General features: G+C 33.9%; 3 protein-coding genes and 1 pseudogene across 3 annotated transcripts; all 4 read left to right on the top strand.

The window, feature by feature from the left end:
• Nucleotides 1-5,610: 5,610 nt before the first annotated feature.
• Nucleotides 5,611-5,728, top strand: LOC145280525 (5S ribosomal RNA; annotated as a pseudogene).
• Nucleotides 5,729-137,417: 131,689 nt separating this feature from the next.
• On the top strand, nt 137,418-138,581 carry LOC145280186 (uncharacterized). Its single transcript, XM_080131948.1, has one exon. The coding sequence runs from the start codon at nt 137,418-137,420 to the stop codon at nt 138,579-138,581; it is 1,164 nt and encodes a 387-aa protein (XP_079988074.1).
• A 231-nt stretch (nt 138,582-138,812) lies between these two features.
• Nucleotides 138,813-139,421, top strand: LOC145280184 (uncharacterized). Its single transcript, XM_080131947.1, has one exon. The coding sequence runs from the start codon at nt 138,813-138,815 to the stop codon at nt 139,419-139,421; it is 609 nt and encodes a 202-aa protein (XP_079988073.1).
• Nucleotides 139,422-140,424: 1,003 nt separating this feature from the next.
• Nucleotides 140,425-274,557, top strand: LOC145280183 (ATP-dependent DNA helicase Pif1-like). Its single transcript, XM_080131946.1, has 2 exons — nt 140,425-141,306; nt 274,492-274,557. Exons 1-2 carry the CDS (start codon nt 140,425-140,427, stop codon nt 274,555-274,557), a joined length of 948 nt encoding a protein of 315 aa, XP_079988072.1.
• Nucleotides 274,558-288,358: the final 13,801 nt, after the last annotated feature.

The following is a 288,358-nucleotide window of genomic DNA, read 5'->3' as shown; positions in this document are numbered from 1 at the left end:
ACTCCTGACTTTATTGGTTTGACGTCACGCCGTGTGAATGCTAAATAAACGCCAATGCCATTGTTTGTTTTTTTCCTTCATTTTTATCTCAGATGAGAAAAAAAAAGTGCAATTACCACGACTTATGCTCGACTGGAAGAAAAAAAACGTCTCAGAATGAGACATTTGGGGAAAGAGGAAAAAACAATGCATTATGGGAAGATGTTAGTGAGATAAAAATTAGAGATGACAATCTAAAGTAACGTGGTTGGTGGTATTATAGTTTAGAGGTGGAGGAAAAAAATACAAAGCATGGGAAGATAAGAAAAAGAGGGGGATTAAGAGGAGAACAGAATAGTGAATCCAGCAAAGGAATAAGATGAGAAGAAAAGAAGACAAATATAAGTAAAAGCAACTTACATAAAAATACTTAAAATATGTAAGAAACATAATCTGACTACTTTTAATACACCGTCTTTAATATATCGGAGACACTCGAAATGTACGAAAGCGTAGAGAGGTTGAACGCGAGGAATCCTTGATATTTAACCTTTATTCCAAATATAGTTGCTGTACAGTAACGTCTTGCGCATTATTTATGTAAATCCTCCATGCTTTAATCAAAAGATATTTTTAATTGACGATGAAAATTTTAATTAAATTACGTATTTAGTATCCGATGCTGGGACACTTAATATTAAATCTTGGCAATATGACACTAGTTCTTTTTTAAAATCAAATATGGCGGCATAAGATGGCTTCTCACGTGTGATTCAAAGTCAATTATGCTTTCTTCGGGTCTGTTGCCTATAAACCCTACAATAAGTAAAAGTTTTTAAAGTTAATGTTTTTGTAGACTTTGAACATTTCTATTTACTGTTATGTACTTTTTTCTTCTCCAAATTCTGTTTTCATTTCATATAAATAATTTACTACTGTTTTAAAATAACATATATCTGTCTGATTAGTTGTTTATTGGGTTTTCGCTGTTCAACGAAACACGTGTAAGACATACTTCATAAAAATAAATAAAAGATTATGCGTGTGAATTGTTTTAGAATGATAACTATATAGATATATATATATGTGTGTGTGTGTGTTTACGCGTGTGTGTGTATGTTAATTGACAATACTATCCGTCGCTAAATAGTTTCTACTTTTATTACTTGCGAGACAATAATAGAAGTTCTTCACCTGCAACCCCCCCACAAATAAACAAAAAGGGTACTGTTATTTCAACATGAATAAACGTTTTAAAAAGATATATACTTTTTAAAATAAATGAAAAGTGGACAATCTTTTATTACCGCGATGTAACGAGACGGGAACCTAACTCGGAATGACATCTTAACAGACCCGCTTCCGTCTTTTTACCCTTGTTCTCTATGGCATAAATATTTGTTCATTTTCGGACTTATTAAAATCATATTCGTAATCTGGCGCTTTCGTTTTGATATTCGCTGTTCACACCTTGTTTGCAGGATTGGTATTAAATGTGTCTAGCACGACATTCATTAGGTCATTATTTTGAGTATTTTACTCGACGACATTCGAATATCGTTTCCTAATCTAAAAAAAAATAATCACGAATGACCTTTATTGTAAGCCTATTCTTCACTTTCTTATGCACTATTTAACAATAACTACTTGAACCGTACTGCCTGACCATTGCTTCCTTAATGGTATGACGCAATCGTAATATACACTACTACAAATGTTTGACAAAATAGTTAAATTCTACCAAACATTCGTTGCTTACCATTATCCGATAAAATGCAGTTAAAAACCCCAAACTGGGCAAAAATAGGTAATAGTGAGTATACAGTGAACTAGCAAAATCTATGCGCATCCTAGACGATTATCGATCAGTTTATGACCAACGTCTGAACTTTATTAGAGCTGCCTTCGCTGACAAAGTACACCTATTGCATAGTTTGACCGCATTGTCAATCTTTTTGTCCCTGCTTGACCAATGCACAAAGCCTCTCATGAGACGTTTCATTCTTTAAATACCAGGATGACCGATGTTTAATTCTTTTAGTATTCCTTTCTGTATTACTTTTTTTTTACACGGTGGTCACCACTTATCAAGGCGCGGAAGCCACTCAGGGATAAGGGTTATTGCAAGTACATTACGTTAGTGTGGAGATTTGATGAAGTGTTTACTTAAGGGGGCGGTTCATTAGGAATTTGTTAACGTTGGACTTGAACATATCCAAGTTGTAGTCAGGTGGGAAGCAGGCAGACGGAACAGAGTTCCACAGGCGTGCAGTTCTAAGAAAGAAGCTTTGTTCATGGAATCCACGTTTTGATTTAGGCACAGATAAAGAGTGGGGGAAATTTTTTGCAGTGAATTCGGCTAGACGGGTGTTTTTTGTGAAAGATTGGCGAGGGGGTACCAGAGATTGGAGTTCAGACGAGCACCTGCCATGGAAATAACGATAAAACAAGGATAGGCTCGCAACGTCTCTTCTGTGGGAGAGAGGTTGCAGGGTAGAGAAAAGGGCATCCCCTACTAAGCCACGAAGTCTATTTTTTACTCTGTCAAGGCAGGATAGGCTGTTTTTAGCAGCTACTGCCCAGATATGGCATCAGTATTCCATCCTTGGACGTACTTGGCTTTTATATAGATATATGCTACAGTGATAACCAATTGATTCATTCCAGATTAAATACATTTTTGAATTTTTTTGCTATTTTCTACTCCTTTTATTTTATTTCTTCGAGTGTTACCATAAACTATTTAATAGCGTTACACAATTTTCTATTTCTTCTCCATTGTGTCTGATAGAGTTTCGGCATATTTGCGCATTGGTCGAGATAATTCGTCGAAATGATAAATTTTTGACGATTGAATGTGCTCCATTTTATAATTGTAATTGATGAGAATTGTCCCTTATTTTTGTAGTCTGTTTGCTTTATGTAATCATTAAAATTGGTTTATAGTCAGTTTATTAGAATACGATGGGATTTTTTGCAAAAATAACCTATGTTTCCTCGAAAATCGTACATATTTTGAACAAACGCGTTATGATAATTTGCTAAATCACGTAAACTTTGTAGTGACGATATGTTTTCAAGAGCCGTTATATATTTAGCTCTTTTTTATCTTTGTTTATAATTTGACCAATACATTTAAATATTAAAATAAGAACATCACAATTTTGTTTTTTTAAATTTAAATCTATACTCCTAAATTCTCTTTAAAAGTTTGTGAGCATTTCATTTGTGCTCCTCGGTACTGCTTTTGATAACTAAAATGTTATCTAAATGAACTGTCGCACATTCCAGTCCGCTACGCTATGTGTCTATTACAGGATCTCACAGTAAAAACAACTTTTATTGAGAAAAAAAAAATTCACGTAACTTTATTATGCAATAGAGCCGATATCTCATCAATATAGTCGCCTTCAGCGTCAATCACCTGCTCCATATGGGCTCGGAACTGGGAGCATACCTTTTCCACAAGCGGCGGCGGGAGCTCGGCGATACTCGGCGGATGGCGGCGATCAAGAAGACATTGATGTTGTTGGAGGTCATGTTGGTGATATTATCGATGTATGACTAAACAAAGTCCAGCGGGTTCAGATCGGAGGAGGAGGGCGCTAGTGATAGAAGGATACAAAGTCGTAGCACTACTTCTGAAGACAAGCCTGGGTTTATTTGGACTTGTGGGTCGGCACCGAGTCCTATTGCGACACTCAGTGTCTGCAGCACCAGGGGATCACCACACTCTTCAGCATAGCCAGGTACACTTTGGTGTTGACTTTTAAGCCGACTTCGAAGATGTGAGGTGGCATGATGTGATCCTCACTTGAAACAACACCAAAGGTAATAATCGTGGCCGGAAACTTTGTTCTCATCACCCTGCACACGTCCCTATTATTCGTGGCAATCCAGCAATGCATGTTAATGGTACTGGCAATGATCCTGTTTTCATAACTTGTCTCGGTAGAGAGCATGAGTTTATCTGGTCAAGTATTAGATGGTCAAGTATTAGATGGTCAAGTATTAGATGGTCTGCAACATAAAAAAAACGGCTTTCATCAAACGGTAATGGAATCCTGTCGTCTTTTATAGTGCGACAATTATTTCGTTTTGTATAAATAAAAGCCACTTGTAGATACACATCACTTAAATTAACCCTTGAAAAAGTGTTCGTTGAGTTTACCGAATATATCTTCTGGACTAGAAAGAAAGTAGTGATAATTCTTTAGTGCACACTCCCTTCTTTAACTGAAATCTGCAAAAACACAGATCTTTATATTCTTTAAATAGATAATAAATAAAGCTCACTCGCTACACTCTACTGTCGAGAATACATGTTCTATTACCATGTGCCAAATCAAACATATGTTGTATTGTATAGTTTATATATATCTTTTTCTCTGTATGTCTTGTGTATATCTTGTGTATGTAAGGTCTACGTGTTTCTATAATCGATAGTCGTGTATAGAATCATAAAAACAGTTACTTTTCATCGTATATGGGTTATCTTTACGTACTGATTTGTTACGTGTATGTATATTTTGTTTTTAAGCAATTTTCACAACAAACAAGGCACAGTGCCACTTTGAAGTAGGGGACTACTATCGGGGACATAATTTGCAGGGGCATTATGAAGGGAGTTGAGTAGCAAGATGTTTGTTCACATTACACTTGAACTTCTGCATATCAGTACAGTTGGGAAAGCAGAATCCTGGAAGGGAGTTCCAAAGACTTGCAGTTATGGGGAAGAAACTATTGGAGTAAAAGGCTTTCTTACACCTAGGGATCTCTGCTGTAAAGTGGTGGGACTTAGTTGCTTGTCAGGTTTGTCGAGGGTAGTCACGTCGAGGAGGTACAAGTGCTTGTAGTTCGTCGGAGCATTCACCATTAAAGTAGTTGTAGAACAGGAAGATGGATGCAACATCTCGTCGATGGGACAGAGTCTGAAGCCTAGATGACAGTTCAGGACCTATCAGGTTGGCGACTCTCTTTAATAGCTTTTCGTTGTATATGGGTTGTCTTTACGTACCGATTTGATACGTGTATATTTAATAGTTTTTCTATGTGTATGTGGGTGTTTTCACATATTCACAAGAGTAACGAACCGGAAAATAACAGACCATATTTAACAATGCGAATAAACTTTAGTCTGCTAGACGCATACCTTATTCATTGTCTCTCTCTCCTGTGGCAGAAGGAACCTGAAAATGAAGGCATCTTCTTCCGCATGCAACACCCAAAACGCCGCGTTATAATTTCTAAATCTTTATTTCCAAATGTTTCATGTCTTGGAGTCTGCAGCTCTTAATCTTCTCCCTTCATTTTCCTCAGTTGGTCCGTAGATACTTCCATATAACATACACCCAGTTTTTAGAACTTATTTTATCACTTATCAACCTGATTTAAAGATGCGAATGAAACATTTCTGTTCTTACAAACATTGGTTAAGTATTAGGCTTTAATTAAAACTTTATAGTAATATCTTTGTATATTGTCAGTCCACCAGGAACAAATAACTTCCGAAAAGCGTTTATTAGTTTCTACGATTCGCCATTTTAAGTTTCAATATTTTAACAGAAAGAGTTTATAGGCACATTTCACAATTGAAATTTATACATTATATTATGACAGTCCGTGTTTAGTAAATACGGCATAATCACGTTTGCCACACCGGTTCCCGTCAGATCACCGAAGTTAAGCAACGATGAACCTAGCCAGTACTAGATGGGTGACCATTTGGGACTTCCAGGTGCTGTATGTAGTCTCCGGTTATCTCGGCATTGTTTCCAGTCGTCCTGGACTTCTCCTTGTCACTGTACTCAAGCAGTGCCGATTCAGGAGAAGTGTGGTTTGAGATTGGGCAATTACATGCGCAGCTGCCCCTATAGGGGTATTCTTTGTCTCTCGAGGCTGAGTAGTGGTATCGGGTATCTAGTAAATGGTCTGAGTCGTTCAATACGGAAACTTTTAATTTCAAAGCCTTTCTTTTTACGACAACATAATAGCACTCCTTCAAAATTAATTTGTTCACCAGTGACGCTTTTAACTATTTTTCGCGTTCTCATCAAAGTTGTTTTGCCAGTTATTTCGACGTTTGAAGTATGAACTTAATATTTTAATCAATATTTTTACCTTAACAAATGCTCTGATATTTTTAACGTTACCATATTTTATTTTTTCAAATAAAGCTATTAACATGTTATTTTTAACTCTTTAGTGTGTAGTTCTAAAAATAAAAGTAGAAAGATAGTTCGTTTGAGGTATTCTTGGTAAACAGGTGAGTGCATTTATGAAGGTTGAAAACAATGTAGAAAACCAGATTGATAAAACAAGAGATGAAAAAATAGGCATTCAAAGAAAGTATATTGGTTACGAATCTTCACAAAATCAATTTAAGTTTGAAAGGTCTTACAAATATTAAATCTGTTCAAATGCGACTTACTCCTAAATATAAATAAAAATATTCGGGATGATGTAAAGTCTTTCATAATTTCGGGAGAGAACATCCAAAAGTCACATCGTTAAACAGAGTGAATAATTTAAGATGACTGCCCGAACCTTTAAATACATTAGGTTCGCAGACAGATGAATGGCAGTAATGCAGCAATTAGAAAAAATTAATACGATAAATAGAAGTAAATGCTTTCATTTTAGTTATATTTAACATTTATGTTTAAGTTGGTTTACTTTATTTTATGGGACTATTAAAATAACTGTTTTCATATATTGTTCAAATCAGTTAGTATATATTAAGCTGTTATCATATGAAAAAGAAAAGCGTTCACTAAGTAATGCCTCTGATCTATTTCCAGTTGTCTGATCTAGGTGAAATTTTCCATGTGAAGTGATTTATAACTCTATTAGTTATGTAGCAAATTATAGTCTTGAACTAATTTTGATTTCTGTTTTTCAGGTGTTTGACATGAGTCAAGTGATCCGGTTTTTCTATTTGAAAGAATGAACACCACGATAAAAATAAAATAAATAAAAATGAAATGAAAACAACGTATGGTAATTATACCCTATCCTAAGACCGTGTAAAACGCTGGGGTAGTGAATTCAAACATGTCTGGAAATCTATGGAAACAGCTTCCCAGATCTTGTCACTCCCTTGGGCTGTTTATGAGGTATCTGTCAATTAAGGTGAGACTTGGAAGATTGGTGTGACTATTTGCTAAATATGACAAGAGGTCAAGTGAATTTAGTAGAGAGCACTTGTACCAACCAGGACGAAAGACGGTTAGGGTAAATCCCGCGTCTAGTAAGGCGGTGCTCACAACTTCTTGAACCAGAACGGAGAATTTATTATAGTTTTCTAGGCAAATCGTACCACAGTTACATGCGCCTACTATGCTTCACTTTTGAGAACATTAAGAAAAGCTATTTAAAACCAGAGGCAAAGTCAGCAAAGATATCTCCGTCCTGCAAAACAATACTTCGGTCAACAACGTGCATGTCGCCATGACAGAAACACCAAAGTGTGCTTATGATGTCCTTCCTCACCCTTCTACTCTCCTTTCGATTTAATCTGTTTCCAGTCATAAAGTTGATCTTGAAAACAAAACGTTTCCCAGATGCTGCTGCCTTGATTTCTGAAACAGTCATGGTTGAGAGTGTTCTACAAAAGCAGTCTCCAGACACGTATTAAGCGATGAGAGAAATGCGTGATTCTGGATAGTTCCTATGTGGAGAAAGACTAATAAGTGTGGCAAGTATCGTTGCTCTACTATTATGAAACGTGGATAAGGGGCATTATTTATTGAACGCGCCTTATATCTGACACGTCAATCATATTTGAATATACTAAAAATTATTTCATAAAATTTGTAAAACATGACGCAATATGTTGGGGAAAATGTGACATACTTTCAGTCGCAGACATACATCAACTCTGTAGTTTACGATGGATTGCTGCTGTTGTCGTCGTTAATATTATCCTCACTGCTTCCTCCCGTGGCAACAGCTGCAGTCAGTTCTCGGGGGAAATCGCATTTTGTTGTGAATGTGGTTCGCTTCAACTGAAGATAATTTCTGTTTTTGAAAAAAAAAATCCCTGGACAAAAAATAAATATTTTCTTTTATTTTTGCTGCTGTTTTGTGTGTGTGTGTGTGTGTGTGTGTGTGTTTTTTTTTTCTTTATTTTTTTTTAATTTTGAAAATCCCTCGTTGGAAAATATTTGAGTGTTTCGTAGCGAAAGGCAGGCGAAGACAATCAAACCGGAATTCAATGCCGAAGTTCAGTGAGATGACAGTCGCGGTTGTTCGCTTTCGTCTTCTTGTCAGCGTTTGATGTTATATGCTTTACACATGGGAAAGTTAAAGCGAAGAGAATTAGGCGTTCGAATATCGTCTCTGGCTTCACGCGGGAAAAGTTGAACCTTTAGAGACGCATTCTCTGAAAAAGATCAAAATATACTTTGAAAACAGATGAGACTAGATAGTGCTTCACATTCAGAATCAAATTGTGGTGTCCAATGTAAACTTGAGTCTTAAGACACTGCATATTATTAAAAGTATATGTTTCGATTTTTTTAAGATGAGGATTGATCATTTGTATTATTCGGTTTACGTTGGAGTAAGGTTCTCACAACATGTTGACCGATGTAACTTCCGACTTTTATGTACATCTTGTTTAACTCCGGAATCTTTATGCCGAACTGGAAAACCTGTACGAAATTTTGATGATAACCTTTATTAAATCAATGGAGTAGCGTGTTCTCATTTCGTTTGCTATGACCGAGTTTTTGTCTCAAGTAATTCATAATTGTATTCTTAGTATCGTTAAAACTGAGTATTTATCTCGTTCTGTTAGCATTGACCGAGTAAAAGACGTAATTCGTATTCATACTTTTAATAACGCCCGTACGTAATTTTAAAACATCAACCCTCAGAAACCTGACATAAGTGTTGTTTTCACCAATGAGTTATCAAGAACCGAATAAAATAAATGTCTTCATACACACATGTGGGTGTTTACCTGTTGTTTTCTTCAAGGTCGTCCCTTTTTATCTTCGCCGCTTTTCATGTGAGACTCTGTCGTCTCGTGATAGTTGATGGCCTCGTCTATTTACCTTAGATGAAGAAAACTTTTCATGCAGGAAGTACACCAATAGGACGTTCACAGAGTTTCTTCAAGGTTTTATTGGATAAATGAACTTATGAGAGAGAGGGAGAGAGACTAATAACTAATGCTTGACTTCTTAAATGTATATAACGAAACGAGTCACGCGCAGATAGACAGACATCGGTAACACTCAACTTAGATTTTTGTCATACATTATTAGCGAGCCTCGTTCGCATGCTTCTAATAAATACTGAACGGAAACCCGATGTTTCTTTCTCGCTCGAAAACATGACTCATTCGTGATATTCTCATATTTTTGTGTTGTCTACATCTCCTGCTTGAACTCACGCCATCTGTCTGAGTACCATTCTGTTTGCAGATACGAAGATATCCTGACATGTAATAACGTGACCCTTATCAAAACTCACACTAACTTAACTGGCGTAGGACCTCTGTTATGTAACATTAGAACTAATTATTATTTAGTGTTTACATCTGTCACGCTATAGGTCGTTGCAGACAATTCTAGTATGAATTATAGTATTAATATACTCTAGTAATAAGTATGACTAGGACAACAGCATATCCTTTTCATTTGATATCTTCTATGCTTTTATATAGAGTGATGTGGTTTTTTGTTGAGTAACTGTGTCTAACTTTGTCGGATATATTCTAGAGAGTCAAAACAAAAAAAATGAATATTCTGTTGTCATAGCCCTAGTAATAAGTATAGGACATAAAAACAAGAAAAGATTCAAGGTTTTTAAGCCTCTTAAATTAATTGTCCGCTATGACTCGTGGCGCAATAGGCATACATTGTGAGACAAATCAGTTCCAAGTGATAATCGTCTGAGGGTTAACAGTTCAATCCACGGTGCTACCGTTAGTAAGAATACAATTACGAATTAATTAATAAGATCATGGCTGGTGAAAAAGAAGGTGGATTAAATAAAGAATTCCGTAGAATATTCTGTCAAGATTCTTGTAAAAAATAGGAGGTTACATCGGACGAAACGTTGTGAGAATAGCATTCAAGACCATACAACATAATAAAAGTTTCGTGTTTTCCCGGATCAATGCTAGAGGTGGGGCTCTGACATGTTTTACCATACGAAGTCAGTAAAGCACCCCTTACCCCCCCCTCAAATCTTTGCAATCAAGACCTCGCTAACGAATTCCCTTTTTTTGCCCATAATTAGAATCAGCTACAACTATAAAAAAGAAGGAATTGCTAAAAAAAAAAAGAAACCAAACAAATAATAAGAAGGACGAATAAAATAAGAACAGGAAAAGAATGGTGGAGGATGTACAGCAGCAGAACAGTAAAATAAGGTAAAAAAAGAAAACACGAACAAGAAAGCGGCCAGATTAACACTATTACTACTTTTATTCTTAATAAAAACTAAATCTAATATAACTGCTACTACTACTAAAAAGCATCATAATAATGATGATAATGATGATGATAATTATAATGAGTTATCTTAGTAATCTTTGCTCCCCACAGGCATGTAACTAGATGATTAACCTCGGAAATTAAAAACGAATGCTTTTATATAGTTTATGACGAAGTTATGTCTAAGTATATTTTCTTATATATCTATATCTATATATATATATATATATATATATATATATATATATAAAATAAAAATCTATTTATTCACTCAGCCATTCACGTGAAATCACTTTTTTCTTCATCCTATCCCCTCTCCTTCACTTTTTGTTATCAAATAAGATATTTGACGTACTTGTCGTTTCATCAAATACTTTTGCAAGCAAAATCCGATCCCGCATTTTGCTAAATCCTACCCTTTGATGAGAAGAAAAGTTTTTCTTCGAAACTCTACGGATTATGGACTATCTACTTATTTAGTGTTTCCTTTTCAAATTAAATATGTTTTCAACTCTCTTTCAAAGTGTTTTTTAACATGTTTTATTAACTATTTGCTCTCATATATATATATATATATATATATATATATATATATATGTATATATATGTGTGTGTCTTTGTGTGTGTACATATGTGCACATATGTATATATATGTATGTAAAATATATGTATACATACATATATATATATATATACGTATGTGTGCAAATGTAAACACACTCTATATCTATCTGTCTCTCTGTGTGTCTGTCTGTCTCTCTCTCTTTCTCCCTCTCTCTCTATATATATATATTATATATATATATATATATATATATATATATAAGGAAGGACTAAATTTATATATATTACTATATATATTATATTTCTGTCTTTTCTTTTTCCTTCTGTATATAAGCTCCACTTTGTAATATCCTGTCCAGTAGTTTCCGAGTAAAGTAGGGTACAAGTTGGATTGTGTCGACTGATCCATGTTAATCTTTATTAATCCTTGATTGTGCATTGAACGGATATTATAATACTTACTTGGTTGTACTGAATCAAACAAATGTTCATACAACATTTCATCGAGATCAACCCAGTAGTTTATGTGGAAAAATGAAGCGAATAGACTGAAAGAGAAATATAATATATATAACGTATTCAATTTTAAATAGTAATATTCAGTTTTTTGTATTCAGTTTGTAATTTTTAAAAATATTTTTAAAACTATAATTTTACTTTTTTTTTTTACACTTATTTATTTTTTGTATTATTTATATTTTTTAATGTTATGATATTTTTTTGAGTACACCTGCAATATTACAATATTATGAGGCCAATAAAACCCGGTATTAAAACATTATAATTCTTTCTAAGTATGGATGAAACACCAACAAATAAATATCTACCCGGGCATAAAATAGAAAATTATAAAGATAGCATGACTTTGCAGTATGAAATAGTAGGGATATGTGGATTGGTATTGAAAAGGAAATATGAACTTTAAAATGGAATCACCAATACTAACCAGTAAATATCAGCTGCATTTACATCATGCAAAAAAAAAAAGAAAAAAATTGAGTAAAAATTTTTTAAATGTGATCGCAAAATATACTGTGTTTTAATACGTCTGTCGATCGTTACGCACGTGTAGCCTTTGGTAATGATCTATTAAGAGTACATATTCATTCGAGTAACACACACACGCACACACACGCACGCACACACATATATATATATATATATATATATATATATAGTTGAATAGCTACAAAGACGGGAGTTGTATCATTAAAACGAGCAACCTTTTGTGTTCCAGAATTTACTACACAATCAACACCATTCTCAATTTTGCCAGCAATGAATGATGGTTGTGCATGGATGTCCTGAGCGCGTTTTCTCATACAATGCTCGTTTTAAAAGGAAAGCCATCTATATTTTTACTTAAAAAATTAGAGAGCTACCATGAAATGCGTTATACATTAAAACGAGCAACTTGCTGTGCACCAGAATTTATTTTTCGACATAGTCACCACCATTCTCAATGAACTTTTGCCATGAATTCAATGACGAATCTATGCTTCTAGCGCACATCTGTGACAGAATGTGGTGCTAAAGAGTCTCATACCACCAAAACTCTTAGCAGACAGAGGAATCATTCAGGTCCATAATACAAAGTTCAGTCATCATAACAATTCGATTTGCAATACTTTCTAATCCATTTGGATTGAATAAAAAATAGGAGGCATTACTTTTGCAACGCTCCCTGTATAACACAAGGCTGATGTGGATCGAAACTCAAATTACCGACAACGGGGGACTAACCACTAGGCCATCAACGAAAGCCACAAGGAAGGAAAATCATAATCCTTATATAAACAGTATAAACTTTCACCAAGATTGAAGCTATTAAACCATATTTTGCTTTTGTATTTTTAATTTTTCGAGCATAAAACTCACTTTTTAGTAGTTATACTTTCTTTTTCTTTACATAATTTCGTCTTGAAATATCGCTTCTTCCTCCAATGACATCCGGTCCGTTTTTTGTATAGCTGATGCACTGATATTTATCAACATGAAAAGATTAAGCTGTCAATTTGCGGTGCTGAAGAAGGTGTCTGGTCGGTATGAGAGCCGTCCAAAGATGACAGAGCTTGATAACGATGCGCGCGGCGTGCCTGTTGCTGCGTTGACAGACAGACAGGCGAAAACCGATGGAGAACGGAAGTGAGTCAGGCGGCTCGCACCGAAAAGGCGAAAGAAAATGGACGCCATTTAACCTCACATACAAACAATTGCATCATATATATATATATATATATATATATATATATATATATATATATATATATATATATGTGTGTGTGTGTGTGTGTGTGTGTGTCTGTATGTGTATGTGTGTGTGTATGTAAACTGTTTAGTAAAATACACGCAAACAATTGTATTTTAATGAGGTTGTAAAAATTAGCTTGATAAAATGAACTCCAACCGACCAAAATTAATTACATACCTGTTAACATTTTCACACACACATACACACATACACACATACACAGACACACACATATCTCCGTCCGTCTGTTTTTGTCTCTTTCTATATATATAGTAACAGGCCGCCCGGCATTGCCCGATCATAAAATACGCTTAAATATGATATTTTCATTGATTCAGATTTCATATTTATTATTATAAGCGGTACCCGGCCACGCGTTGCTGTGGCTTAATGGAAATAAAAAAGAAACAAAAAAAAGAAAAAAATGTATATTTCTTATGTTCTCAATACTTGTGGATACCTCAGGCTTAAAGCGCCGTAAACCTTAGTGTTTAATTTTATTATGGACATGTATTTCAGCTCGAATTTGAAATATCGTATAATTAAAATTGTAGCCCATTTTGAATTTTTATAAAAGTATAGTGATTTATAAATAATAAACCGCCGAAAAAAAAAAGAAAGAACACTGTTTAAAGAATAAAACAACAAAGTAATAGAGAGACGAACGCGCACCCAGACACACGCAAATCAACAGACGTACGTACGTACGTACGTACGTACGTACAGATGTTAAAAATAAATAAACTGCAAATACAATAAATAAGAAATACAAATAGAATACCAACAGAGAAGCTTTGTATAGCGACACCATATTTAATGTTAGTAACCGTTTGTTAATGTATTGAAGAATAGAATTCTAGAATATTAGAATGTTCAGATTTCAGCCAACCAGAATAGACAGACTTTGTGAAGAGGGACTTTATTAATTATGTGTCAGAAAACTCAAAGATGATGGCATGTCTATGTATATTTAAGCAGTTACGATCGGTGTAATCTCAGCGTAGAAATATGTAGAACTGTTCACGATGTAAACTGGTCGCGGTAGTAGGTATTTAAAGAGAAAAATAGGAAATACTTCCTCTAAAAATGTTACGATTTTGATGGCGGTGTTCGTCAGATGTAATGTAGCATTTTAATATCACGACTAAATGTGTATGTAATGGTATTCGAAAGCTACAGAAGATAGTGGCGGTTAAGCTAGATGTTTTGAATTTGTATGTAGCATCTGTTGCTGTAAACCTCTGTTACGTTAGTGTAAAGGGGAATGTCTGCAGTACTTTTATTATATAGTCGATTATATAATATACATTAATGATTATATAATATATAGTAATGATTTAAAAGTTAAAAACGCATTACCCGTGCACTACCACGAAGAATCGTAGCCAGAAGGTTTAGCTTACTATTTACTTTTTCCTTTGACGTTAATGTATGAGCTATGAATACATGTTTGCTGCAAGACTAAAAATTAAAATATGAACCAATAGCTGTTACGTTAAAAAGAATGTGAAAATTTGTTAGATCTTTTGCAGATGAATGCAATCTCACGATCCATATATAACAAAGTTGTGTTTTATTTTTAAATAAAAAGAGAAAACGGTTTTTAATATGAATATCAATACAAAAAACAATATAGGAGTACTAGAAGGTCGTCCGGAATTTCCCGGTCGTAAAATACACTTAAATGTGACATTTTGATTAATGCAGATATCGTATTTATTATTATATTATATTGGAACGTTTAGCTTACGATTTACTTTTTGCCTTTGTGTAAACACCTGAGCTATGAAGACATGTTTGCTGCAAGGCTAAAACTTTAAACACGAACCAATAGTATTTACATCAATCATGCATATTCGTAATGCCATCGTTCAAACTTCACCTTGCAAATTCCACTTTAATTGTTATACTTTTGCACCGATTTTCCCGACTAAAACCCAAGTATAAAGTTTTGCATGGGTTCGAATATGCTATATATTAAGTTTCATATCTGTAAATGAAAAATCAACACTAGAGTTTAGTAGTCATACATTATAAACAAATATATATGTACGCATACATAAATATATAGAGAAAAAGATGTGTGTTTACTATAACTGAATGCAATTCCACGACCCAAATATAACGAAGGTTATTTTCCTTTTAAATAAATAGAAAAAAAGTTTTTTTTAATATGAATACCAATAAACAAAACACCCAAAATTAATAGGAGTATAAATATATGTATAAATATATTCTTTTATTTGCAGTTTAGTAGAAAACAATGTTGAATACGAGACATTTCCACACATACCTATTAACACACACATATATAAGTAACACACACATATATATTAACACACACATATATAATAGTTTTATATAACTATAATAGATTTTAAATGAATACTAACAATTTATCTCACGCTTACAGACACTAGTGATTTATGCTTTTGTAATCATGAGTGTATAAAGTGAAAATTAGTGCTTGAAAGATTCAAACTCAGTCACATAGTCACCTTGAGATAGTAGGCTTGCATTCTCATTTAAGCCGTCGGCAATTAAAACAAGAAGTTACTGAAATTAAGTGCTTACAAATGTCAAGTAAACGAGCATACATAGTAAAAAGTCAGATTATTTAACAACCAGACTATTTTTTTCATAATTCTCTATATATAATATTAATAATTTTCATTTTTGTTTATTTTAAGGATAACGCTGTCACCTGGGTTTGAGATACACATTGGAAGATAAAACCCTGTAGATACGCACACATACACATACACAGACACAGGCATATACACAAAATATGTATACTCATTATGTATGTTAACTCGTTAGGTAGGCATGATTATCACTGACTTGCGATTTTTCTTAAGCAGTTATGAAAACTTATCACTCACTCACTGGAATTAAACCTTAGAATATATATATATATATATATATATGTATATATATATATATATATATATATATATATATATAAAATGCATCAATCGCTTTATTGCAGATTAGTTAAATATCAATTTTTCACTAACAATCCGTTACAACAAAATGAAAATTACATCATCAAACGACTGCTTTAAGGTTAGCTTTAAGGTTATTCAAATTCAAGGAGTTATGACATTTTATTCTTTATCGTGGAATTTCCACTGTCCATCGCTTTATTGCAGTCTCTTAAAATGTTGTTTTAGGGCAAACAATACAATGTATTATCATGCGAACTTTATTTTTTATTATATTTTTCTGTCAAAGAATAATGAGAAAAAGCACACCCAAGGTGCTAAGCCTGAAATAAATGAATTATTTATCAACATATCCACCATTTTTAAAAAATGAATTAAAACAACCTTTTGTTCTCCGGAGAAGTCAATTGTTTGATCTCAAAAACGAGTTTGGCTCTAGCAATATCAACTATGTTCTCCACAAGGCATCCTTTGAAGTAAATTGCTCTCCTCCCTCATAAACTCCTCTTTTTAATATTGGCCAGAGGAATTTAATGGGGTTAAGGTATGGAGAACACGGTGGTCAGATCATGAAAGTTTCTCCAAAGAAGCCCATAGATTCAAGGAAGGCTGCAGTCGCCCTAGCAGAATGGGATGGTGCATTGTCATGTATAAAAATCATCTGAAAGCGACGTGCAATGGTAGGTCATCTAGCCAGGGTGACAAATATTTATCAAAACAAGCCTTGTACGCATTGCTGGTAAGTTTTACGCCCTCTGGAACTCGAAATGGTCCAACCAACTGATCCCTAATCATTTAGCCATGGAAATATCGCACAATAAAAATGGTATTATTGACGTAGTTATTCACAATTAAAGGGTTTTATCTCAATCAAAATATTTCGACATTATTAGAATCCATTTAGTTTTCTGTAATTTAACTATGGATAAATTCAATGTAGAGAAAAATAATTTTAAGTAAAATGTCTCATGCCTTCCGAATAAGTTTGCAAGAACTAAATACATCAGGGTCTCGAGCAGGGTGTTATTGAAAATATATGTTTTGAACAATAGCACCATCTCTCTGAGCTCATTGCTCAAACTCCCTGGCTTGACAGACAACAAAAGTTAAAACAAATACATTGAGATATTGCAAAGGCGATCGCAAAAAAGAAACTCTCTCTACTATGCTACAAAATCATTCATACTTGAGAGTATCCTATATCTTTGCAGCTCCATCATTCGTCCATGCATGGAGTATAGTTGCTACATCTGAGCTAGAATGTCCACTGGTTGTCTCTCCCGATTAGACAGCGTCCCCCAAAATAGAAGTTCCTTCCGTCCAAATAGCAATATACCTTGTTTGAGGTGAATAAGACTTAAAATTTATGAATTAATGATCCGAGGGAATGCACGAATTCACGTCCGATCGATATCTGTAAAAAACTTGTGTTAAATTGATCCTGTATAATGAATCATTCGCAATAATTATTAGATGCTAAAATGAAATACCCGATGGTGTTGATATGCCGAAAAAGAAGAAAGTAAACACATGCATCCAGACTCTTCAACGAAAAAAAAATCCTTTACCATTATCGGCACTAGACAGTTGACTTTGAACCTTGTCCTGGCACTGTGGAGATCAGCGGGAATCAAATACTGATGCATCAAATTTAATACACTTGACATCAAAGGGTTAAAAGAAACCAGTTTCAAAAGGAACACAGCTTATAGTACTCTTATTTCTCTTTAGTTTAAACTTCAAAGCACCATTCGTGTTCAAGTTAAGAAAAGCGATTATACTATTTATACACAGATTCACGACGGCTCTACAGTAAAATAATCGCTGTTGTTGTTGTTGTTGTTACTGTTACTGTTGTTTTCGTTACTGCTGTTGCTGAGAATTATTCTTGATCATGATTTTGTTGGTATTCGTGTCCCCAATATCCTTCTGTTAAGAATTCTTTTCTACACAGATATCGGGTACAACGGAAAAAAATCACGTGCAGGTTTTCAACGTTCCTAAGTGAAAGTGTTTTCGTGGAACGAACTGGGTTCGAACTTTGCACACCTAAGTTAGCTCTGCACCGTTAACCACTGAACCACCGTCAACTCCTTGCTGCTACTGCTGTTGGGTATCATTCATTCATTTCGAATGAATCAGATTATACTTGTTTGCATTCATTTTCTCGATGCCTTTCTTGTTAGAATTCTTAATAGACAGACACTGAGTACTTACGGGAGGGACAGCGTAGGGGTTACCAACATTCCTAAGTGAAAGTGTTTAGTAGAACGAACAGGATTCGAATATGGAACATCAAGGTTGTTAATCAGTGTCGTTAATCACTGCCACCTCTTTTCTGATGATTTTTCTCGGATACATTTGTAAGCTCCTCATTTGCTAACTTGTACGTTTCATCTTTTATTGCTCTATAGATTTTACTGTGATAATTTCTTTCGTATAATATTGTTGGTATCTCACCAGAAAAAATTCAATACAGATTGAGACTCTATTTAGTTTCCATCCTCACGAGAACAACATTAGACGTAGTGTAACGTTGTTATTATTTTAAAATGGACCAAATCCTGTATGTAAAGAATCGCAAAGAAAAGAAAATGTAAGTCATTTATCACAGAAATTCGCCATTCTTTAGCTTTTGAAATTACAGGAATTCAGGGATATTTTCTACAATCTGCTGTTATATTGCCGTAATTCTTCTCTAAGACCAACCAACTCTCTTCCGAAGCAAACCAAAAGAAGGAAAAATAACTTCAGCTGAATTATGAGATTAATAATAATAATAATAATAATAATAATAATAATAATAATAATAATAATAATAATAATAATAATAAGAATAAGAATAATTCTGATTTCGCTTATGAACGTCTCTCTGGAAAGGGATGGGATTCATTTATAGAGCATTTCCCTTAATCCCGGCTTCAAACCAGGAGCTTCAAAGATTAAGGGGTTTCCTAAGGATGTTGGTGGTACCTATAATTGCAGAGGTTTGAAGGCCGCCTAAAACATCTGGGATTTGTAGTTTTTTCAATTGTCCTTCCAGACGACTTGATACTACTCCTAGTGTACCAACTACGACCGGGATTATTTGTGTTTTAACCCCGTGTATACGCCTTATCTCCAAGGCCAATGGAGCATAGTTGCTCCACTTCTCATTCTCCTTCTCTCTCACATTCCTGTCCCAGGGTACTGAGAAGTCTACAGTCTGCCAGTTTTTTGAAACCTTGTCAATAACGACCAAATCCGGACGGATTATGTTCCAATAGCTTGGTCGTTATGACACTTTTGTCCTACCATACCTCTACCCTGCCATCCTCACTTGTTCTCACTTCATCAGGCACCTCCTCAAACTATTTTCCAGCACACTTCACCCAACCCTCTTACACACCTCCCAACATATCCGGAGTCCCATGCTAACATGTCTTTTGCGGTACTCTCTCTGGACCAGTCCACTACACCCTGCTGCAAGGTCTTACCACAAATCCGGCATTCTGAAGCAATTTCCTCTCCTAGAACCATTTTTTGAACAATCGTGTTCCTAATGACTGCGTTTGTGCTGCACAAACAAAAGCTTCAGTATTCTTAGCCAGATACCCAGCTCTAATCCATTGCCATGATCTTTCATCAGTCACTTCTGCTATATTCTGGAAGAATCTTCCATGCATTTTCTTCCTAGCCAGTTCCTCTGCCCTTTCTCTATCCATACGTTTCACATAATCAGCCTTGGTCTCACATACCTCCACTTCATTGGCCACAACCTTAAGCATCCACTCCCCACTTCTAACCACATGCTCTTTCAACGACATCTCCTCGGTTCTAACACAATATTTAACACTTTTCAATCCTCTCCCACCATCTTTCCTCTTTTGATACAGCTTTGCTACGCTACTTCGAATGTGAAATATACCAAACATTGCTAAAACTTTTCTTGTTTTGATATCCATCGCATGCAAATTCTTGTCAGACCATTCTAAAATTCCCGCACTGTATCTCAAAACGCTAACTGCCCATGCATTTACTGCTTTCATTAGATTTCCTCCATACAGTTTCGACTTTGCAATTAGTTTCACTCTTCTAAGATACTCCTTCCTGACTTTTTCTTTCATTTCTCTGTTCATGATGCCTACACCCTCCAGCACTCCTAAATACTTATATCCTGTATCTTCTATTTCTTTCATGATTTCTCCATTTGGCAGCACTATTCCATTCGAATGAACCTTTACTCCTCTTTTCATCACCAGCACCGCACATTTATTAATCACAAACTCCATCCCAATGTCTTCTGAGTATGTCCCCACAAGTTCTACCAGTCTCTTCATTTCCTTTTCATTTCTACCGAATATTTTCAAATCATCCATAAACAGTAGATGATTGAGGCGTCTGTCACCAGATCCAAAATTATACCCCAGTTTTTCTCTCTTCAAGAGGATGCTCAGTGGCATCATTATCATTACAAAAAGAAGGAAATATCCCACGTTTAATGCCAACCTGTCCCATCTCCTCTCTGTTTGTGGTCAGCACTGTTTTCCATTGAGGCATACTTGTCTCCAAAAGCCCTACCACATTCTCAGCAACCTTCATTATCAATAATATTTCACGTATCCATGAATGAGGAACCATGTCATAAGCCTTTCTGTAATCGATCCATGCTACGCTCAGATTTCTCTTCTTCTTCTTTGCATCCTGCATTATTGCTTTATCAATTAGTAGTTGCTCTTTAGTACCTCTCGAGCCTTTCCGGCACCCCTTTTGTTCGTCAGGAAAAACACCATTACTCTCTAGATGTTCATAAATTTTCTCCGCAAATATTCCAGTCAGCAGTTTCCACATCAATGGCAGAGATGTAATTGGTCTATAATTATTGTCATCTGTTCCTTTTGCAGGATCTTTCCTAATCAGTGTTGTTCTTCCCTTCACAAGCCAATCAAGGACATCTCCCGACTCTAAAATCCTTTGCAGAGCAGCAGCTATAGGTGGATAAATGCATGGGAACTGTTTAAACCAGAAGCCCACCACTCCAGCTGGACCAAGTGCCTTCCAGTTTGTCATTCTTCGTATGCCAGCTTTAACGTCATCGATGGTTATCTTAACGTTCTTCATCTGCTGCATTTCTGATAGCCTTTCTCTGACGTCTCTCAACCAGCTAGCCTTCTCATTATATCGCCCTTCGACAGACCAAATCCCACTCCAGAACTTCCTTGCATCTTTTGCATTTGGAGTGTTGTTATTTCCCTCCTGTTTACTACCATTTAATTCTTTATACAGCTGAGACTGATTTTTCCGGAAAAGGTTGCTCTGCCGAAACGCAACACTTTTTCCAACAAAGTTCCTAATTTTTATACCACCAGTGTGGACCTTCTCTTTCAACATTGTTAGAAGTTCATCGTTCCCTTTTCCTGCAATCTATACCTCTTTTCAAGCTTGTCCTTAGCTTTCTGTCCTAGTTTAACCCCTTTTCTTATGTCTTCGATTCTACCAATGTCTTTCCGCCACTGTTTAATACTTTCTTCAAACCGCCTCTGCCAGTGTGGCCTTCTATCCTTCATTTTTCCCTTTTTCTTCTGTAATAAGTCAAGACGATTTGCAATAACGTATGATGCTGCATATAATAATAATAATAATAATAATAATAATAATAATAATAATAATAATAATAATAATGTTTTGTGAAGGAAACCATTGCACAATTGGTTTGTCTCGGATATGAATCTGAGGTCAAGGTTTCAGAATTGCCTGTGTGAGAAACTTCTGGTGGAAAGTTACTCAGTTAATATGAACAGATGATTTTATAAATTTAACCAATCAGAGCAAATTTAATTTTGACGCTATGAAGATAGGTTGGCTGAATTAAACCCCCACAATTCGTCCGCCCTCACCCGTTACCTTACTATAAGAAGATGCGGTTTTTTGCCAGTTTTGAGCAGTTGAGGTTTAGTCTGGACATCCTTCCACCAACGCTACACCCCAGCTCATTGACCGAAAGAAATAGAGAGAGAAAGAAAGAGAGAGAGAGAGAGAGAGAGAGGTAATAGAAACAATTGGTCATCGTAAAAGTTTTTGAGCAACTGTTCACGCACGTTGCGTTGTTAAAAAAAGAGAAATCGCATATATATCTTTTCATATCTGCAAAATAACACTGTAGTTTATTTAATAATTAATCTTTATAAAAACATAAACTTTCGACTGGAGTTATTTTATTGTTGGCTATTGTTGTTCAATAACAACCGAATGCCATCCACTGAGGTTGATTTCTTTCAGGAGACAGCAGGCATGAAAAGAAGGCCAGCCAACCTAACGTCGAAGGACAGTGGTCTGCGGCAAGCGTATTTACCTGGAGACTTAGAGTTGTTCACTCTGTTTTATTTTCAATAATGTTTTTTATATTTCTGTTTATTCTTTTCAAAAAATTTGTCCTTTTTTCTTACGGACCAGTGGTGAGGCAAGGAATACAAGAATCGATGATCAACCTCTGTATCGTATAAACGTTCCATATAAACGTTCAATCGTCTAAGCGACAAAGATCACACTACTGAACTTTCCTGTGTTGGGTGTTCCGAAATCTGAACCACCTCGGACTATACTTATGTACAGAAGAACACTATAGCTTTCATCACGTTACAGGTAACTATACTTGTTACACAACTCTAAGTATTATTCAGTAATCTATATAGACACCGTCCTGAGCCTAGATTTTCACTTAGTGGATATGCTGTGTAGTGGATATCTCCTTTATGCATTCAAGTTCCCCCTCGCTTAGTTGTTGTGCGTATCCTTTTTGTGATTTCGAGTTCCTTATCGCCAAATAAAACCCGGGAACGAGCTTTGGTTAGAAAGAAAGGGTCACCAAAGAAAACGCGGGTAGGAGTTTGGGTTAGAAAGAAAATATTTATATTGTGAACAAAACAAAATATAAAGAGAACAACAGCCGTGGTAATTAATGCAAGATGGTTTACTACCGAATGTACACATACCACGAGAGATTCGATAGCTCTTGGTCCATTTATACAGGTCGGAAGAGTTCATATCTTATGCATTAGTGAAGCCCCACAAAAGGATGTACATTTACCTTGATTATTGTTGACGAAATAGTTCCAAAATTCCCCAAGATCGCGATAGAATGAACAATTCTGTTCCAAATCTCCAATTCCGATGCAATTACTTATTCCGAATCCTATTCTACAACCGCCTTATCAAGTAAAATATCATATAAATATAGTCACCTTTGATTTTCTAGCCTGATATTCAACCCCTGGATCAAACAATTACTATTGGAAAGAAGAGAAATTTCAATCTGTACAATTCCAAATCATTAGGATGCATGCAATATATAATGTTCAATAGCAGAGACTTTTTATTATTATTATTATTATTATTATTATTATTATTATTATTATTATTATTATTAGAGACTGCTTTCACTGTTTATTATCAATTCTTTGAGATGCCTCAACATCCAAGAGGATAAAATCCAGTTTAATCGTTGTATATGTTAACTCTCAACGGACGTCCCCCCCAGTACAATAAATTATGCTAATCAATATAATTTGTCCGATGGACTCATCAGACGAAAACAACACAAAAAATTCGAAATAAAATCGTTTTTTAAGCCTGATTCGAGTATGTTCAATGTGAATGCCGTATTTGTGGCAATAGATGAAACATGGGTCATTACCTCGGAGTCAAAGTAGCAGTCAAATGAGCGAACAGCAGTAGGTAAAAGTCGTTCAATGCAACAAAAGATGCAAAAAATCAAGAGAAAAGCGTTTCACCTCTATTTTTTGTCATACATAAAGTATTTTTTCATCAATTACCTTGAAAAAGAAATCATTATCCATAATGAATATAAAATAGAATTATTATTACGTGTCAATGAAGAAATAACTAAAGGTGGACTGTCCGTAAATGCCAAAAGTGTTTACCATGCCCTTGTGTTGCGTGTTGATGAGCTTACATTATAGCAGTAACTTAATTTAATCTTAAAATCTACATGTGTCACAAACTAAGCGAACCGATCAACTATCCATTTTCATCCAGAACTAAATCACATTTACCGCAAACAAAAATAATTTCCATTTAGACGTACAGGAGTCACTATTTGGGACCATGTTTAGGAAATATGAGCAAGATGTTTATTTACGTTACATTTAAACCTCTGCATGTTAATACAGTCAGAGAACCAGATAGTAGTAAGAGGATTCCAAAGTCTAGGTGTCTGAGGGAAGAAATTAGAATAGAAGGCTTTCTGGCATTTAGGGATCTCTATAACGAAGGGATATGGTTTTGTTGCTCAACGGGGTTTTCGGGGGTATGTAGGTCGAAAGGAAACAGGTGAAATGAGTTCATCACAGCACATTCCCTTAAAGTACTTGTAAAACAGGCAGAGGAATGAAACATTGCAGCTATGGGACAGGGGTTTGAGCTTAGTTGCTAGCGCGGAACCTATTAGATTAGAGACTCTTTTTAGATACTATTCAAGAGGAAGAGACTAGTGGTAGATGCCCCAACCCAGATGTGGTAACATTACTCCATGCATGGGCGAATGGTTGCTTTGTAGAGATACTTTCAGGTGTGAGTAATCTTCTAGCACGGTAGAGGGAACCCACCTTCTATGCAACAATCTTCTTAATGTCCTCAACATACTTCTTCCAGTTCATATTGCCTGTGAATGTTAAGTCGGAGAGTTTGAAGGAAGAACTCTCAGATAGAGTATTATTTATAATGGTTATCGGTAGTTGGGATGGATTCTTGTAATTGTTTTAGGAGATCAGCTTAGTCTTTGTAGCGTTCAGTGTTACCATCCATTTACGGCCCCATTCCACTACAGTCTGGATGTCATTTTCTAAGGATTCTAACATTGACTTAGATTTGTGTGCACCCGTTTTTACTTGCTCCTGTTATAGAGCGTTGTATTATCGACAAATATACTAATCTCGGACACAATGTTATCAGGAAGGTCGGTAATGAATATCAGGAATAGTAGTGGTCCAAGGATTGACACATGAGCCATTTCCGCATTAATTTATGCTGTTTTGTTGAATTGCTTGTGGATTATCCGTGAACGCAAAAAGTGTTCAGCATGTATTGCGTGTCGATGGGCTTACATTTTAGCAGTATCTGAATTTAATCTTAAAATCTACATGTGTATCATGTCACAAACTTAGGCGAACCGATCAACTATCCACTTTCATCCAGAACTAAAAGCGCGCCTGAGGAAATTACACCTACAATTCATTTCAGCGTTATATTGCTGCAAATGAATAGGCAACATTTCGGCGAGAGGTAAGTAACGAAAACGAAAACGAAAACAACGTAAAATAAACATTCAACAGATCACGCTGACCGACGAACACACGCACTTATTAGATAAGTGCTTTTACTCCCCCTGTTCTTATGTAATAACTACAGCAATGTGTAGCCTTAGTAATTGTTGCCTGTTTTCTATAAATACTTCTAGTTGTAGAAATAGTAAGTATTGTTGGATTCGTACCAAAAATTTGTGTACTAATAATGTGGATAATTAGAGGATATTTAGCAGAGCGGAAGGCCCTGGACGCGCGCCCAAAATCTAGAAAATGATGATGTATATAACTACTCGCAAACTGACATCTCTGACATGGTAATAATTTATAATGCGTTTAATATTTTAAATTCTGCCACTCACATCCTTCGCTTAAACTATCTACATTTGTGGATGAGCTGATGGGAGCTCGGCACAATTAAGTTGACACACCGGTTCTCGCCTGATCACCGATGTTAAGCAACGATGAGCCTGGCCAAAATCAGATGGGTGACTATTTGGGAAGGCTAGGCGCTGTATATACCACGCCGAATCGTAGAGATTTCCAGGTTGGTAATCTGAGGGCGCGTTTAATTCACTGGGGAAGACGCACACCTGAATAAACTCATATGATGGGTAGGCAACAAGGCGGTACTCTAAGTAATGGTGTACCGTCAACCTGCTGCAAGATCGTCCATACGAGTAGTTATGTATCAGTAGCAGAGATGCTGATCTTTTCTCTTTCCTCGTTTTGTCGCTAAAGAAATAGAAATGACCGACAATAACAACAAATATTATTTGCTTTGGGATTTTTACTTTTTACAGTACTTTACTATATTTTTCTCTGAAAACTTAGCAAATTTTGTATTGGAAAACGCAATATAAAAACGTTCCTACATATAAACATTAATAACATTTAAGAGAGTAAAAGATAAAGAGTTCGTAAAGAATAACAGATCAAAGTATTCCTAGAAAATTAAAAGTGTTTTATCTGCAAGGAAAATTACACATGTTCGTTTTGGCTGGTGCCGTGTTAGATTCTGTTTATATGTATAAATGGAATAGGCATTGTAAGTATGTATGCATTAGCGTGTGTTCGGTTCGTGAGGTAATATGTGTGGTTATGAATTTGAACAGCGTATGTATGCTGTCAGTTTGTGCAAAATCGATCGTGAATGTCTCTTGTCACGTGTCTGTTATTTACCGAACTGAAATTAAGTGTGACATGGGCATCTGTATTGTTTATAAAAACAAAAGTGTCGAAAAGTAAATTAAAAAAAAAAACTTGTATTTTTTATTTTTTTTAAGCCTCATTGTTTAAATATTGTTACGACGGATATCTGAAATCTACCTTTTCTAATGAAATCTGTAAAAATAAAGAGGGGAATAATTTTAGTTATGTAATCTCTCTGTCTTCTTAAATCTAATCTCTCATTTAAAAACGTTTTTATCCTGTCTTTAGTACGTAAGGAGTTTATTCGATGACACGACCAAGCATGAAACAGCGACACGACCACACTAAGTTTTGCGTATCCCTTATGTGATTTCGAATTCCTTGTCGCCAAGTAATGTTACTATTCGACAAAAAGTTAAAACCCATAAAAATCTCATTGCAAGGATGGATTTTATTGCAGTTTATTATTATTACTAATATATTACTTTGTTTAGGTAATTTTACCAATAGAAAGAATATTCAATATCTAAACACAGGGTATAAGGTGATGATCGACTCCTGATATAGCGACGATGCAGCGTACACAGTCACTGTACGACATGGAATAGATTCATCGAGATCATTGCCAAGGCTGCTGCGAAGATAGTGGGCTCTCTCTCTCTACCGTGCTAGAAAGTTACTTACGCCTAAAAGTATCCTGTTCCTCTATAAGGCAACCACTCGCCCATGTATGGAGTAGTGCTGTCACATTTGCTGCTAGTCTCTCGCTCCAGGGTTCATAAGAGAGTCGCTAACTTAAGCTGTCATCTAAGCTTCAAACCCTATCCCATCGACAAAATTTTGCACCCCTCTTCCTGTTTTACAAGTATTTTAATGGTGGATGCTCTGATGGAATACAAACCCTTGTACCCCCTTGACGGAAACACTCCCAACAAACCCAACAAGCAGCCAAGTCCAGCCCCTACACAGTAGAGATCCCTAGATGTAAGAAAACCATCTACTCTAATAGCTTCTTCTCCACAACTGTTGAATTCTCTTTCGGGTACCTGCTACCCCAACGGTACTGGCATGCAGAAGCTCAAGTGTAGCGTGAACAGATATTTTGCTATTAATTTATATATTGCGGACTATTATTCTCATCTTTATTAGTTGTTGTTTCACGACGTTTCGAACAACTATTCCTCTGGCCTTCGTCAGGTGATAACCGCGACAAATAGGAACTTCGAATCTCCTAACTGCATTCTCAGCAATTACTGCCACCCGTAGTTGTTGTCGTCTCGCCCTTTTTGGCCAAGTAAGCCTCTGGCCGGCTTTGGGTAGGATTGAAACCGCTATCTTCAGGCAATGCTCATCTGGAACCGTAGAGATTCAACGTCTCTATCAACTGCGCCACGGGCCCCGAAAAGCAATCAGGGTTGGATTTTTTGAACTTATAAATCCACGTTTATTTATTATCTGACTTTCCATGGTATCCGTAGTTGTTGTCGTCTCATCACGTGTGTCCAATAGTACCGGAGTGCAGCAGGAAAGAACATCTAAATTATCGACCTATCTGTTTCATTTTCATTATCATAAAAATTATGGACCATACTCAACCAGGCAATCACAAACATTCTCCTCTAATGCTATTTCTGCCTTACAACATGGATTTGAGATGTAGAATATCTTGTTTAATAAATCTTCTATTCATGGGTAAGTGATTTACCAAGATTATAAACGAGGGCGGCACACACACACACACACACACACACACACATACACGCACACATATATATATATATTGTGAAATGATATACAAATTGCCATTAGAGTATTAAGCGACACTCTTTGTGTAAACAAATCGAGCGGAGGCATTTGGACGAAGTCAAACATCGTTAATTCATTACCTCACACAGCAGCAGCCATATAGCACAATGATTGATGCCTTGATTGTCATTTGGGCGAGCGGATTTCGATCCTGGCTTGAGGTAGTTGCCTGTCTAGCCGGACTGAGTAGCTGCGAAACAGTGAAACAGTACAGAAACAAACCAGGATCGAAACCCGACCGCCCAAATGACAGTCAAGGCTTCTAACCATTGCTATATATATATATATATATATATATATATATATATATATATATAATTTCCCTTACTGTATGACTTTTCATTACTCATTCAATTTTTAATTATGATTTTCCATGTCTCACTGACTTTAATAAATAAGGTGTATGCGATTATAGCTGTTGGCTAATATTTTCTCCTCTGAAGAGATGGTAGACATCGAAACCCTATAGGATAAGGAGTTAAAATATTTCTAATGTATTCTTTGTCTTATATAGAATAATAAATATCTTTGATATGAAACTAAAACATTTAACGTCATAAATTTTTAAATTTATTGAATTATTCAAATTCGATTTATTTGGTTTATCTTACACATCTATCTATTCTTACTAAGGTGGGGTAATACTAATAGAATATTACTCACAAACGTGTATAAAAACTCAACCAATAAAATTCATGCGCTTTTACACAAGCAAATATTCATTCCGATATAAAAACGCTATTATTTAAAACTTAATATGCCAAGCTAATCTTATCAAGGTCATCCGACCGATTTCGCCCTCACTGAACAAGAGCTATATCGAAAAATAAACGAGGGAACTACGTATATTTAAAATAAAACAACGTTATATACAAAATAATTTGCCGTTTTAAACAAACCTGAATAGTCTTCAAGAACTTCAAATTATATATCGAGTTAACATGACTTAGGATAAAAAATAAAACGGACCATCACTTTGTAAACATCAAGAGAACGTATTTTAGGTTTAGACGCGATTAGTCCCCAAAATATTTCTCTATTTAGTATATAACATAACGTTGTTTTTTTAATATATATATATATATATATATATACATATATATATATATATATATATATATATACACTTTATATTTTTATTTATTTCCCCTATAAGAAATCCAAAGATGCTGTTTCTGTTAACTGAGGGCAAAACCTGTTGGCTGACATTTTTCACTCTTTAATTTTAATCATGAATATAAAAGAAAACAGTCTTTCTTTTCATTAGTGCGATAATAAAGTTTTGTACCCGCCTCAAATCATCAATATATATATATATATATATATATATATATATATATATATATATATATATATATATACGTTTTATTTTTTATTACCGTATATTTCTGTTAAGTTACATTATTGTTTCAGCTACTCGGCCGTTTTTTGGCCGTCTATAGCTTCCTCAGACTTTTACAGAAATGTTCGCTATTTTGGGATGAAAGAGCGAACATTTCTGTAAAAGTCTGAGGAAGCTACAGACGGCCCCCAAAAAAACGGCCGAGTAGCTGAAACAATAATGTAACTTAACAGAAAGATACGGTAATAAACAATAAAACGCATATTTGCTCTACAGCAGTATCGAGCACTTTCTTCAGTTTTTATTAATTACCATGTCCACTATATATAAATATATATATATATATATATATATATATATATATATATATATATATATATATATGCCGCACACACGCACATATCATGGCCTCTCCCGCCGATTTCGACGTATGATGTCTTGACAACTTAAACATGTTTAATTCGATATGGCATGCTTAAATTTACTCAATTGTAAATGGCATCCGAATTTTTAAAGATATCTACAAAAAAGCCCACAATGGAGGCAAGAATGAAGAAGATTTCGCGAATGATCGGCTGGGATACTTGCAGATGCTTTGGTTCTTTCACGTCTTACGCGCAGTTGCTTAATCTAAGTTTCAAAGAATTGCCCCACGCCCTTTTGATAGGCAGATCTCCATTCATTTCATTGAGAAGTAATTCATTCAACATTATGAAAAAGAATATTTGCACATGCCAAATTCTTTTTCAATTTGTCCTTAAAGCGAAGCAAAGGACTACCCGCATTCTGCAGTCCACGGTTGAGCTCGATGTACATCACTTGCTTTGGTATCCGGTTGTCTTCCATACACAAACATGTCCTGCCCAACGTGGCTATGATTGCATCAAAAAGTTTCAATTCTGTCAATGCCGCAGTGCGTATATAGGTCCGCATTAAGCATTCGATTGCTTAGGGTGAAATCACAAATTGTTCTAAGGCAGTTTTGTGGAAGACATCAAGCATCTGGAAGTGATTGCGATAGACTGCCCATGATTCCGATCCATAAAGCAGCGACGTTAGCAGAACTGTTTTATATACAAGTACTTTAGTTCTTAAACCAATCATCCTATCTTCCCACAACTGACGGCGCAGTTTTCCAAAAGCACAAGTTGCTTTCACAATTCGATTAATGTTTTCATCATTAAGAGAAGCATTCCAATTTACCTTACTACCAAGATAGGTAAAGTTTTTTGTACATATTTCATACTTTTACCATCCACTCGAATTGATATATCGGGAAAGCTGTGAATTGGTGACCGCCACTTTACACCCTGAACATATTTTGGTGTGGGTCGAGGTTGGTGAATCGCTTCCGATTTCCTGATGCTGATTGTCAGACCAAAGGCCTTGCAAGAAGCGAAAACCCTATTTACAAGCAGTTGCGGTTCCCCCTGAGAGGTTACACAAAGAGGTCTTTAATGAGAGTTTGTCGAATAAGGGTCATAGCTTTGAAATGTTGCTGGTTAAAGAGATCACCACTTGTTCTTAATTTTAATTCTACGCCTGTATCTATATCAGCAAAAGCATATTTCAGAATAACTGAAAAGAACAAGGCGAACAGCACAGGTGATATTTAGCTTGGTTTGGTACCATTTGTCACACTGAAAGGTTCTGAAGATCCTTCATTTTAAAATGATGAAAATACATGATTACATTCAGCATGTTGTCAAGTATCTACAGCCTTTTAAAAAAAACCCAGAGAGTTGCATTGTTGACTGTGTCAAAGGCCTTTTATATAGCAGGGGGCTCATAGTAACGAGGATATATAATAACGTATAATGATTGTGATGATATTTCTGATGGGAGAGACATTTATATCTGACTGGGATAATTCTTGGTAACACATATTAATATAGTCTGTAGGATGTATGCAACAACATTTCTCATACACATAGAGAGGGGAGGGGATACTTCACTTATGATGGTGGGGAGAACACATAATACTTGGAAGGGTTGCACAATGTTCTTACAAGATGATGTTTTTATACAGGTGTTGAATTATTGCACTCTTGAAACCTTGAGGGACATTTCCAGTTTGTCAGATCTTCACAATTTTATTTTTTTGCGTGAGAAGATTTGTTTGTTAGCAGTAAAAACCTCATGCCATGCCGAAAAGAAAGCTAGTTCAGGAATTTCAGATCACTCAGTGATAGATGAAATTATTTCCCCGTCAGTTGTGGAAGCATTGTTTAGAACTGCTTCAAAGTGCTCCTTTCAAGCGATTCTAAATATCCGCTCTGCCAGTCAACAGTGTTCCATCACCTGCAGATATGAAAGAAACACCAGATTCGTGATGCCCCTTAACATTCTTAATACCTTCATAAAAGGCTTTCAAGTCTTTCCTATCAAACGCTTCTTGCACTGATTTGGCATGTGACGACAACCATGCTTCTTTCATCCGTCGTAATGTTTTCTGGACTTTGCATCCGTTGTATGCTTCCTTCTTTGATGTGGAGTTCTTATCCTTAGTCCAAGTTTTGTGAGCCTTGTGCATCTCGTTGATCAAATGCTGAGGCAAAAGATTATGTGTATCGAGATGCGCAAGGCTCAAAAAATCATTAATTCAATCCTGATTCTTACGGGCAGGTAAGCCCAGAACTTCCAATGCAAATGTGCGCGTTACGTCGCGTAATGATTTCCATGAAGATTAAATATCATCAGTTATTTCAACAGAATCTAATGAATGATCAAGGCGGGACGACAGTGCCGCTTGTTAAACGGTGTTCTTGAATGGAAAGACGTTAATTTGTTTGGGGACATAGGAGCGTTTCATTCGTCCGTGTTGGAGATGCAACCATGTTTTACTTCAGAACAAAGCATGATCGGAAGGATAACAACTTGTATGTAATGAGCGAATGATATGAAAGTCTAATGTCACGTCTTTTGGTGATGATGTAGTCAATCAAGTGCCAATCCTTTGAACGAGGGTGAATCCATGTAGTCTTGTCAGAAATACCGTGTTGGTAATACACAGATTAAACTCCCTGCAAAGTGACAACAAAAGAAGGCCTTTACCATTTATAATGACCAACACCATGATGACCCCCCCCATGGTGCACTATCAACACCCACACGAGCATTAAAATTACCAAATAGTACAAACTTGCCATTGTGTCGCACATTCGCGACAATTTCTCTCAGTCGTTGGTGAAATTCATTTTTCTCCGGCTCTGGTCTGTCCAACGTGGGAGCATAACAACTAATTAATACGGCACGCGTATCGCATTCTTGACTGAGGGTTAATGTCATTAGGCGATCCGAAAACCCCTTTGGAAAGGTCGGTAATGATTTGGCAAGGTTGGACCTAATAGCAAATTCTACTCCGAAATGACAAGGCTTTCTGGGCCTTGGCGCTCCAGAAAAAAATTATACCTGCCCTTTTCTTCAGTCAGTTGCGAGTTGCCAGCTAGGCGCGTTTCATTAAAGAGCTGCAATATCGATCCCAAACTTTTTCAGCTCAAGTGCAACAAGAGTCGACTTACGTTCTGACTCAGTATTATTGGCAAACAGAGTGCGGATATTCCAAGATCGAAATCAAAGTTTTTACCTGACTTTTGTCACCCTTTCATTTTAATCATGAATATAAAAAACAGTCTTTCTTTTTATTAGTGCGGTAATAAAGTGTTGTACCTCCTCAAATTATATATATATATATATATATATATATATATATATATGTATATATATATATATATGTATATGTATATATATATATATATATATATGTATATATATATATATATATATATGTATATATATATATATATATATATATATATATATATATATATATATATATTCACATAGACACGCAATACCGGCAATTGTTGCTAAGACTTGTCGAATCTCAAAGAAGAAAATCAAAGTAAGCAACTCGCTTAGTTATAATCAATTTCCAGCTCAGGTTACCCTCTCATTTTTGTTTTCATGAAATCATTTTTTCATGCTGAATACAAAAATAACATAAAAAAGATTACACACTGCATTCTGGTACTTATTGAGTTCCAATTAAAATATTAAATTAAAATTAGAATATTCTTTAAACTACTCACCACAAAAAGAATTTTTACGATACACAAAGACAATATCTGATAAACAGACTGTTTTCTTTTGTGCTCAGAATTCATGTCATAAACTGAATTTGCACACGTAAGCCGCGAGTGATACGATTATTCTCAATATATATTTTTTCGCCATCCATTTTCTCTTGCATCATTTCCAGCGGCGATCAAATTACGATAAATCTACCTTAGCCCAAAAGATTTTTACGATAGTAATTTTCGAAGCATTTACCAATTTGATTCGAATGGAATGATATGCCTTAAAAACTGCTTTCCAGCTGACTATAATGTGATTGCCTTCAAGTCCAACGTAAACAAGTTCTTAATGAGCCGTTCCACTTAAGTTAACAAATTTACCGAATTTCCATTACTAACGATTACTATATTGTCCAATTGCACACTTAACCTTTATCCTCCAGTGGTCTCTGGGCCTTGATAAATCATGATGCCTATGTAAAAAAAAACTAGGTTTTGTCAAGCTGATTGCAGATTTATTCATTTTATATCGCTCTAATATTTTCTCTGTATCATCAAGCATATAAAGAACGGCTGTCATCTAATTATATACGCGTGAATGTATAAGACGCATATAAATCAGAATGCACCTTAATAAGTTTCTTTAAATTTTAAAAAGTAATATAATAATAAGAAGACGATATACGGTGGCGTTCCATCAGTAATGGCTCGGATATTTTATTCCGCCCAAATGCATCAGAAAGGGGAATTACAAGTTATATTTTTATGATGACCGAACTTTTGCATTCATGATCTGAAAGTTTCATCTCTTTATCGCAGATATTAACGGTGTGATACTATAAGAAACAACTGTTATCATGGACGTGCATCAGAAGCGGAGAAACATCATTAAATTTATGGCGAAAGTGCATTGAGAGATGATATTATGAATATAACCCGAGTCATTAATTGCTAAATAGGAGGGGGGTAAAAGACAAGTAGAACATGATTAAGGATAAACAAAGAAGAGAAATGATTAACAATGAAGCTTTAGATATTTTTAGATCAAGTTTTTAGATTTGACAACAGAAATCCATAGAATAGATAACGAAGAGAATTAATGACACTTGACGGGGGGGGAGCACAATAAGATGCTTAGAGAGAGAAGGCAGCTTCCGGTTAGCCGGGTGGGAAATTGGAGATCGCTATGCCGACTAATCAGTTGATAGCGGACAGAAATTGACGACGCATGGGCAGTATTAGAGCTGAAAGCGAGACAATGATCACGAAAAGTTGCGAGGTGACAGACGAATGTAATATCGATAGAACGCACATATTCAGAAGTCAAACCGTTAGATATTTGTAAAACATGTGCGTTGTGTTTCTTTCTTTGTTCCACGACATATTTTACCGCCATTTTGTGACCCGCGTGATCGGCAACCCCCAGTGAGAACAAAAAGATGATGACACGGCCAACGAGAACGATGGAGAGATAAAGGTAGTAAACAACGGCACACAACTTTGGGGGCCAGGGGCTTGTCGAGGAGGAGGCCACGTGCTGTCACAAAGAATGGTGCAAATCATGTCGAAAAATAAATTACGAAGAACAAGCGGTCGTTCGTTTCAACAGTACTACTCCAATCTTCGTAGGTCTTCAACATTATGGGTTAAAAAAAGGCTTTACTTTTGGAAAGGTCATCATAAAAGTGAACACTATTTTTAGTCATTAGAGAAGAATGTCTTAAAATATGTTATAGTTTATGAATACTTGACTGAAATCATAGTAGAATATTTTCAGTTTTTATGACTCAATGGGCCATGGGTATGGCAAGCACACATATATATATATATATTTATATATATATATATATATATATATATATATATATATATATATAAGCCATTATTTTTGGCTTAATATATATATATATTTCTTTACCAACAATGCTTCAAGCAAACTACTACCTACTATTATATATATATATATATATATATATATATATATATATATATATATATATAAGAGAAAGAAAATTAAAACTGTAAGTTGAACTTTACAATCCATATTTATTGTTCGACTGAATACACAAAAAAAAAACAATTTATAAAGTCCTTATACCGCGGATTTCCAAAGAATGTTTTTCTTGTTATTCTTCTCATCAGAGGACATACAGAAATCAGCAAATTATATTTGTAGCAATGCTAGAATTTGCTAGTTAAGGCATTAAGTGAAACCGCAATTTATTGTAGTTATAAATTTCCAAATAAAGAGTGACAAAATGTTGGATATGTAAAAAATATATATAATCAAACCGCGTATAATATTTCAGCTTGCATAAAAATCATCTCAAGTCGATCCGAATTGCAAAATAGTTCTTTAGAGAGAATGGATTCCAAAATATTTCCAGCGTGTCAATGCATATAATACGATTGGAAAGCCTTCAAAACAGCTGAAATAAAGAAAATTGTTTTTTTCCGAGCAATGCAGTAGCTCAAAAAGAAGTCTGTCTCCAGCCAAATGGGACCTAATAGTAAAAAGAAAGAAATTCAGTATGAGAACCTTCATCATCGACTTAATTAGAAAAAGTCTTATAATCAGCTCTGCTCTTTATTGCGTATTGAGCTTTTTAAAAATTCGGTTGGGATTAAGGTTTGTATACATAAATACTGTTATTTATATTAGTTTGAAATTTACCATTGCGTATATACGGGTAAACACTACATCCCCTGGTTTTCATTAATATATTTACATATATATATATATATATATATATATATATATATATATATATATATATATATATATATATACGTGTGTGTATTTTCAATAGAATAACAGATGAAAAAATCGATTAATCAACTAATAATCAATTAATTAATTAATTAATTAATTAATTAACGAAATAGTATTCTGTGAAGCCATAAAAGTCTGAAATCCTAGTGTGAATTAATTCTGGCTTAATACAAATAAGCCCGTTATTTTTCCTATTAAATCAAATAATTAGTTAGTTTGTATTCAATCCATATCTTAAGCATATTTCTTTATTATAATTTCTTGTTTTAACTTTTGATGGATCAATAAATTATGTAATTCATTCATTTGTTAGCGCAGTGGATAGAGGTGTTGAGTCTCTACGGTTCCAGGTGAGAATTCTGAAAATAGCGGTTTAATTCCTACTCAAACAGGCTAGAGGATTAGTTGGCCAAAAACAGAGACACCAACAATCATGGAAGGCATAAATTATTGGGGATACAGTTACATTCTTATCATGTCACGATTAATCACCTGAAGTAGGACAGAAGATGAGTTCGCCGAAACGTGATGCAACAACTATGTAGATGAGAATAAGAGTCTGCAAAAAAGAATGAATATTTAATTTTGTATTCCTCATCATTTTTTACTTCTTTCATATATATGTATATATTGATGCATGTGTATATGTATATGTGCATCATATATATCTATTTGTGTATGTATATATGTATGTATGTATATGTATACGTATGCATATATGCATATGTCTAACACACCTATGCCTTGTAATATTAACCTTACACCCACCCTGGGGATAACATGTGGAATCGTCTGTGTTTCTTAAATTTGAAGATGATCAGATTATTCGTTTACCTTTGACCTTATAAGTAACTTTTGTTTCTCTTATTCTCTCGTTTAGTATTCACATTCCATGAGTGATATTTCTGGCAAAGGAGGAAAATTGCTGTTTTCTGAGATGGAATCTATCTAATACTTATTGTTGGTCAGTCTTTTTAAAAACTTTTTTATTTGTATTTTAGCTCCTTATATCAAGAGGCTTCATGTCTTTTCTAGACATTCTCACAAAAAATCCCGTTCTTTTTATGAATGAATCGAAGAAAAATTGGTTTAGAATATTTAAAATATTAAATACCTTCGAATGGAATGAATACGATGTTAAAAAAAAAACATTTCTTTTAAGCACACACAAAAATACTAAAAAATACATTCGCTTAATATGTTGTATTAGTTGAACAATTAAATGCTTCTATTTTAAGGTTTGACAGAATTATCTCCCCATTTTTTTGATCTATTAAATATTCTATTAGGCTGAATAAAAAATAGTTCCTTGGGAAATAAAGCAATAACAATTTCCAACCACCCTTAGAAAATAAATGCCATGTTTATGGATCTCAGACGCTGATACAGATAGAGACGAACTAATTCTTTCCACGCATATGTTGTCTGGTGTATGCACTCTCTAAAAACCATTGAAAAATAAAAACATCTGTTTTTAGGTATTTCTCGTATATACAAATGCTTCCGCCCACCGCGGGAAGAAAAATGTCGGTTCAGTAAACACGTTGGTACATTCTTTTTGCCTTCATTAGGGTATTTACACGTAATCAATATACATACATACATACATACATACATACATACATACATACATATATATATATACATATAAAGATAGATACATCTATATTTATTTATATAAATTTGAGAATGTGTGCGTAGGGAGACTTCTCAACCTGTATATTTAACGAATTTTTTTATCTACAAACTTGAAATTTGGTATATAGATATTCAGACATGTGAAAAACATCTTAACTGGTTTCATCCGGAAATAAAGGTTGCTAAGTGATCAAAATTGAAAACTTGATAATTGGGGGGGTCATCAGATTTTTATTTATTTGTAAACTCTTTAACGAGCTTATAAAACACTTTTTAAAACACATGTCAAGCTTGCCTAATGGTTATCGTACGTGACTCACTGTCCTTAGGTTTTGGTTTCGATCTCAGCTCGAGTAATTTTTTTAATTACGAGAAGTGAACTGTTTAGGAAAACATATACTGGCATTCACATGTCTTAGTTTCTCTCCGTTTTTTTCGCCGTGTACATCTTCCAGTATATATAGATATATATATCTTCCAGTGTATATATATATATCTTCCAGGGAATATATATATATATATATATATATATATATATATATATATATATATATGCACGAGGATTGTTCCAAAAGTAATGCCTCTTATCTTTTTAACCCATTTGTGAACTGTTTGGTAGAGCTACTGCCTATCGACTCGATAGTTTCATCTCTTCTCATACAACATAGAAGTTTCTACTTACCGGCGGAATACATAGGGCGCTTTGTATTCCCAAATGATCAACTATCTGATACTGGCCAGTCACATCGTTGCTTAACTTCATTGACCTCACAAAAACCGGTATTTCAATGTGATTCTGCCGCATATATATATATATATATATATGTATGTATATACATATACATACATATATATATATATATATATATATATATATATATATATATATATATAATAAAAATTACAATAAGTTTACCAAGGTAATCAAAATGATAAACTTAAAATATATTATAAATATTAAAGAGTTAATATTTACAAGTAAAATAAACTCAGCCAGATGTAAAAGCTAAATAAAACCGAAAAGGAAATAGCGCTTATAATATGAACAAATGATTAATAAAACTTTTCTTTTAATAACTTGGAATTCGTTCCATTTGCGCTTTTTTCCAAGGAACTCTGCCTTTTGGATTATTTTGGACCATTTGGAATTTATCCATTGGATTGAAATTTTAAATTCGACCGTTTTGGATTTTACCATTTTTGGATTTTTACTCTTCACCGGACTATCCATTCATGTGAAACCTTTTTATCATTTTTCTTTTGCCTCCTGTTCCCCTTACTCACCCTTTTTTTTAACCAAGTAAGATCTGTGACTTACTTGTAGTTTCATTAAATACTTTTATATGCAAAATCCGATCCTGCATTTTGCTAATTCATGCCCTCTGATGAGAAGTAGAGTATTTCTTCGAAACTCCGCAGATTAAGGACTATCCACTTATCCTGTGTTTCCTTTTTTAAAATTAAATATGTTTTTAACTCTTTTTCAAGATGTCTTTGAACATGTTTTATTAATCATTTGTTCATATATATATATATATATATATATATATATATATATATATATATATATATATATATATATATATATATATATGCGGCAGAATCACATTATATATATATGAGTAAAATGTGTGTTTGTATGTGTGGTCTGTCTGTCTGTCTGTGTACACATCCCTAACAAATAAGTCTGTTAATTTTCGGTCTTCACGCTTCAGATTTAGCATAAGGGGTATTGAGATTTGGGAAAGTCTTTTTAATCGGATTTCGGCCAAAAATTTGGCAGTTCAGATATTAAAGTTCAACGATTTGACCTTTAAGAACTCTACCAAACTCCTCAGCCAATTTTCGGTCTAAGCACTTGGAATTTTAGATATAGGTTCCAAAGCCATGGATCCAACTTTATAATTTGATTTGAGCCCAAAACAATAAATGTTAAGTGGTCAGCATTGGGGTCAAAGTTAAAAAAAATGACCTCTGCGGTCTCTACCAAATTACTCAGTCAATTTTTGGTCTAAACATTTGAAATTTTACATAAAGTGTATTCAGACATAGGGCAAGCTTTTTACTCGTTTTCTGCTGAAAATTTAGCTACCACAAGGAGTCAAAGTTCAAAACGTTTTACCTTTGCAGCCTCTTCCAAACTATTAAGTCAATTTTTGGTCTAAACATTTGAAATTTTACATAAAGGCTATTCAGACATGCAGCAAATTTTTGGGCGAAAATTTGGCTGGCAAAAAGTCAAAGTTGACAGAGTTGACCTTTGCAGACTCTACCAAACTCCTCCGGTGATTTTGGGTATAAATACTTGAAATTTTAGTAGTAGGTTACTTGGACATAGGTCAAACATTTTAATTTAATTTGAGCACAAAACAATAAATTTTAAGGGATCAGAATTGGGGTTAAATAATAATAAAAAAGAATTGAACCTCTACGGTCTTTACCAACTTTTCTCTATGGTAATTAAGGAAGCCTATACTATAGAAAGTCATTACCGTACATATTCACACTTTTTAATATATACATATGCAAATACAGTTATGAACAGTACATAGGGCCCGAGCAAAGCAGAGCTGAACTGCTAGTATATCTATAAAAGTGAAAATGTCTTTGTGTGCGTGTGTCTGTGTACATTTCCCTATCAAATTACTCTGTTAAGTATCAGTCTAGAGACTCGATATTTGACATGACGGGTATTGAGATTTAAGAAAATCTTTTTAATCGGTTTTCGGAAAAAAATTTGGCTGTCAAAGTTCAAGGATTTGACCTTTGAAAACTCTACCAAACTCCCCCGCCAATTTTGGGTCTAAGCGCTTGAAATTTTAAATGTAAGTTAGCTGAATACAGATCAAATTTTTTAATTTGATTTGAGCGAAAACAATAAATGTTAAGAGGTCAAAATTGGGGTCAAAGTTAAAACATTTTTCCAGCTGTGGTCTCTACCAAATCACTCGACGAATTTCTTGTCTAAAGATTTTAAATTTTACATAAAGGGTATTCCCAGAAGGCAAGCTCTTAACTCGGTTTGGGTCTAAAATTTTAGCTGCCTAAGGGTCAAAGTTCAAAACATTTGACCTTTTCGATGTCTAACAAACTACTGAGCCAATTTTGTGTCTAAATATTTGAAATTTATGCATAACGTGGATTCAGACATTCGGAAAGCGTTTTAATCAATTTTGGGGCGAAAATTCTTCTGCCAAAAGGTCAAAGTTGAAAAGATTGACCTTTGCAGATTCTACCAAATTTCTCCGCCAATTTTAAGTCTAAAGACTGGTAATTTTTGATGTAGGTAACTGGGACGTGGGTAAAACTTTTTATTTTCATTTGAGACCTTAATAAGAAAGGTTAAGGGTGCAAAATTGGGGTCAAATTAAAAAAAATACCTCTGCGGTATCTACGAAATTACTCAGGCAGTTTTGGTCTAAACATTTGAAATCTTATATAAATATACTCACATGTTTAGCAATTTATGAACAATATAATGGGCCCGAGCAAAGCCGGGCTGTACTGCTAGTATACACACACACACACATATATATATATATATATATATATATATATATATATATATATAGATAGATAGATAGATAGATAGATATATGAGCAACTGAAATTGATAAAACTATAAGAAAAATGAACTTGGCTTAGCGAGCCCTAAGAATGAAACCACTTACATTCCAAGCAAGTGTGTAAGCAGATGCTATTTTTTATATTCATTTTTTAATTCATATTATCATAATATTATAAACGCTTTATGAAATAAGCTCTCTAAAGCCTAGAACATGTATTCTCTTTCTAGAAGGTAATGCCTCTTAAACGCTAAACTGGAGTTCTTTTAATTGAAACATTTGCTTAAAACAACTGAATGGGTGTATATAATTAAAATGGCCACTTACTTATCAATATAGATTTATCTGAAATATTTCTTCTTAAAAGAGCATGCAATCAATTCCCAAAATTGTCGAACCAATGATTGATAATAGTTATTATTTGAATCTGCCTTTTGACAGTTCGAAATTGTTGAAACAATGATTGATAATGGTTATTATTTGATTCTAACTTTTGATAGTTCGAAATTGTTGAAACAATGATTAATAATGGATATTATTTGATTCTAACTTTTGATAGTTCGAAATTATTAAAACAACGATTGATAATGGTTATCATTTGATTCTAACATTTGATTGTTCGAAATTATCAAAACAACGATTGATAACGGTTATCACTTGATTACAACCTTTTGATAGTTCGAAATTATCGAAACAATGATTGCTAATGGTTATTATTTTATTTTAACTTTTGATGGATCGAATTTGGTCAAACAATGATTGATAATTGATATTTTTTATTCTAACTTTTGATTGTTCGAAATTGTCGAAACAATGATTGATAATGGTTATTATTTTATTCTAACTTTTGACAGTTCAAAAATGTTAAAACAATGATTGATAACGGTTATTATTTGATTCTAACTTTTGATAGTTCGAAATTGTCGAAACAATGATTGATGATGGTTATTATTTTATTCTAAAATTTGATGGTTCGAAATTGTTGAAACAATGATTGATAATGGTTATTATTTGATTCTAACTTTTGATGGTTCGAAATTGTTGAAACAATGGTTGATAATGGTTATTATTTGATTACAACCTTTTGATAGTTCGAAATTGTCGAAACAATGATTGATAATGGTTATTATTTTATTCTAAAATTTGATGGTTCGAAATTGTTGAAACAATGATTGATAACGGTTATTATTGTATTCTAACTTCTGATGGTTCGAAATTGTTGAAACAATGATTGATAATGGTTATTATTTGATTCTAACTTTTGATGGTTCGAAATTGTTGAAACAATGATTGATAATGGTTATCATTTGATTCTAACTTTTGATGGTTCGAAATTGTTGAAACAATGATTGATAATGGTTATTATTTGATTCTTACTTTTGATGGTTCGAAATTGTTGAAACAATGATTGATAATGGTTATTATTTGATTCTAACTTTTGATTGTTCGAAATTGTTGAAACAATGATTGATAATGGTTATTATTTGATTACAACCTTTTGATAGTTCGAAATTGTCGAAACAATAATTGATAATGGTTATTATTTTATTCTAACTTTTGATGGATCGAATTTGGTCAAACAATATTTGATAATATATATGTTTTATTTTAACTTTTGATTGTTCGAAATTGTCGAAACAATGATTGATAATGCTTAAGTTTTTATTCTAACTTTTGACAGTTCGAAAATGTTGAAACAATGATTGATAATTGTTATTATTTGATTCTAACTTTTGATGGATCGAAATTGTCGAAACAATGATTGATAACGGTTATTATTTTATTCTAACTTTTGATGGATCGAAATTGTCGAAACAATGATTGATAACGGTTATAATTTTATTCTAACTTTTGATGGTTCAAAATTGTTGAAACAATGATTGATAATGGTTATTATTTTATTCTACCGTTTGATAGTTCGAAAATTTTGAAACAATGATTGGTAACGGTTATTATTTGATTCTAACCTTTGCTGGTTCGAAATTGTTGAAACAATGATTGATAATGGTTATTATTTTATTCTAACTTTTGACAGTTCGAAAATGTTGAAACAATGATTGATAATGGTAATTATTTTATTCTAAAATTTGATGGTTCGAAATTGTTGAAACAATGATTGATAACGGTTATTATTTCATTCTAACTTTTGATGGTTCGAAATCGTCGAAACAATTATTGATAATGATTATTATTCTGATTCTACTTTTTGATTGTTCGAAATTTTTTAAAAAATTATTGATTATTATTATTATTTGATTCTAACTTTTATGGTTAGAAATTTTTTAAACAATTATTGATAATGGTTATTATTTGATTCAAACTTTTGATGGTTCTAAATTGTTGAAAAATCGATTTATAATGGATATTGTGTTATTGTAACTCTAGATCGTTCGAAATTGTTGAAACAATGATTGATAATGATTATTATTTGATTCTGACTTTTAATAATTTTAAATTGTTGAAACAATGATTGATAATGGTTATTATTTAATTCTAACTTTTGATAGTTCTAAATTGTTGAAACAATGATTGATAATGATTATTATTCTGATTCTAATTTTTGATAGTTCTAAATTGTTGAAACAATGATTAATAATGAATATTATTTCATTCTAACTTTTTATGGTTCTAAATTGTTGAAAAAATGATTGATAATGATTATTATTTGATTCTAACTTTTGATAGTTCTAAATTGCTGAAACAATGATTGATAATGATTATTATTCTGATTCATACTTTTGATAGTTCTAAATTGTTGAAACAATGATTTATAATGGTTATTATTTGTTTCTAACTTTTGATAATTCGAAATTGTCGAAACAATGATTGATAATGGTTATTATTTGTTTCTAACTCATGATGGTTCGAAATCTTTGAAACAATGATTGATAATGGATATTTTATGATTCTTACTTTTTATGGTAATTGTCACATGGGCGTGGAAAAAACGTTTCACGCCTGGTTTATTTAAATAAATAAACGAATACATAGGTAAATGTATTCCGTGACAAAGAAGACATTTGAGGAAACAGCAACCTCAAATGCTAGAAAACGATTTGCTTCCTTTTTATTTCGCTAACCTAGCGTTGGATGTGTCCGGGCCTAACCCCAAAACTCTATCAGGTAACCAATACATAGTGACTTTTATAGATATGTACAGAGGTTGGCCTGAGGCTTTTGAAGTTCCGAATAAGAAAGCAGAAACAGTGATTCATCCGTTGATTGATGAGATTTTTCCAAGATTCGGGGCACCACTGCAGCTTTTTACGGATAATGGGCCTGAGAACATAAGCAACATAATGAAAAAGGCATTAGAGGACATCAATATGCATCATGTGACCACGTCGTTCTATTACCCCAGAGTAACGACAAAGTCGAAAGATTACACAGAACGATGCATGGCGTCCCAGCGACGACAATAGGGCGAATGAACAGTCGTGGGACATATACATGAATCAAATGTAAACGACTGTCAGGTTCCATGTAAGCAAAACGACGAAATTTTCACCTTATTATTTACTCTACAATAGAAATATTTTCCTGCCGTTGGACAATATTCTAAGACCCCGTAGAGTATACTATGGGGATGAGAATCACGAACTCGCTCTACAGGAAATGCATCGAACCTTTCCTTTAGTAAGGAATAATGTAAAGAATGCTAGTAAAAAATGATAGATAGATCTAAAAAGAAAACAAAATCCGTCGAATTTAAGGTTGTTGATTTGGTGTATTATAAGAAAAACACCAAAAGCGAGGGAAGCTTGATGTACAGTGGAAAGCGTACTACGTAGTAATCGAAAAGACTGCTCCAGTCTCATATAGAATGATGGATCAATTAACGAGCTCTGTAACGAAGGCGCATATCAGGACAGCGTTAATGGAGGAGTGGGAGATTCCCACTACACCTAGGCTGTTAATAAAAGCTGCATTGTCTTTTCCAAAGGAATCTATTGATTCAGACAGCGAATCAGCCACAGATGAAACTGATTATCGAATGCAGAAGAGTCGTCATCAACGAGACGGGTCGGATGAGGAATCTGACGTACCATTGATGGAACGAAAAATCGTGACACGGAGCATGACGGCGGGACGTGCAACCAATATAGACGAAATCAACCGTCCGTATACGTCGTATGCAGTGCACGAGAGTAGGAATAGGGACCAACCTATCGTAAATAGAGTTAGTAGAGGTTTGGTAGCGGGGAGGAAGAACAGGAGAGAGGGAACTGTTAAGGATGGGTGAGAAAAATACTCTTTATTTAAGTAAATTAAGGAAACTGCGAACACCGTCCTATTCAATAAAAGGGAAAATAAAAGATCCCTTATCTCCATGGTTCAAGCAACTGACGTCTTAGGAAAAGATAGAGCTGCTTCCCGTTTCAACAAAGTAATTTGAATGGTATTGAAAATTTAAGTAACTTCAGCAGAAGCAAGCATAGTCGATCGGACGTCTGCTGCCTTAATGTCAATTTTAAAATTGGGGTGAACATACCATCGATGTTATTTGAAAAAGAAACGCAAACATACATTGAGAGCGACCCCGAGAAAAGAATTAAAAAAAAAACAACGTATGTGTGTGTGATAATGGATTTGTGTTAATAATGTTAAATTATGCCTACGGAGGAAAAAAAGAAAAAAACAATAGAAAAATAACTAACTAAAATCCATTAACAGTAGTGGGCAAGAAAAACTAGTCAAAATGACTTATTGATTAACGGAAAAGTCGTCTTCAAAAAAATAATAAATAAATTTGAAAAATAAAAGAAACATACATGAATTCTAGAATTATTGGAGAAATTTATTATATGTATATATGAGATATTTTTGGTGGCAAAGGGAGAAGTGTTAAGGAGGGGTGCGGGCGAACTGTGTCCAAGCAAGCAGGAAAATAAACAATGTAAATTCCAGCCTATCAAAGAACAATCACTCTAAGGACAAAGGTGATCTAAGCAACATCCAGGCAAATGAAAATAAACAATGGAATCCAGGGATTTGTAGCGACCTAGATCCATGACGTCAGTCGGTCATGGGTCAGACCGAAAGCCAGCAAAAGTGCAATAACAAGCTGGCGAGGAAATAGGTTAACATGTCGAAGAGATATCAATAAAAAGAGGAGAGAAACAAAGCAACATGCAGACAGTCAGAGAGACGGACAGATGCGGGACACAAATTGACACAGTTTGCGACCCCCTTACCAGAAACCCCGTAATTGTGTTGAAGTGTGTATATTAAATATATCGTACAATAAACTACGTCTTTTTTATAAATAAAGTGTCTCGTATTCATTGATAAATGAAATAACTGCCCATTTTAATAGCCAGAGAATCACCAGCCAAACATATACATCTGTTTTGCGTTGGCGAATGTGTGTTGATTCTGATGGTGCTTATTTCGATCAATAATTTTTTGTTTTAGCCGTGATGTATTCATCTGAATTTAAAAGTTAAAAATCGTAAGAACATTCTTATAATCTGGTTTACACCGATACATAATCACATGCTAAAAACTACACTTGGCAAAAAAAAAAATGCTAAAATCTCATACAAAACCTATTGTAACTAATCTTTTGCACAAACTGTTAAATAAAAATAACTTAAAACTGCCCGACAGTTACTGCAAAAAAAATAAAATAAAATAAACCACGCAAGAACAAAACAAACGTCTGAATAACAAGAATTACTATATTTAGATAACTCGCTTAATGTAAAAGCCAGATACCAACTTTAAAAACCAAAAGCACTGACCTAAAATAGCAATAACAGCCCATTACTAGGAATTCAAAGAAAGCAATCGAATAGAAAATAGATGAGATATAAATAGACGACTCGTGTAGATTATATTTAGATGAGAAGTTTGTAATTCTAAATGTAAAGATCCCCAAAGCCTACTAAACTGTAAAAATTAAACCTACTAAACTGTGCACTTTAATACACTTTAATTTAGGATAGCAATGCATAATAAGAAAGTAGAAAGGAATAAAATAATTGAATAAATTTAAAACTAAACTAAACCAACACATAAATCATAAGGATCCACAAAATAAATAGAAAGTTAATTGTTCCCATCTCACATGTGTTAAAATAAAGCCACATGCATTTCCTACACGTTCACAAAAGGGATAAGTCACATCCACGCACAAAAGAGAAGTCAAATAAAGTGCCAGCTGAATGGTTTGAGAGAAACTCAGCTATGAAAACAATAACATGTAAAAGGAAATATTAATTAATCTGATTAGTTAGTCAACTAAAATAGCCACCACGTTGATATATAACAACATTCAGAAACATAAATGGCATGAATTTAGCCTGACGATTCCCTATAAGGAGGAAAGCGGGACAGTTCTCTGTAGCTTAATTGCCATAAATACATTTTCATACCTTACGATATAGATGTATTCCACTTTTGACTATGGAAGAAATTTCGCGTGAAACCAGTTACCTTGCGATATAAATGCCAAATCTAACTTTCACCCCTTAACTTTAAAGTAAAAAAAAATCTAGCGACCCCCCCCAATTAACGTATCTTCTACAAACTGTGATATCTATATCGCAACTTATATATATATGATTTTAAAATGGAAAGGAAGAAAAGAAATGGTTGATTATTTGTCTGTTTAAGTGGTTCTATTCTAACGACTGTTTTCATGTGTGAAGTATATTCCTTCAGCTTTCAGCTAGTGTCGGATATTCAGGATAGAAATATGGATCGTTATAGCTATTCCATTCGTAAATTAGTTGTAGGCTGTTTTTAACTGTGAAGTATTATAGTTCGGTTTCCACATAACGTTAGTTCATCAGGAGAGAATACACACGGTATCGGGACCAAACTTTCGATAGCTTTTAATGCGCACCGATTCCCTTCATTGGAGTGAGGCTAACCTTATGTGATTTGCAAATAAACGAACTGTTCAAATCATTAAAACAATTGACGTTTCGATTAACGGATAGCGTCTCACGTGTCAGACTTAAAGTTTAACGGTTCCCTCTAACATGTGCCTTAAGATGTGATCCTATAGAAAGGAAATAAGAATGAAATAAATTAAATAGATAAATAAATAAACAATAAATAAGTGATAAAAATAATAAAAATAAAAAATTAATATAGTAAATAAAATAAGATATAAATAACTAATTAAATGAATAAATAAAATATAATATAAATAACTGATTAAATGAATAAATAAATACAATAAAATAAACGAAAAAAAGACAAGTAGATAAATAGGAATTTGCATTATATATATATATATGTATATATATATATATATATATATATATATATATAATACATACACACATATAAACACACACATATATACATATACACACACATATATATGTACTAGCAGGAACACCTAACGTTATTCGGGATTGGATGATGATCAACGAATGTTTGACATTCCCATATTTATATTGTTATCGAAATCGGTGAATCGCCTATTATAAATACAATCGATCCATTGTCTGCTCTAGTTGGGGATCCATCGCGGTGCATCGGGAGGAAGCTTCACATGCCTCTCCTCAGAGACTAACTTCACAATACATTCTAGTCTACGTTGCACTTTACCAAACCGAAGGTTAATTTTATAAAATTATTTTTATGCATGTCTTTGATTTAAGTTTAAAATAAAACAGTCAAGTATAATGCTTCGATTGTGTTTTAAACAAACTCATTTATTTCGAACGTGCGTCTGTCATATAGAAGAACTTACTGTGAATTTTATATGCCTGACTTTACTGTTTGTGATGTTATAGTGGCTTCAGTTAAAGTTTAAAATGAAACACGCATACATCATAGTTTAGTTGTGCTCTAAGCAGAAACAGTCATTCTGAACATACCCTTATCACATCAAAGAATCTCCTGTTAATTTTTATATGTCTGGCTATTCGACTGGTGGCGTAATAAAACTTCTCAAATGCACGTGTGATGTTAGGCTGTATAAGGTGTTAACTTTGGTTAAAATCGCCTGTTCCTTCATTATTTACATGTATTATCATCGAACTTATCGAAGACATTCCGATAAAAAAATTTAAGAACACTGAAGGACACATAAACTATGTGAAATTTCATAAAAATGGACCCAGCAGTTTTTGAGTCTACAGGGAACTCACTCACACTTTATCTCCCAAAATCTGACACGAACTGGAAGCTGAAAGGATATACTTCACATTTGAAAACATTCGTTAGAATAAAATTTGCTGAAGAGACGAATTATGAAACATTTTTTTGTTCCTTTCCCTTTAAAATTCATATCGTCGGATTTTGTATCCTTTTATATATATATATATATATATATATATATATATATATATATATATATATATATATATATATATTAAATGAAATACTGAGATTCTGTAGGATCACAGATAGTATAATACCATAAATATTAGTTAGTTCCTATTAAATAATAGTATTAATATTCAATTGTAATTTTCAATTTATCTGCTAATTTGCAAAATGAATAATCACCACCAACTATTTTGCTATCATTTCAATTTCATTTTAATGAATAGCTCATCTCAATTTTATTTCAATGAATGACACATCTCATCGGAAACGAGGTGTGTAATTCATTGAAAATCTATGGATTAAAAGAATAACTTTAATAATTATTTGTACTAGTTATAAATAACTAGTGACACATCAGGCGATGTTGCTTTTGCAAAAGTTCAGTCGTTAAATTAAGGACTGAACTTTTGCAAAAGCAACATCGCCTGATTATTTCTCTACATATTTATGCGTATAACTAGATGACTGAAATATACTCATGACGGTGTAGAGATAACTAAATGTTTATGCAGGAAAAATAAAAAAGTATGTCTTGTTCTACTTTGTTTTAAGCACTATTGTAGGACCCTCGTAAAATTCATTGGATGTTTACCCTAAATCATATTAACCTGGAATAGTTATATATATATATATATATATATATATATATATATATATATATATGTATGTATGTATGTATGTATGTATGTGTGTGTGTCTGTGTCTGTGTTTATATGTATATATTATGGATGTATGTATGTATGCATGTATGTATATATATATATATATATATTTCTCTCTCTCTCTCTCTCTCTATATATATATATATATATTTAAAAGTCAACGTCTCTGTGTATCTTTGTGTCTGTGTGTCTGTCTGTGTATGTATATTTATCTATGCAATAACTCTCTCAATTTTAAGTCTACAGACTCGAAATTTGATATTCAGGGTACTGAGATTTGGGAAAATCTATGTGATCGGTTTTCGGCCAGAAATTTGGCTGGTAAGGAGTCAAAGTTAAATTCCTCCGAGAATTTCGGGTCTAAACACTTGAAATCTTAGACATAGGTTCATTGGATAAGGATCTAACTTAATAACTTGATTTGAGCCCAAAACAATAAATGTTAAGGCGTCATAATAGGGGTCAAATTTATAAAAATTGACCGCTTTTTTTTGCTCAACATACACCTTCAAACACCCGGAAAACGCCGGGCTGAAATGCTAGTATATCTATAAAAGTGAACGTGTCTGTCTGTGTCTATGTGTCTGCGTACATTTCCCTACGCAATAACTCTATCAATTTTAAGTCTAAAGACTCGAAATTTGATATACAGGGTATTGACATTTGAAAAAATATTTCTTATCTGTTATCGGCAAGAAATTTGGCTGTTAAGGGGTCAAAGTTCAACTATTTGACCTTTGTGAACTCTACCAAACTCCTCCGCCAATTTTGAGTATAAACAATTGAAATTTTACATATAGGTTCCTTGGACATGGATCTAATTTTTTAATTTGATTTGAGTCCAAAACAATAAATGTTAAGGGGCCTTAATAGGGGTTAAAGTTTAAAAAAATTGACCTCTGCAGTCTCAAATTACTCAGACAATTTCTGGTTTAAACATTTGAAATTTTACATAAAGGGTATTCAGAGTTAGGGTAAGCTTTTTAATCGGTTTGGGTAGAAAATTTGAGCTATCAATATATAAATGTATCTATGTATGTTTGCAAATAGACGTTTGAGGTGACGGATTTTCACAAGATTAATATCGTTTGAAGCTTGAGCATCCAGAAGAAAAATACCGAAAAATTGGCTAAAAACATTAATTTCTTCACCTTCAACTGGGCACTTTTCTACAGGGAGGGGTCGCTTTTTTCCCCGATATTTTCGAAAGTCATCCCCTCTTTTCGATTGTCTAGCCTTAATTAAAACCTACGTCATTCCCGGTTTGACGGTGGTCGTAACAGCAAAGACGTCGCGATTTTCCCGTTCTTTTCCTCCTTCACGGTACGGCTTCGGGCCTGCCTTTCTACTACCACTTTTCTTTTTTACTCAACCTACACCTCCAAGCACCCGGACAATGCTGGGCTGAAATGCTCGTATATATATATATATATATATATATATATATATATATATATATATATATATATATATATATATATATATATACTAGCTGTACCCTGCCACACATTGCTGTGGCTCAATTTGGTGTAATGGAAAATTCTAATAAAAAAGAGAAAATGCATGTTTCTTATATTCTTAGTACACTCCAAAAAGTTAAAAAAAAAAAAAAAAAAAGCGAAAATGAAAAAAAATGTTACTCTTGCAGAAATGGATCCTGATCCTCGGGATTACCGTCAATCATGGCTTGGGCTCGACCAACAATCAGTGGATAAAGCTGAACGTAGCAAAAATGTTGAAACGCTAAATGTTGTTGTTTTTTTTTTTTTTTTTTCTGTATACAAAAATGTGAGTTAGTAATTGATATTTGAGTGATGGGGGGAGGGTTACTATACACAGATTCGAAAATGTTGTCAAAAACAAATAAATGAAAGGTAAGGTAAGTTATGTTTCTACCTAACTGGATAATTGTTTAGTGTTTTTATGTAATGAAAAATGTTTAATCGGCTCGAAAAACAGAAATGGTTGCAGACTCTGTTGAATACGTTAAGTTTGGGAAAGTAAGTTGAAAACTAAAAACTATAGAATACAGTGTCAAAACCCCACCGAATATATGTTACCATGACATAGGCTGACATAATCGGTGCGTTTGTGACAGTATTTTGTGTAGTTTTTTAGTTTTAACTCACTTTCTCAAACTTAACGTAATCAACAGTGTCCGCCACCATTTGTAGCTTTCAAATAAACCGATAAACAGTTTTTCGAGCCGACTAAACGTTACATTAAATGAAAAGGTTTTGTATTACTAAACACATATACAAAGAAGTTGTCAAAAATAAATATATAACAAATAAATGTTATCAAAGGGAAGAAAATTAAATGTTCTACCTAACTGGATAAGATTGTAGTGTTTTTATGTAATGTATAATGTTTAATCGGTTCAAAAACATGCAGTGTTTATCGGTATATTTGAAAAATACAAATGGCGGCAGACTGTATCAGACACATTAAGTTTGGGGAAACTTTGTGAAAATGAGTTTAAACTAAAAAAACTATACAAAATACTGTTAGGAACTCACTCAATATATGTTACTGTGACGTAGGCTGACATATAATCAGTGGTTTTAAACTTTTGCTCGATAGAGGTGACGACTTTTAAGAGTCCCTTTTAGTGATTACCTGGTTTGAGGATATTTGTACAACTAAATGACAAATCTGCTCCAAAAATCCGGTATTATTTTACTTTAAGGCCCATCTCATATTCGTATATAACGAAATATTTTATTGTAGATTTCGGTGTACTAAAAACGAATCTGCAAACCGTTTCCGTCGCAAAAAGAAAATTTTCATGATATGAAGAAATTACTTTTTCGAAAAGTGGGTGATCACTTTTCAATGTAAATTTAACTTAAGATGAGCACCCACTTCCTGACCACCTGAGAGAGGGGCATTTTTCTGTGTGTTTCTTGGCTAAAAATGTTTTTGTTTGATTTCTTTTGCATGGTAATAACCCCTGAACTCTGGGACTATTTTCCATTTCACAGCCGTAGCCTTCGTTTATGCTACGCGCGAGCATAAGCGAAAGCTGTTTAGCCAATAAACATGAGAAAAGTCCCACCCTCTCTCAGCTGGCTAGAAAGTGGTGCTTATTTTAAGTTAAATTTACATGGAAAAGTGATCGCCTACTTTTCGAAAAAGTAATTTTTTCATATCATAAAAACTATTTTTTTTACGACGGAAACGGTTTGCAGACTCGTTTTTAGCACACCGAAATCTACAAAAAAAATCTGTGTGTTTCTTGGCAAAAAAGTTTTTTGTTTGATTTCTTTTGCATTTTGCAATTTAAACAGGTAATTTTAGAAGATTTTCCAAGAGTAAAAAGAAAGTCCCCCCCCCTGAAAAAACAACCGTGGCCAAAAAGTGGGTGATCATTTTACGTTAAATTATTATGGAAAAGTGATCTTCCACTTTTTTAAACTAACATTTCTTCATATCTTGGAAACTACTCGTTTGCCTTAATTATAAACGTTGGAAAAGTGATCTTCCACTTTTTTAAACTAACATTTCTTCATATCTTGGAAACTACTCGTTTGCCTTATTTATAAACGTTACGGTAAACCTTTAAGAGTGGTAATTTTAAAGGAATTTTCGAGGGTGGAGTAATTCTTCATATTTACCCCCCCCAATAAAATAAGAAATTAAGAATTAGACAAATTTATTTTAGGCAGGCTTCGCAAGGAAAGCTTTTAAAAATAAAAAAAATAAGATACACAAATGATGCTAAGTGGGTGCTTATTTTAAGTTAAATTTACATGGAAAAGTGATCGCCTACTTTTCGAAAAAGTAATTTCTTCATATCATAAAAACTATATTTTGTGACGGAAACAGTTTGCAGATTCGTTTTCAGCACACCGAAATCTACAAAAACTTTTTTTGTTATATACGAACGTGAGACGCACGCATGGAAAATTTTATCAAAAATCCGGGAGAAAATAGTTTTCAATAAAAACAGCAAATAAATTCGATAGAAAAAAATGGATGCTATTTTAAGATAAACAAATAATGCTAGTGCACTTACCGGACCACGCTATTTTTTAAATCGTATTTCCAAGTTTAATTAAAGTTTTATATGTTTTTTTATTCAATTGCAAGGTTAAAGTACAATATATATATATATATATATATATATATATATATATTTATATAATTTAAAAAATAGGGATTTTGTTTTACCCATCTATTAATTAGAAAGTTAAATGTAATTCGAAAGTCGTCCACGTGTGGTGCACGTGAAAGGCTAATTTCTACCGGAAATGGCGAATAGTCCCGCAGTTACGAAAAATAGTTTTATTTTATTAAATAGATTTTTAAAATTTGCGATCTTAATGATCTTAATTTATTTTAATAACATGCAAACATTCCTTTACTTTACAGATTAATATATCGAAAAACAAAAAAACAAAAAAAAAACTCAAAAAGCAAGCGACAAACTTTTTTTTTGCCTTATATAATAAAGAAAAAATGTGTAAATTAAAAACTTTGGAAGATAAACAAATGAATTATGTTTTTTTTTGTTTTTTTTTTACTTATCGAGTAAACAGAAAATGAAAACTACTTCGTTTCGTTAATTCGTGGCTGTGAAATGAATCGAACCGGAAGTTCAGTTTTATCAACAAAGCAGATTCGCACTAACGGTTACAAAAATATATTTATTATATTTAATATTTTAATAATTCGCGAGGTAAATTTATTTTAATAACATAAAAACATTCCTCGACTCTAAAGATGGATTGTCTGAAAATTTCAAATAAATTGGTAACGTAGAAATATGGTTTTATTCACTTTTAACGAACCAAATTTACATTTATATATATATATATATATATATATATATGTGTGTGTGTATATATATGTATATATGAATAAAATAAAGCAAAATATAAATGATGCTTTAGACGTTATGTGAATAAAAAGAAAAAACCTAAAAGAGTAAAAACAAAAATGGAATCAACGTTTCGTTCCTATTTCATGGGACATCATCAGGATTTCTAGGCGAGGATGTACAGGAAGACGGTTATATATCACATGCGAAAGAGGAGAAGTTCAGTTCTCTTTCTGTTCTGGAGAGAAAAAAAGCTGATGATGTCCCCTGAAATAGGGACGAAACGTTGATTCTATTTTTGTTTTTACTCTTTTAGGTTTTTCCTTTTTATTCACACACACACACACACACACACACACACACACACACACACACATATATATATATATATATATATATATATATAATCGGCGTGCTGAAAATGCAGTTTGTCCTTCGTAAAGAGAGAAAATTGAAGCATGATGTTAACGTGTAAAAATAATAAGTAAAATAAATGAGGTTATTTTATTCGTTTTGCCCTCAAGGTAATTTAACGTGCACTAAGTGAAAACATACGTTTTAGTTCACACTTAGAAAAATAGCTCATGTTTATTTATCTAATGGTCATTTTTTGCTTCAGGTTGCAAAAAATACAAGGATCTAAACAACTGCGTGTTGTTTTATTTTTAGCATCCGTGGCTATTTAGATTTAATCAAACAGAAATTAACAAAACAGAATTCGTGCGTTGAGTTGTGATAAGCAGGCGAAAGGTGGGGAGGGGGGGGTTAGATGTTTTCAAATTTGTCAATTTTTTTTTTTTGGTGAACAGACGTTCAAAACATCGACTTCCGAATGCACGAAGTCTAAACTCATGGTTGATATCCAAAAGTGCGTTTGCATATCTTTGTTTCTTCCTTTTTTCTGTCCGTCTCCCTGTCTCCATGTCTCTCTCTCTCTCTCTCTCTCTCTCTCTCTTGTTCACACACATACTAAAATATATGCTACGGTTTGACTGTGCCAGTTTATGTTTACTTCTGTCTGCTCATACATAATTGCATATGTACACGCGTTTAAAAACAGATAAATACATGCATATCTGAGTACAGTGTCTGTCTGATTTTGTGTTTGTGATTGAAAATATATTATGTATTCCAAATTAAGAAAAATATTAAGAATTAATTATATTGTTACGTATAATTCTGTTCATTTCATGATAACCAAGAATATTACGGCAGTTTATTCGATGTATTATATAACTTTTAATACCGTGTGTTTACATTATGTATATAATAACTAGAACTATGATAAGAGAATGTTTTCATCATTGTGTGGACTCTTCAGTATATATCCGACACAGTTAGACACTGTTAATCAATCGAGAACCACACCACTCTATTTGAAAACATATAAGATATTAACTGATACATAATCGAGAGTCAAAATAATGAAAAGAATATTCTAACTCGTCGTTGTGATTGTGTATATATAATTATCTACGTTATCAACTAATCATTGTTCGTGTCTTTACATGTGCGTATAAAATAACGCTTTGTGGTCATTGTGTATATATAATGTGCATACTGGTTATCAATGCGTATGTCTATTTATGTTTACAATAAAATACGAAGCAGCAATGCAGTGGTAACATTTACATACATACAACAAACAATAAACATATAAATATGAGACACTTTATAGCGAACTTTTAACTCCTTTTGTTTTTTTCTGCTTCTTCCGTGGTGGCACTTGACTTGGAGACGCTGAAATAAAGGACTTTTATAATATGAATAAAATAAAGGACCTTTACAACATGCGAAGTAGAACTAAGATCAATTATTTTTATCATAGCTATAATTTCAATTTCCAAACAGATGCATGCTGGATTGGATTAAGTCGTGTTTTCGGATCGTCTCTCTTCTGACTATATTGTAATTCTCTCTCTGCTCTCTGCTCCTCCTGTCTGTATTTTGGAGGATGTAGGTAAAATCGTAACTTACTTGACTAGGATGTGTATGCTTTGTAGATTTCGGTCGATTGACAAGTAAAAAATGGCGACTTAGTTGCTTTTGTGCTTTTGACGATAACACGTGTATAACGCAGACTTTCGCTGTTTCAATGGAAATGTGAAAGAGCAAGAAATGTCAAAGCAAGAAAAAAGAGAAAATAGTTTCATACAAAATGGACAAATAAAATGTACTTAACATTAGATCATTCGTGACCTTTTTTAACCGTCTGCCGTCTACGCTCATATTAATTTTGTGATATGAAGATACTAATCTATTGAGGAGAGGAGGATGGTGGGCTGTTGACATTGGGGTTCGGGTGTTCTTTTTGTCAGTCCGTAAGAAGTTGTTTCCTCTTTGTTTCTTTAAAGACACTTTTCGATATTTTTTAATTCATATTAATTTTAAAGCATACATCTCGTTTTTCAAAGGAGGTCAAAGCTGAGAAATCCATACATGTTTCAAATCATGTTATACTAATACATATATTACTTAACGTGACAGGTGGAAATAGAAATCGGGCAGAAGCGTTTAAGCCAAATGCATAGCATGGATTAGGAAAATTTTCAAAGTAGGCATTTATGCTTTACATGTCCGAAATTAGATGAAATAGTTTCCGCTTTTTCGAATTTTTGCTTAACCTTGATGTCGATGACCTCCCCGACAAAATTGCCTCTGAGATGGGTATATATGCTGATGACACCACACTCTATAACAGGCACGACAGGAAAACAAATCAACACATATCTAAAGAAATGGCAGAAACACTAGAGGATGACATCCAATCTGTAGTGGAATGGGGACAAAAATGGATGGTCACGTTCAATGTCGCTAAGACTAAACTAGTTTCATCAATAATTACAAGAAACCTTCTCTACCATCAATAGCAATGTCCAACGACTATTTATCTGAAAGTACATCTTTCAAACTCCTTGGCCTTACGTTCAATGAAAACATGAGTTGGAACAATTACATTGAAAGCATTGCCAGGGCCGCGGCGAAGAAAGTAGGCTCCCTCTACTGTGCTAGAAAACTAACAGCCGAAAATATCCTGTACCTCTATAAGGCCACCATTCGCCCATGTAAGGAGTATTGCTGTCATATTTGGGCTGGTGCATCTGCTACTAGTCTCTCGTTCCTAGAAAATGTTAAAAAAAGAGTCGCCAATCTGATAGGCCCTGAACTGGCATCTAAGCTTCAGCCTCTGTCCCATCGACGAAATGTTACATCCCTCTGCCTGTCCTACAAGTATTTTAATTGTGAATGCTCTGACGAACTGCAGACACTTGTGCCCCCACGACGTAGACACCCTCGACAAACCCGACAGGCAGCTAAATCCCACCCCACACAGTAAAGATCCCTACATATAAAAGATCTTTCTACTCCAATAGTTTCTTCCCCAGAACCGCTAGACTCTGAAATTCCATTCCAGATCCATGCTTCCCCAACTATATTGACGTGCAGAAGTTCAATTGTAACGTAAACCGACATCTTGCTACCCAAATCCCTACATAGTACCCCAGTAGTTGTTGCCCCTGATAGTAGCTCACTACACCAAAGTGGCAATCTGCCTTGTTTGGGGTGAAAATGTGATAAAAAATATTATAAATTAGTTATTTATTTTTATTATCATTTTTCTCAGTTACCCATCAGTTCAATGTTAAACATAAACTCCCTTAATGCTGCAAATGTATAATAATTTTAGTGTCATTACCCCCCATCTTCTTCCCCTTGCTCTAATGAAGATATTATGTCTAAATAAATTCGGTATCGTCTTTGAAACGATCGTACACTATACTTGATTGTATTTTGTATTAAATTCTTTGAACATGTAAACGAACATACACCAATTCATTAATTTCATCTTCCTCCCATTTTATCTCTTTATAGATCCGTCTTTCTCTCCCTTCCTTCCCCCTTTCCTCTTATCTCTCTTTTACTCTCTATCTCTCTGTCTCTGTCTGTCTATCTCTCTTTCTCCCTCTCACCTTCTCTCTCTCTCTATCTCTCTCTCTCTCTCTCTCTCTCTATATATATATATATATATATGTATATATATATCTGCTTTATTCCAAAATATATAATTATTTACAAGATACCGGCGACCTGGTTTGGGATTGAACACACATTTCTTATAGTTTATTCACTGATGATCGACCTCACCGCCTCTATTACAATATTCTGCAATTGAAATGACACATTTTAAGTGAGGTGCTGAAGTTTCTATAAGCACTTAGTTATCTCCCTGGATAAGTGGTTGAGTGAAGTGTGCCATTTGAGAAGAAAAAGCGGCCGACATTCGCAAAAAGGTATTTTCGAATCACAAAAATCTACAAATTCTTTCTATCGCCTATCCCAAAGGTTTCCCGTATTGTATAACACAGAAACAAAAACGCAAACAGAAACTCTGATTGGACTACCTTCTTTATCTCTGAATTTTTGTTACGGAGCTACAAAACTATTGGCGGGTGGAAAGAGCATGTTATAGGGATGCCGAGATGTAGCTCAAAAGGGAAATAGATTATATATCATCACTTGTTTTACTCTTATTCACCCCAAACAAGGTACAGCACCACTCGGACGTAAGGGGGTTCTATGTGAGACGATATCTACAAGGGACACTATGCGGGGAGTTACGAAGCGAGATGTCTGTTTTATTAAATTTAAACTTTTGCATCTAAGTAAAGTCTATGTGTATAAGAGTTGGATACGGCTTAAAATATAGTATTGTTGCCACATATGGGTAGGAGCTGCTCGGCACGACCTATCCAGCCTTGATAGAGTTCAAAACCGGCTTCGAAATCTAATAAGTAATGCTCTTTACTATTTCTTGCGAACTTTTTCATAGAAGATATGTTGCGTGGCTGTCTACTCTATCGTTATTTTCATGACTGAACTCGACTGCTCGACTGAACTCTAATCTATGGTTCCCCCTTGCAACTTTCACAAAAACACTCGACTAGTTACAACAACTATATGCGAATCCCCGCCCCATTCTCTAACTATGCCTAAATCTAAACGCAGATTCCATGAACAAAGCTTCTTTCCCAGAACTGTCCGCCTGTGGAGCACTGTTCTACTGAACTGTTTCCCGATTGAATACAATATGGCAGCCTTCAAATCCAATGCAAACAAGTTCTTGTCGATCCGTCCCCATAAATTATCAAATGCTACTAATTTAAATCATTAACGATTACTAGAGTGCCATCTTATATTCATTAACTCTTATTCTCGAGTGGCTTTCAGGCTTTGATAAATAGTGATTCAGCAGTAAAACAAAACAGTCAGGTAAGCAGGAGGAGGGAGGTGATTCCAAAGTCTCGCAGTTCGAGAAATGATTAGAGTAGAAGGCTCTCCGTCATCTAGAGTTCCTTAACGTGAAGGGGTGTGATTTTACTGCTTGTCAAATTAGTCAAGAATATTTACGTCGATGGAGGCGTAATGCTATGAGTTCGTCAGAGCATATTGCATTAAAAGTCTTTTTAATACATGCACTGGGATGCAACATTGCGGCGTTGGGATAAGGGTTATAGTTTGGTTGATACTGTGGGACATTTTAAATTTGAGACTGTTTTATAGATTCTGTCAAAAACGAAAATAGTTGTGGTAGGTGTACGATCCCAAATACGACACCAATACTCCATGCATGAGTGAATGTTAGCTTTGTAAAGATATAGGATACTCTCAGCGATTAATTTAATAGCATAGCAAAGGGAGCTCACTTTCTTTGCAGAAGCTTTTCAATGTCCTCCATGTATGTGTTCGGATTCACGTTGCCTGAAAATATTACGTTTATCGAAGAACTCTCTCGCATGCGTATTATTAGTCATGACAATCTCTGGTTGAGAATGTCTCTTGTCATTGTTAAAGGAAAGAAGCTCACCACCCAGTTACGTCCCCATACCACTAAAGACTGGCGACGTTTCAGCCTTTGCCGTAGATATGTGTACATTCGCTTTTCCCTCGTATTTATAATAAAGCATGGTGTCATACAACAAATATACCCAGCTCTGAGGCAATTTTGTATGATCGATCTTTTATGAATATCAAAATGATAAATATCCATATTCGTTGCTTTCAAAATGAAGGATGAAAGAGAGATAGAGAGTGCTAAAGAAAGATAAAGAGATAGGGGAGGGGATAGAGGATGAGAGTGAGAGAGGGGAGATATAGTGAAAAAAAAACAAGACTAGATTTTTAATTGAAATAAATTAACTTGCTTTGGAAACTCATATTTTCCCAAATCATAAGATTTAACCTCCGGTCATATTTTTATGGTATATACATCAATAAATAAATAAATATAGATAGATAGATAGATAGATAAATGAAGATATGTATGCATACTTGCTTAACGCAACATGTTTTTTAAAATGAAATACTACGAGTATTTTGCCTTGATCCATTCATCAGATAATAAAGTATGATTGCTTTTTGAGTAGATTTAAAGCTTTCCCACTTGTAGGATAAGGCAGTCAACTGACAGGCCTATGTGATCTTCACTGAGACATTCTCAAGAGGATCTATTATTGACATCAAATACTTTTAGGGAGTCCAAGCTGAAGAGAGATCTTTTTGCAATGCTTCGACTTCTTTGCTTCTAGAGTAAAGTCCACGTAGGATGATTATCATACCTCGCTAGTAAATTAAATACAAAAAAAACTTAAACTTGGTCGACAAAGAAATGTGTTTAGTTACACCTCAAATACATCACGCCCATGCATAGAAAAGGCCTCAACACGAAATATCTCAAACAAAAATTTCCAATAATGTTCCTGTAGACGAAACTATAACAAATTCATAACCTTACCTTTCAGCCCACTTAGCATAATGGTAAAAGTATTCGATAATATGCTGGGAGGTCGGTGTTCAATCCTCAGTCGAGTCATACCGAATACTGAAAAATTGTATTTGATGGCACTTTGTTGTTCACTCAGCATTATGAGGGAAGGATCAAGGGCAAGTGGAGTAATACTGGGAATAGAATGACATCCTCCGCTACACCTTGGTGCAGCAGCTAATAAAAAGGGAGTCTTCGGGTTTCCCTTGAATATAGTCTGCCACTTAGCTTTGCTTTAATTTGTCTTCCAAAAAGTTAATAAATAAAAATAATAAAATCTCTTTCTTAGCTCGTTTTAATACAAACCGTCGATCATTCTAATGTCTTCACATACTAAGCAGAAGAAAAAGTGTTACATTGTTTGCAATAGATGGTAGTCAGGTGGACCAACACATGGATTAAAGGGTAGATGCGGTACAATTTCCGCACCATTGGATTCATCATTCTGGAGGTTTGCGGCTTTGCATCAAAACGCGTCATTGATTTTAATCTTCCGATAAATTGGCTGTTAAGAATATTTCGATCCAAAGTCAATGAATTGGTACTCTGACGAAATGAAATCTTGCGAAACGGGGGTAAAAGCTCATTGTATTTTTGAAGAATAATTAAAAATAATAATTTCTGCATGAAAAGAATTATTTAAACACAATGCACGAACATTTCAGCAACTTAAAAATAAAAATACTGACCCTTATTCATTCATGAGATCTTAATTGTAATAACCAATATTTAATCAAATGATTATAAATCGAAATCTTGAAGATAAATATAACTATCAATAATATAGATAGCCCAAGCGTTGGCATGTATGAAGAGATCAGAATATTAAAAAGCATAACTTAGATGTGAAAAGAAAAAAAAAACTTTTATTGTAGCCAATTATACAAAAGTAAAAAAAGACGAACATGTAATTATGTAATAGCAAAAAAAAAAAAAAACAACGCGCCTCACCCACTGAAACGACCAAATCATATCAAGTCAATTGTTATGACTTTTCTTGATTTTGTAGATAAGGATTGTTTATTCGTAGTGTTTGGATTGATCGGACTACCGTTCTAATCTTGAATGTGATTTTCATAACGTTTCTCAAAACGTTTCATGAATTCCCGAATTCGACAGAAAACTTCCCGAGTGCGACAAGATTCACTAGAAGAATGTCGGAGGTTACATCGACCGAAACGTTGTAAAAATCACACTCAAGATAATAACAGTAGTCTGATGAATCCAAATAATACGAAGTAAATATCTAAATTAACAATATAAATACATAATATAGTTAATATAGTTCTACCAGATAGAAGAAAATAAATGTCGCATTATTACTAACAGGCCTAATAGTGGCCTAAGATTCCTAACAACATTGATGTTTTTATTTAACACATACTAGCAGTTCTATCCAGCGCATGATCAATCATTAAACTAACAAAAATTCGACTCGACGATATAATAACATTTCCTATAACTTGTTTAGATAGTTTTACCATCCAAGAAGCTAACAATAACGTGTTTATCCATGTTGTCATAGTTCATGGTTCGTTGCTTGATTGATAATTGGTAGTTCATACAAGACTCGAGAAGAAAACATGTTTTTTTTACATGGAGGTCACCACTTATCAAGGCCCGAAGGCAACTCAGGGATAAGGGTTATTGCGTGTACAGTAATCAATGAGATAGTACTGTAGTAATCATTAGTATTGGGGGTTTTGATAGAGTGTCTTAAGGGGGCGGTTTGTCAGGAGTTTGCTTTATGTTGGACTTGAAGACGTCCAAGTTGTAGTTAGGTGGGAAACAGGCAAGCGGAAGAGAGTTCCACTGGCGTGCAGTTCTAAGAAAGAAGCTTTGCTCATGGAATCTACGTTTGGATTTAGGCACAGATAAAGAGTGGGGAAAATTATTGACAGTAGTTTCAGACAGACGGGCGTTTCTCGTGAAAGATTGGTGAGGGGGGACGAGGGATTGGAGCTCAGCAGATAAGCTAAAAGTATGAATGCGATAATTTGTGACTTAATAAAGTAAAAGGAAAAGAAGGGAAGTTTATTTCATAGAAATATAATTGAGTTTTTGTTTTACTTAATCAAGAATGCGAACACAAAACACTTAAAATGTAATTGAATGATATAATAATATAACACAAAGGTCAAGTAAAATGTGATGGTACCTTCGGGTTAGACTTGTTTATTAAATATGTTACATATTTGCGAATGCTTTTCAAAAGTGAATATATTTTATTTCAGGTGTATTAAGTCGTAGGAAATTGTTACATAACTTATGTTTATGTATTATGTTTGCCTTTGGAAACGAGGTTTGGAATGAGATTTGGATGCGTTTCTCTCTCATATGTAATTACAACACTACTGGGAAATGGAACACATGAATTGTTTCTGAAATATAGAAACTGAAAACATTTAAGAAATAAAGACATTTAGATGCAATGAAAAGTTTGCTGATTTGTCAAGACAAAAATAATTTTAAAAACATCTAATGTTTCCCTTTTTTGTCCGTTGGTTAACCGCTTATAAAATAAGGAGATTATGGATAATATTAGCCAATGAATACGCTTGAAATGTGAATATCGATATATCTCGAAAAGTGATTCTTATTAAATTTGATCCCCGTGTTCATAAGTGGCAGGTGGGTGAGATCTAGGTATGAGAGCAAAAACTCTTCTCCACCCTTTTAATATGACTAGACCAAAATAAAATATCCACCAGGATTAAATATAAACATATTTAAATCAGTTTAAAATACACTTTCTTTCTTTTTAAGAATGCTAATGAACATTTGCTACACAGGTATTAAAAAGCTTTTGAAAATTAAGAAACAGTAACTATGCTGATTCTATTTGATATATAGATAACTGTGCTACCCGGCATTAGGGGTCATAAAGAACTAAATAGGTGTTGATTAATATTAACTTACTCGCGCTTTTCATCACACAGAAGATAATGTTTTGTGAGGAGTAAAAATACAAAATTTAGGAGGCCTTCAAGCACTACTGGAAATCACAAATCACAATTAAGATGTCTGCTGGGCACTAACTAAAATTACGTTCCTCCCACCCACCATTTTTTGTGTAAAGAAATGACAAAAGTTTAGAAACTATATCCGGAATTAGCGTCTTTCACTTAAAAAATGTCGGCTCATTTTCTTGAGCTACATTAACACATGATGACATTAAAAATTGTGTTCAATTTTTAATTACATCTAATGATACAAATTTCTAGTTGATTCCCAAAGAATGAATTTTTTTTCTAAGTTTTAACTATTATTTTACAGGGTTACGCTGATTAAAAATGATACCAACTTTATATAGTGTATTGTGTATTTTTTAAGTTTTAGCCGGATATACAAACATACAAACACACATACAATTGCCATTTATATGATAGATAAATAAAACCTGTTATCAATTTAAACGCAAAAACATTTTTTGAATCCCGCATTTACCTCATTAAGTTAATACTTATTTTTTTATATAGACAAATAGTGTTGTCTCTTTATGTTACGTGCAAAGTCATTAGGTTTATGGTCTTAATTGAGAAGTCGACGAGAGGGAAGCCTGTCAGTGTTTGCTCCGTAAGAAAGTACAGAGGCAATAACAGAAGATGGAAGATGGCGGCTGACTGTTCCGCCTGTCATTATTTTCTTATCAGTAATTCATTGGAAACATTCCTTCCTCAACAAACAATAATAATCACAAAGCTAATAAAAAACAACAACAAAAAATCGAAAACAAATGAATAACCTAAGTGCAATTATAAATGAGTGGGAAAGTTAGAGAAAATGAATATAAAACAGTTATGATTGGTTGGAAGTGCTGAGCATAAGAACTTGTTAAAATATTCGTAGGTTTAGTTATATAAGATAATACGAAACCGTTATGTGAATGTGAGATGAGCGTGTTGGTGTTGCCAGGGGGAGATTACTTTTCTTCCTTTTGTTCTATCCATAAACTACGTCTCTGCAATCTATACGATTAGCGCTGGACATGCTATTCAGAACTTACACATGCAAGAATAACCTCCAATAAAAACCAACTAAAATAACAAGTGTGATATTAACCCGGCTTCCCCCGCTGGAGGAACTTTACAGAGAATATAAAAGTAAGAAGCGGTCTATAGCTGTATCGGTATCTCATTGAAAGATGGCACATAGCTCCTAACGTTTAGCAATTGCACCCCATCTGGTAAAAGCAAGGATCTACATAGATTAACTTCGGTAACCTTACGGGAATCGATGACCGACTAAAACAGTATTACAAATTTCAACGTGACAACCAACGAACATGCTATTTCTAAATGAAATCATGACAGACCAATGAGAACTGACTGGTGAAAATGAAACGGTGCAGTTTTAGGCCTTGACATATATAAATTAGAGTTTTGCACCATGCAAAAAAAGAAATGACTAAGTTCAGCATTTGCCCCCACAGTTAGTCCCAAAATTCCTCAAGGCTTTAACAGATTTAAATTTAAGTTCAACAATATGCAAAACTGCTATATAGACATACACAGAAAATTTTGAACAGGTATTTAGTCCCAAAAATGGAGTGTTTTTATTAGCCCTAAATGAGCCCCTGAGGCACACCCAGGAGTTATCACGAAGTATATTCAAACAAAATTATATAGAAATCAATTAGTTCCAACTTATCAGAAAGTTTTATAATAGTTCAAGGTATAAATTCTTTTTAATAAGCACAAAATGTCAATTTTAGCCATTTTAACCCGAAAACAACTCCTGGAGGGGGGCAACGGGCGTTTTCCCTGAAAATCCGTTCTGTTATTTTTTTTTACTCATATCATGTTTAATGTTTGTTCAAAATCTGAAAAAAAATTCCAAAGCGTAGTTATTGAGAAAAGTGCGGACAGACGAACGGACGAACGGACGAGGGTGAATTTACAGGTACAGCCTCCTTTTGTTGGATTAAAAAAGCGATGAAAATGTTATTTCAAATTTAAGCGTGACAGTTCAAACAACAGTTAGGTCGAAGCATTTAATAACAATATAAATATAACGGCATTTAAACAAAATCCTTCATCTCGCTTGTATATCTTGTGGTCTAAACCGTTATTTTGTCGCAAGCAATGTACGATCAGTTTTCTCAAAGCCGTCTGCAAAATTAATAAATTAGAAAAAATAAATAGATGAAATGTAGGAAATTGCCTTTTTACATTGCATGTTCAGCAATCGGGCGATCCCAAGTTTAAAAAATGGGCGGAGGTTAATAACTTGGCGGATTTTCATTTCAAAAATACACACACACACACACACACACACACACACACACACACACACATATATACATATATATATATATATATATATATATATATATATATGAAGACTGAAATTTCCGAACCTCAGAATAAATGGTCTTGTGTCAGACTATATTTAATTAGATACATGTTGAAAACTATCCGTATAGACAAAAAGGTTACGAGATAACCACTGCTTAGTAGATAGGAGACAGAGGATGAGGATGAGAAATCTTTTTTTTATTATTAATAGGGTCTGTACACTGTATTTATTTTCACATCCGTTCAGACCGGCGTCTGAGAATGTTGTCTTGGAGGTTTTGTAACAGGATGCCGACGTTAGCATCAAAGGAAATTATGTCTTTTACTGAATTCTTTGAGCTTCACAGAGAAAGAAAAAGAATTCTGAAGGATAAAAAACGATTCACCGAAATACCAGTGCTGGTGCTCATTTTTCATTGATGCAAAATATTTTTTGTGTTTGTCTTGTGTGTGAATTTTCTGGAACTTCGAAAAAACGAAGAACCATGTGCGTACCCAGCTCGTCATCCATAACGAAAGAAAATCTATCTGCTAAGCTAGCGAGCAAGCTAAATAGCTGGATAGTTGGCTAATTCGGAAGCGCTATAACACGTCTTTCTATTTATATATATTTGTCAGCCTAACTTATCTATCTACGTCTCTCCCCTCTCTGTCTGCGTCTTTCTCTATCTCTCTATCTCTCTTTCTCTCTGTCTGTCTCTCTCTCTTTCTCTCTTTCTCTCTCTCTATATATATATGTATATATTAGTGATAGGACGATTTCTATACTTTTTCAGATGCCGACGCAATTACCAATTCTTTACTAAATTCCCGATTCCGATACAATTACCGATTCAGATTCGATCTCTTCATAAATCTCTAAATATTTAACTATAAAATGGTTATATTGTCCCGATTACTATAAAAAAAAAAAACACATCTAAAATGTGCATATATTTTCTCAAACGTAAAAATACACTTGTGAGGAGGGAAATCTATAGATGTCTTACTGGAAGTTTAAATCAATAAATATTTATTTTTATTATTGATACGAGCAGTGGGTGATTTTCTTAAACAAAAAATCAAACAAAAACACTTAAAAGAATCGTTTTTATTATTAGAAAATAGACACATATTTTGCGATTCCGATACCTCAAAGTTCTGATTTATCTGATACCCTATTCTGATTCAGATATATATATATATATATATATATATATATATATATATATATATATATATATATGTATATATATATATATATATATGTATATATATATATATATATATATATAATTAAATAAAATTCTACAAAATCTGTCTTTATGAACTATAGGCTCGTATTGACCACTTGGTTTATGGTTCATGTTCAGAACACATATATATATATATATATATATATATATATATATATATATATATATATATATTGTCTGTGGAAATAATCATATTACTTCTCACGTTCTGAAAATTCTGTTATTAATTGCTCGCTAGGTGAGCATATTGAATGATATCGTCCTAGCGAGTTTAAAAGTTTTACTTGTGAGACATCGGCTTGGGTTATAGCTCTGTTGGATGGCCACACCCCTTGTTCGAAACAAACTATATTCTTTCTTTATTCGGATTTCGCCGCGGTTTGCTTAATCCATTTTAGTTAATCGACTTTCTTCTGTGTTATGCGCATGAAAGAGACTCGTGTTTCGAATTCTAAGTTCAGATGTGTTTAACTGATGAGCCCAAATGAGGACGAAACTCGAGTCTTGGTCTTCCAGGTTGTTGGCTTTTATAGTTTTTGTGAGCGGCGACGTTGTTTGACTGTGGAAATAATTATATCTACTTTATATATGATTTCTGAATAATTCATAGATGCTATGGGTTTTTTTTCTGAACAAGTCATAGGTGATATGGCTTTTTTCTACTTTTATATATAACTCAATGCAATATCAATATAGTACTATTCTGATATATATATATATATATATATATATATATATATATATATATATATATATACCTTATTAGCATATCCTGGTTTATTTAATATTTGCTTTTAGTATTTTAGTAATGTATCTATATATTTTGTTATATTAAGATATTATATTATTTTATTATTTAACTTCCATCATTTCGATCTACAAGTCTATTTTTATTATTATATATAATTACTCTTAATATCAACATGATTTATAATTTAAACCAAAGTTAATATAAATTACGCTTACATATTAATTTATATTAATTCAATATAACTAACCAAGTTTATATTCTTTGAAATTAATTAAGCTCTTTTTTAAACAGTAAAGAAATATAAATTTTATATTAATTTATTTTTATTTCGGACCATTAGTCTCATCTTTATTAGTTGTTGTTTTTATCTTGTAAAAGATGAAAAACAACAACTAATAAAGATGAGACTAACGGTCCGAAATAAAAATAAATTAATATATATATAATACTCATCTCAAAAACGAATTCCCATTAATGAATAATATATAAATTTTATAATTAAATATGGCAAATTAAATAATTAGCGCTAAAAAGCCAAACAGTAGGAACACTCCCTTACTCCTCTTATAATTAATGTTACAGATCAAATACATGTCAGTAGCTTCAAGTTGATGAATTAACTCATATCTTTCCGTCGGAATAATAAAAAAAGTTGGTTTTATCACAGATTTTCAATGTTTGCGTGGGTGTATATGAGGACTCTTTTCTTTCTTTTCTGTTCCTTTTTATTCTTTCGTTTCATTTTCTTTAGTTTTTCAGGGATAACCACGTGATATTTTTAATTGCAATGTTTGTGTAATTTGTTTTCCCGTCTTTATTTGAGGACTTTAACTTTTTAAAGAAGTGACTTGCGTCGTCTGACGAGGTCGTTGTTATTTATAAGTAGTTGAGCAAAACATTATCATGATCGTGTAGTGACTTAAAAGATTTTTGTTTGAATATGAATAAAGGTATATCTTGCTCTGTTAATGATTGAGCACTTTTATATAAACGCCTATATATCCATTGTCTTTTTATTTTTGAATATTCTTTACCTGAAATTATATAACGTCGTTTTTTAACGTTCAACTTCAAAAGATCAAAATTATTTTCATAATAAACTTAATTAATCGAAATAAGAACGGTTAGAATCGACACATTTTTCCAACGAGAAATAAGTTTATTCATTCCATTAGCATAGAAATCTGGAGTTCTGAAAGTGATGAAGTCATTGAAGGCCGATTCGGCATCATTTCGGTTTTTGAAGCATTTTTTCGGCAGGAAGTTCGCGGGATACTTGAAAAAGTGATAATTAGTGTGCGAGAGGTCCGGTGAATACAGCGAATGAGGCAGAGTCTCGTACCCCAATTCGTTCAGCTTCTGCAGGATCAGTTGAACAACACGCGGGTGAGCGTTGTCATGGAGAATTAGGCCCTTCATATTGACCATTCTTGGGTACGTACGTTAGAGCTTCTGGTGCTTTTCGTCAGTTTTTCGTCAGTACTTCGCCGTAATCGTTTCGCCCGCATTCAAGAAGCTGTGTTGCAGACCACCAAACAATCACCATTTCGTTTAGAATTTTACGAAAGAAATATGTAACCGGTCTTTAAGTAAATATTAATAAATTTTTTTACATAGGAGTCAGAACTTTTCAATGCCCGGAGGCCATTTAAGGATAAGGGTTAATGAGTTTACAGCAGTCAATGGGATAATATCGTAGTAATCGTTAGTAGTGGAAATTTGGTAAATTGGATTACTAAAGGTGATAGTTAAAACATTTGTTTACGTTGGACTTGAAGACGACCAAACCAGGCAAACAGAAGATAGTTCAACAGGCGCGAGTTCTAAGAAAGAAGCGTTGTCCATTTAGGTTTAGGTACAAATAAAGATTGGGGGAAATTATTGGAAGTAGTTTCAGTAGCCAAATGTTTATCGTGAAAGTTTTTGTGAAAGAGGGGTGATCATAGACTGGAGCTCAGACGAGCCATTCATTTAATTGACGTCAGATGGATATCAGAGCGTTAATGATGTAACCATAGAAGCTTGGTTTTATATGTTTAAAAAGTAACCAGCCACCTCTTCCCCCATTGTACCACGTGCTCAAGGACAAAGGAGAGAGAATCAGAGAGAACTTAGCCATTTACTGTCTTTAATGTGTTGCCATAACTGGTAGTGTTGTCAGCATAAATGTCTGCGAATGATCTTAAGATGTGATTTGGGAGATCATTGATATAGATCAGGAAGAGAGTTGGATCCAGGATGGACGTCTTAGTCTGAGGGATTCCAGAATTGATACTGTGAGCTTCTAATTTCTATCCATCAACCAATACTCTTATGAACCTATCAGAGAGAAATGATTTAATTGAAAATACATTTGCAGCTATATCGTAGCTAGAGAGCTTGTGATTTAACCTTTATGCTATGCTTCATCAAAACCCTTTGATATGTCAATAGCAATTCCTCTAGAAAGAAGGTCTCCGTCGGTAGATTCGCTAATCCTACGAGATATAACCGTTAGCACATCTTCTGTGGATCGCGTAGAACGGAAATCATATTGCGTGTCAGTAAGAAGGTTGTTTTTGCTGAACCGTTGATTACTTTTTAACACAGATTCCAGCAACTTATGCATGGCGCACATGAGACTTATAGGTCTGTACGTAGAGGAAAATGAACGATCACCTGAATTTTTAAATACGGGACATTCTGATGAGGTTTTCTAGGGTACTGGAAAGCAATTACCCTTGAATGGTTTTGAAAGTAGGGGAACTTGAAGCCTTTTCAGCACTATCATGTGAATGCTATCAGGAGACGTTACTTTACTGAAATCAAGGTTTTTGATTTGCTAGGCAATATATGGATATTTGTATGCCGCATAGCGTATTTTCTGATACAGGAGGAAATACAGAGGGGTTGACTGCTCTAGGGTATAGTTAGCTGCAAAGTTCTTAGCAAAGAGTTTGGCTTGTCTGATGTTGACGAGATTACCTCAGGCAGATTGATGGTAGTTTGGATAGAGCACACTCTTCTGTTCACGACCCTGTTTTCTATTTCCCAAAGCTGGTGAGAACTAAGCCGCTGCTCAGTACTTTAGTATCAACGGACTAAGCAAACAACGCTCTCGCATTCTTTATTAATCTTTACAGTGGTTGCTGGCAGTCCTGAAGGCGGCTTTAGTCTCACTACATCTATCATGTTTGGAGCAATTTAAATAGTAATTTCTGTGCGAAATTGAAGCACCAGATTCTGGAGAGAACCACGACTGGCTGTTAGGTTTATGCTGGAAATATTTTGGGGGTATGACGCTGTTTATACCTACAATTAACTATCCCATCAGGTCTCATATTATAGAGAACAATTCTTTTTAAACATGGAACGCAGAGGTAGATCTGATATAAATGTATGGCAGCTATCCCAGTCAGCCAAAGAGTAGCGATATACTGTACGATGGAAAGGTACGTCTGAAGACCTATTACATTCCGTTCTTATCTTAAATGATACATCGTGACAGAACCTCCCTTAATCATCTGTCTTTTTTTGTTGGGTTAACCATGCCAATTGTGAACATTGAAGTCTCACCAGACGTGAATTTTAGCTCAAGGATGTGGTCAATTTTCTTAGATATGATCTTAAAGATAGTAACTCTGCTGTTGTGGAGGCGATAGAGCGCGAATAGAAACGCAGTGGTGTAAGCAAGTGCAACCCGGAAGTCACATATAGGGTAAATTAGGGGTTTCTTTTTGGATGGAAAGCCATCTTTAATATAGATACATATTTCATGTCCATGGCGATCTTCGAGGTACGATTTGAATACCAGATTTGGAGTATATTTTAATGATGAACTCATCTAAGGAAATTGTCGGTCCAATACCGGTTTCGCTTAGGAATAATAGGTCTGGTTAGTTTCTTGTAATTAGATTTCAACCTCTGGAATGTTCTAACGTAGATCCCTGATTTTGGATAAAGAGATATGGTAGTGGGAGGTTTACGTTGGAAGTTGGATTCTGGGTTTAATCCTAGTTATAATCTACACGTATGGGCAAGTATTATTTGTAACTCTTTTTAATTGCATTCAAAATTCAAGTACACGAATGCAATTTAATCGGACGATATGAGAAAACACAGTATCTTCTCATGCTACAGTAGAATCTCGATATACGACGTCAAGAATTATTAACAAAATACAGTACAGTATATAATACACAGTATATAATCAAATAACATTATACATAACACCGTAAAGAGGGTCAAATACCGTAACCAGTGGCATAAAATACTGTATTCCACATTGTAACCTAACAAAACCATATTTTAGGGTCATCGTATCCCGGGGTTCTACTGTATTTGTATGCAACGTTGGCCATAATGACGAACTGGTAGATTAGGTTTAAACTATTATTCCAAAATAGCATTAAGAATAAAGGCGCGTTTATTAAATGATAATCGTAATTTATAATGCATTAAATATAAATATATAGCAAGTCAAATAATAAACTGGCTACATGCGAAACAATTGATCGAAAAATTGTAATTATATATATATATATATATATATATATATATATATATATATATATATATATATGAAAACACAAAGACACATCAAAGGCTTTTGACAGCGTATGGCACGATGATTTTTTCAGGAAAATCAGATTATATGGCATCACTGGAAGAATACATAATAAAATCCTTCTAAAGTAAGAGAAGAATACAGGTTGTCCTAAACTGTCATATATCTAAACAATATGATATTATATGACATAAAAGCGGGAGTACCTCAAGGGTATATCCTTGAACTTTTATTATTCCTAGTATTCATAAATAACCTCCCTGATAAAATTATCTTTGAGATGGGTTTGCTGACGACATCATGTTCTATAACAGGCACGAGGGAAAACACATGAATACATATCTAAGGAAATGGCAGAAATAATAAGAAATACCTCAAATCTATAGTGGAATGGGGACATTTTTTTTACATAGGCATCACCACATTATCAAGGCCAAGAGGCCACTCAAGGATAAGGGTTAAAGAGTGTACAGTAGAAATTGGACAATATAGTAATCATTAGTAATGAAAATTTGGTAAATTTGATAACTTATATGGAACGGCTCATCAAGAACTTATTTACATTAGACTTGAACACAACCATATTGTAGTCAGCCGGAAAGCAGGAAAACGGAAGACAATTCCACAGGCGTGCAGTTCTAAGAAAGAAGCTTTGTTCATGGAATCTACATATATGTTTAGGCACAGATAAAGAGTGGGGGGGATTATTGATAGTGTTTACAGCTAGACGAGTGTTTCTTGTGAAAGTTTGGCGAGGGGGGGCATAGATTGAAGCTCAGTCGAACACTTTCCATGAAAATAACGGATGGTCACATTCAATGCTGCCAAGACTAAGCCTGTTTCCGTCAATAATTACAAGAAACCTTCTCTACCACCAATAACAATGGCCAAAAACACATTATGTGAAAGTACTTCTTTTAAACTCGGCCTTACGTCTACAGGGAATGTGAGTTGGAACAGTTACATTGAGAACTTTGCTAAGGCGAAGAGAGTGGTCTCTCCCTACTGTGATAGAAAGCTACTTACGCCTGAAAATATCATGTACCTCTATAAGGCTCCCATTCAGCCATATATGGAGTATTGTTGTCATATTTGGGCTGATACATCTGCTACTAGTCTCTCCTTCCTGGATAGTGTTCAAAAGAGAGTCGCTAACCTGATAGGTCCTGAACTGTCATCTAAGCTTCAGATTGTCCCATCGATGAAATGTTGCATCCCCTGCCTGTTTTACAAATATTTTAATGGTGAAAGCTCTGACGAACTACAAGCACTTGTACTCCCACGACGTAAATAACTCCGACAAACACGACAAGCAGCAAAATCCCACCCTTAACAGTAGAGATCCATGGGTGTAAGAGAGCTTTCTACTCCAATAGTTTCTTCCCCGAACTATTAAAATTTTGAACATAGAGAGTAGATAATACAGTGGATGTGTTATCAGCAGCTCCAGTAACTCTCGCTTCTCTTTTTTGTCCCTCAGTCCTCATTCAATGAGTGATTTTTCTGACAAAGGGGGAAGAAAAAGCTGCTTAAAGGTCGGTAGTACTTGGTGAACATTAGTCTGAGATGTCGGAAATTCTTCTGTCTCTATGTCTGTCCTTGTGGCCATGTCACTAGTAAGGGTGCTGGAGGTAAACGTTTTGTCTGGGCTGACGTTATCAGTCTGATCGTCAGGGACCCGAACCTTGGATTAACCACTAAGGAGGCTGTCCTATCAGCAGGCGCAAAGTACTGGAACTGCTGTAGTGCCATTTGGTGAGTGGATCTGGATCATGCAGTAGTCTCTGGTGAGGCCTCTCGATGCCATACTAGTGGGTAATTGTTACGGCTTTACGTTTTCGTGTGCTACAAAAAATCCTGTCTTTTTCTCTCTTACTTTCCCTGTCTGTACTGCTCTAACCAAGTATGCCGACCTGTTCCACAAATCCCAAAACCTCAAATATCTCCAGAATAAAAACTCGAATAAACCTAGAACCCCATCTTCCAACGTAGACACCTACTACTAGGTCTCCTTCTCCAACATCAAGGGTACGTTCCAACCTTCCAGAGGTTGAAACCCAATTACAGGAGACGAAACCGAACATATTATTTCTAAGCGAAACTGGAATAGGGCCGACCACTTCCCTAGATGAGTTCATAATTAACGGATACTCTAACTTAACAGCTAAATCTGACCCCCAAGATCGCCATGGGCATGGAATATGTGCCTACATTAAAGATGGCTTCCCGTGTGACAGGGATATCTCTAGAGAAGATCCTAATTTACCCTATATGTGCTTCAGGGTTGCACTTGCTAACACCACTGCATTTATATTTGCCCTCTATCGGCCCCACAACATCGGAGTTACTATCTTTAAGAGCATATCTGAGAAAATAGACAACATCCTGTCTGCACATCCCTCGGCTAACATCCACATATGTGGTGACTTCAACGTCCATAACGTGGAATGGCTGACCCATTCCAATAAGACAGACGATGAGGGGAGGTTTTGTGATGATTTTGCCATTGCTTATGACCTCATTCAGATTGTTCGCGAACCCACCCGTGTGCCCGATACACCCGGTCAATATGCAAGCCTCCTAGACCTTTTTCTCTCAACTTCCCCTGAGCTATGTTCATGTTCCGTTCTATCTCCTCTAAGATCCTCCGACCACTCAGTCGTATCAGTTAAGATAAAAACGAAATGTAATAAGTCCCCAGACGTACCTCTCCACCGTACTGTATACCGACACTCTATGGCTGACTGGGATAGCTTCCGTACATTCATATCTGATTTACCTCTGCACTCCATGTTTAAAAAGGAAGTGTCCTCTATAGTATCAGATCTGATACAATGGTTAATTGTAGGCATAGACCAATTCATACCATCTAAAAAATTCCAACAAAAACCTAAAAGTCAGCCATGGTTCTCCCCAGAATGTGCTGCTGCTATCGCGCACAGAAGTCACTTTTTCCATAGCTACCAACGTAATAGATGCACTGAGACTAAAGCTGCTTTCAGGACTGTCAGCAACCACTGTAAAAAGTAATAAAAAATACAAGAGAGCTATATGTCCAGTTTGTTAAATCCAAGGTAGCTGATCAGCGGCTTGGTTCCCACCAGTTTTGGCAAATAACAAATAGGATCCTGAACAGAAGTGTGCGTTCTATCACAACCATTATCAATGGACCAGATGTCATCTCGTCACCATCCAACAAGGCCAAACTATTTGCAAATAATTTTGCAGCTAATTCTACCCTATGCGACAATGGCCACCAACTCCCTATATTTCCTCCTATAACACAGAACACGCTAGGAAACATACAAAGATCCGTGCATGAGGTCGGCAAGCTAATCAATAACCTTGATTCCAGTAAAGCAACTGGCCCTGATGGCATCCCAATTATAGTGTTAAAAAAGCTTCAACCAGAACTTGCTCCCATACTTACGAAACTATTTAAGCGCTGCCTTAAGGAGAAGTGCTTTCCGACTCCCTGGAAGACCTCATCAGTTTGCCCTGTATTTAAGAATTCAGGTGATAAGTCATCTCCCTCTCAGTACAGACCAATAAGTCTCCTGTGTGTTATGAGTAAGTTGCTGGAATCCATATTAAATAGAGAAATAGTCAACCACCTCAGCAGAAACAACCTTCTTAGTGACACACAATATGGTTTCCGCTCTGCAAGATCTACCGTAGATGTGCTGACGGTTATATCTCACAGGATTAGTGAATCTCTTGATAAAGGCTTCCTTTCTAGGGCAATTGCTCTTGACATATCGAAGGTCTTCGACAAGGTATAGCATAAGGGTCTACTTCACAAGATTTCCAGCTACGGTATAACTGGAAATGTTTTCTCAATCATTAAATCATCTCTCTCCGATAGGCTCATAAGAGTAGTGGTAGATGGACAAAAATCGGAGGCCTGCAGTATTTATGCTGGAGTCCCTCAGGGGTCAATCCTGGGCCCAACTCTCTTCCTGATCTACATCAATGACCTCCGTAAACACATACTTAAATAATTCGTTGACATCTATGCTGATGACACGACCATCTACGGCAACACATCAACACGTCAAAGGCTGTAAATGACAAAGTTCTCTCTGATTCTCTCCCCTCTGATCTCGAGCGCGTGGTTCAGTGGGGGAAGACGTGGTTGGTTACCTTTAATGCATCTAAAACAAAACTCCTATCCTTACATCATCAACACTCTGATCCTCATCTGGCATCAGTTGGGATGGATGGCTCTCGTCTGGGAGAGACGCCGTATTTTGACAAGCTTCTGGGATTGACCTTTCCTTCTGATCTGAAATGGAACACGTACATCAAGTCTGTTGCCAAGGTCGCTGGAAAGATTGTGGGATCCTTCTACCGCTCCAGAAGATATCTCACTACTGATGCAATTCTCTATCTATATAAAAGCCAAGTACGTCCAAGGATGGAATACTGCTGCAATATCTGGGCAGGAGCTGCTAAAAACAGCCTATCCTGCCTTGATAGAGTACAAAATAGACTTCGTGGCTTAGTGGGGGATGCCCTTTTCTCTACCCTGCAACCTCTCTCCCACAGAAGAGACGTTGCGAGCCTATACTTGTTTTATCGTTATTTCCATGGCAAGTGCTCGTCTGAACTCCAATCTCTGGTCCCCCCTCGCCAATCTTTCACGAAAAACACCCGTCTAGCTGAATCCACTGTGAAAAATTTCCCCCACTCTTTATCTGTGCCTAATCAAAACGTGGATTCAATGAACAAAGCTTCTTTCTTAGAACTGTACGCCTGTGGAACTCTGTTCCGTCTGCCTGCTTCCCACCTGACTACAACTTGGATGTGTTCAAGTCCAACGTTAGCAAATTCCTAATGAACCGCCCCCTTAAGTAAACACTTAATCAAATCTCCAAACTAACGTAATGTACTTGCAATAACCCGTATCCCTGAGTTGCTTCTTGGCCTTGATAAGTGGTGACCACGGTGTAAAAAAACCCAAAAAAACCTCCCTCCCGGGATTTTGCTTTCCCAACTGTACTGACATGCAAAAGTTCAAGTGCAATGTGAAGAGACATCTTGCTGCTCATCTCCCTTCATAATGTCCCTGCAACTTATGTCCCTGATAGTAGCCCCCTACTTCCCATTTTCACTGCGCCTTACTTGGAGTGACAATTGAATAATAAAAAATATATATGGATACAATTTTCTTACAAAATGTAAAAAATTACTTACACCTAAACGACGATAAAACCTATATTGTTGAACAGCAAATGATATGGAGTAGCTTCGAATATAGAAGACACATGTAATAAACAAATAATGTTTGTAAATTGATGAATATGCTTGTTTAGACAACGTTTTAAACTGTATAAGTGTGAGTACATTTTGAGACAGTTGTATAAATACATACATACATACATAAATACATACATACATACACACACACACACACACATATATATATATATACGTGGGTGGAGATATATGGATATATATATATATATATATATATATATATATATATATATCCACCCACGTCTATCTGAATCTGCTACCTCCACACACACAATACAATCTAATGTATCTTAACCCTCAAAACTGAAATATTGTCAATAATCGTCTTCCTCCCCCTTATTATCTCCTAGCTCAACCCCCCTTTTTTCATATTTCTTCTAAAATAGTTCTTCCGTATACTAACAACCACTTCTGTAAGGTCTGACGAGGCTGTTAGATCGTAAACATGGTCCAATATCTGAAACATATGTAACCAAACAGATAAAACGGTAAAAAAATAAAACACACACACACACACACACACACACACACACATATATATATATATATATATATATATATATATAATATATAATTTTTTTGATTCATCCAGCCTTGACAGACGTGTTTTTAAATATTCTCTCCAGTGCTTTTCTTTTAATGATTTGGAATTCATTCTATTTGCGCTTTTTTCCAAGGAACTCTGCCTTTTGGATTATTTTGGACCATTTAGAATTTACACATTGGATAGAAATTTTAAATTCGACCTTTTTGGATTTACCATTTTTGGATTTTTACCCTTCACCGGACTATCCATTCATGTGAAATCTTTTTATCATTTTTCTTTTGCCTCCTGTTCCCCTTACCTCACCCCTTTTTTAACCAAGTAAGATCTGTGACTTACTTGTAGTTTCATTAAATACTTTTATATGCAAAATCCGATCCTGCATTTTGCTAATTCCTTCCCTCTGATGAGAAGGAGAGTATTTCTTCGAAACTCCGCGGATTAAGGACTATCCACTTATCTTGTGTTTCCTTTTTTAAAATTAAATATGTTTTTAACTCTTTTTCAAGATGTCTTTTAACATGTTTTATTAATCATTTGTTTCATATATATATATATATATATATATATATATATATAATGGCATTTTCAATCATTTCGTTTTATCTTCCAAACAAAAACCATACCTATAAGTATTATAGCTGTTCACCCCTTAACCTTAGAAGACTGGCGCTTTTGAAATCACTAAACACTTAACATCTAAAGGTTTCTGTTGCATTAGGGTTTAGTCTTGTCCCAAAGCTAAGCTATAAATTAGATACTTATTTGCCATAGACTTGCACTTAGAGTAAATGTGATCTAAAAATAAATAACAACTCTTAATCTCTCTCTCTCTCTCACTTAGCAGAAGATAATATTACAATAATTAATATAAGAAACTAAACCAATATTCTTCGTAATGCAAATTGCATATTTCTGGATTTTATACAAACGGCGAAGTCCTCTTCCTTTATTAGATGTCTGAACGCAACTAAATTATCTTCAATTTCACATACTCGTATCTACTAAAAATATTCCATATACCTATTTTATACTTATTTATGCTTACAAAATACGCCACAGTTTATACTTTATTTTCCAGTTATACGAATACTGAATTGTACTCTAAATCATAAATATGTCGTTACTTGTATCTAAATTAAACATAAATCTTATCCTCCTGTCGACATAAAGTATCTAGAGTTTGGCACAAAATTAAAATTATAATTCCCAATATCAAGTAAAGCATACCTTAACATGTTATCCTATGGCTAAACTTATATATGAACCATATCTTAGCCATATATTAACTCCTCTCTCTCGAAACAACCTGTTGCAATTTTAGTTGCTTCCACTGCACGAATTATTAGTTACCCTCTCTTCCAGTAAGAACGAAATGGAAAGCATAGTAATGCCTTTTTAATCACTTTGAGGAGTGTAACTTTTCAGTAGATATTTAACCACAACTAACTAACCCATCAACTTCCCATGCAGGGTCGGAGAATATCTGGTTTAGGACTCAGGCGCGGTGCAAATCCCCTCGGTACTGATGGACTCGTAAATCTTCCCAGGTCATCCGTCTAAGAGACGTGAAACTCTGAAACTAAAACTATGGGAGAGAGGCCTCCTTTTATAATGTCCTTGCAACTTATGTCTCCGATAGTAGCCCTCTACTTCAAAGTGGCACCGTGCCTTGTTTGAGGTAAAAGTTGAATAAAATATGGTTTTTAAAAAATCACTGTTTAAAGACTATTTACGATAATGCATACAACGAAACATAAAATTTTTCAAAACATTATATCATCATTAGAATAGACCACTCGAAAACAAAACAATGTCTACAAAAATTAATTTCTACGAAAAAACCAAAACTAAATTGACAAGATTAGATTCATTGTCAAATATGCTTACACATATATTTGAGAATGAATCTAATCTTGTCAATTTAGTTTTGTTTTTTCGTAGAAATTAATTTTTTGTAAGATATACGGCATAATCACGTTGACACACCGGTTCCCGCTGGCTCACCGAAGTTAAGCAACGTTGAGCCTGGTTAGTACTAAATAAGGGACCATTTCGGACTTGCACGGGCTGTATGTGCTCTCTGCTTATCTTGGCATTGTTTCCAGTCGTCCTGCTCTTCTTGCCACTGAACCCAAACAGTGTCGATTCAGGAAAGGTGTGGTTAGGGATTGCGCGACCATTGCGTCACAATTATATGCGCAACTGCCCCATCAGGGGTATCCTTTTTCTTTCGAGACTGTGTAAGTTGGTGAATTAAATCTATACCACAATATATATTGTAATGAACGTATTAGAAGATACAAGATTCCAGCTGTTTATCTATCTATCAATATATATATATATATATATATATATATGTATGTATATATATATGTATATATATATATATATATATATATATATATATATATATATATATATATACGTGTTGTGTGTGTGCGTGCGTACAGTGTTTGTGAAAATGTACATTTTATTGATATGTTCCCATTAGCAGGTAACAATCAATGTATATTAAATGTTCTTCCGTAGACTCATAAAAAACTTTCAAAAAGAACAATCCAAAACGGTGTAATATGGAAACTTCAAAAAGAACCAAAAACCACACACATCGGCTCATTTCTGGCGAGCTGTCATCTCGTTCGTAAAACGAATAAAACCTTGGTTTTGGAATATTGCGAAATACTTATATACACACATACACCCACAGACACAAACATATACATGTATGTTTGTTTGTTTGTTTGTAAATAAATAAATAAGCGACTCGAACACTGTAAAACCCGTGTGTAAGTGTCTATTTAAATAGACATTTGATTAGGTCTTTTACGGTCACCGATAGCATACGCTGGAGGTTAGAACTGCTCATTATCAACTCGATGGTTTGCATATTCAATCCCTGACCAAAGTAAGGTGCTGGTCCAGCCGCACTGATGAGCGGAATACAGCAGAACAGTACTGTATGCGGATGACTTTATATACACACACGCACACACACATATATATATATATATATATCTTAGTTTGACAAAGTAGAAATTAATTAGAATTTAATAGGAAATTTCCTCTTTTCTACAGAAAGAAACGTCTACAAGTTTGTACTGTATCGTTATCATTAGCGTAGTAGCTCTATTTACAAAATATTTATAGCAAGAACTCATTTTCTATTACAATTGCAAAGAATTTTTACTTGTTAATTTGTTTACGTAAAACAAAACGGAGTCAATAAAACAGCTTTTTTTTCAAGAAATCTGATGTGTTGAACTAACTACGAGGTAACTGTTTATGCTATGTCTTTAAAGAAAATTCTCTACGCGAGGTTCCATGATTTCGTTCAATAAAAAAGCATGGAAAACACTGTCAAAACTCAGCAACAAAAAGAGAAGAAAAGTGATATTAAAAGTATGCACATAACTAATTTTTTCGAATAGTATGGTACAGTTTCAGTTTACAAAGCTTAATTGTAATGAATAACTGGCAATTATAAATTAGATTGGCTGAAAATCAGTGAAATACAAATAGCATTATCAAAATATATTTTTTAGTTTTAAAATATTCTTTCACTAATCCTATAAGAGGTGACTGTGGTCAAGTGATTAACGGCTCGGACGTACAACTTGGGTGTTTTAAGTTCCACAATGATGACTTTCATTTAGGATGTTGACAACTTGCTGATAGTCCCTCCCACAAGTATTCTATGTCTTCTTTGAAAGAATTCTGATTTAAAAAATATCGAGGAAACCAAGGCCAATAATACAATTTTCGAATTCATACGATATGATGATTATGATGACTTATTCAAGACAAGAATAAACGTCTGAGAACCTCTAAGTTACAAGAAGCACTAAAGCATTGTTCTTTGCTTATGATACAATAAAGAATCGCTGAGACTTTGAGATGGCTTGTGCGCAGCCAAGCACCTTGAAAGATTAGAAATGTTATAGGAGCAAGAATTAATCCACATGACTCTTAGATATCATGCTCATTTTAATTGGGAGTCCCTTTAAGTAATTAATTTTGCGGCCTATTTTTGCCGTTCGTGCCTTTGCTTTCTTCAGGTCTTCAATTCCATTCCATTATTTGCTATCATCCAAAAAGTTGTCTTTTTCAAGTTTACAACCAATAAAATTTATAAACGGACAGATGCTTGCATCTCGGTAGGCATTCAAATGTGGTGACCTGGCAATTGTTCCAGTAACATTCAAATATATATTTAGAAGAACATAACGGTTTGAGGAATGGGAGAAACAAACAAACAAACAAACAAAATAACTTCTTTTCTTTTAGAGGAGTAGGAATAAACAAGGAATACTCTGGAAGAACAAAATCTAATGTATACATCAAACTATTTGAAACACCCGCCTCATAATAGATTTATACAACAAAACTTTAATAACATGAAAAGAAACTTCAACAATGCAACATATCCTTCGTCTGTAGATGGAAAATTGTGGCAACAGTTGTGCTAGTATATCTACCACTAGACTCTTGGGAATGAGCCCAAAAAGTTCTAAACCTTATATGAAATTGAATAAATGCATAGAAAATACTGCCAAGTATGCTGTAAATATAGTGTTTTTTTATCGGGCTAACAATCTCTCACACCTGCGAGTATTCTTTCTCTCTCCCCTCTCCATACCCCCTCTCTCTCTCTCTTTACACCCCCCACACATATATATTTATATATATATATATATATACATATGATTATTGTAACTTCTTAACAGAAGCTTACTAGCTCTTCAGATTGATGTAGAGTGTCCATGCGCATGTAGAACCCTCTTTAAACCCGCTACACTCTTGCAAAAATCATTCACAGAAATTAGAGGGGAACTTGTTAGTATTTTGGTGCTCTTTGTAGCGGAACTTCATAACGCATCTTTAAGAGTCTCGTCTAAATGCTTACGGAATTAGAGACAAAGCCAGAGATATTTCAGCAATACTTGTGTGGTCTGAGAAGCAGCACAGTCTCATACAATTATTAATCATGCCTGACATTGTGTGGCCTCACATGGTTCAATAAATCACGCAGGGGAAAGCCTTATCATTGCGATAAGTTAAAGGTATTTCTATCTATCCATCTCTGGAACACAACGTGGTCGTTTTCAAATAAGTTCTTGCTGAGCCGTCGTTTTAAATAATCAAAGAATACCTAAATTCCAACATGATAGATCATCAAGGTGTCGTCTCACAATTTACCTGGCAGTCAACTGTTATCCCCGAGTTGCCTTTGGCCCTTGATAAATAATGACCCTCTAGTAAAAAAAAAAATAATCTTACACATCGGATAAAAAAGTAAAGTCTTAAGTTTCTCCTCCTTCGTTATGTAAGCATAACGCATCCCGGCTTCCCAAGCGAATTCGCGTATGCATGAATGCTGGCCCCGGGCGATAGAAAGCCGTTTCGCAAGGACCTGATCATATTCCTTCCACCATGATCCGTTGAGTTACGAGAGAAATACAATATTTCCTGTTATGTAAATGAATTTTATACAATGTCGAATAGCAGATATTTTTTAACAACACGATATAAGAAAGATATATTTCTGTCTAAAAACCGAGACGTATAAAAATATGAATTTCGGTACCAAAATGCGTTTCGAACGGTGGATTAGAGAAAGCTTTACTGACATGCGCAGATGGTAGAACGGATATTAATGTCTTCCTGGCGCCTGGTACAATATGAATGAATAAGCAACATCCTTTCGATTTTTTTTAATGTTTTATATTTTGTATAAAAGAGAAAATTATACAAAACATATTTCTATCAAAACTCATGTTAAACAAGTACTTAGTGTCAAAAATTACGTTGTAAACGATCTCTGCAGGCAGCGCTCTGAGAATAAATGCTGTTTGTTTTACCCAACATTCTTGTAAGGGACGGGAACCCAGAAAGCCTTGCATCCTTTTAAACGTGTCTGCGTAATTTCAAAGCATCTGGTGATGCGGGATCGTGGAAAAAAATGTACTTCTTTATTAAATAGCGTTAAGATTTTATGAACAGATCATTTTACTTATTCAATTAAACGTTACACATTCTGTATATATGTATATATATATATATATATATATATATATATATATATATATATATATATATACGCACACTTATTGAAGCAAAGCCCATGTTAACAAATAAAATTTTTTCTGAAAATTTTATTCGAACAAAATTTAAAATTTAATTATATATATATATATATATATATATATATATATATATAAAGTGAAAGTGTTTTTCTGTCTGTCTATCTGTGCGTGTGTCTGTCTGTCTGTGTACAATTCCATACGCAATAACTCTGTTAATTTTCAGTCTACAGATTCGAAATTTGATATACAGGGTAGTGAGATTAAGAAAAATCTTTGTAATCCGTTATCGGCCAGTAATATGGCTGTTAAGGGGTCAACGTTCAACGATTTGACCTTAAAGTACTCTACCAACCTCTTCTGTCAATGTTTAGTATAAACACTTGAAATTTTAGATATAGGTTCCTTGCGCATACATCTAATAATAACTTGATTTGAGCCCAAAACAATAAATGTTAATGGGTCATAATAGGGGTCATAGTTAAAAAAAAAATTGACCTCTCCGATTTCTACAAAATTCAGAGATAGGGCAAGCTTTTTAATCGGTTTGCGTCTAAAATTTGAGCTACCAATATATAAATGTATGTATGTATGTATGTATGTTTGCATGTCTGCCTAAAACTTTCGACAGAGGCGACGGATTATCACAAGATTAGTATCGCTTTGAAGGTCGACCATTCAGACAATAAATACCCAAACATTGGCTAAATACATTAATATCTTTACCTTCAACTAGGCACTTTTCAACAGGGAGAGGTTGCTTTTTTCGCTAATATTCTCGAAAGTAATCCCCTCTTTTCGATTGTCTAACCTTGATTAAAACCTACGTCACTTCCCGTTTGCCAGTGGCCGTAACAGCAAAGACTTCACGTATTTTCCCGTTCTTTTCCTTCTTCGCGATACGGGTTCGAGCCTGCCTTCCGACTACCACTTTTTTTTGCTCAATACACACCTCCAAACACCTGGGCAACGCCGGACACCCAGGCTAGTATAAATATAATGCTATATACATTTCTATAACTTACTACCTTGCTCTACAAATGTATTGGGCACTGTTGAAGTAAATACTGAAAATTTACACATAAAATTGTATTAATGTAATTAAATGAAGTAGTCATATATATATACATATATATATATATATATATATATATAAATGTAATTCTTGGTTCGTTCAAAGTCGATAGAGCCATATTTCTACATTACCAATTTAATTGAAATTTTCAGAAAATCTATTTTTAAAGTCAAGGAATGTTTGCATGTTATTAAAATAATTTAACATTGCGAATTATAAAAATATTAAATTAAACAAAAATATTTTCCGTAACTGCGAGATTGTCCCCATTTCATTTCCGGTAGAAATGAGCCTTTAACTTATTGAGATAAGTATTATTTGTATCAATTTTTATGATACTAATGCAGAGAGTGATCCGTGCTGAAATAATAACGTTATTATTTAAAAAAGCCGTGCTTAATATGGGGAGGGGAGGGTGTTTTGTACCTATTCTGTACTTTAACCTTACAACTGAATAAAAAAAACATGTCGTAAAACTTTAATTAAACGTGGAATTACGATTTAAAAAAATAGCGCGGATCACTCTTTGCATTAGCACCATTTCTATTTATTGCGGACTATTATTCTCATCTTTATTAGTTGTTGTTTCACGACTTTTCGGCCAACTATTCTCTGGCCTTTATGAAAAGAAGTAAGTACGTGAGAAATTATTTTTTCCTTTTATAAATGTTTAGTAACTTTTTTCCTTTTATTATTCTTAAAGAGTAAAACTTTTCTTATCCATAAAAAGAGTTAAGCCTACGTAAATAAATAAATGTTTGTACACGTGACAAATTAGTAATAAATGGTTTAGTTACGTTTTTTAATTATTTATGAAAAGAGTTAACGTAAATAATGTTTGTAAAAGTTCGAAAGGCAACGTAATTGGCGTAGTTGTACAACCATCACCCCCATGCGTAATTTCTATACTTATAGGCTTTTGGAAATTTTTTTCACTGGATTATTATCAATGGACCTGAGGTAATCTCGTCAGCATCTGACAAAGCCAAACTCTTTGTCAAGAACTTTGCAGCTAATTCTACCCTTTGCGACCAAGACCGCCAACCCCCAATATTTCCTCCTGTATCAGAAAACACGCTATGTGATATACGTATATCTGTATGTGATGTTGCGAAGCTAATCAAAAACCTTGATTCGAGTAAAGCAACTGGCCCTGACGGTATTCCAATTATAGTACTCAAAAAACTTCAACCTGAATTAGCGCCCATACTTACAAAACTGTTTAAACGTTGTCTTAAGGAGAATAGTTTCCCATCTCCCTGGAAAATCTCATCAGTATGCCCTGTATTTAAGAATTCAGGTGATCGCTCATCCCCCTCTCAGTACAGGCCAATAAGTCTCCTGTGCGTCATGAGTAAGTTGCTAGAATCTGTGTTAAATACAGAAGTAATCAAACATCTCAACAAAAATGACCTTCTTAGTGACACTCAATATGGTTTCCGTTCTGCTAGATCTACAGCAGATGTCCTTACAGTTATATCGCATAGGATTAGCAAATCTCTCGACGGTGGCAATCTTTCTAGGGCAATTGCTCTTGACATATCTAAAGCCTTTGATAGGGTATGGCATAAAGGTTTACTTCATAAGATCGCTAGCTATGGTATAGCTGGAAAAGTCTTCTCAATTATTAAATCATTTCTCTCTGATAGGTTCATAAGAGTAGTAGTTGAGGGGCAAAAATCAGAAGCTCACAGTATTAATGCCGGTGTCCCTCAGGGATCCATCCTGGGCCCAACTCTTTTCCTGATCTACATTAATGATCTTCCAAATCATATCCTTACATCATTTGTAGACATTTATGCTGACGACACTACCATTTATGGTAGCACATCTAAGACAGTAAACGACCAAGTTCTCTCCAATTCTCTCTCCTCTGATCTTGAGCACGTAGTACAATGGGGAAAGGAGTGGCTGGTTACTTTTAATGCATCTAAAACCAAGCTTCTCTCTTTACATCATCAACATTCTAATCCACATTTGTCATCAATTGAAATGAATGGCTCTCGTCTTCAGGAGGCCTCAAGTTTTGACAAGCTTCTGGGCTTGACCATTACTCCTGATCTTAAATGGAACACGTATATCAAATCTGTTGCCAAGGCCGCTGGAAAAATGGTGGGATCTTTCTATCGATCCAGTAGATATCTCACTGCTGATGCTATTCTCTACCTATATAAGAGCCAGGTACGTCCAAGGATGGAATACTGTTGCCACATCTGGGCAGAGGCTGCTAGAAAGGACTTGTCCTGCCTTGATAGAGTTCCAAATAGACTTCGTAGGCTCGTAGGAGATGTCCTTTTCTCCTCCTTGCAACCTCTATCTCACAGAAGAGATGTTGCGAGTTTGTCTCTGATGTATCGTTATTTTCATGGAAAGTGTTCAACTGAGCTTCAATCTATGGTCCCCCCTCGCCAAACTTTCACAAGAAACACTCGTCTAGCTGTAAACACTATCAATAATTTCCCCCACTCTTTATCTGTGCCTAAACCTAAACGTAGATTCCATGAACAAAGCTTCTTTCTTAGAACTGCACGCCTGTGGAATTGTCTTCCGTTTTCCTGCTTTCCGGCTGACTACAATATGGTTGTGTTCAAGTCTAAAGTAAACAAGTTCTTGATGAGCCGTTCCATATAAGTTATCAAATTTACCAAATTTTCATTACTAATGATTACTATATTGACCAATTTCTACTGTACACTCTTTAACCCTTATCCTTGAGTGGCCTCTGGGCCTTGATAATGTGGTGACGCCTTTGTAAAAAAAAAAAAAAAAAAAAAAAAAAATTATTATTGATTTGACACTAATTAAAAATGATTATTAAAAAATATTAAAATAGAAATCAATATTTCGACATTTGAAAGTGGTGCTCACTTTTTAGTTACAACGTTCTGATAAATCAGTCACCCATTTTGTAACCAATAAAAACGTGGTATATCAAAACATAGAAAGTAAAAATAATATGACCCTCTATCGCATTTGTAAGCCCGAAATATATTTGTTTCTTAAAGAAAAAAATAGATTGAACATGACGTTTTTTATTGTTTTTATGAAAATAAAGTTTCGAGTTTTTAAAATTTTTTTGTTTTTACTTATTTAGTTGTGCGTGTTTTTTTTAAAATAATTTATTTTTATGAAAGGTGAGTTTGTTGGTGTTTCTTTACAATAATTTATCTGTTTTTATGAAAGGTGAGGGTTTTTTTTTCAAAACTTTTGTTTGTTCTTTTTAAAATTTTTTTAAAGTATTATAAATTTCACTAATATGCTGGAGAAATGTTTAATAATTTGGTATTTTTTTTTTAGATTAGGTCCACCTCAACAATTTTCCTTTAAATGACGACATATATTGGTTTTCGAGTATGGTGAATACGGAAATCGCATTAAAATTTTGCGGAAATAAGTAGTTATCAAGATATAAAACGTTGTATTATGCATTATATTCTGTGGCAGCCATCTTTTACGCGCGCACGCGCCATAAACAAATGCACGAGCGTAAAAAAGATGGCCGCCAAAGATTACAATGCATAATACAACTTTTTATATCTTGATAACTACTTATTTCTGCAAAATCTCAATGCGATTTTCGGATTCAGCATAGTCGAAAACCATTAAAAGTCGTCATTTAAAAGAAAATTGAGGAGGTGGACCTAATCTAAAAATTTACCAATAATTTTCCATCCCGTACACCTCCCGATACATTGCTTCGTAAACATGCAACCATTTTATATCTCCTGAAGACACTTCCGTATTTATCAAAAAAAAAAAAAAATGGGTGACCGATTTACCGGAACATAGTAACTAAAAAGTGAGTACCCCTTTCAAATGTTGAAATGATTTTTTTTCATAATCTGGTTAGTGTTCAATCAATAATAAAAATAAAAAAAAACTATCAGTATAGAAATTCGCATGGGGGTGATAGTTGTATAACTCCGCCACGTAAGTAAATAAATAAATAAAAATGTTACGTGCGCATGCATTAGCCTTGACTAGGGGGCGACTAAGGGAACGACCATTAAATAATTCTGCGGGTCGCCATAGAACTCAACGCCAAAGGAGTACCAAAATAGTTCTCATGATACGAAGAAATTTATTTTCGAAAAGTGGGTGATCACTTTTCGTTGTAAATTTAACTTAAAATGAGCACCCACTTTCTGGCCACCTGAAGAAGGGGCATTTATTTTCGTGTTTATTGGCTTAAAGGCTTTTTGACAAGGTAGTTTGGTACGCGAGTGCATATTTAACAGTTTTCGTTTATGCTTACGCGTAGCATAAACAAAGGCTACGTCTGTGAAATGGAAAATAGTCCCAGAGTTCAGGGGTTATTACCATGCAAAAGAAATCAAACAAAAAACTTTTTAGCCAAGAAACACACAGAAAAAAATAGCATCCCTTTTTTTCTATCGAATTCATTTGCTGTTTTTATTGAAAACTATTGCCCCCCGGATTTTTTTATATAATTTTCCATTAAGGGCCGTGCGTCTCACGTTCGTATATAACAAATCTTTTTTTGTAGATTTCGGTGTGCTAAACACGAGTCTACAAACCGTTTCCGTCGCAAAAAAATAGTTTTTATGATATGAAGAAATTACTTTTTCGAAACGTAGGCGATCACTTTTCCATGTAAATTTAACTTAAAATAAGCACCCATTTTCTATCCACCTGAGAGAGGGGTGATTTGTTCCCATGTTTATATGTTAACAGCTTTCGTTTATGCTCACGCATAGCCTAAACGAAGGCTACGGCTGTGAAATGGAAAATAGTCCCAGAGTTCAAGGGTTATTACCATGCAAAAGAAATCAACCAAAAATAAACTTTTTAGCCAAGAAACACACAAAAAAATGCCCCTCTCACAGGTGGCCAGAAAGTGGGTGCTCATTCTAAGTTTAATTGAGATTGAAAAGTGATCACCCACTTTTCGAAAAAGTAATTTCATGAAAATCATGAAAACTTTCTTTTTGCTACGAAAACGGTTTGCAGATTCGTTTTTAGCATACCGAAAAAAATATTTTGTTATATACGAACGTGAAACGGGCCTTAAAGGAAAATAATACCGGAGTTTTTGGAGCAGATTTGCCGTTTAGTTGTAAAAATATCCTCAAACCAGGTAATCACTAAAAGGGACTCTTAAAAGTCGTCACCTGTATCGAGCAAAAGTTTAAAACCACCGATTATATGCCAGCCTAACTCATGGTAACATATATTGAGTGAGTTCCTAACAGTATTTTGTATAGTTTTTTTAGTTTAAACTCATTTTCCCAAAATTTCCCCAAACTTAACGTGTTCGATACAGTCTGTCGCCATTTGTATTTTTCAGATATACCGATAAACATTGAATGTTTTTAACCGATTATACATTACATAAAAACACTAAAATCTTATCCAGTTAGGTAGAACATTTACTTTTCTTGCCTTTGATAACATTTATTTTGACAACTTCTTTGTATCTGTGTTTAGTAATATAAACACTTTTCATTTAATGTAACGTTTAGTCGGCTTGTAAAACAGTGTTTATCTGTGTATTTGAAAGCTACAAATGGTGGCGACACTGTTGATTACTTTAAGTTAGAGAAAGTGAGTTATAACTAAAAACAAAATACTGTCAGAAACCCACCGATTATGCCAGCCTATGTCATGGTAACATATATTCGGTGGGTTTCAGACACTGTTTTGTATAGTTTATAGTTTTCAACTTACTTTCCCAAACTTAACGTTTTCAACTTACTTTCCCAGACTTAACGTATTCAACAGTCCGCGACCATTTCTGTTTTTCGAGCCGATTAAACATTTTACATTACTAAAAACACTAAACAATTATCCAGTTAGGTAGGAACGTGACTTACCTTACCTTTGCTTTCAATTATTTGTTTTTGGACAACTTTTTCGAATCTGTGTATAGTACCCCCCCCCCATCACCCAAATATTACTAACTCACATTTTTGTATACAGAAAAAAAAAATTAGCGTTTCAACATTTTTGCTACGTTCGGCTTCATCCACTGATTGTTGGTCGAGTCCAAACCGTGAATGATTGACAGAAACTCCCGAGGATCCAGATCAAATTCTGCAAGAGCACCATTTTTTCTCATTTTCGCCTTCTTTTTCACTTTTTGGAGTGGATTGCTGTACTAAGAATATAAGAAACATGCATTTTCTCTTTTTATTAAATTTTTCCATTACACCAAATTGAGCCACTGCAACCCGTGACAGGGTACACCTAGCATATATATATATATACATATATATATATATATATATATATATATATATATATATATATATATATATATACTGTTTCGAGGATTTAAATACGAAACCGTATATTAAAGCATCCCTCTTCAGCAGTGCTGATCAAACACCCCTCACTTAAATACATGAAAGAAAATACTTATAAGTTTGTTCCTTCATATTAATTTAGAATAATCAATTCATGCCACTAAAAAAATATTTCTCACCTGTGTAATCCGTCCCTTTCTGCCCAAATTAATCTGCCTACTAAAAAAACTATTTTATATAGTGTTATATCATTCTACTACTTATAACCGCTTCCTTATTATTAGAATTTTATATATATATTTACATTCTTATTTACTCGTACCTATCTCTATAATTATTAGTTTATAAAAATATAGAAGATATATATATATATATATATATATATACATACATATATTATATATAACAATATGAATAACATTACAAATAAAATATATGTATATATTTTTGTACACATTATCCTATATGTATTGTTCAGATATATACATTTTTAGATATATTATGCATATGACAATATATATATATATATATATATATATATATATATATATATATATATATATATATGTGTGTGTGTGTGTGTGTTTGTGTGTGCGTATGTGTGTCGATTTTTGTTATTGATGTTTTAGGGATAATTAAATATTCGGTATTCGCTTCTCCTACCTAGGAAATCAAAGACTTATTTTTCCCTAAGAAAGATCGCTCATATTATCTGAACGTAAACACATAAATATATTGTTTAATTTTTATTTTCTTTTTTAAACGGTACTCTACGTATACGTATGTCTGCTGCTCTTAAACTGAGGTTCGAGACTTAATAAAGTCAAGCTGATGAGCTGTAGAGGAACATAGAATACTCTTTTAAAAAGTAAAATATTAATAAATGATATATATATATATATGTATATATATATATTAATATATTTCTATTTCACAATTATAAAACGCCAGAGTTTGAACAAACTTCAAATAGGATTTAATGAATAGTTAAGTCAATTAATCAAAAGAAGTAATCTTCACGTTAATACTGATAAGTAAGCAAATACTAATATATCGTCCTACCAAATAGAAATTACATGTATACACATGAAATTATCACACCCACAGACTACCTATCTGTCTATCTATCTATCTATCTATCTATCTATCTATCTATCTCTCTCTCTCTCTATATATATATATATATACATATATAATATATATATATTAATCTCTCTGTCTTTCTCTCTCTCTCTCTCTCTCTCTCTCTCTCTCTATATATATATATATATATATATATATATATATATATATATATATATTAGTCCTCGCGCGAAAGAGCAGGACACGAAATGTTTTAAATAATGATAATAATAGAATAACAATAACAAAGACTTTCGCTGGCGAGTACTACTATTGACCGTAACCAGTTATACAATCCTTTTGAAATTTTCATCTCTATTTTTCTCGTTATGTACTGAATATTTGTTAATGAAACCTATATATGTTCCTTATTAAATTTTAAGATTTTATATTCTGAAAGAAGTTTTAAAAATGTAATCTAAAAAATTATTTTAAAGTTTTTGTTAAAAAAAATTCAGATTTTCTCATTATTCAAACCTGTATTACAAAGAGGGAGTTGTAAAAAATGAGTTGTGGTGTGAGGAGAAATACAAACTGAAACAGAGCGAATATTCAGACCTGCAATAATACAAAGAGAGGGTTGCAAAAATGAGTTGTGGTGTGAAGAGAAATAGGAACTGAAATAGAGAGAAGGAGAGTTTTAAAATATTATAAAAAAAGATAAGATACAAGTTAGAAAAGCATTTCATCCAAGGCATAAAAATTGTTAAACAAAATTTTTTTACTATAGGCTTTAAAAATAAAGGTACAAGATTCAATTTTAAATTTATTTATCTTCAAAGTAAGTAATGTACATTTTATTGCAATTTAAAAACATTATATTTCATACAACAATTAATGATATAGATATAAAATTTCAATGGCTTTTTTATAAAGTTCAACAGAATGTACATTACATAAAATAAATGCAAGGTAATTTTTTTTATTCAATTTAAATTAAATTTTTATACCTTACTTTGTAAAATTTATAAAAGTGGACTTTGATGATAAATAAATGTCAAATTGAATCTTGTACCTTTATTTTTAAAGCCTATAGTAAACACATTTTGTTTAACAATTTTCATGCCTTGGATGAAATGCTTTTCTAACTTTTATGTATGTATGCATGTATGTATATTTCACCAAAACTTCTGCCCCTGAGGAGGGGAGACTAAATGATCTTAAATAACAGCAAGGGGTACATGGTTTCAAATATTTCTCATATGTTTTATCTCCTCCCTTTTGGAAATAGGGCACGATTATGAATAATTGCAGTATCAAATAATCCTTTAATTTCAACCAACGAAATATACCCAATGTATATATAGTGTCCTAGCAGGCAGCTTCAGTATTGCTACTTCGGTTGTCTTCCCTGTGACATTGACAAACCACTAATATATATATATATATATATATATATATATATATATATTCTTCAGTTGTTAAACTTGAATTTCTGAACAATATACGTGTATCTATCTATCTATCTATCTATATTATATACATGTATAACTACTTAATTTATTCACATCAATTTAATATACGAAAGTATAGATTTATGCGGAAACTTTAAGTATTTACTTCAAAAGTGCTCAATACGTATATATATATATATATATATATATATATATATATATATATATATATATATATATATATATACGTATATTGTTCAGAAATTCAAGTTTAACAACTAAAGAATTATGGAAATTTAAGAGATGAAAGTATTTTCCTTATTTCATGGAGTTTCAAAGAATGTCTCTTATCCTCAGAGGAAAATAGCAAAATACCATGCATATAGACGAGGTATAATTTTGCTGATTAGCACATAGTTTGAATAGCAGAATATGGGAAATGTATTGGTATTAAATAGTATATAGAAAAATATAGCTCAAAATGATATTCAATCTGGTGTCTATGTATGAAGTAGAACAATAGAAATGTAACAAATCCAAACGAAGTAGGGATGATTTCAATGTGAATGTTTAGATCATTCGTAGATATTTATGCTAACGACACTGCCATTTATGACAACGCTTCAAAAGTCGTAAACGACGAAGTTCACCCTGATTCTCTTTTCTCTGATCTTGATCACTTGTGCAATGAGGAAAGAGGAAGTTGGTTAATTTTAATGCATCTAAAACCAAGTTTCTATGTTTCCATCATTAACGCTTTGATCCCCACCTGACATGAATTGAAATGAATGGTTCTCGTCACGGAGAGGCTCCATGTTTCGACAAGCTTTTAGGTATGACCTTTATTCCTGATATAAGATGAAACAAGTACATCCAATCCGTTGCCTAGCCTGCTGGAAGAATGGTGGCATCGTTCTACCACTTCAGTAAATATCTCACTACTTATACAATTCTCTACCTGTATAAGATCAAAGTAATTCCAAGGAATACTCTTGCCACATCTTTAGGAGTTGCTAGGAGTTCAAAATTGACTTCGTAGCGTAATGAGGGATGTCTTTTTCATTTTCCTGCAATTTTTTCCCCACAGAAGAGACTTTGTGAGCCTGTCTCTGTTTTATCGTAATTTTCATGGCAAGTGCTCGCCTGGGCTTTAATCTATAGCCCCTCTTTCCAACTCACTAAAATAGTGTTGTCTTCATGTCCAACGTAAACAAGTTCTTGATGATCAACCCCTTAAGTAATTCAATTTACCAAATTTCCACTAATAACGATTACTACAATGTTTTCCATTGACTAACGTACACTCATAAACCCTTATCCTCGAGTGGCCTCCAGGCCTAGATAAATGATGACTCTTTCGTAACAAAATATTATCATGGATTTTGTCGATTTTAGTTTGTACATGGTTCATTCTGGGATATGATACATGAAAATAAATGACATAAATCTGACATATCTGACGATGATAATAGTTGTTTCGAATCTCAACGTCAAACTTCTGGTTACTTTTAGTCAAATCGGTGAGTCGTAAATGACGAAGCATCATTTGTAGATAAATATATGACTATATGGGATAGCATTGTAGTAATCATTAGTATTAGAGATTTGATAAAGTGTCTTACTTAAGGGGGCAGTTTGTCAGGAATTTGTTTGTGTTGGATTTGAAGACATCCAAGTTGTAGTCAGGTGGGAAACAGGCGAACGGAAGAGAGTTCCACGTTTGTGCACTTCTGAGAAAGAAGCTCTGCTCATGGAATCTATGTTTGGATTTAGGCACAGATAAAGAATGGGGAAAATTATTAACAGTAGTTTCAGCCAGACGGGTGTTTCTCGTGAAAGATTGACGAGGGGGGACGAGAGATTGGAGCTCAGACGAGCACTTGCCATGGAAATAACGATAAAACAAAGACAGGCCCGCAACGTCTCTTCTGTAGGAGAGAGGCTGCAGGGAAGAGAAAAGGGCATACCCATTAAACCACGAAGTCTATTTTGTACTCTGTCAGGGCAGGATAGGCTGTTTTTAGCGGCTCCTGTCCAGATATGGCAACAGTATTCCATCCTTGGACGTACTTGGCTTTTATACAGATAGAGAATTGCATCAGTAGTGAGATATCTTCCGGAGCGATACAAGGATCCCACCATTTTCCCAGAGTCCCTGGCAACAGATTTGATGTACGTGTTCCATTTCAGATCAGGAGTAAAGGTCAAACCCAGAAGCTTGTCAAAACATGGAGCCTCCCAAAGATGAGAGCCATCCATTTCAATTGATGCCAGATGGGGGTCAGAGCGTTGATGATGTAAAGATAGAGGTTTGGTTTTGGATGGATTAAAAGGTACCAGCCACCTCTTCCCCCATTGTACCACGCGCTCAAGATCAGAGGAGAGAGAATTAGAGAGAACTTTGTCATTTACGGCCTTTGATGTGTTGCCATAGATAGTCGTGTCATCAGCATAGATGTCTACGAATGATTTAAGTATGATTTTTGGGAGATCATTGATGTAGATCAGGAAGAGAGTTGGGCCTAGGATAGACCCCTGGGGGACTCCAGCATTAATACTGTGGGCCTCTGATTTTTGCACATCAACCACTACTCTTATGAACCTATCAGAGATAAATGATTTAATGATTGAGAAAACATTCCCAGTAATACTGTAGCTGGAAATCTTGCGAAGTAAGCCCTTATGCCATACCCTATCGAAGGCTTTCGATATGTCAAGAGCAATTGCCTTGGAAAGGAAACCTTTGTCAAGAGATTCACTAATCTTGTGAGATATAACCGCTAGCACATCTGCTGTAGATCTTGCAGAGCGGAAACCATATTGCGTGTCGCTAAGAAGGTTGTTTCTGTTGAGGTGGTTGACTACCCTTTATTTAATATGGATTCCAGCAACTTACTCATGACACACAGGAGACTTATTGGTCTGAACTGAGAGGGAGATGACTTTTCACCTGAATTCATAAATACAGGGCATACTGATGAGGTTTTCCAGGGTGTTGGAAAGCATTTCTCCTTAAGGCAACGCTTAAACAGTTTTGTAAGTTCTGGTTGGAACTTTTTTAGCACTATAACTGGAATGCCGTCAGGGCCAGTTGCTTTGCTGGAATCAAGGTTCTTGATTAGCTTGGCGACCTCACGCACAGATATTTGTATGTTGCATAGCGTGTTGTCTGTTATAGGAAGAAATACAGGGAGTTGATGGCCATTGTCGCATAGGGTAGAATTAGCTGCAAAGTTCTTGCCAAATAGTCTGGACTTGTCTGATGCTGACGAGATGACCTCAGGTCCATTGATGATAGTTGGGATAGAACGCACGCTTCTGTTCAAGATCCTGTTTGCTATTTGCCAGAACTGGTGGGAACCAAGCCGCGTCTCAGCTACTTTGGATTTAACAGACTGAGCATATAGCTCTCTTGCATGTTTTATTACTCTTTTACAGTGGTTGCTGGCAGTCCTGAAAGCAGCTTTAGTTTCAGTACATCTATTAGGTTGGTAGCTATGGAAAAAGTGATTTTTGTGCGCGATGGCAGCAGCACATTCAGGGGAGAACCATGGCTGGCTGTTAGGTTTTTGTTGGAATTTTAGGATGCTATGAATCGGTCTATACCTACAATTACCCATTCGGTCAGGTCTGATACTATAGAGGACACATCCTTTTTACACGTACGGAAGCTATCCCAGTTCACCATAGAGTATCGATATAGAGTACGGTGGAGGTGCGTCTGAAGACTTATTACATTTCATTTTTATCTTAACTGCTACAACAGAGTGGTCAGAGGATCCCAGAGGAGATAGAACTTAACATGAACACAGCTCAGAGGATGTTGTATGGAAAAGGTCTAGAACGCTTGCATCAGACAGACCTCACTGGCGTCACCTCAACAAAGGAGCTGAAACAGCTGAAGAGAGAAGAACCCTCAAAGCAGAACAGCAGCTTGCAACCCGCAAAGCCAGAGCAACAAGCTCTGTCCCCACAGCACCTGCTCACCACTGTCCAACTTGTAGGAGAGCTTTCCATGCCCGGATCGGCCTTAGAAGTCATCTCCGGAGCACAAAAACAATACTTTTACTCACTGATGTCATGGCCATCTTCGACTTCGCAGGACGAACAAGACGACGATATATATCGCAATACTATATATTAAAATCACCGCATCACCTGTAATAAAGCTGAGCACCTACCGCATCAGAAAATCATCTCGGTTAACGAAGAATTTTGGGACGGTACCTGCTCTTTTTAAGATGTCTAAAGCTTTAGTTTCGCTTTTATTATACGAAAAGGCCTAATCCACACGCGGCGATCCGAAAATGTGGAATATTTAGCTTTTCAAAGTCGGGCAAATTAAATACACACGCATTCCCGGTTGTTAACTCGTAGATATTATCATTTAGACGTGATATAAAAAGTTTTTAGAATGAACGACCCCCACGAAAACGTCGAGGAAAAAAAAGCCTTTCTCGGACACACACACACACACACACACAAACATTTTTGTTTTTATATATAGAGATAATATCTGTTCAAAGATTTACTGTAAATTTTATTCCAATTAGCTTGGTATTTCTTCAGAAATATGAAAAAGAAAAAGGTGTCAAATACTTTTGTTACCCACTGTGTGTATATATATATATATATATATATATATATATATATATATATATATATATATATATATATATATATATATATGTATATATATATATATATTCGAGAAACATTTAACAAAATATGATTCCGACCCACTTCCATTCGTTTGATCCAGATTAAATGTTGCATATGCAATGATTTATATCTCTATAAATTATGCTGAAACTTATGCAGATTATACTTTTTCGCACTATATTAAAAACTAAACGTGAATACCATGGACAACTGGGCGGAAAGAAGAAAGAAAAGAAAATTAAAAAATTAGAATGGAGGATCAATCTCTTATGTGTCTGTATACAAGTACTTTAATCAAATGTACTCTGAAAACTGGTAGCACATGTGACGTTTCGACGTAAATACCCAACTAACTGATTAGCACCAAATCCCACCTATTCACTGATTTGCATCTAGTGTAGTTTTTAGCATTTAACCGAACGCACAACCCGACAGAATTACAATTTACTTTTATATAATGGACGATGATGACGACGAAAAACACATGAACTTGTGATTAACTCAGTTTTCTACCACGTAAACACGCCTGAAACCAATACGTTATTAAACCGTCTACAACTACAGATTATCAAACGAAAATGGCCGATACGCTTTGGAATTTTCAAATACTGCCAAAGATCTAAATTTCTTTGTTTATTTACTTTTTATAAATTCACTATCTGCCAGCGTCTGCTAGTAAACATTTCTACGTGTTTTTGGGAAGTACACCATTTGGATTTCGGTTACCCCCTCTAGGGACTCTATAAATCTGATCTACTTTTCGAGTTTTCTTTGCCTTTCAATTAGGAAAACACTACTATTACTACTACTATTACTACTACTACTACTACTACTACTACTAGTAGTAATAATAATAATAATAATAATAATAATAATAATTAGATTAAAAAAATCCAGATGGCGCCAGGGTTGCATTCGGGATTACTCTTGACGTTGGATAGGAGCTAAGATTGATCTTCAGTGGGGACACGGAATACCAGGTTTAGAAAAAAAAAACAGATAAGAATACATCTCGTTCGTTGAACTGCATCAAGGGACAAACGATGAAAAAACAGAAAGAAAAGGGGGGATGTAGGAAAAAGATGACGAAAAGATGTGCGAGATAGTACTGATGGTGAATCTTGTGACGAATATCCATATATATATATATATATATATATATATATATATATATATATATCATTCATAGTGTTTAAATATATGGTTAAGTGTCAGTTTTATTCATTTAGAACTGCTTTAAAGCTTCACCGCTTATTCATTTTGTGACCAAATTTCAAACAATTTTTACAGTTCATAGGTCACCTTCTCAGCCATATTTTGAAAAAAAAATCAATTTTTGTTCAGTAAAACAAAACTGATTAGAAAAGTACTGTGTTCAAAAATTCTCAAAAATCTGTAAGGAACGGAGAGATGATTTTTTTTATTGACTGTTGGTTACTACAGCAACCAAATTTGTTACACTACCTCAAATCGGCTGGAAATGGCGGGGATGATGATGTAACAGAGGATAAAATTAACTTTTGGTAATAATTTAATAATTCACAGATGCCCCGATCTGTAAATCAGGTGAAGTGTCGTAAATCAGGTGAATACTTTACAGGTAACAAGTGACACAGAGACAGAAAATTTTATTTCAAAGCAAAAGCTGATAAAATCACGGAGTACATAAAAAATGCGAGCATGAAAAGTATTATCGTTTAGATTTAAACATGGAAAAGTAAAAGATGGCTGTTTAATATGGAAACAAAAAGACAAGATATTCTGGTAAACATATAATAAATTTAAATCCGCAATTACTGCAGTATTAATAAAGAATTGATTATATAATTTTAAATTGAATTTTAATAATGTTATTATTATCATTATTGCTATTATGTTATTAGTATTATTACTATTTTTCTTGTTTATTATTTTCATATTTATTAGTATGATAATTATCATTATTATTATTATTATTATTATTATTATTATTATTATTATTATTATTATTATTATTATTATCCTCATCATTATTATTTCTATTATTAGTATTAGTAGTATTATTATCATTATCATTATTATTATCATCAATATTATTTTATTATAATTCTAATCATTAATATTATTAGTATTATCCTTATTATTATTTTCATTATTATTATTTTCATTATTATTATTATTATTATTATTATTATTATTATTATTATTATTATTATTATTATTAGATTTTTAATTTTCATTACTGGAAATTTTAATTTAAATTTAAAATTTAAAATTTTAAATTAAATAATATATAAATATATTTCCGCCCAAAACTCACAGCCTATTTATTTTTATATAAAATCGTTTCAGTTTTTATTTATTGTTTATTTATTTTGTTTACTGTTTATTATTTCTTTGCACACTTATGTGCGTATATATGTTTATTTATCCTGCTAGATTTATTACATGCATATCAATAGTTATGTAGAAGCTTTAATGCATATCATTTATACTCACTCACTATTATCCATTCTGACCCTTACGTCGACTTTATTCGTTGACATCTTATTTTAAACGCTCGTGAACTTGCCATATTGTTTTCACCCCTCTTTCTTATAGTAAGTAAATCTTACTATACTGACCTTTTCTGTCTTCTTTATGTCTTTCGCTTCTTTTTTCTTTTTCTTTTTATTTTCTTCTGTCGTTCTATTTCTCCTTTTCTTCTCATTTTAAACTGTCACTTCCTTTTCTTTTTTATCTCTTTTTTACCTTTGTCTTTTCTCTGATTAAGCTTTGGCATTCCCTTTCCCCACATCGCCTTCTATTTTTAAGTCTAAAATGTCACTTAATACCACACCGTCCACTTTAAGTTAGAGATTTTATATTTTATTTTTATAAATAAAATTTTTTTCTCACTTTTTTCATTTAAGAATCAGATGGTTGGAATAGCAGATAAACTTTATTTCCGTCGCCTGACGAGGAAGTTTTGTTTTTTTAATAAACCAATTGCTCCGAAATATTAGCATGTTCAGTGTGGCGACTATCTAATATTTGCCTATATAAATAAAAATATTATATTAGTTTATTTTATCGAGCACTGTAAATAACGTTGTTTTAAGTCATGGATTTTATCTCCCGAATACCTTTAATTTGGTATATATATATATATATATATATATATATATATATATATATATATATATATATATATATATATATATATATATATGTATATATATAACCTTAAATTTAATCTTCAGGGATAGCAATATATATATATATATATATATATATATATATATATATATATATATATATATATAACGCCTACTAGACACATCTATCATCTTTCTTTGTCAGACAGAACTGTGACCTCTTTCTGAACGAGATTTTTTTACGATGACAACAAATAATTATAATCTCCTGCTTCTCAGTACAAAACTATCAGACTTCACACTTTGCTCAGCCCGAATAGATTCGGTCACGCTAACCTTTCAAATTAAAACACTACACTTTTTAAGGTAGTATGATAATGGCTGCCATAATAACATGGTTCATTGCATTGCTTGCATAAGGAAAATAAAAGGTAAAAAGTCGGCAATATTGTGCAGCGACGAGAGAGAGAGAAAGAGTAAGAGAAAGAGAGAGAGAGAAAGAGAGAGAAAGAGTAAGGGAAAGAGAGAGAGACAGAGATGAAGAAAGATGTAGCCACAAAACAGCAACAAGAACCTGACAAAAGATATGACATCAAGTAACGTGCACCAGACAACAACCTCATTGGAGAAGTCTCTGCGAATGCCAACAATACAGCTGCATGCCTGATAAAAACTTCACAGTCATCTATTAGACATCGAAAAACAAAGATTTCTTGTATCACTATTAACACATGTTCATTGTTTTGAAAAAAAATTAATTCATACGTAGCTTCTCTTAAAATTCAGAGAAAAAATTAAAATATTTGATTATTATTAACATAATTATTTTCCCAAAACATCATGAATTAATTTTGAATCAATTCACCTTCTTCCATGAAATTTAGAAAACATTAAAAGTTATTTTCCTTCATCAAACATTAAAAGTTATTTTCATTCATCAAACATTAAAAGTTATTTTCATTCATCAAATATTAAAAGTTATTTTCATTCATCAACCATTAAAAGTTATTTTCCTTCATCAAACATTAAAAGTTATTTTCATTCATCTAACATTAAAAGTTAATTTCATTCATCAAACATTAAAAGTTATTTTAATTCATCAAACATTAAAAGTTATTTTCATTCATCAAACATATTTCATTCATCAAATATTAAAAGTTATTTTCATTCATCAAGTATTAAAAGTTATTTTCATTCATCAAATATTAAAAGTTATTTTAATTCATCAAACATTAAAAGTTATTTTCATTCATCTAACATTAAAAGTTATTTTCATTCATCAAACATTAAAAGTTATTTTCATTCATCAAACATTAAAGTTATTTATTCATCAAACATTAAAAGTTATTTCATTCATCAAAACATTAAAAGTTATTTTCATTAATCAAACATATTTCATTCATCAAATATTAAAAGTTATTTTCATTCATCAAACATTAAAAGTTATTTATTACTCAAACATTAAAAGTTATTTCATTCATCAAACATTAAAAGTTATTTTCATTAATCAAACATATTTCATTCATCAAATATTAAAAGTTATTTTCATTCATCAGATATTAAAAGTTATTTTAATTCATCAAACATTAAAAGTTATTTTCATTCATCTAACATTAAAAGTTATTTTCATTCATCAAACATTAAAAGTTATTTTCATTCATCAAACATTAAAGTTATTTATTCATCAAACATTAAAAGTTATTTCATTCATCAAAACATTAAAAGTTATTTTCATTAATCAAACATATGTCATTCATCAAATATTAAAAGTTATTTTCATTCATCAAACATTAAAAGTTATTTTCATTCATCAAACATTAAAAGTTATTTATTCATCAAACATTAAAAGTTATTTCATTCATCAAACATTAAAAGTTATTTTCATTAATCAAACATATTTCATTCATCAAATATTAAAAGTTATTTTCATTCATTAAACATTAAAAGTTATTTCATTCATCAAACATTAAAAGTTATTTTCATTCAATAAACATGAAAAGTTATTTCGTTCATCAAACATTAAAAGTTATTTCGTTCATCAAACATTAAATGTTATTTTCATTGATCAAACATAAAAAAGTTATTTTCATTCATCAAACAATAAAAGTTATTTAATTCATCAAACATTAACAGTTATTTATTCATTAAACATTAAAAGTTATTTTAATTCATCAAACATTAAAAGTTATTTTATTAATCAAATATTAAAAGTTATTTTCATTCATCAAACATTAAAAGTTATTTTCATTCATCAAACAATAACAGTTATTTCATTCATCAAACATTAAAAGTTATTTTCATTCATCAAACATTAAAAGTTATTTATTCATCAAACATTAAAAGTTATTTTCATTCATCAAACAATAAAAGTAATTTTCATTCATCAAACATTAAAAGTTATTTTCATTCATCAAACATTAAAAGTTATTTATTCATCAAACATTAAAAGTTATTTCATTCATCAAACATTAAAAGTTATTTTCGTTCATCAAACATTAAAAGTTATTTTCATTCATCAAACATTAAAAGTTATTTAATTCATCAAACATGTAAATTTTTTTCATTCATAATTAATTTTCTCTTAAAATTCAGTATTGATTTTATTATTAAATTAATTTTTTCGCAAAAGATCATAAAAAATTAATTTCTAATTAATTTACCTTTTTTTAATTTCATGGAAGATGGTAAATTGATTCGAAATAAATATTATAGAAATTTTCACACAAAAACGTTATTATCTATGAAGCACGGGCCGTGAGTCCTTATTTTTTAACAGTCTTTTAACGTTCCTAAAATCAAATACAGTTGTATTTCCTATTTTTACTATCCTTACTTTTCGTGTGTGTGTGGGCGTGTGCTTAATGTCACGGTAGGTTCATGTATGTACACGTATATATATATATATGTATATGTGTGTGTATTTATATATATATATGTATATATGTATATATATATGTATATATATATATATATATGTATATATATATTGTACATGTATAACTATAACGTTTTTTTTTCCATTCAAACACTAAATCGCATTTCGAACAATATAAAATACAATGGATATAATAAAAAACATTCTGCTGGATAAAAATAATTATTCGGAGAGCTTTTGTTTGAATATCACTTTTTTAGATGCAATATACTTCTGGAGCAGAAAAATTTTAAAAGTTTTTTTTTAATGAAAGAGACAATTGTTTTCAGTCGATAGGAATATTTCTTTGACCGCTCTCAATGTATTATGTTAAACTCTGCATTGTATATCCTGATCAGGTTAATCCAGCGCACATGTCAATGTTCAAAACTCTTGTTTTGTTTTCATTTTAGTAAAATTTTAATGATTTTGTTTTGTTTCTGACAATTCTGTGCACCTTTTTACAATTTTTTGCTTTTTGCAAAAGGTTGACAGATCAAACTCGTTGTTGTTATTCACCGTATCTGTATTTGGCGACCTTCATTTTTTAATTTTTTTTTCACTGATTTTAACAATTTGTTACTTAGTAAAATTCAAACGATACAGTAATTAGTTAATTAATTGTTTTCACAATTAATTAACTAATAATTTTAACCTGCCTAATTAATTAAAGATATGATTAATTTAACTATTCCACTCATGACACTGAAAATGGTAATGTCATATAGTTACAGTTATTTATCACATGACATTTTCGTATGATACTGCCATAAGTAATTCACCGAGTTGGTGTCTGACAGTTTAATTCTTCAAGTAATAAAAGTTTAATCCTCGAAATTTTTATGTTTGTAAATGTTCTATCAACCAATTTTCCTTTGATCAGGTTAAGAGCAGATTTTGTCTGGACATTGTTATAAAATACTTTTTAAATGAAAACCACCTGATACTGAAATTTAATGGCTTAATATCTTTTAGTTCTTTAATGGGTGTTGTACTAGGCATGAACTACAACGTCATCATCAGTGTATAATGGCCATAATAATAACTTTGTAATGTATTGAAACGCTATTTCTTTCTCAATTTTGAATAGGTTCCTTTCACTTCTATAAAGTTTTTCACAGTATTTGGCTTCATTCAAAATATGTCAACCTGCCATTCATTTTGGTTTTATTTATATCATTACATATATTTAAAACAAATGACAAAAAAAAACTATTCAAATACTAGTGTTCATTTAAAACAATATTTCATTGACATAAAATCCAGGACTTGCTTTATATTATGTTTATATGTGGCTACAAAACTAAAATGCCGATGTAAGTCATCATCATCATTATCATCATCATAATATTCAATTCAACGTTTGTTTTACATGCTAGCATATATTAGATAGCTTTTAGAAATACGATTGTGAGTTCTATGATTTTATTGTTCATTGAAATTTTTACGTGGTACTACTGTGAGTTGCTACGAAGATGTTGCTCGACCATATTTTGGTATGCTTATATAGAGTGTAGACGATTAAGACACGTCCTTAAAACAAACACAAGTAACATGTTTCGGTAAACATTTAATAAGCACTGATCACAATTTCTTTATATTATTAGCATTGAAATTGGATTTTTTTCTTTCGTTTCGTCTTATTTGTATAAAATGTTTCGGTTGGATACTTCGGCAGCAAATTCTGAGAGCAAATTTTCTGCAAACGTGCCAGGTATATAATTTATGCTCATAATCTTTTTTGATATGTTTATGAGATGTTTTATGAAAGTGCTATTATTACTGACAACTATTTATTACGTAATATTTCATATGTTTTTGTTTTATTTTCATTTTTAAGTTTATTTTTGTATTATACTATATACTCATTTTTTTTTACTTGTAAAGCTAAAACTACCGGGGATATTTTATTAGGATAATTAGTTTAGTATGATTTACCTTTGCTATCTCACTATACTATTTCGTTATGCATGGTTTAGTTTCATTCATTTCATTGCGTTATTGGATTTATCATTGACATCCATTTTTTCAAACCTTTCAGATCTCTATGCTGTTTCAATAAAATGAGTTAGAATATCTTTTTATTCATCTTGTTTTTTCTTTCGTTCGGTTTCTTCAGCTGCTTTAGCTATCAGGACCATAGCTCATTAGTCTCGGTTTACATATTGTTAACATCTCATACTTGTATTTGTAAAATATTTTCCCCGGTGTAGCACTACGATCTACCAAGTCCTTGTTTAGTCAGATTATCTGGACTGGATTGGTGTGCTCAGGGCGTAACAGCCGTTTCAGAAACTCCCCCATGGCGCGAACTAACCAAAATACTTTTCCTGGTAAACGAGTGGTGGATTTAATTTTTGTATTCGCAGCAATACTACATTTTCTCTATTTTTCTCTTGTTATTAACTATCGTAGTTGTAGCCATTGGATAACAGCACTATTTTGACCTCTCATTTTACTAAGTGTAGGGTGTCACCACTTATAAAAGCCAGGAGACCACTCGGGAATAAGGGTTAATGAGTGTCATTTTGCTGTTATCAGTAATTTATAACTAGTACAGTATTTGTTTGTTAAAGAGTGCAGCTCAACAGAAACTTGCCCATGCTTGGCTTGTTGTGGATAGCTGCGAGGCAACCCCACGTGTTGAGTTTTTCATAGATAGACAGTGCTAAAAAATAATTGTTTGCATGGAATTTACGTATAGTTTAAAGCTAATGTAGATAATAAGGGAAATGACCTCCCTGACAAAATTGTCTGTGAGATGGGTATATATGCTGATGACACCACGCTCTATAACAGACACGACAGGAAAACAAATAAACACATATTTAAAACATGGCAGAAACACTAGAGGATGACCTCCAATCTGTAGTGGAATGGGGACAAAAATGAATGGTCACATTTAATGCTGCCAAGACTAAACTTGTTTCCTTCAATAATTACAAGAAACCTTCTCTACCACCAATAGCAATGACCAAAGACTCTTTATCTGAAAGTACATATTTTAAACTTCTCGGCCTAACGTTCACAGGGAACGTGGTTTGGAAAAATTACATTGAGAGCATTGCCAGGCCCGCTGCGAAAAAGGTAGGTTCTCTCTACCGTGTTAGAAATTTACTAACGCCTGAAAGTATCCTGTACCTCTATAAGGCCACCATTCGCCCATGTATGGAGTATTGTTGTCATATTTAGGCTGGTGTATCTGCTACTAGTCTCTCACTCATAGACAAGGTTCAAAAGAGAGTCGCCAATCTGATAGGTCCTGAACTGTCATCTCAGCTTCAGACTCTGTCCCATCGATGAAATGTAGCATCCCTCTGCATGTTCTACAAGTACTTTAACGGTGAATGTTCCAACGAACTGCAAGCACTTGTACCCCCTCGACGTAAATACCCTCGACAAACCCGACAAGCAGCAAAATCCCACCTCTTCACAGTTGAGATCCCTAGATGTAAGAAAGCCTTCTACTCTAGTAGTTTCTTCCCCAGAACCGCTAGACTTTGGAATTCCCTTCCGGGTTTCTGTTTCCCCAACTGTACTGACATGCAGAAGTTCAAGTGTAACGTGAACCGACGTCTTGCTGCCCAAGGCCCCACATAGTAGCCATGTAGCTTATGCCCCTAATAGTAGCCCCCTACATCAAAGTGGCAATGTGCCTTGGTTGGGGTGAAAATATAAAAAAATGTAATTAAAAAAAAAATTGTTAACAGTTCTTGTTGCTAGACGAGTGATTGCTGTTCTGCTCCTTTTATATTCAATCATGTTACACGAATGTATGTATGTATTATATAATCTTCTCTTTATTCGCCTCCATTTTGGGATGGAGATAGAGATCCGAATACGCGCCTAAATCCGTTTAGCTCTCAAGCCAATGGGAAAGATCTGATTGTCTCATTCGCTACATGTCAATCGTGACTTCCTGTCCATAATGTTATATTCCGAATACGTCAACTTAACGTTTAGTCTTAAGTTTCTAAATGAATTTACCGCTTTTACTGAATTTATTCCATGTGGAAAATTATGTTCTTAACGGATTCATGGTCAGATATTGGTACTTGCTTTATTGATTCTGTTTTGTTTATTTTGTATTTCGAAAATTTATAAATAATGTGTGTTTCTTCTTCAGAGTGTTCCCTTCTTTTCGAATGTTTGTGGGTGTGACTATTGATTTTCAAGCTCGATACATTCCTTTTCTATTCAGTTGTACTAATTTATCTAAATCTTTCTATTATAATAAAGTGTTTATTTGTCTGTTTGTTTGTTCACAATTAATATATACAAAAATATACTGTTTTACAAATTAATTTTCATACTAAAAACGGACTTTTACAATATCTTACTCCATCACTTCTATATATAATATTTTTAAAAATGAAATCTACATTAAAGATATTACTTCATTTACATATTACACTAAAGGAAAACTATTTTAATAATTAGCTTTATATTAATAATGTTTACTTGTAAAATAATTGATTTAATTGTTCTGTTTAGAAATATTTTAAAAATTGAATTATTTAATTCATTTCATATTCAATTTATGTTAAATGTTTTAATAATTTTAATCGGAAAAGGTTTTATGTATTTAAGCTATGAGAGTTGTTTCCCCTTTAATCTCTGAAAATTATTACCCATTTCATTTTCATAGATCATAACAGATGTGTTTCATGCTTCGATAAGTCACACTTGATATTAAAAGATTTGAAATGCTCTGGACTATTTGTATAACAGGTAAAGTACTCCTCGTTTTCCTTTCTGACATTTTTCTCTTCCTCTGGGAGTTGTCCGCGATTTTGAAGGAAGTGATAAATTTGTTTTTCTCAGTTGTGTTATAAGTATTTTCCAAATTGTAGAATGTTATTGGCCAGTAATTACTGCGGATGTTTCCTCTTTTCCTCAGTGTCTGTTTAATAAATACATTTTTCAGGGTTAGAATTAGTCTTTCATGTGGTACTGTGAACCAGTACGCGTCATACATCAGTACGCGTGTATTTCATCATGGGCTGATGCTCTCAAGTTTTCCATTTTTCGGGGGATTTCCTTGATTGTTTATTTGCTGATTTCCGTCTCTGTATCTCATTCGATTTACTGTGACTCTTCCTTCATGTCTTTCAGCCATCCGACGTCTCTATTATGATCCTGTTGCTCTTCCCATATCTGGCTCCAGTAGCGTTTTGTTTCCGTTGGGTCCGGTTGTATTGTTCCTGTTTTTCCTATGTGCAGATTCTGAATGAATTTACTTTCATTGTTTTCAAAGGCTCTGTTTTGCTTGCACTGTTCAGATTTGTATCTGTATCGTCTTAATCTCATTTCTTTTGCTGGAGAATTTTGATTTAATTCATCCTGTTTCTTGTTTAGCTTCTCTTAGCTAATCACATTTCTACTTTGCCATCCTCCTCTAATCATTTTCATTTTGTTTATTGCTTTGACTTCTCTTTTTAAGTTTGTTGATCTGAGTTTCCAGCTTGAATTCTCATCCAGGTTTTGTTGATCCTTTTTCTTTGTCCGTGTTTTTTCAAACTTCACACTTACTGTCTTGGCACCTGCACATTTGTTTCAGCTTTTACTTTACTCATCTCCTGGTACCTTAATGATGGGAGCTTTGTTTTTCTCTCGTTTAGAAGTTGCCTGATATTTTCTACTTCAGCTAATTCATTCGTTAAGTTTTGCTGTTTCAAAGATCTCGGTCTCTATGTTTCGTATATCTAAGTTTTGCAGTTCTTCGACATCTGGAGTTTCTATGTTTGGGCTCCAGCAAGAGGCGTTTTTTATCCTGTTCCATCATTTGACGTTTGTTGTATTTTATTCAGTTCTAGTTTTGAAAGCCAACCTCACTTGAAAATAGTTTTCGCTTGGTCTGCAATTTTTGTTCTGGTGTATGGTAGTCACTGGGCATCTCCCACAACTTTCATCCATTTACGATATTATCCGTCTTTGGTTGAGTTCTGTAATAGCATTCCATTACCAGTCTATTCTCATTTGTTGTCTATTTATTATTGGAGGTTTTGGTGAATGTTGGTTACTTGTGTTCCCCTGTTTTTTTATCTGTATTGTTTTGGTACCTGAAATTAGAGGGATACTTACGGGTGATATTGTTGTTTCTTAAATTGGAAAAAGAGCCAAGATTCGTTGGATCACAACCAAGTTCCTCATGCTAGTTACCGAATGAGCACCTGTCGTTCATAACAACCAGATCTTTCTTCTGGGTCCCACGTTTCGTATTTGTGAGTTGCATATTCTATGGTGTCGTGTTTGTGGCAACATGAAGCCTAAATTTTTTTACCCGTGGTTCTATCACAAGGATAGTGTTTTACTCTCACGTAAATGAGAAAAAATTTGCACGTACATAAAGTACATGAAGAGACAGTAAAATACTAGGACACACATACAAAAAAAAACAACAACAAAGTATTGTAATTATTCAAAATCAAAATTTATCTTCTATAAAAGAAATTTTAAGATAGTCCTCCTTACACGAGTTTGCGTTGTTGTTAGTATGTGAGAGAATGGGTAGTATTGATGTTTTTCCCTTGGTAATTAGTTTTTGTTTCCTTCTTTTTTCTTTTCTTACTTCCATTTATAATCATGCAAGAATAAAATACTAAATACAAAAGCATTCAGTACTAACAAAGTGAACAAAATAAAGGTTATATGAGTAAAATAAAAAGAATTACTATTTAGGTAGTTATGATTCCAGAAAGGAATATGGATATTAGTCGAAAAATCAAAGAAAGAAAAAATGCATGACATAAATTAATTCAATCTTTCTTTTACAATTCTTACTTGATTGCTCGGATTATTTGAGACAACATCAAAAATGAAGTCTAGCGTGCGTGTTTAAAAATGACTGCATCCATCACAATATTCTTTTTCCCGTAGAAATACCAACGTAATAGATGCACTGAGATTAAAGCTGCTTTCAGGACTGCCAGCAACCACTGTAAAAGAGTAATAAAAAATGTAAGAGAGCTATATGCCCAGTCTGTTAAATCCAAGGTAGCTGATCAGCAGCTTGGTTCCCACCAGTTTTGGCAAATAACAAATAGGATCCTGAACAGAAGTATGCGTTCTATCCGAACCATTATCAATGGACCAGAGGTCATCTCGTCAGCGTCAGACAAGGCCAAACTATTTGCAAAGAACTTTGCAGCTAATTCGACCCTATGCGACGAAGGCCATCAACTCCCCATATTTCCTCCTATAACACAGAACAAGCTAGGTAACATACAGATATCCGTGCATGAGGTCGCCAAGCTAATCAAGAACCTAGATTCCAGTAAAGTAACTGGCCCTGATGGTATCCCAATTATAGTGTTAAAAAAGCTTCAACCAGAACTTGCTCCCATACTTACGAAACTATTTAAGCGCTGCCTTTCCGACTCCCTGGAAGACCTCATCAGTTTGTTCTGTATTAAAGAATTCAGGTGATAAGTCATCTCCCTCTCAGTATAGACCAATAAGTCTCCTGTGTGTTATGAGTAAGTTGCTGGAATCCATATTAAATAGAGAAATAGTCAACCACCTCAGCAGGAATAACCTTCTTAGTGACACACAATATGGTTTCCGCTCTGCAAGATCTACCGCAGATGTGCTAACGGTTATATCCCACAGGATAATGAATCTCTTGACAAAGGCGTCCTTTCTAGGGCAATTGCTCTTGACATATCAAAGGCCTTCGACAAGGTACGGCATAAGGGTCTACTTCACAAGTTTTCTAGCTACGGTATAACTGGAAATGTTTTCTCAATCATTAAATCATTTCTCTCCGATAGGCTCATAAGAGTAGTGGTAGATGGACAAAAATCGGAGGCCTGCAATATAAATGCTGGAGTCCCTCAGGGGTCAATCCTGGGCCCAACTCTCTTCCTGATCTACATCAATGACCTCCGTAAACACATACTTAAATCATTCGTTGACATCTATGCTGATGGAACGACCATCTACGGCAACACATCAAAGGCTGTAAATGACGAAGTTCTCTCGGATTCTCTCTCCTCTGATCTCGAGCGCGTGGTTCAGTGGGGGAAGATGTGGCTAGTTACCTTTAATGCATCTAAAACCAAACTCCTACCCTTACATCATCAACGTTCTGATCCCCATCTGGGATCAATTGTGATGGATGGCTCTCGTCTGGGTGAGGCCCCGTGTTTTGACAAGCTTCTGGGTTTGGCCTTTACTCCTGATCTGAAATGGAACACGTACATCAAGTATGTTGCCAAGGTCGCTGGAAAGATGGTGGGATCCTTCTACCGCTCCAGAAGATATCTCACTACTGATGCAATTCTCTATCTATATAAAAGCGAAGTACGTCCAAGGATGGAATACTGTTGCTATATCTGGGCAGGAGCTGCTAAAAACAGCCTATCCTGCCTTGACAGAGTACAAAATAGACTTCGTGGCTTAGTGGGGGATGCCCTTTTCTCTACCCTGCAATCTCTCTCCCACAGAAGAGACGTTGCGAGCCTATCCTTATTTTATCGTTATTTCCATGGCCGGTGCTCGTCTGAACTCCAATCTCTGGTCCCCCTGGCCAATCTTTCACGAAAAACACCCGTCTAGCTGAATCCACTGTGAAAAATTTCCCCCACTCTATATCTGTGCCTAAATCAAAACGCGGATTCCATGAACAAAGCTTCTTTCTTAGAACTGCACGCCTGTGGACCTCTGTTCCGTCTGCCTGCTTCCCACCGGACTACAACTTGGATGTCTTCAAGTCCAACGTTAACAAGTTCCTGATGAACCGCCCCCTTAAGTAAACACCTCATCAAATCTCCACACCAACGTAATGTACTTGCAATAACCCTTATCCCTGAGTGGCTTCCAGGCCTTGATAAGTGGTGATCACTGTGTAAAAAAACAAAAAAGAAATGTCATTTAGCGTCCAAGCCTTACGTATTCGGAATACGCGAGTTGACGTACCACTGAGAACAACATAAAGGTCTATCGGTGGTAGTAACTTCTACTTATAACAAAATCGTGAAAGAAAAGATACACCAGTCTTACTGGGAGGCTGGGCTAGGTTTAGGTATTATCATTTAGAGTAAAAGATTTGCGATATTCAAATAGTAATGATAATAATAATAATAATAATAATAATAATAATAATTAATAATAAAATAATTTGTATCTTGGTTTTACTTTTAAAGTCACGCAAATCAATCTAATATAATCGACAATAATTCCGGGCAAAAGAACACGTAATTCATAGAGGAAGGTAGAGAATAGTTAACACAAACCCGTTACAGCGTTAAAGATTATTTTTAAGTTGTAACATCATTATGTAGAAACTCATTCTTGATATGGGACGGGCTTTTTTCATTATTATGTTCTCAAACAGTTTTCTTATTTTGCACACCAATCAGCGATTCTTTTTTAATCGTCGCAATACTAATATATATATGTTAAATCACCTGGAAACCCAACTGATCTATAAGTATCTTCAAACTACACAGTGAGAATCGCACCAACCCTGTCTACCTTGGCATGATGCTGAAACGCATCTCTCATAAAAGGATCATCAAAAGTAGACAAAAATGAAAGTCAGCCCCTGGAACAATTGCTGATCAACGACAAGTGGGGAGTTACGAGGGGCGTGCAATAATTAATGCCCCTGACCCACTTCCCATATCAGTACAGCAACGAAACTTGGCACAGTTATTAGTCTTTCTCTACATACGAACCACCCAGAGTTATGCATTTCTCCCATCGTTTGATGCAGCTCTGGAGACCGTTTCTGTAGAACACCCCAGGTTGGTCCTCCAACCACGACGTGACTTCAGAAATCAAGGCTGCACCATCTGGGAAACGCTTTCCTTTCAAAAACAACTTCATGGCTGGGAAGAGGTGAAAGTCAGAGGGTGCAAGGTCAGGAGAGTAGGGAGGATGGGGAAGGATTTCATAACCACACGCCCGTTCTTCTGATCTGGCGACATGCGAGTTGTGGACCGGAGCGTTGTCCTGCAGGAGGAGGGTACCTTTGCTGATCTTGCTCCGCCTCTTGATTTTGATAGCTTCTCTTAATTTCCTCAAAAGTGAAACATAATAAGCTCCTGCATTGTTGTATCCTTTGCCAGGAAATCTGTCACCACTACTCCGTCCTGGTCCCAGAAGACTGTGAGCATGACCTTGCAAGCGGAGGGCTGTACCCTTGCCTTCTTTGGAGGTGGTGAGTCCAAGTGCTTCCACTGCATTGACTGGGCTTTGGTCTCTGGATCATAGTGATGGACCCAGGTTTCATCCTGTGTAATCAGTCTTTTGAAAAACTTTGACCCATCTTCTTGACATATCTCCAAATTCATCCTCGAGCACTCGACGCGTACTCGCTTCTGAAATGGTATGAGCAACATGGGAATCAATCTGGCAGACACCTTATGCATATGCAAATGGTCGTTAATAATAGTTTCCACAGACACATACTAATATTGACATAATGGGCTATTTGGAGAATGGTAATGCGCCGATCTTCCAAAATGGCAGCCTCAACTTGACGGACAGATGCCTCATCTATGGCAGAAGGGGAGCGACCAGGTCTGTGAGCTGTTTCCACAGACTTCCGACCATGTTTGCATTCACGATGCCAGCGTTTTATAATGTCATATGATGGGGCATTATCACCAAAAGTCTCCTGTTGTGTGCGTCCTTTCAAATACAAAAACCGGATCACTGCTCGACATTCAACAGGCTCCATTTTACACCTCAGTTCAAACACCTGTAAAACAGAAACCACATTTAATTCAGAGCTGTATTTTGCCATATAACCCGTAGAGATTTAAATCATTCCACATGCAAAATTTCAGCTAGATCAGACAATTGGAAGTGGGTCAGCGGCATTACTTATTTCACGCCCCTCGTACAGCACAAACATGAATATATACTGTATTTGCTCTATTCTATTCTATTGCGGATTATGCTTGTTCTGTTTAGGAGAAATGCGTGCATGCAAAAAAAAAAAAAAAAAAATCAGAATTGAACAACGCGTGCAATTTGTTTACTAGCTTCCTGAAGCAAACACACCTGAAAAACTAGCACCTCCTCACTAGTTGCATCCATTTAAATTTAAGACGAGAAGTAGAGATCAGAAAAGCTATCAATGATGAACGAATATCTTGCATGAGTGAAGTCAAGAAGCTTTCTAAGCTTCATCGAACCCCTAACAACATCACAGGAGGACACTGCAACTGCGAACCAGCCAGCCAGAAAATTACTCTCTCTTACTGGCATGCGAATCTCCGCTTCTGAGTCTCTCTCTCTCCCGGTCTAAAAGCACTTAATCGCCTGAGTAAAAAATTAGAAATCTGCTGTATGACGACGTGCTCCAAAAAACACACATAAATAAGAAGTGTTTTCATGCTTACGTTCTTATGCAATGCAATTTCTATTTCTTATATTTGACTTTTGTGGCCTAGAGAGACGGAAAAAATAACAAGCAATTGGAAATGAATTTATATTAGAAAAGGAATTATATCTACATTAAATTTAGACATTCCAACAAAAAAGAAGAATGAGATTGGAGCAATTGTTGCTGTAATAAACAGAACAAAACAAAAAATATAAAAAAAAACAAATATGCCACAAATAAATGTTGTACATGGAAAGACTCTTCTACCTACCTGGATAACTATATTTGACTTAAACCTATCTTAAAGCATGTTTTTGTTCAGAAATAATTTAGTGCTCACTCTTCTGAGTTAAATTTCTGGACATAAGCCCTTAAGCCCTTGATAGCCGCTCAAAATCGAAAATTAAACAAACACATCAAATAAATGTCAAGAATCGAGCGAGAATGTGATGTTCTATCAGTATTTTGTATTAATTCTTGAGCGATTATACAAAGATAAAAAGTTAATATGGGTTGGAAATGATTATCACTTTATGTTAAATTTATGTGCGAAACTGCATTTCTACTCGGAATTCTAAAATAATTAATTTATTTTTCCGCCTCGTAATAATCAAATAAAAAGTAGAATCTAATAATAAGTAATGTGTTGTAATAGATTACTTTTGAAATGCTTATATAGCAATGTCCTATGTTAACACGACCACTATGATACCGGAAGTGTCACTGCAATACGCTAAATTACTACAATAATGGCTAAACTCAATTTCTAGCGATTACAACTTTTTTTATAAACGGATGTATGTTTTAAATTTCGAAATTTTCCGTGGGCTTTTTGCAAATTTAATTTCACTAAAAGATTTATGTCGGTGGATTTTCTATGCGCTTTTTAGTTTAACTCGATAAGGCTTACAATTCCAATGGAAAGCGTTATATATATCTTCTATTTTTATTTCTCTCTCTCTGCATCTCTCTATCTCTCTCTCTTTATATATATATATATATATATATATATATATATATATATAGCAATTTATAAAATATATATGGCGATTAAGCTTCGCTGAATATTCCGCGTTTCATCCACTCTAGGACTTTTCAGGCTTATGCGCGAATTCTGTGGTTGTTTATCGTTTATATATGCTCCGATAAACAACCACAGAATTCGCGCATAAGCCTGCAGAGTCCTAGAGTGGATTAAACGCGGAATATTTAGTGTAGCTTAATCGCCATATATATTTTATAAATTACTAACTAGCTCTACCTACGTATTGAGCACTTTTGAAATAAATACTTCAAGTTTGCGCATAAATGTATACGTTCGTATATTAATTTTATGTGAGTAAATTAAGTAGTTATATATATATATATATATATATATATTTACGCATCAGTTTTTAATCTCATGTATGTCTTGTTGAAAAGCAATGATAATTATTGTTTGTTTCTCTTGCAGTCTGTTTTTTATGGCTGTAGCGAATTTCTTTTTACACTTGAACAGAACGATTGAACTTTGGTCCATCAAATGGAAAAGGCGGATTGCAAAAGAAACAAACAGGCATTATCCCTGCTGTTTAATGAAACATATATATATATATATATATATATCTATGTATATATATATATATATATATATATATATATATATAAGAGAGAGTAAGAGAGAGAGAGAGAGAAGGAAAGAAAGAGAGAGTGAGATGGGAGAGAAAGTAGAGACAGATAAATGAAATAGACAAATAGATGTGTATGTGGATTTTTCTCCCCAATAAATTTGATACAAACGATGTTTTAGTTCATATATATGTGTATGCATATATGTATGGATTCCTTAATGCATATATATATATACATCTATTATAAGTACACATATATCTATTATATATGGATATATGAATAGGGTGCTGGAATAATAGAGAAAGAGGGGGAAAAGGGTAAATGATCAGAGTAATAAATTAAAAAACACTAAATAGCCAGGTGAAATAAATGCCCAAGAAGCAGATGCGAGTCACGAATTAGGTTAATTACTTTCGAGAAGGCGTAAATAGTTCAGTACATTTCGGGCTCTTTTGTAATTCTATTATAGCTCTTTTCTACTCGTGCGACTGAGTTACTGCCCGTCGTTCGGTTTCAACAGAAAACTAAAGGAGCAAAAAAAAATACAAAAACAAAAAAACACAACATATATCCAATCGTTGTATACATCACTTACTTTACTCACATCTCCATTTCTTCTTTTTTCCCAAAGCTAACATCATGAAATCAAATCTCGTTAAACGAGAACTCTTAGACTAAAATCCTTATTCTAAGAAGCCACCTACTTATTTTCTTTATTATTTATAACGTCGATAAAATACGACCCATTTGAAAAAATAACACCACGTCATGAATACAGTGAAATGGAGTATTCAATTTTTATTGCCAATATCTCATATATTTATTTGATGGTATATATATATATATATATATATATATATATATATATATATATATATATATATATATATATATATATATATAGCATTATTTCGATACGTTTTGTGATCAAGAGCGGAGGACCGCTTGAACTATAAAATAAAATATTACATGTAAAGACAACATCGTCTTTATTCGTAATAACCTCCTCATAACCTTGAAATTACTATTCTAGAAGTACACGTGGAATAATATATATCTTTATACATTCTATATTTCAAGTTCTTTACATCAAATGGTTTTATGTCTCATCTTAAGTAATTTCCATAAACAAAAATAAAAAAAATGCCGACTTATTACTCCAGGAACTTATTATATAAAACAAGAGTTGTACATATGTGTACGTGTCCAACTAAAGGAATGGGGTGTATTATGTATATAGTATGGTATTTCGTCTATTATGATATGAATTTATTTGATTAATCAATTATAGAACGGTTAGTTGTCTGTGTGTATGTTTGGGTGTATGAAAATCTAAAAGTAAAAAACTACAAAACAAACACTCACAAAGTAGATATATTCTTGATAAGCGTTTAATGTGAAATATCTAAAATTTAGAAAAATATTCATTTTCTGGGAGTTCTACTGGATCAGTTTTGTGTTGTTCATTATTATTGTGTACTCACTAAAATTGATTTACTTTCGACAGCTGCGCAACTCTTGTAACCTTTAGCCTCACATTATAAGAGCGATGTTTCTGACAATGAGGAAATAATTGCCGTTTTCTTGGTCCGGATCTATTTTATCTAACACTTACTGTAAGCAAGTTTTAACGTTGAAATGCCATATTTCTCGCTCCTTAGATAAAATGGCTTTATGCGCTGACTGCGGCAATTTCCATAAAACAACAAAAAAAAACAAACAAAAACAAAACAAAATGGCGACTTATTACTCGAGGAAGCTATTATATAAAAGAAAATTACGCACGTGTGCGCGTCCAGATAGAGGAATATGGTAGACGGAGATAAAAATGGATGTGGATAAATCAAGATAGAGAGACGAATAAAGAGATAGAAGATTTAACAAAAATAGGTTAATAACTCACTTCGCAGGATCAGCCAAGGCCTTCGGATTGAAGATTAACACCAAGAAAACCGAAATGATGTACCAACAATCTCCTGGATCAGGAGCAACAAGCCATCCAATTAAGATTCAAGATTAGGAGCTTTACAGTGTCAGCAAATTCAAATACCTAGGGACCACGGTCATGAACAACAACAAAATGTACGAGGAGATTTCTGCAAGAATGGCTAAGGCTCCATATCCTATGGAAAACTCAAACAGAAGGTCTGGCAAAATAAAGACATGATTTTCAGAATTAAATGCGTGATGTACCGCGCCATAGTTCTCTCGACACTCTTATACGGTGCAGAAACTTGGCCAGTGTACAAACTGGTGGCCCGCAAGCTCAACACCTATATGATGAGACACCGCCGGCAGATTTTAAATGTCAAGTGGTATGATTTCGTCAGCAACAGGAAGATCCTATCACAAGCCAACCTCCCAATCATATATGACCTGCTCATCCGGAAAAAACCTGAGATAGGCCGGGCACGTAAACAGAATGGAGAACTCCCGACTACCAAAACAGATATTGTTTTCACAACTGGAGGATGGGGTACGAGGCATAGGCAGACTTAAGCTCAGGTTTCGTGACACCGTCAAACGAAATTTAAAGGACAGGCTGATCCCTACTGGAAGCTGGCAGACCCTCAGTCGCGACCGTAACAAGTGGAGAATGATGGTTCACAGGGAGTTGTCTTCGGACACGAAGGACAGCACATGATGAGGTTACTTTTTCCCCAGACAACGTCGCATGACTCTGTTAGTTATATAGAAGGTGATTCTATAAGTATTCCAAGTGTCAAACTTAAGTCTTCGAAATTCTGCATATTAGAGTTTCCCCTCCTCTCTATCTGTGCCAAGATCGAACGCAAATTCCATGAACAGAGTTTATTTCCTAGAACTGCCTGCCTGTGGAACTCTATAAAAGGGTCTGCTTTCCAGATGTTCGTTTTCAAGTTTAATGTAGAGAAGTTACCACCACATTAATATCACTATCGACCATTTTATATTCATTGACTCTTATACTCGAATTGCCTTCAAGCCTTGATAAGTAGTGAATCCCATGGAAAACAATTCCATAACATCATACGGAGACGCAAAAACGCATTTGTTGTGGCAAGCAATCCATACTCAAAATATGTTCTGTGTTAGACGCTCTCGGTTTGCCATTCAAAAGACAACAATGTACAAATGTCTTGCCTGATCCACGACAATAGCTAGAGAGTACATGCATCTGAATAAGATCTACGTATCTAATTGATCTGCCTATAATTGTCGAATATATAAAGTGTGAAATGATGCTGGTCTAGCAATCATCTGGAACTCATTTATTTATTTCGTACTAGCGAGGGACGCCCAGCCTTGCCCGGTCGTAAAGTATGCTTAATATACTTTAATTTATGCAGATTTCGTATTTATGTACTTATTATTACAGAACCAATTGCTATTGAATAATATATATATATATATATATATATATATATATATATATATATATATATATATATACACGATTGATTTCCAAAGTTTATAAACAATGACTTAAGTGCCAACAACTAGAATTGAAACTAAGACATTAGCATTCCAGCCGCATTCAATACTGTTTTATCCGCTGACAGATGAATAAACATATTTAAAATTAAACCACTGAAAGCTATGAATGAATTTGCGCATGCGTAAAATTAATAGAAATATGTCGGCAAATTGAAATTAGCATTTTACATTTCAACTTGCCGACATGTTTCTATGCGCGGTATTCATTTATTCAAACAAAAATTTTATTCGTTAAAAATCATTCTTGGTGCATGATTACTATTGCCCTTAAATTTCAGTCTTATGTTACCAGTAATTTCAGTTTTATGTTACCAATAATTTCAGTTTTATGTCACTAGTAATTTCAGTTTTATGTTACCAGTAATTTCAGTTTTATGTTACCAGTAATTTCAGTATTATATTACTAGTAATTTCAGTCTTATGTTACCAGTAATTTCAGTCTTATGTTACCAGTAATTTCAGTCTTATGTTACCAGTAATTTCAGTCTTATGATACCAGTAATTTCAGTCTTATGTTACCAGTAATTTCAGTCTTATGTTACCAGTAATTTCAGTCTTATGTTCCCAGTAATTTCAGTCTTATGTTACCAGTAATTTCAGTCTCATGTTACCAGTAATTTCAGTCTTATGTTCCCAGTAATTTCAGTCTTATGTTACCAGTAATTTCAGTATTATGTTACCAGTAATTTCAGTCTTATGTTACCAGTAATTTCAGTATTATGTTCCCAGGAATTTCAGTATTATCTTACCAGTAATTTCAGTCTTATGTTCCCAGTAATTTCAGTATTATGTTCCCAGTAATTTCAGTATTATGTCCCCAGTAACTTCAGTATTATGTCCCCAGTAATTTCAGTCTTATGTTCCCAGTAATTTCAGTATTATGTTCCCAGTAATTTCAGTCTTATGTTCCCAGTAATTTCAGTCTTATGTTCCCAGTAACTTCAGTATTATGTCCCCAGTAATTTCAGTCTTATGTTCCCAGTAATTTCAGTATTATGTTCCCAGTAACTTCAGTATTATGTCCCCAGTAATTTCAGTCTTATGTTCCCAGTAACTTCAGTATTATGTCCCCAGTAATTTCAGTCTTATGTTCCCAGTAATTTCAGTATTATGTTCCCAGTAACTTCAGTATTATGTCCCCAGTAATTTCAGTCTTATGTTCCCAGTAATTTCAGTATTATGTTCCCAGTAATTTCAGTCTTATGTTCCCAGTAATTTCAGTCTTATGTTCCCAGTAACTTCAGTATTATGTCCCCAGTAATTTCAGTCTTATGTTCCCAGTAATTTCAGTATTATGTTCCCAGTAACTTCAGTATTATGTCCCCAGTAATTTCAGTCTTATGTTCCCAGTAACTTCAGTATTATGTCCCCAGTAATTTCAGTCTTATGTTCCCAGTAATTTCAGTATTATGTCCCCAGTAATTTCAGTCTTATGTTCCCAGTAATTTCAGTCTTATGTTCCCAGTAACTTCAGTATTATGTCCCCAGTAATTTCAGTCTTATGTTCCCAGTAATTTCAGTATTATGTTCCCAGTAACTTCAGTATTATGTCCCCAGTAATTTCAGTCTTATGTTCCCAGTAACTTCAGTATTATGTCCCCAGTAATTTCAGTCTTATGTTCCCAGTAATTTCAGTATTATGTTCCCAGTAACTTCAGTATTATGTCCCCAGTAATTTCAGTATTATGTTCCCAGTAATTTCAGTATTATGTCCCCAGTAATTTCAGTCTTATGTTCCCAGTAATTTCAGTATTATGTTCCCAGTAATTTCAGTATTATGTTCCCAGTAACTTCAGTATTATGTCCCCAGTAATTTCAGTCTTATGTTCCCAGTAACTTCAGTATTATGTCCCCAGTAATTTCAGTCTTATGTTCCCAGTAATTTCAGTATTATGTTCCCAGTAACTTCAGTATTATGTCCCCAGTAATTTCAGTATTATGTTCCCAGTAATTTCAGTATTATGTCCCCAGTAATTTCAGTCTTATGTTCCCAGTAATTTCAGTATTATGTTCCCAGTAATTTCAGTATTATGTTGCCAGTAATTTCAGTCTTATGTTGCCAGTAATTTCAGTATTATGTCCCCAGTAATTTCAGTATTATGTTCCCAGTAATTTCAGTATTATGTTGCCAGTAATTTCAGTCTTATGTTGCCAGTAATTTCAGTATTATGTCCCCAGTAATTTCAGTATTATGTTCCCAGTAATTTCAGTCTTATGTTCCCAGTAATTTCAGTCTTATTTTACCAGTGGTTTCAGTCTTATGTTCCCAGTAATTTTAGTATCATACTGCCAGTAATTTCAGTATTATGTTGCCAGTAATTTCAGTATTATGTTACCAGTAATTTCAGTATTATGTTCCCAGTAGTTTCAGTATTATGCTGCCAGTAATTTCAGTATTATGTTGCCAGTAATTTCAGTATTATGTTCCCAGTAATTTCAGTCTTATTTTACCAGTGGTTTCAGTCTTATGTTCCCAGTAATTTCAGTCTTATGTTACCAGTAATTTCAGTCTTATGTTCCCAGTAACTTCAGTATTATGTCCCCAGTAATTTCAGTCTTATGTTCCCAGTAATTTCAGTCTTATGTTCCCAGTAATTTCAGTCTTATTTTACCAGTGGTTTCAGTCTTATGTTCCCAGTAGTTTTAGTATCATACTGTCAGTAATTTCAGTATTATGTTGCCAGTAATTTCAGTATTATGTTACCAGTAATTTCAGTATTATGTTCCCAGTAGTTTCAGTATTATGATGCCAGTAATTTCAGTATTATGTTGCCAGTAATTTCAGTATTATGTTCCCAGTAATTTCAGTATTATGTTCCCAGTAATTTCAGTATTATGTTACCAGTAATTTCAGTCTTATGTTACCAGTAATTTCAGTATTATGTTCCCAGTAATTTCAGTCTTATGTTCCCAGTAATTTCAGTCTTATTTTACCAGTGGTTTCAGTCTTATGTTCCCAGTAATTTCAGTATTATGTTACCAGTAATTTCAGTACTACGTTACCAGTAATTTCAGTCTTATGTTCCCAGTAATTTCAGTCTTATGTTCCCAGTAATTTCAGTCTTATTTTACCAGTGGTTTCAGTCTTATGTTCCCAGTAATTTCAGTATTATGTCACCAGTAATTTACGTATTATGTTACCAGTAATTTCAGTTTTATGTTACCCGTAATTTCAGAGTTTATAGGTTAAATATTTTCACGCACACATACTTACACTTAATTTTTATTTATATAGATAAATTAAATGATTATTGTTGATATTCGTTTCCTCGATATCTTTCCAGTTAAAATTCTTTCTAGGAAGATATTGCTATTTACGTGAAGGACAACGTGAAATCGTCAATATCCAAATGTGATAATGTTTCTGATGAATGAACTGTATTCGAACTTGTCATACTCAAGTTGTCAGTCTGTCTTGTTAACAACAAGGTAATAATTTTGAATCTACAACAACAGAAACAAGCACTGTAATCCGGACAAGACAAAATTAGTATGTTAATCAATTTACAAGTGTGCATCAAGGTTCAATAATTTATTCAGAGAACATGATCATTGTCTGAAGTCACACAATATAATATGTGATGCAAAGGACATGAGGAGGTTCGGCCTTCTGTTGCAACGTGTTTGACGTACTGGGAAGGTAGTTATTTACTCGTACTTTCTTACCACTGCAGGAAAATGTGACTCAAAATTAGAAGGTGAGGGGAATCTTGCCACCGCCGCTGAATAAAGAGCACTCTATCGTACACCAAATTGCTTGAACAGCCCTATCGGCATTCCCCAGTCAGTTACGCCTCAGCCAGTAAGAAATGAACTGCCTTTTTCCGAAAGCCAGGAGGCAAGGCCTGATAAAATGGTCATAATTACTACCCAGGATGAATACGTCAGTCTGACATGTAGAAGACCAGTAAACTGGCCCCAAACTTGTCAGGTTAATCGTCGAAAAGTAATCCACGACATGTATTTCTATCCAAAATTCCTTGCAACCGACGCAGCGAGAAGACAATAGGATGTCAGACTCTATTTATTAAATATAATTAATCTCTTTCAATTTAGTGATAACTTGAGGTCTTTGCACGAGAAGACCAATGCGCGTTACTGATCCTGGCTGGATTAGTTCTTAATCTGCAAAACCTTTGGACTGGATTTACGCTGCAATGGCTTGGGCTTAGGACAACTATAATTTTCTATTATAAGAATGTCTCTACCCTCAAGATCTTTCAATTGGTAATGTTTTGGGTTTGCATCTCTGCCACTGTTATCGAAACTATGTGGCTACTGGACAGATCGATTAATGTTCATGCATATCAACATGTTTTATTTATTTTTCTTATTCTCAACATTTAAGGACGTATGTATCTGTTCACTAGCATAATCTTACCCTGCCCCACACAACCGAATAAAAGGGAATACATGTTTATGATGGACCTTCAAGTAGCCAAGACGCAAATCGAATACAAAGATTTATAAATAATTCCGAAGAGAAAGATTCGAACAGTACCCCCAGAAACCCTAAAAAATGAAGCGAGTCATTGGCAATGTGTGGTCATCCGTGTCACAGGGGCTACTGATATGATCCTTTCGCTGCTAGAAAGAATAACATAAATGGTACATAAATTATTCTACATCAAAGTAATGTTCATCTGTCGGAAGGACGAAGACCATATGATCATCTCGAGTTCGACAGAAAGATTCCAAAGTTCAACAAACTTGGGAATCTGCACTGTATTTCAAATAGAATGTTTTATTTAATCCACGATGTAAGAATGCTCTCGTTCCGTCAGCCATGACTGAGTAGAAATCCTAAGAAATTCGCAATTGTATTGTGAGTGTTGGCCGCACTGAGGATTGAACCTTCAACCTCAAGATGAGTGTAACTTACAACTGAATTATACTTAGTACTTTACCCACTACGCCATATGTCCTTTTCCCGAGTTCTGCATTAAGATTCTCAAGTACATTTAGTAAAAATTATAAAGTTTGGAGGTTACATTGACAGAAACGTTTTAAGAATTAACAGTCAAGATAAGAACAGTAGTTAGATCAATTCAAATAACATTTAGTGGAATTAAATCTTCATGTTAGTTGTTGTAATTTGACATATTAGTGATTAAAGACTGTTTCTTTTAGGAAATAAATTTATGTTTATAATATAACTAGCATGGGTACCCGGCGTTGTTCGGGTGTTTGGAGGTGTATGCTGAGCAAAAAACAAAACAAAAAAAAACTTTGTTATTGAGTAGGGAAATGTACACAGACAGACACACAGACACGTTCACTTTTATAGATATACTAGCATTTCAGCCCGGCGTTGAACAAGCAAAAAAGCAAAAAAAAAAGTGGTAGTAGGAAGGCAGGCTCGAACCCGTACCGCGAAGGAGGAAAAGAACGGGGTAAAAACCTAACGTCTATGCTGTTACGGCCACTGCCAAACCGGAAGCGATATCTAAAAAAATTATTTTTGTCAGCTTCTTTTGATGCTTACGTCGCTTTTCACTTACATCTTTGTCGCAACTTTGATATCGACGAATCCATTTTTTAACTGTTCTGACATCGGGTACGTAAACGTTCAATAAGTGCCGATAAATGTTGATGGGTTCATTTTTTTTCGGCATAAAGGATTTCAATGCATATCTAATTCTGATGCACGTCCATGACAGGGTTGCTTTCTTAGAGTCTCACATCGTCAATATCTTCAACAGAGAGATGAAAATGTAAAATCATAAATTCATAACTTCAATAATAATAACAATGCTATTTGCAATCATCTCTGATCCATGATAAAAAAGGAGTCATTGCTTTTGGAACACCCGTTCTATCTATCTATCTATCTATCTATCTATCTATCTTTCTAAACATTTTATATTGGTATTTACTTCTACGTATGTAAGCCTCCTAGACATTAACCTGATATTTTTACATGCTTTGGTTAATTACACGGCACTCCAACATTTTTTAAATGACATCACTACGAACCTGACGTTTTTTATCATCTTGTTTTCAAACCGCTTCGAGAGACATTGCTTCTTTAAAGAAGCCCACAATCCTCCACTCAGCCACCGCAACCAAATTCATCCATCAACTTTATACCCGTGAAGTATGTCTACCAAATAGACATGCCCGAAAGGCAACGAGAAATTCTACGTTTTTCTTGCTACCAGCGTTCGGCTATCGGCTTACAAAATCACCAACAAAATTAAATAACAGAAAGGGAAAGAAATCAATTTTCTAGCGGGACATACATCTGGTTGGTACGCATTCTCGAACTTCAATTACGATAACTCCATCAGTATCTAACCAACCACAGGGATTGCGTAGCTTTTTCTCTGCGGGTGGCCGGATGCCGCTGCAGAGATTTTGGGACAGGCGGCGCGCGTATGCTTCTCTTTATCAAAGCTGAACGGAACACGAGACACTAACCCCACCACCCAAGGAACACACCGCCGACGTCGATGAAGATGCTTTTAAATGAGTTGCAGTACGACGCAAACAAAAATAATTAAGTAAGTGATTCTTTATTAATCTTGGTCCTCACTGGTCCGGTTTCTTACCAGAATGACAGGCGTGCTGGGACAGTTGAAATCAATGCTGGTAGTCGTTTTCAATCGAAACAAAACAAATAAATGAAAAATAAAGATATTAATAAAATCTTATAAAAATGGAGGCTAGACATTTGTTTGTTTATCTTTTAGCAAACTGTTAAAAAATCTGGTTCAGTTTGATTAGTCTTGTGTACATCATATTAACTTTATCATATTGCACGAATCCTAGCTTGGATAGGGTATTAAAATCGTTGCGTCATTTTTACTCAAGGTAGTTATTATTTATCAAGGATAGAAAACCAGTCGAGTGTACTAGTAGTCACGGTAATAATAGCATTGTAATCGTTAGTAATGGTAATCCGGTATAATATAGTTATTTAAGGGGACGGCTCAACAAGAACTTGTTTGTATTGAGCTTGAAGAGAACCATATTGTAATCAGCTGAAAAGCAGACCAACGGAGCAGAGTTCCATATGTGGGTGGTTCTAGGAAAGAATCTTTGTTCATAGAATCTGCGTTTAGAAACACATTACCTGAAAGTACTTCCTTTAAACTCCTCGTCCTAACGTTCACAGGGAACATGAACTGGAATAGATACATTGAGATCATTGCCAATGCTACTGCGAAGAAAGTTAGCTCTCTCTACCATGCTAGAAAACTACTTACGCCTGAAAGTATCCTATACCTCTATAAGACCACCATTCACCCATGTACGGAGTACTTTTGTCACATTTGGCCTGGTGCATCTGCTACTTGTCTCTCACTCCTGGGCAGGGTTCAGAAGAAAGTCGCCGACTGATAGGTCCTGAACTTTCATCTAGGATTCAGCCTTAGTTCCATCGACGAAATGTTGCACCCCTCTACCTGTTTTACTGGTACTTTAATGGTGAATGCTCTGACGAACTACAAGCACTTGTACCCCCGTAAATACCCCAACAAACTCGGCAAGCAGTTAAATCCCACCGCTTCGCAGTAGGGATCTCTAGGTGTAAGAAAGCCCTCTACTTCAATAGTTTCATTCTTCAGAACTGCTAGACATTGGAACTCCCTTCCAAAATTCTGCTTCCTCAACTGTACTGACATGCGGAAGTTCAAGGGTAATGTGAACAGACATCTTGCTACGCATCTTCCTTCATAATATCTCTGCAACATATGTCCCCAATAGTAGATCCATACTTCAAAGTGGCACTGTGCCTTGTTTGAGGTGAAAATTGAATTAAAAAAAAAGAAAAAAAAGAAAGTGGGGGAAATTGTTGATAATGCGTGTAGTGAGGCAAATGTCTTTGTGAAAGTTTGGCACGGGGGACCATGGATTGAATTAGACGAGCACTTGCTATAAAAATAACCATAGAACAGAGAGGCTTGGAAAGTCTCTTCTGTGTGAAAGAGATTACAGGGAATAGAAAAGAGCATCACCTACTAGGTTTCGAAAAACTCTGTCAACGTAGAATAGGGTGACCGAACAGCTCTTGCGCAGATGTGGTAATACTCAATCCTATGACGTACTTGGTTCTTATGCAGGTAGAGGCTTGCATCGGCGGTGAGAAAGGTATTGGAGCGGTAGAATGATCCAATTATTTTTTCCCGTAATCTTGGAGACAGATTTGATGCATGTGTTCCATTATCCTGTCAATTTAAATGCAGTATAACTGGAGATTGTGTATATTTTAGAGTTGTCGGGTACTGTTCTCATCGTGGTTGTTATTGTCACAACGTTTCAGCCGATGTAACCTCCACCTCTTTTATGGCGTCATCAAACTCGGGAATATTATGTCCAATTCGACAATCTTGCGCTCTGGATAAAAGTGCTAAGTCTAATCAATAACATATAAAAGTCAATTCTCTCATATCTTAAATAGGTTGGTCTTACGGCGATTACCATAAATCTTTACGACGTTTGAAAAAGGGTCACCATTTCGGTCGGTCCCCTTTTTGGAGCACCTCCGACATTAGAGAGAGAACAAGAGTGTTGAAAAAGAACGGTTGTGGAAGTGTAAGCCATTTTGACTTTTAGAACAGTTTCAGATGGTTCGCTGTTACACACAAGTCCTGGGAGGTGACTTGTTTGTAGTAGACAGTTCCACAGAACAAAATATTCTTACCGTGTCGAAACCCGGGAAAAGAACATGTGAAATTGCTCCAGAAAAGGTTTAATATTTATGAAGCAATTCTGGTTTCTGATTGGTTGGTAGCAGAACGTGAATTTATTTGATTCGTCAGTTCTTTGCAGCATCGTTTATAAATAGAATCGTCCGACTGTGTGGGATCATACCCCATTATCGAACCAAAATATTGCAACAGAAAACATCGTTTATAATTAAGTGCGACGAGACTTTAGGATTGATGATGTTTTATAAAGGTTTCCAAGATATAGAGTACAAAGAGGATGGTACATTTCTTTTATAAAGGTATTTACCCAGGGAAACTGGTCTGTCACGTGTTGATGCTTCTATCGTTTCCGCATGTCTGAGACAGATTTTTTCTTTGTATCTCCCTCCAGCACAGTCCTCTATTCTGATTGGCTGAAACCTCTGGTGACGTTGATAGAAGAAAAGAAGGGAAAAGTAGAAGAGTAGGGAGAAAGAGAGAAATAAGGGAAGCATACCGTAGCAGCATTATAGTAGTAGTTCACTACAGTCACTATCATGACTGAAGTGCCACTTCCAGAGGCAGGAAGGTTAAAATTTTGCTTACCTCTTTTCGTCTGGCGTATAAACGAATTGAAATCTCCTTTATACTGTGTGTCGGCATGCCAGTATTTATTCTTTTTGTTATTCCTAGTTTTTATCAGTTCTTCCTCTTATTTATGACACAGCTTCCATCTATTAATAGAAACCAGAAAAAGTGTTCTCTGACTAAAGGAAACAACGCAATTTAACAAAATAGTTGGTCAGGATTTACTTTCTTTGGAAAGCATTCTTATGTTAGACCAACCTGCACAGAGAGACCGACAAAATCAAGAGGTAAACGTCAGAAATGAGTTCAGTTTCCATTATGTGATTATTAAATAATTAATAAAGTGAAACTGTTATAACACTATGAGTATGTATTGTTTGATATAATGTTGTGGCTAAATATAAAGTTTAATTAAAGAAACAATAATAATATCCAAACCAGTGATTGAATCTGGAACCATTATATTTCAAGGTGGACAATTTTTTTTTTTAAAGAGATTGAATCGAAATAAATGTTTGTCCTTATAAACATTATAAAGCATTGATCGATAAACTGAACATTTAAAAAAAAATAAAGAACAATTTTATTAATCACACAAATTTGGAAAAGTAAGAGAATGAGAAGACACGGAGAGGTCAAAGAATAAGGTAAAAAGCACAGATAGAAAGTTTTCACAAAATTAGTATATATTTTTATGACTATGTCAAGGTTCGGTAAGAAATAAAAAACAAAAACTCGTCAATGCTAGACGTTAAAGAAGAAAGATGTGAAAATATCTAAAGTTAAATGTGTTTTTAGCGTATAGAATTACCAAGATGTTTTATTTAAGAGATAATTATTAAACCAACATACATATATATATATATATTCCAGCAGAGTGATCAATTATTAAAAACTCCGAAAATTAGAGCATATCATTTATATTTTGTTTACGAAAAGTTTTAGATGAGATAAGTCTTTGGTACGGTGGGTTTCAGACCCAATAATTAGGGACCGTTTTCGATATCCACATGAAGCTCTCTTCAGCCAATACTCATCTCATAATATATATATATATATATATATATATATATATATATATATATATATATATAATATAAAGCTGAACGTCTGTGTGCGCGCGTGCGTGTGTGTGTGTGTGTCTAGTCACGAATAGGCTCCTATATGGTTGACTATTTTTAAAAAAAATGATTACATATAATGATAAAAGATGAAGCGAGGATAAGCAATGGGTATGTTTGATCTGGCAGAAAGGTGGTTCATTAAAATTGTGGGGTCGGCGTTCGCGCCTGGTCCACAAAGTATGGAAATTAAAAAAAAAACGTTTACAAGTGTTTTTGATATAGATGCATAAGAATAATATGATAAGTATGTTTTAACTTAAATAGGAATGGTATATTAAAATTGTGGGGTCTGCGTTCGCGCCTGTACTTCATGGAAATATGGCACAAACTTTAACAAAGACTTTTCATATCTATTTGCGTAAGTATACTTTGATAATTATTTTGAAGAAATATGGTATAATAAAATTATTAGGTGTTCGTTCGCGTCTGACCTCCATAGAATGTAAATATGTCACAAAGTTTAACAAGGTTTTTTAAAAGGGGTGAGAGTCCACAATAACACCTTAACTTAAATCTTAATTCACGTTAGCTTTTATTTATTTTTTAAGTTGAATCATACTGTGTCGCATCATATTATGTCGAATAAATTCACCTCATAAATTCACGTTCTTATTGAAGTGAAACCCCCCCAAAAGTCGGAACTTTAGACAATTCTCGACACAAATTATGCATAACTTAGTTTTTTCCTTCTCCACTTGCACCTGGAACTCTTTCGAAAATAGATAAATAGATAAATAATAAAAAAATAAGAACGTTACTTGTTATCGTGTCAAAAGAAGGAAAAATTCCCGATCACATGATTACGTGTCATTTAAAAAACATTTACGTAACCTTTTTATTTTTATTTATATATCTGTTTAGGCTTTTTTGTCAGTCTACTAGAAGGAAGTCAGTTGATTATAACCTTTTTTGCGTGTTCTTTAAATTACAATAGTACAACCATGAATCTGATGGCGCAATACTACACCGTTCAATACTGTAAAACTGAAACAAAGCTGTTTTGCCTTAAAAGGGCGCCATTTTCTTCTTATTCATATTTATATCGATTCTTTGCTTTAAAAAACTAAAGTGATGTTTACTTTTTTAATATCCCATTTTGCTGTTTCGGATTATTTTACTAAAGTAAGTAAAGCTTCATTATTTTTCAAAACTGTTTTTGTTTCTTTTTTTTTCGATATTTCGTCGATATTATTTAGTAAGAGTGTTTAGCAGAAAAGCCAACAAACGACTACCCGAAAAAATAAATATACAAGAAATAAATGTTACTATAGTCAATAAAAGTTCAGTTCATGTTGTTTTTGTTTTGAAATAGTTTTTAATGCTCTTTACTTGAAATAATTTCAGCGAACCGAAATTAAAACGAAATTTGAGGCGATAACTACTTAAATGAATTTTTATATAAACTACACATGCCATAATCGAATATTCCTCAAGCACAAAATAACGGAAAACATTAAAATATGTTTATAAATATTCCTTACGTTGACGGAACTTTCTTAAATTGTTAACACAGAATGCTCAAATATCCTTCCTTCAAATTGAAAACAGGGCTCTCCTTTTCAAAGATGCTGCCATTTTGATTTTTTTAAACCAATTCGTGAATTAAAAAAACAACTTTTCCTTACAAACTACTTAAAAATACAAACCAATGAACTTTTCTAAAAGTAACTTTTATTGACTATGGTAACAATTATTTCTTGTATATTTATATTATTATATATATATAACATTTTCTCTTTGTAAGGAAACATCATTTTGTTGGTCACTCTTGGCTACGAATGGAAACAAAGTTGATATAAAAATATATTATAGCGAAAATTATCTTTACTTTCACCATATTTTGCTTAGGGTAAAAGTTTTGAGTATCAAAACCTATCTCTTTACAATCCCCTCCTTTTCAATAACCTATCATACTTTCATCAATCACAGTCCATTTTCTGTTTTTGAACCCAGTCAACGACGGGTACTTCTGCTAGTATATATATATATATATATATATATATCTATTATATACATATAAATCCGTAATCCTGTCTGTTTGTTTGTTCACAATTTGATTGATATATACAAAACTTCCTGCTGAAAACGGTTATCTATATAAATTTTATTTACTATAAGATTTTGTATATAAATAAATAGCATCACGATCACTATATATATACACTATATTGAAGGCAATGTACATAATAGAACTAATCTAATTTGCATATTATATTAAAGAAAATCTTTTTAAATAATTCGCTCACTTAAAATTACTGGTTATAGTAATATAATTGATGTAATTGTTCTATTTAAGAGTATTATTTAAAGTTAATTTATTTAAATTATTTAATTCAAGTTATTTTGTACTATTTGCTAAACTGGCACATTTTAAGTAATTTTCACTATTTCACTTCCGGTTATGAACGGATATAGTTTTTAACCAAATCGAGAGATATGGTGATAAAATGATTTGTTTTAATTATTTATTTTCTATAAATGTAAAAGTTACAAATATTGATAAAAAAAATAAATAATTAGGCTAAGGATGATTTTATTTTTCGACGAAATATTTCAACTCGTTAGCCCTCTATTAAAGTCTCGGCTAAAGATGTCGATTCATTGTAAGGTGTTAGCACGTTTACCAAAAGGTTAAATTTTATTTCCTACGGACGATTTTAAAATCATTTTTCAACTATTCACTTGACTGTCTGAATTTTATTATCGTTTCCATAATACTTTGAAAAAAAAACAAGATAAAGTAATGCTTTTTATATCAGATATATTCGTTTTTTTTATTTACGCGTTTTTTTTTCACTTTTTTTCCTTCGATTTTCTTTTGAGAAAGATCTTATGTTTTCCTGTCTGGGTAATTAATTCAGTTGATAATATATATTTGTGTGGGGGAGTTTCGACGTAATTATGGTTTTTTTTTCGGGGGGAGGGGTGTCGCTTTATGTCTCAGCGTCACTCAAAGAAAAATAATTGCAAGTACAAAAATGCGGGTGTTTTTATCTGTTTAGTACTTCTGCAGTTTACGAACCGTGCTATTTTTTAGATATGATTTACAAATGTAATTCAATTTTTGCCGTATCTTTTGTTTATTAAATTTTTATATGAAAGTCCTTCCTTTATTAAAAAGGGGGTACTTTTTATATACACACCCAAGCATAGTTTATCCGCAAAAATCCTAATTTACATTTTTGGGAGCAACACAAACTGAAAACGAACCTGTACAGTTTTTTTCTACGTAATGTAGAACTTTCGTTTACATTTTTACCAGTGGTATCTTTTTCACATTTTTGACATCATCACTGCTAATTTACCCCTATTTAATCTAATATATATATAAATAGTATTGTTTGTTTTTTGTTTTTTTTTACATTTTTATGCTCAGCCAAACACACGCATCCGAGAGCTACAGATAAAAAATTGTAAATATACTGAATTGTTATTTTTCAGAGCTCAGCCCATTATTGGAACTCCTCCTTTACGAAGAACCATCAGCAAAGTAGATTTACGAATCTTCTCCGACTTCTATCTACTATGAAGCGCGACAGAAGTAATAGTATTTCTACAACACCACATGCTCAAAGGATGAGACTTCGCCGTCAGTCTGAGACCTCCACTGAAAGAGAAGAACGACATCATTGCAAAGGCAAAGACAGAGAGAGTCACGCCAAGCTGAGACCTCCACCGAAAGAGAAGATCGACTTTCATTGCAAAAACAAACGCAGATAGAGTTACGCCAACATGAATCCTTAGTTAACAGTCAAAGAAGACATGAACAGGATAGATTGTACCATGTTATTGCAAGACAAAACCAGTCCCAGGAAGAAAGAGAATTGCAGCTGAGTTTTTACAGAAACATATATCAAAATCTAAGACAACATGAACTTCAGAATGATAAACGCACTGCATTACTCTATCCCAATAATGACTCATGGGACAAGGCTGCACTAGGACAAATGTGTAACGTATGTCAGTGTGGTGCAAAAAAATTTAAAGGAGAATCACCAGGACTTTGTTGCAGAAATGGAAAAGTTACACCGCATCCACTTCCATCTCTACCTGAAGTGTTTCATGATCTATTTACTGGGCAAACTTCACTTAGCAAACACTTTTTGTCAAGGATTAGGAAATATAACAATCTCTTTGCCATGACCAGCTTTGGTCACACAGATGCATCTGTTCACGGTTGGAATCCATCTGTAAAGATCCAAGGTCAAATCTATCATCAATTAGGATCACTGCTCCCACCTGAAGATGGAAGAGCAAGATATATCCAAGTGTACTTTTTAGATAGTTATGAAGATCAATTGAGAAGGAGAGCTCACCAACACTTGAATGCTGAGATCCTACAAACAATTACAGTCTTTTTAAATGAAAATAACCATTATATAAAGACATTAAAGACAGCACTAGAGCAAGTACAACAAGGAAATATTAATGACAAGAAAATTGTAATTCTGGAAAAAAAGTGCCCCCCGGGAGAATCTGTCCGACGTTTTAATGCACCAACCAGGGCTGAAGTTGCAATTTTAATGTCAAATGAGCCCACAGAAAACAGCGATATTGTTCTACAGTTGAAACAAGGTGGATTGAAGAGAATTTCAGAGTTATATGATCCTTTGATGTATCCTATATTTTTTCCATATGGAACAGATGGCTACCACATATATTTGCAAGGGAGAAATGGTTGCAAAATAAGGCAATTGCAGTTTTACTCTTTCCATATTATGTGCAGAGAAGGTAATTATCTCTTACTTGGAAGGCGGCTCTTCCAGCAATTCTTGGTAGATGCATACTGCAAAATAGCAACTGAGAGATTACAGTTTTTGAGAAGAGAACAGCAAAGACTGCTTGCTGATAATTACTCAAATTTACGTGATAGTTTGCTTGCTGGTGATGGTGATCCAAATCAATTAGGTCGGCAAATTCTGCTTCCTGCGACCTATATCGGTGGTCGCCGATATCTTCAAGAAAAACGGTCAGATGCAATGGCCTTTGTGAGACATTATGGCAGAGCAGATTATTTCATCACTATGACATGTAATCCACACTGGCCAGAAATTGTTGAAAATTTGGCTGCTGGACAGGAAAGTAAAGATCGATATTGCCAGAATGTTTAGATTGAAAGTTAAAAAAATTCATGGAAAATATGAAAAAAGGGAATATTTGGTAATTTGCAAGCATGGTTGTATAGCATTGAGTATCAAAAAAGAGGTTTACCTCATGCACACTTTCTTTTCTGGATATTTCCCGAGCATAAGCTCAGAGCAGAAGAATATGATTTAGCAATTTCTGCAGAAATTCCTTCTAGAAACGAAGAAAAAGAACTCCACGATCTGTTCATGAAACACATGATCCATGGCCCATGTGGTCCCCTAAATGAAGCCTCCCCATGTATGAAAGACAAAAAATGTTCCAAAGAATTTCCCAAATCGTTCTTACAATTATCTGAACAGGGTAACGATTCCTATCCTAAATATAGAAGAAGGAAACCGCAAGACGGAGGTCACATTGGCATGATAAGAATGAAGCAAAATGGTCGCCGAGAAATCACCAATCAATGGGTAGTGCCTTACAATCCATATTTGTTGCGGCAATTCAACTGTCATATCTATGTTGAAATTTGTTCATCAATTAAATCCATCAAGTGTTGCATCAAATATATATCAAAAGGATCAGATCAAGCCGTTTTCCAGTTACAAAATGATGCACAAGCCAATCCTCAAGAATCACAGGTGATTGATGAAATCAGCCAATATCAAAACATGCGATATGTGTCATCATCAGAAGCAGCATGGCGAATTCTTGGCCATCCTACACATGAGTATTTCCCACCAGTTGTCGGCTTGGCAGTCCACCTTGAGAATGGGCAAAGAGTCCTCTTTAATGAGGAAAATGCATTACAGACTGCACTTGGGCCCCCACCTCATACAACTTTGACAGGTTTTTTCCAGCTTTGAAAAGATGATTACTTTGCAAAGACATCAAAGTATGCCGAATTGCCACAATATTATATTTGGAATAAAAGTACAAAGAAATGGAATCGTCGCAAGAAAGGCATTTTGATGGATGCCGTTGATGAGTATGGCCTGGTTTCAAAAGCGCAAGCCATTTGTAGGATTTACACAATAGACCCAAGAGCTGGAGAGTGTTATTTTTTGCGACTTCTACTGAACGAAGTGAGAGGACCAACTTCATTTCATGATATTAAAATTGTTAATGGCAATATATGCTCGACATTCAGAGAGGCTTGCCTTGCCAGAGGGCTTTTGGAGAATTATGACCATTTACAATTAGCCATGGAAGAAGCAAATATTTCACAATCACCTGCAAACATGAGATGCCTATTTGCAATAATCCTGACAGCATGTTCACCAAGTAATCAATCACAGCTTTGGGAAACATTCAAAGAAGCATTTTCAGATGATGATTTAAAACTACATCGAAGGTGTGTCAATGACCCAGATGCTCCAGTATCTGATTATATTTTCAATCAAGCTTTGTGCTATTTAGAAAACAAATTCCTAATGATGGGAGGAGTTGCTTTGACAGCATATGGCCTGCCAATACCAGCCCATATTGACAATGAACAGCTTTCTCGTGAGTACAGACGTGAGATAAATTACGATCAGGAGGCGCTGGCATCTAGGGTTAACGACCAATATCAAAACTTAACAGAGGATCAGAGAAATGCTTATGTAGCCTTTTTTGAGATGGTAAATGGTGAAAGAGGGGACCATAAAAATATGATGTTCCTTGATGCACCTGGAGGAACAGGGAAGACTTTTTTTACAAAATTTAATTTTGGCAAAAATGAGGTTAGAGAAAAACATTGCGCTAGCTACTGCATCAAGTGGGATTGCAAGTTTGGAAGGAGGCCGTACTTTGCACAGTACTTTCAAAGTGCCTTTGAATGCATATAGAATGAATGAGCCTACTTGCTCTCTTACTCGAAACTCTAATATGGCCAAAGTAATACGAGACACGAAAGCAATAATTGTTGATGAAGCCACAATGGCTCATAAAACTGTTTTCGAAGCAATTGATCGAACATTGCAGGATATTATGGGTGTCAAAAAGCCAATGGGCGGTATACCAACTTTATTATCGGGGGATTTCCGTCAAATTCTGCCTGTTGTAAAAAATGGAACAAGGGCAAACATTGTTAACGCAAGTTTAAAGCAATCTGATCTTTGGACAAATATCTTTGTAAAAAAACCTAATAACAAATACGAGGGCTTATCTGACTGGAGATTTAGAATCAGCTTTTCAAGTCTTCTGCTTAGAATTGGCGATGGACGACTTCCTTATATAGAAGTACCAGATACAATTTTAATTCCCGAAGAACTAGGTACATGTGTTGAGAACCTAGAGGAGTTGAAAGAAAGAGTGTACCCTGATTTAAATTTGAATGGAAAACATCCGGATTGGCTTGCTGAGCGAGCAATTGTTTCTCCACTAAATTTCAATGTAAACAAATTAAATAATTGGCTAATGACTGATTTTCCAGGACAGGAAAAACTTTACAAATCTATTGACACTACTGTAGATGAAGATGATGCTGTGAAATATCCTACAGAGTTCTTGAATTCAATTGAGCTTTCTGGAATGCCTTCCCATCTTCTAAAAGTTAAAGTTGGTTGTCCTATCATGATTTTAAGATCATTAGAGCCACCAAAAACAATTAATGGAACAAGATGTGTTGTTACTAGATTGCATAACAATTTGATTGAAGCAATGATTACATTTGGGGCTTATAAAGGTCAAACTGTACTCATTCCGATAATTTCACTGATGCCAAGTGATAGCGAGTTGCCCTTTGCTTTTCGGAGGCTGCAGTTTCCAGTGAGGCCATGCTTTGCTATGAGCATTAATAAGAGTCAAGGGCAAACATTCAAAGTTATCGAAATTGATCTGACAAACTCATGTTTCAGTCACGGCATGTGTTATGTGGCAGTTTCAAGAACAGGAACTTCAAAATCAATCAACATATTAGCTAATAAAAGAAAAACAAGAAATGTCGTTTACCCAGAAGTTTTGGTTTCGAACCTGTAATTACATAAATATTAAAAGAATGCCAATTAGTATTGTGTAATACAAATATATCCGTAGCAAAACTCGGGTAAATCGGCTAGTATATATATATATATATATATATATATATATATATATATATATATGCATATAGTAATGTTCCGTTCTATCTCCTCTAGTGCCCTTAATGTAGGCACATATTCCATGCCCATGGCGATCTTAGGGGTCAGATTTAGATGTTAAGTTAAAGTATCCTTTAATTATGAACTCGTTTAGGGAAGTAGTTAGCCCTATGCCAGTTTCGCTTAGAAAGAATATGTCAGGTTTCGTCTCCTGTAATTGGGTTTCAACCTTGGAAGGTTGGAACGTTGACCCCTGATGTTGGAGAAGGAGACATGGTAGTAGGGGTCTACCTTGGAGGATGGGGTTCTAGGTTTACTCGTGTTTTTCTGGAAATACCTTGCAAGAACATTGGAAACACAGCAATACCGTCTATATTTTTATATTAAACGCAAAACAAAACCACACCAATATTTTCAGAATCAATAAGCATAAATCATATACACCAGACACTTCTCTCATAAACTGACATTTTGTTTCACCCACTCAGGCCAATAATAAAATAAGTTGCAAAACTCTAACCGAACAAGGAATTCCAATAATACAAACCACACCACAAACTATAAAAGACATAAAAACAACAAAATATCTATAATAATTTGTATATAATATGTAGTTTTATATAAAAGGAACTTTGTATGTGCATCTGTGTGTGAGTTCATTCCCTATGAACTCAAAAAATGTCTCGGCCGATTTTTATGTAATTTCACACTGAGGTACTTTATGGACTGGCAGTGTTCTTAGATAGGTTTTGAAGGAACAGACGATTTGATTACACTTACACAGTCTTGCATTTGACAAGTTTTATCACCACGTAAGCCGAAAAGCCCCACATAAAATTAACAGTAGGTGTTTGATATTAAAGAGGAGGATTCGAAATGAATATTTCTATTAAAAACACATTTACAACATGATACTTTTTAGATTTTAAACTAATATTCAAGTTATTATCATCGCATATCCAATAGAGCCAGACACATAAAATCAACACTAGGTTTTTTGATGGTAGAGGTGCGGTCAGAATTAATTTTCCTGCGTTGAAGCATTATAATTTGCTTTCTCATCTTAAAATTGAATTTCATAATAATAATAATAATAATAATAATAATAATAATAATAATAATAATAATAATAATAATAATAACAATATATATATATATATATATATATATATATATATATATATATATATATATATAAGCAGAGCTACCCGGCGTTGCCCGACCCATATACAAAAAATGAAGTTGCGTTTCACTACACTTGCTTTATTTTTGCTTTAATTTAATTATTTTTGTGCAATAATTCATATCAGTTTGAAAACTATCCACTGATGTCGACTCACTCCTAAGAATTCGGAATTGATGCAAGTTTTAAGCAGTTACGATTAAAAAAAACTACTTGTGATCGACCCACATCTACATGCACCGCAGATCAAATAATCCCTTTAATTATTTGTTTTGAGCCAAATAAATAAGACAAAGTACAAAGCAAGAAATGTTAAAAATCCTTTAACCTGTTTAAATGCAAAAGTTTACCGAAATAAACGTTTTCAAAAGTATGTTAAAAAAAAACGAAACTTACGCCGTAAAAGAGAGCGCGAACGCGAAAACAAAAACTCATCAGTCAATAGACAGTCATGCCAAGACGTAGCAAATCTATGTAGTTAACGGATCTGAAACGGGAAGCGGTTCACGTATGCGCAGATGTTGAATTTTGTTCAGGAAGAGACGATTTTACATGCGATGAATATTTTGTTCTAAATTTCACATATTACGTGTCCGAGTTTCCGAATGATTCTTATGCGCTTGGGATTTTGTAATACTATTATTAGTAGTATTACGACAAAACTCGATATGGTTCATCTTCGTATGTTCATTTTAAAAAGGTTGTAATAAATTACTACTATGTAATACTACAATAATATACACAATAGTTTTATCAATAGTACTTTTAATATAATTATTAAAACTATCAGATAAAGAAATTTAAAACTTAAATCATAATAGCATTTAAAACAATGTTTAGCATTAAATTCTTAAAGGGAGATAATTACACTAAACTTCCGGTGTCAAATATTTCTGATGTTGTGAAGAACACGTACTATATTTTTCTCTAAGCCAAATAAACTGTAAAATGATATATTTATGATGAGGTATTTACTTTTTAAATAAATAATTTTACATTTAATGTATTTATTATATTTTTCGTAATCTTTTGCTCGAAAATTACTAACCAAACTGACTGAAATTTTGTATGAGATGATAAGGTGCAACAAACTAAGTATTATAGTATCCGTTCGATGAATATTTAGTGATTAATAAGGATTAGTATATAATAAAAAATTAAGACAAATAAAACAATATTCAAGAATTAGTTTTTCTTAAAGCATCCATTTTAAATCAACGCGCCATAACTTTGTCCGTTTTAACGGGCGAACTGTTTTAAACAGGCGAAACTTCCAAGAGAGAGAGAGAGAGACAGTAAGGGAGAGTGAAAGAGAGAAGGGCAGGCAAACAAACAGGGGAAAGGAAATAAACATAAGGGAGCAATCCATACAATATTTTACAACATGAAAATTTTCTAATTATATTGCGTTGGTTTAATACTTATAGACAACAGTTTTATGCATATATTTGACCAAAGATCAATGAAAAAAGGTTATAGAATAAATAATATTTCCAAATGTATTCATGAAACTATTAAATATTTGCATCCAGAGGATGCATATATCTACTAGTAAAAAGAGCAGCAGCAAAACCTGGAAGTAAGATTTTAGTCATGCATCATGATACCTAGAAATTCTTCGTTCAAACACGTCAGCTTAACGTTCACAGAGAACATGAATTGAAACAGATACGTTAAGGATATTACCAATGATGATACGAAGAAAATGAGCGCTCTCTGCCGTACTAGAAAGTTGCTTACGCCTGAGAGTATCCTTTACCTCTAGAAGGCCACTAATGCCCCTATGTATGAAGTCGCCACATTTAGACTGGTACATCTGCTTCCTGCCTTTCTACTTCTAAATAGGGTTAAAAAACACCAATCTAATAGGTCTCGTTCTGCAAACCTGATTCCAACCCCTGTCCTATCGACAAATTGTTGCATCCGTCTGCCTGTTTGACAAGTATTATAATGGAAGGTACTCCAACAGACTTATATACCCTCAACAGTAATATTCCGAAAACTCCGACAAGCAGCAAAAATCTCACCCCTACCAAGTAGAGATGCCGGAAAGCCGCCTACTATAATAGTGTGTTCTTCGGACTTATAAAATTCAGAATTTCCTCGGAGGTCCTTGCTTCCTTGACTGTGCTAACACGCATAAGCTCAAATGCAATGTGAATAGATAACTTGGTCGACAACTCCCTGCAAATTATTTCCAAATACTAGCGCCCTACATCAAAGTGGCACTGTGCCTTGTTTGGGGTGAAAAACAAAAACAATAAAAACCCAGTAAAAGTGTGTTTGACATGCAGCAGAGCCAATGTTTATATATTAGAATGATTTTCCCGCATCATTGTAGTGCGCATTTGTCGAATGTGTTCCTAGAGAAGTACAACATGGAAAGAAATGTTTTCATTTCAAATTTTAAATTTCCCGAAAATCACGTCGGCACTCGTTCTACTTGAGACAAGAAAGTAACAAACATCTGGCGAACGACTTTGAATCATTTTACATGAGGTACACTACTTTTAAAAGGGACTTCAAAGTACATAGTCGGTCAGAAACATGTATAGATTTATTCATGATATTCGTGGTAGTAGTAGATTGTATTCCGACATCTAACGATTACTAGACTTACCCCGCTCGGGACATGCTGGTCAAATATGTTAACAACCTTAACCGGATCCAAATGAGAGTACCTGATTCTAAAAAAAAACATACGGGAAACCGATGATAGTATTACACATTTAAAATCGCCAAACGCTGATTCACAGGAATTACGTTTTCTCATGTATTCCGATTGTTAATCTTATTAAATAATTTATATTTATAACACACACACACACAAACACACAGACACACACACACACACACACACACACACACACACACATGTATATATATATATTTTTTTTCTACGGCTTTCTTTTTCTTTTTCATGTCGATACTTTTTTGTGACCAAGAGCGGAGGTCCGCTTGAAATATAAAAAATAACAATAAAAATATTAAATACAAATCATTTTTCATGCTTCAAAATTCCCTCATAACCTTTAAATCACTATATATATATATATATATATATATATATATATATAAGAGCAAATAGTTAATAAAACATGTTAAAAAATACTTTGAAAAAGAATTAAAAATATATTTAATCTGAAAAGGAAACACTTAATAAGTGGATAGTCCTTAGTCCGCTGAGTTTCGAAGAAATAATTTCCTTCTCATCAGAGGGTAGGAATTAGCAAAATGCGGGATCGGATTTTGCATACAAAAGTATTTGATGAAACTGCAAGTAAGTCAAAGATCTTACTTGATGACAAAAAGTGAAGCGAAGGGAATATGGTGAAGAAAAAGGTGATTTCACGTGAATGAATAATCTGGTGAAAGGTAAATTATCCGATGACGGTATATTTATATATATATATATATATATATATATATATATATATGTATATATATATGTATATATATGTATATATACATATATATACATATATATGTACATATATATGTATATATATATATATATATATCCTTTATTTTATCCTTTACTAGGAATAGACCTTAATTATGCAGATCAAAAACGACCCATTCCTTATTTTTCTAACCACAATTTCCCACCACAATGGCTAACTAATTATGTTGGGGAATATTTAGATCTCAAAAGTTTTCATAAGCCTATCGCAATATCATTTCATATCTATTTAAAATCCTATGTTGTTGTTATTATTATTATTATTATTATTATTATTATTATCATTTCAATGTTGTGTTATGTTACACAGGTTAATTGAACGAAGTTTTATGCCAAAGCAAGTGAGCATATTCAAAGATTGAAAGCCCATGGCGTAGGATGTTTATTGGGCCACGCGGAACCGACTACTAGAGTATAGTGATGCTGTACTGATTTCGCAAGGAGTTCAATTATTCCTCAAGATTATCTACAATTAAGCCAAGCGAACCTATGATGATTGACACGATAGAAGTTTTCTTGCTACACAATCTAGAAAACTCCACCCTCAGTTTCTAATATTTCTCTAGTTCCTCAGTCTTCTTGCTTGCTAAGTTAGTATCGTTTGGTAAGCAACATCTTTGATTTCGTATTTGTTGTTTTTTTTATTCATAACTGCAACATCTGATGTTTGTGAGTAATCTCTTTGAGTCATACTGAAAAATGAAATCCCTGATAATCTTACCTTCTCATTTTTCACTATCGCTTCTGGATAATGTTGGAACCACTTGAACCTCACTTGAATTATAAACTTCTGTCCAAAACTCTAATGCAGATTCGCACATACTTTGTCATGGGTCATTAGTATATTTCCATAGAAAGTGTAGAACACGGTTGAAGAGTCACACCACATAACACACATCCTGTATTTCCCAAAAATGTTTCTATTGATTACATTTCTATTTAGTGCCAACTCCTGATCAGCAAATATACGATTTTCAATCTCACTTTTTAAGTTATCTTTAAACAGAAAATTCGAAGTGTTCTTACAGGATAGTGCAAAAGTATCTCGCTCAAATTAACCATGAAGTTTCGTTTCTTCCAATTAAACTTTTTATCTTTTCTGTTTCGAATTTTTCATTGTACTCTGCTTATTTTCCAATTATTTTTATCTCTTGCTCTTTATTCACTGCTGCAAGTAACACCTCGTGACTGTTAGCCAAATTGGCGGGGAAAGTTATAAACCCTCCCCTGACACATTCGTTAATCCCAATCAACCTTGTTTCCCATTTCTTTCCTGTGATGTAAGCATATTAGGACTTTGGTGAGTTGCTCCATATTTGCCTAATACTTTTGTGTCTCCATCCAGCTGTTTTATTTTCTCCTGTCTTCATCCCGCAGAAGCTGCACTGTACTGAATTACAGCAACAGCTCACGAAGAGTTTCCTACTCAGTCAAGATTGCAGGAACCGTTTGAGTTCCTTCATGCACACTTTTTCATTTTCTTTTTCATTTTATTGCAAAGCATCAAGTTCAAACACTCTCATGTACTTGCCTTCTGCATTATGAGTTCTTTATATTTCGCAATTGTACATTTAGAAATTCCAAAGCATAACTTACCAGTTTTGTCAAAAAATTCCAGATCGTCCAACATTAACATGTGGCTGATCTTCGGTTCATTTTTCTCTAGATGTCTCTTTTATTACATGTGTCAACGAATAAAAAGGAATCTAATTGGAAAATTTCGCGTTTGACTGCTTCTAATAGTTCCCCATCTGAAAAAAGATTGGTTTTCCAAATTCTCATACATTTCTCTCTGAATCCGATTGTATTTACAAACACATCTACCGTTTTCAACGTCCTGAATGCAGCACCATATCATAATTTTTTAAAAATCTATCCAAGACACATTCAAGTTTGTATTTCTTCTTTTGTAGTTCTTCAAAATACATTTATCAATTTAGCTGCGTTGCAAAAAGACAGCATGTATTTCACCAGTTCGTACGTCATGTCAAATACAAATATACACAGATTTATAGATGCTAGAAAACATTGTAAGAGAGAAATAGCGACAACCAAAAAAGAAATCATGCTGAAATAACCAGGGGACGCATAGAATCTCAAAAATAGGCCCTCGTGATTTCTGGAAAATCTATAATAGCGTACTGAATAAAGGGCAATCAGTAATTCCCACACTATCCAACAACCAGAAGGTCGTATTCACGGCAATCGAGAACTCCACCATAGAGCCAACAAGCAACTAACTCCCAAATTTCCGTATGCGGGCTACAGCTATATCAGATAATCACTCATGTCTGCGATATCATAAAAAACTTAGACAGCTTCAAGGCATGTGGGCCTGATCTCATTCCTGTTATACTTATTAAGAAATGCTCAGCTGAGCTAGTCCTCGTGCTTTTCAAACTCTACAGTAAATGCCTTGCTGAATATTGCTTCCCTAACAGCTGGAAGATGGCTTCTGTGGTACCAGTGTACAAGAATTTTTGTGAATAGAATTACGCTCAATGATCGCTATACCAGCTTCCCCGCTCTGTTCACTAAAATCTTCGAGACCTTAATTAATCAAGCGCTAATCCACAACTTCGCAAAACAAATCTTCTCTCTGACAAACTATCGATTTAGAAAATATCGTTCTACTGCAGATATCTTGTCATCTCTAAATGCAGATACCATGTACTAGATAAGGTGGGCGAAGTTAGGGCTGTAACCTTTGATATATCTAAGGCTTTTGACAAAGTCTGGCACCAAGGTATGCTAATGAAAATTAAACTGTACGGTATAACTGGACGTATTTTAAAGCATAACATTAATGCGAAGCGCCATAGGGGTCGATCTTTGTACAACTATTATTACTGCTTTTCATAAACGACCCCCTGATAATATTGTGTCTGAGATGGGTATATTTGCTAATGATACAATGCTCTATAACATGCATGAGGGAAGCACGGCTGTACATTAATCGAGGATAATTGCCGAATCATTGCAGACATTGACGCAAAATAAAAGAAACCTGCATCAGAAGCAAGGGTCCGCTGTGAAAAGCGCATTGTGAATAGTAATGACTATGTAGAAAAATAAATTCTGAGGCTCAAAGGTTGATCGTTTTAATGGTACTGTTTTCGTTTTTGTAGCTCTTCAGCATTTTTAGTATAAAGTCAAACAATTTTGAAACAACTCTCGTAATTTCATATATTCAACATAACATCCTCCAGCATGTTTTCAAGTTTTAAAAGATGCAACTGAAGAAGGTCAGAGATTACATCACCCAAAAACGTTATAAATATCTTTAAAAAGATAAGAATAATAGTTCAAATGCTTCCGATAATATAGCATGATGTTATTCACTCTAACCGGGCAATGCCAGGAGATTCAACTATCGCTGGTACTGTGTGAATTTTAACCGTTTTTCCACGCTCCATTCTATTTGTTTTATTTTTCTATTTAATTTATTTGTCTGTAAAATTAAAAAAATAAAATCAAGCTAAAAAGTATTTTAAAAGCACTTATAATTCCACAAATTTCCATCAGGATCTGCATTTAAAATTCTACTTATTGCACCATACATGGTCGGCATTAAAATTTTATTAAGTTCTTGAGGTAGGATTTCGATTATCGGCCATTTGCTATTTCTGTGTTAATTTTAAATGATTGTTTTGCGTTAAGTTTTTCATTTTATTTACAGGGTATTTTAAAAGGTTATGTTTATATTTTTACATGTTTTTCTCTGCTATGGGAATATGTTTACTTTCTGAAAAACAGGATATTTTTAAGGTTGCCTTCGAATCTTTGATTTTATAACAAAGAAATTTAGTTGATGAGTTATATAATTGTTAATTGATGGATTGAGATATTTGTTTGAACTAGAATCTGGGTGGTTTGGAGAGCTAAACAATGAATAGTGTATTCAAAATGTTTTCTGTGTTCATTTTTAAAGGTTGAAATATCGTTTGATAATCTTGTACATTTCCTTTCTAATTTTCAGTGTGTTGAAATCTCACAGTTGTGGGGGTTCTCTATGACATGGGCGTATATTATATACGTATGTTTAACTGCTGTATCGTATAGTGATATACAACTTACGACAACAGATACATTTTTACAACGAACATGTAACAAAAGGGGGAAATAACATAAATGTCTGTGATTGTGAAATCAGAGAAACATACTTGGTCCGCAACTGATCTTGTTTGACTGATCCTTGGAAAAGCTGCAAAGAAGATTCATCCCAATCAATCAACAAAAGTTTATTACCGATATTTCCCAATTAGAAAAGTACCACTGGTCCTAGACTAACGTATTTTGATACTCTCTACTCGGAGCCATCACGGGCCTTCTCTATCCGCTCTTTCTCATTTCCGATTCTTGAATGATCAATTCATGCGTGTCTTTTTCCCAAAACTTTCCCAAAACTACATCACTTTAAAATAACCTCTACGTAAGACTACGTCAGTGTGTATAGATCAATATGTTGCCTGTTGAATTTTCATAATTTTTTTGAAAAATCAATTCATTTTAGCTTAAAAATGTTAAAAAAGAATTTGCTAAAAAGTGCTTTTAAATTCGTTATTATTTGTTTTATTTTTATTAATTTAATTTATAATGTGTTTTAAAAATATTCAATTACCGTTGAATGTTTACGGGTTTTGCTAGTCTTATTAATTTATTTAATCAGGATTTCGGTTATCGCCTATTTAATCACTTTTAAAGGTTGGGTTGTCGCTTACGAAAACTAATTAATTTAGATTAGTTTTTATGTTCTAATGAAATACAAATTGTTTGAAGATCTTTCGAATTTCCTGTCTTGTTCTTTGGTCTGTCTCACAGTATCTAAACTTGTTAAGGAGTGAAACATATTATATATTTCAAGATTACTAACGCATAAATTTAAGAAAGGACTTGATTAATCACATAGAGTAGCGCTTTGAACGGTAATAACCGTAAACTGCACTTCCGCTAAATATATACATAAAGCCAGATATATACAAATATAACTAGTAATTTAAAAAAAAAGTGACCAATACACAGTAAAAAAGCAAGAGAGAAAGAGAGTGGAAATGAGCAAGACGGGAAAAAGGAGAATGAGGAAAAGAAAGGATAGTGTAAACTATAGGGTAAAATTATAACGAAAATCTATATCTCTATAAAAGCTAGAATTTTTGTATGTATGTATGCATGTGTATATGACTGTAAGATACTTCTCTACCTATATATTCAACAAATCTTTAATCAACAGATTCGAAATTTGGTATATATATTAATCAGACATGTGGAAAACTTTTTAATCGGTTTTGATCCGGAAAAATGGCTACTAAGTTGTTAAAAAAATGGTGCTTGGGGTCATCGAATTTTTTTGTCAACAGTTTCACGAGATTTTAAACCACTTTCTAAAGATCATGTTAAGTTGGTCCAATAGTTATCGTATTTAACTCTCTGTCTTTAGGTTTGGGTTTCGATCTCAGCTCTTTTTTTACTTACAAGAAGTGCACTGCTTGGAAAAGAAAACATAAGACTCACATGCCTTATTCTCAGTTTCCTTTTGTGGGGTTTTTACTTCATATTTTTAAAGGAATTTAACGTTACGCTTAATACCGGCCAACGCCGGGTAAATCTTCTAGTAAGATATAAAAGGGTAGAAAACTAGAACTATAACGACTGTTTAATGACGTCATTTCGCAATCTGCTGAGGCAGTCGTTGCCTTTTCAACAGCCGGTATTGGAAGAGAATAAAACCAGACACGTTGCCGAGTAAAACCAATAAAGTATATACTTTAACCTCAATCCCTACTAACCCATCCAAATAATCTAGATTTGGAACAGTAGCATCATGGGATGCGTTCAATATTTATCCCAGAATAGATACTTGCCATATTTATTATACATTTCATTCCAATTGTTTATTACTCAGTGTGTAAAACTTTTGGGAAACTAGATACAAAATAAATCATGTTCTTAAAAAGAGTTATTGTTCTTGTCTAAACACAGAACATTCTCGAGTGCTAAATGGATGTAGCCGAAATTTGCACCAAAAGATAGAACGGTTTTGGTAGTACGGAACTTTTCTCAATCACTATCCCTGTATTTTCTAATGAGAAGTCGTGCCACCTAACCTTTCCCAGGTGATCGGTGAAACTATTAAAATAAACATAACAGTATTTTATAACAAAAATATAGCAACATTGCTGAGATTTTTCAATCGATAGTTTAAAGACGAGGGCGGATGAAAAACTTAACACTGTTATTAAACAAATCGATAGAATTTCCTTTTTTCTGTGTGCAAATAACTCAGATTGTAAATTACATAACCTACTGGCAAATCAGAATCAAATATCGAGTTGGGATATGAAATGATAGAAATCAAAGATAGCATAATATGGTAGAATTATACCGTACCAAATTTATGATCATTAGAAAAATGTAATATAGGGTTTTGAGTATTAAGAAAAATGTAGATTATATGTGTTCCAAATATTTCAATCAATAGGAAGCTATTTTATTGTTCAATAATTGTAGAAGAAGGCCAAAAAATGAAAAGTTTCGTTTGGAGCAACTAAAACAAGCTTATTTCCTTTAGCAATTATAAGAAAAACTTTCATAAGTGATTTTCATGCCTAATAAAACGTTATCTGCGACTCTAACATTCAAACAACCCACCCACAGGAAACATGAACAATACAAAGAAGATACTGCTAGCTATAACAAAGTGGGATCTCTCTATAGTGCTAGAAAACTTCTCACCTGCCAGTATCTTTTATGTCTATAAATCTCTAGTTGCCACAGCGCTTTTTACTCTAATAGCTACTTTCCTCAATATGTTTCCTTCGTCCTTCCTTATATTAAAAATAAAATTATTTTATTATGTTAAAATAAATTTTCCTCTTCCTCTCAAATAAATTCACTAGAACGTAGTCGTTGGTCCTATAAATCAAAGAAAGAAATACGACACTGTAACAAGCGACACACACAAATGCCAAGATGTAAGAAGGAGAGTTGCGAAGAATATATACACAAGGAGGGAGAGAGATAGAGAGAAAGAGAGAAAGGAAATAAAAAAACTGTTGTAGATAATGTTGACGCCGTAAACTGTTTTTTTTATTTCGGTAGAAAAAGAAATGTAAAAAGCGATCGAGCGAGAGAGAGAGAGAGAGAGAGAGGGACAGAGAGAAAGGAAATAAAAACTGATATAGGTAGTGTTGACGCCGTAAAATTTTTGTTTTTTATTTGGACAGGAAACGCGAGATCCTAGCGAGAGAAATAGAGAGAGAGAAAGAGAGGAGAGAGAGAGAGGGAGAGAGAAAGTTTGGAAGAATATATACAAAGAGAGAAAGAGAGAGAGAGAGAGGGGGGAGATAGAGTTGGGAAGAATATATATAGAGAAGGAAGAGGGAGAGAGCGGGAGAGATAGATAGGTAGATAGATAGTTAGATTGAGAGAGAGAGATAGAGAGAGAGATTAAATAAAAACTCTTGTAGATAATGGTGACGCCGTGAAACGTGTGTTGTTTTCTCATTCGGCATAAAAATAACATTACACAGCGATTAATATCTACACCGTTTTGATTTTCTCTCTTGCTTGCTCTCCCCCTCTCTCCTTCTCCCCTTCTCTCCCTTTCTCTCTCTCTCTGTATATATTCTTTCCCACCCTCTCTCCTTCTCGCTCCTCTTTCGCTCTCTCTCTCTTTATCTCGCTCGCTTGTTACATTTCTTTTTATATCGAAAGAAAAAAACCTTACACGGCGAACAATATATAAACCCGTTTTTAATTTCCTCTCTCTTTCACTCTCTCCCCCATCACTTTCTCTCGCTCGCCCTATCTCTTTCTCATAGTCGAAAACCTATGCGGATAAGATAAGTAAAATAATTATAATCTTTCTAATTTTAGGAAAATATGTAAGTAAATTAAATAATGAAATTAATATGTTAATTAAATAAAAGTATTTTTAAAAATACGCCCGGTTATAAAACAAAATAAATGATAACATAAAATAGTATCATTTAATGTTCGTTAAGCCACTCTGAAATCGAAAAATAAACAATGCTACCCGTACCTATTTTTTCAGGGTTTGTTTTCTTTGGGGGGCATAGTGGCGTGTCGTTTATGTGTGCATAACTAAGTGTAAGGTTATCACTATTTAATTTTCTATTTATGAGCTATTATTATATTTGTATTTTGTTTATTTAAAAAAATGATTGCCTTGTATAGAGAGTGCCCCAATATTTGAAACGTTCTGGAGCATTCATTATGTATTAAGAGGTAGATTCCGAAATAATCGAATTGTCAGCTCTCAGCCAATAAGAATGAGCGGAATTTGAGAAAACACATTTTATTATTTTTTAATCTGGAAATAGAAAGATTGTGTGCTGTCTACGAGTTAATGATCCAGTTACGAAGGGTGCAAACACAATATCTGTAGAATGTGTACTTTTCCTCCCAATGTTGCTGAGGGCGGTAGGACGACTTAATATTTAGGGCGAAAAATAGAAAGTACTTCCTCTAAAGGTACTGCGATTGTAATGGTGTTGCTGCTTGGATGAAATGGAGGATTTTATTATTAGGACTAAATGTGTCTAAAAAGTCGTTCTAAAGTTACATAAGATTGTGGCTGATAGTCTAGACATAATAAATTTGTATGTGGCATCTGTTGCTGTAAACCTACGTACCTTGGTCTAGAGAGAAATTTCTGTAATCAACATATATTATATATGGATATAATCACTGCCAGTCATGAAGAAGGGTTAAAATAAATCCCAAGTTCCAATTCAGTTTGTTCTACGAAATCCTTTTCAATTAGGAAGTTGGCAACCGTCACGTGATTCTTCCCTTAAGTACTCGATTTCTTTCTTGAAAAAAAAAATGACTAGGAAAATATCGGGGAAACTAATGCAAACCATAAAATCTTCGACATGATCATGATGCGGATATGTAGAGATTTAAATATAATGTGCAAAAAGTATGTAGCCCACACATCCGGACTTAAGATGTCCCTATAAATCTCGTCTTTAATTCTCAGTAACCGTTTAAGCCTTGGTGATACTGCAACGTGTTCGTGGTGCATATGAGTAAAGACCCCCCCCCAAAAAAAAACTGTGCATGCGACTAATATTTGAAACTGATAACGAAAATCAATCAATTTTAGGTGTATATTCCTATGTGTTAATTAATGTGTTACTTAATGCGTTGTTTTAATGTATATTTGTTTCTCTTCATCGCAAGTGTTATGTAGAATTATGTCCCCTCGTAAAATAGTTGTCATACTAAGGTTTGAGAAATTAGTTTACTGTATTATTTAATCAACAATGACGGGTTTTTTTACTGGCAGTCACCGCTTATCAAGGCCTCAAGCCGACTCGAGCATAAGGGTTAATGCTTGTCCCGTCGACGATGAGATAATAGCGTGTTGATCAATAATCGTGGAACATGGGTAAGGTTTAATTATATAAGAGGACGACTCAACAAGAAGTTGTTTACATTAGATTTGAAAATGGCAATGTTATAGTCATTTAGTTTACAGCCTCACCGTAATGTGTTTCTCAGAGGGACTGTTAAAAGAAATAAACTTTGCTCATAAGATTTTTTGGTTTGTTCCAGGCACGGGCAGAGACTAAGAAAAATTGTACATAGTTGTTTTAGGTAGACAAGCGTTTGCTGCAAATATTTTCAGAGGAGTGAGGAAGACGAATACATACTTTTGTACGTGGTATTAGTTAAACTGAATTACCAGCCTCCACCGGGACTTCAATCCACATATATATCCCGAAAGTTTGCGCCAGGAACACTTAAACGAGTTTCATTTCAACATACACACATATACACGAGCTTGTGCGAGCGTAAGTGTGTGTTTTAGCGATAAATATTGCTTTAATGTGATATGCTCTCACGCAGATATAAGTAAAATGAACCAATGTATAAGTCTTTAGTTGATAAGAAATATCAAATAATGAATTCAGTAAATAAAACACTATCAGATGCTAAACAAACATTGATAGGTTAATAGGAAGGCATGATTTGATGACGTGAAATTGTGTATATATGTATACGCGTGTAGATTTAATTTAGATAAACATATGGTGTGTATGTGTTGCTTTCAATGTGTGAATATGTGTAGGATTATGTGTAAAGAAAACTATGTTCAAATAAATGAACACGCACACACACCCGTTATCCCATACATACTTTTTTTTACATAGGAATAACCACTTATCAAGGCCCGGAGGCTACTCGAGGATAAGTGTTATAGAGTGTACAGTAGTTAATGGGATAATATTGTAGTGATCGTTAGTAATGTGAATTTGGTAAATTGGATTACTAAAGGGGGCGGTTCATCAAAAATTTGTTTATGTTGGACTTGAAGACAACCAAGTTGTAGTCAGCTGAGAAGCAAGCAAATGAAAGAGAGTTCCACAGGCGCGCAGTTCTACGAAAGAAGCTTTGTTCATGGAATCTATGTTTTGACTTAGGCACAGTCAAAGAGCGGGGAAAATTATTGACAGTGATTTCAGCTTTACGAGTGTTTTTCGTGAAAATTTGGCGAGGAGGGACCATGAATTGGAGCTGAAACGAGCACTTGCCATAAGAATAACGATAAAACAAAGGAAGATAGAGCAGATACAGTCTCGCAACGTCTCTTCTGTTGGAAAGAGGTTACAGGGAAGAAAAAGGACATTTCCCCACTAAGCTACGAAGTCTATTTTCAACTGTCAAGTCAGGATAAGCTGCTTCCAGGAGCTCCTGCCCAGATGTGACAACAGTATTTGATCTTTAGACGTACTTGGCTTTTATACAGATAGAGAATTGCATCAGCGGTGGGATATATACTGGAGCGGTAGAAGGAATCCACCATATTTTTAGCGACCTTGGTAAAAGATTTGATGTACGTGAGTGAAAAAAAAAAACGCATACACGGAATCTAAATAAAAATAACTGTTGCGTGATGTTAATTTTTTATATGTTGATAGACATTCGCATATATATATATATATATACACACACACACACACACACACACACACACACACACACACACACATATATATATATATATATATATATATATATATATATATATATATATATATGAAGTAGTTGCCGATCTAGCGGCACTGAAGGGCTATGGTACAGCGAATGTGTCTATATTTCTTTCATATGAAGAGCATATTGGTGAATGCAATAACAAAATGCTACGAACGTATAATACAATGCTCTTTACGTAATCTAATAGAGCTTACGCTGTTTAGCAATGTTTATCATTATAATTTCCTAACCTACTCAACAGCAGCTAAATGGTCTCTATGCGGTCGGTGTCTATGGTGTCTATCATTAAGACATTTGCTGGTCTAACTGCACTGAGGAGCTGTGATACAATCTTTTTATGGATTACTATATAATATATATATGTATATATGTTTATATATATTTATACATTTATTTACTCGCGGTAAAAAGATGAATTTACAACACACGCACACGCACACACACACACACAAATATATACATATATATATATATATATATATATATATATATATATATATATATATATATATATATAATAATTTTATTTTTGTATTCCCCTGATCTGAATCCACTAAAACCCGTGTGATTATTAAAGAGTATTCAATGCAGGACAGAGCAGGTATATAGTATGTTTAATATACAAAAATTATCTGTTGCCATATGCAGACATGCTTCAGTGGAATCTCAATATAGAGAGACCCACATCATCAGACCGAAAATAAAAACTTCTTTTTTCAGTCTGATGAGGTGCGTCTCTATACATTGAGATGCTGCTGAAACATATATGCACATATCTAGCTAATAATGTTTGTATATATATATATATATATATATATATACACTCATGGTTACCTTCAAATTAGATAAAAATAGAAAATTATTCTGGTTAACTACACAGATCAATGAACTACTTAAAAGAAATACTGTATTAATATACAGTAGAATAGATCACAATATATATATTTTCCTACAATTATATAAAAGTTACGATGTGTATTCGTTCACTACGGACTCAGAAACAGCTAAGCCGATTTTTGTGAAATTTCACACAAATATACGTGATGTATCTGTGAGTGTTCTTACGTAGGTCTTTTATGGAATGCATTAGATAAGTATTGGACATCAATAATCCGATTAAAGAAAGTAAACACACTTAAAGGGGTTTACGTGACAAGTAGGTTTGAAAAGTTTATTATCAGAGAAGCAGAAAGGCACGGTGAATAAACTCAACAGTAGGTTCTTGATAAGACAGAGGTACACTTGAAATAAATGCTTTTGTTTAGAGTATAATAAAACCATAATGCCTGACTTTTGTATGTTTACCCTTAATTAAAGCCATTAAAGCCATTATGTAAAAATAATTTCGAAATATCGAAAGTTAGTTCTTTGATAAGGCAGATGCGTGTTCGAAATGAATTTTTCCGTTTAGAAAACACGTTTACTGAAACATGCTACTTGACTTTTGCTTTTTAATAATTATTTAAAGCAATTATGTTAAAATAATTTTATATATTCAACAGTAGGTTCTCTATAGAGCAATCTAGACTACAATGTATTGTGGACGATGTCACTGCGGGAGGATGTAAAGCTTCCTGCCGTTACAGCGTGTGGATACCAAACAAGATTTGATTGAAAATGGGGGATTTCATCGATTTCAATGCCAATAACTTTATGGTAGCATGAAATATTTGTTGATCCTCATTCAATCCCGGGCAACATCGAACCTCCACACACACACACACACACACACACACACACACACACACACATATATATATATTCTATATATGTATTCTTGAAGATTAAAATTATTTTTCAAATCATATTCCAAAGAGCAGAAACAAATGTATTATAATTATTTTACAACTTTTTTATGCACATGTATATTTTAAAGAAACATACAGTAAATTGTGAAAATTGGTGGCCATATTATTTTACTTTCTTATATAAAAGACTTCGTCAGATATGAATAAACATTTGAAGCAATTTTAAATCTGAAAAGCATAGAAATAACAAGATGAGTCGAGAAATAAATAAAAGAGAAGAGAAAAGAGAAAGGTTAAGAAATCGAACGAAGATAAGAAAGAAAAGATTTGTTTCAAATGGTTTAAAATTAGTTTGATTGCAAGCCAAGCAGAAAAGAGGTCAAGGCGAAATCTGCATTTGTAACCAGCCTCTTCTTCTTTCTGTCTCTATTTCTTTTTCCAACTTAGTTAGATTTACCTTTTGCGCACACATCCAAATTTACGCCCACATAGGCCCGTTGTATTTAAAAAAAGTACAGCCGTCGACAATATTTGCGGGCGACCCGAGATTCCATTTTCATCGGCTACTACACTAAGATAGATGGTAGGTCATTACTAATTCCTTACAATTATTCTATTTATTCTAGGTCCTCATTCTAGAGTGCTGGATGTTTAGCAATGAATATGAATTACTATTTTTTTGGTTTTCCTTGACTTGATCAAAGATTGAACCTTGTTCTCTTGATTCATTAGCGAATCTTCTCACCAGATACGCCTTATATGTTCTGTTGTGAAATGAACTTTTCGCATGAGACATTCTTTGTTTTGTATTTTATTGCATACCAATAATAATTGCATATTCCGTTTATGTATTTTACTATTTTGTTATTGTAGATTAAAAGAAATTTCTAAGCATATTTTGTTCGTATTTATTTCATTGTTTTATATTTTTATTTTTTATTTATGTTAATGGTCCCCTGACTAAAGGAGGGTGGACCTGCAAAGTTGCCCTTGTCAGTTCGTCCGTTCGTCTGTCCGCACATTTCTCAATCAATACGTCTTGGAATTTTTTGAAATTTTGCACAAATATTAAACATGATATAAGTGAAAAAACGTGATATAAGTGAAAAAGTTACAGAACAGGGGGGGGGTTCAGGTTAAAATGGCTAAAATTGACACTATTGTGTTTATTAAAAAAAATGATGCCTTGGATTTTTATAAAACTTTTTGAAGTGTCTATGTCATAAAGAAAATAATCAAGTTTCTCCTTTATTCATTTTTTTATGAACAATATATGTTTTAGATCATAATTTGTATCATTTTAACTCCCTGCGTATGTTGATGATCTTCTCGAATATTGAATATTCTATTCTAGATAAGATTAATCCAATATATTAATATTTATATTTCATTTTTAAAATATTAAAGTTTAAATACAGCTCTATTTCTTCGTATATATTGAGATACTTTAAATACTCCATACATGGTGAACAATACAACCATTACGGTGTTAGACAAAAACGGTTGTATACTCTGAATTGAGCCCCCCCCCCCAAATAGTGATTTTGTAAAAGTCTGTCTTCTGCATTAAAGGTGGTTCATATAACAAACCAGTATTTTTGCTTAATATTTTTGCTATAACCTTATTAAAATTATACATTCTCTCTCTCTCTCTAAATAAATAAATATATATGTATGTATATAAATATATGTATATATATATATATATATACATATATTTATATATATATATATATATAAATATTTCAAATAAGTTTTTATTCATTTCATCACTGTAACATGTACTGTAACACTGGTACATATAAGATTTACGCTTACACTTACATAACAGTAAACAAGAAGATGAAAGTATATCTTTATATGCGTACATTTCCAAGATTGCTGGTATGTTATTTTTGTATACTTTTATATGTCTCTCTTGTATATATATATATATATATATATATATATATATATATATATATATATATATATATACTGGGTGAACTTTGCGTCGCAAGGCGGATTCATGCCTTTGCAAGATGTGTTTCTGGTCAGCCACTTAACCAGTAGGGAATACTATGGGAGTGCTAGCATTGATTAAAGATATGAATTTCGTTTGATTTTTTGCCAGTAATCTTTGTAATCTCTTCCTTCCCTATTGGGTTCTTGAAAGAATAACATTTTAGCTAACCTGCTTAAAGTTTAGGAGATTGAACGCTAGCTTTGTTTGTACTGAAGTGCTTTTCCATTCCTTTTCCTTTTTATTATTATGGTTAGCTTCTTGCATAAAAAAATCGTGTCTTGTCTTCGTATTGTAAAAGGAATTACAAATCACAAAAAACGCCTTCGAAATAAACCTGCAATGTTAGTACGTAGAGATTAAGCTGCTGAATTCCTTAACTTAGAATTTTCTTTTTAATGTTGTATGCTTGTTGGTTTGAATCTGTGATTTAATCATATTAAAGATTAGCGGCTTTACCCGGTCGTAATATACGCTGAAATATGATATTTTCTTTGTTCAGATTTCATATATATTATTATAGAGTTGTGATTTCAAAAGTAAAAAAAAAGTTGAGTGTGATCAGCTGGAATCTAAACCGAAAGCACGACTGCAGCATTCGAAACTGGCGACGTTACCACTGTACTAACATGACGCCGATATAAACGTGTTGAAAATAAACTAGGATGATATACAAAATATATAACGACTTTTTCAATTTTGATCCTTTTTTAATCACTTAAAAACTATTTCAACCGACTACGGACTCATAAAAGAACGGTTCATAAAAAATGCAATCATTTGAGACCCCTAGAGCCGCTCTTCGACTTTTAGTTTCGGAAGTGATAGAATTTAAAAATATGGAGACAAGCAAACAGACTGACAGATATATAGCCTTTTATATATTAGATTAATAATTAATTACCTTTCAAATTAACTGACTGGGACGTATAAAGGTAGTCGTTGATCTTATGAATGAAAGCAAGAAACACGATACTACAACAAGCGACACGCACAAATGGCAAAATGATGAAAATAATTCTTCTAATTGCTAATTAGTAAATTGTATCGAACTAAGATGACAAAAGCTCATTATTTAAAAAAAAATTTAGTCTATAGCCAATCATCCTTATCATGATACGGGATGTGACGATGATTAAGTTGTTAATGACATGAACCGAGTTAGTAGCAGGTTGACAAGAAAGTTATTGCGTTTTTTTTTACTATTAAATTCAGATGAACATTTCTCGGCTTAAATAAAACTTTATTGATCGAAATAAGCATCATCAGAATCAACATACTTTGCCAACACAAAACAAGTGCGTTTATGCAAGTAATGTAAAAATCTTTGTTCTAGTGGCGATAAAGTCGCTGATTGCGTTTTTCATATCGCTTAGGTTTTAAAGTATTTCTCACGTAGAAAATTGTTGAGAAGCTTGAAAAAGTAGTAGTCGGTAGGTGAGCAGTCTGGAGAATATGGTGGATGAGGCAGAGTTTCGCAGCACACTTCTGCAGGGTCGGTTTAGCAACGTGAGGTCGGGCATTATCGTGGAGGAGAATTGAGCCATTTCTGTTAATTAATGGCGGGTATTGCTGTCGAAATTTCTAATGTATTTCATCTATTTGTCGACAGTACTTCTCCACTCTAATGGTTTTGCCTGCATTCTAAAAACTGTAATGGATGAGGCCGGTCGCAGATCATCAAAGAGTCAACATGACCTTCGTTTGGTATAACTTTGGCTGAAGGAAGTGTCGTGGAGCTTCGTCGGCGTCTAACCACTGAACTGAGTGTCGCCGATTGTCTTAAAAACACTTTTCATCCCAAGTCACAACCCAGTCGAGAAACGGCCGCTCTTGTTACGTAAAAGAAGGAAATATGACACTTCATAACGGCGTTTCCTTTGGTTGTCTTTCAGTTCGTGAGGCACCTACTTATCAAGTTATTTGGATTTCCAATCTCTCTCACGTCGTTGAAAACCGTCGTATTAGTTACGTATAATTCAGAAGCAAGTTCCTAAACTCTTGTGCGTGGGGCTCTTAATTGATAGGCGTCAACATCAGATGGCCGACCACTACGCTCATCCTCTTTAAGACTCTCGCCACGAAATTTCTTAAACCACAATTGTGCTGTGCGTTCAGTAGTGGTTCCTTAGCCAAACGTTTCATTGATATCGCGAGCTGTTTCCACAGTTTTCGGCCTCGATTGAATCGAAATAAGAAAAATGTGCGAATTTGCTTTTTTCAATCTTGTATTCAAAAGAAGATACAATTATTTTTAAAAGATTATAATTAAAACGATTAGATAGAGCGAAAAACACCCATTAAAATGATATATAAAGTAAAGGTATTATAACGAAAAATGCATCATTTGAAATCAAAATTCATCAAGAACTTTCTACTCACCTTAATATGTCTTCCAAGATGAGAATTAGTTCCACAAAATCGCTTTCATTAAGAATGTTGGCAACCTTCACGTTTTCCCTCCTGTAGAATAATAATTGAAATGTACTCAATGTTAATTCGTATTACGTCTTGTGATTTTCGTATGGTGTACATATCATTAAAGTGAGAAGTATAAAAGTTAAAGAAAAATTAGTTATAGTTTCAGATTCTTTCAATAGACGTGATTTTATGTAGTACTTACCCGAAAGCCCAGAAGCCAATCGAGGAGAAAGCTTAAAGTAAGACCTATGTTTGAGAGGCAATGGATCCTCTTTCTTCGATGAAGAGTTTACTGTAATGACACGAATGCGTTAGCAATAACATTAGGTAATCCGACTCTGAGAAATCCAGAACGGTGGAAAATAATGACTAATGGAAGAGAAACCAGTTTTCAATGTGCCAGCCGCTTACTAACTTAATAAACGGAAAGGCTCGGTTGTATTTACTGATATCTTTCAAAACTTTTAAGAGATAATATTAAACAACATTATTCACATTTTAATGATTTGCATTCCACTGCTATAAATAGTAAAAACGTACACACACGTAAACACGCTTTACTGTATTATTTCATTTTAAATTAAAAATTATCTATTATCTAGATACATCATATAAGAAAATATTTTATGGAGGTTAAATTTGAAAAAATAAAAAATTGAAAAATCTGAAAGCTAAGAACATAAAATTTATATTGCCCATTCACCAATAAGAACCATTAACAACAAAAGTAAATATCAGCTAACTTCTGATGAATCAATGCTAAAATAGATCTCAACTTAGCGACGACTATCAAATTCCATACTTAGATATGATAGGTCAAATAAAGGCGACAGTCTTTAATAAACTAAATTCAGAAGGAGATTAGTTAAAATAGAAGACAAACACTCTAGAATTACAAAAGGGCTACCCATTCAAAAGAAGTATTACTGCGCAGTGATGACGCTATATTAATAAATCTCAACAGGCAAAGGTAATGCCAACATTTATAGAGCAGACTATTCCAAGAAATTGGCAGATCTAACAAATCTGATGTTCTCTGTTAAGAAGAATCTGTTTTGCAAACAAAGGTGAAGCTGTCACAGATCCTCAGTAAGAACAAATACCTAATACTACATGCAAAATACAGACATTCAGCTCAGCATTAGAGCAAGCTACCACACCTACATGACATTTTCAATATTAAAAAAAACGGTCTTCTATTAAGGTGCATTATCAGTGGCCAAGGTTAAGCATACCAATTTAGCTGATTCTTGATATATATATATATATATATATATATATATATATATATATATAATCACCTGCATAAGCAAATGTCTATCGTACATCAAGAATTCAGTTCACTTCGTGGAAATAATCCATAATGCTATAATTGATTCCAACCAGATGGTGAATCTATATGTAGTGAGTCTGATTGTGATACAGGATGAGCTAACTTCAGATATTTAACTGAATGAACCATTTCTGGCACATTCTGCAGTTGCGTTGGCTCGGACATATTGGCTTGCTTTTCCGTCGATTTTTATTAGCAACGTCGAAACGGGGACCTTGGTAATTGAGCAAACGTAGGTGTCCTTAACATCCGTCCAGGCCTGCATCTGGAGAGTCAATTCCAGATTTTAACGGTATTGCCAGAGTAGAATCTGCAGTACACCAGACTAAACGCAGACCATTGTCTTATTTGACAGAAGGTTGCCATCATCATATAGCGTGGCATATTTGCATGTCTCCATAAATGTACTTATAAATTACGTGTATGTATATATAGCCGATCTCTTGTCTAGTTTTCATGTAATTGCATAATGAACATTTTGGTGTGTGTGTGTATGTGTGTGTGTGTGTGTGTGTGTGTGTGTGTTACACATTTTACAGTTTACAACACGGGACAAATAACGCTAGACAGTTCGTTTAACATGACGAGTAAACATCTTTGTGTGGCCCAGAGAAAAGCGAAGCATACTTTTTTCCAGGCTGTCGTTCTCACGAGAGTCCTATGATTAAAATACATTTTTTTCCAAAAGAAAACAACCGATAATGCTTATAATTTCTATATAACATTTATTTATTTTTTATGACTTCCCTTGGAATTTCACACATTTTTTTTGTTCTGATTTGTTCCAAAATCTCCTTTAAATGGTCTCGTTAATTGCTTCCCAGTGCCCAGAGACAAAAATCTCTTCCGGGCCAACTAAGATTCACCGAAAAATTATCGAAATGATAAGTAAAATTTTAAAAGAAAACATAATTGTTGATAAGATGCCGGAAGGAATAGATTAAAATGATATATAAAAATAAATCCAGATTCGATGAAGAAAAAATAAAAATGGTGGTGTTAACAACACCGATTAATAGTTGGATATTCTAATGTATATATGCATATGATATAATCCAAAAGAAAATGAAATTCAAATAGCAGTAGGGTACACTCTAATGAAAAAATAGAATCCCAAATTTGCCGTGTGAAGGGATACACTGAAAAACAAAGGGAAAAGTTAATACTTGCTCCCGACACAGGAAATCCCATCAACTCTTGTCCGGAGAAAGGATGTCAAAACTTTAGTTTTGACATCCTTATCCTCAAGCTTATAAGTATAATTTATAGATAACCACGCTTCTTCTGAGAATATGAGCCAATAATTGAAACTCTATGGAAAAAGGAAATTCTTTTTAGATTTTTCCTTCTTGTTGAAAAATGAATCTCTTTTATATCTTAATTACCGAATTTAAACTCAATTATATATATATATATATATATATATATATATATATATATATATATATATATATATATATATACTAGCAAAACTACACGTCGTTGACTGGGTTCAAAAACAGCCTACAGAAAATGGACTCTGATTTATGAAAGTATGATAGGTTATGAAAAGGAAGGGTTGTAAACAGATAGTTTCGAATTTGGGGGTATCAAAACCAAAGTAAAATATGATGAAAGTAAAAATAAAATAGATAAACCCCATAATTTATTATACCATACCTGTTCACACTGAAACACTTATCACAATATTCTGTGGATCTATATTAAAAAAACCTTGTTAAACCTTATGACATATTTCCATTCTATGCACGTCAGGCGCGAACGAACACCTAATAATTTTATTATACCATATTTCTTCAAACTGAAACATAATTATAAAAGTATACTTATGCAGACAGGTATGAAAAGTCTTTATTAAAGTTTGGGCCTATTTCCATTCTATGGAGGCCAGGCGCTAACGCAGACCGCACAATTTTATTATACCATCATTATTTAAGTTAAAACATACTTATCAAAGTGTTATTATGTACATTTATATCAAAAACACTTGTAAACGTTTTTTTAAAAATTTTTAAATTGTTTATTTCCATATTTTGTGGACCAGGCGCGTACGTAAGCCCCACAATTTTAATCAATCATCATTATTTCAGATCAAACATACCCATTCCTGTGTCGCGATACATCTTCTACCATTATATGTGATCAGTTTTCTATAATAGTCAACAATATAGGAGCCTATTCGTGACCAGACACACGCACAGACGTTCAGCTATATATATATATATATATATATATATATATATATATATATATATATATATATATAGCCAGTAGAGTTTAGTTTCCTAGAAGTACATCCAATGAGACAACATGTGTCTATCAAAGAGTGCTCAATGAGTGAGCAGAGCAGGTATATTAAATTTATTTATACAAATATTAATGGCTACATATGTGCATACATGTTTCTGTAATCACCCGCGTTGGGGGACTACGTCTTCAGGACAAGAATTACCGACGAAAACCTAGTCCCCCAACGCGGGTGATTACAGAAACATGTATGCACATATGTAGCCATTAATGTTTGTATAAATAAATTTAATATATATATATATATATATTACTTCATTTAATTACATAAATTAATATACGAAGATATAATTTCATGCGTAAATTTTCAGTATTTACTTCAACAGTGCTCAATAAATAGGTAGAAGTTATGAAAATATATATGGCAATTAAGCCACGCAGAATATTTCGGATTTAATTCTCGTGATAATTCGTCAGTCTTCTGACGAATTATCACGAGAATGAAACGGGGAATTTTTTTTGTAAATTAATTGTCATATATTTTCATAACTTACTATATGTATATATGTGTATATATATATATATATATATATATATATATATATATATAAACACATAGTTATAAACACATACATAAAGACGAATAAATAAAAACATAAGACAAACGAAAGAAATAGAAAACAAAAAAGAGGTTACTAAGAAAATGTAGGGTCTTCTAATGGGTCGGGCAAAGAAAAAGGGAAAGTTTATTAAGGAGAATGGGGAAGATATATAAAAAAGAAAGCTAAGATGAATGCAAGGCAGAGATGAGATCATAGTGAGGAATAGACGAGAAAGGCAAAAGACAGAAAATGGTTGCTGAGGAGAAGTGAAGATGAAATAAACATGGAGAAACATGATGGCTCGTGATAAAGTTTGAGAAGTGGGATTTACTCAGAATGAAATTTAAAGTTTAAAACGGATATATTTTTTTTATCTGGAACAATAAAACATACGAATAACAGGAAAAGATATACGCTCACATACATATATGTAAAAGGGTTTAGTATAGGAAAGAACCTTCATATATATGAACCCCCATCTTTTATGGAAAAATAAGATATGATATTTTGTTAGGGGTATATATATATAAGTTTGGTGATTAAATTTTAAATTCTGAAAAAAACAACATATAGACACATATATTCGAATTAAGAATTTATTGTTTGACAAAAAGAATATATAGAAGGGGTTATGTTAATTTCCTTAATCTATGGATTTTCAATAATGGCTCATATCATCAGAGAAAATGAAATGCGGTTAGCAAAATATTCAGCTGCGACTGGAGGCAAATAAGCCTCCAGTCACAGCTGAATATTTTCAGCACAATTATTGAAAATAGTTTTTTGAGTTGTTGTGGATAATTATATGGAAGAAATCATACGAAAAGAGAAGTTTATACAATCTGAGCAGTCCATTATCGGGAGGAGTACAATGTCCTTCGGGGTTATAAATCCAGGTGAGCAGAAAATAGGTCCAGGGGAGAAGGTAATATTCCTATATAGCAGAAGTGTATTGCTCTATTCTTAAATATTGAGCTTTTCCTTTTCGGCTAGGATCACATTGAAAGTATTACTTCAAGTAATATCTATCAGGATTTTTCATCTGAATTCTATCAGTGTCTTATCTCGCTTACATATATATATATATATATATATATATATATATATATATATATATCGGTAGCAAAAAATTAAATTAAGAGCACCCCTAAAAGAGGCTCATACACCGAAAACGAGGATCATAATAAGGGAAAAGAGACAATTAAAAAATAAAATTATTGCGATAAATGGGAATATGGAGGTGAGGGTATCAGTGGGAGGTAGAAATTGGGCAAAAAAAATTCTTTTATGTCGGCATAAGATATGAATTCATTTTTATAATGGACCAGACTCGTACTTTTATTTTTATATTTTTAAGCTATTATTAGCGTTGCCTTCGAGAGGCAGAATTGACAAACTTTTGATCCATGGGTGTAGAATGTAGATGTTTTCAGGAAATAGATGGCCCATTTTAAGGAAAAAGGTGAGTTATTAGATTGAAGATTTTAACAACTTTAGCTAAAGATGTATGATTTTTATCATTAATTCTATTAAACGAATACTTATCAGATTAAATGTGAGTCTTTATAGGAAAAGAAGTGCACCGATATAGACGTGAGTTTTTTAGGGTTGTATAACCATTTATAGGGTAGACATATTATTTGTTTCGAGAGAAGTGGTTTCAATTGTATTAACGGTAGTAGATCGACTAAAAGAAAGAGGGTTGCAACTGTTGGTGATATTGTGTGCATTGATATCATGATGAGTTTCTGACTCAGATCAGAATACTGAATTATTTAGCTTATATTTTTAAATTAAATTTAAAGGCATAGCGGAGAAAAAGATTTTGACTGTGTTTTTATTCCGAATATACTTATATTTATAAGGGTGTAAATAATTAATTTTTCCCATAAAAATAGATAATTTATACAAGAAATAATTAAAAAAGAACATTATTATTCATTTATAAAGATTTTTAACAGAATCTGCTAATATTTTAAAAACATTATTTAGGATATTGGTTTTAACATTATTATGATAAGGAGGGGTGAACCATACGTTATTTTTGCTATTTAGAATTATTTGTTTCCATAGTATTTTCGAATTTGGGGGAGCTATTTTATAGGATCTGTTAAATTCCTTCTACATAAGTGATTGGTCTTTACGATAATCCAGATTGTAAATATTATTCTTTTATCAGCATATACAAAAATATACAGTGAGATATTTACATTTTTTGCTAAATAATTAATTTTATTTACATAATGGTTAAATTATTTTTTCTCTTTCTTGATTTTAATTTGATTTAATTGAGGCGCTTTCAAATTTGTCAGGAACATTATGGTTAAGGGAGTGAATAAACTTTTAGCCGTAGTAGGATGCTGTTTGTCTTTGCGCGTTTTTAATTTCCAAGTACGAATGGATGAAGAGGCCTAGGTTGAGAGAGTCAATATAGAGGTATTTATTATTGAATTTTATATTTTACATGATAATTGTATGATTTACACCCAATATTTATTTAATATAAATAAATTTAATGATTGGATAAATCTATATAGATGACGTCATTAGAGGAGGTTCGTACATACTTAGGTATAGTTTTAGGTATATTCTCCTCCTTGCGAGAATAATTTAGCTTCGAAATGCCATGGCATAAATAGGTTTCTTCTTTATTCCTCTTTATATAATCCTTATTGACTTTATAATGTAATAAACGTCCTATGTAACTTTATGCTTTAAACATTCTCTCTCTCTCTCTCTCTCTCTCTCTCTATATATATATATATATATATATATATATATATATATATGTATGTGTGTGTGTGTGTTTTGGCAGCAAGTCATTATTCAATATGGTTAATTTGGCTATTACTTGTTCTGTAGGATTGTTGTGAGCGGTTTAAATTTTGTTTTATCGTAGAGAATGTTGTTTATTTTTATGTTGTAGTCGCTTTTATAAAATATTGGATTTGTCAGTAGTATAGATGAACAATTATGGGCGCCATAATATATAATATGCCAGCTGAAATAATAAAACGCTCGGCGAATTGAAAAGATATAAAAATAATCGGAAAAAGAGTAACTCGGTTGTGTTCAATCTGACATGCTTGAATATATATATATATATATATATGTGTGTGTGTGCGTGTGTGTGTGCGTGTGTGTGCTATTATGAAAACCATACCATCTTATATATATATATATATATATATATATATATATATATATATGTTGGTGCGATATTCATGAAAGTGCACACACATTGTTTGCTTTGATAATTATGTGAGAGTTAAAAACATATACTTGTGTCGAACCACGTGTCGTAGGCTTCCAACTATTAAACGATTCGTTCTTTGTGGTCCTCAAGCACTCTGGGTCTGCCCACCCATTCTGATCTAAACACACCCAAATCGTCTAAACGCGCACGTGCATCGTTGCAGACGATCAAAAATAATATTTATTAAAAAAAAAGAAGTGAAGATAAAAGACGAAATGAAAACTGTGATGGCGAGGCTATAATAAACCAGCAGCCATTAACACTCGATGTGTCCAATCTTGCTTGTCCGTATTATGGCGAATAGATAAAGAAATGTTTATTTTAATAGATTACACGTCCCAAAAGGAGGAATCAAATGCGTTTATGCTGCGCAAAATATACGGCCGTTGACGTAACATCACCGACCGAAATTGTCGACGATCGGCAATCTAATATCCTAAGTGATAATGGAGTCGAAAGGACAAACGCATATCATATTTGTTGCTTTCGTATCTTTTTACCTTTCGTTTATTATCTGTGTGAATTCATGCTTTCTTTCTTGTCCTACACTATTTCTTATATTTTTTTAATTTCGTTTTAAATTTGCTTCTTATTTCTTTAGTGTCTCTTATTTTCATGTTTTACTGACTTTTATTTCTTAGCTATTTTTTTTTGTTAAATGTTTTATCTCTTGGTTTTCAATTTTATTTCTTTATTTTTTCGATAGTCATCTTTGTTTTTACTTTATTTTCTTTCTTACGTTTTACTTCTTTTAGTTTTTATCTTTTTTCTGTATTTTTCTCATTTTTTTTACTTTTCTATTTCTTTTTCATTATCCTGTCTTGTGTTTGTCGTACATTTCACTTGTCTTTGTTATTTATCATTTCACTGATTTATTTATTTTATTTGTTAGTGTTCTGACTTGGTTTCTGTTGTCTATGTTACTTCCGTTATTTAATTTTTGTTCATTCCTTATAGATTTTTGTAATCATTTCTTATGTTAGATTCATTATACGTTTGCTTTCATATTTTTTCTGTCAGTTCTGGTGTGATTTCCCATTTTTTTTTTTATTTATCATCTCTTGTTTTTTTATTCTTTAGTTGTTTTCATTTTTTAAATTTATTCTTTGATTTTGCTATTGCTTTTTTCTTATTTTATTTTTCCAACTACAAAACAATGAACAAACAAACATGACTACCTAGGAACAGTTGCACATATAGAACTGTGCAAGAAGCTGAAATTTTGAACGTATGTTTTAGATGCAAAATTTAGGCAGTATAGGAAAACAAAAACCACATCATCTTTTGCTATATGTAGGTATAAATAGACTAACTCATCCGAGTAAGGAGACTAGATGTCGTAATAGTCAACAAGAAAATCCAAATCGTATATCTCATTGCTCAAGCGGATCACAAAAGACAGAAAAGCGAAGCAAATATATACAACTACTAGAAAACTAACAGAAATATATATATATATATATATGAGAACGTTGATATAGTAACAATATGAGCTACGAAAATAATCTCGAAATACTTTGAAACAAGAGAGATTTGAATCGAAGGGAAGACTGAGACCAGAAATGACACGCTCATGATATATATATATATATATATATATATATATATATATATATATATATATACACACACACACACATATATAATATAAAGCTGAATGTGTGTGTTTGTGTGTGTGTGTGTGTAGTCACGAATAGGCTCTTATATGTTTGACTTTTTTAAAAACTGATTACATATAATGCTGGAAGATGTATCGAGACACAGGAATGGGTATGATTCATCTGGCAGAACGGTGGTTCATTAAAATTGCGGTGTTTGCGTTCGCGCCTGGTCCACAAAGTATGAAAATAAAAAATTTAAAAATAAAAAAAAAACGCATACAAGTGTTTTTAATATAGATGTATATAATAACACTTTGATAAGTATGTTTTAACTTAAATAGGGATGGTATAATAAAATTATTGGGTCCGCGTTTGCGCCTGGCCTCTATAGAATGGAAATAGACACAAACTTTAATAAAGACCTTTCATATCTATCTGCGTAAGTATACTTTGATAATTATGTTTCAGTTTGAAGAAATATGGTATAATAAAATTATGGGCTGTTCGTTCTCGCCTGACCTCCATAGAATGGAAATATGTCACAAAGTTTAACAAGGTTTTTTAGATCCACAGAATATTGTGATAAGTGTTTCAGTGTGAACAGGTATGGTATAATAAATTATGGGGTTTATCTATTTTATTCTCACTTTCATCATATTTTCATAATCAGAGTCCATTTTCTGTAGGTTGTTTTTGACCCAGTTAACGACGGATACTTTTGCTAGTATATATATATATATATATATATATATATATATATATATATATATATATATATATATATGTGTGTGTGTGTGTGTGTGTATATATATATGTATATATATATAATGCATATTTATACATTATTGGCTACATATATGCAAACATCTACCGTTTTTCAATGTACATTGAGATATAGTTCTTGTTCTTTTTTGAATATGGAAAAAAGTTTTGTGTAAATGGAATTAGTGTTGAATTTTATCTTGAGAAGTGCGTTTGGCATGATGACGTAATGTCTCTGAAACAACACTACAGAAACATGTAGCAAATAATGTGTATATAAATAAACATACTGTAAACACACTCTGTTCATTTATCGAGCATTTCCGAAGATCACAAGTGTGCAGTGGATTTGCATCTTAAAAAAATAATATAGAGCCATTAGCGTAGAGAGAGTGAGGAGGTTGCAGAAACGGAGATCCTTTCATTATTCTTTTTTCTGCGTCTTCGTTTATAAACCATCTCTCTTCAGCAGCAACCTTATTTTAGTTTCTGGGGATGACCGATTTCATTTCGAATAACCAAGCACCATCGAATCACACAGGTAAAACTCCTTTCTGTACCTGCCCAAAGTTATTCAGTTACATTCACGAATTCTCCATTTTAAATTTTCATTCCTACTAGCAGTTCATTTTCAATAGAATCTCTTCAAAGACTTCTCAAACCTATTACGTTGAGTGGAAGCGAATCATTGCGTTTGGCTGTGAGAATGACCTTCTTGATGTTGCTTTGTGCGCGTGTCTCTCAGTAATTAATTGAAGATGTTAACTTTGATTTGTGCGCGCAGACGGATTTAACAGTTTAAGAACGAGTAGAGGAATAGTTTTATTGTATCCAGATGTGAAGTGGCGTTGAAACGAAATCTTCAAATGGGAGAAATACATTGAAAATTCTAGATTTCGACAGAATTTTAACTATTTACATAGATCATAACCATCTACTCACATAACTCTGCTCGTATCTATCTAGATATCTAAGCCTATATATCTACTATTATATAAAAAGAACTTTGTCTGTGTGTGTGAGTTCGTTCCCTATAGACTCCTAAAGAGCTAGGTCGAATTTTTGAAATTTTACACAAATGTACCTTATGTGCCTGGCAGTGTTCTTAGATAGCTTTTGCACCGGAATGTCTTCGATAAGCAAAAATAATCGATAATGGGAAAGAAATCGAATTAAAGAAGGAACAGGAGATTTTGACTAAAGTTAACGTCTTATACAGTGCATTTGAGAAGTTTTATTACCGAACAAGCAGAAAGGCCCGGCATATAAAGCAACAGTAGATTATTTGATATCATAGAAGCGCAGTCGAAATTAATGTTTTTAGCGTATAATTGAACCATAATACCTGATTTTTTTCATTTTAAACTTAAATTAAAACCATCACCACCGCACAAGCATAAAGGCCTAGCACATCAAATCAACAGTAGATTTTTTTTATGACAGAGGTGCGTTCGAAGGTAATATTTTTGTTTAGAGCACAACTGAACTATACTACTTGAATTTTTTCATATTAAACTTTAATTCAAGCTGTTATATAAATACTTTTATAAAATCAACAATAGTTTTTTTTACAGTGTAATGTAAACTATAATGTCTTGTGGACTAAGTTTCTGCAGAGATGCATGTGAAGCTTTCGCTCGGTCATGCGCGATCGATCTCCAACATGAGCAATCAATCGATTTGATTAAAAAATGTGCGATTTCACCGATTTCGATGATAATAAAATATGGGACGGATATTCAATCCCGATCCTCATTATATATTATTAATATTTCTCATATTTTTGTTAAATTATATACTAAATTTATTCAGTAATTCATATTTGTGTTCAATTATATATTAAGTTTAATTAGTAGTTTATATGACTAGTATTGATCGGACTATTTTTCTCATCTTGAGTGTTATTATAAAGAAAAGTTACTGGCTCCGCAGATATTTTCCAAACAATAATCGACATGCCTGATGACGGGTAAAGGACAATTCGACTGAAACGTTGCACTAATAATAACTAAGAACAATACTCCGGTAAATACAAATAATACAAATAATATAAACAATTAGTCCTCGTCTAAAAAAATCAGAACTTTAATTAATAATTGTTTGTCACTTCAACTATGTACTGCTATTTTGAGTCGCCTTACTCTCCACCGTTTTTCTCCGTCTATAATTTTTACTTCGCCTTATGACTGAGAACTATGTATGAGATCCCACATAAATGTGTAAATTATACAAAGGTGACACATGTCATCTACTAAAAGTAAGATCTAGCCTGAAAACGCTGCTTCTCTGTAGGAGTTGCAGCCGGAACAAATATGCACATATGCAGGCAATAAAAATAAGATTATTGCGCTCTGCTTGTCAATAAGCACTGTTTGATAACCATTGGAGTTGCACTGAATTTACATCTCTAAAACTACAACAATACAATCATTTAACACGCACACATACACACGTACATACAGAACACACATGCATATATATATATTAAATATTTACATGTATAAACATACTAAAGAAGGTTATATTTATAAACATAGACATATACATATATACACAGATATAATCTCATTAGGAAAAAATTTACAGTATGCCGACGATATTTTACATTCGTCTTATCTGTTTGCTGCCAAACACTCACCTGTCCTCATACCTACGTTTTTTTATAACGTCTTTCTAGGGCCTCTATGTAAATCTTTGCTATGTAATTCTACGAATATTAAACTACACGTCTCTATAATCCCTATAGATCATCCTACATAAACTCATACCAGATCGATATTCACATCCATAGGGTTTCTAGGCACAACTAGCCTTTCAAACACCGCTTGATACAGCTACCACACAGTAGCCGGCCAGACATAGCTAGCTGATGCTACTACAGCCCTCTATACAAAACTAGTCCTTTCAAACACAGCTATACAACTTGACCCTCAAACACCGCTAGACACTACTACATAACACTACGGCTAGACAGAGCTAGTTCTTCAAACAGGGCTAGATACAACTAGAGCTTAAAACGCGGCTCCACACAACTAGCCCACATAACACAAAAACAACAATTAAAACAATATATCTGGTTCGAATTGTAACTTATTCGTTTCCACAACTTAACAACGACCGTCTCAAAAGTCCAACACGATTTGCATTTATATATCTCCATTTCACTTAGATGAGGCTTTCATAAACTCCTACCCGAATCGTATTTTAATCTTTCCATTTCACGACGACGACGCTTTTCATAAAGTCCAACCTGAATATTAGTTTATATTCTCTGTTTCACGACAACTAGGTTTTTTGTACGGTTTATCTGGAATCGTATTATAGTCTCTTCATTTTACGACGAAGTTTCACAAAAGCTGTCTCAATTGCACCAACTTCAAGTTTTATTCGAAATAGTTTATACTCTTATTAGAAAAATGATTGATAGCATGTTATATATATTTTACATTCATCTTGTTCTATTTTCTGCCAACCACTCCCCCGTCCTCTCGCCTACCGTCTTTTTACAATGTCCTTTTCGGAAACTAATTCATTGATATACAAATCAATGACTGTCGACCTATAACAACTACATTATAACATCTGCATATACTTTCCAATGACGTAATATAAGCTCGCATCGTATTAGTTACAAATATAAATCATATAAATATATAATATGTATAACATCTAGTATCTTATATATATATATATATATATATATATATATATATATATATATATATCCGACTAGACAATCAACAAATCAAAATGTTCGAATGTACAAAACAAAATAAACAAAGTTTTCCGAATAAGTTACAAATTCTACAAACAAAATCGCAAGAAAATATCTATTGTCAAATACCTCGGCAAGTACAATCCAACATCGACATGCATATTATTATAAAACAACACATATTTCGCTATACAACATTTAAAAAGTTTTGACATATAAAGCTGAAAATAAATTGAACTCATTCAAAAGAAAAAGAGGGTAATTATTAACTTTAAAACAATAATTGTAGTATAGACTAAGCTATATATATATATATATATATATATATATATATATATATATATATATATATATAAGAGAAAGAAAATTAAACCTGTAAGTTGAACTTTACAATCAAAATTTTTCTTTTTAAGCCGAGGATGAAGGTTCTCATTTCAGATTTCTCTCTTCTTACTATTAAGTCCCATTTGACTAGGGACAGACTTATCTTTGGACTACTGCACTGCCCGGAAAAAAACAATTTTCATTATTTCAACTGTTTTGTAAACTTTCCAATCGGATTTTTGAAAATTTTCCAATTGGATGATATGCATCGTCAACGCTGGACTTATGTTGGAATACATTCTATCTAAAGAACTATTTTGCATTTTGGATCATCTTGAGAGGAGTTTTATTCAAGCTGAAATATTATGCGCGGTTTGATTTTATATTAGTTTTTTACAGATCCAATATTTTTTCATTTTTATTCGGCAATTTATAACTACAATAAATTGCGGTTTCACTTAATGCCTTAACTTGAAAATTCTGGCATTGCTACAAATATAATTTGCTGATTTCTTTATGTCTTCTGATGAGAAGAATAATAAGAATAGCATTCTTTGAAACTTTGCGAAATAAGGACTTTGTAAATTGTTTGTGGAGTATTCAGTCAACCAATAAATTTTGATTGTAAAGTTTAAATTACAGTTTTAATCTTTCTCTTATAATAATTATTGCGGATTGAGCTTTTTAAATTCTGTTGGGATTACATTTTCTGTATATAAATACTGTTATTTATATTAGTTTGAAGTTTACCATTGCGTATATCAGGTAAACATTACACCATTTTGTTTTCATTAATATATATATATATATATATATACATATATACACGCATATATATACATATATATGCTCACATACACACACACGCACACACACACACACACACACACACACACACACACACATATATATATATATATATATATATATATATATATTAAAACGAGTTCTTATCGGTAAATTATGTTCCCGGAAAAAAACATGTTAGCTCGTTTTTCTGTTCGAGAATTAATTATCTCCGTTCTCCTAATTTTTCTCTCTCTCTCTCTGTCTCTCTCTCTCCATCTCTATGTTTGTCTGTCTGTCTATCTCTGTCTCTCTCTCTCTTTCCCTCGCTCTTTCTCTCTCTCTATATATATAATTATAAAACTCAAATGACCTTGTAACGCGTGTTGTAAGTCAACATCCGGTTTTCGCCTTCCGGTTGCGCATGCGTACATAAACATAAACCCATAACAGCATAAACAAATAAACACAAATCGCTGGACCGGTTTCGTTCGAACAAACGGACGTCCTTAGAAAAACGAATATCTTAAATTCATTGAATAAAAAACATCAAGATATGGGAAGCAAACGCAAAACGTGATTACAAATAATAAGTATAATACTCGACCTGTTTCATATATACAATATATATTATACTAAATAATCAACGCAGCAATAAAACGCATTGTTTTACTATGTACGTTTTCAGCGTTCCAATTTTTTTCGAATTTACATTACCCAAATAAATAATTGTTAATACTTTCTGTTTTTTTTTACATCGTTCATTTCCGCATTACGTTTAAATTATTTTAACGCAATTTTCTTACAAATAAATCGACTTTAACCCGTTGACAACTATAAAAAACATTTTAGAACGGCGATTCACACACCGCCCTTCTCTTTTTACTTTATTCTCCATTTTTTAATACACCTTTCTTAAAATCATTCAGGCATTTTCTTCTACACTTCCAACATAAATAAATAACCTCGAAAATATGTTTTTATTTGCGTTACAAGTAAATAATTAACGCGACAATAAAACGTATTGTTTTACTGTGTACGTTTTCAGCGTCTAGATTGTTTTTTTTCGCGTTTAAATTAAAAGATATATTAAAATTTTAATGTAACATTAAGTATTATGGCATCTGTTCAGTGCACATTTACCTATGAGTATGAAAACCACTTATAATTCAATGGCTGTAAGTTTTTTCTTTTTAAAAAATAATCAATTATAATAAACAGAACGACTCATAGAAATCTATCTATATTCTTTTTCATTTTAATATACTTTCATAGAAATGTTTCTGTTATGCCACAAAAACTATTTTCTTTACGTCACAAGTGTCACGCTCATACATTAATTCCATAGCTAATATAACATACTGACCCAACGGGTCACGAGTAGTCTATATATATATATATATATATATATATATATATATGTATGTATGTTGTATGTATGTATGTATGCATGTATGTATGTTGATGTTTGTGTGTGTTTGTGTCTATGTATGTGTGTGTTGGGATGGAGAGGGCTCCCTTAAGCCGTGGTGAAGGCAACCTTTCTAGGAGAAGCAAATCTCTGATTTAAAAAACCATAAAGCGGGAGACCAGTACCAGCATTAAGCTGTTCTGCAGTTTAATATGTTGCTGGCTATTTTGCTCTTGCTTGTTGCTGGATCTCAACTTTTTGAACAGAGAGAGAGAGAGAGAGAGAGAGAGAGAGAGAGAGAGAGAGAGAGAGAGAGAGAGAGAGACTTAGCTGTCGTACAAAGCTAAGACTCTGTAACATCATCTGTGGTCCTGTGGTGAGAAGTCATTTTTGGGCTCATGGACTTTAAGTGTCTGAGGGAGTGGCACTCGTCTGACAAGACGTTGCAATCATCATGTTGATGGTTGCAAGTTTCGACATTTTTAACTGGCTTGGAGTTTAAGATTAGCACTTGTATACATTGTTATATGCATTCCTAGAAATAATTGTACTATGATCTGGGTATCCTGCTCTTTGCTATATTTAAATGATTTACTTATCTAGATCAGCATTAAAAAATAATTATGATACAATATTAAGAAATACATAGAAGGGTTATTCCAAAAGTAAAGCCTCCGACATGTCATTTCAAAGAGATAAAGAGTTAATAAGACGGGATTTGTAAGATTAAAACGAGTTCCGAAATTTATTATTCTACATAGCCACCAACGTTTTCAATGCACTTTTGTCAGCTTCTTTTAATGCCTCTGACGTAAAAGTGTTGAGTGCGCTGTGTCACTTCTGTGTCACCTCAATATAATCGACGATTGCATGAGTCCAGTTATCATATCAACGCAATTTGTAATCTCGTCGGATCCATTTGGGCGGAATTAAAATAGGAGGCATTACTTTAGGAACGTTTCATCCTATGCTTCTACAGACATCGTTGTGTTCATATCTGCCAACATCGTTAACATAATTATTTATTTAAAACTTATCTTCTCGGATCTTCTCAATTTGAGACGCTGCCGATCTGTTGTAAAATGAAACAAAAAAAATAATCACTTTTTCAAAAAATCTTCATGATTTGCATCATGCTGTCACAGTTCTTTTTAACTCTTAAAGCACATAGAAAGCAAATGATAATTTTTTTACTACTGAGTCATCACTTATCAAGTCCCGAAGACCACTCGAGTATAAGGGTTAATGAGTGTAAAGTGGTCACTGACATAACAGCGTAGTGATCGATAATGGTAGAAATTGGGTTGGATTTGATTATTTAAGAAAGAACTTGTTTACATTGTACTTTAAACGACTATGTTGTAGTCAACTGGGAGGCAGGTTAGCGGAAGGGAGTTCCACAGGCCGCCAGTTCTAGGAAAGAAGTTATTTTTAGATTTAGGCACATATAGAGAGTGGGGGAAAGTGTTGGTAATATTTGTAGGTAGACGAGTGTTTTTGTGAGAATTTAGCAATTGACAATAGATTGAAGCTCATATGTAAAAAAAAAAACGATTACGCAAAAACAGACTCGAAAAGTGTCTCCTGAATAATGAGGAGAAAAGAATGACGAAAAGGATGAAGGAATAAGAGGAAGAAAAAGAAGAAAAAAAGGAGAAGGACTACTACTAATACTTCTACAACAATTAATAATAAGGATGAAAAAGAAAACGATAAATGAAAAAAGATAAAAGAGAAGAAGAAAAAACAACGAAAAAAAAGAACGTTATAATTGGTGTTATTATCGCGAATCATTTTTCGGAATGATATTTAAATGAAAATTATCGATAACAGATTTTAAAAGAGTTGCCTATTTAATTAAATTCTCTTCGTTTTAAGATCATGTGCTAATCAAGAAAACTTAACGAAGCATTTCGAACCTCAGCAGAGTTTTAAATGCAAACCGTATGTGATGTACTTGAAACGGATATCGGGACAGCAATGAGTAATTTATTTGCGCTGTACTCAAAGCGTTACGTTTGTGTCGCTATCTGTTGCTTGACGACCCCTCCCGACGCAGAGAAACAATATCTAAACTAGTTTTCCTTCACTATAATTATGCTTTCTTGTTTACGATAATTTTTGCTTCTTTATTTTCTCATAATTCTTTCAAAAATTTGAGCTGAAACCGACTTTATTAATGTCTATCGGATGTGACGTTGAAAATCAGTTAAATTGGTTTTGCTTTACACAACTTAATCTTTCCCCTTCAAAATGAAATATGTATTTTAAAGATTGAGATATAATGTCAAGAAACCCCATTTATTTCTTATTTTTCTCAGCTTTCACCCCCAAAATAAAGCATGTTACAACTTGGACGCAAGAGGATACTACTTAGGATCGTGTCTAATAGGGTTTGTGAGCATTTGAGTAGCAAAATATCAGTTAACATTACTTTTTAAGTCTAGTTAGAACAGTCAGAGAAGCAGAAAACAGGGAGGGATTTCATACGATTAACAGTTCGGGAGAAGAAACTATTAGAGTAAAAGGCTTTCCGACATCCAAATCTATCAAACGTGTAGGGTGGGATTTTGCTACTTGCCGAGTTAGTCAGAAGTATGTACGTCCATGGAACACAAAGAGATTGAATTCATTCGCTTAAGAAAGTGGATGTAGTTTCTTTCAGAAATATGATAAAAGTGTTGTGTGTTTCCTCTTTTATTCATATTGATTATAATTAACTATTGTTCGTATAACTGAACCTTATATAAGTATTTGCATCGATTTTCTTGCAATTTATAAGTATCAATTATTAGTTTCTTAATTGTTGAAATTTAACAATAATATACATCGAAACGTTTGCTTTATTTCATAACTAAAAACGTCCATCCACGCAGTAGTGTACTTACTTATAGGTGAGGCGTTTTCATTTTAAATATTGTGAGTTAATTTTCAAAATAAGGGCCCTTTTAAGATTTAAGTAAAAATACTTCTTTTGTAAACAATGGCGCCCCAGTTACTATGACAGAGCACCACTTTGACACGTTGTTTTATCACGCCACATCAGGGGTCTCGGTTCCAACAATCCAAATCTGTCCTATTTTTCCCGTGCGAAACTGGAATTGGACTGATTATTTCCTGTAGTGGGAATGTCCCAAATAGTCTTACCGCAAAGGGTCAAAGGCTGTGTTCATTCTGCCACTTGCACATGGAACAAAGAAGAAAACAGAAAAAACACAAGAAGTGTATTTATTCTTACGCAAGAAGACGTGAACAACGTGATAAGCCGCTTGACATTTAATGCAGATAACAGAACCCAGCTTAGAGGGAAATTACCTGCATAACTTTAACAGTAATCAACAGAACCCCTCCCTGAAGACTGACATACTTTTATTAAACAAAAAGCCATTGGGATTCGAACTCCTACTAAGAATAGATTTCATCAAGTAACTAGGTGGTGTGCATATTGACGAAGGAGGCAAGATACATTTTTCTGAGACCACTCACGTTCTGGGTGAAACAATAGAACTCTAACAGGAGTTCGACCAATACACCAAATCCTGGACAATGTCGTGGAAGTATATGAAAACCGTACGATCAGTCGTAGCCTTGCAGAAGAAGCTAATTACCCGTTAATTAATAATCAAACGCAAATGTTCAGGTAAAGCGTTTGACATTCTGCTGATTCTCGAATTTTATGGCGTTTCACTCGATCACACGGTGTCCGAATGGTTGGAGCAATTAGTGTTGGTCAACTGCGGACGTATACTTGGGTAACCTACAAGACCTGGAGCGTTTGTATCGAAGGTTCAGTTATGCTTTCGTACCAGCACTCCCGCTTTGGTTAAACAACAATTACATGGGTTCACAAGGATGGGGCACACGGCTCTAGAACTGATCCTTACTACAACTCCAACTCTCATGTAAGTGGAGGTAGAGGTGGGCGAGCCTGTTGCAGCGGCAGCCGTATGATGTAAAATTCATCCTCGTGTGACTGTTGTCCCAACTTCAACCCACGACCAACAAGACGCAGTTGCAGTGCAGTGTCACAAGTGGGGAGGGTGAACCTCTTTGCTAGACACTGTAGGCATTCCAGAGGAGAGCAAAGAGAGTGGATAGGCTACAAGTCGGTGCACTAATAGTTGGTTTACAGGTTTGAGGAGAGAACGCTCTGTATTGGAGAAGAGGGAACAAAATTCTAAACATACCTCGTGTCGTTACGCGACGGAATATATTTTCATTATCTGGTAAATTGGTTGAGCACCTTCCTGTGGATAGTTGGTTTCATGTTGCTATGGTATTCCTCAAGCGGAGAGCATCTGGCATTCCCACTGAGTGAGATGACAAAATTGACGATTCCCCTTTTAATGCATGAATAAGGAGGTTCTCACCAGATTGTACACGTAAGACCCAACACGATATAAATGAAGCGTTGTTCCCCCGTGTCATTAATATGTGATGAGGCTGTAGAGGATGCTTGCTGCTTAGTCCAGAAAAGGACTCCCAACATATTAACCTCACGGAACTCGATACCATTATTAAAGGGATAAATTAGCAATTATTAAAGGGATAAAATTGGCAATCCTCTGGAAGGCAATAACTTTACACTTGTTCAGGAATTCTGCTACTGACGATAAGTAGCTATAAGAGAGCCTTACCGGCAGGGCCAGAGTACAAACCAAAGCCATAAGTGAGATGCTCACTCGACGGCAGCTTCACACTACAATAAAATTGGTGAAGTAAGACGCACTATCACTGGGTGTATCTTTGGTCAGACCCATCCAAAACAAGGCAGATTAATTGACGAGCGTGCCGTAGAAGAGGCTTGATACAATTAAGAACATTGAGCCCGTGAAACCTGTCCGTCCGTGAGCTTAGTTAAACTTGATCACATCAAGATTGTTCACCAACAAAACGATCATCCCAATGTAAGACGGACACTACTTTGCAAAACAGATCGACCCTGGGGTTTCTAAGGCTGTTGTGAAAACCGTTGTCAGAAAAAAGGAAGAGTATTAGTCAATCGATAGATCCGTCACACATGCACTGATCAGAGAGTGTTGTCATTGTTAAACAAACATGTTACACGCTAGGTTGGATATTACCCATTGCAACTGAACTCATTGTTTGGCATCAGTTGTGACTGTGCTCACTCGGTTTACTATCTGGTGGCGTCTTCCCCGGCAAAATGCGACAAGTGTAATCCATCAACTGAAGATGCTTCTCTATGAGACCCCCTACCGAGAGAGATTCACACAAATAATGCCGCTGTCTTTCGGACCAGCTAATTAAAAACTTTCCAAAATCAATAGAAATCCCGACATCGATTCTGCTGTGTGTATCTTGTAATAGCATCATCAAGTGATGTAATCGAACTGTAAAACGAATTGCCGCTAGAAAACAGTGTACTACACCAAAAGCAATATATTCGTATAATGTCACGCCAACGTGTCTTTAGCTACAACATTTGCCAATATGGTCTATCAGTACTGTATATGGCTAAAAGGAATTAATGGATCATCAGTGCCGACTCACAATCACCAGCACACTTCAAAACGGATGAATGAATGTGGGAAAAGGCTCCACATGAATGATATACCACAAAATATGGGATAGAACGTGTGACCGGAATTACTAGTGCATACAGCATATAGGTTGACAGATTGCAACGGCATGTAAATGATCTGCGCACCATAATGGGACCAGTTCGGCTAATGGTCTGTTCTGACAAGTTATTCAGAGGATGCAAGTGAGAGATTTGTGACAGCTTAAATGAAGATGATAATACTTATAATAGCGACCAAGTATAGTTTAACATTTGTTTCGTTTCTCTTCCACAAAATAATTTTTCGTTTGGATTAATTTTTCTAAGAACCTTTTCGAAATCCTCTACAGTAAGATCCTTACTAAGGAAACAAAAAGAAAACAATAGTGAATTGTTTCACAGAAAAAAAAACACTACTAACTTCTTTGAAAATAAAATAATGGTGTGATCGACTCAATGTAAGAAAAAAATGTAAGGAAAAATTCAAGATGGCGCCCGACTCTCTCTTTAACACGGTAAGATATCCTCAACACGGCACAAGAAGCAACAGCCACACGATTCCCCAGCCAACTCAATCGTCACTCGCCCACGTCTTTCCCCTCACCCGCTTTTATCGTCGTTCTAGGCCGGCTAAATTTGCATATTCCGAGAATTCGTGTGACTTTGCGAGACATCATACTTTACAAAAGACGGCGGTCGCCATCTTGGTCCTCTTTTCTATTTTTGGTCGGTAACGCTGAGCTGGTCTCGAGGGAAGTCTTTTTCCCCTCATCCGTCTCTCCCACGTACCCACACAACACGCAAACACGCGGGCGCTTATCTCCTGGATGCACGTTACACTCCCCCCTGATCTGATGATCACATAGAGAGCACTGGGGGGTGGCCTTTTAGTGCGTGTGCTTCTGCGAAGAGGTACATTCACTGTTTCAGATTCGGGCTCTGGATCTGGTTCCGCCTCATCAGATGAAGTATCGCTATCAGTCTCTGGAAGGGGCTCACTGAATCCGTGCATCGGCAGCTCATCGCTAGACGCTTCACTGCTTTCTTCTGTAGTTGTATGACGCACCTCGGTAGCTGGGCGAAGATCTCGCACATGTCGTGGGGTTCCATCGACCAAAACAGACTGCTGGCTAATCACTCCAGATATGTGTCCTCGCTTAAACTTGTCGGTGCACCGATTTCCTGGAGGCCGCACCCACACTGGATCTCCCACTTCATATCTGTTATATGTTCCCTTGTCGGTTGGCTGCGTAGTGTTGATTCCCTTCACTCCGACTCGGTACGTGTAAATAGCATTCGCAGGTGCGGTTGAAAGGGACGTCCCGTCCTTTGGCGTAATGTTGTACCAATATGTTGCTTCCGCAATAGTACATCGCTTCCTGGCAGCAATTCTCTTGATGCTGCGATGGCTTCTTTCAGCAATGCCATTTCCTGATGGCACATGCGCACATCGCAACCGTAGACGGACGCCCCACTCATCTAACAACTGCCGGACTTGCTGGCTACAAAACGCTGCATCATTGTCAGTCAGGAGCTCTTCCGGCGCACCTCGCTCAAAAAAAATGGATGATAGGTGGCGAACAACATTTGCTGAATCCTGTCTGGTCATCTGCCGCCACACCGCAAATCTCGTAGGCCCGCAATCAATGAGAGTTAGAAAGGGCTTGCCACTGTAATGGGTAATATCCATGGCCAGCCGCTGCCACACACTCTCAACTTCCAAGCGACCCTTCTGCCATCGCTCTGGTGCAGGATCAATAGACTGGCAAGCCTCACAATTTCTGACGATCTGTCTGACATCCATCTTGGTCACTGCTGGGTATGCACGCCTCACAAAATAAAGGGTCCTCTTGATACCCGGATGTCCGCTCTGTGCATGAATTTTTTGTATTTGACATGGGTCGATTGCAACTGCACAAGATCGAGCAGTAATCTCCATTCCCATCTTCGCGGCTTCATACCATTTGTGAGGTACACGGGTCAGTTGGTCAGCACGATTACAATGTGATGGCACCAGAGTGACGCTCAGTGATAGCCCATACTCAGATACCAGGTTTTTTAGCGTGTCTAGCCTTCTCCGTATTAACATTTCGCTTGCTGCCTTGGTACGGATTCGTGTCCGTCCTGAAAGTGTGTCAGACACCCAGTGGTAGACACAGAGAGAATCTGTGTACAAGGTCAACTTCTTAGACTGCCACTGCAGGGCCAGATTTACCCCCTTTACAACAGCGTCCAGCTCTGCCAGGTTGATATGCTGAGAATCTGTTACGGGCCGCAGCCAACACGCATCCTCGAACACGTTTCCTCCTTGCTCCAACGATACTCCCAACGCCAAAGAACTGGCATCAACCCACACACCTACGTTGTCTCCGTTAACACACCACCGCCCACAGGCAGGGTCCTTCTTGTTCACTCTCTCCAGTGTCTCTTTAATCATCAGAGTTAGTAGGACATCATCGGATATGTCATCCCAACCCGTGGTTGTTAAATTTGCTCTGCGTTTAATCACACCAACAGCTGCGCGGAGCCAGCCACAGACCGGTAAGTGACCAACAAGTTTTCCACACCAAGAAAAAACGGTCCGCCTTGTAACGAGGTTGGGGATGCTTGGAATTTCACTGCCACGCCTCCATTGTAGGGTGCCATCCTCTTCATAAACATCCAATCCCAATACACGTGCTCCTTCCCTTAAACGTTCGGGATTCTTGCATTCCAGACCAAACTGAGCCAACTTTTCTTTGACACACGACGCAGACTGTACATCTTCATTGACGTATACGTCATCAATGTAAGCTGACGTTGAGTCCCTCATGGGCTTTTCTTGGGACAATACTGTGTTGACAATAGTCTTCATGATCTGTGGTGCCACATTTAGGCCGAAGCCAAGGCGTGTAAGGCAGTACCTCTGCCCCTGGAACCAAACTGTCTGGAACGGCCACAACGTCTCATCAACTCGCACCTGTAAATAGGCTTTTCGTAAATCCAATATTGAGACATTAGTGCCTTTCTGACGCCATTCCCTCAACTTACTGGCGCATACGTCAGCATCGGCAGTGTAGGCTTCAATATGCTTGTTAAGCTCCCTATAGTCCAGCACGGGCCGTACTTTCGACTTGTTATGCTGGACTACTGCCATCAAGGGTATTAGACCCTTCGGAGGCCCAAGCTTGTCCTCAGGGTAGGGGATTAACCAGCCATCTTGGATCCACGCCTTTAGTTCCTTTTCGTATTCTGCTCGGGCCTCACTGGGTATAGGGTACTCTGCAACCCCATTCTTGAGTTTAGTCGGTGCCATTCCCTCGGTCCACTTCCAAGATGCAATCCAGGCCCTCTTGCGCGAGTCGTAGTCCACTGTAAAATCCGGCCGATCGATATGGAGCGCTGCACACACTGGGGCCTCTAAGAATCGCACCTTTCCATCCCGATGAATTGCGACTCCCCCCAGCGCCTTGATGGCATCGTATCCGAGCAACAGGTCAAACCCCAGGAGATTTCCTTGGGTCACGAGCACATTGATCTTAGTGGCTGCACCGGTGTCCGTGTAGATCTTGACAGTTCCAGCTCCACAGCATGTCTGGGTCTCGCCTCCTATCGTGGTGACTTTGATCTTCCTCTTAGTCCAACTTGGACACAGCCTGGTGCTCACTATAGTATGCGAACAGCCTGAGTCGAGAAGTGCTGAGCAGGGTATCCTGTTTACGTAGACGGTTATTACTGGTTGCGCCTTGTTCAAATTTTGCTCGGGGAGCAGGGCGGCGCTGACGTCCTCTCCCCTGATACGTTTCCCGCACAGTTTTGGGCTAGATGCCCCAAACCGCCACACTTAAAACAGTTCACACGCCCCCTGTTGGTGCAATTCCTTGCAAAATGTCCGCGTCGGCCGCAGCGAAAACATTTCCCATTGCTTGCAGGGTTCTGATTCGGAATCTCCCGAGCGCCAATCTGGCCTGTCTGTGTCGCCATCACAACTGGTTCCCCCAGGTCCTCCTCATCTTTGATGATGGCTCGAGCACGTTCCATCAAGTGTTCCATGGTCGTTGTTGAAACGCTGGTTGAGGCTCTCAGTAGCTGCTTCACCCGAGTGGGAAGGCCCGCCACAAACGCGTACGCGAGCGTCCGCTCCGACACCCCTCCACCGAACAGAACTGCGAGTTTCTTTAACTCAGCGAAGAAAACGTCCACGCTTTCCTCCGGTAGAAGTTTTCGGGAAGCAAATTTTTCATAGGCCGTACAAGGATCCATGGCAAATGCCTTGTACAGCGCAGCTTTAATTGCGGTGACATCTCCCTTTTCGGCAGCACTGAGTTGCTGATATACACTCAAGGCACCCCCAGCCAATCTCAGGGGAATTACAGTGTGTACCCTTTTCACCTCACAAAGGTCGCACGTCAGCTCGACCCTTTCAACCCAGTCGACGATGGACGTGGACCCGTCAAACTCGGGTATGAGCTTTAAGTCAAATTTCGACTCGGTCATAGTCCTAGAGGCCAAATGGCCGGAATAGCTTGTAAGAAAAAAATGTAAGGAAAAATTCAAGATGGCGCCCGACTCTCTCTTTAACACGGTAAGATATCCTCAACACGGCACAAGAAGCAACAGCCACACGATTCCCCAGCCAACTCAATCGTCACTCGCCCACGTCTTTCCCCTCACCCGCTTTTATCGTCGTTCTAGGCCGGCTAAATTTGCATATTCCGAGAATTCGTGTGACTTTGCGAGACATCATACTTTACAAAAGACGGCGGTCGCCATCTTGGTCCTCTTTTCTATTTTTGGTCGGTAACGCTGAGCTGGTCTCGAGGGAAGTCTTTTTCCCCTCATCCGTCTCTCCCACGTACCCACACAACACGCAAACACGCGGGCGCTTATCTCCTGGATGCACGTTACACTCAAATCCGCTTTTTAAAAATAAAATAAGGCAACGAAACATTAAGTTTATTCAAATATGAAATATATATGTTAATTTGATTTGCGTGTCTTGTTAAATACGACTACGTTTGTCTTTATTCAATTTTAAAAAATCTATTCTATTCACTGAGCCGTTTTTATTGTTTTGGTTGGTAGGTTATAAAGTATGGCGCCCAGTGGTTGTTGATCGGCAATATCATTCTCTCTCTAACGCTTTCCATAGGTACTTCCGACCGTTTTCAGGATTGGCTGTTGTTACCGTTTTTTTTATTGAAGCGCGGGTGTATTTATAGTTAATTCTCTTTTATTATTTTTTATATAGATAGGTGCAACAACCACTCATCGGAAGTACCGATGGAAATCGCTAGAGAGAGAATAATATTGCCGAACAACAACGATTGGGCGCCATACTACCTAACAGGTGAAACAAGGAAGACCACTCAGCAAATAGAAAAGATAATCAACAAAATTGAAAAACAAAAATGATGAACTAAGTCGTGTTTAGCCGTGGTTTCAGCAAGACAGGTGTTTTCTTGAAAGTTTGGCGAAAGGGATGACCATAAATTGGGGCTCAAACGAGCACTTGCCACCATGTTGGCATATGAGTATATAACAGTTTATCAGTTATAATTTTTCACAACTTCGGCGGCAATATATATATATATATATATATATATATATATATATATATTAACAGAGAGAAAGATGGAGAGATTCGTTTTTCGAATCTCGAGTTGTGATATGTTTAATTAATGAGCCTAAATGTGGGCGAAACTCAATTCTTGGGCTTCCGACTTGTTGGCTTTCGTGGTACGTGTAAGCAGAGTTGTTTTATTGTAGAAGTAATGATATCATCTCACATTCTGAAAATTCTGATATTGATTAATTTGTTTGGTTAAATTGTTGGATGACATTGTCATTGTGAATGTAAATAAATTCAACCTAGAATATATCGCTCTTTATTTCTGAGTAGTTGACTTAAGACGAAGTAGGAACTTTCTCTTATTAGATTTCGCCGCGGTTTGCTTACTCGTACGTGGAACGGTAGCTCAGGTGACAGGGTACTCGACTCACACGCAAGATATTCGGGGTTCAAATTCGAGTGGGGATATGTTCAACTGATGATGTCAAATGTGAACGAAACTCGAGCCTAGAACTTCCGTGTTGTTGGCTTTTATGGCTCGTGTTTTGACTTTGTAGAAATAATAATTTTATCATGTCACGTTCTGAAAATTCTTATATAAAAAAATCTTACTCTTTATCAAAACGCTATGTCCCTCCCCTTTTGAATTTGCAACAACTTAGTTTCGTTTCTGAAATGGAACAATTACTACGAAAATGTATATTCAAATATTTGTACTAGTGTTTTGTTTTCTTAATTTCGTTCTTCCAGAGGATGTCCTGCATTAAATCCGCAACGTTGATGAATACATAATTTGGTTTATTCCTCTCATCTCTTTCCCCCACTCTCCACACACACACACACATACATCTCTCTCTCCCTCTATCTCTCTCTCTCTCTCTCTCTCTCTCTATATATATATATATATATATATATATATTTGAAAATTCTTTGGGGGTACAGAATTTTATAACGGCTAAATACAGACCAAAAAGCATAATGAATTAAAAATATGTCGGTAGAATTCAGTTTCAACGATATTATGTACAGACAGACGGATGGTGTGGCAATGGGTTCCCCATTGGGACCAGCGTTGGCTAATATCTTAGTGGGTTTTCATGAAGAGGGTCTATTGTCTGGTTTGCATGAAACAGACATTTATTTTCATTACGTTGACGGCACTTTCTGCTTATTTGACAAGGAGACGAATGCGGATGCTTTTTTTGTGTCCCTTAATAACGGTCATCCAGCCCTTAAGTTTACGGTAGACAAGGAAACAAATTCTACTCTTCCGTTTTTGGATATTTTTGTGTCTAAGACATCCTCGTGGTTTCTTATTTCTGTTTATCGTAAACCAACTTTTACGTGTCTCTATATGCGTTGGGACTCTTTTTGCATTATAAACCAAAAATATAATTTAATCAAAACTTTAGCACATAGGGTCTTGATTATTTGTTCTGAAGTTAATTTGGATGACGAACTCAAATTTATCACTAAGACCCTTTGTAATAATGGTTACCCCTTGGATATTGTTGAAACTACTATCAATAAGAAAGTTTCCAATTTTCATAAACCCAAATAAATTATAGCTAATAGATGTCCTGTGTACCTACGTCTACCTTGGCTAGGTAACATCAGTGACCGATTTGCTAAGCAAATTTCTTTATCTATGCAACGAATCCGCGTGTTGTTTTTTCAACTAGGCCTATGTTGTCGTCTATTCGCAAAGATGTTCTTCCCTCCCACCATAATAATTCTATTATTTATTTATTTAAATATAGCTGCAGTGCGCACTATGTTGGGCAAACATCGCAAAGATTAGATTTTCGTTTGAAGCAGCATGTGCCTTCAAAGATTCGTTATGCAAATTTTTCACCCTCTGATGTTCTGAGTAATACGTATGGTTCCGTGATTTGCGACCATCTTATAAATAACCATGCGTGTGCCACGAATTTCAGTGCTGACATGTTTACGATCCTTGGTAAGTCGCACTCTCCCTATCATTTGAAAATTTTAGAAACTCTTTTAATTAAGTCTTTGAGACCTTCTCTTTGCAAGCAAAAAAAAAATCTTCTTGGATTTAATTTAGTCTCTATGTAATTCCCCCCCCCTTTATTTCGTTTTTTTTCCTACCCCCGCCATATTCATGCCCTTTTTTGTTTGTTTTAATCGTATTTTCCTCGAGTTAGCTTTGATAAGTGAGGAACGAAACCTGGTTAGCTAACCTTTATTTTCATTGTTTATTTTTTAAATTCATTATGCTTTTTGGTCTGCATTTAGCCGTTATATATATATATATATATATATATATATATATATATATATATATATATATACGGATTTTTAAATTTGAAGTTGGTGCATTTGATTAAAATAAACAATGTTTACTGAGAAAAAGTAACTGATTTTTTGTGTTATACTGAAACTTGTAATCTTAATAATAATACGTGGAAGAAAAAATAAGGAATAACTAAAAAGGACATAATCTAAAGGACGTTACGCTCGTACAGAGATGAAAGTGGCCGTTAATATAACTACTTGATATCAGTAGATTTATTCAAAATAAGTGTACGTTGAAATTGACTAGTTATTTGTACAGCTGAAACCAGATTTGCTTGCTTGTGCGTGGCTTCTGATGCGAGATTTATCCCATGTGGTGCGAATCACTTATACATCAGTACGAGCCGAAACAATTGTCTGTTTGTATGGTAAATAAATGAACCTTTTTGGACGAACATAATGAGTGTCCGATCCAAGTGAAGGAAAAGTGGTAAAATACCACATGCACATACATACCTAATGCATGCACACACACACACACACACACACACACACACATATATATATATATATATATATATATATATATATATATATAAACACACATTCATACATATACATAGTTCTAGTACATATGTCACAAGATATTGAATTCCCTGTGCCTTTTTGGAAAATTGGATGACGCCTTCACCTCAGGCAAGAAAAAAAAAACAAAAAAAAAACTAGAGCACATAACACATCTGTCATATTGTAATGAAGACCCTAAAGTTTTTGATCTAGAATCTCAGGTTTCCAAACTCATTACATTCATGTGGATATATTAATTAGCAGAGAAATAAAGAATCGGCATTAGAAACATGTAAGCACGGAATAGGTATGTATCCATCTAGAAAAATAGTTTGATTGACATAGAAATGAACCGGGATAGATTGGGAACTAATGAAAAAAATATGTTTCTTCTTTAATTCATGCTAGAATATTGCTTACGTTTGCTCAAGGACCCGTAGTCTGATTAGATGTTAGACTAAAGTTCTCTCGAGGCTAAATGTTGAATTGGTTGTGTTTATAACTATTTATAAATGCTCTCCCTTAAAACATAATTTATATATATATATATATATATATATATATATATATATATATATATATATATATATCGAGAGAGAGAGAGAGATAGATAGATTATTTATTATTTATTCATCAAACAGGTTCGGTTATGTAGGAGAGGTGCGGTTAAGAATAAGGAAACACTTGCTTCGTTATAGACTCATCAAGCTGTGAGGTTCAGATAGGGACGTGTGGTTAGTGATTTGGCAACACTGGTTTCAATATTGTCTAATAAAACAGTGAGATTCATAAGGGAGTGATGCAGTTAAGGATTAAGAAACACTTGCTTCAGTAATGTCTCATCATTCAGTGAGGTTCAGAAAAGGGTAGTGCGTTAAGGAATGAGCAACACTTTCTTTACTATTGACTCATAAAGTAGTGAGGACCAGAAGTTGAAAATGCGGTTAGCGATTAAGCCACACTTGCTTCACTATAGAATTATCAATCAGTGCCGGTAAATAAGGTGAGGGTGCGGTTAAGAGTAAGTTAACATTAGCTTCACTATATACTCATAAAGCAGAGAGTTTCAGAAGGTTTAAGTGCGATGTGAAATTAAGCAATACTTCTTTACTATTAATTGATCAAGCATTGAGGTCCAGAAATGGAAAGTACGGTTAGTAATTTAGCAACATTTCACTTTAGACTTATCTAGTAATCCAGTTTAGAAGGGGAAGCAACATTAGCTACACCATTGACTTATCAAACAATATGGTTTAGAGAAGAAGGTGCGGTTAAATATTAAAAGTGATAAGTGTGGTTAGGAATTAAGCAACACTTGTTTCATAATTGATTCATCAAACCATGCGGTTTATGAAGTCAATTTGCGGGTAGGAATAAGCCAACACTTGATCTACTAGAGACATCAAATAGTGAGTTTCAAAAAGGTTATGAGCCGTTAGTAATTAAGCAAGACTTGCTTCATTATACTTATTAAGCAGTAAGATTCATAAGAAGTGCGGTCAGAGATTAAGCAACGCTTGTTTCACTATTGTCTTATAAAGTAATGAGATGCAAAAAGGAGAAGTGCGGTTAGGATGTAAAAGGCAATTGATTCATCAAGCAGCGAGGTCCAGAAATGTAGAAAATGCGGTTATTAATTAAGAAACACTAGCTTCATTATGTAACAGAGTCGCTGACGCATGTTAGTGGCAGCAGCCGCATGCCACGTATGCAAATGAATAAGCTGGTGCGCGATATGACATCACAGCCGAGGAACAGAAAAAGAGAAAGAAAAAGAAAGCAACCACGTGGCGAAGACCGAAAAAATGTGCCAGCGGTAGATGGGAGTGTGGTCACGTGGGCGGTGAGAACTTTTTTTTGGAAGCACGTGTTTGATATGACAGCGTTTCGTTAACTACATGGCAGTGCGTTATTTTCGAAAGTATTATTAATAAACTCTTCTATTTTAGCGAGAAAAAAGCTAAATCATATTTTCTTTTTTTCCTTTGCGACTGTCTCGGATACAACGTGTTGGACCCTATAAAATGTAATGACACCATTGGTGGAGATTAACGACAACGTTATAGAGTAATATATGGTGCAATGACTAGGATTTTTCACAAACATGTTTAAAAGAAAGAAAAAAGGATAAAAATAGAGATTACCATGGGAGAGAATGAAATTGTAAAGAAAAAGGAAAAAGCACCGAACCAAACCGAAACGGAAAAAAAGGAGGCATCACTTTTGGAACATTTCTAGTATTTAATAAAAATACTTATTGCATGTGATTTTCGTGTGAAGCTTCCTCTTGAGAAAAAAAAATAAAAGAAAGAATTGCATATATCTGTTAGTACTATGGTTTCTTTTCTTGATAAATTTTCGATTTTTTCTCCTTTTTTGTCAGTTATATTTTCTTTGCATAAGGGTATTTTGTGGGGACATTAGTTCTTCGTCAATATTATCTTTAATGTTAAAAGCAAACATTCTAGTATTATGAAATATTATAAGTACACTAGTTTCATGTTTATTTATCAGAGCCAATAGCTTAGAAGTAAGCATTTAAAAATAGACATATATTCTTGCAATTTAGCTGAGAAAATACTTCCTTTTTTATTGTACTGGTTACTAAAGTTTTAAAATTAAAAAAGATATTTCCACTTCTTAGCATGGACTATGTTTGGTGACTTATAAATATGTGTTTTTATTTTTAAGTTTAACATCGTGTCTTGTGCATATATTTATCGGTATTCTGTTACTTGATTGTTATAAATCTAATACCAAACACAGAAATATTGAACTTTTTTAATTTTAAAACTAATGACAAAATAAATTGTATGGAGATTAAGTAAGCCACTTGACTTTAACGGAATCCTATTTTTAAATACTAAAAGTACAAATGTTTCTGACAAAAAGACGCAGCATTGCATTAGTGCTGTGATAGAAAGATAAGCGTCTACTAAGTATTAAAGGTGCTTACAATCCTCGTGTACAGAAATGGAGGATGTGGATGACAGCGAATTTGTTCGTAGACAGTCGGAACATTATCGAAAGAATTCGAACAACGAATCAGATTTCCTGGTGATGGTATATCACTTAGCCATGAGAAAATTATGACGAGTCTTCTAATGGTTCGGTTTACAAACGAAGTAGGTTAGTTACAAGTTGTAAGTGAATAATCAAAGTGCACGTGTTAGATGGGAAGTCCCTCGAAGATAAAACAAAGATCAAACAATATTGCGATAAAAAGGGTAACAGCAATAATTGTTGCATAACGATTGAGTCAAGAGCAGGGTTAATACCTCTGACCTTTTGAGTCAAATGTCAATCGTAATAAATTCGAATAATGTCGGCAAAAGTTATAACAGAGTGCGTATGAGCGAAGCAGCAGAAAACGATTGTCAGCATATGAAGAGATTAGCAGCAGCAATAGTGGAAAAACTGCATATGCAAATTAGAAAGTGTCCATAAGAAGAAAAAGAGGAAAAAAATGCAACTCGTGCTCGAAGAGAAAGAAAGTCGAAGTGAGGGAAATGGACGTGTAACGCGAAGGTGACTAATGACTGGCTGGAGCCGGCTCGGGGTCGGAGTGAAAAAGTGTACACCGGCTGGGATGGACGGTGACGGGAGAATTTCAAGTGGTATCGAAACAATTATAACATTAATAAAAAATGCTTGTTAAAAACAGAAGAAATGCCAACCCGGATTTTTATTTCTTCCTATTCCTGTTTTATTTCTTTGTCTATTTGCAACGTAACGGCTAAGTTACATATATACTGATCGTGACTAGGCCTTTTAACATAAAAGGTCAATATGAAGAAAAAATAAAGAAAAATAAATATTACCACGGAAAAATGCAGTCGCCAAAGAGGAGTGAAAAGAAAAAAAAGGACTTAAAAATAAACCGGATTAGAGTGAAAAGCTTGAAAAAAGGAAGGATATTACGCAAGTCGATGGATCACTTGTTCGTTTTTTTTCTTGTCTTCTTACTTTCGAATTTTTTCTGTCCTGTCAGTCATATTTTCTTGTTGTGTGGGGTTCGTAGTCGTCAATGTTGTTTTAGTCTCAAGTACGGATGTTCTAGTTAAACGGGCCGTTTATATTCATTTTAATGTACCAAATAGCCTGTTTTATTTTAGAGAGAAATTTAGAATAAACCATTTTGATTGGAACATATTTTTATAAGTTTGTGTTTGAACTGTTTAAGTGGTATCTGCAGTTTTATTGTTATGAATTACAATTATTCGCCTTCCAGATGTCGATCGCAGAAGAATGGAAAGTGAATGTCTTTGCTTGCATAGGTCTTATTTTCACACACGTCAGCGTCCCCCCTCCAATGGAGGGGAGGAGACGACCTGTCAAGCCGTCCGCTGTTCTCTACGTCCAAACCCAAACTCACTGACTCCAGCAAACCTGATCACGTGACTCTCACGCGGATCCGATCAGCTACCCTCACTTCCAGTAAAACGTGTCTTCAATATGATTTATTATATTTCTTTCTATGCTCCACCTATTTCCTAACATTATTATGCAAGATAAAGCTGGGTTTTCCGTGGATTTTTAGTCCGTACAGATTGCGTTCCAATCACTCGGTCAGTGGTAATTATCACCTCCTACACTTATGATAGCGTATACATGAGGCAGTAACATATGTTACTATAAAAAGAATCGTTAATATTTATTTTAAAATGTTATGGTCTTAAAGTCCTTTAATAAAATAAAGTTTAGCCCTTATCAAGGAATTAAGAAAAAGCAGCCACTTTTAACACAAAAGCAACATTCCAAATCATTAAACACTTCTTTTCTGTTTACTATATATTCTCACTGACTTGGCATTTATAAGCACTTAATTCCCTCATTTTTTGTGTGAGTTACTGGTGGCCTTGAGGTAGAATGCTGACCTACGACATCAAGAGTGATTTTATCAGTGCGTTCGAATCTTTCGCCAAACAGTATATTTTCTTCCTACACTGAAGATTGTCTAAGCATGAAACACTATTGATTTATACAGATTACTTATTTATTATCATGCAATTAATCCGCTATTGATTATTGTATATTACGAGGAATAACTTTCCCGGGAGAGGTAATTCGCAAAAATAATAATAATGATAAATAATAATGATAATGTCGTTCATCAAATTCCATCCGGTTTGTTTACAATATCACGTCAGATGATATTTGGGCTTGACGATCTTAAACATATTTTTTTTCTTCCGTTATAGATAAAAAGATAAATTTTTATCTTCAAGACTATTTTTTTGGATCGGAATTTTTTGATTTTCGATAGTTATCGGATGAATTTCTGTACAAAATATATCTAAAAACACTGTCAGACATATGTTAGCTTTGCGTGAAATTTGCAAAAGATAGGTTCAGCCGTTTCGGAACCAATGAGGAAGGAACTCACACATATAAAGTGACTTTTATATAATAATAGAAGATATATATATATATATATATATATATATATATATATATATATATATATATATATATATAGTTGGCGAGATGGGTCAGAGGTAAGGGGCTTAGGCTCATTACCGTGGGGTCCCGATATATATATATATATATATATATATATATATATATATATATATATATATTGGCTGTTATATTTTAAAATTAATTCAATGACCATTTAATTTTTTCCTCCTCTTTACTCATTTTTCTTAATTTAGCCTTGCCTTGACAGTCGAGTCTTAAGTTTCTTCCATTTTTTTACGCACATCTTATTTTTCTTTTAATAATATTATTGGAATTCATTCCCTTTTCCTTGCACCTATTTGTGAATTATTCCACGGATTTCTGCCTTATGGATTATTTTGGACCATCTTCCAATTACGCGATTCTCTTGGGTTTTACTTGTGCGAATGGAAATTTAACCAACTTTCTTGGATTCTGCATTTTTGGATTTTGCCGTCATTGGATACTTTACACATCACCAGATTATCCATTTCTAGAACTTCGACTGAAGTAAAATAAAACAAAAAGTGAAATCAGTTTTTTCTTCACCCTATTCCCTCTGCTTCACTTTTTGTTTTCAAGTAAGATCTATGACTTACTTGTAGTTTCATCAAATACTTTTGCAAGCAAAATCCTATCCCGCATTTTGCTAAATCCTACCTTCTGATGAGAAGTAAAGTATTTCTTCGAAACTTTGCGGATTAAGGACTATCCACGTATTTAGTGTTTCCTTTTCAAATTTAATATGTTTTTAAACTTTTTAAAGTATTTTTTAACATGTTTTATTAAATACTTGCTCTTATATATATATATATATATATATATATATATATATATATATATATATATATATATATATATATTTCTAAGGTTTAATTCCAGTGAGTGAGTTTTTATCACTGCTTAAGAAAAATCGCAAGTCAGTGATAATCATGCCTACCTAACGAGTTAACCTACATAATGAGTATACATATTTTGTGTATATGACTGTGTCTGTGTATGTGTATGTGTGCGTATCTACAGGGTTTTATCTTTCAATGTGTATCTCAAACCCAGGTGACAGCGTTATCCTTAAAATAAACAAAAATGAAAATATTAATGAAAAATCCCACCTGCTCGAAAGCCGAGATTCTGCCTCCGTCTTACTCTCCGTCAATTTCTGATATCAAGATATTCCTGCTGATGTGCGAATCTGGTGCAACCAACGAAAATATCGTTGGACGCACGTTTATCAGATCTTTGTTCCACCATAAACATTAATATGTCATTAGCGCATCATTACGCAATCAAGCTCGGCTTGATATTTACTTTATACTAGGGTGTAGCACTTTAGATATACACCCAGGTATATCATGACTTAAATGAAAAATGGTGGGCATAATTAAAGGAAAAGAAATAACTGTAAAGGTGTATAGTTAAAAAAGAGGATTTGCGTTTAAGTGTTACGTATTACTTGGGGGAACATGCTCTCACAGTTTTTTTTATCAATTTTCTTATTATTTTGTTCAATCTGGGAATAGAGCATTTTATCAGATGCCAGACATCATTATACCATTTTCTCGGTCTCTTTAAGTACAATCGTTTGAACCTCTCTTGCACTTGGTTCATCAGGTATGTTTTGCAAATAGGTTTTGAAATTCTTTTTCATTAATCCAGGTACTCCTATAATTACTAAAATTCCTTAAGATTTCAGTTTTTTTTCCATGTCGTACATAAGATCTAAAAGCTTTCCTTACCTCACACTAAGACTTGATCTCAGAACGTTCTGAAACGTTACACGTTTTCTTTAATCGTTTTTATTGCCGTTTAATCACAAACAGAGCATAGGCCCACTTATTCATAAGGGGCTACTATTTAGGACCAGATCTGCAGGGATACTATTTATGGAGTTGGACAGCGGCATATATGTTAATATTACATTTGAATTTCATCATGTCAGTACAGTAAGTGAAGCAGGGGTCCGAGAGGAAATTCCTAAGTGTAGCAGTTTGAGTCTATTTGATTAGAAAGCTTTACGGCGTCTAAGAATCTCTACAGTTTAGGATGAGATTTTGCTGCTTATCGTTTTTGTCGGGATATTGTCGTCGAGGGGGTACTAGTGCTCAGAGTTCGTCAGCACACTTTCCAATGAAATACTTGTAAAACAGGCGCAAGGATGCCGCCTTTTGGCAATTGGACAACAGTTGGAGTTTAGCTGATAGTTAAGAGTAACAGTAAATTCGCATAAGTCTATGAATCGGCAGGGTACAAAATTGTCAGTTCGAATACGTTATCCAATTCTATATGGCTTCATAACATACAAAACAACTCTCCTAATAAAGATTCTCTAACAATTGCAATACATTTATACAAATTAAAAACAATGTTAAGTTTAAAAAGTGAATAATTTAGTAAACTTAAAGCTAGTATAAATATAAATATTAGGACAATCCTAATAAGATGAAAATGCTCAATATTCGAGATAGAGCATTGATAAAAAAATCTGATACACACACTGGAAATTAGAAATTATAACAAGTAAGGGAAAAACGTAAAAATTTACCTTATTTCATGAATACCCTCAGAGAAATGCTGTTAACAAAATGATATGTATAGGTAGACTTTAAATTTTGCTAGTTAGCACATGAATGGAAAACTATAAATTATGCTATTTATATTGAATTGCGTATATATATATATATATATATATATATATATATATATATATATATATATATATATATATATATATTGAATATATAAATTGAGGATGGGATTTTTCTTTATAAAATATTTCATAAAAGAAACGCTTTCCCCTTTAAAATAGTACGTATGCCCCATAAAGATAGCACCTGCCCTGTTTTTATGTTTTATGGAACCATTATGTCAGAGTTTTTGAGAATAGCTCGCGTTACTTTAAAACTAACAGACTTTATACCACCAGTTTCTAGTTTAGTAATAAGGATGATAAACAAGGTGGGGATAAAAATAAAATATTAAAACAGTTAAATAAAGCATTTGTTCGTTATCCTGATGCTTTTGAATCGTTTAAGATAAACCAGACTATATTAATAAAGGAAATCCAAAACTATATTAGCAATGTATAAAATGTATTTATAATTACATATAATAAATTTATAATAAAAAAAATGTATATATGTAAAAATATTTTTAACCTTTATATATCTAATTTTAAATAAGAATGTAAATATACTAAATACTAATCATAGTGGGGGTGATAAGTAGTTCATCCTAATCTTATAAATACAAGACTGATAAATTAAAAAATTAAAAAATGTATCCATTTTAAATGTGGAAATTGATGAATTGCACAGGTAAGAAATTCATTTTTATTGCATGAAAAGGTTAGTAATTACAATTAAGAATAGAAAACTGGATCAAATGTTTGAAACATGTCTTCTTCCTAAGATTAAGGATGGTGGTGTTTGATCAACACTGCTGGGGAGCCATGATGTAATATACTGTTTTGTTTTTAAATCCCCGAAACAGTGTTTCATGGTAAACAACTGATGATCCCTTGAAAAATAAATTATTGGTATTATAGTAAATTCGAGAGCGAGTTGATGCAGTGATTGCAGGTGATTAAATGACTTACTGACTAGATGGTTTTCTAACTAATGATAAAACATATTTTTTGTATAGTTTTAAAGGTTAAAAACTTCCAAGACTATATATATAGGGGGGTGTTCGTATGTGTATGTGCATATATATACATATATGTATGTAAAACACATGTTGTCTCTGTATTGTGAGTTCGTTTCTATGACCGCTGTGAAAACTGTGGTATATTTTTTAAAATTTAACACAAGTGTACACTGTGTGTGTAAGAGTGTTACTATTTTGTACATGAATATCTCTAGTCAGTATTACAAATCGATAATCAAAAATTCCGATTAAAAAGCAACAGCTTGATTTTTACCATAGTTAACGACTTTAACCAAACTAACATCACAAGCCCATTTCAGATGTTTTATCTCTGGGCACACAAAAGGGTCCGGCGTATACAATCAACAATAAACTTTTAAATAAGAAAAGGGCTCGTTCGCAATGTTCTGTTTAGAGCGCAACTGAACCATGATACTCTAATTTTGCAATTTAAAATTTACTTCTCGCTATTATATAAGCATAATTTTATAAAATCAACATTAGGTTCTCTAAAGTGCAAGGTAGACTACACTTTATTGTGGACTAAGTCACTGCAGGAAAGTATATGAAGGTTTCGTTCGGTACACGGTGGTAGTTACCCAATCAGAACATACAACTTATCGACTTAATTGAAAAATAATCAATTTTCCAGATTACCATGTCAATAAAAAATATTTAAAGCGTGAAACATTCGTTGTTTATCATACAATATATATATATATATATATATATATATATATATATATATATATATATATATATATATATATATATATATATATATATATATAAAGATATATATGACTGCTTAATTTTATCGCATAAATCAATATATGAAAATAAAATTTTATACGTAAATTTTCAGAATTTTCGTGAAACGGGCTCAATACATAGGTAGAGCTAGATAGTAAGTAATAAAAGTATATATGGCAATTAAGTTATACAGAATATTCCGCGTTTCACTATCGTGAGAATTAGTTAAGCTTATGCAAAGAGTTGTGGTTACATCGCGTTTTTATATATGCTATTGAATTTCTAGTTAGCTAATCAACTTCCAAGTTTCCACCGCGCCCATCCTAATCAGCCAATGGGCAAAAGTACAGTTGACCCTGGGTTCACCCCTTCCTTTGTGTGTGCTTTTCATGAGGAGAGTAGATATCCAAGTAAGCTGACCTATATATAGGTGTAGTTTTTTAAACGACGACGACGTAGTTAGATATGATTTTTTTCTACAATTCAGATATCATCTATACTTATTTATGAATATATATGTTTATTTTATGATACTTTTTATTTTTATTTATTTATTTTCTATTGTTATTGTCAAATTATTTGTATCGCTATCCTAGAGTAAAGTTCATCCTGTGCACACAATTGTTCATTATTTCTCTCCTACAATTTAATAGATGTTTGGGTTCTTTAAAATACAGGATAAGAATTTCTTTAGTCAGTCATGGATAGTCTAGGTCCCTACATGTGCTGGCCTGTCTTACTATTTTCTGTTCGACTACCGGCGAACGTCCGCTTTCTTTGAGTTCCCAGTATTTGTTTGCTAGTGCTGTTTTCATTTGGTGATTTCTTTTGTTTTTGAACGTACTTTTATGGTTATAATATCGGGTTTTGAAATCTAATCTTAGTATGCAAAGCGGAATAATCTGTGTAGCTTAATTGTCATATATATTTTTACAACTTATATAAAATATACATTTTCAGGTTTTCATATTTTCTTATTTAAATATATATATATATATATATATATGTATATATATATATATATATATATATATATATATAAGCAATGCAAAGTAGCACATTTTAGAAAACATTTTTTAATGAATTTAAATAAGAAAATTTGAAAAGCTGAAAATGTTGAGATATGAAAATAATTTTATTTATATTTTTTTGATGTTATTAAATTCGAAATTTAATAACATCAAAAAAAGAGGAAATAAAATTATTTTCATATCTCAACATTTTCAGCTTTTCAAATTTTCTTATTTAAATTCATAAAAAAATGTTTTCTAAAATGTGTGACTTTACATTGCTTAAATTTCGCGCTTACACCAAGCGACAACACATGCTACCGAGACTAGACGTATTTTCTCTTCGGGAGGCTCTGACCTCTTATTACATCATGATGAAGAAGAAAAAACAAACTTAATCGAAAATTCGGAATTTAATACCCCCCCAAAAAGTAAATAAAAATGATTTTTCATTTCACAACATTTTCAGGTTTTCATATTTTCTTATTTAAATATATATATATATATATATATATATATATATATATATATATATATATATATATATATATATATATATATATATATATACTAGCAAAAGTACCCATCGTTGATTGGGTTCAAAAACAGCGAACAGAAAATGGACTCTGATTTATGAAAGTATGAAAGGATATGAAAAGGAAGGGTGGTAAAGAGATAGCTGCGAATTTGGGGGTATCAAAACCAAAGTAAAATATGATGAAAGTAAAAATAAAATAGATAAACCCCATAATTTATTATACCATACCTTTACACACTGAAACACTTATCAACATATTCTGTGGATCTATATTAAAAAACTTTTTAAACTTTGTGACATATTTCCATTCTATGGAGGTCAGGCGCGAACGAACACCCCATAATTTTATTATACCATATTTCTTCAAATTGAAACATAATAATCAAAGTATACTTACGCAGTATATCGCATACAGACATCGGCAAATTTACATGTAAAATGTTCATTAAGCATTAACTGACATTTTCATTTGTACACGCATGCGCGTATATTCGGTTAATTCCTTCAATTTTGTATGAGGCTGGAACGCTCGTTTTTTTTAATTTCTAATTCTAACTGATGACACCAACTTATTTTTTTATGTCTTTGTATAAAAAAAAACAAACAAAAAATGAAATTATACGTAAATGTTACTCGCGGTTTGAAATTTGTAAATATGAAGACAAACCTATATATCTTTTTTACGATCTCATATTTACTTTATTTCATACATATTTTTAAGACGTGGGGGTATGACACACAGATTACGGACCGTGCTATTTTTCTTTTTTTTTTTTTTTTACAAGATAGTCACCACTTATCAAGGCCCGGAAGCCACTCGAGGATAAGGGTTATTGCGTGTACAGTACGTTAGTATTGGAGATTTGATAAAGTGTCTTACTAAAGGGACAGTTCATCAGGAATGCTGTAATAATAACGTCATTATTTACCCATATTAAAAAAATATAAACAGTTTATAATGAAATGATATATTTAGAAAACTGCTGAGTTATTTTCCGGAAGTGATGCCATGTGTTAATGATGATGGGAATGGGGACAAGCACGATTATGTTCCTTTTAAAAGTACTCTGGAAGCCGCCAGGGATTACCCAACCCTCTTTTTTAGGTGAGGTTGGGGCGTGGTGCCTGCTTATTCTCCCAAGCATTACCGCCACTTTTTCTGTTTATGGAGATGGGGCCAGTAGAATATTTCGCTAAGACGCTGCATCAGAATAGATACTTCACTTTGATCTCAGCCAAAAAGCCAACTAAGCGTAATATAGTTTTCTACCAGGCATTACCTCCTCCTTAAAACATAAAAAATAACCGACACATCATATATTTAAAGAGGTGAGGAGGGGAATATGGAGTATGTCCCAGAAATGGCTTAAGCAGTTTATGATCTCAAAAATACTTCATTTCATATATATTTTTAAAGGAAGTGGGGATACGGAGTCAGGCCCGGTAACGTTTGAAGTAGTTTATGATCTCAAAAATACTTTATTTCACATATATTTTTAACAGTGAGAAGGGGGGATATAGTGTCAGTCTGGCAAAATGCTGAAACAGTTTACGATCTCAAAATTACTTTATTTCATATATATTTATAAGAAACGGGGAAATATGAAGTCAGTCCCAGAAATGGCTGAGGCAGTTTAAGATCTCAAAGTTTCTTTATTTTTTTAATTTATTTTTAAAAGAGATGGGATTATATGGAATCAGTCTCGGAAATGATTGTGGAATCTCATATTTACTTTATTTCATAAATAATTTAAAGACAGGGGGGACTAACATACGGAATACGGACTATGCTGAAATAATAACGTTATTTAGAAAGCCATTCTTAATATGTGTGTTATCTTTTAACTATTCTGTAATTTCACCTAACAAAATGATAAATAAAACTGACATACGAAATACGGACCGTGCTGAAATAATAACGTTATAATTTAGAAAGCCATCCTTAATATATGGGGAGAAGGGTATTTTTGTAAACTATTCTGTACTTTCACCTAACAATCTATTAAATAAGAAACTAACATGAACAATACGGACCGTGCTGAAATAATATTTACATATTTATTTGAAAAATCTGCTGAGTCCTATTCTAGAAATTATATAATTTCGTTTAAAATTATAGTGTCAGTGGTGGTTGTAGTGGAAAAAGAAACACAGTAATGACGAATTTTCTGTTGAAGCAAGCGTTACCTAATCACTAACCAAGACAATATATTTATGTATTTATTTGGAAATTCTAATAATTAATCTTCTAGCAGTGAATTCATTTTTCTTAAAATAATGATGGCCTTGGTGGGGAGAGAAATTAGTTCATATATATTGTACGATATCTGTCGAGAGTACGTTAAATTGTTTATATATATATATATATATATATATATATATATATACATTGCCTGTAAGAGGGTAAGAAAATTCTTTAATATATATATGTTGTACATTATCCGTCTTGGAAAATGTAAAATTATTTAATATTCGTGCTGTTAATCACATGTCGTAGGGAAATTAAAATTATTTCATACATAACTTGTGTAATTCACGTCCTAGGTTAGGTAAAATATTCTTTTGCTCGAGATAGAAAATAATATATAGACATAAAAAAATCTCTCTCCTGAAGATAACAGATACGTTCAAATTTCATTTTTCTCATTGCTTTATACGGTCCTGAGCAACGCCGGGTGGGCCCGCTTATATATATACACACACACACACACACACACACATATATATATATATATATATATATATATATATATATATATATATATATATATATATATATATATATATATAGTCTAAAGAAGCTTTGAATAAAAGAAATGCAAAAATAAAGAATGCAGTTTATATTCCCGGAAGGAAAAAAAAAAAAAAAATTCAACCTATCGCAGACTAAGCGCCTACATAATCAGATTTCTAAAAAGTTTATAATGACCAAAGAGAATTCATTTATATACGGATGAAAAAAAAAGGCCTTCACTAAAATTATAAATAGAAATAGACGTAGTACTTGCATAAGCTGATTTCGCAAAAGTCTTCAACATTAAAACAGAATTTAACTACATAAGATGAAAAGAGAAAACCTTAACTAAAATTTGGTAAATAGAAAACGGGGATCATCAGCTGCTTACCATGCAGCTGTTTCGAAGATTAAAAAACAAGACAGCTGTTAAATACACGGCTCTCCAGTGGATAATTCCATTTCCCCAATAAAAAATGTAAAATAATACGGCTACTATTTTTTACTAATATATGAAAAAAATATAGATGAATAAAATATAAAAATATAGACAGATAAACTGTTAATAAGTAAGTTTCAGATTACAAAATCCCTTTTGCGACATGTTATCTCGCATATAAATGCTATGTATATATATATATATATATATATATATATATATATATATATATATTTAAATATATATATATTTAAATAAGGGAGTAGTCACCAACAATGTGAATTTTTTAACATTATTTTATTATTCCGTGTCTTGTTTTTCATTGAGAATTATGTTTGGATCATTGTAATAATGTTTTTAAGTCATTGAAATCGTTTACGCGCGTTTCAAACGGTCTGTGACGCGTCCTCGTCAGAAATTATTTTCAAATACATCTTTCTTTCGTTGGAATTTCTTAACCCATATATATATATATATATATATATATATATATATATATATATATATATATATATATATATATGCCTCACACAATAACGTTGAAACAGATCATCGAAGTTAAGCAGCAATAAGCCAGGCCAGTACCAGATGGATAAACATTTGGGAGGGCTATGGGCTGATGTATCGCGCCGAGTCGTAGAAATTTCCAGATTGATATGGGCCCGTTTAACTCACGGGGGAAAATACACCCCCGAATCAAGACGAAAAGTAACGGGAAACTACCGTATTCACTTGTCTTCTCAAGATTACTATGGCTTTACAATTCGGAGAGTCGTGGTCTCCGACGCTTTTAAAAATAGCAACGCCGCCGCATGCATATTTGTGTGAGTATATATATATATATATATATATATATATATATATATATATATATATATATATATATATATATATATATCCATCTATTGCACTATTTCTTTCTCTCGTGCTCTCTCTCTCTCTCTCTCTCTCTCTATATATATATATATATATATATATATATATATATATATATACATACATATATGTGTGTGCGTGTGTGTGCGTGTCTGTGTATATTGCATTTTGATTGTTATGGGAATATATCAAGTAAACATTAAATAGGTAATACGTTGTTAGTGTTCGAATATAGTTTGAAACGTAACACTTCCAGCTGTTTGACGAATGACCTCAATTGCTTGCCGCTGTCTCATTCGTAAACTGACATTTCCACAACGACGGAGACGCACGAATGGCATTATTTGTTTGTAATAAATGTCACTGTGTTGAGTTTATTTCCTTTATCAACTGTGCGTTTAAGAGGGTAACATTCAATGTATAGACTGCGCTGACCGGATTAGTTTGTGTTGATTAAATAACGTTATTGTTAACCTTTCAGTAAGCGCAAATACATTCTGTGATTAATTAATGGCAAGGTTTTGACCTGCAGACCTGCATACGATAAAAAAAGAACAACGATTGGCTGAAATATGTGTAATTTAGCAGACGGATAAATTACAACAAGATACATTTCATAATCTTAAAATTTAGGATATACTTACTCCCCCTGGTCAATAGCCGTTGAGGAAACATTAATATAGCCATCATGAGTTTCCTTTGAGAAAGACAAACCAGCAACACTGATTCATGTTTTTAAAAAACTTTTTTCTGATATACTAGATAAATAAATTAACAATTGTACATCTTTATGATATGCAGAAAACATGTTTTCAACGTAAACAATGCAGAGATAGCTCGTATGATAACTCTCGTCAGTTCTATATATATCACACATTCATGAGGATGAGCGTATCAAAGAGCTTGAAACAAGTAATTTCATCTCTCGTCTTTCTTTGTGAGAAAAATGTTTGAACGAGACAGGAAAAATGTTTGAACGAGACAGGAAAAATGTTTGAACGAGACAGGAAAAATGTTTGAACGAAACAGGAAAAATGTTTGAACGAAACAGGAAAAATGTTTGAACGAAACAGGAAAAATGTTTGAACGAAACAGGAAAAATGTTTGAGCGAGACAGGAAAAATGTTTGAACGAGACAGGAAAAATGTTTGAACGAGACAGGATAAAGAAGTTAAAGATGTTTTACTGGCGACTTGATTTTTTTGTTAATTCTGACACATTGTTATTTTGATATTTGTATCTAATCTTATAAATTTTCATAATGTGTGTGTGTGTGACGCGGTTTATCTCAGCCTATAGACAATCCACCTAGGCAAGTAAGGTACCGAAATGAAGCTAATAACCCAGCGGATGTTTTAATGATATTTATATCCATGTTTGGTGTATGGAAACGCACAAAATAATGCAAAAGAATAACGATTTACTAAACAACGTTTTATTTACTGGATATTTTTCCGGTACAAGTATTCTAGTTTGCCCAGCTGGGCAAACTTGGGTTCTTGTTAGAAAAAAGAATATATTTGATTTCAAAATTTGAGTAGAGGGTGTTTTTCAACCAGGTCTATGCCAACGTTTTTAGAAGGAGGATATATTGTCATAAAACACGCGGACAATATTATTACCTGTCAACTTGCCTTGGCTTGTCAGCAGATTTCTCTGATGGAGATTCAGAAAGGATGCTCATGTGTCAAAACTGTTTGCTAATTGCCAGACCATATATATCTGCGACCTTACCTGTTACGCACATTTGAAAGTATACTGTTAGTTTAACATGTGTTATAGAACTACAGCTAGGCTAAGGAGTCACCAACGAATTCACAGACGTCGAAGTGAAGAAAATGAAGGACGGTGAAAAAGTGAGAATTTTCTGTTGGTACTATATTATCTATCTTTCTTTGTCGTATAGTTATCACATTGTTTTTTTTTTATTATTGCATTTTCACTCTAAACAAAGCACAGTGCAACTTTGACCTATGTAGCTACTACCACGGACATAATTGACGGGACACTATGTACGCAGTTGAGCAGCACGATGTCTGTTTACACTACATCTAAACTTCTGTATGTTAATGTAATCTGGGAAGCAAGAACCCGGAAGGGAATTCAAATGTCAAACACTTTTGGGACAGAAACTATTAGAACAGAAGGCTTTCTGGTATCTGCGGATCTCTACTAAGTAGGGGTGTGATTTTCTGCTTGCCGGATTTGTCGGGGTAATTACGTCGAGTAGAATGCAAGGGTGTGTAGTTTATCGGAGCATCTGCCATTAAAATACTTGTAAAACAGGCAGAGAGATGCAATATTTCGTCGATTGGACAGCGGTTGAAGACTAGCTGACAGTGCAGGACCTATTAAGATGGCGACTCTCTTTTGAACCCTGTTCAAAAGTGAGAGATTAGTAGCAGATGTTATAACAATACTACATACATGAGCGAATGGTGGTCTTGTAAAGATACAGGATACTTTCAGGCGTAACTTTCTAGCACGGTGAAGAGAGAGAGCCCACCATCCTTGGCAATGCCCTCAATGTATCTGCTCCAACTCATTTGTGAATGTTAGGCTGAAGAGTTTGAACAAAATACTATCAAGTAATGCATTATTAGCCAAGATTTTTCGTGGGTGAGAAGGTTTCTTGTAATTATTGAAGCTTAGTATTGGAAGTATTGAAACAATCCATTTTTGACCCCATTCTACTACAGACTGGATGTCTTTCTCTAAGGTTTCCGCCATGGCCTTAGATATGTGTTAATTCGTTTTCCTCTTGTGCCTGTTATAGAGCGTGGTGCCTCAGCAAATATGCCCCTCTCAGAAATAATTTTATTAGGGAGGTCATTTATGAATATCAGGAATAATAAAGGTCCAAAGATCGACAGCTGAGGTACACTCGCATTTGTATCATATTGTATTGACGTGCGACCATCGAGGACAACCTGTATTCTTCTAAGAAGGATTTAATAATGTTAAGTATTCGTTTTTTTTTTGTTTACACGGTGGTCACCACTTATCAAGACCCGGAAGCCACTCAGGGATAAGGGTTATTGCAAGTACAGTACGTTAGTGTGGAGATTTAATGAAGTGGTTACTTAAGAGGGCGGTTCATTAGAAATTTGGTAACGTTAGACTTAAAGACATCCAAGTTGTAGTCAGGTGTGAAGCAGGAAGACAGAACCGGGTTCCACAAGCGTGCAGTTCTAAGAAAGAAGCTTTGTTCATGAAATCCGCGTTTTGATTTAGGCACAGATAAAGAGTGGGGAAAATTTTTCACACTGGATTCAGCTAGACGGGTGTTTTTAGTGAAAGATTGGCGAGGGGGGACCAGAGATTGGAGTTCAGACGAGCACCTGCCATGGAAATAACGATAAAACAAGGATAGGCTCGCAACGTCTCTTCTGTGGGAGAGAGGTTGCAGGGTAGAGAAAAGGGCATCCCCCACTAAGCCACGTTTTTAGCAGCTCCTGCCCAGATATGGACGTACTTGGCTTTTATATAGATTGAGAATTGCATCAGTAGTGAGATATCTTCTGGAGCGGTAGAAGGATCCCACCATCTTTCCATCGGCCTTGGCAACAGACTTGATGTACGTGTTCCATTTCAGATCAGGAGTAAAAGACAAACCCAGAAGCTTGTCAAAACACGGGGCTTCTCCTAGACGAGAGCCATCCATTTCAATTGATTCCAGATAGGGATCAGAGCGTTGATGATGTAAAGATAGGAGTTTGGTTTTAGATGCATTAAAGGTAACCAGCCACGTCTTCCGCCACTGAACCACGCGCTCGAGATCAGAGGAGAGAGAATCAGAATCAGAGAGAACTTTGTTATTTACAGCCTTTGATGTGTTGCCTTAGATGGTCGTGTCATCAGCATAGATGCCAACGTCTAGTAATACCATATGATCTTGTTTTCATGAGCAAACCATCGTGACATACCCTGTGAAAAGCGATATATATATATTTAGGGCTATTGCCTTATTTTTCTCCTGCTTTGTCCAGTGCATAGTATATACGTTCAGAGATTACAGTTAAGATATCCGTAGTAGAACTGGCTTGCCTAAATCCATCTTGATGGTCGGACTAAAGTTTAGCAACTCTAACGTAATGGACTAGAACTTGATTAATTATGGACTCAAATATTTGAGCGAAAATGAGGAGGAGGTTAATGGGACGATAATTTAATTGGTGTGTTCTCCGCCAGCATTCTTGTAAACTGGTACCACAGCAGCAGTTTTACAGCACTCAGAAAAGTATTTGTCGAAATGTTTGGGGATGGTCAGTGCATTTTTTAAATAGTATAGCCGGGATGAGATCAGGTCCATATGCTTTTGAGGTGTCTTGTTTTTTTATGGCATTATGCACTTGAGAAGGGGTTATTTTTAGATGATAGTGTGGTGTTTGTCTACAAAGGAAAGTTAAAATCAGAGAGGGAATGGTTTTCTGGGCCCAATGTAGAGTTTGTGGAAAACCGACTGACAAGCATGTTAGCCTTCTCGGTTGCTGTGCAAACACACCACTGGTTGTTGGATTATTGGGGAATTATTGATTGCCTATTATTTGCTACACAATTGTTGATTTTCCAGAAATCACGGGTTCCTAATTTCTTCGCTTCAATGCGTTTTTTTGTGTTTTCTGTATATTTTCTCTTTACTGTCGCTATTTCTTTCTTACAATTACTTCAAAATGCATGTTGCCTTTGAGCAATGGCAGCCGCGCAAGTAGAAGTAAACTATTAGGGAGAGTGGGGGTTGCTAATTAACTTTCGCGTGGAAACATGTACTTCAATTGTGGCTTTGAATCATTCAATGGTCTTATTTGCGCACTGTTCTGAATGAAAGGGAAAATATATTTCTCCATAGGGCATCTCTGACGAGATCCCTGATTGCTTCACAGTCAGCTTTCTTATAATACCTTATCGTTTTGAACAATATCAACTGTGGGTCGAGGGTTTAGGGTGATTTCTACCAATATCACAGTGTGATCATGCTTTCCGAGTGGACAGTGCGCATTCGTTAAACAATGGCCATGAACTGTTCACATAAAATAGATCTAGAAGTTAGGCTTGCTGATCTGGGAAACGGGTCAGAAACGCTAGTGCCTGTGATAGAAAGTGAAATATAGCTATGGGTTATGCTACCAGCTGCGTCTGTGTAAGTAGAGAAACCAGGCCAATTACTGTGGTGGACATTAAAGTCATTAAGTACATGTACTTGCGCGCTAGTATCAAGGGAGAGTGTTGTATTTCTGCTGTCGGAGACTTGGTTGATTAGGGTACGGTCCGGAGTCGAGAGAGGGCAGTAGAGAAAATATAGGTAGCTAACGCCATAGTGCACGTTTAAAGCACATGAATACTTGGCCGTCTTATTCTAGTTTTGTTTTCTTGTCAAGGGAAGGATGTTTCGAATGTATAGTCTGCACATATGTCTGTCGGAGTCTTTACCGGAAAGTGGGAGATAATCAGGCATGTTAAGGTTAAAGGGGATGGAGGAATGCAGATTAGTATCACTTACTGCCAAGATATCCTGGGAGTTTGTTAGGAGAAATGATTTAACTTAATCTAAATTAGTTCTAAGCCCGCGAGTATTCGTGAAATGGAAGGCTTAAGGGAGTGGGCCGTTGTTTGAGTTTACACCTGGTTTGATCGTAATTTTTGATTGAACTGTCATTTTATTTTATTTAAAATTTTCAGTTTTAGGGTGAGACGTGTTGGACAAAGTCGTGTAGAATATCAAATATTCAACACAAGTAAACCATCAGCCGACTTTTTATCTACAGGATTGTGGCCTCTGGAAAGCCCAACGGAGATGTGTGTAGGGTCCCTTTCCATGCACGACATTGCACTACAAGCATCCCGATATTCTACAAATGATGATGGAGCAGCCGCTATAAGCGCTACTAAAAAATTTTAAAATAGCAAATTATAAACGGCGGATAAAATCGAAAGTTGGATCAACACTAATCTGGCAACGTATTTGTCGGTGCATGATAGACGTCCTCTAATGAACAAAATTACAGTAACTTCCTAAGAATGTGAAAGAACTTTGATGTATTAAGTTTTTAATTGCTATTTTGTCTCTCCCTTTCGACACAGAAGTAGTTCTAGAATATGCGCACATTCAACGGCACTCTAAACTAGCTATTTGCGTGGATATCTATCTCTGCATCGATGAAACTTGTAAATTTGTGATTTTACGGGAATATGAGGACCCATAGGTAGTAGACACAACATTGTCATCTCCAGATGGTATTTATATCTCTCTCACAACGTGATGTGGCAGAAGCATTGAAGAGCTAGCTCCCCCGAAGAAGAAGCTCTATAATTTGCAAAAGTACTTAGGTATTCCCTCGGTAGTAGCGTCGTCATTAGGAATAAACTAATCCTTTTCTCAAAGAGAGAAATCAAAGCCTATAGAGGTGGACCTTTTACAACTGCACTGGATCAGCAACTATCGCTATCACTATCACTATCAACGAGGAAATGGATCATTTCAGTGATGGATTAGACTGTTGAATTTAGTGTCGGGACAAAACCCCAGCCACGCGCAGCTGCTATAAAAAATAAATAAGGAAGAAAAATATATTCATATATTAATAACGTATCGTTTTTCTTTTAAGACTTTCTCAGTATGATTTATTTGAAGCAAACAATATACGTAGGAATTCTCTTTAAAATGACTTCCTGCTGTATCAAAGTTTCAAAATTCAAAACGGAAAACTGTCGTTCGTGATAAAATTGATCAAAGGCTTACAATTTAGAACGATACTAAGAAATTCTGAGCACGCTCTTAGAGCAGTACAAAAAAGAAAGGCAGGGCAATAAGCAACACTATAATTTTCATATTCTGCGATAGTTACAATGAAGTAATGAAGTAATTTATGTAATATTCCGCAGATGGTTTCCTGACATATGGGATACGTGTCAAAAGACTTGTAGATTACCATTCCGGTTTCATACACAGCGCATGAACAACGCGAACAAAACACACAAAATCATCTACATTGTTTGTATGAAGACACTATAACTCAATTATCACCGATTCTGAAGCGATCACGTACAGAAGCGTATTATGCGTAAAATACACGATAAATCATAGAATTAAATGCTTTGTAGACAAGATTTATGGAAAATACAAAGGAAAACCAATTAAACACATAAATTAATAAAAAAAACGAGAGTTAGAATCAACGAACGTTTTAAGAAATAAATTCGTTGATGTGAACGATACATGTGCAGCTCTTGTTTTTATTATTTATTCCTGTGTTTAAGTAGTTTTCCTTTTGTGTTTTTCGTTAAACATTTAAATCAAATATAAGCGTAAAAATTCAACATTACATAATTATTTCTATTTCAGCTGTTCCTTAATTCACAATCATATTTAGTATTAAAATAATTCTACTGTGGAAAAATAACATTTAGGCAGTTGTTTAGCTTAAAGGTGTTCATGTTTTAAAAATGTATCAAAATTAATTATTTTGTATTTATATAAAAAAAACATCTGAATCGTTTAAATAATTTTTGTAAATGAAATGTTTACACATTTATAAGAATTAAATTTAGTTATAGTCAGGAAAAATATAGAGGGTTAAGTCATTTGTTCGGCTCGGATAGGATCGTTTTAACCAGAAAAAATCAATTAAGTAAAATCAAGAAAGCAATATTGATTCCAATATCATTGTATGAATATATAGGGTTCAGAGATAGAAGCGTGAATTTTATGGCTTATTCTTAGTTTTATTTTAATGCAAATCGCTTCAGACAAAGCGTGAAGTCATTTAATGTAGGAAGTTAATAAGAACAAAAAGCGATTATCGCAAAGACAGGAAATGCCTATTGGCTATAGTTTTGAAAGGTTCAAGATTATAGCTATGAGAAAAATATTCAGCAAAAAAAGATTTCCAAAACGTGTCGTGCTTGAAATAACAAGCTGTATTAAAATGAAATATCAGAACTGATGAAGACAACTAGACCCATGAATCAAACAAGCTGGAACAAAAGAAGCAGAGAATAAACAAGACAATTCTGAAGAGCATATGCTATAATAGTATTTATAAAAAGACTGAGACTAGCAAGATCCTGCGCATGTATGTGTGAGAGAAAGATGTATATATATATATATATATATATATATATATATATATATATAGTAGAGAGAGAGAGAGAGAGAGAGAGAGAGAGAGAGGTTGCAGAAGATGAAAAAATGGGGTCAACCAAATTACAGATACGTTTCTTCAGCTTATTAAAAATAATCATACTAATTTTGTATCGATCTTAATAGATAAAAATTATCTTGTAATTTCTGAAAAAAAACTGTTTAAACTCTATCTTTTTCGAGCTAATATAATTTCCTGGCGCAATGATCATTTATTCAAAATGCTAAAAAGGAGTTAAGTGTAATGTATTTAATATGACATGCATTTAGCACTCATAAACATAAATATCTAGTAAAATATATATTTCGAGAGATTTTTATTTTCTTTGGATCGAATTACATCAACAATATTTATATTAATATGAGCTAGAGGGATCTGTGAAAATTTCACCGAATTAGAAATTTATTTACTCAACAAATAAACCTAATATTATTCTAAATAGCACAAAAATAGTTTTTTTAAACAGAAACCCCAATAAGGCGCAGCACATATGAATTTATTAACATTTCTATTAAAACATTTCCAATGGCATTCGAAGTATAGAACTAACCTAAATGAGATAAATGAATAAGTACTAATAAATACTCAGAAAGTAATATTTTGTTATTAAACGTAAATTCCATGAACAAAGCTTCTTTCTTATAAGTGCACGCCTATGGAACTCTCTTCCGTTTGCCTGTTTCCCACCTGACTACAACTTTGATGTCTTCAAGTCCAACATAAACAAGTTTCTGTTGAACCGCCCCTTTAAGTAAGACACTTTAGCAGATCTCCATTACTAGCGATTACTACGATATTATCCCATTGGCTACTGTACACGCAATAACCCTTATCCCCGAGAGGCTTCCGGGCCTTGATAAGTGGTGACTTCCTTGTTAAGAATGGGCCAATAGTGTTCAATACAAATAATAAAATCACGTTATAAAAGACAATCTCTAATTTACTCCTTCGGCCCAGCATCTCTTGGCAGACAAATTTCTTTATTTCTTTCGTATATTCTTTTTTACCTACAGTTTCGCTGACTCCTTTCTTTGCTCAAAAATCGCTGCACGTCGAAATTACTACGGAGTAATTTCTCACGTCATTACAACAATTATCATACATTATTATAATAATATTTGAAAACGAGACTACATCAAAGGGAAGTCACTCACATATTCCTGCACAGGTTTGTCAGATTGACCTTTTTAAATCCAGATTAAGCGAATTTGGCTTTTTTGGAAACAGTTTGGCCTTCAGAAATTGTATTTAGCCCTTTTCAAAGCGTAAGGTATGAACTAACAAAGCAAGGACCAATTAGAGTATTATATAGATAAGTGTGTATGTGCAATAATGCGTCAGTGTTTTTGCAATCGAGTTAAGTAGTGAACGTAATGAATTAGTTTGCCTTTTAAGTATTACATATATGTGGGGGTTCGCGCGTATGGGGGAGCTAAGATGATACACAGCACCTAGCGTGACCAAATGATACCCGTTTTGTACTAGTCAGGTAGGACGTCGCTTAACTATGGAGATTAATGTGATTCGATGCTTAAACGCGATTATGCCGTACGCTGTATTTAATATACTTTGTATTTAATTGGCTTCCGTTTATATTTTATGTGTTCAATATAACATGTTTTTAAACACGGATTATATGAATCATACGGAGACAGTTCATTATAAAATATATTTAGAAGCTTACCAAACACAAACTTCAAATTCACGCCAGAAAACTAAGTGTGATTAGACAAACAGGAATTTTGCTTCATTTTTACACGTGATAGAATAACGGACATGCTATTTCAATCTTAGGCCTAACAAACTGGCGAAAAATCTCTTTCTAACTTAAGCGTATGTATAATGCAGTTAGAGAAAGCTTATGCACAGCGCCTAGCATAACCAAATGGTTTAGATCCGGTTCTGGCCAGGTTCTACGTCGTTTAACTATATTGATCTAACTCTAAAACTAAACCTAACCCTCATTCTAACCCGATGTTTCAACGCGATTATGCCGTACGCCGTGGTTTATATACTTTGTATTTTATTGTCTTCATTTTATTTTCTATGTGGTCAATATAACACGTATGTGTTTAAACACGAATCATGCGTAGACAGTTCATTATAAAAGAGATTTAGAACCTTACCCAAGCAGACGCCAGAAAACAAAGTGTGATTAGATAAAATAATATCTTGTTTCAATCTTACACGTGATAGGACGGCGAAAATGCTATTTCAATCTTAAGCGTCTAAGAAGAAAATACTTTTTTTTACTCACCTCCACCCCAAACAAGACAAATCGCTATTTGGACGTAAGGGGCTAGTAATTAGGACCATGCTTAAGAAAGATTAACAAGATGTTGGTTTACATTACTTTTAAACTTCTGCATATCCGTTCAGTCAGGGAAGCAGGTAGCAGGAAAGGAATTCCAAAGTTTAGCTTTATTAGAAAAGAAGCTTTTAGAGTAGAAAGATTTCTGGCATTTAGAAAAATCAATAATGAAGGGGTGTAATTTTGCTGCTAAGTGGGTTCGTACGGCGAGGGGGACACAAGTGTAATGAGTTCATCAGAGCACATTCTATTAAAATACTTGCTAAACAGGCCAAGCGATACAACATTGCAACGATGAGGCAGGGGTTGGAACTTAGTTGAGCAAGTGGGACCTATTAGATTGAAGACCTTTCTTTGGACCCTATCCAAGAGGGAGCGACTGGTTATAGATGAACCACCTCAGATGTGGCAACAATATTCAATGCAATACTGTTTCAAAATTACGTCTGACAAATCGAGGAAAATGCTATTTTAGAACAAACTTCGACTACAATGCTATTCCAAGCTTAAGCGTAAGAGATTGACGAAAAATTGTTTAAAACGTAAATAAGATGGTCTATTAACACTGCATGCTCAGCAAAAACAAAAAGACAGGCCAATTGACATCGTAATGCTAGGGTGCATTGGTAAACATCTCCAACTGATCCTAATGGCTAAACTGTTAGGTAAGAACGGTTTTATGCGAGAAATATCGTCAGCTGCTCTCGTATAAACGCCCATGTTTTGATAACCCGAATGCGAATTTGTATTTCTTTTTCATATAGACTCTTAGTGAGAATTGCTTCGAAAAGAAATGGGTATGGAGTAGCACTTAATGGCCGAAGGGGCGGCGTCGATTACCGGGGCTAATTGTGACCTTTGGGGAAAAAAGAAGAGAGCTTTTATGGAAGGAAAGGGAGTTTAATAGCTCGATAAAGCGAGGGGAAGTTTTGTATTTATGAGACCATTAACATGACAGGTGCTTCAAATATATATGTCTCCCATTCACGCACACGAACCCCTTTATATATATATATATATATATATATATATATATATAGAGAGAGAGAGAGAGAGAGAGAGAGAGAGAGAACGGGGGGGAAGAGATAAAGAGACAGGGGCGTCTACTCATATCTTAATATATATGAGCGAATATGCATATATATATGCATATATATATATATATATATATATATATATATATATATATATATATATATATATATATATTAATTGTAGTGATTCCATGAATTTCAAAAAACCCTTACTGAAATGAAGTGCTTTAGTTTCATATCAAAGATTTTTATTATTCTAAGCAAGACGAAGAATACTTTAGAAATTTAATCTACCTGATGAGATGGTAGACCTCGAAAACCTATAGGTTGAGGAAATGAGATTTCTAAAGTTAAACTAATACTTCTTTAAGGTGAACTTACTTTTATATTACTGAAAAATCCAATCTAAAAAAATAGTCTTTCTCTCTTAAAGATAGAAAAGAAGAATTTTTACAGGGGAAAATTTTACGTTACACCGGCCAAGGGAAATAATAGATCCAAGCAAATCATTTCCTCTCAAAAATCAGATTTGATATTATCTGGTAGAGTTTTCGACTCTAGATCGAATAATTCCCTGTTACACTCGGAGTTTACTTCACCATTTCATTTTATTAATGTGTTCAATTTACAATAAAAGACATGATACCATTAAAAACCGCGGCAACTCATTTATTCGTTTGCATATTTTAAAACTAAATATCAATAAGAAGTGACTTTTCCAGGGCATTTATCATCCAGCTCAGATATCATCTAACGTGATAAACACACACAGAGGGAGTTTGGTGAACGACATTATTATTGTTATTTTTTATTTTGTTACTTTTTTATTTTGGCGAATTAGTACACCGGGCAATTTATTTATCGTAATATACAATAATCAATAGAGGATTGATTCTATAATTTTACGTTGGTGCAAAAACAATATCGTTTTCTCACATATGTTACTTTTATATATGATTTATGAATTAATTCTTTGTATATATAGGCATGTTATATATCATTTTGAAGCGCATATTCCACCCTATCGAATTGTGTTATTCGTGACTGTTCTCAATTTCGTCATTCATTTTTTCAGACTTTTCAAAACATTGAAAAAATTCAAATCCGCACGATTTTCTTGTTTCCAGTTCTAGGCCGAAAAGCTGCCGATACAGCTCGTGATATCAATGACACGTTTGGCTCAGGAACCACTAACGAAAGTGTGGCACAATAGTTGTTCAAGAAATTTCGCATCGGTGACGAGAGACTCGAATATGAAGACGGCCGCGGTCGCCCGACTGCGGTTGATAACGAACATTTAATTGAATCCGATTCTCGCAAAACCACACAAGAAGTTGCAGTTGAATTTGAAGGCGACTACTCAACAGTTGCCGCATTAATTGACTGATAATAAAAAAAAATCGTCGTTTTGAGGTATCTTCTACACTCCTTCTGCGCAAGAAAAGGAGTCATTTCTCGAGTGGATTGTGACGTATGATGAGAAGTGGATCTTCTATGACAACCGGTGACATTCGGCACAGTTCTTTGATGCCGGAGAAGCTCGACAATACTTTCCGAAGCCGAAATTGCACCAACAGAAGGGTATGGTGACTGTTTGGTGGTCTGCGGTCGGTCTCATCCATCATAACTTCTTGATTCCGGTCGAAACGATTACGAAAAAGAAGTACTGCCGACAAATTGAGGAAATGCACCAGAAACTCCAACGTTGGTCAATATGAAGCGACCAATTCTCCTCCATGAAAACGCTCCCCCGCATGTTGCTCAACTGACTCTGTAGAAGCTGAAGGAAATGGGCTACGAGACTCTGCCTCATCCGTCATATTTACAGCACCTTTTGCCCACCGATTATCAATTTTTCAAGAATCTCGACAACTTCCTGCACGGAAAATGCTTTAAAAGCCGAGATGACTTTATTGCTACCAGAACTCTGGATTTCTATGCTAATCGGGTAAATAAACGTGTTCCTCGTTGGCAAAAATGTGTCGATTCTAATGATTTTTATTTCGATAAATAAAGTTTATTATGAAAGGAGTTGTGATCTTTCGAATTTAAACGTAAAAAAAAACGAGATAATTTTTGCACCAACCTAATAATACATACGTAATCTGCGTAAATTAAAATATCATGCTTAAGCGTATTTTTCGACCGGGTAACGCTTAGCGGTAATGTTATAATATATAGCAAAGTCTTAGTTTTACTCGTTTAGAACTACTTTACAGCTTCACCGCTCACTCATTTTTCCGACCAAATTTCAAACAATGTTTACAGTTAATAGGCCATCTTCTCAATTATATTTACAAGAAAAAAGTATTCAATTTTCGTCCAGTAAAGCAAAAATTCTAATGAAATTTCCGTGTTAAAAATTCTTAGAATCTGTAAGGAACAGAGAGGTTTTAATTGGCTGTGGTTACCATAGCAACCTAATCTGTTTCACTACCTCAAATCGGCTGGGAACAGCAGGGATGATGACGTAACAAGATATTTTTTTTTACACAGTGATCACCACTTATCAAGGCCCGGAAGCCACTCAGGGATAAGGGTTATTGCAAGTACATTACGTTAGTGTGGAGATTTGATGAAGTGTTTACTTAAGGGGGCGGTTCATTAGGAATTTGTTAACATTGGACTTGAAGACATAATAAGATATAAACAGAAACTGTCGCTACTAATTCACCGCTGTCCCGATCTGTCCCTCAGCTGTATTGTCACTAATAATTCATAGGTAACAAGTGAAACAGAAAATATTAATTTAAAGCAAAACCTGGAAAAATCATAAATTTCATAGAAAAATGTAAGCATGAAAAGTAATATGGTTAAGATTATTAAACAGGGACAAGTAAAAAAGACTAGTTGTTAAAACTGGAAAAGAAAAGAACAAGATATTCTAGTAAAAAATATACTATTTTTTAAATTTAAAATATTGCAATATTAATTAAGAATTGTTTATATAATGTAAAATTGCATGTAAAAATCATAATGTTGCAATATTTTAAAATGAGAGTAAATTGAGGCATAAGTAGCATATATTTATTCATCGTTATGGAGTGTTCAGTTCATTTAGTTTCCTGTTTTCAGAGTTAGGTTACCATTTGGTGTTAATTATGTGGTTAGTTTCCTAATGTACCATTCAATATATGCTATTTACACACATATTTACATGTCGATAGTCTAAAGATCCTAAACCTAGAACTAAGCACATTAACCTATCAAATATATACATATTATAGTATTAGAGCAAGAATGAACTACCCCAATAGAAATAGAAAAATATAACCATCGAAAATATGTTTTTATATATACATATAAATACCTTTGCCACGATAATTATTCAAAACATAACTGTATATGGGAAATATAACTACCAATACACTACCTTTATTTAAATCTTATTAATAGACCCATATATCCATTAAAATTAACTACTAACCCAAGCATAAGGACATATGTCTTATATAAACAAACAAATTAGTTCAATAAATAAGGAACTCGAATAACTAAAAACAAATGAAGAATGAAAAATGATGAAGAATAAAAAAGTAAATTAATATATCAAATAAATTAAAAATAAATTAAAAAAATTAAAGCATTTGTCGCCAGCAGTACGGAAAGAACAATCATAAAACAACCTAGCGTATAGGTAGTAGCAAAGATAGGAATATAAAAGTACTTTAGATCAAAACAAGACAAATTGCTGCCAGACTAATAGAATTTTAACAACTCACAATGGTTAACAGCTTAATCACATGAAACCGCACTTCCCTCCTTCTCACATGTACTCTGAAAATTACAAAACTAAAAACAAATAAAAAACGAGAAATAAAAAATAAAAAAGGAATTCATAAATTAAATAAGTTAAAACAATTGCCAAACACCTCCCTACTAATGGCAGCTAAACACGGGAAACGAAATTCCTCCATTCCCCATACCACACCTAAAAAATCCTACTGTTAACATTCACAAAGTGTACACCCTAACTTCCGCGGAATGTAGATCGCACCCAAATCTATAATATAAATCTCACCTGTTTGTTTAAATGTATGTATGTATGTATGTATGTATGTATGCCACTAACTTTCGACAGAGGCGACAGATTTTCACAAGGTCGGTATCATTTTAGAAAATTGGCCAAACGCATTATTTTTTTCACCCTCAACTGGACACCTTTATACATGGAGGGATCGCTGTTTCCGCCAATATTTTCGAAAGTCGACGTCTTCTTTTCAATTGTCTTGCCTAAATTTTAAACTTTCGTCACTTCCGGTTTGGCGATGGGCGCAAGAGCAAACATGTTACTTTTTTCACGTTCTTATACTCCTTCGCAGTACGGGCTCGAGCTTGACTGCCTGTCTACAAACGCCTTTATTTTTGCTCAACACCCCCCCCAAACACCTGGGAAACGCCGGACACCAAGGCTAGTATATTATAAAAACCAATGTAATCTTGACACCCCTTTCAATATCAATTCTTTTTGGATCTGATGATGTGTTGTCCCTGAATTGAGACTCCACTGAAACATGTATGTACATGTGTAATTAATAATGTTTGTATAATACAAAGCCTATATACCAGCTCAGTCCTGCGTTGAGCACTCTTTAATAATCACGCGAATTTCATTGGAGTTACACATAGGAATCCAGTTGGTATAACCGATATATATACACACACACACACACACACACACACACACACACACACATATATATATATATATATATATATATATATTCCACCTCCATTAGTTAACTTAGTTATTAATAAAAAAATTCAATCCTTTTCTGAGCTACCAAAATACGGTCCAGGTAGATTTCCGGTATACCTTAGGTTACCCTGGATTGGACTTGAAGGCCAACTTATTTGCGATAAGATTTCCTCTCTGGTGTCTTCTAATTTTGGTGCTCTATCGCTCCGTATTGCCTTTTCCACAAAAACCGCCTTTCCCTCATTTCGTAAGGATGCCTTGCCTATCTCCCAAACAAGTAATATTATTTATAAATTTCAATGTCGGTGTGGTGCCGTCTATATAGGCAAGACGACCCAGCGTCTTCAGGTCAGAATCGCCCAACATGTTCCCCGTTTCATCCGGGATCATCAACCTACTAGCAGAAAATCCCAACTGATAGAATCGTCCATCGGCCAACACTTGGTCGATAAAAAGGAGTGCGGTCTTGTTTTCTCTCCGGAGTGTTTTTCTGTTTTGTACCGAGGACGCACAAAGTTCCACCTGTCTGTCCTCGAAGCACTTGCCATCATTGCTAACCCCCCTACTTTGTGCAAGCAGAGAAACCTCCGGCTTCAGTTAGAATTATTTGGGTAGTCAGGTTTTTTTTTTCTTTTTCTTTTTTTTTTTTCTTAACCTCCTCTCCGCTCTTATTCCATATCACTACCAAATATTCTAAAAAATAATAATTTTCAGACTTATGACCCTTGAAAATGTTTGTCTGAACGAAAAGCGCTTTGGGTATATTTTAACGATCGTTTTTTTAATCGACTTATTTATTTTATTTAATTGTACATATAATTTGCCCCATTATATATATATATATATATATATTTCTTTTCTTCACCCCGGTTTCCATTTTTTAGTTGATTGAATTTACGATATGGTTCACTTTTTTATAATATATATATATATATATATATATATATATATATGGCTTATGTTTTATTGTAAACATGGCTGAATTTAGAATAATTAAGTAATGATGTCGAGTAAAGATACGATGTGATATATTTTAGTTCATTTTTTTATGAAATCATTTTTTTGTGTATTCATTTTTTGCGGACTGTTATTCTCATTTTCGTAGTTGTTGTTCCCTCATGTTTCGGCCAATTCATCTTCTGGTCTTCGTTAGTTGGTTAACCGCGACGGGATAGGACTGTTGTGCCTTGTAACTGAATCCTCAGTAATTATTGCATTCTACAGTTGTTATTTTCCCATCTTTTGAACAATAAATGCTCTGGCCCGCTTTGTGTAGCATAGAAACCACATTCTTCAAACAATGCTTACTTGGGACTGTAGACATAATGCCTCTACGCACTACGCAACAACTATGAAGATGAGGATAACAGTCCGCAAGAAATGAATATATAAATTATGAAACCTCATCTAACACGACCCCCCCCCAAAAAATTAATATATTTCAATTATAACATTGTCCTTGAAAGTTAGCAGCCATATATCTTTTTTGAATAATATTTTTTATGAAAAAATGTGTTTTTCGTCTATGGGAATTATTGCATAGTTTTTCTGTCTGTGTGAATTCAGAAGTTGGTGAGGTTAGTCCGTGACAACTCGATACCGTTTTTGTCATAAGCTTCTAAAACTGCGATGCGAATGTTGATATTATTTAGGACTTTTATCAAGAATCTTTTTTCTTTCTCTTTTTCATCTGCTAAAATTCAATATAATTATTCGTTTGTTTTTCAGCAAATCCTATTTTTAAAATATTCCTCGTTCTCGTCGCAATTCGATTAAAACCTACACACTTCTTTGCATCTTCACATAAATATCACAACTCTGTTCTATTATCGCCCGTACTTATTCCAAACCGCCTCTTCCCCACTATCGTTTGCCCTGGCCCACCGACTAATTTGCCAACCATCCTTGGCCCATCCCTCCCACAGGATCCATTTTACTCTCTTTACCATAAAACGGACCATTTAATCTCAAATGCCAGTTGGTTTGTAATGACGATCCTTTATGTGCGCATGTGTGACTAGCACATCATATCGAGCATCGCCTAGAATATATACTTAGTCATTAAACAATGAATATTTTCATAGATTTATATACACACGACACACATACATGCATAATAAAACATTTCTGCGGAGTATACGGTAACTATCACCTCTTTCTTTCTCCACTATTCTCGTGTTCTCTCTCTCTCTCTCTCTCTCTCTCTCTCTATATATATATATATATATATATATATATATATATATATATATATATACCCATTTTTTCATATTTTATTTATTTTTTTATATTTTGTTTATAGAAAGTTTTAGATAAGTCATTGCTACCGTCGGTTTCAAACCCGATAATTAGGGACCGTTTTAGATACTCATATCAAGCTCTCTTCAGCCAATACTCATCCTACAGAGAGCTTGATACGGGTATTTAAAACGGTTCCTTATTATTGGGTTTGAAACCGACGGTACCAATGACGTGTCTCATCTAAAACTTTCTGTAAAACAAAATATAAATAATACGCTCTTATGTTCGGATTTTCCTTATATTTTGCTGGATTTCTTTTTCAAAATAAAACCAATTACACACACACACACACACACACACACACACACACATATATATATATATATATATATATATATATATATATATATATATATATATATATATGAAGGGAGTGCCTAAAGTAATGTTTCTTATTTTACTTCCGCCAAAACGGATCACAACAGATTGTAGATTACATTGTTATGATAACTGCACTTATGGATTCATGATCTAAAATGTTCACTACTGTGTTGAAGATGTTTACTATGTGTGACCCTAAGAAAGCAACCTCCTTTATGGAACATCTATAATATTAGTAAAATAATTATAACAAATAATGACAATGTTGCATTATTTGCAAACGACAATCTTTAATTTCGACGTTTACAACTTAGCAAATCTTCTTGTCTTGAATTGCAAGCCACGCTTTCACCTCCAGTTTTTTTTTTCAGAAAATATCATATTTGATAATATAAGCTTCCGAAACTGGAAACAATCGCTAGGGCGACACTAAAGACACGTAGTTAATGTTTACATTAGAAACTGATAATCATTAACATCATATCGTATAAATCTTGAGATTCTACTGCTGGTATTTGTTTCTTCGACATTTTTCTAATAAGAAAATACATTGCTTACATGCGGTTGGGTCACATGAAAGTTGCCAACTTCCCAAGTGCAAGTAATATTTATGGAACGAACTTGATTTAAACTTGGAACACACAAGTTTTCAGTCCGTGTCATTAACCACTAGACTACCGTTCCAATTGTAACCTATAAAATCATATTTGTAAACCATTAGTCGGATAAAACGGAGAAGAATAAGAAAAAAAAAAAGAAATCAGCGTAGAATAATATGAAAAAAAAAAGAAATAATAAAAAAAATTAAATTCATTGCTAAGGGTGTTTGTTTTCAATGGGTTGAAAAGATGAAACAAATAAGAAATCACAAAAAGTATAAAATAATAAATAAATACGTTGAAGAATTTAAAAGAAATAAAATAGACAGTATTAACCTTTTAGCGTAGAGAAAAATGCGTTTGGCGAAAAAGCTGTAACAAGAAACCTTTACAGTCTGTTTCTTTTCCAATTAATAATATCTTCAAATATTCTCGCCAGCATGATACTCATTTACGTACACACATATATGTACGTACACATTCATCTTTCTACCTCTCTCTATATTTTTATATATAGTGAATCTGTTAATCAGCATGAATTATAAAATCATGTTTAAGCGTATTGTACGATGGGGCAACGCGGGATATCTAGTTAGTAATATATACACTCACATGGAAAGAAAACATGTACTATTTTCTATACAACTATCCGAATGTATATATCTTCATAAAATCGAATACAAAAAAGCAAACAATATGATGTGCTTGATATTTCCGTGCTTTCACCTATTTAAAATTATATAAAAGCTCATACAACTGAAGAATACATAAAGTGTTTCTTAAACTATTGAAAAACTTTATACGTGGTTTTCAGGAATGTAGAAGTGGACAAAGATAAATACGCGTTTTCCTTGGCGTTCACACATGACTGTGCGGTTGTTTTTAGGCAAACCTATATAAAAGTGCTAGATCTAACAAAATATCTGTTGAAATATTATGGTGCGAATTTTGGGCTAAACTACCTATGCCTTAAAATAAATCTAAATATGTAAAATACCCACAGCACGTCTTTCCGGACTACATATATTCTCATATTATGAAGCATAAGGTTTTTGATCTATTTCCTCTTCAAAATTTGAATATTGCATACTGTTTACATTGTTTTTCTCAATTTTGTCCCTTACTTTAGGACGTATTGAAAATAAATAATTTATCGTTATAATTCTTTTTCTATCCTTTGACAATGATTCAAATTTTAGTATATTATTATGGATGATAAACGACTACCAGTTGTCAAAATTTCAGCTTTTCACAGTTGTTATTTCTAAAAATATTAGGTCTGAAAATTTTGTCCCTTAATTTTGGAGGCTACTGTATATATATATATATATATATATATATATATATATATATATATATATATATATATGTATATGTATATATATATATAAACATTAGCATGATTTTATTGCGATTAAAATTCAAAGATCTCATAACAAAATTAGAAACAATGGCAATTTTTTTTTCCAATTTTCGGATTTTGTAATCATGCCATATTCCTTTATTTTCTTTTAAAGTTAATAAGTCCCTTTTCTTCTGATGAGTTAAGGCCGAATAAATTAAGAAAGTGTGCATAATAATTGCATGAATGATTCTGCACTACGAAACAGGAGCATTTCAACGGACTTAAAGAAACATATATATATATATATATATATATTTACAGAATGTGAGAGATTATATAATTATTTCCATATCCAGACAACGCCATAGCTTGCAAGAGTCATTAGAGCAAAGAAACCGGAAGTCCAAGTCTCGAGTTTCGCTCTCATTTGGGTTCATCAGTTAGACATATCCGAATATGGAGACTTGGGTTTCGATTCTCGACTTCGGATATGTCTAACTAAAAGCGAAACTCGAGTCGTGCACTTCTGATTTTTTTGGCTGTTATAGCTTTTGCGAGATTCGACGTTGTTTGGCTGTGGGATAACAATTATATGTGAGTGTGTTTGTCTGTAGAGAAAGATAGATAAATCGATAAGTTATCACCTAATATCAGATAACCGCCAACCACGCTGATGAGCTGGCGTAACGGAAGAACGCGTGTCTTTAGATGTTTAAAAACATAAGTAAACAATATAAAATAACCGAGGTTAAGAAATGATGAGCCTTGCCAGTACTGGCTAGGTGAGCATTTGGGAATATTAAACGCCATATGTATTGCACCGGACGTAGAAATTTCTGTAAGTATCTGATAATATTCATACAACCAATACCAGCATGCCAACCGTCATCATCGGCTTAATTTTTTTTTTCTAATTAAGCCGGCGATGACGGTTGACATACTGCTTTTCTCTTCTTTTTATTGTTCGATCCCGCTTGACCGGAGATCGATTCCTCGTTTGGCTACTGCACTATCTGGAATACAATTTTCATTATTTCAGCTGTTATGAAAGCTATACAATCGAAGTATATGACTGGACTTAATTTTGGACTCCATTCTCTCTAAAGACCTATTTTCGCATTACGGATCAACTTGAGAGAATTTTCGTGCACGTTGAAATATTATGCGCGTTTTGTTTTTATATTTGTTTTAAATATCCAACATTTTTTCACTTCTTTTCTTGCCCATTTATAACTAAAATAAATTGCGGTTTAACTTTATGCCATAACTAACAAATTCTAGCATTGCTATAAATATAATTTGCTGATTTATTTATGTCCTTTTATGAGAAGAATAACAAGGATAGCATTCTTTGAAACTCTGCGGAATAAGGACTTTGTAAATTGTTTTTTGGAGTATTCAGTCGAACAATAAATTTTTAATTTCCTTTATCTTATAATAATTTAATTTCCTTTATCTTATAATAAGCTCTGCTCTCTATTGCGTATTGAGTTTTTTTATTCGGTTGGGATTAAATTATCCATATATATATATATATATATATATATATATATATATATATATATATATATATATATATATATTGAATTCAGCTGCGCAAAACGTTAAGCATTTCATATCCATCAGAATAAAAAGCATGCTATTCATATTACAGAATGAGTTATATACACATATGTGTTTAGTTTAGCAAACTAACCAATGAAATTAATCATTGTTTCATACACAAAAACAATAAATAAAAATTAATTTATAATCGATGCCAAACAGATATCAAAGGCTTTGCAATACACACACACACACACACACACACACGCACACACACACGCACGCACACACACAATCATAGATTGTGTTAACAAACATGCTTGGATTTCCTGTCTGAAATTACGTGATAATTTGTTGGTTATAATTTTATAATAATATATTTTATTGTTATTTCTTACGATAAATAGCTGTGATAATCTTTGCTCTGTGATCATTTAAGAGTTTGCTACACTGCATAAAAAATAAGGAAACTCTCAAAATCTCAGGGTGAAAAAATTAATTGTACTTATAGTTTTCAAAGTTATCACTATTGATAACTACTAAAATAACAATATATATATATATATATATATATATATATATATATATATATATATATAAATATATATATATGATTATTTTTTTGGTAAAAGAATTCCAGCATAGTGCTCAATTAAAAGGAAAATCCAAATTGTAAGAGCGTATTTATATTTTGTGTACAGAAAGTTGTTAGTTGAGACAGATCATTGGTACCGTCGGTTTATATATATTTAACAAAACGAGATTTAAACGTGAATTCGCGAGGTATATATACTTCACACTTCCAGTTATAAGATAGACGAATATTAGCTGAAGAGAGCTTGATAAGGATACCTTAAACGGGCCTTATTATCGGGCTTGAAACCGACGGTACCAATGATCTGTCTCAACTAACAACTTTCTGTACACAAAATATAAATAAATAAATATATATATATATATATATATATTTAGAGAGAGAGAGCGAGAGAGAGAGAGAGAAAGAGGGAGAGAAAGAAATACATACATACATAGACAGCAGCTGGAAAAGTGTTTTTGTCAACAACTGGTCGAAACATTGGCATGTGATTGACTTCATCATCGAACGAGACATAAGGGACAGCCGTGTGACCCGTGCTATGAGAGTGTTTGACTGGCCACAGACTGGTCAGAATTGTATTGATACTACACATTGCACTACCCCACTAAAAAGACCCTAGACTGTCAAGGCGTCCTATAGTATCGCTAGGCTGAAGAACCCATTCTGCTGGGCACAACCCCAGCAAGTGATAGACGAGAATCCAGCACAATGAAATAGACCTCTTTCCAGGAAACAGCTTGTGAGAGTGCGAAGGAAGCCCTTGAAGTGAAGACCAGAACTCATGAAGACTGGTTCGATGAGAATGACGTAAAGACAAAGTAAGTCATAAATGCTAAGACGTTTTACATAGAGTGGTTGAATGACACATCCTTCGTCTCTAAACGCGAAAAGTTCAAGGCGCTCTAGGCCAAAGTCCAGACTGAACTCTGAGCAATACATACCCAGTGGTTGGCGGAAGAAAGCAGCTAAAGTTCAATACTTCGCTGACACTCACAACGCCCTCTGCCTCCGACAGCGCCCCACTACTCTCGTCAGACGGGAGGAAGATGTTCATCAAGGACCAGTAGGGTCTCCGCAGGTGTTGACAGGAGCACTCCAGCACTGCTAAACCAATCCTGAATCAGTCCCCCAATATCCCGTCCAAGATTTTCTTGCACCCCCTAACGTCGAAGGGATGAAGATGCTGATTCAATCACCTGCAGAATATCGGGAAAGGATGTCATCGTAGTTGAGATGTAAAAGGCTTTAGTTCCTGACGCCTTTGCTCATTCTTTGGTAGGAGGAAATGATGTTAAACAAAATACTCATTTTTTCTCTCCATAAGAAGTAAGTCGGACTACGGGAACTAGATGGGCATTTCACTCCTCTCAATTACCGGAATGATTTTACGCAAATTATCCTTAAAACTCGCTGTTATTAATAAAGAGACCTCCTTGATATCTATACCAAACCACTGGATATAGCTTATAATTTACTTTACTATATTTGTAAATGAAATGTACAGTGATCTTAGCTGCTTCACTCGGAATTTTTTCTGAATAGATACAATTTTTGTCCCTGACCTTAATGACTGCCTAAAAATACAAATTCCGAATCACATGTAATAATTGCTTCTATTTACCTCCAATACGGCTGCCTTTGTCTAACCTGCATGCTAAATAGGGAAAAAGAAGAAGAAAAAAGTTTGTTCTGTTTCCCAAACTAAGACATTACTTGAAACTCTAAATCCTAATAAAACTCTACTGTATTTTGTACGTTAATAACCCCGTCTCTTGAAAGCTAACAATCTGCTCTACTCCCTCCGAAGCTGCCACGAAAACTATACATTACACACGCCTTAGTAGTGTAATCCTTAGCTTCCAGCTCCTAACCTTCACATGCTAAACGCCTAACATTCATCACTAAAGATCTATACATTTCTACCTCTAAGACATGCATTAGAGTTAATTCTTATCCAGTTAGGTACTTACGAGCCAAAGTATGTACTCAGATGCAAAGCGATCTTCATTACATAACAATGCCTCTTCCTAGATGGTTTTGCAACGATTAATAAAAAACTGAACCGATACTTCTTCTTATGCAAAACGCTCCATGACTTATAAATGAAAACTAAAATTATCTTCCTTCAATAGTAGAAACACACTTAATACCTACAACTTCTATCTATTCGCATCTACTGAAAACTTGCCCAAATATCTATTTACTTAATTATACATAAAGAATACGCCATGACTTAAGATTTACCTCCAGTTAAAGCCATAATGTACTGCAATTACATCTTAACCCTCCTGTAATCTAAAATATACAGAGATTGGGCACAATTCTTAGCTCAATTCCTAATACCTAATACCTACTTATACTGTAACGATATCTGTACATGCTAACATATAAATAAAATAAAAAATTTAAAAATCTAAAGTTAAAATCTTAATCCACACTAACGCCTTTTTAACAAGCCTGCTCACATAGTTGCTTCCACTGGATGAACGTTTTTTTTGTTTTAGTAACAATGAAATAGCAATCTCCCTAAATCACTTTGAGGAGTGTAACTATTCAGTAGATATATAACCTCTAGAAACTAACCCTGTAATATTAACTAACCATACGAGGTCGCAGAAATACCTGAATTAGGACCCAGGCGCGGAGCAATACCCTCTCAGGGCTGATGGACCCAGATCTTCCCAGATCATCCGTCTAGGAGAAGGAAAACTCTGAAACTAAACCTAAGGGGAGGGAGGCCTCTCCAGTCTTGGATGACAACCTTCCTAGAGCTCGTGACTCAAAAAAATTACCGGTCTGCAAACCTAAACTGCTTAAGGAGTAGATAGACTCTGTCTATCGCCCGGCTTCCATATTCCTTCTTTGCCTATTTAGTAAGGCGTAGAGACGCTATCACAGAGATTCGACGAAACACTCAGTGGTAGATCTTGTTTCTTGTCTAGGGAAATGAATGCCGTCTTCCTCACCCCGACACGTCCCACCCCTCAAACCTCGGCACTTGGGAGTGCTTAAGTACCATATATGCCTGTGAAATTAGATTGAGTTGACCTTCTTCTGATGGGTTGAGGGTACCAGATTGACAGCTGCTGTTTCCGACAGGTAGTACAGAACCCCTAACTCTTTTGTAGCTCTTAGAGCGGCTACTCCATCAACAGTTTTATAATATCGGGATGTTTGTAGTGCCATCTCGCGCATGGAAAGGAACCCTGTACTCATCCCCGATGGCCTTTCCTGAGGCCACAGTCCTAGTTGAAGAAAGGAAAGCTGATGGTCTACTTGTGTTGCATGTCTGATACCCTGCATAACCTCTTGTTCAGGCCCCCCTTACCTAACTGAAACTCTTTAAAAACATGACAGTACAATAAAAAAAATAAGCTAAAACCAGACTTGGGGTCAAACAAATCCAACTAGCCACCTCCCTTGAGGCTTGCATTCACTAACATCCGTGGGCTTAAAACTAATTTAGCTGATGTTGAGGCATTTCTCCTAAAACATACCTCGGATATCTTAGCACTAAGTGAGACTAACCTACACTCCTCTATCCCCTCTAACTACTTTAACATGCCTGGATATCACCCACTCTGCCGTAAGGACTCTGACAGACATATACACGGACTTGAAGTCTACATTCGTAACACCCTCCCCTTGAGTAGAGAAACAAACCTAGAATCGGATGATCAAGCCTTTATGTGCTTTAGACTAATCATGCAACATAACATTAGCGACTTTTATTTTCTCTACCGCTCCATAATAAAAAAAAAGTTCCTGGTAGTATAGACACAACACTCTCCTTCGACACTAGCGCACAAGTAAATGTATTTGGTGACTTTAATGTCCACCACAAAAACTGGCTTGGATTCTCTACTTACACAGCTGCAGCGGGAAGCACAACACAGCACAGCAGGCAGCTTCTCTATATCTCACACCCTATCACAAATGGTTACGTTCCCAACCCGTTTCCCTTTCCGTTGACCAGCAAGAACAACACGCATCACTTCTAGATCTGTTTCTTACCACAGTTTCCGAGTATTGTATAACGAATGCTGACAGCCCAGTTGAGAACGCTAATCATGCAGTGATAATGGTCGAAATCGCCCTAAACTCTTAACCTAAAACTGAAGAGCCAGTGCTCAAAACACCGAGATATTATACAAAGTCTGACTGGGAAGCTATCAGAGATCTTATCAGAGATGCTCCATGGGGAAATATTTTTTCTCTTCCTGCTGAACAGTGCGCAAATGAGACCACTGAATTGTTCAAAACGGCAACTGATGCACATGTTCCCATGCGGAAATTTTATAGCAAGCCCCACTCTCCCCAATTGTTTACTTCTACTTCCGCAACTGCCATGGCTCAAAGGCAGCATGCATACCGCAGATTTAACCGACATAAGTCCAGTTCAAACAGACATCAGTATATAGAAGCTAGAAGTAACGTTAAGAAAGAAATAGCGACAGCTAAGAGAGAATTTACTGAAACCACCAAAAAACGCATCGAAGCACAAAAATTAGGAACTTGTGACTTCTGGAAAATCTACAACAGTGTAGTAAATAATGGGCAATCAACAATTCCCCCACTAACCAACAATCACGAGGTTCTTTGCTCAGCAACCGAGAAGGCTAACATGCTTGCAAGCCGGTTTGCCTCAAACTCCACACTGGACCCTTCTAACCACCCCCTACCGACTTTCCTTTGCGAACAAGCGCCACGATCTGAAAACCACCCCTGCTTAGGCACATGCTATCATAAAAAACCTTGACACTTCAAAAGCATGTGGACCTGATCTCATCCCAGCTGTGTTATTATAAAAAGTACTCAGCCGAAGTAGCTCCAGTTCTCTCCAAACTCTACAACAAATGCCTTTATGAATCTTGCTTCCAGGCTGTTGGAAAACTGCTTCTGTAGTACCAGTATTCAAGAATTCTGGCGAAAGAACTGACACATCAAATTATCGCCCCATTAAACAAGCCCGTTCCACAGCAGGCATCCTAACTAATCTCTGAACGTATATATCATTCACTGGACAAAGCGGGGGAGGGTAGAGCTGTAGCTCTTGATATATCTAAGGCTTTTGACAGGGTATGGCATGAGGGTCCCCTCAGGATAATTAGATCATACGGTATCACTGGTAGAATACGTAACATAATTAAATCCTTCTTAGATAAGAGAAAAATTCAAGGGTCTATCCTTGAACCTCTATTATTCCTAATATTCATAAATGACTTCCCCGACAAAATTGCCTCTGAGATGGGTGTATATGCTGATGACGCCACACTTTATAACAGGCACAACAGGAAAACAAATGAACACATATCTAAAGAAATGGCAGAAACACTAGAGGATGACCTCCAATTTGTAGTGAAATGGGGACAAAAATGGATGGTCACATTCAATGCTGCCAAGACTAAACTGGTTTCCTTCAATAATTACAAGAAACCTTCTCTACCATCAATAGCAATGCCCAGTGACTCTTTATCTGAGAGTACATCTTTCAAACTCCAGGAAACATGAGTTGGGCCGCTACAAATAATGTAGGCTCTCTGTACCGTGCTACAAATCTACTGACACCTGAAAGTATCCTGTACCTCTATAAGGCCACCATTCGCCATTGTATGGAGTATTTCTGTCACATTTAGGCTGTTGCATCTGCTACTAGACAAGGTTAAAAAAAGAGTCGCCAATCTGATAGGCCCTGAACTGGCATCTAAGCTTCAGCCTCTGTCCTGCGACGAAACATTGCATCCCTCTGCCTGTTCTACAAGTATTTTAATGGTGAATGCTCTGGCGAACTGCAGACACTTGTTCCTCCACGACATAGACACCCTCGACAAACCCGACAGGCAGCTAAATCCTACTCCCACACAGTAGAGATCCCTAGATGTAAAAGATCTTTCTACTCCAGTAGTTTCTTCCCCAGAACCGTTAGACTCTGGAATTCCATTCCAAGTCCCTACTTCCCCAACTGTACTGATATGCAGAAGTTCAAGTGTAACGTGTACCGACATATTGCTGTCCAAATCCCTACATAGTGTCCCAGAAGTTGTTGCCCCTGATAGTAGCCCCCTACACCAAAGTGTCAATTTGCCTTGTTTGAGGTGAAAATGTAATAAAAAAAATAACCAAAGTCTAAGAACAGAACCTCTCTGAGGCACGGTGCAGCTTCAAGCCTGACAGGAACACCGTAGATATAATGTTCGCAGTGCATTCAAAAGTGCATTGAACAGAACAATCTCTTCTACTCAGTATATATATGAACCTCTCCAAATCTTTGGATAGTCCTTGAGCGCATCGGATGTCCTTTAATGTTTGTGTCAATGATCAGGCTCTGCAATGACGGTTTGACTGGCCAGGCCATTTTTTATTTTTTCAACGGTTGTGACCTTATAATTTATATTTTATACATACTTTAAATATTTCTTCATTTCTTATTCGTTCCTCTTTCCAATCTCTGTGTTATTAAGGCAATTTCTGTCTATATTTATATTTGTATAATTCTGGATTTTCTCTTCTAATAAGAAGCATTTACCTCCGAAATATCATAGCCTAGAGTTTTCTTTTTTTTATTTCTCTCTTTTACTTTTTTATATTGTTCCGATGTTATAAAAAGTTTATGTGATTTTTATCATTCATCTTTTACTCAATATATTTAATTGCTGCTCTTAACACTATTGAGCTTCCTTTTATCGTGATTAGTTTTTGTTAAAGATATACTTCCACAGTGCTCAATATAGTAAAGCTAGGTTGTAAATTTTGAAAATATATATGGTACTTAAGCTACACAGAATTTTCTGCGGCAATTGCCTAACGAATTATCACGAGGATGAAACGCGGAGAATCATGTGTAGCTTAATCGTCATATATATTTTAAAACTTACATTATATCTAGACACACACACACACACACACACACACATACATATATATATATATATATATATATATATATATATATATACAGAACTTTGTGTATGTGTCTGTGTGTATGTGAGTTCCTTCCCTGGCTGAGCCGATTTGTATGAAATTTTGCACGAAAGTATTTTATGTGCATAACAGTGTTCCTAGATAGTTTTTTTTTATTAGAATGTATTTGATAAGTATCAATAATCGATAATTGAAATAATTCGATGAAAGAAGAAACATACGATTTCGATTAAAGTTAACGCTTTACACAGCCTAACATCACAAGTGCATCTGATAAGTTTTATTACCACACAAGCCGAAAGGCCTGATATATAAAATTAGAAGGTTCTTTGATATGACATGGGCGCGTTTGTAAATGAATGATTCTGTTTAAACCACATTTGCACTATGATACTTGACTTTTTCATTTTAAACCTGAAATCACCCCATTATAATCGCACAACCAGTAAGACTAGGCATATAAAATCAACAGTAGGTTCTTTGATATGACAGAGGCAGGTTCGAAATAAATGTTTCTGTTTAAATAACTATTGAAGTATGATACTTGATTTTTCTATTTTAAACTTAAATATAATCCATTATATATGAAATATGATTTTATAAAATTAACACTAAGCTCTCTACAGTGCAATGTAAATTACATATTAGTGTTAACTAAGTCAAAGCGAGAGGCATCTGAAGCTTCTTCCAGGTGTATCGCGATATCTTCCAAGTTAGCGCAGGCTATCAATCGATTTGAATGAAAATTAGGCAATTGTACCGATTTGGATAATAATAAAAAATTGGGAGCGTGTAACATGCGTTTATCATTATTCAGTCTCGTGTAACGTCGGGCCATCCGGGTAGTATATAAAAGCTAAAAATATGTCTTTGTCACAACTTCAATCAAAAGTTAGTTTATTTGGCAGACAACTTAAACGTCTTCTTTAAAAATAAGATATTTCTTAGCAAGTTTTAAAAAAGCATTTGTCATTTTATTCCCGCTTTATGAAGTACTATTATATTTCTGAGCGCCTTTTAATCGTCTACAATTAGAGATCTTCCATTTCATGTTTTGACGTAAGTATTAAAGAGAAGTTATTTTTTTGCTGCTTATTCATCCTCTAGCACTGCTCTAAAGCTTTTGCCAAATTTCTCCGGCGATAAGAGAGGCGCGCCAATCATGAGCCTCGTATGCCTTTACACGCGATCTACTTATGGCGAGATTGCAGGACGTTTTATTACCAACACTGATGCGGCTGAAACTAACAAAAGTCGTTTCTCACGTCATTTATTTTTTCTTCCTCCTCTTCACTTTTATCGGTTTTGTTGGTGTGAAAAAGAAAACCAAGTCTTAAATGACGTTGGGAAACTTGTGAAAGTCGTGTTTGATTTTAAAGGATGGTCAGAGTTGTCGGAAACGAACCGGGTCAGGAAATTAAGAATAATGTTGAAATTAGTTTTAAAAGAGGTGATTAAAAGGGGCAGATGATTGATGGGACGGTTTTAAATGATGAAGACATTTTATTTCGGTTGTGAAGCCGACCTTCTTGTGTGGTTGAAGACTTTTATGTAATAGAGGGAGTTTTCAAATAGACGAACGTATTTGTAAAGAAACCGATATTTATATTTTAAGCTAATAAAATCTTTCATTTGATAAGGTTTTTAACTGAAACGAGTTTGGTCCTTTCAATAGCAGCTTCGTTGCCGGATACTTCCGAGGAAGTAAAACGTTTGGCACTCATGAGCTGAGGAAGAAACAGCTGATTTTCAGATGATCAACATACTAAAAGACAACATAAAGGACGGTACTAAGCGTGGATGCACATTGCGTATAAAATAAGGAATAATGTCACGAAGAAAATACCAGAATACAAATGGGAGAGGACAACTTAAATTCGATTCCTTAACAACCTATAATAACCGGTAACTCAAACGCTTGACACTTTACCTAAGTTGAAGATATCTGAAAACGAAGAAGTCAAATATATAGTTTAGATTCGTGAGTCTTCTATAAAAGCTTCCCAGATGCACTTGAAGAAGGTTGCAGGTTATATCGGCTTAAAGTTTTGGTAAATAACATACACCATTGAGAATAGTAGTCCAAATAATACAAGCGTTCTTTTTCAGAGAGTCACCACTTCAAAGTCCATTTAAGGTTCAAGTGTCATTCGAGGATAAGATTTAATGAACATCAGGTGACGGATGAGCGAGCCCCATGATTATCTGAAATGTTATAATTTTTTTAGTGTTGGATTTTTAAAGAGGATGGTTCAACCTTGACTCGTTCACGCTAGATTTGAAAACATCAATGTTATAGTAGTTGGAAAGTAGCCCAACAGTATTGTGTTCCACAGGCGGGCAGTTTCAGGAAAACAAAAAACATAATCACAGAACTTACATTTAGTTTTAGTCGAAGATAGATAATAAAAGGAAAATGGTTACAATTATAACTCGACGAGTGTCTGCTGCGAAGTTCAGCCGTGCATTTGTGATGAAAATAACGGTATAGCAAAGATAGAATCGTTAGGTCTCTTCTGTGAGAAGGGAATGCAGGGTGGATAACAGGACTTCACTCATTAGATTGTTCAGCCGCTTTTGAACCTTGCCAACGCAGAAAAGGATACTTTTAATAGCACATCCTCAGATGAAGCAACGGTACTCCATCTTATGACATATTTGGCTCCTATACAAGTAGTGGATTGTAGCAAGCCATAAGTAATTTCTGGAGTGGTCGAATGGTCCACCCATTTTACGAGTGACATTAGAAACTGATCTGATGTAAGTCTTCAATTCTAGGCGAGGTGTAAAAGTCTTCAATTCTAGGCGAGGAGTAAAAGTCAAACTCAGAAGCTTGTTAAAACAGGGTGTTTCCTCAAGACGAGACCGTTCATTACAAATGGGCCCAAGTAAGTGCCCAAGCGCTGGTGGTGAAAAGATAACCAGTCATTTAAAAACAATAAATCACTCCTATCCAAAAGTCAATAGTCACTTGAGGATAAGATTAATAAGTCTGTCAGGTTGATGGCGAGACACCGCCAGAAGGATTATTAATGGTGGTTTTAGCCCAGAGGATTGTGATTCTTTGATTATTCAAGGATTTATTTAGATTGGATTTAAAAACGACCATAGTTTATTCATCTGGGAAGGAACCTGTTCAATCTCCGACAGAATTACATCTAATTTGACCTCCTGATGATTTTTTGTGCTTCTAAATCCCTAATTATTTTTTCTAACGGACTAAACTTTTATATAAACAACATCACCTCTAGTGACTTGTAACTGGCTGAGCGAAAAATGCTCATGATTGTGTAGGTACCTATTAATGGGCATGTAAAACAAAAAAAAGTGTATTTTACCTGATTCCAGTATTGAGAACTCTTGTATTCACATTGTTTAAACTTTATTAGTTGCTTTAAATCTGGAATATATAAACATGAAATTATATATATATATATATATATATATATATATATATATATATATATATATATATATATATAGCTTAATGCGTAAGATGAAGAGAGCGAGAGAGCGAGAGAGAGAGTTCAATTCCTCAAAAGAGACTTATCTGGATAATGCCGAGCTCGACAATTATTATTGGAGCTTATACAATAAGACAACAAGAGTATTAAATGGAGTCACAAAACTATACATTGGTAGATATAGAATGGATCATTTATTGAAAAATGGAATACAAGCAAAATTTGGGGGATATAAGTGACTCTTTATGCCAGGGCATTTCGGAGTCTAATACTTCTCATCAGAATAGAAGAGAAGGTGCTAAGTAGCATGGGGAAGATGCGGCGTCTAGCGTAGGGTTCATTAGGGACGAAAAAGACGAAGAGGGATTATAGAATGTTAAGGGAAGCTTTATTGAATTATAAATAAATAAAGGAGAAGCTTGTTATATAGAGTATGATATATAAGGTTTTATATGGTCTTTAACATAGTGTTGATTTTAAGGGTTTTATGTTTTAGGGTTAAATTGGGGGTGTATTGTTGCTGCGTGGTAAAATTTTAACGGTTTGTGGGGTGTCTAGTATCTATGGAGTGGTATTTCTGACAGGTGCAACCTAAACGGAAAATGGCGGATATAAAGGTCAATACAAGGTAGTAAATTGATTAGGTATTATTCGGCTATATTTTTAAGTGTCTTCTGTTATGATATAGGGAGTATGATTATAAGAGGGCGGTAGGAGGATAGGATGGCAATGTCTATGAGTGCGTTTAACTTGCAACAAAAGGTTTAAGGATATATATATATATAGTTGTAAGGAGAAAGAGTAAGGGGACATTTACTACTTATATAAGTGGTAGTAATACCAATAATAGGGTAATTATAATAATGAGAATGGTAATAATAATTATAATTATAGTAATAGTAATAATAATAAGCATAAAAATAAAATAAAATAAAAATAAACATAAAAAAGTAAAAAAGAAAGATAAAAAATAAAAATAATATTACCAATAGCTGTGATAAAAGTAATGTTGAAAGTAATAGCAATAAAAATGAAGATAATGGCAACGGTTATGTTCGCAATGACGGGGATCATAATGGAGATAATAATAATAATAACAGCAATTATAATGACGACTATAATAATAATAATAATAATAATAATAATAATAATAATAATAATAATAATAATAATAGCAGCGGAAAAAAAACAAGGCAAAAATAATAATGGTTATAATAATAGTGATAACAATACTACTACCACTACCTTCCCTATCACCCCGACTACTACTAATAATAATAATGATAACAATGTTAATAATAATTACAAGGGAATGCGTAAAAAAACACGTATATATACATATATACAAACACAGAAGAAAAAGGAAAGAGATGAGGATATATTGAAAGTAGATGTAGAATTAGCCGGGAAAGCGTAAGAGCTCGAACAAAACACCTTGGGTTTAAATTAAAGAAGTCCTTCATTGGGGAAAATAGACTCAAGAGTCCACAATAAAAACTTTAAGTTTCTTGAAATCCGATTATAAAGGCCATCAAGTATATGTTAAAGCAAGGCCTAGAAAAATGGAATATATACTTTCTCATTTATGAACACGAGGGACAGGTCTATCCAGTCGGCGCAGCTACTTTTTATAGTAGTTCTAATATCCAAGAGATGTTGCAAGAAGCACCGTTTACAGCTGTCCGTTAAAATTCCATATTTCTCCATTAAATTTTGTAATATTGTTAGGGTGGTCTTGCATAGATGCACTGGTTTGGTGTATTCTTTTTCCCCCTATTTTGGATGGCAAAAAACGATCAACGGAGACGCTTTTGATGTATTTTACTAAAAACTGGAAGGTTCAGTGAGATTATCAGGGGAAAATGACGACTAGAAAGGAATTTGGAAGGACCACGTGTTTGCGTGTGGGGAATTGGGATCGCACTTGGCTGATAGTCGGAAGGGGTAAAAGAGGGATTGGGATGTGTCTGTATGGGTGACGGGGGTGGTTTGTGCTGAACCGGGGGAGCTTATCTTAGGTTAATATTCGGTACATTTAAATGTTTTAAATTAAATCCTACTATGATGAAGGGCTTAGTGTAAATCTAATAGAGGAGTCCAAATGCGCTGATTTTTAAATTATTTCTTATTTGGGGGGGGGATTGCCAGTGAGGGTTACGGGTTGTTGTCAGATGGTTCTAAATTTAGGCTTTAGGTCTTTGGCCCTGGGAGGGGGTTTCTAAGCTATTTCATCATTAGGTTTAGGTTTTAGATTGGTTAAGTTATATTCTTGTTGTGTTGTGTTCTAATTATTAAATTAAGTGTACGGTTTTTTTTACACAGTGATCACCACTTATCAAGGCCCGGAAGCCTCTCAGGGATAAGGGTTATTGCAAGTACATTACGTTAGTGTGGAGATTTGATGAAGTGTTTACTTAAGGGGACGGTTCATTAGAAATTTGTTAACATTGGACTTGAAGACATCCAAGTTGTAGTCCGGTGGGAAACAGGCAGACGGAACAGGTTTTACGAGGATAGGGTTTGTTTGGCAAATTTGTCTGAGGGCTTATGCTTAAAGTAGTTATATTGTTAATTAGGCCCTGCCAGGATGCAGGCGACTCTAGGTCGGGTATTTATTTAATGTTATGTAATGGAAATGTAAGTATTCAGAGGGTGTGCTAATATTTTATATTAAAAAGTTGAAGTTTTTATGGCGATTTTTGCAGATAGCGAGTGCTTAGTGGCGGTTGTAAAAAAAGAAAGAAATTTGGTTTGGGTTGTTGTCTAATAGCCAGCGAATGACAACGAAGAAGCGCAATAAGCTAGTGGTACATTTTCAGTGGGGTTATTTGCATTTACGTACTTGAAATTATCTCTGGTTTTGAATTGAGGATGTTTAATTTATTAGGTGTCGTTATAATCTCGGTCGCCTCTGCATTACATAGAAGATAGTATTTAGAGCCTGGGCTGTATGATTAGGATTTTCTTATTATTTTCCATTTTAATGTAAAGTCAATTTTGTTTTGTTTTAAATTTCTCACTAGGTTAGATAGGATAGTTTTTGTTTTAGGTGTTTCCTTAGAGAATAATTGTAAATGGTTCACAATTCTGGCCTTTATTGGGAAGGAGGATAATCCTATGTAGGTATGTATTATAGGGCTTGTGCGCGGTGTATCTAAAGATTCTTCATTTATTTGGGGGTGGCCTGAGTTTCTATGTTCAGGTTCTGTAGAGCTTATACCTATCTGCAGTGTTGTCGGTTGTTCAGTTTGTGTACTATTACTTGTTGTGTTATGCGGATCCTCTCTAGTGTAACTGCTATTAGGGGTTTGGACTGTCTGGTTATAAATTGTCGTATTAGGCGGGAGTTCTGTTACTGTACATGAATATATGACGTCTGAATATACACAGCCATTCTCCAGTAGGCAGCTGTTTGGGTCGTTACAATTTCAGTTTGGTTGGGCTAGACTAGGTTGTCATTAATTATTTTCTGCGTTGATTCTATTTTCTTATTATTATTGCTTATAATAGATTGTGCTACATTAGGCATAGTTAAGAAGGATAATTTAATAGCGTTTTTATTTAGGATCGTGCTGTATATGTGAGGATGCTTGAAAGAATATTCTACTAATTCAAAGAATTCTTTTGGAATATTATTTTGGACGTTATTATTGTATGGAGGGGGGATTGAACCAAATATTGGACTTTCTTCTGATCCGATTTTTGGGGAGTGTCTGCTCATCTTGTATAAGCTTTTCATTGTTAGGAGTATTTGGCATATGGTACTTATGATTCGATCTTGCCTTATTATTTTGTTTAGATTTGCGTTTAGTCATGTTGTGGGTCACTATGCCTAAGGGGCTGGATAGTTTTTTAGCATTATTCGTATCGGACAACTGTACCTTTGTATCCCGAGTGTGCTAGTGCGTTGTTATAAGAGGTGTAGCTTTCATTGAATATTTCATGGTTTGCAGAGAGATTAGAAATTCTTTTAGGCAATGAGGTAGGGATTGCCTTAATGACGGATCTAGGGTGGGTGGAGAATTTGTGGAGATAGTGTAGCGATAAATTTGGTTCATGGTAGGGGCAGTATGTTCCATCCTTTAGGTTTAAGGTTAAGTCAAAGAAGTTTGAGGTGCTTTTTTCTTTCTCTAATGTTATACTAAGGCCGAAACTTTTTAAAAATTCTCTTAGTTTGATTATGGTCCTATTGTACATTCTGGGCCTAGCCCCAGTTACTAATAGGGTGCCGTCTCTGTAAAGGCTTCCTTGCACGTCGCTATTATTGAATCTGTATTTAAGCTCATTTAATAGGTAGATTCGTACCAGATCTGTTACTTTTGCAGAGTCTGACGCGCCCATCACTATGTCGAAGTGATCAGGTTCACAATTTATTATCAAATGGTATTAAAGTCTTTCTTGCTAGTAGGATTAGACTAATTTCTGAGTCGAAAAGGTCCGAGTTATGTTTTGCTAAGATGAGCGCTTTGTTTAAAGTATAGATTGGTAGTAGTTGTTAATGTCAAATCTTATGAAGCTTAATCTTGATATGTCTTTGATGTTTATGAACCAATCAATAACATTGTCCGATGATTGCCAAAGGGAGAAGCTTATTTTCTTTCTTATACTTGTTATCATTCTATCTAATATGTTTTTACTTATTCTTCCTAGGTCTGATTTAGAGAGCAGATAAGCCTGATGCAGGGGTTACTGTTGAAATTAGGCTTATGGTCCTTTAGGGTGAATCTTGGGGTAGCTGGGGTGAGGATTTCTGTGCGATTACTCAGGTCCAAGCTAGTGAGTATGTGCCGATTAGGTTGCACCTGTCAGAAATACCACTCCATAGATACTAGACACCCCACAAACCGTTAAAATTTTACCACGCAGCAACAATACACCCCCAATTTAACCCTAAAACATATACCTCTTAAACTCAACACTATGTTAAAGACCATATACAATCTTATATATCATACTATATATAATAATCTTCTCCTTTATTTATTCAGAATTCAATGAAACCTCCCCTAACATTCTATAATTCCTCTTCATCTTTTTCGTCCCTAATGAATCCTACGCTAGACGCCGCATCTTCCCCATGCTATCTAGCACCTCTTCTGATGAGAAGTATTAGACTTCGAAATGCCCTGGCATAAACAGTCACTTTTATCCTCCAAATTTTGCTTGTATTCCATTATTCAATAAATGATCCATTCTATACCTACCAATATATAGTTTTGAGACTTCATTTCATACTCTTGTATGTGTGTGTAAATATTTAATAGGTAAACTCTTAAACTATTGGTCAAATAACACTGAAATTAACAAGAAATAGTAATTATACACCAAATAAGGTTTATAATTGGGGGGGGTGAATAACGTGTACGAACATATATCAGCAAGTTGAAATCTGAAATGACTTCTTTCTGCGCATGCTCACATAAAATTAATTTCTTCTAGTGTGTTAATATTTAGGCTTTATTATAGTTCTTTCAATAACAACAGCAGTAGAGAACACGGCTGGATCGCTAAATGATTTGGTTTCGATTCTAGCTGATGGCCCCAAGACATTTTTGTTTCTTAAACTTTTACCATCATGTTTTTGTATTAATAAATGCTAATATCTGCATGATTTTAAATATATTTAAACGTATTTTACGGAAGGCGGAATCAAAATTTATCTACAGGCTGGGAAAATAAAACTTTTCTTTTTAATTTCTTACATATTTTTTTACTGTCTTTAAAAGATGGATATTTTTTGACTATCATTTTATTTTCGAAATTCCTCATGAACGAGGACAAAGTTCAATTAAAAAAATCATACTTTTCTGAAGTAAATCTTCAACAGGGGATAAATTCTAAGTACAGTTTTGATAGAAAAGCTTACTTAGGTACCTGCGTTTCTTTTTTTTTCTTTTTTCCAAGTAATACATAAATATCGCTGGAGATTTTGAAATTGGGAACATTTATAGTCTAGCTGAACTTTAATAATGTTATGTTTCTTTAAATTAAATTATTACTACGGTTTCCTTTAGATAATTTACTTTTCTTTAAATAGCGTTTCATTTAAGCTAAATAACTTCTTTCTTTTTCTATAATATTTTCTCCTTTTCTTTTTTGTAATTAGACAAAGACAGAACTATATATTTTTTCTTTTCGTTTCCATACATCGAATAGATAAATAAATATTAATTTCAAACCAAAATTCTAAACTTTTCGAATGTGTTTGTTGTGTTTTATCGAATGTTATACTGAACTAAAATATTTTTAAGAAAATTATGACAACACAAAATAGAGGTTTATTTCAATACGTAACTAATAAAATATAAATAATCATTATATTTTGATAAACAAATTTTAATTTTATTGACAGTTTTTAAATAATTGTTCTCTCTGATTTAAATGCATTTTTTTCGGTATTTTTTACTCACTGTTCACACTCTTCTATAAGTTTTCGGGTATGCTGACAACGAATATTACGGTTAACTGAGTGATAGGTCTAATAAAACTTTATAGTCTGCAATAAGTGACTTATCTATCATACAAAATGCTGCTGTCCTTGGGAACTGAACTTTTGATTTGGTCTCGAATTTATTCTTTCTATTTAAAATGTGATATTAAAATCCGGCACTTCTGCAATACTACGTGGTAACGACATTTTTGGTTTTAATTTTGGATAATATTATTATAATGACATATTTATTTCATGATCAGTCTGTAGAACTTTTCTAAAATCACCGCTTTTTCATTGACACTGGTTTTATAACATTGAATAGAAATCTTCAATTGCACGAATTTCCATGTGCGCAGACGGTAAATTCAATTGGTCACTTGATGACTAAGGTTTTCCCAGATATTGCTAAACATTTCCGCAATGTTGTATGCCTCTAGAAATGATGCTCTTGATATGATAAATTATAATCTTTTGCAAGAGTTATCAATCCATTTTGTTATTAATGAAAGTCAGGCGGTAGAATTTCCTGTAGAATTCATTACAATCGACTGATATTGAAAGAAGGAACTTCAGTTATATTATTAAGAAATCTTGACCCACCTTAACTGTGTAATATGACACGATTAGTAATAAAATATTTAAAATCTAATGTTCTGGAAGCCATTATAAGAACTGGAAATTTTTAAAGGTTAAACTGTGTTAATTCCTATGATTCCCCTTTTTCTTATGACACGTCATTTCACTTCCAGCGTTTGCAATTTCCAATAAAAATTAGGTTTGTTATGTCTGGGAATAAAGCTCAAAAGTAAAGCCTCATAGTTGTTGGACTTAATCTTCAGACACCTTTCCTTTCTAATAGCCAGTTTTATGTTGGTTGCTCACGCATTAAAAGTCCTGAAAAACTCTACATTACTGTTAGAGGTCACACCCAAAAACTTGCTTTTGTAGAAGGGCTTCAAATTAATGCTATATATACATTTACCAGTGTTCAGATATACAGTGTTTTGATCAAAATTTTAATTATTTCATTAACAGAATAGATTACTAATGTAATCTTTATATATATATTGTACATTAAATAATACAAACAGAAGGAGATTTAACAGTTTCAGATAGGCAATCTGATATAAAATAATACTTGCAATTCTTACATAATACCTTTAAACCAGAAATATTAAAAGATTAAAAATAAAACAAGAAAAAGGTTTAGAGACACTAGGGAGACCTCTATAAAATAAAACGAACCTATTACTCTTACCTCGTAGGGGGAGTTTGAAAAAAGCCATTGTGAATTAATGTTTCATTCAATCAATTTGATAATTATGTATGTGGACGGAATATTCAAATATATCAACTTGGCAACGCTGAGTAGTTCAGCTAATATATATATATATATATATATATATATATATATATATATATATATATATACATATATATATATATATGTATATATATATATATATGTATATATATATATATACATATATATATATGTATATATATGTGTGTAGAGAGATAGGGGGAGAGAGAGAGAGAAAGTGATGGCATTTGTTTTTGTTTTTGCGATACGTTTTGAATGGATTCAATTATTTACGAAAGGGCATTTTTTACCTAAATGCGAGTTGGGAATAATTTTCCCTTTAACCAATTTGGTACCCTCATATAGGAATTGAAATACCCGATTGGTTTTTGTTGTTAATGTCAGTTACTGACGTTTTATTTATATTGGATAATCTCAAATTCTTAATAAAATGAGAAAATATGTAAATGAGTCTTACTTTAGCCATAAGATGCTGTATGTAACGTTCTAAAAATCTAAAGATATTTTATGACATCGAGTCAAACGATGTTTCGATCATTTATAAAAATAACGTCAAGTGGAAACATGGCGGTAGAAAACAACGGAATCAGCACACAGAAATTGATTTTATCCTTTAGTTCTTTTCTCCTAGACTATTAGCCGTATTAAATTTTGAACGTTTAGTGGGTCCTTCTATTTTACACATAACTAACAGCAGCAGAAATAGATTGATAATATTTACTTTCTATCTCTACCTAAAACTCTATGACATTTCAATGAACAAAGCTTCTTTTCTAAAGCTGCTGATTCGTGGAACACAATAAGCTGTAGCTGCTTTCCGGCTGACTATAACATAGTTCTTATTAAGTTCAAAGTAAATAAATTAATGTAAGTTATCAATTTTTACCCAATTACCACCATACTCGACCCACACAATGTGCACCCAGTAACCCTTATACTCTAAATGCATATCAGCCTTGATAAGCGTTGAATTCCTAGTAAAAAATGCAAAAGTTACTTAATAGCTTAAACGGAACTTAGAACATGAAAAGTGCCCCATCTATTACCGTACTTACAATACCTTGTATCTACAAACAGTCACCGAACTGTGGACAAATTAGATTAAAGATTGTTTAACTTCATTTTGACACAATAAACAGTTTATGAGCAAGTTAAAGACATACGCCTTCCTTAAAACTGTAAAATATATTTAGTTGTGAACCCGTATTTTGGTACTCAAAGTAGAAAGCCTGAATAATGTGTAGAAAATGAAAAAGATAAAGGAAAAAAATCAATGACTTTTATTTCCTTTGTAAATATAAGAAAGGATGATTCATAAAAGGTGTATGGGTTTATGAAAACACGTGAGGTATAAAGAATCAGTGAGTTTACATTGATGAGAATTTCAGAAACACTTCCGCCCAGGTACTAAATAAGCAAATACAGGGTAGCCAATAAGTTACGATAACCTTTTTGAAAACTAACGCTTATAAGCTTATACTTTGATAATTGATATTATAATTTATTTCTTGTGCAAAAAAGAAAATTTTAATACTTATTTATATCATATATTAAGAGGGATACACTTCATTAGTCTTATTCATTTATGACTTAAAATAACAAACTTATGCAGTTTCCTTTTAAACATTCAATGCCATTCAAACACGGCTGTATTTAAATATATGATACAGTGGCAGTTTTAGTCATTTAGAACTGCTTTAAGGCTGCACCCTGCACTCATTTTTCGAAATTTTCAAACAAGTATTACAGTTTATAGATTATTTTCTCAGTTATATTGTAAAAAAATATGGGCAGTGTCACAAATAAGATACTCTGGACCGTTTATAAGCCGGACCAAAATAGAACTAAGGAATCTGGACCAAAAGATCGGGAAACTCATGACAATTCACAATGCACTACACCCGAAGGATAATATTGAGCGACTATAAGTGTAAAAGTAAAGACGAAGGAGAAGGATTTGTATGTGTAGAAGACGGTGTAAATAACACAAAAAGGGTTAGAAAAATACATAATGCAAAAAACCGAAAATATAATTACTGCAGCGAGAGACACGGAAGAAACAAACAAGATAGAAAAAGAGACGAGGAATAAGACGAGGATAGAAAACTGGGAAGAGAAACAGCTACATGAACTATTCATGAGAAGTACGAAAGAAGATACTAACGAAAAACACTTGGAATGGTAACACAAACGGAAACCTAAACAGAGAAACGGAATCGCTTATAACAGCTGTACAAGATAACGCGATTAGAATCAACAACATCAAAGCAAGGATCGACAAGACATAAGAAAACAGCATATGAAGAATCTGCGGACAAAAAGATGAAACAGTAAACGATATTATAAATGATTGCAGCAAACTAGCTCTCTCTCCCAAATATAAAAATAGACACGATCAAGCGGAGAAGGCATTAGCAATTATGCAAACAATTGAATCTTGAACACACAGACAAATAATACAAGCACAAACTGTCAACTGTCCTGGACAATGAAAGTCACAAAATCCTATGGAACATGGATATACAAACGGATAAACCCATCCAAGCAAGAAGGCCGGATGTCATAATAGGTTACAAGAAAGAAAAGCTTGGCCAGATTGTAGATTTTGTTGTTCCATCAGACCACAGAGTGAAGATTAAGAAGACTGAAAAGCAAAGCAAATATGCTGAACTAGCCAGAGAGCTCAAAGGGATCTGGAGAATGAAGGAGGTAAAGATAATGCCACTAATAGTAAGAGCGCTAGGAACGATACCGAGAATCTTTGAAAAAATATTGGGAGTGATTAGAATCAGAGAGATACAACAAATTTCAGTAATGACAACTGAAGAAATATTAAGGCAGCCCTTGAATGTGGAGACTAACACCACACATAGACTACACACAGACTCGACACAAACGGCTACAGATGCAAAACACAAAGGTACATCACATGGAATCATAAATACTGAAACTGAATAATTGTAAGATACCGCTTCTGTTTTTTTTTTCTATGAGTGCCACCATAAACGGGAACCACACTAAATAATGAGGATTTAGAAGGATGGAAAGACCGAGGAGAGAAAGCACTAGCCAGCCCTCTGCTGGATGAGTCCAAAGAGAACTGAGACATTGGGGAGGCTTATTGCCACCCGAATTCCAGTGAAAACCAATGGTCACTGCCAACGAGAAATAAATGGTCAGCGGCTGTTGCGATAACGCAAATTCTTTTGCAAAGGTTGTTACAAGAGGTGAAGTGTATTGGAAGTCTGGGGAGACTTGTTGTCACTCAAACCCCAGCAAATACCACAAATTTTTCTCAAAGAGCAATCTTTAGTGAGGGATTGTGTGACAGCTCCTAGTGAGTAATAACAATAATGAACACTAAGAGAGAAATGCATATATCATCAATGTGGCATTTTCTATACTTATGCAGTCTGTCTTTTTTTAATATTGGTTGTTCTATTTCGTTTCATTTTATGTCAATACCTTCACCATCTTTTGAGACTTGCCATGACATTCTTTACATCTGGAGTGATAATGACGAATTTGAAAAACAACTACTGGTTCCTTAACTCACATGAGATAAATATTGAGCTCCCCTCAAACATCCACTAATAGCCATTCATAATGTTTAAATTCATGATTTTACAATTTAAGACTAATGAAACACTTTCCTCTAGATTTTATTTTATTATTTAGCACACTTTTCAATCTCGACAATAAGAAATCAGAAAAGAACTAGACTATATTTGACTCGTTGGTCTGTTAAATTGGTATGCTATAGTTGATATGTTAAAGCTATCTAGGACATAGTGAGTATATTAATTATGTCAAAGATATGCGCGCTTACGCGTCCAACAATGACAACCAGTTTTAACATAATAGAATGAGGAAACCTACATTTTCGCGGAAAATTGAAATGCGATATTCGTTTTCATCATACTCGAAAACCTATTAAAGTCGCCATTGTAAAGGAAAATGTTAAGGTGAAAACCAATAAGACTTTACCCTTTGAAATTATAAAAAGTTCTATTTATATTGTTTAAAATAAATAAAAAGTTCTGTATATATTGTTCATAACAAATAAAAAGTGTGTATTATTTTTTTAAACAGTTCTGTTTATATTGTTTATGTACTTTTTAATGGGGTTCTGCTTATTTAAAACTGTTAACTTCTTATATACCGATATTATAGCTTACACATTGTTTTCACTCCGTAAATTGTCGATAAAAAAGATTTTATGGCTTTACTTTTATTTATTTACACATCATTTTTGAAACCGGAAGTCGTAAACCGGAACTTATAAATGGAAGCGGATGAACAGTTTTAACGCCCAAGCAAGACGATTTTAGTTTCATATTAAATAAATATTGCGAATATTTAGATGGATATATATGCACACACACACATACACACACACATATATATTTCAATTATATTATTTACATGTATATTATCATATTTAAAAATAATCTTAAATACGCTGTTATTTAAAATAGTATCTATGTGTTTTTACTAATTTCGTCTTAATTTATTTCTAATGCTTGTGTAATCTCGTGATGAAATCATACAACGCCGCAGCCAACACTGGCAAATAAACGTCATCTAAAAAATCAACTAAAAATACAAATTATTTCTCCCCAACAGATCGAGTGTCCAATTTGCAAACCTTTCATTTTTTTTCTCTCCATTGTTATTGTAGATAACATTTAATCCTCGTTTATATATTTTAAACAAAAGCCTGTCGGTAAAATAAACATTTGTATTGGGCACCATTTTCTTATTTTTATATGAAATAAATTAACGTTAGTGTTACCTATTTTATTCTAATGATCGAGAGAAAAATCTATCAACAATAGTGTCTTCATATAGCTTGATTATTAACGAATTTAAATTATATGAAATAGAAGCCGAAAATGATTTTATTAGAAAAAAAATTATAATTTAATATTGTATACTATATAAAATACATAATTATATAATGCTTGTCTGACACAAGATTTTATGCATATAATGCAGTAATATTTTTATAAAGATAACATTAAACATACCACTCTCTCTAGAAATACTACATGTATTCAATCACTTATAAATATATTAATTCACACTTCTATTTTGGCGAGTAAAACAATTGTAAAATTGTTTCTAAGTTTCCCTCATAGAAATTATGTAATTGTTCGAAATTTCCAACCTATCTTCATGTATAAGGAACTAGCTGGACACCAGCCGTTGCCCGATAGTACAATACGCTTAAACATGATATTTTAATTTATGCAGATTTTGTATGTGTTATTATATAATTAATCCTCTATTGAATATTATATATTACAAGAAATAATTTGCCCGGTGGACTAATTCGCAAAAAATTAATTAATTAATTAATTAATTAATGATAAAAATAATAATGATAATGTCGTTCATCAAATTCCTCTGTGTTTGTTTACGATATCACATCAGCTGATATTTGGGTATAACGGTTTTAAAAATAGTCATTCTTCTTCTGTTAGATAAAAAGTTACGGGGGAATATTTTACATTACATCGACAAAGGTTATACCGGTGTAACGTAAAATATTCTCCTATAAATTTATTTTATTTATAAGAGAAGAAAGACTATTTTTAAGATCGGATTTTTTCGATTTTCGACACTTATCGGATGAATTTCTGTTAAAAACATATCTAAGAACACTGCTAGATATATAAATTATTTTTGTGTGAAATTTGTAAAAGATAGACTCAGCCGTTTCAGAATCTATGAGGAAGGAACTCACACACACAGACCTTTATATAATAGATAGATAGATAGGTGGATAGATAGATAGATAGATAGATTGTGAAATTATTTCTGAATATTAAAAGTAAAAGATAGGCTCAGCCGTTTCGGAACCTATGATGTAGGAACTCACACACACAGACCTTTATATAATAGACTAGCAATCGGTGCCCGGCGTTGCCCAGGTGTTTTGAAGTGTATGCTGAGGAAAAAAAACGGTCAATTTTTTAAAACTTTGACCCCTATTATGACCTCTTAACATTTATTGTTCAGGGATCAAGTAAAGTTAATAAGTTAGATCCATGTCCAAGGAATCTATATATAAAATATCACGTGTTCAGACCTTAAATTGTAGGAGAAGTTTGGTAGAGTTCTCAAAGGTCTAATTGTTGAATATTGAGCACTTAATCGCCAAATTTCTGTCGAAAACCTATCACATTGATTTTCCCAAATCTCAGTACCCTGTATATCAAATTTCGAATCTGTAGGCTTAAAATTGACAGAGTTTTAGCGTAGAGAAATGCACACAGACGCACAGACACACACAGACACACACAGACACTATCACTTATACATATATATAAACATAAACATCATATATATATATAACAAAAGACCATTATTTACTGAAGTGAAAGGAAAACCCGGGGAACTTTACTCAAAAATAAATCTATATACTTTTGTGTGTAATGATAGTCTGGTACTTATACAGTTTAGTGACGACATTAAGAAATGGAAATATTGAAAAAAAAAATTTATTGTACGTAACTGTTATAGACTGAAGTTCTCCGAAAAAAAATTTCACTTCATTTGATCAAGTAGTTTTTTTTTACAGCGAAAAACAATGATTTATCACGGCTACGTCAACGTGGCGATTTTGGAAATGTTATTGCAGACCCAGGAATTCCCCAAGGGCAGGTAACTGCCGTACATAGCAGAATACCTCCATTTTAGGCCAATCTAGCCCTTTTTTCCCCCACCAGAATAAGATTTTTTTTTTTTTTGCGAAGACAGATGCCATTTTTGGGGTGTTTTTTTTTTTTTTAAGTTGTAACAGAAGTAAATAAACGAAGTTTCGAAGTTATCCATGCGTGTCCAACTGAGCATGTTTCGAAAATAATCTCGTATAAAAATTCTTCAATTCTTTGCATTCTTCAATTTCTTTGCATATTCAATAGTATTCTTATTTAAAAAAAAAACGCAAAAAAATTGCAGATTTAAAAAAAAAAAGAAAAAAAACGTATAAAAATTGCAGATGTGTTGTGCGCATCTCAATACGGCGAGAAAAAAAGGCTAGATTGCGAAATTTGGCCTAAAATGGAGGTATTCTGCTAGGTACATTTCCAAAATGGCCACGTTGACGTCGTCGTGATAAATAATTGTTTTTCGCTGTAAGAACAAAAATACTTGATCAAATGAAGTGAAATTTTTTTTTCGGAGAACTTCAGTCTATAACAGTTACGTACAATAAAAATTTTTTTCAATATTTTCATTTTTTTAATGTCGTCACTAAACTGTATAAGTATCGATAGTCTTATCAACACCCCTTTTTTCTATTTATTTAAAAAGAAAATACAACTTTATACAAATTCCCTATTAGTTTTTTTTTTCGGTTCTCTTATACGATGATCATCTTTATTTAACTATTACGTGTAATTATATTCATACAGATATTCTATATGATTTATATTTGCGTAATATTTGCGTAGAAATGAAGAAAATCAAATTTACTGTGTATTTATCGTGTTGCCATAACAACGTGACGTAGCCAAGGACGGTAGTGGACGTGAGTGTGTGTGCGTGTGTGCGCGTGTTTTCGTCCTGTATTGTTTCGTATCTTATCAACTTCTTCGAATCTATGTGTACAGTAATACAAACCCGTTTTTCGAGCTGAATAAATGTGTTACATTGAATAAAAACACGAAAAATATATCCAGTTTGGTAGAAAAGTAACTTATCTTGCCTTTGATAACATTTATTTGTTATATATTTGTTTTTTGACAACTTTTTCGAATCTATGTGTACAGTAATACAAACCCGAAATGAAAAGGGAACGCGCGTTTTACATAAAAATAAGTATTTTTAAATTTTATCTTTATAGCTTTACAAAAAGTTTTAAAATTTTATCAGCCGGCATAATTTATTTTTAAATATTGAAAAATTTCAGGAAAATTCATTTTTGCTAGATTTTCAAAACATCGTTTTCGTGTTGTGTACATGTCTGCGGTAGCACCAGAATGGCGGCCGTGGATGTCGTAGGTTGGATTGTAAGATTGTGTAAGATTCGTATTTTTTTAATTTGTAAATAACAAGTTAGAAAAAAATTAAACCCTTCCAAGATGGACAATAAATAAAGCCATAATATTTTATGGTAAAGGTAAGAGCGTAGAAACCATTGTTTTTTAGGAGATGTGATTATTGGATCAACCAATCAGAAATCGTCTGTGGCACACACATCTCTGTTTTTATAGATATATAGATAGATATAGATAGATAGATAGATAGGTGGATAGATAGATAGATTGTGAAATTATTTCTGAATATTAATCTATTTCCACTTATAAAACGACCACCAGTTAACCGCGATTTCGGTACGCATTTAAGTATTAAATATTTGTTAATTTTTTTTTCGTCTTAATGAAGTAAATGTGCTTATGTGTGCTTAAATTGATTTGTCTATGATTCTGTTTTTAAATTCAGTTTATGTTGTCGACATTAGTAGCGCCTTATCAAATTTTATCTTTGTTAGTTGGTTTTTCCAAAGAAAGCTATATGTTAATTAATTGAAGCTGATTTCATGCAAGTGCAATCTCCTCCCACGAGAGGGCACACATTCTACCGATTTACTGAACAAGGCTGATAAAAATCCCTGCTGTTTACCTATTTAATCTGGCAGGAATCGCTTGGTCACTCCGTTCAGAGATAAACACGCTGTCATAATTAGGACTGCATTTTCTGTTTTAAAAAGGACCTAACTACATATAAAAAAAAAGTTGCTTGCTCGTAATAATTATTTGTGTAGGTAACTTCTTACTCTAAGCAAATTTGAGTACCGAGTAAATCTAAGAACAAGCAAGCACAGATATTCTCAGGATGAGAAAATGAAACGTTCGTTTAGCCAAGTAAGTAATATTTCGAACAGTGTTGTCAGACCAAACTACAGTCTGACAGACTAATCAACCCATATACTATGAAACATTCATTGGTGTAGTTTTATTTTTCTTAGATTGGTAATTATTGATCTATGATTTATGTCTTTCAATTAAATGCAAGGTGATCCGACAAAAATGTCATATATAACATATTCGGGGAACTTTGGAGCGTGTTTCATCAGTAAAAATAGGATATCGAAGATAATAAAAATAAACACGCAAAATATTTTCGAATTAAATAGCGTAATCAAAGCAAAATAGGAGGAATATCTAAGACGAAATGTGACCGAGTTATTGGCAAATGTTGCTTGTCGTATGAAATTGTGCACATTATAAAACGGCGATAAAAAACGACGAACATACATGATTGAAATTAAGTGCGCGATTAGGAGTGTAGTTTTTTGTACGAGACCTACTTAGATTGCGAGAAAAGTATGTGAATTTTATTTACGACTCCATGGGTGGCATTTGCTTTAGGTCACTATAAACCTTGTGTATCGCTTTATCGCAGGTCAATATTTTTTTTTTTTAATTTTGAAATTGCTATTAAATGCAGAGAAGTTAAATTTGTTACACTGGAAAAGCATATGATGCCTTATTTCCCTGATTTTTGTGGAATTCGAACAAATATTTTTCAAATTATGATAATTTTTTCTGTTAATTTTAAGTGTGTATAATTTTATTGCAGATCTCCCAAAATGCCTAGAAATAGTCGATTTGCAGCTAGTGAAAAGGAAAGTGTTGTTGCGGGTCTTACAAAAAATAAATTCTCGTAGATCTAGCCATGGATCTTGGAAGATGTTAGAAAAATTTGCCATCAACTTATCAAACAGTCGGGCAACAACAGTGCTGATATATTTTACAAGGCTGGAATAGCTTACAATAAGGATTAAACCTATTACAAGAGCCGTTTTAAACCAAAGTCATAAGGAAAAGCGTTTGGCTTTGGGACAGAAATACATGAAAACCGGCTTTGAAAATATTCTTTTCACCGATAAGGCAAGAGCAACCCTTGATGGCCTAGATGGGTGGGTCAAAGTTTCGAATTCTCTAAGATTCCCTATCCCTCATCGATTCTGTTTTCAACAGGGAGGTGGAGGTATCATGTTTTGGGCGTGAATAATCTGCGATGCATTAATTGAATCATTTCGAGTGCCATAAGGTGTCAAACTGACAAGCCAGTCTTATACTTTATTTTTAAATGAACATTTGTCACCATGGCTCGATGACCTTTCCATTGGCGCGTCACCTACAAATTGATTTTTATGCATGACAATGCACCATCCCACTCAGCCAAGACTACGACATCCTCCCTTAAGTCATTAGGCATTACTGGTAAAAAAATTATGACATACCACGTTTTTCTCCAGATATAAACCCAATTGATTAGCTCCGGCCATAAATAAATTTTCGTCTAAGGATGAACTGTAGAGAAAGATTTTGAAAGTTTCCTATAAGATCACACCATTTCAAATCCGCCGATTGACATTATCAGTTGACGAGAGGCTATTCAAAGTGATTATGAAGAATGAGAGTTAATTAGAAAAGTAAATATTTCCTTAAACAAAATAATGTGAAATTCGCTCTTGTTTTTAGTTAATATTATTACTGGATATGTTCTTTATTTCATATAAATAGAAATATGAAGGTAGAATATTGTTTTATTACCGAACATATGAATTTTAGACCCTTGCGATAAAGCGATACACACTAAAAATTACCAAAAAAAAGAAAAAGAAAAATTGGCATACATTTCAAAATACTTGTTGAAATTCCAGTAAAATCAGGGAAATAAGGCACCTTATTATGCTCTTCCAGTGTACGAAAATATATTTCTCTGCATTTCATAGCAATTAAAAAAAATACTGACCTACAATAAAGCGATGCACAGGGTTTATAGTAAAACCTTTATAACTTCAAACATTATAAAATAAATGAACTGAAAAATTTTTTTAACCATAAAGTTTACATTTACAATAAATTGTATTTGTTTTCTTTTAGAAAAACATCAACGTACATTATAAAGATTATTATTTTTGTTTGAATTATTGTGTTAATTATTTATTGAAAAAGGTGATAGTTGATATTAAAACAAAATGTGTTATTTCTCATGAAGCTTTTTTTCATCTACTGTCAACTATGTTCTTTACCAAAATACAATATCCACGTTCTAGAAAATATTTGAAACGTTTTGCAAAATAAATTTCATTTGTACAAACGAAATGCACACATTATAAAATTTATAAAAAAAGAAAAAATATATATACAACTTACAACCCCCAATAAACAATAAATAAAAAAAAAAAAAATATACATAATGTACGGATTCATATGATTTTAAAAAGTATATTTTATTCACACAAACAACATGTATATATAATTCAACTTATAACCTCCACAAAAATATAAATAAACTAAAAATATGATAATGAGGAAGATTATTAAGGTTCACAGAAATCTCTATTAAATATGGACTGCTCACTTTCTTCGGTATGAGGAAAAAGAATCTGATTGGTATCTAAATAGAAGTGTGGGCTAAGTGGGAGCCAAAAAAATGAATAAGGATTGCACGTGATAATGGTTGATATTTTCTAAGATAGTATCAGATTTTGTGTGCCGAGGGGGAAAAAACGAAAAATTATGTTTTTAATACAACACACACACACACACACACACACACACACACACACACACACACACACACACACACACACACACACAAACATACATATTATGCCAATTTTTCCAATGCCAGTTTAGTTTTTATAAGAAAATAACATACCAATATCTATGATAATTCTTACGTGTTGCTAGCAATGGTGCCTTACTTTTCAATCGTTTCACTATCTATTTGATCCGGTAAATATGAGTTCCACAAAAACGTTTCATATAAAAAACGTAGCAAACGTTGTACTCACTTCTATTCATTTACTTCCATGTGACTCAAATACACCGCAGTACTTTCTGTTAATAAATTACATAATATTTATACACATTTATTTCCGCTCTGTCTTCATTCAGAATTGCATATATATTATCAACGCTTCCTCGTTTTCATTTTCTATCTTCCATTATTCTTGATTTTATTTTTGCTATAAAAAACGTTTGTTTCCATTATCATATTAATTTTCATTGACATACTAAAATTTCTAAGCTTACATTCATTTTCTGTTTTAATGTCAAGTATTCGTAATGTTTAAAAGTAGAAATTGCAGTATTTAACAATTAAGATAACATTAGTACAAAAGCAAAATAGAAATATTACACGTTTAAATACTGAGACAAAACCGTGATATATATATATATATATATATATATATATATATATATATATATATATATATATATATATATATATATATATATATATGTAAAAGTGAACGTGTCTGTAGGTGTCTCTGCGTGTGTGTCTGTGTACATTTTCCTACGCAATAACTCTGTCAATTTTAAGTCTACAGACTCAAAATTTGATATACAGGGTCCTGAGATTTGGGAAAATCTTTGTGATAGGTTGTCGGACAGAAATTTGGCTGTTAAGGGGTCAAAGTTCAACGATTTGCCATTTGACAACTCTACCAAACTCCTCCGACAATTTTAGGTCTAAACACTTGCAATTTTAGATATAGGTTTCTTGGACATGGATCTAATTTAATAACTTTATTTGAGCCCAAAAGAATAAATGTTAAGGCGTTATAATAGGGGTCAAAGTTTTAAAAAATTGACCTCTGAAGTCTCTACCAAATTGCTCATACAATTTGCTGTCTAAACATTTGAAATTTTACATAAACGCTATTCAGAGATAGGACAAGCTTTTTAATCGGGTTGAGTCGAGAATTTTACTAACCAAAATATAAATGTATGTATGTATGTATGTTTGTACGTCTGCCTTAATCTTTCGATAGAGGCGACGAATTTTCACAAGATCAGTATCATTTTGAAGCTCGACCCTTCAGAAGACAAATATCGAAAAATTGGCCAAAAACATTAATTCCCTTACCGCCAACTAGGCATTTTTCTACAGGGAGGTGTTCCTTTTTTCGCCGATATCTTCGAAAGTCATCCCCTGTTTTCGATTGACTAGCCTTAATTTAAACATTCGTCACTTCCGGTATTGGCGCAACAGCAAATACGTCACGTTCTCTTTTAACGTCCTTTTCCTCCTTCACGGTACGTGTTCGAGCCTACCTGCCTACTACCAGTTTTATTTTTATTTTTGCTCGATACACACCTGCAAACACCCGGGCAACGTCGGGCCCCATGTAAGCATATATATATATATATATATATATATATATATATATATATATATATATATATATATATATATATATATTCTGGTGTCTAGACTTTTTCGCCCAAAGAATTTTACTCTGCATCTAATCTAAACCTCATTTCTGAAATGTGACAATCTTATTTCCTTATAAGCTTCCCGTCATAAAATGGATCGAGACTGGTCTTTTCCCGTTTTCGACTCGTATCTGATATTTCGTGTTATTCTGGGCCTTTCTACGACGGATCTAATTTTATTTTAAATGCTTCGAATTATTCATCTTTACCAGATCGGACTGGAATATTACTTTGAGATTGATTGAAATTCAGAATATATATATATATATATATATATATATATATATATATATATATATATATATTATTTAGTAATGTGATTGCTAATTTAAAATTAAAATTAGAATTAATGATTAAAAATCTGTTTCATAAGAAGGAACAACAACAACGTCAATAATTTGTACGATCGTTTCGGAAACGATGTTTTTATTGTGATAAACATTAAGCCACGGACAATAATTTTGGCATATAGTTTTTTTTAAACCGTAATTATTGTCAATGCATTCATTTGGATGTTGATTGTAGCTTATAAATGTACGATTTTTAATTCTAATTTGAATTTTAAATTATCAATCACATTACTAAATATTAAAGTGGCTCTAGGATATTTGCATATCGAGCTTATTATATATCTGAATTACAACGAGCACTGTTGTTTTCTTGTATTTTTATTAAATTAGTAATTTTGCTATCACATTAAAATACACTCTGCTCTTTAGACTACTGTTCTAACCCCCTTTAATGTATATATATATATATATATATATATATATATATATATATATATATTAAAATATATATATATATATTAACATAACGATCTCGTTTCTTGATCTCACCAAGGCTTCATTATTCTTTGGGATTACCAATATCGGTTTGTATATCCTTTTTATTCATTTTTATAAAGAGTCTACAAATATTTTTTGCATTTTCTAACTACCGTCATATAATGTCGTTTCATACAATGCTTAGACCAGCAAATTTTTACCTTTGCTATATGTATAAATTTTAACCTTGGCTATATGTATAAATTTTAATCTTTTTTTATATGTATAAATTTTAACCTTTGCTATATGTATAAATTTGCTATAATTTATTTCATCTGAAAAAAGGAAGGTTTCATTCTTTGAAACACCGCAGAATAAGGGTTTATTACTAATCTTTGTTTGAGTTATTTTGTCGAAAAATAATTTTTACATGTATATTTTGGTTTACGGTTTTCATTTATGCTTCCTATATGCATATATATGTATACATATATATATATATATATATATATATATATATATATATATGTATATATATATGTATATATGCGTATATATACGTATATATATATATATATATATATATATATATCATAATTTAGGGATTTAAACTTTGTGATTTGAAAAAGTTACATTTCAAATATAGAAATTTTATTGTATGCAAGACAAATAATATATATATATGTATATATAGTAAACATTATTTATAATACTACCATCCCAAAGTACATAATAGCAATATTTAACAGTTAAAAGAACAGTACTATCAATGCAAAATAGCACAAATTAAAGTAAATATATCTATAGTAAGCATTTAAAATGGCAAAAAATACAAGCTATGTTTTCTGAAGTAATTAAACTATATTTTTAATGTTTTGTTTAAAATAGCATATTAATACTAAGTTGACTACATTAATTGTTACTTATAAACAGTTACGCATCCGATTACTTCATTGTAATTATAGCAACATTATCGAATTATTGAAACTAGCAGCAGTAGAGGTGTATCAGTATTGTAAACTTCGTAATTTACACATTTGCATATTAGAGTTTTGATGATTACCATTTTGATTTTTTTTGTATTGGCATTTTTACTTTAAACAATGTTATTTCTACGTTCGGATTACTAGTTTCAATAAATAGATACTGTTGTTAGCATTGCAATAAAGTAATTGAATAGGTAATTGTTTACAAGTAACAGTTATTGCAGTCACCTTTGTACTATATGCTATTCTAACAAAAGCATAATAATAGTTTATTTTTTACTTCAGAAAATATTTCATGCATGAAATTAAAGAGTAGAGAATCAGTCAACAACAAATTAAAGTGCAGAACGCTTTGGTGTAAAAAGATTCTTCCACTGCTATGTCGAACTAGTGGTCACGTGTGAAGTAACGCGAGACTTGCTTTCCTGTATATCAAATGCACTGTGAGGGCAAACGTGGCACTTTAAACGTACCGCGAGATATCTCCTGACTTTTTATTGTATGGCTTTCAAATTAAACAAAACGGAAGTCGTGATGGGTTTGTAAAGAAGATCAACTCCGCCTCTACAATCTAAAGAGTTAACCTTGCGATTAGATAGAACGATATTTTGCTTCAAACGTGACTGATACATTAACTGATCTTATGTGTTCATGCTAAGGAAATACATTAAAACAGCTCTGTGTTTTTTTTGGTGTATTATTTTCTCGGGTCTGTTATACGCGGTTCGTCGTCATGGGATCTTCATGTTAAACGATATTATTCAAACGTTGTCTCTTTTTTCCCCCTTAATCACATGTTATTATAATCTAAGATAGGAGTTTTGAAGATTAGAAACCCGGTTATTTATACAGAACTTTTAAAAATACATAAACCGCATTCTCCCTTTGTCTAATCATATCGCAAGTTACTACTCGAATCTATCACCTAATACTATCTTTTCATATACTTATAAGTCCATATCCACCTAGTAAATATAATGTTAAATACACACAAACAGAAAGCTTATTTACTAATTTACTTGTCAAAATCTAACAATATATACAATAGCACGTTCTTATCTTAAATTAAAATCAACAAAAATAGTAAAAACTTTACTATTTATATGCATCACATAAGTAACTTTTTTTATTATTTCAAAGGCAACTTTTACATCCAAATCGTCGAAGTGTTCATGGATTCTGTTCATGGATCGATTTTCGGTTGATTCTATATGAGTAACCTTGAAAACAAATTATTTAATAGCACTAGTAATGTAAAAAAAAAATAAATAGTCAATTATATTTCTCATATATATTGCAACCTGTGCTGTGTGGTTTTGTGTCTGCTGAAAGGGGGGGGGGGTTAACGACCACTACAACTGGGGCACTAATATAAAGTGCCACACCCATCCCTTTATTCATAAACAACTGCTCAGTGGTGCTCGGTCTTGCACTTAAATATATTTATTCATGCAATTTTCGTAATTATTATAGATTCAAGTCTTTATAAATACATAATACTGATTTCCAAAGTTTCCCTCTAAATGCCAAGATGCCATCAGCTAGAATCGAAACCGAAACATTTAGCGCTAGAGCCGCGTTCCCCACCGTTTGAGCTATCGACAGATATAAAAAAATTATATTAAACTACTTCAAACTATAAATGAATTTGCGCATGCGCAAATTCAATATAAATATGTCGGCAACTTGAAGTTAATAGTTTTGTATTTCCACTTCCATAATACTCCTTTATCTCCTCTAACCACTTAAACATGCTTGGTTATCTTCCAATTTGCTGTAAAGTCTTAGACAGACACATGCACGGACTTGGAGTCTATATTCGTAACACCCTCCCCTTGACTAAAGAATCTAAACTACAATCAGACGGTCAGGCCTTCATGTTCTTTAGACTAAACCTGCAACATAGCGTTAGTTACTTATAGTTTCTCTGGTAGCATAACACATAGCTTCTCTATATCCCATTTCCTATCACTAACTATTACGTTTCTAACCTGTCTCCCAAATCAACAAGCCTCACTTCTAGATGAATTTTTGACTACAGTTCCAGATATGTGTGTAATAATTGCCAATAGCCCACTTGGGAATGCCGATCACATTGTGATAATGGGTAGAAATAATCCTAAACTCTCGACTCCAAACTGAAGAGCCATTACTCAAATGACACCTAAAACGACCTGGAAACCATCACCGATCAGAGACGCTCCAGGGAGTCGTATCTTTTCTCTTCTTGCTTTTCTCTTCTATGTGCAAATGAGATTACTGGATTATTAAAAGTAGCACTTGAAATACTAGTTCCCCAAGGGATGTACCGCACTGTCCATAACAATTAACCTCTGATTGTGAAGCTGCTCTCATCAAAAGGCTGCATGCATTCCGTAGATTTATACGACATAAGTCCAATATAAATTGTCAAATATTCGTAGAATCTAGAAATCATTACAAGAGAGAAAAATAGCCGCAACAAAGAGAAGGCATTCCAAAGTCACCAGAAAACGAATCATGTCGCAGAAGTTCCGAACTTGCGGTTTTTGGAATATCTTTAGATATGCGAATGTGCTATAGACGCCAATCCTTGGGGCTTATTATTCCTGATATTCATAATGACCCCCCCCCCGATAAAATTTTCTCATGAGTCAAAATATTTGCTGCTGACATCACGCTCTATAACAAGCAAAAAAGTAAAACTAATAGACAAATATGTAAGGAAATTGCTAAAACTCAGTCTGTAGAGGAATGGGTCGTAACTGGTTGGTAACATTCAATGCTGCTAAGACTAAACTTATTTCATTTAATAATTACAAGAAAACTTCTCAACTACTGATTGCCATGGCTAATTATATACTGCCTAAATATACTTCCTGCAAGCTCCTAGGGTTAGCATTCACAAACAACAGTAATTGGAACAAATACCAGAAGCAGCAGATGATGGCCAGGCTGTAAAGAGATTAGCAGTATTAAAAAAAACTGCATATGCAAATTAGGAAGTGTGCGCGAGAAAAAAGAAAAAAAAAGAGAAAAATGCAACACGTGCTCGTGGGGAAACAAATGCGACGTCAAAGGAAACAGACGTGTAAAGTCGCAGATAAGAATTTGCTGGCTGTGCCCGGCGTGCAGTGGGAAGAAGGAGAACCCACGATCCATGCTAAAAAATTACATGCGGCAGCGGGAGACTTTTTTAAGTGTTGTCGAAAACAACGGTAATAAATGCTTGTGTTAAACATAAAAGAATGCCGACTCGGATATATTCTTCGTTTTTTTTTTATAAATGCTCCATAACTTTGCCCATGCCTGTATATATATATATATATATATATATATATATATATATATATATATATATATATATATATATATATATATATTACAATAGAGAGATGCAAGCATGAAAAGTAATATTGCAGCATTAAATATTGATTATATAATGTTATAAATTGAATTTAAAAAAAATTAATGCTACAATACTTTAAGTTATGCGTTTATTATAGTTTTTACTATAATATCTTGTCCTTTTTCTTTCCAGTTTTAGCAACTAGTCCTTTGCTTTTCCATGTTTAAGCTTAACAATATTACTTTTAATGCTTGCATATTCTTATTGTAATTTATGATTTTTCCAGGCTTACAACAAATTCACTTGTTCTTTGTTTAATTTCAGTCTTTTTTATGTAATAAAAATGTACGGCACTTGTCTCCTTTACAGGAAACCCCCTCTTTCATGCTTTCATGAGTGAATTAGTAGCAACAGTAGTCGTTGTTGTTGCTATGGAAACCAGTCATAAAAACGTCGCTAACCTCCATATATTTTCTTACGATTTTTGAACACCAGAAAAATTATCATAACGTTTGTTTTATTAAACAAAAATTGAAAAAAAAAACTTCACAATATAGCTGAGAAAACTATAATAATTGTTTTAAATTTGATCGAAAACTGAGTGAGCGATAAAGCTTTAAAGCAGTTCTAAATTACTAAAACTACCACTAAACCATATCATTCAAACACTACCGTGTTTAAATTACATATATATATATATATATATATATATATATATATATATATATATATATATATATATATAAATTAAGAAAATAAAGCGTAAAGTTACGTAAGAACTTTATTAGATTATCAATTTAATAAGGGTTACAGAAAAAGAAATAAGGGAGAAATATATATATATATATATATATATATATATATATATATATATAAATTTGGATTTTTGTGTATATTCATATAAAACACCTTTTTTCTATTTATTGGCATTTACTTGCTTCCCCAGGAAAGAAAAATGTGACACAACGTCGTTTTTAATGTGCCCCCGCCCCCCAAAGCCACAAGGTCCACTTTGATAGGGACCAAAAATAATAATTTTTTCAGTATAACCGGTTTCTCCTCCATTGACCACGGACAAATCACCTTAAGTGTAGCATCAGGACAGATACTATACTTACATCTTGGCCCGAACAACAACAACAACAACAACAACAACAACAACAACAACAACAACAACAACAACAACAACAGCAGCAGCAACAACAACAACAACAACAACAACAACAACAACAACAACAACAACAACAGAAAAAAGTCTTTTTTCTGTTTATTAGTAATTATTTTTTCCCCACGAAAGTAAATGTGGCGGTTTTCTCATGAAATGATCATCTTTAGTTAATTATTATTTGTAATTATATTCCTGCAGATATTCTACAAGATATGCGTAATATGTTCATAAAAAGTTAATAGTAAACACACAATTTTTCCATATGTATTTATGTATATATATTTTTAGTTTAAAAATCTTGACCTACCAAACTGCTCTGTCAAATGTTCGTTTACAGACATGAAATTTTATATGTAAGGTATTTAAACCCATACAAAACTTCATATTTAGGCTTTAGCAAAGGAATATCGATACAGAAGTGCGAAAATTCCAAAATAAAAAAAATGAAAATTTCCAGGTGATGGGCTAGCGCCGGCATTACAAATATGCATGCATAAAGTTGTAGTATGTTTTTTTTATTTTTAGCCTTGCAGCAAACATGTCTTTATAGCTAATAGAGATAAAATAAATCGTAAGCTTTGGTTTCAATTCGCGGTGCTGGCATAAGGGTCATTTGTTTTAACTCTTTAAATATATTAGATCTATTATAATCTATAATATAAATCTCACCTTTCGGTTTAAATGTGTGTATGTATATTTGTACGTCTGCCTAAAACTTTCGGTAGAGGCAACGGGTGTTCACAAGATCGGTTTCGTTTTAAAGCTCTTTCTTTCAGACGACACATATCGAAAAATTGGGTAAAAACATTAATTCCCTCATCGTCAACTAGGCATTCTTCTACAGGGAAGTGTCGCTTATTTCGCCGATATTTTCGAAAGTCATCCCCTGTTTTTGATTGACTAGCCTAAATTTAAACATTCGTCACTTCCGGTTTGGGCGCAACAGCAAATACCTCAGGTTCTTTCTTAACGTTCTTTTTCTCCTTCATTATTATATTTTATTTATTTATTTTTTTTGCTCGAAACATACCTCCAAACACCCGGCCAACGCCGGGAACCCAGGCTGGTATAATATTAAATACCAAATCTGCATTAATTAAAATATGATATTTAAGCGTACTTTACCACCGAGCAATGCTGGACGCCCTGCTAGTATATATATATATATATATATATATATATATATATATATATATATATATATATATATATACATATATATATATATATATATATATATGTATATATATATATATATTTACTAGCATTTCAGTCCGGCGTTGTCCGGGTGTTTGGATGTGTATGTTGAGCAAAACAGAAAAGTGGTAGTAGGAAGGCAGGCTCGAATCCGTACCGCAAAGGAGGAAAAGAACGGGGTAAAACCTAACGTTTATGCTTTACGACCACCGCCAAACCGGAAGCGACATTTAAAAAAAAATTAAGGCTAAACAATCTAAAGGAGAGGATAACTTTCAAAAATATCGGTGAAAAAGTCACACACCCCTGTATAAAAGTGCCTAGTTTAAAAGGGAAGATATTAATGTTTTTAGCCAATTTTTTTATATTTGTCGTATGAAAGATCGCACTTTAAAACGATACTGATCTTAGTAAAATCCGCCACCTCTATTGAAAGTTTAAGACAGACAAGCAAACAGACATACATACATACATACATACATACATTTATATATTGGCAACTAAAAATTTTCGACCCAAACTGATGAAAAAGCTTGCCCTATCTCTGAATATCCTTTATGTAGAATTTCAAATATTTAGGCTAGAAATTTTCTGAGTAATTTGGAAGAAACCGCAGAGGTAAATTTTTTTAAACTTTGACCCCTATTATGACCCCTTAACCTTTATTGTTTGGGCTCAAATCAAGATATTAAGTTAGATCCATGTTCAAGGAACTTATATCTAAAATTTCAAGTGCGTAGACCCAAAATTGTCGGAGGAGTTTAGTAGAGTTCTCAAAGGTCAAATCGTTGAACTTTGACCCCTTAATCGACAAATTTCTGGCCAAACACGGACCACCTCAATTTTCCCAAATCTCATTATCCTGTATATCAAATTTCGAGTTTGTAGACTAAAAATTGACAGAGTTATTGCGTAGGAAAATGTACACAGACACACAGACACATAGACACACAGATACACAGATAAACAGACACTTTCACTTTTGTATATATATATATATATATATATATATATATATATATATATATATATGTGTGTGTGTGTGTGTGTGTGTGTGTGTGTGTGTGTGTGTGTAATTATTTTTTTTAGAAAAAGAAATTCCGAAAATAAGAGCGTATTTATAGATATTCTTTTATTTTTGTTTACAGAAAGTTTTTATATGAGACAAGTCATTGGTACCGTCGGGTTTAAACCTGATAATTAGGACCGTTTAGATACCCATATCAAGCTCTCATCAGCCAACACTCATCTCTCTATCTCTCTCTATCTATCTCTCCTCTCTCTCTCTCTCTCTCTCTCTCTCTCTCTCTCTCTCTCTCTACTAGCATTTCAACCCGGCGTTGCACGGGTGTTTGGAGGTGTATGTTGAACAAAAAAAAAAAAAAAAAAGCGGTCAATTTTTTAAACTTTGTCCCCTATTATGACCCCTTAACATTTATTGTTTGGAGCTCGAATCAAGTTATTAAGTTATATCCATGTCCAATGAACCTATATTTAAAATTTCAAGTGTTTAAACCCAAAATTGTCGGAGGAGTTTGGTAGAGTTGTCAAAGGTCAAATCGTTGAGCTTTGACCCCCTTAACAGCCAAATTTCTGGCCGAAAACTGATCATAAAGATTTTCCCAAATCTCAGTACGTTTATATATATATATGTATATATATATATATATATATATATATATATATATATATATATATGTATACTACTGAAATATGACCAAGTACTAAACCATTAAACGTTTTCCTCTTTTTCCTCTTCTATTCACCCCTTTATTTTATAAACATCTAAAATATTATTCTGTCATTATTTAAGGCGGTCATCGTTTCATGCTGCAATTTTCGTAACGTACGAAATCACTCTAATCCAACGTTTGTACCGTTGAACAAGTCGCCTTATTTTTACTACAAAAAAGTAATGCCCCTCTCTGAAACAAAATCATGAATAAATAACAACCTCCACCTGCAAATGGCTGACTTGAATTCGTATTTAATGACTTGTTTCGGACGGCGAAAGCTGCCGCCCTCTGTTTATTGGCTCGCCCGTCCGGTTTCTTTTTCATTGATGCTAGAACAATTGCCACCGATAAGATCACGCGGTTACTTTGAAGAACAAACTGTTTATGCCGCCAGATTAAAATCGCAAAGATTTAAGGCATAACCATTAAATAAACAGTGAAAGTGAACGTGTAAATAATCTATAACAATAGAATAATTTTAGCTTTTGCTTTTTTTTACGTTTTACTAGTTGTAATACCCGTCATTGGTTCATTGAAATAAGGCGTAAATGATAACAGGTTCAAAAGACCATATTGTTTTGATTAGGCAGACAATTATTCTTATTTTGGGTGTTACTGGCATAACGTTTCGGTCGTTGAAACGTTTACACCGGACAAAGGTCGTAAGTTTCAATGACCAAAACGTTCGGCCAATAACACTCAAGATGAGAATAATACAAAACATTCATACATCATCTAAAAAAAATTCAGAACTGCAGATTCAGAAGACCATGGTTCAAACTACACTAATATGGTGTCTTGCCTAGTACAAGCATTAACGACTACATCCAACGAGACATTCATGAATTCATTGTTGCTCATCATTCTTATGTTCCCAGGTGTTCCGACTATCGACGTATGTTTCTCGCTTTCATTCTCTACTTCTTCTCCACACGATATTTCCCTTATTCTTTGCTGGTTGAGTAGTGTAATGACGATCAGGTACCACCCGTCAATCATGGTAATCTTTACAGAGCGAGGTGTTCTGATTCAGAACCCTTATATTTTGTCTATTTCTGGAATAAAGTGTTTTATGTATCGCCATAGCTTTTTAAAGTTGTACGGGCACAAAGTTGCAGTTACTTTGTGCCCGAGCAGTGCCCATACTGGGCGATAATCCCGATAATTGGTATAGGTAACACAACGAAATGAACAGAATTATTTCTGTTTGCTTCCGTATTGCATCAGTCATCTGCTGTCCATGACCTCATGTTAGCCTGTTCGTGAGCTATGTGAGTTCTCAACCATACCAAAGGGTCTCCCACAGGCTGGCCGAAGGGAGGATGCATCTTAATTTCCTTTGACAATAGTGCTGTCCCGCTACTTCTCAAACTACATTAATGCAATAAAAAATTGTTGACGTGATAGTTTATAGCTGTTGATCAAGGGACTTGACTCAAGAAGACCAGACCCAAAATTTTAAAAAGATTAACTTAACATGTCTACATTTTCCACCAGTCTTTGTGGTAAGCACATTGATGGATAGATGGAAAGCTTTTAATTAAGCGAGAATATCAAGTGGTTCTGAAAATAATCATTCGTAATTCTACTTCATTTAACTTTTTTTATATAATAACCAACATTTTATCTGGAAGTATAACCGACTCACTATAAAACAGAATCGAGTCGTTCAATCGGTCAAATCTTTATAGTTACTTTCACAATATATCGTACGTCAAGCGACACAAGACGTGCTCGTGTCAACTAGTTTAGCATTGAATAAACAACTAAATCGAAAGTGTGAGTTAACTTTAATTGTATAATAATTCGGAGTTTTTTTCTTTTCAATTATTTTACTAGTTATGATACACGTCCTGCGATGGTTCATGATAATAACACATTAATAAAATGATAACGTCTTCAGAAGACAATGACTCAAAAATATATTAAAGATCATTTATAGTTTTGATCTAAGGATATAACACAACTGTACACATTGAACATTTTCTACAGTCTTTGAGCGGTTGTTTCGTTTTACTTCAGTTGAAGTCTTCAAAATTTCAGCAGGACATTCCTCGGCTAACACTTGATGTCTATATGAGATTAATAGATATTTGTTGGAATTTTAATCTTGCTTAATCTTTCTTTCTTTTTCTTTCTGCATCATTCTTAGCTTTTTTGTCTTCTTTTTCTTCTTCTTCTGATTATAGTTGTTGTATCATGTGACTGAATTGTACTCGCTGTTGGTTTGGAAAGTTTCCGCTTGTCTTGTGTGAAGATTTGCAACATTTTCGTTAGAGATTTGCGGTCCAATGCTACGGACGTGCAAACTTTGTCTCCGCCAATAAAGACGTAAAATTGGACTTAAAACCAGTTGGAAATCAGTAAAGGCATAAAAATCCGAAATGTTACTGTATTGGAAGATAACTACAGTACATTTCTTCTAGGAATGGAGAAATTGGTTAATGACCTTAACAAGAGGTCAGAATTCTGGATGGCTAAGTTACCGGATTATAATGGAGAATCATTTGTGAACGCTTAAGGAAAAAATGTCACCGAGCTAAGTGGAGAGAAACTAGCTGTCGAAGAGACAATTCAACGTGAACGACCAAAAGAATGTTAAACGTACAATCGTGGCTATTTTTCATCATCTACACAAGTAGAAAAAGATCAAAATGGTCAACAATTATAAGAAGTATCTCAGTGTTTTCTTTCTATTTCTCTCTTTCCTTCTATTCTGCACTCTCTCTACATTTTGTAAATAAATCCGACGTTCGTTCCCGAGAAAAATATAATGAACGTTCTGTCCTCATTCACAGAAAAGAAACATCTTTCTAGAACGAGGCAAATGAGTATATGCTAAATGCTACCAGAATGTTCAGCATTTCAGCATTAAAAATGGCGAAACCGTACTTTATAATCTTATTTGTGTCACACTCCGCACTCTTGAAGAAGCGAGTAAATAACTTCAAACATGTAACCTCATAGCATTATGTCCTGACCGATTTTACGCATGTGCTTATCGTATACGAAGTTAAAACAGATAAAGCGAACGCATGTATATAATACGGCTATGACATTTAAATCAGCGATGTTGAATGATATTGAATGTTACATTTTTTAAATTTTTGAAATGAGGATTTATTCGTATTATTTTGGATGATTTAGACTAGTGTTGCATACTGGATAAGGTACTTGGTAAAAATCAGTTGTAAAGTTACACTTGTCTAGAGGTTGACAATTTACTGCACAGTGCGGACGAAACCCGCGAATTATCTAGGACTTCTACCCAGCCATGAATGAGGAAACGAGAACCACCACCCCACGTGAATTGAAGAAAGAGGTCGTTCGAATTACCGTGCAGATTTCAAAGTTCGACAAAACATTCCCGAATTTGATAAGATACTCTTTAAGAAGTTCGAAATTTACATCGATTGAAACTTTGTGAAAATAATACTCAAGGCGAGAACAATAGTCCGAAGAATCCACATATTAGTCACATTCAGTATTCAATATCTAACTATTTAGAAGATACAAAAAGAGAATAATATCATGATTACAGAACATATACTACATTACCTCTTTACACAGAAAAAGAGGTAATGTTTACGGGACAATAACATATACTACACTGACCCCCTCTCAAATTAGGTAATGCTTTAAAGGGCGGTATCATGATAAACTAACATATGATATACTATCCCTCACAAATGGAGAAGGTAATGATTGGGATTATATTCTCAACCAACCACAGTAGCCTCCCAAATGACGTTTTATTACAACAGAAAAGACACCTCGTAAGCGTCACCTGAAAACTAGAAGATAATTTCCGGCACAATAATATCATGACAAGACAACATACACTATAATACTCTTTCACACATACAAACATGTTATCATGACAAGACAACATACACTATAATACTCTTTCACACATGCAAACATGTTATCATGACAAGACAACATACACTATAATACTCTTTCACACATACAAACATGTTATCATGACAAGACAACATACACTATAATACTCTTTCACACATACAAACATGTTATCATGACAAGACAACATACACTATAATACTCTTTCACACATACAAACATGTTATCATGACAAGACAACATACACTATAATACTCTTTCACACATACAAACATGTTATCATGACAAGACAACATACACTATAATACTCTTTCACACATACAAACATGTTATCATGACAAGACAACATACACTATAATACTCTTTCACACATGCAAACATGTTATCAATACTCTTTCACACATACAAACAAAGCATTGAAAAATAGAACGTTATTCTGAAATATGATAAAAACAAGCCGAACAATGCAAGGTCCCCCATCAACGAGTGAAGACTTTTCTTTCATGATGACTAATGTTTGCGCATAATAATAATAAAAAAAAAAATAAAAGGTGGTTATTGAAAAAAGCGTGAACAAATGAACAGATGAACGATTTTCAGGTAGTTTTACCCTATAATAGCCCCTTTCGGGGGAAGAAACCAGAGTTACCCAGTCAAATTCGTTCTAACAAACATTTACTTTCACCATGACTAATGTTTGTGCAAATTGTTTTAAAAAATTCAAGTCGTGGTTAGTGGGAAAAGTGCAAACACGAACAGACAAACGAATTTTGGGTAATTTTACCTCTATAATGACCCTTAGGCAGGTAACTAGAGTTATTCAGGAAAATCCGTTCTAGCAAAAATTTACTTTAAGCATGACTAATGTTTATGCAAAATTTGAAAAAAAAAAAGAAAAGAAAAAATATCCAAAGCCGGGTTATTGAGAAAAGACCGAACAAATGAACGAATGACCGGACGAACAGGAGTGAATCACTTGGTCCAATACCTCCTGTCGTGGGGAGAGGGGGGAGTGCAAAAACTAAAAAAAACATCACGAGATTGCAAAATAGTACAGAAATATCGGTAATAGTATAGATCTATCTATCTATCTATCTATCTATCTATCTATCTATCTATATATATATATATATATATATATATATATATATATATATATATATATATACTGACTCATTATTTACAATAAAAGCTCAATAGATATTAACAAAAGCAACAGTAATTTTCTGCTACAGACGGACAGATACCAAATCTCCATCAGCAGCATATAGCAGAACCTTTCTAGTTAACATTAACACAATTTTATTTTATATAAACTTTCACGATTCTTCTATTAAACATATGTGTCATTTTCCGCCGATAGAAATTCGATCCATTCCGGTTTCCTTTCACTTTAGTTTTCATTTTTCATTTGTTGAAATCTTTTTTGGTATTAAATTTTGAACAAAAAAGATTTTTGCTATTAAAAGGGCAATTTATTTTAAAGTTTATACGTCCACATCCATAGCATTTATTGAATGTTGTTTTATTGGAGGACGTATTTGTATTACCTGGACGTCTGTTTGAGTTTCAGTCTTTTCAATCTGAGCTGTGTCTTGTTTTTAATGTACACATCTCTGACATTCCTCAGACTTCAAGTTTCGCCAACATTTCTTTTCTTATCTCTTTGTATATGGGCGACTTCAGACCTAATACAAACATTAAATATTTAAATTGGACTTTTAAACTTGCATTTCTATTTGCCAGTTCCCCACATCCGATAAAACTACATTTTTCTTTTTAGTTAAGTCTAAACATTGATGTACTGTAAACTATTTTACTTCCATCTAAAATGGCCGCCTGCGAGAATGCTTAAAAAATTAGTAAACATATTATCTATAATCAGATTTTAATAAAGTGTTTAGAATATAAACTTGTAACAGAAACGCTTTTATCTTAAATGTTTACCTTAAATTTAAAAGGCAAAGGTAATGCCTTTTTTTAGTTTCTGAAGCATTAAACCACCCATATTAAAGTTGTTTTTATTTAAATGGATTTAAAAAACTCATGACATCTTTTAATTTTGAATGATAATTTATCGGAATATCAAAATTTATAGGCAAAGTTATTTTAAAGACAATCGAAAGGACGCTTCATATTATGAAATTCTAACTCCGTAAATGAGACAAAAAACTAACAATTACTAAAAACATAAGTATTTTTTTCATTTATATTGTTAAGAAATGTTCTAATACAATTTTTTAAAAAATTTTAGGCATATTCATTGCATCTATAAAACTAGGTTGTAAGATTTTAAAAATTATTCTCGAAACGCATGAAATATGTTTCAAATGTGATTATTTTTTCAAGACTATGATTAAATTCTGCGAGAAAAATGTAAGACGAAAGTAAGAAATTATAAGAAATAATTTACACTTGTCTGCAGAACTCACATTTCTCAGTCGCCGCTAGCAAACAAGGAAGCAACATCAACAGCATAATAACTTAAAAGATGGCCATTCTCTAAATTATAAATTTAGTCATGTTTTGTGATTTTGTGCTTTCAATACTGAACTAAAATGCACCTTCATGAAAGAGAACCTTTCAGAAAGGGACTATGAAGAATCACAAAAACGATCTTTAATGCAGTGTCCTCAGTTTCGGAGGACAATTGCAGTTAAACGTTGAATACATAATATATGCTTTAATTGCACTGTTTATGATTTTTTGATTAGTATTCGATAATAAACAGACATGTGACATAGAAAGCGTTAGGGCTCTCCCAGGAGGAGGGTAATGCGGGACCTTGACCCATACACGCATATATATATATATATATGATTGCAACGTCTTGTCAAACAAATGACACTCCCTCAGACACTGAAAGTCCATGAACCCGAAAATGACATACCCCCTTTTTTTAGTCCTGCCGGCAAATTCACACGCCTGAGAAGACATGACACTGAAGATGCTCATTGGTATACATACAAATATATAAATACACGCATACATACATATATACACATACATACATATATACACATGCATACACATACACACATATACACATAGAAATCTATAAACATACACACATATATGCATATATACATACATACACAATACATAATACACATACATACATACATATAAGTACACACATGCATACATGCACATACATACACAGATATACACACATATACGGATACAAACACACATATACGTACATATACACATACAGATACGTACATATTTATGCGCATATATATACATACACATAGATTTACCTACATATGCATACACATACATATATATTCATTTACACACATATATATGCATATATGCACATACATATATACACATACATATACATACATACACACAAACATATATACATACAAACACACATAAACATATATATATACACATACATATATACATACAAATACACATATGTAAATTTATAAGCGATAAAAATGAACAGTAAAGTCATCTAGGGTTAGTGGCCTAACGGTTAAGGCGCCGAACTGTGGTAAACACGGTCTTGAGTTCGATCCCTAAAAACAGTCGAGCAACTCTGATGAGAGTTACTTAACTCGAAACACGCGTGTACGTAGATTACTTCTTTAAAAATAATAAATAAATATACACACATAGATATACATACATACGTACACACATACATATATACATACATAAACAAATAGATATACATACATATACATACACATGTATATGTATGTATATCTATATGTATATGTGTATGTTTGTATATACATATGCACACACATATACATACACAAGTACATACATTGATACATATAATGCTGGCATATCAATTATTACATGCTTCCATCATTTCAGGCCTACACCTGTCACAACTTTTCCATCGCCACATGACTATTTTTATAGACAAATGCCTGAGGGACTATCTATACAAAAACGATGTTACATAGTTTTAGCTTTGTATGGCAACTAAATCTCTCTTTCGGTTCAAAATGTTGATATCCAGCAACAAGCAAAAGCAAGATAGCCAGCAACAAATCAAACTGCAGACCACCTTAATGCGGGTACTGGTCTCCCACTTTATGGTTTTTAAACTCAGAGATTTTCTTCTCCTAGAGGGATTGCTTTCACCACGACTTATGGGAGCCCTCTCCACCCCACATACACATGGAAATACACACATGACTGCACACATACATACATACATACATACATACATACAGATGTACGCAAGTATGCATATGCATGTACACATAAATACAAACATATACACATAGAGGCACACATATATGCATATACATACGTGTTCATATACACCCGTGCACATACACATACATGTAAAATACACATGAAGAAGCGTTCCAAAAGTCATAAATCCTCAATGATAAGGACGACAGTGACAGTGATGGGTACGATTAAATAAGTTTGACATGAATAATAATAAAAATCCAATACAAATAATTTGTAGAAGAGACAAGCACTCGTTAAAGGTTTGTGAAACTTTACAAATAAATGGAATCAGATGAAAACGAAAAATCAACTGATCAGTATTAAAGACGTCTGGACTTTTTTTTTTAAATAAAAAAAGTTTGTTTATAAGACTCACAGTTCTGCTGTAGATAATGATCATGATGACAAATTTCACACATTATTTTACAAATAAATGGACGTAGGAATCAGTCGAAAACAAAAATCCAACTGATCAGTATTAAATACGCCTGGACCATATATACATATATATATATATATATATATATATATATATATATATATATATATATATATATATATATATATGCTGGTTAATTGCATTACATTGACCAAAGGATGGAGTCAGACGACCTTTTATGTTTTTTTTTAGTAATGTCTATTTTCTTCTTCAAAGACGATCAAATATCAATAAAACCACCAAAGTGTTAAAAAAAAGTTTGTGAGAATGAAGAAAAGAACGGCAATTCAAAAACATGACTAACTAAAAAAAATTTAAAGGTAATCAGAGAATATATATCTATATACAAAGACATCTCACTGCATGGTAGTATGTTTTAAACCACCAACAAAGGTTTCATTTCTCTCTCTTTCTCTTTCAAATTCTCTGTCTCATTCACTGTCTGCCTGGTTGTCTGTCAGTCTCTCTCTCTCTCTCTCTCTTTATATATATATATATATATATATATATATATATACATATATAATAGCATCCATGTACGCACTGCATAGTGACAAATCACATTGTCGATAGATCTTATTAAATTATCAGTTCTCTGTAACTCACTCAACGCCATGCACTGACAGATAACTGGACTTTAGAAATATTGACCAAAACGTGAAAATGATGACAGAGTTTAATTGTACAATATTAAGTTCTTGCCACCAAAATAAAATGTGAAAAAAACTAGATCTTTGCTCTCAATTACGAACACTGCACTTTGGTAGAACCATTCCAGGAATTGCCACTCTGTTTAAACGTTATATTTTCAAAATAACTTCGTTTTAGGTGGATGGATAAGTGCTTATAAATCTCTCTCTCTCTCTCTCTCTCTCTCTCTCTCTATATATATATATATATATATATATATATATATAAAAGCGAAAATGTATGTATGTATGTGTGTGTGTATGCGTGTATGTTTGTGTATCTGCTAAAAACTTTCGACAAACACGACAAAAATTCGCAAATTCGGTATCATATTGAAGCTCCCACCTTCGCCCGAAAAATATCGAAAAATTGGCCAAAAACGTTCAGTTTTACACCTCGAAATCGACAATTTACGATAAGGATGGGGGGTCAGCAAAAACCGTCCTCTCTTGACCACGACCGGTTCTACGCATGCGTCAGATGACGTCATGACCTGATTTCCTTTAAATAGTGGAAGAACTGACTAAATTTCATGTACGTCGTGTTAGCTCAGTTGATTAGCGCGTTGGGTCGTTATCTTAACTTTTTGGGTTCGAATCGTGGTGTGAGATGTCTTTTTTTGTTCGATGTTTTAAATTTAAATATTGAACCAGTGTTATTTAAGCCATTTTTCACGTAACGTTCGGTTTTCTGTTTTTTTTTTTACTTCGCTTATTCTTAGCGACACCCAAAAACACTAAATAATGATACTAAATACTTAATATCGAAACAGGCTTATTTAAGCCATTTTTCACGAGTTTTTTTATTTTTATTTTTCAGAAGTTTTTACGTTCGTTTTTCTGTTTTCGTTTTTGTTTTTCAGATTTTTTACATTTAACATCGTTCGTTTGCCTTACGTTAGTTTTTTTTGTGTTTTTTTTATCTGAACATTTTGGGTTCGAATCGTGGTGTGAGATTTTTTTTTCGATTTTTTTAAATTTAAATATTGATCCAGTGTTATTTAAGCCATTTTTCACGTAACGTTCGTTTTTCTGTTTTTTTTTTTTTTTTTACTTTTGACCGACCACACACACCCAAAAACACCCGGGTACACACCGATTTTTAAGCCATTTTTCACGTGTTTTTTTGTGGTTTTTAGTTTTAACGTTCTTTTTTCTGTTTTCTTTTTTGTTTTTTTCGATTTTTACATTTAACATCGTTCGTTTGCCTTACGTTAGTGTTTTTGTGTTTTTTTTCGATGTTTTGATCACCCCCCTCCTCCGCCTAAGTTTTAACTTCGTTTTTATGTTTTCTTTTTTCTTTTTGTTTTGTCGACTTTTACATTTAACATCGTTCGTTTGACTTACGTTAGTTTTTTTGTGTTTTTTTTCGATGTTTTGATTACCCTACCCCTCCGATTCCCCTCTGCGTCATTTTTATGTTTTCTTTTTTTACTTCGCTTATTCTTAGGTTTTCATTTACAACCACACACACCTACAAACACTCGGGCAACGCCTGGTACCCCTCCCCCGCTAAGCAGGGTTTCTTAACGTTCGTTTTTTTGTTTTTTTTTACTTCGCTTATTCTTAGGTTTTCATTAACACTCCCACACCCGTCCACCACACACACCTCCAAACACCCAGGCACCGCCGCGTACCCCCCCCTCCGCTACGTTAGATTTTTTCGATTTTTTACCCCCCCCCCCCGCCGTTTGCCTGACGTTATTTTTTTTGTGTTTTTTTTTCGATTTTTAAAAGTTTTTGATTACCCCCCCCACCGCCCGAGCACACACACCTCTAAACACCCGGGCAACGCCGGGTAACCCGCTAGTGTAATATAAAATCGATTTTTTGCTGCATATAATATGTTTATAAACTATTCTTAAGAAAGGCTTTTATAGTCTTATTTTATGTAAACCATTTTGTTCGCTTCTACCGTTTCATTATTCCCTTAATAACTGTTGTATTATTTTAATGTACTTAGATTTCTCGAATTGCATTTTATTAAAAGACGTGGCAGTTTTAGTTAAAGTTATTGGACGTGTTAATTCTTTAAATCGTTTTGTTTAGTTTGTTGTATTCACTAATTATATAGTTTATGTTTTCGTCAGTTTCTCATCTGGGTCTGTATTTGCTGTTTTCCTGTGTCTTTCTTTTCTTTGACATAGTTTGTTTTGTTCGTGTTGTTTTGTGCGACTGTTACTAGGAATTAAGTTTCTCTGTGAAGGTTCCTGTTCTTAAACATATCCAAGTATTTTTTTTAATCTCATATTCTGTCATCCTTATGAACTGTCCTTGCTTTTCTTTCCAATTGTTTTTCTAGTCTTGTCCCTTGAGTTGTTGTTGAGTAGATTGCTTCTATTCTGTCTTCTGCGTTATATCATTTTGTAACCTTTTGTGGGGTCATAAAACGAGTCTTCTATACTAATCAGTAATTTTCCTTCATATTTCCTTTTTCACGTAATCGGTCAACATCACCATTCTATTTAATCCATTGTTTATGGACATAATTTTCTTGAGGTTCTATTCAAGATGGTTCAGTTCTTCTCCTTAAGGTCACCCCTATAAACAGTCCAGAGTATCTCACTAGTTGCACTACCCACGTATTTATAGGTTTTATTACGTTTCTACAATATAATTTACTTACTGGAAGTTTCTTGTTATATATTCTGTATCAGTTTTCGCTTTCATTTTTGTTTATCTGATAGTGTCTTCTTTAAGAACTCCCGAATATTTATAGGTGTCATGTTTGGCTAGTGTCTTCATCTCCTCTTGGTTGGGTAGTTCCATACCTACCGTGCGCTCCTCTTATAACAAGCAGTATGGACTTTTACTTTCCTAATTGCGTTTAGTATTTTGTTTCCTTTCATTTTTGCAAAGAGTTTCAGATCGTGCTTATACATAAATTGGTTTAAGAGCATCATCATCAAGACTCTTGTCGTCGCTACGAAATTTCTTAAACCACCATTGTGTCGTACGTTCCGTAGTGGTTTCTGGACCAAACGCATCATTGATACCGCGAGCTGTTTCAGCAGCTTTTCGGCCTAGCTTGAATTGAAATAAGGAAATTGTGCTAATTAGCTTTTATTTCCATTTTGTATTCAGCGTTCTGAAAGAAGGTATACTTGTTATAAAACACTTATTATTTAACTAGTTCGATAGAGCGTAACACGCCTTTTAAAATTATATATATATATATATATATATATATATAAAGTAAAGGTATTACAACAAACACTTTTTTTGAAAATACATTATTTGAAATAAAAATAAAACTTCCGCAAGAACTTTTTCTCAACCTAATATATATATATATATATATATATATATATATATATATATATATATATATATATACATATATATATATATAAATTACCATTTCTGTAAAGTCTGACGAAATTCCTATATCGTAAATACGATTCGGTAACCGAAACATGTGTAACTAAACAGATAAAACGGTAATAAAACACCACACACACACACCCCCCCACCCCCCCCCACCCCCCCCCCACACACACACACACACACACACACACACATATATATATACACATAAAAATATTCGAGAAATTGAATATTCTTCAAGACAAAGCCTACTCAGCAAAGTGCTGTTTAAACCATGCACCAAGTTATAAAGACAATGCATTGCGACACAAGAAAGGCACACTTATCTGTATATGGTGTTACAAGGCTATGTTGTGTATCTTGCTAAAACCTTGTTAGTTTCTACATTGCAATCATAGATTGTTCCTTGTAATATCTTGAAATGAAATTAAAAAGTTATTCATGTCTGACCCTGTGTGTAGGGTGTAAATGCAGTTAGCTAATTTAGCTCCCTCGCCCCCTCGCTGATGCTAAATTTACGAACCTTCTCATTTAGCACTAGTGATATGTGTGTTTACTTAAGGGCGCCGGAACGCTCGTACGTCCATGTTACTTTCTGATGGCATCAAGCCGAACTGATTGCAAACGGTAATAAATGAAACGACGCCATGTTTCATATTCCTTCCAATTCGTCAGACGGACTTTAAAACTACCCCCTATCTCCAAGTTTACATAAACACTGGCCTGTTTAGATTCTCTTGGCCTTTTTAATTTTTCCCTTTCATCACTTGTGTAATTCATGAAGAGTGCGACGTTAATAGTTAATAAGAGCCGAACTCAAACTTTTGTGGATTTTTATAGGAAGGAGATTATAAAATATCTGCATCTTCCTCACTGTCTTGACGACTATTGCCCCATTAACTTGGCGTATATATTTATATATATATATTTGTATATACTAATTATTCCACCAATTTAATGTCTCCTTACGAGGATTTAATTCAAGATAAAATTGTTGAAAACCTTATTTCTAATATTCATTTTTCAATTCTGATCAACATACATTACATGACTTTGATTCTAGATGTTTAATTTTTAAAGTTTAAGCTTACTAGGTTTTCAGCAAAAAAAAAAATCAAACAAAATTTTTTTATTAGTATGTTTGTATGCATTTTCAATTCGTACTATATATATATATATATATAAATACACACATATATATGTATATATATATATAGTAAGTTATAAAATATATATGGCAATTAAGCTACACAGAATATTCATCAGGCTTATGCGAAGAGATGTGGTTGTATCGCGTTTTTATATACACATATTCTATTCAGTTTTTAGTTAGTTAATTATATTCCTAGTTTCCACCGCTCCCTTCCTAATCAGCCAATGGGCAGCACAAAATCAGAGTTGACCTTCGGTTCACCCCTTTCTTTGTGCGTGCTTTTTTAGCGGGAAGTGTAGATATCTAGTGATTTGACCTATTTTAAACCTAGGTGTAGTTAAATATGTGTTTTTTATTATTATGTTAGTTTATATATATATATATGTGTGTATATATATGTATATATATGTTAATTTATGTATATGTATGTTTATTTTTTATATTTTCTATTGTTATTGTTAATTTTACAATTATTTTGTATTGCTATTCTACAGTAAAGTTTATCTCTGTGCAGAGTTGTTCGATATTTCTCTCCTACAGTTTAATAGATGTTGGGGTTCTTTAAAGTATAATAAATCAAATTTTTCATGAAGTCATAATCTACATGGATCGTCTTGGTCTCTACATGTGATTGCCTGTCTTACTTATTTCCATTCGACTACCGGCGAACGTCCCTTTTCTTTGAGTTTCCAGTATTTGTTTTCTAGTGTTGATTTCATTCGTTTTTTTTTAAATTTCGAATGTACTTTTATGGTCAACTTATCGGGTTTTGAAATCTAAGTTATCGTACCTACGTAATATTTCTTGTTATTCGAGTTTCCTTTCGCAAATATTGTGGCATGGTAAACTATGCTTTTGGTTATACATTTATTATTATTCTTTTTCTTCTATTTACTATTTATTTTTATTGGTGTTTTGTTGCTTATATTTGGTATCAATATTTTGTATCCACTATTTTTTAGAGCTGTTTCGTAGATATTTAGTGACCTGTTAAATACATTTTCATCGCTTGAGTTATTGCTGAGTCTACTTACGATCGTTGGAGTCTTTTATTATAGCTAGTCAATCATCTCTATATAAGCCGATATCCATCAAGTATGCTTTAGAGGGTATATAAAATGAATAATTCCACAAGACCTGATGCCTCTGCAGAATCCAGAGCACCCATCGCTAAACCAAAAGAATTTGTAATTTTAGTTTTTATACATTACTTATTGTTATTTACTAGAACTGATTTTCTACATTTTTAATAATGTGGATTTCTTCCGAGGATATATCAATGTGTGCCTCGGCAAACACAGTTGTTCGGATATCGAGGCATACAAGTCTATGACGTCGAACTGTATAAACGTACATTTATTTTTGTTTTCTATATTTTTAAACAAAGTGATTGATTCGGCAATATTTGCCCACTGGTTTAATCCTTGGTCATGTTTAATTTGTATATATATATATATATATATATATATATATATATTAGCACGGTTGCCCGGCGTTGCCCGGGTGTTTGGAGGTGTATGCTGAGCAAAGAAAAAGGTTAATTTCTTTTTAATTTTGACCCTATTATGGCCCCTTAACATTTATTGTTTGGAGCTCGAATCAAGTTATTAAGTTAGATCCATGTCCATGGAACCTATATCCAAAATTTCAAGGTTTTAGACACCAAGTTGTCGGAGGAGTTTGGTAGAGTTCTCAAAAGTCAAATCCTTGAACTTTGACCCCTTAACAGACAAATATCTGGCCGAAAACCGATCACATCGATTTTCCCAAATCCCAGTACTATCTATATCAAATTTCGAGTCTGTAGACTAAAAATTGACAGTTATTTCGTAGGGGAATGTACACAGACACAGAGACAGACACACATACACGTTCACTTATATATATATATATAGAGAGAGAGAGAGAAAGAGAGAGAGAAAGAGAGAGAGAGAGAGGGTGAAAGAAAGAGAGAGAAAAAAGATAGGTAGATAGAGAGAAAAATAAAAAATAACAAACTGAGTTATGTGTGCATCAACTTTTCGTCTTTATCGAGACTTCATCTGGTTGAAATAAAGACGAAACATTTATGGACCCATAACTGAGTTTGTTTCTTTTTATTTTTACTTCTATATTTTGTCGGAATATTCTTTCCATTATTCTCATCATTATATATATATATATATACATATATATATATATATGTATATATATATATATGTTACATGAAAGAGCTGTCCCCTTCTCATGTATGTAAGAAGGCATACTAGATAAGTGAAAATAATATTAGGATAAGGTAAGAATCGAACCTTGTAGGCAAGTGTTAAAGATAATGGAAAATGGAATGTATAGGATTTCAGTCTATTGTTAATTCTATTAGAATACTAATTAATATT

The sequence above is a fragment of the Euprymna scolopes genome, chromosome 7, assembly GCF_053919585.1.
Source record: "Euprymna scolopes isolate OS-2025 chromosome 7, ASM5391958v1, whole genome shotgun sequence".
Classification (NCBI taxonomy): domain Eukaryota; kingdom Metazoa; phylum Mollusca; class Cephalopoda; order Sepiida; family Sepiolidae; genus Euprymna; species Euprymna scolopes.
This window is presented reverse-complemented; position numbering and strand designations above follow the sequence as displayed.

Excerpts from the sequence above, each read along its gene's own strand:
- LOC145280186 (XM_080131948.1), top strand. The coding sequence starts at position 137,418 with ATGTGTAACGTATGTCAGTGTGGTGCAAAAAAATTTAAAGGAGAATCA.
- LOC145280184 (XM_080131947.1), top strand. The coding sequence starts at position 138,813 with ATGATCCATGGCCCATGTGGTCCCCTAAATGAAGCCTCCCCATGTATG.
- LOC145280183 (XM_080131946.1), top strand. The coding sequence starts at position 140,425 with ATGGCCAAAGTAATACGAGACACGAAAGCAATAATTGTTGATGAAGCC. Across the intron at positions 141,307-274,491 it reads TTCGGAGGCTGCAGTTTCCA|TTGTTGTATCATGTGACTGA; the intron begins GTGAGGCCATGC and ends TTCTGATTATAG.